At 38.3% G+C, this 288,358-nt stretch overlaps 1 protein-coding gene, 2 long non-coding RNA genes, 1 other non-coding gene and 1 pseudogene across 9 annotated transcripts; 1 reads left to right on the top strand and 4 right to left on the bottom strand.

The window, feature by feature from the left end:
• Positions 1–63,594: 63,594 nt before the first annotated feature.
• Positions 63,595–116,270, top strand: LURAP1L (leucine rich adaptor protein 1 like). The gene is made up of 2 exons (XM_006056322.4): positions 63,595–64,617; positions 115,520–116,270. The coding sequence occupies exons 1-2, from the start codon at positions 64,312–64,314 to the stop codon at positions 115,892–115,894; spliced, it is 681 nt and encodes a 226-aa protein (XP_006056384.1). The 5' UTR covers positions 63,595–64,311; the 3' UTR covers positions 115,895–116,270.
• A 937-nt stretch (positions 116,271–117,207) lies between these two features.
• Positions 117,208–248,435, bottom strand: LOC123332811. Of its 6 annotated transcripts, XR_006549866.1 has the most exons (5): positions 247,954–248,435; positions 245,560–245,731; positions 205,799–205,901; positions 149,601–149,674; positions 146,717–148,252 (listed from the first exon to the last, which is right to left on the bottom strand). It is a non-coding gene; the product is annotated as an uncharacterized LOC123332811 (long non-coding RNA). The 6 variants fall into 6 exon arrangements; XR_006549867.1 differs by lacking the exons at positions 146,717–148,252; positions 149,601–149,674 and adding an exon at positions 117,208–117,226 and having other exon boundaries at positions 247,954–248,430; XR_006549863.2 differs by lacking the exons at positions 146,717–148,252; positions 149,601–149,674 and having other exon boundaries at positions 205,070–205,901; positions 247,954–248,094; positions 248,197–248,429.
• Positions 205,575–205,647, bottom strand: TRNAG-GCC. The gene has a single exon. It is a non-coding gene; the product is annotated as a tRNA-Gly (tRNA).
• On the bottom strand, positions 222,137–223,689 carry LOC102404832 (annotated as a pseudogene).
• Positions 248,436–266,862: 18,427 nt separating the features above from the next.
• On the bottom strand, positions 266,863–268,215 carry LOC123332413. Its single transcript, XR_006549205.2, has 2 exons — positions 267,721–268,215; positions 266,863–267,287 (listed from the first exon to the last, which is right to left on the bottom strand). It is a non-coding gene; the product is annotated as an uncharacterized LOC123332413 (long non-coding RNA).
• Between the last annotated feature and the right edge of the window lie 20,143 nt (positions 268,216–288,358).

Genomic DNA, 288,358 nt, shown 5'->3' with positions numbered 1-288,358 from the left:
TGTTTCTTTTTAATAACTCAGGAGATCTCTATATTAATTATTTTACGAGTTTAAAATTCTGTTTTAGTTTCCTACTTGCCTCTTAACAAATCACTACTACAAAACTGATGGGTTGTAAACAACACAAATTTACTCTCCCACTTTTGGGAAGACAGATATCCAGAAGCAGTTGCACTGGACAAAAACTGATGTGTATGCAGGACCATGCTTGCTCCCTTAGGAAGTTTTACAGGAAGATCGCTTTTCTTGTCTTCTCCAGTTTCAAGAGTTTTCCTCCCTGCTTCCCTTGGCTCATGGTCCCTTCCTCCATCTCTGTAGCCAAAAGCATACACGTTCTTGCTCTGATTTTGCTCTGCCACCTGGCCTTCTTCTCCCCTGTCAATCTCCCTCTGCCTTTCTCTTAGGGTATTTCTGACCATACTCAGAGTCCTCTCAGATAATCCAGGATAACCTCTCCCCATGTCAGGATCCCTAACTTAATCACAACTGCAAAATCCATTTGTCATAAAAGGTAACATTCATAGATTCCAGCTATTAGGATCTAGCTACCATGGGAGGCTCTTTTTCATCCTACCACAAATACTTTCTTTGTACACCCATTTTGGGAAATTGGCTCAGTTATTACCAACAGAGAAAAATGAACCCAGCTCCAAATTTTTCATTTTTCTTCATTAAACTGCCATGAAAAGCTTATACTTAGTCTCTTTTCTGGCAATGAGAGAAGATGCTGAATCAAGATGGTAAAAAATACAGAAGGATTCTGCTCTGTCCTCATAAATCTTCCATAGGGATGTCCCTCATGCTCCAGTGGCTAAAACTCCAAGCTCCCAATGCAGGGGGCCAAGGTTTGATCCCTGGTCAGGGAACTATATCCCACATGCCACAGCTAAGACCCAGCATGACCAAATAGATAATATTTTTTAAAAATAAACTTCTACCAAATCTCCCCACCCTAGTATACTGTATTGGTGTTTTTCTTTCTGGCTTACTTCACTCTGTATAATAGGCTCCAGTTTCATCCACCTCATTAGAACGGATTCAAATGTATTCTTTTTGATGGCTGAGTAATACTCCATTGTGTATATGTACCAAAGCTTTCTTATCCATTCATCTGCTGATGGGCATCTAGGTTGCTTCCATGTCCTGGCTATTATAAACAGTGCTGCGATGAACATTGGGGTACACGTGTCTCTTTCCCTTCTGGTTTCCTCAGTGTGTATGCCCAGCAGTGGGATTGCTGGATCATAAGGCAGTTCTATTTCCAGTTTTTTAAGGAATCTCCACACTGTTCTCCATAGTGGCTGAACTAGTTTGCATTTGGGAGAATGGCATTGAAACATGTATAATATCATGTATGAAATGAGTCGCCAGTCCAGGTTCGATGCACGATACTGGATGCTTGGGGCTGGTGCACTGGGACGACACAGAGGGAGGGTGTGGGGAGGGAGGAGGGAAGAGGGTTCAGGATGGGGAACACAGGTATACCTGTGGCGGATTCATTTCGATATTTGGCAGAACTAATACAATATTGTAAAGTTTAAAAATAAAATTAAATTTAAAAAATAAAAGAAATTAAAAAAATAAATAAACTTCTATGGAATCAAGATGGGTTTATTTGTCACAGCTTTCACAAGAAAAGTAACCCACTTGCCCTTATTAAAATCTTTCCGAATTAAGGAGGGTCCTGGGGGGCACCCACAGTCCAATGCTTTTTGCAAAGTGCAAACTCTCCTTAGGTCATCTCAACCATTCTTTATGCTACTAATTCCCAAACTGTCTATAGTTCACCCTAGCCACTGCTGTGAGCTTCAGTTCCATATAATGAGCTGCAGGTTAAACAAATCCATCTGACTGACTCTCAAGAACTTCAAACTCTATATAACCAAAATGGAACTATTTCTTTTCTCTACATTAAAATGCCTCATCTTTCTTTACCCTGTGACTCAGTTAAAATTGCCACCATCTATGAGAAGTTTAGGAAGAAATCTGGGAGTCATTTTGGGTTCTTCCTTTCTCTTTCATCCTCCAGTCAGCTACCCCATCTTTGTAATTCATCCACACAATTTCTGCTCATTCATCCTCTAATTCTCCTCTCTTTCTCTGATCCTTTTAACACTGACTATGTAAGAAAAGTCTTAGATATTTTCACTTTGTGACATTTTCAGTATATTAACAAGGGGAAAAAAGCCAAATCAGTTATAAAACGTAGAGTATATATTAAACACTTAATTTGAATAGTGTTCTCAAAAGAGAATTTCCCTGGTGATGTAGTGGCTAAGACTCTGTGCTCCCAATATGGTGGGTGGGGTTGGGGGCGGTGGGGAGGATCAATCCCTTTTCAGGGAACTGGATCCCACAGGAAGCCAACTAAAAATCCCACATGCCACAGTGAAGATCAAAGATCCCACGAGCCACAACTAAGACCCAGCAGAATCAAATAAATATTTTTTAAAAATGCATGTGAAACTGTGATTCATGAAACAATGACAGGTCTTACAAAAATTCAGGCTATATTACAAGAAATATAGCTAATATTGGAACATGAATTTAAAATCATTTGATACTGTATTCTTGCAAACCTGTCAGTGTTTATCTGAGTCTGAATGTATAATCTCATGTGGAGATGATATTTAAAAAACCTAAACTTGAAGTCCTTGGTGAATGTGAGTACAATAGCACCTGGCCTTTCTGTAATTTCCGTCTGTACTGCCTCTGAATCATCAATGCTGAGGTTGGAGATAGATGAGCCCCTAGGCTGAACAGCTGGTGTTTGTCAAATGAAGTAAAATTGAAGCTTTATTCTTACCCAGACACTCCAAAGACAAAGCTAGTGGAGAAGCTGAGCTCTGCTGAAGCAAAGAGATAAGAGGACCACTCCTGAGGTCAAAGAAAACGTCACTGTCTAGTCATTTTGTTAATTTCTATAACTAAACTTTAAAAATCAATTTGACTTGAGACACAGTTTATACATAATAAATAGATACTGCTACTGCTAAGTCATTTCAGTCGTGTCCGACTCTGTGCAACCCCATAGATGGCAACCCACCAGGCTCCCCTGTCCCTGGGATTCTCCAGGCAAGAACACTGGAGTGGGTTGCCATTTCCTTCTCCAATGCAGAAAAGTGAAAAGTGAAAGTGAAGTAGCTCAGTCGAGCCTGACACTCAGCGACCCCATGGACTGAAGCTTTCCAGGCTCCTCCGTCCATGGGATTTTCTAGGCAAGAGTACTGGAGTGGGGTGCCATTGCCTTCTTTGAATAAATAGATACAGTCTAATGTTAAAAACAAAACAACAAAAAACTTCCCTGTCTGCATATGCTCAAAAGGTTCCTTGAAGGTCAAAAGGGAAGGGGTGCCACCCTATAATAACTGTGGACATACCCCCCACAGGCCTCTGCAGTAAGATCCATTCTAACAAAAAGTTGTGCACACATGTTGGGAAGGATCCTAGGGCAGGTGAGGTGTGAGAAAAGAAACAGGATAATTGGTAAATAAAGATTGTCCTATAGAAGTGATTTAAATCACCTCTTTCCTGCGCTCCTTCTCATTAGAGAGGACACTCATACCCTTTCTCTCCACATGTGTATTTCTGCCTAGCTTCACTCTTAAATAAGCAAAATGTTTCTCTGTATGGTTTCCCACTTATTGTGCTATGTCTCTAATAATAAACTTTGTACTTGTTTTTATAGTTTTTGCCTCTTTGAAGCATTCTTGCTTTTAAAAGGAGGCAAGAGCCCAGGACCACTTTGCTTCTAGCCTCTAGCCCTTGGTGGTCTAGTGGCTATAATTCCTGGGTTTCCGTCCAGGCTGCTGCTGCTGCTAAGTTGCTTCAGTCATGTCCGACTCCGTGCAACCTTATGGACAGCAGCCCACCAGGCTCCTCCATCCACAGGATTCTCTAGGCAAAAATACTGGAGTGGGTTGCCATTTCCTTCTCCTCCATTCAGGCTGCTCAGGTTCAATTCCTGGGCAAGGAACTAAGATCTCTCTTCAGGACTGCTCACTGCTATCTCTCTGAGATCAATGGGACCCAAAGCTTGATCAACCAAAGCCTCTTTCCTCCTCACAGTTATCCTCTTCTCGACCAAGAGACTGATGTATTAAACCTTAACCATCTCCCTGCCTCACAAAGGACAATCAGGCACTTGCCCTCTTCTCAGTATAGTGTCCTCAGCCAGGCTTCTGGGACCAGTCTGGGATCGCTCTGCAGACTTGTCATCTGTCTCTGCTGCTTTTCTTAAGTTTAAGTTCTAGGATTACAAACTACTTGCTTTTTTGAAAGACCGATGCTTTTTCTTACTTCAGTGCTATGGTTCACGATATCTTCTCTGGTCCATCATCTCTGCTGCTGACTACTTCTCATGCAAGAACCCTCCAAGCCAGGTATCCTTCCCAGAGCCGCACCTCCTCTAAACTCCCCTCTTCAACACAATTTCCCCAAGGCATAGCTTTGGCAATTTCAATGTAAGCAGCCTCACAATACTGCATGTTCTTTGAGGGCAGAAATCATGTCTTACTTATTTTTGTGACCAGATACCCTGAAGGTTACCTGCTGCTGCTACTGCTAAGTCACTTCAGTAGTGTCCGACTCTGTGCAACCCCATAGACGGCAGCCCACCAGGCTCCCCTGTTCCTAGGATTCTCCAGACAATAACACTGGAGTGGGTTGCCATTTCCTTCTCCAATGCATGAAAGTGGAAAGTGAAAGTGAAGTCACTCAGTCCTATCCGACTCTCAGCGACCCCATGGACTGCAGCCTTCCAGGCCCCTCCGTCCATAGGATTTTCCAGGCAAGAGTACTGGAGTGGGGTGCCATTACCTTCTCCTGCTGCTGCTGCTAAGTCGCTTCAGTCATATCGGACTCTGTGCGACCCCACAGATGGCAGCCCACCAGGCTCCCCATCCCTGGGATTCTCCAAGCAAGAACACTGGAGTGGGTTGCCATTTCCTTCTCCAATGCATGAAAGTGAAAAGTGAAAGTGAAGTCGCTCAGTCGTATCCGACTCCTAGCGACCCCATGGACTGCAGCCCACCAGGCCCCTCCATCCATGGGATTTTCCAGGCAAGAGTACTGGAGTGGGGTGCCATTGCCTTCTCCATAGCACAATATAAAAACATGTAGACTCTCAAACTGAACAAAACTGAGTCCAGCGAACTTGAAGGACAGGCTTTCACATCTGCTAAACTCCACCAGGTGGCACTATTTATTTTCAGTAGAGATCCAATCACAAAACTGGAAAGAAGTACAGTGTATTTGTATCCCATGCACGTATATGTGTGTGTATGGAACTCTTTTCACGCTACCCATTTATACTAATGCAACATACGGACAGTCAATTTTGGTACCTTTTTGATCTTTTCAAAAGCAAAGTTGAAAAAAATATTAAATTACCAGGCAGTTATTAGAGTCAATCTTCCTGAACAAAAAGGGACCTGGTCTCCTTTTCATTTATAGTGTTATTACTCAAAGGTTTTGAAGAGTAGACAGGACAGTGAATTTCTACTCTTGAGATCATTCAAGTCATTCCCAACTAGAGAGACAGGAGGATAGAAAGATTGGAGGGGGGCAGGTTACAAGCAAAGAGCCCTTGCTATGTATGAATTTAAGGATTCATAATTTTAAGTATAAAATCTGGATAATGATGCTTACCTTTAAAATCTGATGTTAAAAGCCTACACACTATGTAACCTATGATAAAGTACCTAGCACAGTAAAGAAACCGAAGATGTGGATGATGGTTATTATCAGAGAAATTAGATGGATCAAAAACATAAATTTCATCTGCTCTCAAAGTTCATTAGAAGATAACGTGAAGCATACTAAAAAGTTGAAGAGTTTATTTGAGGAAAAAAAAAAAAAAAACCCAGCAGGAATCAGGGCAAGCCAAATCACCAAACAGGAAGGAGTTAGGAGCACTCTGCAGAGAAGAGCCAGGAGGAAGACTTTTAGAGAGAAAGGGGAGGGAAGGAAGGCAAGGAAATTGGTTGATTGGCTATAGCTTAAAGCCTAGTTGGTGCAGTGGTAAAGAATCTGCCTGCAACGCAGGAGATGCAAAGATGCAGGTTCAATCTCTGGTTCGGGAAGATCCCCTGGAATAGAAAATAGTACCCTACTCCAGTATTCTTGCTGGAAAAATTCCATGGACAGAGGATCCTTGTGGGCTACAGTCCACGGGCTCACAAAGAGTCGGATGCAACCAAGTACTGGCTTTTCATTTTCATGATTAAAGCTGAGTTGGCTGTTTGTAATTGTCTGTCCTCAGCTTTTTAATTTTGTAACCTTGAGGCACTTACAAGCTGAGATTTTGCTTTGCTTAGGTAGACTGTCATGGCATTACAGCCACATTTGTCTAAAGGCCTCCTGGTTTGATTACTTTAGCAAATTTAAAGAATTCAAACTGCTTTTGGTTTCAACAGACTGCCTGGCTTAGAATCTGTTTCACCTGCTGCTTTGATGTTTAACATGTCACGCAAGCCTATTTTTCTCAGTTGTAAAATGAACCTTGCGGCAATCTCTGCCACATGTGACTGCTAGGGGGACTGACTTAAAAATTAGTCATTAAAAAGAAATAATCATTAGTCTAATGGTAATGGTGAAGCAAGAGTGAGTCTAGGATGTAGCCAATTATTTGCCCAAACCTCTATCCATTAATCTCATACTATGATCTAAATCTGAAATTTCAGTTTAGAATGCTGATCCCACCAGTGATGTTGAATTCAGATAATTAGGTTTAACCCTTTCAATGGGGCTGAAAAATGGAACTTAATGTATGTTTTATGCCTTTTATCTCCAGTAAGAAGGTGTTCTTTCCCTTTAAGGAAGCAAAGCCTCATCTGCCTCATCTTTATATCTCCTGGGCAATTGCAACTATACAGATACTGCCTTAATTCCTATCCCAGCGCTTCCCTAAGTTGAGTGGAAAAAACTTTGAGTAACAATGTCATTGTCAGTGATAGTATTCTGTTTGGGAGTTCCGCCCTTCCTAATTATGTATGAGACACTTCTTTCTAAAATAAGAAATAGAAGAAACCAGGTGTCTTTTTAAACAAAAACTTAACCACCAAGAAAATCATTCTTTTTTAAGTCTTACTTATTACCAATGCCCACTTGGGTGTTTGACTACTAAGTATGCAGACTGCATACCACTTCCAGAAGTGGAACAGAAATCATGGGAAGTGAATATCTGAGCAATGAATATCTCCTTCAATAATTAGTGTTTAAAATATTAAAATTAATTAGAATTTAATTCCTACAATTCACAGTTACAGATTCATTCTTTAGGTTTAAGATCTTTGGCCCCAGATAAACATATATAAGGGCTTGCCTGATGGCTCAGCAGTAAAGAATATGCCTGCAATGCAGGAGACCTGGGTTTGATCCCTGGGTCCGGAGGATCCCCTAGAGAAGGAAAAGGCAACCCACTCCAGTATTCTTGCTTGGGAAATCCATGGACAGAGGAGCCTGGCAGGCTACAGTCCATGGGGCCACAAAGAGTCTGACAGGACTTAAACAACAACAAACATATATAAGGGCTAGTATACTTGATGCAATATCAGTTATTTGTATATAAATATGAGTAATCTTATCAGATCCTTTCCCCTCATAATGTTTTTAAAAGATAAGAATGAAGGAAGCATAAAGTCTCCAAAAGCTGGAAGGCAAAGGAGAGGCTGTTTTGAGTACATTAGTTACTTGATTTTAAATATTCTCAACCATGCCCTAAAGTTCATGTTTTTAAGAGGGTTAATTACATTTTATAGGTAAAATGAAGCTCAGATAGGCCATATAAAATCAAATGACAGAGCTTACACAGGCAGAATCCTTGGAGATATTGCAGGCTCTGTTCCACACCATAGCAATAAAGCAAGCCACATGAATTTTTTGGTTTCCTAGTACATATAAAAGTTAAGTTTGTACTGTACTGTAATCTATTACGTGTGCAATAGCATTGTGTCTTTTAAAAACAACAATGTACATACAGTAATTTAAAAAGATTTCACTGCTAAAAAATGCTAATCATCACCTGTGCTTTCAGCGAGTCATCTTTTTGATGGTAGAGGATGATGCCTCACTGTTTTTGACTGATCAAGGTGGCGGTGGCAGAAGACTGGGGTGGCCGTGGAAATTTCTTAAAATAAGACAGCAATGAAGTTTTGCATTTGCTGCATTAATTGACTCTTCCTTTCACAACCAATTTCTCTGTAACATACAATGCTGTTTGTCAGGATTTTCCCATAGTAAAACTTCTTTTTTTGTTTTGGCTGAACCACACAGCATGCAGGATGGATCCCATGCCCCCTGCAGTGGAAGCACAGAATCTTAACCACTGAACCACCAAGGAAGTTCCCAAACTTCTTTCAAAACTGGAATCAATCCTCTCAAATCCTGATGCTATTTTATTAACTAAGCTTATGTAATATTCTAAATCCTTTGTTGTAATTTCAATAATCTTCAACAGCATCTTTGCAGAGAGATTCAATCTCAAGAAAACACTTTTTTGGTTCATCCATAAAAAACAACTCTTCATCCATTTAAGTTTTTATCATGAGATTGCAGCTATTCAGACTCATCTTCAGGCTTCATTTCTAATTATACTTCTTTGGCTATTTCTACCCCATCTGCAGTTATTTCCTCCACTGAATCTTGAATGTCTCAAAGCCATCCATGAGGGTTGGAATTAACTTAAAATAAACTCTTGTTAATGTTGATATTTTGACCTCTTCCTATATATTATTAATGTTCTTAATGGCATCTAGAATGGTGAATATTTTTCAGAAAATTTTCAGTTTACTTTGTCCAGATCCAACAGAACAATTATGGTTTATGGCAGCTATAGCCTTACAAAATGTATTTCTTAAATAATAAGACTTCAAAATTGAAATTACTCCTGAATCCATGGGCTGAGAATGAGTGTTATGTTATTAGGCATAAAAATAATATTAATCTCCTAATATATCTTCATTAGAGCTCTTGGGTGACAAGGTACATTGTCAGTAAGCAAGAATATTTTTAAAGGAATCTCTTTTTTTCCCTGAGCAGTAAATTTTAATAGTGGGCATAAAATATTCATTAAACCATATTTTCAACAGATGCACTGTTATTCAGGCTTTGTTGTTCCATTTATAGAGAACAGGCAGAGTAGATATAGGCAAATTCTTAAGGGACCTAGGATTTTCAGAATGGTAAATGAACATTGGCTTCAACTTCAAGTCACCAATTATATTAGACCACAGCAAGAGAATCGGCCTGTCCTTGGAAGCTTTGAAGCCAGGAACAGACTTGTCCTCTCTAGCTATAAAAGTCCTAGATAGCATCTTCTTCTAATATATGGCTATTTCTCCAACATGGAAACTCTATTTTCTAAAGTAGCCACCTTCTTTAATGATCTTAGCTACATCTTCTGGATAACCTGCTGCAGCTTTTATATCAGCATTTACTGCTTTATTCACCTTGTACCTTGTATGTTATAGAAGCTCTTTGACTTTTTCCTTTAAGCCTCACGAACCAACTGCTACTAGCTTTAAACTGTTCTTATACAGCTTCCTCACCTCTTCTGGCATTTGTAGAATTGAAAAGAGTTAGATCCTGACTCTGAATTAGGTTGTGGCTTAAGGGAACATTATGGCTGGTTTGATCTCCTATCCAGATCACTCAAACTTTCTCCATAAGAGCAACAAGGCTATTTCACTTCCTTATCATTTATGTATTCACTGAGAAGCACTTTTAATTTTCTTCAAGATGATACCCTTGCATTTCTCTAACTGGCACACGAGACCTAGCTTTCAATCTGTCTCAACTTTCAACATGGCTTCCTCACTAAACTTAGTCATTTCTAAGTTTTTATTTAAACTGAGAGACTTGTAACTCTTCCTTTCACTTGAACATTTTGAGGTCATTGCAGGATTATTAATTGGCCTAACTGGATTGTTTCAAGGAACAGGGAGGCCCAGGAAGATGGAGAGAGATTGAGGAGCAGCCGGTCTAGTGGAACAGAGCAGTCAGAACACACACAACACATTTAGATTAAGTTTGCTGTCTTACATGAGCGTGGTTCACGGTGCCCAAAACAATCTCAATAGTAACATCAAGGGCCACTGACCACAGATCATCATAACAAATGTAACAATAATGAAAAAGTTTGAAATATTGTGAGTTACCAAAATGTGGCACAGATACAGATTGAGCAAATGCTGTTGGAAAAATGGCGCCAAAAGACTTGTCTGATGCAGGGTTGCCACAAACCTTCAACTTATAAAATAACACATTATCTGCAAAGTGCAATAAAGCCAGGTGCAATAAAATGAGGTAAATCTGTATTCAGATGAAATCTTTGTCTCTAAATTTTATATATTCAAAGTTCAGACTATGAGACCAAGAGAAGCCTGACTTCGTCAATGCCAAAGTTCTGTGTTGGGTGTTCTGTCTCAGCATCTTTATACTGGACACTTAAAAGAAAAGAAACTCTGAATAAAACACCCGTGATAAAAAGACAACTGCAACTTTACAGCTCTTAGCCATACATTCAGATTTTCCTCCCTTATCCTTCCACACATGTTATCAAGCTTAATTTAATATATGCAGAAACTTGAAGAATGTGTTTTAAATTGTAGGTTATCTTCATGCAGCTATGAGGGTTCCCAGAAAATATTACAACTAGGAGTTAGTTACTTGTTGAACTTTTCTGCATAACCAACATTTATTTCATTTGCTATCTACTTTCCTTCCCCAACTCAAAGCAGCTGCAACATACAAGAGATGTATGGAATCCTAAAATGAATAAATAAATGAATAAATTCTGGGTTTCCTTCACAAAACTAAACATAGAAGTTGAAATTAACCTCTGTTAAGATTCCTGAAGAAATTTTGCCATCACAGCTTGATATATCTAATAGCATTTTGAAAGTGATGGCTCTATCATGAAGTTTTCAGAATTTCTGTCACTATGTTGACAGGTGGTAAAACACATTTCTACTAGTAAAAGGATAAGAGTGAATTTATCAAAACCTTTTGTAAGCAAATAACGTTTGTTAGTGCAATGCTAGGCCACATCTCATATATCACCTTAAGAGATCAGTCATTTTGTTAACATTCAACAATGATACAGGGCCTGTTCAGTAATCATGATCTATGGTGCAATTTTCTTATTTGTCTACAAATGTGGTTTTTCTAAAGTGCTTTCTTCAGTTGACTAATGCAGGCAACTATAAAAAAAAATCCTTTTCAAGTAAAGAATTTATAGAATGTGGCAAGGGTTTTATTTAGTCGTTAATTGCTTTAATTTATTCAGCAAGCAATTTATTACAAGCCTACTGTGCACAAGGCGGTATGAGTTGACAAACGTGTAAGGTATGGGCCTTGGCTGCAAGACACTCATAGGAAATTCACATATGAAAACGACATGCAAAACAGTGTATAATAAGCAAGGGCCCAACCAACCTCGCCTTTCTAAGAGTCAAATGTCTACAGGAGGCACAAGTTGATATGAACGAAAGAAATGTTTCAAAAAAAACATACACACTTTAAAAGGGCAGCTGCCCATTCAATCTAGGTTAAATGTTATTATGCAAATACAAGAAAGAAGATTCACATTTTTCATTTGGAAATCTACCAGTATTCAATTAGTGTTATCTCCAGATGTTTTTAAGATACTCTACAAACACACACACATAGGACAAAACAAAAATCAGCTGGCAAATTCTGTAGTTTTCAAAAGAATAAGAAACCACATCTGATCAGCATGACCTAGAAAGGCTGTGTACAAAATACAGTATTTTAGCTGTGTCTTAAAGCAGAAATAACATTGTCAAAAGATGATGTGAAAAATAAGCATTCCAAATGGAAAGTTTTAAAGAAGGGGAGGTGGCTAAAAAATATATTTAGGAAGCAAATAAGTGGGTTTCTTTTTTAATATCTTCAGAATTCTTTGTAATTTGATCAGAGTAAACTACTGATCTAGAGGATGTAAAGACAAGGGAACCCTCTTAAACTGTTGGTGGGAAATGTAAGTCAATACAGCCAGCTGAGAATGGTATGAAGATTCCTTTAAAAACTAGGTATAGAACTACCATCCAGCCATCTCATCCTCTGTCGTCCCCTTCTCCTCCTGCCCCCAATCCCTCCCAGCATCAGGGTCTTTTCCAATGAATCAACTCTTTGCATGAGGTGACCAAAGTACTGGAGTTTCAGCTTTAACATCGTTCCTTCCAAAGAACACCCAGGACTGATCTCCTTTAGAATGGACTGGTTGGATGAGATGGCTGGATGGCGTCACTGACTCGATGGACGTGGGTTTGGGTGAACTCCTGGAGTTGGTGATGGACGGGGAGGCCTGGCGTTGCTGCAGTTCATGGGGTTGCAAAGAGTCAGACACGACTGAGTGACTGAACTGAACTGATAGAACTACCATATGTCTCAACAATCCCACTACTGGTCATATACTCTGAGAAAACCATAACTGGAAGAGACACATGTACCCCAATGTTCATTTCAGCACTTTTTACAGTATCTAGGACACGGAAGCAATCTAGATGTCCATGGACAGATAAATGGATACAAAAATTGTGGTACATATACACAGTGGGATATTACTCAGCTATAAAAATATATTGAGTCGGTCCTAATGAGGTGGATGAACCTAGAGCCTATTACACAGAGTGAAGTCAGAAAGAGAAAGACAAATATTGTATATTAACATGTGCATATGGAATCTAGAAAGATGGTACTGATGAGCTTATTTGCAGGGCAACAGAGGAGATGCACACATAGAGAGCAGAGTTGACTCAGTGTGGGAAGGAGAGGGCGTGATGAGAGAACAGCATGGAAAGATATACATTATGTTAAGTAAAACAGATAGCAAGTGGGAATTTGCTATGTGACACAGGGAGCTCAATACCATGCTCTGTGACAACCTAGAGGGGAGGGATTGGGAGGGAGATGGGAGTGGGGTTCAGGAGGGAGGGGATATACGTATACCTGTGACTGATTCATGTTGATGTATGGCAGAAATCAACACAATATTGTAAAGCAATTAGCCTCCAATAAGTTAAAAAAAAATTTTTAAGAGTGAAAAAAAAAAAGATGGTGAAAACATAGTAGAACTTTAAGATTTAAATCATTTTGAAAGAGCTGTTTTTTTTTTTATTGTTACAAAATGAAATGTACTCAATTTAAGAAAATACAGGTAGGCCAAGATAAGAAAATAACATGATCCTTTTCCCATTGCCTAAATATAGGGACTGTTAACATTTGGTTAAATTATAATAACTAATATTTTATCAGGTTGGCCAAAAAGTTCATTCTGGTTTTCCCACTATATTAGCTATGCACATATAATATACTATAAGCACTCTACTAAGCACTCTTCAAGTCCTCACCTCATTTTATGTAAATGCAGATTTTAAGCCAAAATTGATCATGTGTATATGGTTTTTAATTTATCTATGTACAAAAATATTATTAATACCATTCTGTGAACCTAGTCACAGAAAAAATACTTTCTTCCAGAGTGACATCTTCTAATTCTTCCACAGTGTTACCTTCTAATTCCTACTTACTATTCCATGTATTTGTGATTTTTTATTGTCAGTTCTCTATTGATAGATATTTAGGATGTCTGTAGATTTGCCTTCTATGAAGTATCAAATTTGATTAATTCAACCAAATGAAATGATCTGATTCAAGCTGCTAAAACAGCATTAAATAGCTTATTAAGGCTCACATAACTGGCTAAAATTCCAGATGTAGGGCACAGGTCAGCTGTGGTTCAATCAGAGTTCTTATCTCTGAGATCCTTTTGACTCTGCTTTTGTCAAAGGGTCTGCTTAGTCCTTTGGCTGGTGAAGAAATGAGAGCAACAGTTCTGGGCTTCATATACAAACACAGCAACATCCAGAACAGAAATCACCTCTTCCAGGGCTCCCAACAGAAGGTCTCTTATGTCTCATATACCCACTTGTGAACCATTTCCTGAAATGGGCAGAAAGCCATCAATAGGTTGGCAAAGACCAGTGTTTTTCAATAATCATTGGAAATAGAAAGTGGATTTACCATAAGACCTATGAGGCTCTGCAGGACTGGAATAGAAAAATGTCAGCCCTGAAACAATAGGGGTGAGATGGATAATTGAATGCAAGTTAAAAATACTTGGGAAGGGGAAAATAGACTAGATAAGCAACCAGTGATGTTCACTACAATAAACAACGCAGCAAACACCCTTAGGAAAGGAAAGGTTGACGTCCATGTGACTGTATTAGGTTAGTGCAAAAGTAACTGTGGCTTTGCATTGGTGAAATTTGCATTTGGTATTGGAATACATTATTAAACAAATGCAGCTATGCTATACATCATTTTAATGTGTATTTCTTGCTTTATGTTTTTTGCTAATGACTATTACTTACTGCTTATTTTATATTTATTTTAGACCATGGAAATGATATTAGACAAAAAGCAAATTTGAGCAATTTTCTTATTTGCATTCAAAATGGGTCTTAAAGCAGCAGAGACAACTCGCATCATCAGCAATGAGTTTGGCTGAGGAACTGCTAACGAACTTACAGTGCAGTGGTGATTCAAAAGTTTTACAAAGGAGAAGAGTGCCTTAAAGATGAGGAGCACAGTGGCCACCCATCACAAACTGACAATAACCAACTGAGAGCTATCATCAAAGCTAATCCTCTTACAACTACATGAGAAGTTGCCCAAGAACTCAACATCGACCATCTTATGGTTGCTCAACATGTGAAGTAAACTAGAAAGGTGAAGAAAGCTCGGTAACTGGGTGCCTCAAGAGCTGATGAAAATAAAAAAAAATAAAATGTCGTTCTTAAGTGTCATCTTCTCTTATCCTATACAACAAGGAACCATTTTTCAATTGGATCATAATGTGTGAAGACAAGTGGATTATATATGACAACTGGTAATGACCAGCTCAGTGGCTGGACAAAGAAGTGCCAAAGCACTTCCCAAAGTCAAACATGCACCAGAAAAAGGTCATGGTAACTGTTTGGTGGTCGGCTGACCGTCTGATCCACTACAGCTTTCTTAATCCTGGAGAAACCATTACACATGTGAAGTATGCTCAGCAAATTGATGAGACACACCAAAAACTACAATGTCTACAGCCGGCTTTGGTCAACAGAAAGGGCCCAATTCTTCCCACAACAACACCCAACCACATGTTGTACAACCAGTGCTTCAAAAGTTGAATGAATTGGGCTATGAAGCTTTGCCTCATCTGCCATATTCACCTGACCTCTCACCAACCAACTGCCACATCAAGCATCTCGACAACTTTTTCCAGGGAAAATCCTTCCATAATCAGCAGGAGGCAGAAAATGCTTTCTAAGAGTTCATCAAATCCTAAAGTATGGATTTTTACACCACAGGAATAAACAAACTTATTTCTCATTGACAAAAATGTGTTGATTGTAACAATTCCTTTTTTTATTAATAAAGATGTGTTTGAGCCTAGTTATAATGGCATCCGGTCCCACCACTTAATGGGAAATAGATGGGGAAACAATGGAAACAGTGTCAGACTTTATGTTTCTGGGCTCCAAAATCACTACAGATGGTGACTGCAACCATGAAATTAAAAGACGCTAACTCCTTGGAAGGAAAGTTATGACCAACCTAGATAGCATATTCAAAAGCAGAGACATTACTTTGCCAACAAAGGTTCATCTAGTCAAGGCTATGGTTTTTCCATTGGTCATGTATGGATGTGCGAGTTGGACTGTGAAGAAGGCTGAGCGCCGAAGAATTGATGCTTTTGAGCTGTGGTGTTGGAGAAGACTCTTGAGAGTCCCTTGGACTACAAGGAGATCCAACCACTCCATTCTGAAGGAGATCAGCCCTGGAATTTCTTTGGAAGGACTGATGCTAAAGCTGAAACTCCAGTACTTTGGCCACTTCATGCGAAGAGTTGACTCATTGGAAAAGTCTCTGATGCTGGGAGGGATTGGGGGCAGGAGGAGAAGGGGATGACAGAGGATGAGATGGCTGGATGGCATCACTGACTCAATAGATGTGAGTCTGAGTGAACTCTGGGAGTTGGTGATGGACAGGGAGGCCTGGCGTGCTGCGATTCATGGGGTCCCAAAGAGTCGGACACGACTGAGCGACTGATCTGATCTGATAAGGATTTAAAATTCACCATCTGAAACTGCAATTACATTTGCACCAACCTAATACACAATTATTTCCTTAGGAGTGATTCCAAGAAGAGGAATTTCTAGAGCAAAGGAGATTGTTTATAATGTTCATTTTGGGTTTGTTTTTATGTAATGCTGAATTTCCAACCAGAATTGCTATATCAATTCATACTCCTTCCAGCAGTGTCTGAGTTTCAGGAAGTGTTTATTAGGGTGGCATAAAAGTATACATGAATGATGACTGATAAGACTAGAAACATAGGTTGGACTGAACTATGGATATCTTAAATGCCAAAATGAGGAATCTGAACTTTACTAAGCAAATATTTTTAACTCTTTTTTTAAAATTGACATGCTATGTTTTTCTAAAAAGGGTTTTGAAAGGTTTAAATATATAACAATATTAATTAAATATAGATGTGGGAGCATGAGAAGACAAGCCACACTGGAAGAAAATATTTGCAAAAGATATATCAATAAATGGCCCCAATCTAATACGGGGCTTCCCTGATGGCTCAGACGGTAAAGAATCTACCTGCAATGCAGGAGACCCAAGTTCAATCCCTGGGTCAGGAAGATCCACTGGAGAAGGGAATGTCAGTATTGCTGAGAAAATCTCATGGACAGAGGACCCTGGTGGGCTACAGTCTATGAGGCTGCAAAAAGTTGGACATGACTAAGCCACTGAGTATGCACAGCACACATACAATATATATAAAGATGTCTTAAACAACAATAAGAAAACAAGCAACCCTACTAAAAAATGGGCAAGAGACCTTAACAGACACCTCACAAAATAAGATATACAGATGGCAAGTAAGTATATGAAAAGATGTTCAATGCCATATGTTGTTAGAGAAATTAAAAAAAAAACAAGGTATCACTACATACCTATTAGAATTACCAAATGCAAAACACTGCTAATGCCAAATGCTAATGAGGATTTGAAGCAATAAGAAATCACATTTACTGCTGATGGCAATGCAAAATGGTATAACCACTTTGATAGTCTGACAGATTCTTACAAAATTAAACATACAATCCAGCAATCACACTCCTTGGTATCTAACCAAATGAGCCTGCACAAGGATGCTTATATCAGGTTTATTCATAAATGCCAAAATTTGGAAGCAACCAAGATGTGCTTGAGAAAATGAATTAATAAACTGTAGTCTATTCAGATAATGGAATATCATTCAGTCCATCCAGACAGTACAATATATTCAAGCCAGGAAGGGTATGAAGATAACTTAGGTACATAGTACTAAGTGAAAAAGGCAATCTGAAAAGGATACAATAATTATCTTTGACAAAAAGGCAATATGGTTGCCAGGGTGTTGGTGAAAGTGAGGGATGACAGAGGATTTTTAGAGCAGTGAAAATACTCTGTACGATACTACAATGGTAGATATATGTCATCGTACTTTATCAAAACCCACAGATAGTACAGCACCAAAAGTGATCTGTAAAGCAAACTAGGAACTTTGGATGATAATGATGTGTCAGTATATGTTCATCAATTGTAACAAATGTACCACTCTAGCAGGTTAATAATGGGGAAGGTTGTGCATGTGTGCTGACAGGGATTATATGGAAAGTCTCTGTACGTTCTGCCCAGTTTTGCCATGAACTTAAAACTGATCTAAGAATAAAGTGTGTGTGTGTGTGCATGTGTGTGTGTGTGTGTGTGTGTGCATACATGTGGCTTTTTTTTTTTTTTTTGCACAAGATGGTAGTCTGTGCTTTAGAAGATTAAACCTGCAGTGTTGTTAAGGAAGAACTGAAAGTCACCGAAGCTAGTGGAAAAACACAGGTAGAAAGCTGCTGTGATTGTCCAGACACAAAGTCTTAACATAATAAATTAGGAGGGTGTCAGTAGGCTACAATAGGCTACACACGGAAAAGCAGAAGGAACAGTGACATTTGCCATTGGATTGTCAATGGTGGGTGTGTGAGAATCAATCTCCTACTGAATATTCATGGAATTTGAGGAAAACTGGATCTAATTCCATAATTCTCAGTTGGTGAAAAGTCACTTAGAGTAACTTTTGTGTACCTTTACTTCCTCATATGCTGTAAATTCTCATTTATACTTTTACTCAGAATTATTGCATTATTTAGCAATCTCTAAATAACACCATGTACTTTTATGCCTCCATACCCTACACAATCTATTCTTGAAAATTAAAGTAGACATTATCCTGACAAAGTAAGTTTAACATAATAGATCTGCCACTAACTGGCTGTGTTACCTTGGGCAAGCTAATTCCCATTTTTGATTTCACCTTCTTCACCCATAAAATTGAAGCAATAAAATAAAAATATATATCTCATATGAATATTGAGCTAATTAATTGATATAGTATAAAATATTAAGCAAAGTTCCAGGAATGAACTCAATGTATAATAATAGTTTTTTTTCTCCTTTTCCAATGATCCTTCAAAACATACAAACACACACACACACACACACACACACACAGGTTGACTCTATCAACCTTATTTACTCTCTACCCTGCTCTTTTTAAAAGCCTGCTCTTGTATAAAGACCTGACAAAGTGATTCTTATAAAAGTGTAAATAACTGGTAACCAATGGAGTGTTCCTTCTGTGGTATGTACTTACACTAAGTGAAACATAATTTTCTTTATTTTTACTAATGAAGAACCAGTCTGGTAGAGTCAGGTCTCTGTCAGAAAAATGAGCTTGTCGTGGTAAACTGAAAATAATATCCTCCCAGAGATATGTCCATATACTTATAGCTCAGGAACATGTGAATGTTATCTTTTTTGGAAAAATGGCTTTTTGCAAACGTATCAACTCAATGATATTAAAGTAGGAGACTCTTCTGGATTGTTTTTGCAGGCTCTAAATGCCACTGCAAGTGTCCCTATGAGAGACAGTCAGAAGGAGATCAGATACACAGAGAAGAGGAGGCAATACAAAAACAGAGGCAGAAGTTAGTGATGTGGCCACAAGCCAAGGGACATATGAGTCACCAGCAGGTAAAAGAGGCATGGACTGGTTTCTCCCCCAGATTCCGAAGAGTGAACATGGCCCTGTTGACACTTTCCATTTTTGACTTCTTGTCTCTGTGATTTTAAGACAATAAACTTCTCTTGTTTTAAGCTACCAAATGCATGGTGATTTCTTACTGCAGCCACAGGAAACTAAACAGGAATGGAACTAAAGCAGATAAGCTATCAATGATCCGGGTAACTTCAGACATGGTCCATTTCCCTGTATTTCTCCTATAGAGAATGCCCAGCTTTTTATTCTGTCCTGTTCTTCTTTTTCTCAATGGAGCTTTTCTCCTCTGCTACCTTTAGTTCTCTACCTCATGGTTTCCAGCAGCTCTTAGTATGTGTTACCTCATAGTTTTAGCTTGCTTTTCATTCCACCTACAATTGATAGAATCATTCTTCTCGTCCTTTATGTGTTAATTCCTATCTCCATATGCCAAGTCATTTCATTCCTTTCCTGTTGGGGGCCAGAGTGAGGCACTCCGCCCATGGCAAAGGTCATGAGGAAGGAGGCTTGACATATGCAAAGGCGGGATCGAGCCTCAGGAGTCCCCCTGGAAATCCTCGAGCATCTACCCCCATGATCAGAGCCTGCCTGACAGGCTTGTCCAGCCACATGTGATTGCTCACAGCCTCCCAACCGTGAGAGGCACGAGATGCTTTAAACCTTCTAAAAACAGGTTCCTTAGAAAAGTTAGAAAGCTATTAGTATAAGTATAATGGGCTGATTAGAAATTGTATTGGTGAAGGGTTTTTTCATTTGTTGAGCCAATGTTTGTTGCTAAGACTCCATATCCCCTGCCCTTACACACATTAATGAATATATAAAAGAAATAAGTATTAACCTTTGATATAAATCACGTTAGACCTTAGGCTAAGTAAATTCTTTCCTTAACTAAAACCCACTACACCCTCACCCTATAGGAATGTAACTTTATTTGGGTGGCATCTGTTTAAGAATAATCACCCCTGGAGAAATAAGTGTCCTGGTTGACTGACCGCTGTCACAAGGAGATGGTCATAAATTGTCAGCAGGCCCCCCGGCCAGAAGATGATGTAACACCCCTAAGACCTCTATATACATTTGTATGAAGCACCTGACTTTGATAAAAGTCAGGACTGCTGACCCTGCGTGACTTTTGCATAACATCTCAGTGTATAAAAGTAGACCATGGGAAATAAAGAATTGGGATCAGTTCCTCGAAAGACTGGTCTCCCCATGTCTCTCTCTCACTCTGGCTGAGTCTCCATCTGGAGCGCGGAACCCACCATGCTTACTAATTATGCCTGGGCTTCTAAGATCCGACCGGGGAGGCCTCAGTGTCTCCTCTCCTTCAGGAGAACGGAAGGACACCTGTGGCCTACGTAAGTGGTGCAAACTTCTTGTCTTGAAGTTTTATTGGTCCCCCACGTAAACCAAGCTACTCAGCCTCTTTTCTCCACTGAATTTTCCTACTGAGCTATCCTCATTCTATTACTCTTTATATCCTTAATTAACGTTTAATTAAGCAGTTGTTTCCTGACCCTCGCCTACGCCGTCTCTCCTTCGAATACCCTGGATCAGCTGGGGCTGGACCCTGGCACTTTCCAGTTCAAAATCCTAAAAGAGTGAAAATAACTGACCTAGCAAATCATATGTTACTTTAGATTAGTTTCTTTGGGATTATAACTACAGTCCTATCTGCTACAGCTCATGTCTCATGGCACCAAATGGCTGCCTATGGCTGGTCCTTTGGCAGGGATCCTATAAATATGCAATTTCCCCTAAATATGGCTGTAGGTGTGACCCTCTGTGACAAACAACCTATAATGCTTCTTATGTTCAGAAAGTTATAAACAGGCTAGTGAGAGACTAATTCACCCATTATCATGGACACAGAGCTTTTACATGACCTTTCCCTTATAATGCCTAAAACCAAATGGAAATTTGATAGTCTTATGCTATCATAATAGGGTTCATTTTCCTAGACCCTTGGGTTAGATTTTGCATATTCATCACTGGAGTAGTTTTGACAAAAAAATAACAGTGCTTTGACTAATCTATTTTGAATGTATCTGTGTGTCCTTAAAAAGTAAAAGGACACATCTGTCAGTTTATAAGTAGATCTAAGTGTACATACGTGAGAGCTCAAAGTAATTATGAAAACGGAATGCTGAACAACTATTACTAGCTATACATTAGATCATAGCTTTACATTGCTGTGCTTTCATGAGGTCATTTTACTAGACTGAACAAGTAGCAAACCTATCTGAGTTCGCACAGTAAGAGGAACTAAGCAGGCTTCTTTTTTCAAGATATCCTAAGTAAAATTGCACTCGGGATGCAGGAAGTTTCAGAAATACTCTTGGGGGATTTCCTGAGGGTGGTTACTGAGATCCACCAATAATTTTAAAGCAGCTTTTGGCATAGGAAGACAGCAGCAACAGGATATAAAGCTATACACAAAAGCACACTCACATTCAATAGCTATAAATACAGGCAACAGGACAAAGAGCATTGTTCACCTTCCCAATTCCATCTGCTTGCACTCAAAAGGTAATTCAAAATGCTTTAAACATGATACCTGTAGGCATCAAGGACAATGAAACAGAGATAAAAAATTTAAGAATATTTATAGTTTTGCTGCTAACTCACTTCAGTCGTGTCCGACTCTGTGCGACCCCATAGATGGCAGCCCACCAGGCTCCCCCATCCCTGGGATTCTCCAGGCAAGAACACTGGAGTGGGTTGCCATTTCCTTCTCCAACGCATGAAAGTGAAAAGTGAAAGTGAAGTCGCTCAGTCATGTGTGACTCTTAGCGACCCCATGGACTGCAGCCTACCAGGCTCCTCCGTCCATGGGATTTTCCAGGCAAGAGTACTGGAGTGGGGTGCCATTACCTTCTCAGATTTATAGTTTTATTGTCCCAATATTTTAGTCATATTTCCAAACTTGTACATCTAACCACCGTTTAAAAAAATATTTAATCACATTTTCCCTGTGCCATTTCATTTATTGTTATTTAAATTTTTACTTAATAGACTGTGTTTCAAAAAATGCACTATGACAATTTAGACTTACAGTCAATTAGTATAAGAATGAATGATCAGAAATTACATAAAATGATAAGGTTATTTTGATGAAATATTAAACTATTTTTAGAAAACATTTATTCTGCTAAACTAACATGAGATAATTCAAAGCACTGTTTTTTCTAATGTAGGTATGAGTTTACTCTGGATCTGCGTTAACTTTAAGTAGCTAATCTGATTACAAAGTTGACATTTGGTCTGATGTAAGCACATCTATAGCTCCAAGTAGAGAGACAAGCTCTGTGCAGCCCCGGAGCTTTAGAATCACAGCAGCTGGTCTGACCTCCAGTCTCCTCATTAAGGCAATCAAATTACACACACGACACCCAGGGAGATCCCATCCAAACATGTTGGCACCTCCAAGACTTGGAGATTCCCCTAGAACTCCCACCAGAACTTTCCATCTCACTTCTGTTTTTCCATCTGAATAAACTATTCTTATCACATTATTGGCCTGGCAATGACCTCATTTTGAAGGTGAACCCTCAACATGTTCCTGTAGAAGCACTACATTGTGATTCAAGCTGGTGGTGGTGGTGTTTAGTCCCTAAGTCGTGTCCGACTCTTTGTGACCCCCATGAACTGTAACCCACCAGGTTCCTCTATCTGTCGGATTTCCCAGGCAAAATAATGGAGTCGGTTGTCATTTCCTTCTCTAGGGGACCTTCCTGACTCAGGGATCCAACCCCTTGTCTCCTGCATTGGCAGGCAGATTCTTTACCATCTGAGTCACCTGTAATACAGGTACATCCTTGTAATTATATCTTAAATCAACACATCTGTGGTTTTCTTCAAGCAGGTGGCAGGACACCAGGAAGTGACAGATATTTTAGTAATATCCCACAGAGTATTTGCTTAAAGAAGCAAATACCATGTTTTAGTCTAAATGAATTGCAAACCAATACTGGATAAATAGTAGCAGACATCAAATGTTTCAAAAAATATTAAGGGAGAAAAAGCCAAAGTTAGAAAAATCTTTAATTACAATATTATTTTGCTGAGTACTCTTCAAGAAAATTAGATATACCAAGGGAATATTTCATGCAAAGATGGGCTCAATAAAGAACAGAAAGGGTATGGATCTAACAGAAGCAGAAGATATTAAGAAAAGGTGGCAAGAATACACAGAAGAACTGAACAAAAAAGATCTTCAAGACCCAGATAATCACGATGGTGTGATCACTCACCTAGAGCCAGACATCCTGGAATGTGAAGCCAAGTGGGCCTTAGAAAGCATCACTACGAACAAAGCTAGTGGAGGTGATGGAATTCCAGTTGAGCTCTTTCAAATCCTAAAAGATGATGCTGTGAAAGTGCTGCACTCAATATGCCAGCAAATTTGGAAAACTCAGCAGTGGCCACAGGACTGGAAAAGGTCAGTTTTCATTCCAATCCCAAAGAAAGGCAATGCCAAAGAATGCTCAAACTACCACACAATTGCACACATCTCACATGCTAGTAAAATAATGCTCAAAATTCTCCAAGCCAGGATTCAGCAGTACGTGAACCATGAATTTCCAGATGTGCAAGCTGGTTTTAGAAAAGGCAGAGGAACCAGAGATCAAATTGCCAACATCCGCTGGATCATGGAAAAAGAGAGTTCCAGAAAAACATCTATTTCTGCTTTATTGACTATGTCAAAGCCTTTGACTGTGTGGATCACAATAAACTGTGGAAAATTCTGAAAGAGATGGGAATACCAGACCACCTGACCTGCTTCTTGAGAAACCTATATGCAGGTCAGGAAGCAACAGTTAGAACTGGACATGGAACAACAGACTGGTTTCAAATAGGAAAAGGAGTACATCAAGGCTGTATATTGTCACCCTGTTTATTTAACTTATATGCAGACTAAATCATGAGAAATGGTGGGCTGGAGGAAGCACAAGCTGGAATCAAGATTGCCGGGAGAAATATCAATAACCTCAGATATGCAGATGACACCACCCTTATGGCAGAAAGTGAAGAGGAATTAAAAAGCCTCTTGATGAAAGTGAAAGAGGAGAGAGAAAAGGTGGCTTAAAGCTCAACATTCAGAAAACGAAGATCATGGCATCCGGTCCCATCACTTCATGAAAAATAGATGGGGAAACAGTGTCAGACTTTATTTTTCTGGGCTCCAAAATCACTGCAGATGGTGATTGCAGCCATGAAATTAAAAGACGCTTACTCCTTGGAAGGAAAGTTATGACCAACCTAGATAGCATATTCAAAAGCAGAGACGTTACTTTGCCAAAAAATGTCCATCTAGTCAAGGGTATAGTTTTTCCAGTGGTCATGTATGGATGTGAGAGTTGGACTGTTTAGAAAGTTGAGCACCAAAGAATTGATGCTTTTGAACTGTGGTGTTGGAGAAGACTCTTGAGAGTCCCTTGGACTGCAAGGAGATCCAACCAGTCCATTCTGAAGGAGATCAGCCCTGGGATTTCTTTGGAAGGAATGATGCTGAAGCTGAAACTCCAGTACTTTGGCCATCTCATGCGAAGAGTTGACTCATTGGAAAAGACTCTGATGCTGGGAGGGATTGGGGGCAGGAGGAGAAGGGGACGACAGAGGATGAGATGGCTGGATGGCATCACCAACTCGATGGATTTGAGTTTGAGTGAACTCCGAGATTTGGTGATGGACAGAGAGGCCTGGCGTGCTGCAGTTCATGGGGTTGCAAAAAGTTGGACAGGACAGAGTTGCTGAACAGAACACTCTATTTACAACCATTAAACAATGGCACCCAGAAAGAAAATGTGTGGAAATTTAAGCTTTTGGAACTTTTAAATCTAAAGACACAAATCCTCTTCAGTTGAACGCATTTTAAGTCACAGAACTTGACTGGACTTTGAGGCAAATTTGGGTCCAGGGTGAATGAGTTTGATGATCCTGATAATGTATCCTTGGAATTCATTTATTATTTTTTTTAATGGGATGACGCCCATTACTCCCCATTACTCTTTGTTGTTGTTCAGTTGTTAAGTCGTAGCCAACTCTGCAAACCCATGGACTGCAGCACTGCAGGATTCCCGTCCTCCACTGTCTTTCATTGAGTCAATGATGCCATCCAACCATCTCATCCCATCTCCTTCTCTTCTTGCCCTCAATCTTTCCCAGCATCAGGGTCTTTTCCAATAGTCAACTCTTTGCATCAGGTAGCCAAAGTACTAGAGCTTTAACTTTAGCATCAATCCTTCCAATGAATATCCAGGGTTGATTTCATTTAGAATTGACTGGTTTGATCTCCCTGCAGTCCAAAAGACTCTCAGGAGTCTTCTCCAGCACCACAGATCGAAAGCATTAGTTCTTTGGCACTAAGCCTTCTTTATGGTCCAACTCTCACATCCCTACAAGACTAATAGAAAAACCTTTGACTAGATGGACTTCTGTTGGCAAAGTGATATCTCTGCTTTAAATTCAATACACCATCTAGGTTTGTTATAGTTTTCCTTCCAATGAGCAAGCTTTTAACTTCATGGCTGCAGTCACCGTCGGCAGTGATTTTAGAGCCCACGAAAAGAAAACCTGTCACTGTTTCCACTTTTTCCCCTCCCATTTGCCATGAAGTGATGGAACCAGATACCAGATACCATGATCTTGATCTTTTTTTTAATGTTGGGTTTCAAGCTAGCTTTTTCACTCTCTTCTTTCACCTTCATCAAGAGGCTTTTTAGTTTCTCTTCACTTTCTGCCATTAGAGTGGTATCATCTGCATATCTGAGGTTGTTGATAATTATCCCAGCAATCTTGATTCCACCTGTGATTCATCCAGCCCAGCATTTCACGTGACATACTCTGTATATGGGCTTTCCCAGTGGCTCAGTTGTACAGAATCCGCATGCAATGCAAGAGATGTGGCAAGAGCATGGGTTTGACCTCTGGGTTAAGAAGGTGACCTGGAGAAGGAAATGGCAACCCATTCCAGGATTCTTGCCTGGAAAATCCCATGGACAGAGGAGGCTGGGGCGGGTGGGAAGTGGTCTACAGTCCATGGGGTCATAAAAGAGTTGGACAAAACTTAGTAAATAGACAATAACAACTCTGTATATAAGTTAAACAAGCAGAGTGACAATATATAGTCTTGTCACATTCCTTTTCCAATACGGAACAAGGCAGTTGTTCCATATCTGATTCTAACTGTTGCTCCTTGACCTGCATACAGTTTTCTCAGGAGTCAGGGAAGGTGGTCTGGTACTCCCATCTCTTTAAGAATTTTCCTGTTTGTTGTGATCCATACAAAGGCTTTAGCATAGTCAATGAAACACAAGAAGATGTTTTTCTGGAACTCCTTTGCTTTCTCCATGATCCAGTGAATATTGGCAATTTGATCTCTGGTTCCTCTGACTTTGCTAAATCCAGCTTGTACATTTGGAAGTTTTTGGTTATGTACTGCTGAAGCTTAGCTTGAAGTATTTTGAGCATAACCTTGCTAGCATGTGAAATGAGTGAAATTGTATGGTAGTTTGAACATTCTTTCGCATTGCCCTTCTTTGGTATTGGAATGAAAACTCATCTTTTCCAGTCCTGTGGCTACTGCTGAGTTCTGCAAATTTGTTGACATATTGAATGCAGCACTTTAACAGCATCATTTTTTTAGGATTCACCTTTGTGGTTATCTGGGTCATTAAGACCATATTTGTATAGTTCTGTGTATTCTTGCCACTTCTTCTTAATCTCTTCTGCTTCTCTTAGGTCCTTAACATTTCTGTCCTTTATCCTGTCCAACCTTGCATGAAATGTTCCCTTGATATCTCCAATTTTCTTAAAGAAATCTCTAGTCTTTCCCATTCCATTGTTTTCCTCTATTCCTTTGTATTGTTCATTTAAGAAGGCCTTCTAATCTCTTGTTGCTATTCTCTGAAATTCTGCATTCAGTTGGGATAACTTTCCCTTTCTCTCTTGCCTTTTGTTTCCATTATGATTATTATTATTACTAATAGTGCTGTGAAATTCATTACTCCCCATTACTCTTAATGAGCTCACTTTTAAATGAATCTAGTCTCTCTTTCCTCAGAGACCCTTTAGGAATCTTAACCAGATGCTAAAGCAGTAACATCTGCTGCTCATTTCAGATCTTCTTAATGGGACTTCTGCATCTCTCACAATAGAATAATATCATTTTATATGTAGCCTCTGCCATCAATAAGACCCTTCAGAAAGAATGTTTAACAGTCCTCTTGACCTATGTAATTCATTATAAAAAGACTGTAGCTCTCCCTCATGCTTAGGTGGGCTGAATAAGCTATGTCATGAGGGCTTCCCTTATGGCTCAGTGGTAAAGAAGCCACTTGCCAATGCAGGAGATGAGGATTTGATCCCTGGTCTGGGAAGATCCTACATGCTGCAGAGCAATGAAGTCTGTGTACAAGTACTGAGCCTGTACCCTAGAGCCTGGATGCTGCAACAACTGAAGACCACGTGCCCTAGGGCCCATGCTCTGCAACAAGAGAAGCTACCTCAATGAGAAGCCTGCGCATGACAACTAGAGACAAGGCCCTGCTCGTGGCAACTACAGAAAAGCCTGCGCAGCCACAAAGACACAACACAGCCAAAAATAATAAATCAATAAATAAATATGCCATGAACCAAATTTGGGATCATGTTGGAGAAGGAAATGGCAACCCACTCCAGTGTTCTTGCCTGGAAAATCCCATGGAGTGAGGAGCCTGGTAGGCTACAGTCCATGGGGTCCCAAAGAGTCGGACACAACTGAGCAACTTCACTTTCACTATCTTCTTGTCAGCTTTGTATTTCATCTTCTCACAAAATCTGTGAAGAGTAGAGCCCCTTAACTGGCATAGGCCTGGCTTTAATTATTTTATCCTAAGGAGGATTCCTTCAACCAAGCCTGCCTTGGAAAGCTTGGGGTCACTGTCATGTCTCTGGTCACTCTGGTCTTACACATGCCTGGATGAGGACAGGTTGTATGCTATGCAGTCACCATCACAACCAGCTCACAATGCTTCCTACAAGGGTAGTTCATGAACACCTCATCAGAATCCTTTTGGGGCGCTTGTTAAAAACACAAAGTCTTGGATGTCCACCCAGATCTACTGAATGACAGCATCTGAGGGTGGTGCCCAGGAATCTACAATGTCCAAGCAATCTTAGACGCATTCATTTGAGAACATGAGAGAAAGTAGGATGATAATATTATAGTCCCTAAACAACGGTAGTTATCTAAATGTGGTATCTAGTTATTCTTAGGAAATTAATTTGGTCTGAAAATAAATTTAAATGCAGAGAAAGCTTCCCCCTCACCACTTTCTGTGGATTTAGAAACTCTAACTCAATGAAACCCATGTCTTCAGAGTTGACTTAAATCTAGCAGACTGAATACTAGTCCATCTGGGTTTCAGTATTTTTATGTTCCTACTTAAAATTGACTTCAATTTGACTTTGCAGCAGAAATCTATGAAAGCATTTCAACTATATCATTAAATCTGGTGTGTAACTTTATAGCCAATAGGAACATCTGGGAACCAAGCTCTATTACAAGTCAAGTTTTAAGTCTGTTGCCATTGGCATCCAGGAACTGGTTTTTATGCTGCTCTAAGAGGCAGTGAGAAATATGTGAGTAGAAGAGACGCTTTAGTGGTGACATATGCTTCTGTGCATGTTTTATAGCTCTCGGTACAATTACTTGATTATTTGGAGGGAGTCACTCTACCTTTGCTTAGCAACCATTTTTCTTGTGTGGTCATTTTCATGTTAATGTGCAGCTGGCTAAATATTTCTTTAACTACCCATAAAAAATAAACACTTCATACAGTGAGATTACAGCCTGGATAAATGAGAGGACGAGGGCAGGAGGGAGTGAGAAAGAGAATGAATGGACGCGACCACTCAATTGACACTTGTCTCAGAAATCTGGTCTCTCACTGCATTTTGAGAACGCAGTATCTGAAAGAGGCTGAAGGATGGAAGGCACACTGGACTACAAGACAGGGCACCAGTCTTCACTCTACCCTCTTACTATCCAAGGGATTGGATAAATACTTTAAATCTCCAACCTACCATGTCCTTTTCTGTAATATAAAGGAAATAAATTGAAGTGCCTCAAGGGTTCCTTTAATTTCTAACACTCTAGTACTAAACATAGAAAACTTTCTCTAACTTAGTAGAAAAGTAAAATATATCACAGAAATGAATTAATTTTATTTATGTTCAATAATAAGGAGCAGTGGTTCAGAACGTTTTATGGATGGGGAGCTCTTTTTAAGAAAATACAGTAAATCTCACATGAAAGTATGTCTATTTTGTTTATAGATGGATTAAAAAACAAAATCTAATTCTTCCAGGAATTCAGGAAATACTTAAGTAAAATTTTATTAATCAGAGCAGCATCCACACACTCTTGAAAAATAACACCTATAAAATAAAACTCACTCAGTGTAAAAGCAATGCTTAGTTTATATAAAGATTCTTGGATCCCTTGAACTAACTCCAAAAATAAGTGAGGAACTACCTAAATAGTGTATGAGAGATAAACCTGAGCATCTCTAAATAGAAGTTAGATCTTCGCATCTCAGTCAGTTCAGTTGAGTCGCTCAGTCATGTTCGACTCTTTGAGACCCCATGAACGGCAGCACACTGGGCCTCCCTGTCCATCATCAACTCCCGGAGTCCACCCAAACCCATGTCCATTGAGTCGGTGATGCCATCCAACCATCTTATCCTCTGTCATCCCCTTCTCCTCCTGCCCTCAATCTTTCCCAGCATCAGGGTCTTTTCAAATGAGTCAGCTCTTCGCATCAGGTGGCCCAAGTACTGGAGTTTCAGCTTCAACATCAGTCCTACCAATGAACACCCACGACTGATCTCCTTTAGGGTGGACTGGTTGGATTTCCTTGCAGTCCAAGGGACTCTCAAGAGTCTTTTCCAATACCACAGTTCAAAAGCATCAATTCTTCAGTGCTTAGCTTTCTTTATAGTCCAACCCTCACATCCATACATGACCAATGGAAAAACCATAGCCTTGACTAGACGGACCTTTGCTGACAAAGTGATGTCTGTGCTTCTTAATATGCTGTCTAGGTTGGTCATAACTTTCCTTCCAAGGAGTAAGCGTCTTTTAATTTCATGGCTGCAATCACCATCCGCAGTGATTTTTGAGCCCAGAAAAATAAAGTCAGCCACTGTTTCCACTGTTTCCCCATCTATTTGCCATGAAGTGATAGGACCAGATGCCATGAGATATCAAAAAGTAGAGAACCACTCAAACAAAATGGCCAGGACTGTCTTTCTGAGGAGGTGACATTTGGGGCTGAAATCTAAAAGAACAGAAAGATCTAGGCACACAGAATTAGGGTAGTGCATTCCAGAGACAGGGTACCACCTGTGAAAGGTCCAGAAGATAGAACTTGCTGCATTTGTGATGCTATAAGTGGGATGGCCTGACTTGGGGACAGACAGATGAGTGTTGTAAAGCAGGCTTCTGGTCCACTGCAGAGATGGTGGATTAAGACTAAGCACAAGAATGGAGTGGGAAGTTGGTGTTAGCAGATGTAAACTTTTGTGTATAGATTAAATAAACAAGATCCTAATGTATAGCACAGAGAGCTAAATTTAATATCCTCTCCATAAACCATAATGGAAAACATAAAAGCAGAGAATATAAAAGTAAAGAATGCATGTGTGTATATATAGATATGTATAACTGAGTCATTTTGCTGTACAGCAGAAATTAATACAACACTGTAAATCAATTATACATCAATAAAAATTATGGGGGGAAAAAGGCTATGCACAGGAGATAATAATGAAAGGTTTTAAGCAAAATAGTGACACAATGCAGCTACATCTTGAGAAAAATAAATTCCACTGCTATGAAGGTAATGGATTGGAATGAGAAAAAAGACGAAGTGAACAGGCTAGTGGAGACTTGTGCTATAGTTCAAGTCAAAAATTATGATCATCTAGAATAAAGGTGAACAGGAAAGACAAAATGGAAAAATATGAGATCACATGGAATTAACAAGACTTGAAGATAGGTTGAGCACTGGGGATAACGAAAACTGGGTAACCAGAATTTACTTCTAGTTTTTTGCCCTGTATTACTGGGTGATTGATAATGCTTCTAAGATGTGAAAGAGGAAATTAGTGGAGTGCGGAAAAATACAAATTATACTTGAAAATTTTCTAATAACCTAGGCAATTATTATTTAGGAAGTAATAAGAGCATGAACTAGGTGGTAAAGGAGAATGTGTTAATTAACTCCAACTTTTTCAGATGAAAATGTTCTAATAAACCTGTACGATCTCTCAGGAACTTCAACCTTCACTGTCTACACTGATCTGACTCTTGTCTCATTTGTACCTGTGTTCCCAGAGGGGACTTGTGTTTCGGTTACTGGCAGCCCTGGGCCGGAGGCAGCATGCTGGAACGGGGAGTGGTAAGTGAGTGCTTATTAACTAATCATAACAGTATCCACCCACCCTGTGACTTCATTTCTGCATTAATGGAAGGGTGGGTGTGTTGTCTGCCTAAGAAACAGAAGACTACATTATTATCTTAAGCCTAGCAGATGCTGGAAAATGCAAGAAAGAACATTTTCCATATCTTTATTCAGAAAAATGTCAATACAAAGGAAAATTTTTAAGATTTTACAGTGAATACCTATATATCTATCACCTAGATTCTATCAGTAATATTTAGCAAAGGTGCTTTATAATGTATTTATCCACTTAACTATCCCTCTATTAATTTATCTTAACTTTTAATGCGTTTCAAAGTAAACAGTGAAAAACAGGACACTTCCCACCCTGCATACTCCAGTATGCATATCCTCAGAGTCAATGTTTGTGTTTTTCTTTCAATGACAAATTATATATGTAATGCACAGTTCTTAGCTGTACATTCACTGAATTTTGATAAATATTTACATCTGTGAAATCCAAATCACTATATGTCAACATAAAGAAAATCAACATTATTCCAGAACATTTTTCACACTCCTTCCAATTCAACCTCTGCTTCCACCTCCCCAGAGGCAACCACTGTGCTGATTTTGTTCACTCTAAAATTAGTAGAATTAATAGAAAGGAATTCATACTGAATATACTCTTTGTGTGTGTGTATGTGTGTTTTATTGACTCAGCATAACATTTTGGTGTGATAGTAAAGAGTCAGCCTGCCGATGCAGGAGACACATAAGATGCGGTCCGATCTCTGGGTCAGGAAGATTCCCTGGAGAAGGAAATGGCAACCCATTCCACTATTCTTGAATGGAAAATTCAATGGACAGGGGAGCCTCATGTGCTATAGTCCATGGGATCACAGAGTCAGACACGACTAAGCACAAATGCATACACATACATAACATTTTTATTTGTGTAAATTTTGTTTCTCCATTTTGTGTAAATCAGTATTTTATTCCTTTTTATTGAAGAGTAGTAGTCCAATGTACCATTTGATGGATATCTGAAATGTTCCAAGCTTTGCTATTATGGGATAAAACTGCTATGAATATTCTTAAACAAGTCTTTTTATGGAAATACATTTTTGTTCTCTTGGATAAATAACTAAGATTAGAATTACAGAGTCATTATGTAGCCGCATGTTTAGATTTTTAAGTAACTTCCAGAACCCTTCCCAAATTAGTTGTACCATTTTACATCCCAACCAGTAAAAGTTTCAGTTGCTCCACACTCTTACCAACATTTGGTTTATTTATTTTTAAAATTCTAGATGTCTCAGTGAGTTATCACATCACTGTGATTTTAGTATATATTTTCCCTGATGACTAATGGCATTGACAATTTTTTGTTAGGTGTTCATTACCATTTGTATAATTTCTTTTTATGAAATATCTGTTCAAATCTTTTGCCTATTTTTTTAATTGGGTTGTCTCTGTTTTTTATTATTGAGTTGTAAGAGTTCTTTATGCATCTTTGACATCAGTTCTTTCTCAGGTATATTTCTTGCAAGTATTTTTCCTGTGCTGTGACTATTTAATATTTTACTACTGATTTCTGTTAATAATCAGACATTTTAGATTTCAGTGAAGTAATTTTTTTTTCTTTTATGGTTATTTCTTTTTATGATATAAATATCCTTTGTTTAATGCTGAATCAAAAAAGATCCTTCCATGTTTGCTTCCCAAAGCTTCTTAGCTTTAGCTGGGGGCTTCCCTGGTGCCTCAGACAATAAAGAATCTGCCTGCATTGCAGGAGACCCGAATTCGATCCTGAGATTGGGATGATCCCCTGGAGAAGGGAATGACAACTCACTCCAGCATTCTTGCCTGGAGAATCCCACCGACAGAGGAGCCTGGTGGGCTGCAGTTTATGGGGTCACAAAGGGTCGGACATGGCTGAGCGACTAAGCACACTAAGCTCACAGGTATACATTTTGAATGTATTTTGGGGTATGGAGTAAGACAAAGATGAAATTTCTTTTCCTTTTTATAAAAAAAAAAAAAAATGATTATCAAGTTACTTGGTACCATTTCCTAGAAAGACTTACTTCCCCAGACAAGGAATTGCCTTGCCACCATTCCTGTACTTCTTTGAAATACAGGGTTGGTTTTTTTTGTTTTTTTTTTTTTTTGCTGGAGGGGTGTACAATTTTATGTTCTTATTCACTTTAAAGAGAAATGTAAAACAAGTGAGCAGTTCTTACTTTGTGTAAATATTACAAAACTTTCTCATTCTCCCCCGGCAAAAGCCAGTCATAATAGGCCACTTGAATCTGGCCCTTGTTGTCATCTTCCTTTCACAGACAAATTCTGTTAATTACACTGAATAGAACAACTCTGTTCTCTGATGAACAACTCTGATGATTCAGAGATCCAGGAAAGCAATGAATTAGCTTTGATTCATGGGGCACTTCCTTTAGTGCCACTCACCAGCTGTGGTTTGTGGGTGGCTCATCTGCTACCACTCTCCAACAAATACCCTGCCTTCTACAATTCTGAAATCCTTATATCCAAAAAAGTCCAGATTTTTCTCACTCCCAGGGATCTGCATGTCTTATTTTCTTTGCTCATAATGCCTTTGTCCTAATGTCTAAAAATTCTATTCATATCACCAGGGACTTTCCTCAACCTCCTCAGCAGTGTTAAATATTCTCTCCTAGATGACCCATGCACATAGGTCATAATGGATTATATCACTTATCCATAGTCTTCTGATTATTCATCCTGTATTGCTCTCTCCTTCTCACATATGGCCTTCTCAATATAAACCTCTAGAAAGTATAAACCTATCTTTCTCTGCACCTTAGTAAGTCAAAACAATAACCACAACAATAGTAGATTTTCTGGATGAAAAAATTTAAATTTTCCAATGCAGTTCAAATGTCAAACGTCTTCCACCTTACACTTAAGTATATTTATATTTACTAGATCTCACAGCCTTTGATCACTTGGTTTGGAAACCATAATCATCTTCCTATGTTCCAGAACAGAGGGGAAATAACTTCCTGGAACAAATAATAAATGCCTGGTAGATATTTTTAAGTTTCCTTATATATGAAGATTGAAAGAACGATTATAGTAGGACCTTTGAGGCACATCTTCTCAAGTGTCCTACATGGAATCTACTGTTTATCGTCTACACACTAAATTTCTAACACACTGTTGAGATTCTGTAAAGAAAGTACACTAATAAGTAGATGGAGCCCCAAGTCTGCTGTTAACTAGCTATGTGTGTATATCAGTGAGGGGAAGCTGGGTTTTGCTGCAGTAACAGCGACCTTGAACACTGTAGTTGTCTCACTCACACGGCAAGACTCATCATGGGTCAGCCACAACTCTTTTTCATGTTGCCATCACTCTAAAAACCTGCCATCACTGAGACAAAGAGAAAAGAGACAGACATGACAATCTGTACCCTGACTCTTAAAGCATCTTCCTGAGAATGTCACTCACATTACTAATGGCCACTCCTGAGTTAATCAGAGCAGAATCTTCAGTTAGGGAGGATATTTAGAATGCAGCGTTTAGTGAAAGTAATTCAATCTAACAAATAAATAATTTTACAGAAAACATATATTGTACCTGAATCTAAGTTTCCTCAAATGTAAAATGACAAGTATGCAATGATAAAATAAATTATTTCATAGGGTTATATGGATTAATGGAGATAATGATTTTTAAAAAATACTTAGCATGTTTCTACAATAGCCAGGACATGGAAGCAACGTAAATGTCCATCAACAGATAAATGGAAAAAGAAGATGTATTACATATACACAACAGAATTATTACTCGGCCACAAAAAGAAATAGAATAGTGCAATTTGAAGAGACATGGAAAGACAAAAAAAAATATCATATAATATTGCTTATGTGTGCAGTCCAGAAAAATGGAACAGATGAACTTATTTGCAAAGCAGAAATAGAGACACAGATGTACTCATGGATACCAAGGAGGGAAGGGGGGATGGGATGAATTGGGAGATCGAGATTGACATATATACATTACTATGCATAAAAGAAATAACTAATGAGAACCTACTGTAAAGCAGAGGGAACTCTACTCTGTGTTGACCGAAATGGGAGAGAAATCTAAAAAAGAGGGGGGGTACATGTATACATATAACTGATTCACTTTGCTGTACAGCAGAAACTAATATAACACTGTAAAGCAACTATACTCCAATAAAAATTTAAATATTCATTAACTAATTAAAAAACACTTAGTATGACACCTTGCTTGTAATTATTGCTCAGTAAATGTTTGCTTAAAACGTTGGAAAAAAGAAAAAGGACCTTGGTTGCTGTATCTGTCAAATAAGTAATAAACTCAAATAGCTCCATGGTGTCAGGGTGTTAGCTGCATGGTTAAAACAACTAGAGATAATTGAGAAGTGCTAGTCATTCAGTCATGTCTGACACTTTGCAACCCCAGGGACTGAAGCCCACCAGGCTCCTCTGTCCATTTCTCCTCTGTCCATTCTCCCTTGGGAATGGCTACCCACTCCATATTCTGGCCTGGAGAATTCCATGGACTACACAGTCCAGAGGATCACAAAGAGTTGGATATGACTGAGTGACTCACTTTCACATCTTTCTAGGCCTTTTGGGATGCTGTTCTTGTGGAATTCCCCAAGTTAGAATACTAGAGTGGGTAGCCATTCCATTCCATTCTCCACGGGATCTTCCCAACCCAGGGATCAAACCCAAGTCTCCCGCACTTCAGGCAGATTCTTTACCTGAACCACCTGGGAAGCCCAAGAATACTGGAGTGGGTAGCCTATCTCTTCTCCAGCAGATCTTTCCAAAAAGAGGGCTTATTCTGATATTGCCTCACAAACGCAGAATATCACTTTCAGTGTATTTTATAAGTCAAGCAAATCACTAAGGTCTGCAGTGTTCTTATCCCTTTACTAAAATAAGTTAGCTAAAAAATGAGGGTTTTGTTACAGGGAAAAATATTATAATAGATGTGTGGTGGCTTATTTATCTTGCATTTCCCTAATGGCTAATTAGGTTGAATATCTTTTCATAAGCTTATTTGATATCTGTCTATGCTCTTTATGAAGTGTCTGTTCAGATTGTTGATCCGTTTTTAAATTTGCTTTCTTATTAAGTTTTGAGAGAATTTTAAAGATATACCCTAAATATGCCTTTTGTTAAATATGAGATTTATAAATTTTCCTAGTCTCTAGTTATCCTTTTATTCTATTTATAGGCCTTGTGCAAAAAGTTGTTGTTGTTTTTAATTGATGATGTCCAATTTACCAAGATGCTTTTTCTTTTATGGATCATGCTTTTGGTGTCAGGTCGAAAAAGACTTTGCACAACTCAAAGTCACTAAGTTTTTTCTTCTATATTTTCTTATAAAAATTTTGAAGTTCTAAATTTTAAACTTAAATCTATAAACCATCTTGGGTTAATTTTTTATAGTGTGAGGTATAAGTCACGGTATGACATTAGCAAAAGGATTTTTTTGTAGATGTCCTTTATCACCCTAAAATTTCCCATTTTTTTCCTAGTTTGCTCAGAGGTCTTTTCATGGATACTTATTATGTTTTGTCAAATGTTGTTTCTGCATGAATAGCTAAAAACATGTGTTTTAACATTTTAGTCTGTTAATATGATGGGTTACATAAATTGTTTTTCAAATGTTGAACTAGCATTCCGTCCCAGGACAAATCTTAACTCCGTTATTATATATTTTTCTTTTCATATGTGGCTAGACTCTGAATTGCTAATATTCTGTTGAGGATTTTTGTGGCTATGTTCATGAGGAAAATTGGTCTCTAGTTTTCTTTTCTTGCACTGTGTTTTGGCATCCGGGGAATCCTGCCCTCATAGAATGAGTTTGGAAATCATCTCTCTTCTTTAATTTCTTGGAAGATACTGTGTAGAATTGGTGTGATTCCTTCTTCAAATGTTTGGCAGAATTCTCCATTGAAACCATCTGGAATTGGAGATCTCTGGAAATTTTTAAACTACAAATTAGATTTCTCTAATAGACATAGCTGTATTCGTGTTACCTACTTCTTTGTTGAATTTTAATATTTTATAGCTTTCAAGGAATTGACCCACTTCATCTACATTATTAAATGTATGTGCATAGAACTGTTCTTGGTATTTGCTTATTTATATTTCAATGTCTGTAAAGGTATATTCTCTTTCAATGCTAAAAATGATAACTTTGTCTTTTTGGTAATTTCAGTTATAGATATATCAATTTTATTGATTCTAATATACAATTTCCTATTTCTTTTTTTTTTTTTTTTTTACTATTTTGTTCTGTTTTCTGTGTATCTCTGACCTACCTTTTGATTCTTTCTGATTTCTTTGGGTTAATATTCCTCTTCATTTTCCTGTTTCCCTAAGATGAAAACTTAAATTGTTGATTTGAGACTTTTCTTCTTTTCCAATACAAGTATTTAATGCTACAAATTTCCTTTGGAGCACTGTTAAGCTTCATTCCATACATTTTCATATATTGTACTTATATTTTCATCCAGATCAAAATAATATCTTTCAATTTTCCTCAAGGCTTCATCTTTGACTTCATGGATTATAAAGAATAATGTTTTTATTTGAGAATTTTCCAGCTATCTTTCTGTTATTGATTCCTAATTTAATTAAGTTGTTTTCAAACAATGTACTTTATATGAATTCACGTCTTTTACATTTGTTAAGTTTTTTTTTTTATGATGTATGATTTGGTCTGTTAATATATTGATGAATGTTTCTTGGACACCCAAAAAGAATGTATATTCTACTGTAGTTGGATAGGGTGTCCCATGAATATCAGGTAGACCCAACTGACTGATGGTGATGTTGAGTTCTTTATACTTGATAACTTAATGTTACCTTGTTTCAACAAATATAGGAGACAAGTTTCAAAAGGTACCTTCTAGCTATATTTTGATTAGTGTTTGAATTGTATCTTTCTTCATCCTTTTATGTTTAACACAGTTTACTTAAATCATATGGGAAATGTTGAATTGTTGTAGTCATTTTATCTTTTTTTTAATATATATTATTTGGCTACACCAAATAATAAATATTAAAAAAAAAAATACAGTCAGCAAAAACAAGACCAGGAGCTGACTGTGGCTCAGATCATGAACAGGATCCTTATTGCCAAATTCAGACTGAAATTGAAGAAAGTAGGGAAAACCACTAGACTATTCAGATATGACCTAAATCAAATCTCTTATGATTATACAGTGGAAGTGACAACTAGTTTCAAGGGATTAAATCTGATAAATGAGTACCTGAAGAACTATGAATGGAGGTTCGAGACATTATATAGGAGGCAGGGATCAAGACCATCTCTAAGAAAAAGAAATGCAAAAAGGCAAATTGGTTGTCTGAGGAGGCCTTACAAATAACTGTGAATAGAAAAGACAGGAAAGGCAAAGAGAAAAGGAAAGCTATACCCATTTGAATGCAGAGTTCCAAAGAATAGCAAGAAGAGATAAGCCTTCCTCAGTGGTCAATGCAAAGAAATAGAGGTAAACAGTAGAATGGGAAAGACTAGAGATCTCTTCAAGAAAAGCAGAGATACCAAGGGAATATTTCATGCAAAGATGGGCTCAATAAAGGACAGAAATGGTATGGACCTAACAGAAGCAGAAGATATTAAGAAAAGGAGGCAAGAATTCACAGAAGAACTATACAAAAAAGATCTTCAGGACCCAGATAACCATGATGCTGTTATCACCAGCCTAGAGCCAGACATTCTGGAATGTGAAGTCAAGTGGGCCTTAGGAAGCATCACTACGAACAAAGCTATTGGAGGTGATGGAATTCCAGTTGAGCTATTTCAAATCCTAAAAGATGATGCTGTGAAAGTGTTGTACTCAATATGCCAGCAAATTTGGAAAACTCAGTAGTGGCCATAGGACTGGAAAAGCTCAGTTTTCATTCCAATCCCAAGAAAGGCAATGCCAAAGAATGCTCAAACTACCGCACAATTGCACTCATCTCACAGGCTGGTAAAGTAATGCTCAAATTTTTCCAAGCCAGGCTGCAACAGTATGTGAACATGAACTTCCAGATGTTCAAGCTGGATTTAGAGAAGGCAGAGGAACCAGAGATCAAATTGCCAACATCCGTTGTATCATCAAAAAAGCAAGAGAGTTCCAGAAAAATATCTACTTCTGTTTTATGGACTATGCCAAAGCCTTTGATTGTGTGGACCACAACAAACTGTGGAAAATTCTTAAAGAGATGGGAAAACCAGACCACCTGACCTGCCTCCTGAGAAATCTGTATGCAGGTCAGGAAGCACCAATTAGAACTGGACAAGGAACAACAGACTGGTTCCAAATAGGGAAAGGAGTATATTTCAAGGCTGTATATTGTCACCCTGCTTATTTAATTTATATGCAGAGTACATCATGAAAAACGCGGGGCTGGATGAAGCACAAGCTAGAATCAAGATTTCCAGGAGAAATATCAATAACCTCAGATAAGGAGATGACACCACCCTTATGGCAGAAAGCAAAGAAGAACTAAAGAGCCTCTTGGTGAAAGTGAAAGAGGAGAGTTGTGAAAGTGAAAGTGAAAGAAAGTGAAAGAAAAAGTTGGCTTAAAACTCAACACTCAGAAAACTAAGATTATGGCATCTGGTCCCATCCCTTCATGGCAAATAGATGGGGAAACAGTGGAAACAGTGAAAGACTTTATTTTGGGGGGCTCCAAAATCACTGCAGATGGTGATTGCAGCCATGAAATTAAAAGATGCTTGCTCCTTGGAAAAAAAGTTATGACCAACCTAGATAGCATATTAAAAAGCAAAGACATTACTTTGCCAACAAATGTCCCTCTAATCAAAGCTATGGTTTTTCCAGTAGTCATGAATGGATGTGAGAGTTGGACTATAAAGAAAGCTGAGCACCAAAGAATTAATGTTTTTGAACTGTGGTGTTGGAGAAGACTCTTGAGAGTCCTTTGGACTGCAAGGAGATCTAACCAGTCCATCCTAAAGGAAATCAGTCCTGAATATTCATCAGAAGGACTAATGCTGAAGCTGAAACTCCAATACTTTGGCCACCTGAGGCAAAGAACTGGCTCATTTGCAAAGACCCTGATGCTGAGAAAGATTGAAAGCAGGGAGAGAAGGGGACGACAGAGGATGAGATGGTGGATGGTATCACTGACTCAATGGACCTGAGTTTGAGTAAATTCTGAGAGTTAGCAATGGACAGTGGGCCTGGCATGCTGCATTCCATGGGGCCTCAAAGAGTCGGACATGACTGAACCACTGAACTGACTGACCGACTGACTGACTGACTTCACTACACCAGGCCTTAGTTGCAGCATAAGAAATCTTAGTTGTGGCATGTGGGATTTAGTTCCCTGACTAAAGATTGAACCCAGCCCCCTGCAATAGGAGCATGGAGTCTTAGCCACTGGACCATCTGGGAAGTCCCACTGTAGTTGTTTTTTTCCTGGTATTGTTTTAGAAGGCTAGTTAGACTCTTCACATACTCTGATTCACATTCTATGGACTGTGGTTCCGATATAAATTAATTATCCAAAGTCTTTGCTGGCCATTTACAACTTGCCTGTGAGTCCCCCACCCAGTGGCCAGTTTGGGACCTGGGCTGTGTCTACTCCACGGTTCAATTCTCAAAGCATTTAACACATTCTTTAGCATCATATCCATTCCTGGCTCAGGGATGAGCCCAAGAATTTAAATGCATTTTATGGGATCATTTTCATAGGTTGTCTTCACCCAACTAACTTGCACATATAAAAAAAATTATTTTATCAAATTAGTAATCATTCATGCTCTTCATTCAAACTTAAGTTTTTGAAGCTGTGAGATAAAGTCACCCAAACTTTTCTATCCATGTTTCATGGTCTTTCTCTCAATTTCACCCTAAATGCCTCGTAAGGATTTATTCAGTGTTCCCTTACTTTCCTTCTTTTCTCTCTCTCTCTCTCTATGAAAATGTCCACCAGAATATAGTCTCCCTGGCCCAGTGACTTATCATATATCTATCTTCTATCCCCTGGCACTAGTGACTATTGTCTGACTATGCCTTAATCTTACTTTCTCAGATCAAATGCATGAGGGATAAAGCACATCAACGATCACTTGAACAGCTTCTCTTCTTTTCACAAGCAGTGAATTATACTGGTCTTTGTGCATATTAACACTGGAGAACCCATCATCTGAATACCAGAACTAGTCCTAAACCAAATGTTTAAGTAGGAGATGTGTCTTGAGTTACCTGCTGCACTCTGTCTCTGCTTGTAGTTCTTTTTGTCCCCTCAGCACTTAGCTCAAGCTAGTTAACTGGCCAAAATTCCCAGGCTTGTCTGCCGTCTTGTATAAGATGGGAAATTATTAGATAAATGAAATCATACTGAACTGCTCAAGTCATACTCCTTCAGAGAGTATTTACATTTTAAATGAGCTTGTCAAGACATGTTACTCACTTAATTCTGGATTTTCTAGCATGCTGACACCTGAAATGGCAGGTTAGTATGAGGCAGAGATGACCCTAATTTTTAAAAATTCTTCTGCTAGTACAAAGAGTTAAAAATGAGATGCGTATTTTATTTAGTTTGACTGGAGAGGGGAGGTGTCTGTATGAGTTTATGAGAAGGATAATTTTTATAATGCATTGTCCACAATATTCTAAATTTCAAAATGCTTATAAGATCAGATGTAGAAATGAATGACAGAAATGTAGTAACTTCCCTTAAAATTCGTCTCTTGATTCTCCTACTCAAACTGAGTGCAAAACAAACAACTTCACAAGCTATATGTGGTTATAATAAAGATCTGCAATGATTTGCAAAGTACTTCATATTCTTCAGTCACATTAATAGGCTTATAAGTACAGAGAAAAGATCTAGTTGACTCACAAAGAGCTATTATATTATAGTTGCCAACATATGTGTGTTATATATTTCTACTTAGACTTTAGAAATATAACATTTTCGGCCACACTTTTCCTAAACTGATTAGTCTACCGAACTCTTCTCTTCACATGACACTCATTAACATCGTGAGCCAGTGTACTGCATACCACACTGTGGGGAACATTCCGGTAGATTCTTGGCATTTCATAGGGATATATTCTGCAGGTCTTATAAATCCCCAAAGTCATGAAAAACTCTGAAGTATATAATTTCCACCATAAATTAAATTAAAATTGATTCTTATTGAAACAGTTTGTTGAATTGTTTTTCCTGTTCCTGTGAGGGGTACACGGTTGATTTAATAATGTCTTTAATTCCACTACCTTCCACTGAATTAGGCATTTATCTCTACACTGATCCGAAGCTTCTTCGGTTAGAAACACCATTTTTTAAAAATTCCAAAATAAGGATTCTGTTCAGTCGCTCAGTCATGTCCGACTCTTTGCGACCCCATGAATTGCACCACGCCAGGCCTCCCTGTCCATCACCAACTCCCGGAGTTTACCCAAACCCACGTCCATCGAGTTGGTGATGCCATCCAGCCATTTCATCCTGTTGTCCCTTTTTCCTCCTGCTCCCAATCCCTCCCAGCATCAGAGTCTTTTCCAATGAGCCAACGCTTTGCATGAGGTGGCAAAAGTACTGGAGTTTCAGCTTTAGCATCATTCCTTCCAAAAAACACCCAGGACTGATCTCCTTTAGAATGGACTGGTTGGATCTCCTTGCAGTCCATGGGACTCTCAAGAGTCTTCTACAACACCACAGTTTAAAAGCATCAATTCTTAGCAAAGTATAATTTGGGGAACAATTTTTGTCTCTTACTCTGCTTCCTGCCTCCATACACACGTATGCATGTGTGGTAAGTCACTTCAGTTGTGCCCAACTCTGTGCAACCCTATGGACTGTAGCCCACCAGGCTCCTCTGTTCATGGGATTCTCCAGGCAAGAATACTGGAGTGGGTTGCTATGCCCTTCTCCAGGGGATCTTCCTGACCCAAGGATCGAATTCTCACCTCTGATGTCTCCTACATTGGCAGGCAGATTTTTAACCACTAGCACCAAATGTACAGACACAGTTTTCATGCTTTTGTTTTTTTTAGGCAATGCCACATAGCATGTGGGATTGTAGTTGCCTGACCATGGGTCAAATCCATGTCCCCTGCAGTGACAGCACAGATTCTTAGCCACTGGACCAGCAGGGAAGTCCTTCATGCTTTTGTTTTATTTTATACTGTATGGAGAGGTGGTCCGAAACTATGGAGAGTCGGACTTAGTTGGACTCTATGGAGAGTCACTAAGTTGGGTCCGACTATGTAAACCTATGGACTGTAGCCCACCAGGCTCCTCTGTCCATGGGATTCCCCAGGCAAGAATACTGGAGTGGGTTGCCATTTCCTTTTCCAAGGGATCTTCTCAACCCAGGGATCAAACCCATGTCTCCCACATTGAGGCAGATTCTTTACCACTGAGCCATTAAGGATTCCCATTCTATGGAGTAGTAAAAAGTAATTGTGACCTAAGCTCGCAAGGTACTATATTAAATAAGCAGAAAAAAGACATAAGCAAATATATATAATCAACCTTATCCGTTAACCCATAATGATCTACCCATAATACAGGAATTTGGGGGGAATGTTGGTATTACATTTGAGCTGGTTTTGGAGTCAAACAGAACAGGGTGGATTCCAGATACCTTGAGTAAGTTACTTTATGGGATGTGCTATCCTCATTTGTTAAGTGGGATTGTAATAGTTATTTGAAGGCTAACTGACATAAGATGGAAATACACGGCACCCAGTAAGTCTTCCAAACATAGTAGTAATTATGTAAGACATAGCCTCATGGCTGACAAATCATTAAAATCTAAGTCTTTAAAGGTTACATGTGCACCCATGTGTACAGCAATCAAAGCTAAGACAGCCTTGATTTTCTCAACACCTTTTGCAAGCTAATTCAGATTTATGCCATGTTAAAATTCAATAAGCATCTATTTGGACATTCTTCCTGCCCTACATAGAGAAAGCAATATTATTTGACCCAAATTCTGGGAGCAGACAACCTTCCTATACCAGTTTTCTTTCTGAGTGGAGACTAATAGGACATTAATTTTACATACATCTCCATATGTTTTATTTCTTCAGGAATTAGTCTTTCTCTGTGAATAGAGGCTTGGACAACAACTTTCTTCTTACTTCTATGTAGGTCAACACTCTATTTTTTTAGTAAAGAAAATGAATATTAGATAAAATTAACAGTAGGTATTTACAGCAATGACCAACATGGAAAGGAAAATAAAATCACACCCATATATCCATTTTCCCAAATACAAGTTTTTTTTTTAATTTTCATATCATTTTTTCACCTCTCAAATACTCTTTATATGACCTAAAACAAAAAAAAAAATGTGTGACTAAAACATAAAGTAGAAAACCTTCACGTTTACTCTTCTTTTATTCAACTTTTCTTCATAGCAATGAAATGACACAAAAATCTCTCTGATGCAACGCATCAGAAACAGTGGCAGAAACACAATACTCAGTGCATTATCATCTCTCTGTCACACACACACACACACACACACACACAAACACACACACACAGATGGAAAGCCATAGCGCAGTAGATGGTGTTTTCTCTGAGGAAACTTAAAACACAATGGCTGGATTACTATGACGACAGAGTACATGTCATGGTTTATGGGAACATTTGGGACAGCTGTTTTCCATTTTGAGTGTTTGCTCCAGTACTTTCTATCATATTAACAGCTCCGTAGACCTTAGAAATTTCATTCTGTGTGCTTCTGCTGCTACTGCTGCTAAGTCACTTCAGTCATGTCCAACTATGTGCAGCCCCATAGATGGCTCGCACCAGGCTCCCCCGTCCCTGGGATTCTCCAGGCAAGAACATTGGAGTGGGTTGCCATTTCCTTCTCCAGTGCATGAAAGTGAAAGGTGAAAGTGAAGTTACTCAGTCGTGTCTGACTCTTAGCGACCCCATGGACTGCAGCCCACCAGGCTCCTCCGTCCATGGGATTTTCCAGGCAAGAATACTGGAGTGGGGTGCCATTACCTTCTCTGTCTGTGTGCTTCTCAGATCAGATCAGTTGCTCGGTTGTGTCCGACTCTTTGCGACCCCATGAATCACAGCACGCCAGGCCTCCCTATCCATCACCAACTCCCAGAGTTCACTCAGACTCACGTCCATTGAGCCATGATGCCATCCAGCCATCTCATCCTCTGTCGTCCCCTTCTCCCCCTGCCCCCAATCCCTCCCAGCATCAGAGACTTTTCCAATGAGTCAACTCTTCGCATGAGGTGGCCAAAGTACTGGAGTTTCAGCTTTAGCATCATTCCTTCCAAAGAAATCCCAGGGCTGATCTCCTTCAGAATGGATTGGTTGGATCTCCTTGCAGTCCAAGGGACTCTCAAGGGTCTTCTCCAACACCACAGTTCAAAAGCATCAATTCTTCGGTGCTCAGCCTTCTTCACAGTCCAAATCTCACATCCATACATGACCAATGGAAAAACCATAGCCTTGAATAGATGAAACTTTGTTGGCAAAGTCATGTCTCTGCTTTTGAATATGCTATCTAGGTTGGTCATAACTTTCCTTCCAAGGAATAAGCGTCTTTTAATTTCATGGCTGCAGTCACCATGTGTAGTGATTTTGGAGCCCAGAAAAATAAAGTCCGACACTGTTTCCACTGTTTCCCCATCTATTTCCCCTGAAGTGGTGGGACCAGATGCCATGATCTTCGTTTTCTGAATGTTGAGCTTTAAGCCAACTTTGTCACTCTCCACTTTCACTTTCATCAAGAGGCTTTTGAGTTCCTCTTCACTTTCTGCCATAAGGGTCGTGTCATCTGCATATCTGAGGTTATTGATATGTCTCCCGGCAATCTTGATTCCAGCTTGTGTTTCTTCCAGTCCAGCATGTCTCATGATGTACTCTGCATATAAGTTAAACAAACAGGGTGACAATATACAGCCTTGACGAACTCCTTTTCCTATTTGGAACCAGTCTGTTTTTCCATGTCCAGTTCTGTTGCTTCCTGACCTGCATACAAATTTCTCAAGAGGCAGATCAGGTGGTCTGGTATTCCCATCTCTTTCAGAATTTTCCACAGTTTATAGTGATACACACAGTCAAAGGCTTTGGCATAATCAATAAAGGAGAAATAGATGTTTTTCTGGAACTCTCTTGCTTTTTGCATGATCCAGCGGATGTTGGCAATTTGATCTCTGGTTCCTCTGCCTTTTCTAAAACCAGCTTGAACATCTGGAAGTTCATGGTTCACATATTGTTGAAGCCTGGCTTGGAGAATTTTGAGCATTACTTTACTAGTGTGTGAGATGAGTGCAATTGTGCGGTAGTTTGAGCATTCTTTGGCATTGCCTTTCTTTGGGATTGGAAAGAAAACTGACCTTTTCCAGTCCTGTGGCCACTGCTGAGTTTTCCAAATTTGCTGGCATAGTGAGTGCAGCACTTTCACAGCATCGTCTTTCAGGATTTGGAATAGCTCAACTGGAATTCCATCACCTCCAATAGCTTTGCTTGTAGTGATGATTTCGAAGGCCCACTTGACTTCACATTCCAGGATGTCTGGCTCTAGGTCAGTGATCACACCATCGTGATTATCTGGGTCGTGAAGATCTTTTTTGTACAGTTCTTCTGTGTATTCTTGCCATCTCTTCTTAATATCTTCTGCTTCTGTTAGCTCCATACCATTTCTGTCCTTTATTGAGCTCATCTTTGCATGAAATGTTCCTTTGGTATCTCTGATTTTCTTGAAGAGATCCCTAGTCTTTCCCATTCTGTTGTTTTCCTCTATTTCTTTGCATTGATCGCTGAGGAAGGCTTTCTTATCTCTTCTTGCTGTTCTCTGGAACTCTGCATTCAGATGTTCATATCTTTCCTTTTCTCCTTTGCTTTTCACTTCTCTTCTTTTCACAACTATTTGTAAGGCCTCCCCAGACAGCCATTTTGCTTTTTTGCATTTCTTTTCCATGGGGATGGTCTTGATCCCTGTCTCCTGTACAATGTCACGAACCTCATTCCATAGTTCATCAGGCACTCTATCTATCAGATCTAGGCCCTTAAATCTATTTCTCACTTCCACTGTAAATCATAAGGGATTTGATTTAGGTCATACCTGAATGGTCTAGTGGTTTTCCCTACTTTCTTCAATTTAAGTCTGAATTTGGCAATAAGGAGTTCATGATCTGAGCCACAGTCAGCTCCTGGTCTTGTTTTTGCTGACTTTATAGAGTTTCTTCATCTTTGGCTGCAAAGAATATAATCAATCTGATTTCGGTGTTGACCATCTGGTAATGTCCATGTATAGAGTCTTCTCTTGTGTCGTTGGAAGAGGGTGTTTGTTATGATCAGTGCATTTTCTTGGCAAAACTGCTCCATTCCGCATTCCAAGGCCAAATTTGCCTGTTACTCCAGGTGTTTCTTGACTTCCTACTTTTGCATTCCTGTCCCCTATAATGAAAAGGACATCTTTTTTTGGGTGTTAGTTCTAAAAGGTCTTGTAGGTCTTCATAGAACTGTTCAACTTCAGCTTCTTCAACATTACTGGTTGGGGCATAGACTTGGATTACTGTGATATTGAATGGTTTGCCTTGGAAACGAACAGAGATCATTCTGTCGTTTTTGAGATTGCATCCAAGTACTGTATTTTGGACTCTTTTGTTGACCATGATGGCCACTCCATTTCTTCTGAGGGATTCTTGCCCACAGTAGTAGATATAATGGTCCTCTGAGTTAAATTCACCCATTCCAGTCCATTTCAGTTTGCTGATTCCTAGAATGTCAACATTCACTCTTGCCATCTCCTGTTTGACCACTTCCAATTTGCCTTGATTCATGGACCTAACAGTCCAGGTTCCTATGCAATATTGCTCTTTACAGCATCGGACCTTGCTTCTATCACCAGTCACATCCACACCTAGGTATTGTTTTTGCTTTGGCTCCATCCCTTCATTCTTTCTGGAGTTATTTCTCCACTGATCTCCAGTAGCATATTGGGCACCTACTGTCCTGGGAAGTTTATCTTTCAGTATCCTATCATTTTGCCTTTTCATACTGTTCATGGGGTTCTCAAGGCAAGAATACTGAAGTGGTTTGCCATTCCCTTCTCCAGTGGACCACATTCTGTCACATCTCTCCACCATGACCCGCCCATTTTGGGTGGCCCCTCGGGCATGGCTTAGTTTCATTGAGTTAGACAAGGCTGTGGTCCTAGTGTGATTAGATTGACTAGTTTTCTGTGAGTATGGTTTCAGTGTGTTTGCCCTCTGATGCCCTCTTACAACACCTACCATCTTACTTGGGTTTCTCTTACCTTGGGCGTGGGGTATCTCTTCACAGCTGCTCCAGCAAAGCACAGCCATAAAGCACACATAAATAAGGCCACAACAAGTGAGTCATGCTCAAGTCTGAACCACTTCAGAAGACACACTCAAAGAGAACCCAGAGTTCTTCTCATTCTCTCATAGGCTATGGAGAAACTTCAGTAGCTAAGTCTGGACTGGCCAACCTTTTTAAAATTACCACATAATTCTTAATTTCAGACCATGTGAGTTTTAAGCACTATCATCTTTTCTTCCATGGAGAAAAATATTCTGATATGAAATAAGAAGTCATCTTTTTAAAACAAGATTGTTAGATAAAATTAATTTAACCATCGAAAGAATTCTGTGCTTTAAGTATTATCAGGTTTATTTTATGAACAATAAAAGTTGAATTTAGAGGGGTAAATCAATTTTCACCAAACCCACAGTCTGAAAATAGAAAATCCTAGATTAAAACAGTTACTCTGAAGCCCTATTTGATTCTTCCTAATTTGGACTGTTCTATGTCTTGTACCGGAGAAGGCAATGGCACCCCACTCCAGAACTCTTGCCTTGAAAATCCCATGGACGGAGGAGCCTGGTGGGCTGCAGTCCATGGGGTCGCTAAGAGTCAGACACGACTGAGCAACTTCCCTTTCACTTTTCACTTTCATGCATTGGAGAAGGAAATGGCAACCCACTCCAATGTTCTTGCCTGGAGAATCCCAGGGACGGGGGAGCCTGGTGGGCTGCCGTCTATGGGGTCGCACAGAGTCGGACACGACTGAAGCGACTTAGCAGTAGCAGCAGCATATCTTGTACTGCATTCATGAGCATGGCTCAGGAAATAATGTTTTGGGAACGTCTTTGTCTAAGAAATATTTAATAAGGACAAATAGTACAACTAACAATAGTGTTTATTGTCATCAGTCTCCATTAGGTATGTGTGTACATATAAGAAAGTAAAAAAAAAAAAAATCAGTGAACACTTTTGAAGGTCAATAGATGCATTTTAAAAGCAAATAATAATCTTCTCTCATAGATAACTCCTAAGAATTTTAGTGGAAAATGGGAAGATGTGGATGTTTTGATCCCAGGTCACATTGAGGATTTTTCTACTATGGATAGATTGTTTAATCCTTTTATGTATGGGTTTTACAGCTATAAAATAAAAATTATACAACTTGGGTGAGTTGTAAAAGAATGAATAACTATGACCTATATAATTTAAAGCTTATACACAATCAATGGATGGTCCTTTATTGCCCACATCAAATCTAGATGCTCTAGGAGACAAAAATAAACATATGAAAACACATGGTCTCCTGGAGAAGCCTATCAATAGTTAGGGAGATAGAATTTCCAGACATAAAAGAATCAATATGCACTAGAAGATAATATATTAATAGAATCAAATGGTATGAAACATGTTGCCCCCATCTAGTGACTATTGTTAGTCATATTTTCCCCCCAAAACAACTAAAGCTCCATTTACTTTGGGAAATCTTTCCCAAATTTTCTGATTCATAGATTCCTTCCTTGATCACTTTTTATCTGAGCCACACTTTAATCAACTTTTGTCAATTATTACATATATCTGTGAATTTGTTAATATACAACCTGCTTTCTCCACTAGATCTTAAGTCTCTTGATCAAAAACCACATGCAATCTTTTATTATATCTTCAAAACCAGATACTTTGTTTTGCACACTGGATGTACTCCTGATTCTTTTTCCTGATTACCATGAAAACAATGATAATTGCTAGTGAGAAGTATAAATTCACAGAATGGAGCCACCACAGGATCAACACTTATATGAATGAGGTTACGTTACAAACACATTGGATTCACTTGATCTTGAGTTTCTTAAGCACAAGGATTAGGTCTTTTTCACACATGTCCTTTATTTTCATCCTTGTGTGGTTCCTGACATAGTAGAAATGGTAATGCCTGACAAAGGAAGGAAAGTAAGAAGGGGAGAAGAACTGGAAGAAGAGAAGAATAAGTCTGTTCACCGAAGAATGGACTCATGATAAAAGGTAGGAAATCCTAGACAAGAAGGACATTATCGGGAAAGGCAAAGTGGTTTAAACTGGCAGTGTGTGAGTGTGTACATGTATGTGAAACTATGTGGAAGGCATTCCAGCTGGAACAGGCAATTTTCTTTGTGAGGACATGTGCCATTGTGTTGAATAGGTAAGATATTTTTCATGCTGTACAAGTCATACTGTGAAAGTTAGAATGAATAATTTAGAACCGGGACCAGAGGCAACGGAGCCATTACAGGTTCTTAAGATGATGAAAAGCCTTTTTAGGAAAACTACTTAGAAACAGCAGCATGCAAAATAGATGAGAGGAAACATTAAAGGTGGCAAATCCATTTAGATCCAATTGTGATAATGTAATCATGGGGTGATGAACCTGAAACTATAGCAGAGTCACCAAAATAGAAAATCTTTTTATTAAAAAATATCAGCAGGGTTTGATGATTAACTGAATATAAGAGTAAAAGAGATAAAGGCATAGTGAATATTCTCAAACTTGTAAATGATGAAAGAGGTGGAGTTCACAAACTGTGGTACAATGGGCTTCCCTGGTGGCTCAGACAGTAAAGAATCTGCCTGCAATATGGGAGACCTGGGTTTGATCCCTGGGTTGGGAAGATTCCCTGGAGGAGCATGGCAACCCACTCTAGTATTCTTGTCTGGAGAATCCCCATGGACCAGAGAAGCCTAGCGGGCTACAGTCTATGGGGTCACAAGGAACTGGACACAGCTGAGCGACTGAGTACAACACAGCACAAATTAAAATAAGGATATACAGAAATAGCTAGCTTGAAGAATATGACAAATTTGAGACATGCTGATTTTATGTAGCATGAAGTAGTAGAAAGAATATCATAGTTGAGATAAAATAAGCAAAGACTCTGGCTCTGTGCAGAGCATGAAGAAGATACTTGTTGAATTATTGTTTTCATTAGGTCATTTAACATCTCTGGGTATTTAAGTTTCCTAAAATATTTTTTGGAGAAGGCAATGGCCACCCACTCCAGTACTCTTGCCTGGAAAATCCCATGGACAGAGGAGCTTGGTGGGCTGCAGTCCATGGGGTCGCAAAGAGTTGGACACGACTGAACAACTTCATTTTCACTTTTCACTTTCATGCATTGGAGAAGGAAATGGCAACCCACTCCAGTCTTCTTGCCTAGAGAATCCCAGGGATGGCGTAGCCTGGTGGGCTGCCATCTATGGGGTCACACAGAGTCGGACACAACTGAAGTGACTTAGCAGCAAAATATTTTTAAAAGCACATAAATTCCTGTTATAATTACAGTGCTTTTAGGATAAAATAGTTGGTGATAGTTCGATTTTTTGGTTATTGTCAAATCTTATGTAAGTTATAAATTCAAGATCTAAGGCAGAGGTATACATTTTTGATTCACATAGAAGTGGTTTATCTGCTCTTTCTAGGGTCTTATAGAGGTTGTTACTCACCCATATCTACTTTCAAAGAGATGGAAGATAAAACTGCAGTGAACATAGGAGTAATTTTCTAAAAACAAACAAACAAACAAACCCATATCATAGGATAGACTTAATTTTCTCTTGTCAACCAAGCACCTATCCCTATTTTCCTAACTATAAAGTAAGAACAAGACACCCCAACTCATTTAACTGATTTATTTGTCCTACAAGTTTCAGCAAACACAAGGACAGGTACATGGGGAGGGTAGAAGAGGGAGAAAGTAGTTATGAATGACAGGGTTACACAGCCGACTTACACCAGTCTACAAGGAGATAGCGTCAAATAGAAGGAAGGGACCTGATCACAGGCCTTTGATGAAAAGGGAAAGCATTCAATAATGATTAAGTTAAGTGCATGGACTCTGGAATCAGAAGAGCATTTATCTTGAGATAAAAACAGTTCCTAGCTGTGTGGCCACAGGAAAACTGCTGAAGTTACCTAAGCCACACATTGTAACATGGGCACCGTAAGAACACCCACCTTCTAGAGTTGTGAAGGAAGATGAAATATAAGCAAGTACTCAATAAACAGTAACGAACATTATTAAAAGGAAACAGTGTTAGATCAGCCTGAATTAGCATGAGACACCACTAATTGTTTTCAGTCTTTAAATCTAAGGATTAAAAAGAGAAAATGGAAGAAAGGAGAGCAAGAGGGAGAGAGAGAAGTGCTAACAACCAGGATAGGGAAAGGAGAAATGAGATAAAAATGAGAAAGAATGGGGAAAAAGTGACAGGGAAGAACTGAAAAGAGCTGTGGGGAAAGGGAACAAGGGAGGGAGTCTTATTTATTTACATATTGTAACAAATTAATTTTACTGAAGTGTATTTGCTTTATAACGTTGTGTTAGTTTCTACTGTACAGTAAGGTGAATCATCTATACATATACACATATCCCCTCTCTTTTGGATTTCAGAAGGAGTCATAGTTGACATTTCCAAATATCATTCCTTTGTCATTGAAATAGAAGTAGAACACAATAAAATTATGAACAAAACTGTAAAAAAAAAAATTAATGGCAAAGGAAAGCTTAGTTGGAGAGCAGAAACATAAGGGAGGAAAAAACCTTAGTGTTGTACAAGTGGGAATTGATTAAAAGAAGAATATAATTTCATCTAATTATTTTCTATTCTTTTTCATATTTCTATAGCTACATAAAAATGCTTGTTTAAATAATGTGCCCTGAAGCCTTCTTAGTCAAATATGGTTTGGCCCTTATACACTCTTTTAAACGAAGTACACATATAATTAGGAAAGGTACCATAATACAAAGCGAAGATATTACATTACACCAGGAAACTTAACTTCTATAAAAGGGAGGCTACATTCTGGCCAACTAGCAAATGTTTTTTTATAATCCCTATTCATACACAATTCAGAATGATGTAATGCCAGGTTATATGTCAACTAAGCCATTCTTTTTCAGTGAATCTCTGACCCAAATGCCTAGGAGTCTGTCTGGAGTTGATGGCATGTTGAAGAAATGAATAAACTCTATGGTATAACTATATATTATGGATTACTCCAGTTCTCACACAAGAACCAAAAATAATTCAATTTACAATGCTCATATTACGCTAAGGAAATGAAGATGAATTAGTGATACAAATTTACTGAGATAAAACATGCAGTTTTCTTGTAAGTTGAGAAATCATTCATATAAACAGAATTACAGATTTGATGGCCAAGAGACTTTAACGTGTAAGGCATGTACATTCATGGATGACCACAGGGAAAACTGTAGCATCGGCACTTGTATCTGATGACCCATCTCCTCTCAACTCTCTTTTCCTCCTGTATATCCAGATACATGTACCCAGACACTCATCTATCTCTCCTCCAGACATAGGACTCCAAACCAAGTCCCTATACTCCATTTATGGCTTTGGACCCTTCCCATAATATTATCCCATCTCTCAAGTACCCCTACCAAGTTATTTGCTACCCAACATGGCACAAACAAACCAGGCTAAAGGGTTCCTGAACATTCATAGATGAATTCCTTTCTAGTTAACATATTTGAATGGGAATGTGAAAAACAAAATAATAAAGTTCAGTGATAGTGCTGTGGGAAGATACTTTGCTAGATTGTTTACTAAAAATATAGAGTACCCCTTATTTTATGTCACACGTAGTCTGCTTTTAACTATGGCATTCCAGGTTATATCAGGCAATAATCCTACTCAAAATTTGTCTTTTCAGAATCCTATTATCTCCTTAAATCATTTGTAGCACAAAACCAAAACTGAGAGGATGAGAATGAAATGAAAGGTGCTTCTGCTCCCCATTTCTCCACAGCTGTCAGATGAAACTGGTTGCTGTTACAAGAGTGATCTTCACTGTCTGCGTGGAATTGCTAGGTGTGCACCTGTTAGAAACGCTACTCCTCTCCCCCAATTTCCACTACCTTTTTTCCCCCTTCCTTCTTTCCCTCCTTCTCTCTTTCTGAGACCACATCTTGGCCTACAGCACCTCAGATATTTAGGATCATATCATTTCCACTGACTCCGAAGGACCAGCACTGATGCAAACTCAATTCAAATTTGAAGTGTTTCTGGTACAGCATACTGAAATTTACATAGAATTGAGCAATGTTCTTAAATCAAACCAGGGCATGTTTGAAGTACCAAAGTATAACCTCAGGCAATAAGCCAAAGCTTATGGAAAGGAGGATCAGCTACTGTAAAACCTGCTACACCACGTGGGTTGGGTATAAAATGAGTGCAAAAAGAAGAGATTGAGCCAGGCCACCTCAGTTGCCTTTCATCTTCTGGAATGGCTGGGGGCCTTGGGCTTTTTCTAACCCCTGTGAATTTGCATTGCCCTAAGCGGTTGTCACGTCACACTGGAAAAGAGCAGACTCCTGGACAAAAGGTCGTAAACCCTTCTGCCCAGCACTGACTATTGCACAAGCTTTCAGACAGCACCTTTTTATGACCTCTCTGCTTGCCCATGTCTATCATTTCTTATAGGGCCATCACTTTGTGAACCAAATAATTAACTCCCACATCTATTCAAATCTGGCACTCCATGAAGTGCCATATTCAGCCTCAAACTCCAGCTCCATGCTAGAGGAGGGAGTAATAATTCATTTGAAATCAAAGGTAGAGAATGGGAACAGCATTCCAGAACACCCTAATGCTTCCTAATGATGCACTGTAAATGAATCTCCCATGAATGCACTTTTATTTTTTCTAATCTGTTTTACTTTTTAACTCTATCTCATTTGGAATATGAGTTTCTCTAAACACAGGAAGCACTAATTCAATGTTGGTTTCTTAAAAATATATGTGTAGCAGTGGAACCCATATTGAAAGAGATCTAATGCCTATCTTCAAAATATAAAACATGGAAGCAATAGGAGTTTGGGAGTCAGAAACGCTGGGCTGGAAGGAGCACAAGCTGGAATCAAGATGACCGGGAGAAATATCAATAACCTCAGATATGCAAATGACACCACCCTTATGGCAGAAAGAGAAGAGGAACTAAAAAGCCTCTTGATGAAAGTGAAAGAGGAGAGTGAATAAGTTGGCTTAAAGCTCAACATTCAGAAAACGAAGATCATGGCATCTGGTCCCATCACTTCATGGGAAATAGATGGGGAAATAGTGGAAACAGTGTCAGACTTTATTTTTGGGGCTACAAAGTCAAATGCAGATGGTGATTGCAGCCATGAAATTAAAAGATGCTTACTCCTCGGAAGGAAAGTTATGACCAACCTAGACAACATATTAAAAAGCAGAGACATGACTTTGCCAACAAAGGTCCATCTAGTCAAGGCTATGGTTTTTCCAGTGGTCATGTATGGATGTGAGAGTTGGACTATGAAGAAAGCTGAACACCGAAGAATTGATGCTTTTGAACTGTGGTGTTGGAGAAGACTTGCGAGTCCCTTGGACTGCAAGGAGATACAACCAGTCCATTTGGAAGGAGATCAGCCCTGGGATTTCTTTGGAAGGAATGATGCTAAAGCTGAAACTCCAGTACTTTGGCCACCTCATGCAAAGAGTTGATTCATTGGAAAAGACTCTGATCCTGGGAGGGATTGGGGGCAGGAGGAGAAGGGGACGACAGAGGATGAGATGGCTGGATGGTATCACCGACTCCATGGATGTGAGTCTCAGTGAACTCCGGGAGTTGGTGATGGACAGGGAGGCCTGGCGTGCTGGGATTCATGGGGTCGCAAAGAGTCGGACACGACTGAGGGACTGAACTGAACTGATGAAAGTGAAAGTGAAAGTGAAAGTTGCTCAGTTGTGTCTGGCTCTGTGACGCCATGGAACAATCCATGGAGTTCTACAGGACAGAGTGGGTAGCTGTTTCCTTCTCCAGGGGATCCTGCCAACCCAGGGATCGAATTCAGGTCTCCCACATTGCAGGCGGATTCCTTACCAGCTGAGCCACCAGGGAAGCCCTGGGAGTCAGTATAGCTGAGGGCAAATCCCAGCTTTCCCACTTATACTCTTAGAACATTAAGTGAGTGGTTTCACCTCTTGGCGCCTCAAATGAATCTTATAAGATCAGGGTTAATAACATTTGCTCCTCTGGGTTGTTTTGAGGATTAAACGATACAAAATATGTAAAGAATCTCACAAAATAACATCTAACATATAACACTTATTCCTTTTGCCAGTTCTTTTTCAGATTTTCCTCTTTATTTTTAAATTATTTTTAATTACTTTTTTATTGGGATATAATTGCTTTACAATGTTGTGTTAGTTTCTGCTGTAGATGCAGACATATAGGACAGATACATTCTCCACTTTGTCTGTGGATTTGTGCTGTGCTTTGCACAGCAAAGCTGTGATTTGTGCTGCTCTGATTTAAAAGTGCTTTTTAAAACTCCAAAAAGGTTCTTGCTTGATTCGTTAAATGGGTGTTATAACCAGTAACTTTCAGCCTTAATATTTGAAGATGTAATTACAGTATTTATCTTTTATATAAGATGCATATGCTCAGTATGTCTCATTATGGTCATGTAAGTATTCTCATTGAATCATACAGACTTCTGAAAGAAAATCACATTCTCTCTCTCTCTGACTTGCCATGCAGCAAGGTTTTCATTTCAACTGTTGAGTAATGCTCTTAAGTCCTAAGACTAAGATCTATTACTCTACTTTGAGAAGTTCTTGAGTTTTCACTCCCAAATCATACTAACTAACCCTATGTGTGTCTTTATATAGAATCTTTATGATCTTTTTGAAATTTAAAAAATGCATAAAACTTGTTTTACTCATTCTCTTCCTTCCATGCTTTTGAAAGGCATTTTTGCTTTTCTGTCTGTACTTATAACCCTAAGAATAAGGAGAAACTAGAAGCCTAAAATACAGATAGGAATTGAGATATTCACAGGACATTGCCAGAAATGGGCATTGACCCTGAAGCCGTGCATCCAGTTTCAAATTCTATAGCATAAGCCACATCTACAGGTCGAAATCTTTGTGTAAAAGCATAGCTCTCTGTAAACTTCCTGGACATTCTCCTCTCTGTGAGCATTCACCATTGCTTTTTTCTACCGTGACTGAGGTTCTAGTTTGATAAGCTTAGCTTCCATGTTCTATAAAACCAATACTTCAAATAAAATTTATCAAATCATTTTCAAATCAAATTTATAAGTTTGCCTCTAAGCTAGGACATAGAAAGATGATATTTATTTAGTCCTTTTATGTTTTGCTGGTGCTAAGTTGCTTAGTTGTGTCTAACCCTTTGCAACTCGAAGGAATGTAGCCTACCAGACTCCTCTGTCCTTGGGATTCTTCAGGCAAGAATCCTGGAGTGGGTTGCCAATTCATTCTCCAGGATATCTTCCTGACCCAGGGATCTAACCCATGTTCTTAAGTCTCATGCATTGGCAAGTGGGTTCTTTACCACTAGTGCCCCCTTTATGTTTTAGTGTTATAAGGCAATGGCAACCCACTCCAGTGTTCTTGCCTGGAGAATCCCAGGGACGGGGGAGCCTGGTGGGCTGCTGTCTGTGGGGTCGCACAGAGTCGGACACGACTGAAGCGACTTAGCAGCAGCAGCATACACTATTAGAGCCCACCTCAAATTCAATTTCAGAAATTGTCAAGGTACTGGATGAAAGATATCAAAAGTGGATTGTATAAATTATGTCAAAGACTATGCCATTTCAAGATCAGGATGTTTCAATGATCAAAGTTTCCTAGTCTATAAAAGCTAATAGCTGTTATTATCTAACTCATAAGTGATTATTAATAGGAGGGAAAGAGTCCTTTAACTATTTCCTTTCTGGCTTTCCACCTTTAAGGTGACCTCTATACATCACTACCAAATATAAAAAACTACCAAATAAAAATAAATTTCCAGTTCTTTCATATGATTCACAGCCTCATGCCTGAAGCAAATCTGTAAGACCAGACATTATTTCACAGTGTTATGGGTTGAACTGTGTCACTGGAAAAGCTATGTTGAAATACTAGCCCTATCACACCCCCGTTGCTATTGTTTAGTCGTGTAGTCATGTTCAACTCTTTGCAACCCCATGGACTGCAGCACACCAGGCTCCCCTGTCCTTCAGTATCTCTGGGAGTTGGAACAATCATCCCTCAGAATGTGACTTTATTTGGGGATACAGTTGTTACCATTTTAATTTGCTAAGTGAAGATATACTTGAGTAGGGTGGGTCCTTGACCCAAAATGACTGACCTCCTACAAGCAGAGAGAAATTGAGATACAGACACAGAAGGAAGATAGCCACGTGATGACTGAGGCAGAGATTGGAGTTATGCTATCCAAGGAATGTACAGGGCTACCAGAAGCTGGAAGAGGCGAGGAAGGATCATTTCCCAAACTCTCCAGAGGCATTATGGCTCTGTCAGCCTTGATTTTGGACTTCTTATTCTCAGAACTGTAAGACAATGTTGTTTCAAGCCACTCCATCTGTGTTGTTAAGCAGCTCCAGGAAACCAACAGAGTTTTATGAGTCCTCTAAACTTTTGGCTCCAACTTCAGGACTCACTTTCCCATTACCACTTTTCCAAGCCCTTAGATTTAAAGCTTCACTGCTTTCTCTTGTTTTAGTTTTTATCTCTTAACTATAATTAATGATCATCCCCCAAGATTTTATGAGACACAGGTATACTGGAGCCAGCCCATACCAGTTTATAGCAACCAATTGGAATTTTGTAAGCCAATTGCTAAACACAGCCATAATTTTTAAAATTACATTGTATAAGCTTTAAATTAGGTGAATTATACTAAGACAAAGGTAATGAATATCAAAACCCATCACTTCCTAATTATTTGACTACACTTTACTACAATCCGTGCTCTTGACGCTACTTATGTCAATTTATCTGTTCGGTGGAAACAGTAGGGAAGAAAATGTACTACGGCCCATTTTTTTCCAACTCACACTGGAAGCTTGAAATCAGCTGTGGGGGAAATATTTACGCCATGAAAACTGTCAAAAGCTACAAGTCAGCTATTTTTATATTTTCAAACAGCTAATTGTAAACATTTAGCGGCACTCCACTGAAACAACCTATAAGTCCATTCAAACTGGGATGGCTATAGAAGAAAAGAGCGATAGAAATTCAGAGTTTAGGACATCAAGTAAAAGGAAATAAAAGACTCTATTACAAACAATGAAGGCAGAGAGATTTGACAGGGATTATGAAGAAGGGATAAGACAGACTTAAATGCTGGTGACCTACTTTTAGTATTGTCTAGTGAACCTCTCAGGATAGTGTTTAGCTCTGGTTATAAATATTAATTAGATTCCAATCAGAGTACTATTTAAAGGATCTGTGCTTCTTGGGAAGAGATATTTCAGAAATATATTAGATGAATATATAGAGCATACACATGTATAAGTTGTTCAAGTTGGTAACAAACCAGATGATTTTACTTAGTTAAACAGACCCAACTCAGCTACAAAATTATACACAAATTGAATGACAATAAACAGGCAGGGAAAAATCTGCAGCTTTAGCAGATATGTAATTCCACTATAAGATAAACAGTCTTCAGTTTTGCTATGACAACTTCCTTGTTAAACACATAATCAGCTGAACAACAACAACAACAAAGAGGAACAACACCTCTACACATTTAAAACAAAGATTTAAAGAACCCCACACCCATTAAATATAACAGATATTTCCTAAAATTATTAAAGGTAACCTGAGGCTGTTGACTGCTTGATATTCCTCTGAACTGTGGGGAGTGGAATCTCAGGTTAGAGACTTTGTCCTAATCCTTGAACTCTGTGCCAGCAGAGCTGGGAAAGCTGAAAACTTCCAATCAGTGACAGAGAGAAGGTAGAAGGACTTTTTAATTTTTTTTTCCCTTTCACCACAAGGCCAGCAGCAGATTAAAGAGTGACATTACTCACAACATACACAGTCTTAGAGAGTGTACTTTTGCTCTAAACACTGTCTCATACCAGGAAGTGTTCTAAGGGTGGAATGTGTGAAGCTTACATCACATCACTCTGTTTTTGTGACTGAGGCATTCTTTTAAAACTTGTCATCTGAGTTCAACAATGTTCCCACTTCAGTAGCTACTGGATTTTTTTAAATGATAATAAATAAGAGGCTCTCTTTCTTTCTCTGTGAACACAATCCAACTGGGGAAGAAACCCAGTCTCTTAAAGATCCCCATAGTTTAATGACCATTCTTAGACTCCTAGCTAGTCGCTCAGTCGTGTCTGACTCTTTGCAACTCCGTGGACGGTAGCCTACCAGACTCCTCTGTCCATGAAATTCTTCAGGCCAGAATACCAAGTGTTTTGCCATTCCCTTCTCCAGGGGATCTTCCCTACCCAGGGATCAAACTCAGGTCTCCTGCATTGCAGGTGGATTCTTTACCATCTGAACCACCAGGGAAGTCCTAGATTCCTTAGGCATTTAAATGGACAAAAGGCAAATACAGTTCATATATAATGCAGTCAGATAAAGGATGTATATAATAAAGTAGTCTGGGTCTAGCAAATTATATTACAAATAATACAGTAACCCTAACTTTAACTTTTAGGATTTTACTTTTCAATATATTAGGCCTTGGGGAAACATCCTGAATTTAGGTTGTTGCTGGAAGATGCAATCATTTATGGAAATAAGAGGTGGTTGGAGATGGATGAGAAAAGCAGGAGTAGGAAGTCAGCACTGCTAAGACTGAGGGCTTAGTGAAATACAGAAAAAAAAGAAAATTGCTCTGAAGAGTTTTTCCCTCCTATTTTTTTCCACTTTACTCCCCATGTACCCTCTTCTTGTTGATGACCCTACTTCCTCCTCAGCCCGCATCCTAGACCCAGTACTGCAGTTCTTGTCAACTAACCCCCCAAATCAGTGTGTGATATAGGGCTAACAGCAATTAGTTAAAGCTCTCACACATTTTTTTTCATCATAGAAAAATCTTGAAAACAAAATATTCTCAAGACCCAAAAGTAAAAAAGACCCTTATTTTTGAACATTTTGGGTAAGGAATGTCCTCAGATCAAACCAAATAAAACAGTAGTGACAGGGTTCATACAATCTATTAGTAGCCTACTAAGACTACTGTGATTCTAACATGTTTTGAAAATGATCATTTTGGCATTCAAAACATCTCTATTTTAAACTAAAATGTCATAAAGCATTAAGTTGAGAAATTTTAAAGGTGTAACATAATAAAATGTTTACTAAAAAGTTTATGTTTGCTTTATATTGCACTGGCACAAAGTATTAATTTACATATAGATCATATTTTCACTTTTGGAGATGCTTTCTCTGCAGAAATCTAAAACAGAAAAAAACATTTTCTATTTTTTAATTACCTTCAGTACCAAACACACATTTTACTGTCTGTGACTCACAGCAAAGAGGTGTTCCTCTTTTATACAGTTACATCGATGATAATTTTAAAATAAACTATTTTTATGGACCAAGTTCCAGTTAGATACTGTGTTTATATGCTCCTTTTCTCAACCAGCCCTATGCTGAACTTTGTAAGGGCTTTATGACAAAAAAAAATTTTTTTTAAGTAAAAAACCTCTTCATTATAATTCCTACCCAATGAACTTGTGGTTTTCCAAATTTGGGACAAAGCATGAAGTTTTATCAGTGAGTTGAGATTTAGTTTTCTTCCCCTTTGATTGGGTCACTTAATTTACAGCTTTTTTTTTTTTTTCATTTCTTTTTAAGAGAAGAAATAACCTATAATTTCTGACATGCTGACAAGAGAACTTCAGCAACTTTCTCCCCGATATGAAATATTTAACTCAGAAGGCCTATTTTCTATCCTTAGGCTTCTTGGATATGGCTCTGCTAAAAACATACTCTGAGATGTACCTGCCCATGTTCTCATAAGTGTAAAACCTGAGCGATGTCTCTGGGAAAGACCAAGAACACAAGTACTTATTTGTCCCAGAAAGAGAAGGGTCCCTATTTTGAAAAATCCTAATGGAATCCCAAATACTAGTTTAGTAGACTGAAAAATAGTACCCTCTGCTTGAAGATTCTTAACACAAATTCAATGTTAAATCAAGACTATAATCCACAGAGTTCATAATAACTTATTTGGTAGAAGTGTCTCAGATCCATAGATGGCATGCTTTGGGTTTTTTTAAATAGCTGGGGGAAAAAAAAAAAAGATAAATTACCAAAGACAACTTTTTACTAGTTAGATTCAATATTCTTCCTCCATAATTAAGGTAAAAGTATATCAGCAACTTTCCCCTTTTAAAATCTACCACTCAGTAATCATATAGGTTATTCTGGCTATTTAATTTTTCACATCTGCTTGTGCTGCCATAGTGTAACGTTTGATAAGAAAATTAACTTTGGTTGCACACTCTCAATGGACTTTTTGTGGAATTATTACACCTTACATTAGTACAAAATTATTAGGAAAGGCTTCTCTGAAGCAAAATTTTTGCCATATAGGAAGATGAAGGATGGGGAATGATACTACAGTTAAAGACATTTTTCTGCCTCTAGTATTTGTTACCAGTTCTAGAAGTTGTAGTTACCTGGCAATTTTGAAAAACTGAACCTTTAAGTCTAATCGAAGTGCTTTCAACTAAAACAGGACGTTGAAACTACAGGGAGCAGCAGGGGTGGGAAATTTTCTGTTGCTCTTCTTGCCTATGCTTTACGGTACAAGGGTTGGCCCTGGTTTGGTCCACCTGCCAGCAGAGTTTAAAGTTTCCGAGGCTTGGGGGAACACAATGACTTGGATCTAACAGCCTAAATGGGAAGATGGGAATTTCTGCAGCATTGAGAAAGCCGTTAAACTCCTGTTAAGCAAACTTTATTATTATTTTTTTTTAATGTGTCTGTGCACACGTCAGACCTCCTCTCTCATGGATCAGAAATTATTTCTGATAATCCAGGATATACCAAAAGCTTGAAGACATATGGCTGGGAAATGAAACAACCCTGGAGTGTGGCCACATCATTATTTTGTGTCGCATGGTACCAGATGGGCAGTCGGTGAATGGCGCTGGGATGTGAATGGACGGTTTTATAACGTGAATTTTTCCTCCACTGAGCTGAAACAGATATTTCCCTCTCTTGTCTTTTGGTCTCTAGCACTCGGAATTTCCCCCTCTCTGCAATATCAATTAACTCAACTTTGCAGTGGGGTGGCCAAAAAGGAAGAGGATGAAGAGGGCTTTATAATCTTATAAGTGCTGGGCGAGTCACAGCGCCCCGTGAACTGCGGCTGCGACCCGCCGCGTCCTGTGTGGATTTCAGGACTTAAACCGCGCGCAGGCGGCTATGGAGTGGACAGTGCGTTTGAACCACGGAGGATAGACACCCGGGCTTGGGAGGGGTGTGTCGATCTCCAGGCAGCCTTGGAGGCCGCTGCTGACTCTCATCGGTAGTATTTTATTACCATTTTCATCGTTCTTGAAAAGTCATGGAAGACGGCCCGCTACCCGACCTCAGAGACATCGAGCTGAAGCTGGGACGCAAAGTGCCCGAGAGCCTAGTGCGCTCGCTCCGTGGGGAGGAGCCGGTTCCCCCGGAGAGGGACAGAGACCCTGGAGGGGGGAGCGGGGGCGGCGGCAGCGGTTGCAGCAGCAGCAGCAGCTGCTGCAGTTTCCCTCTCTCCTTGTCGTCCTCCTCTTCATCCTCCCCAACCTCTGGCTCCCCACGACCCAGCCACTCCAGTAGCACCCTGGAGAGGCTGGAAACCAAGATTCACCTCCTCAGGCAAGAGATGGTGAGTGTGGTGCGCCGGCTGTGGGAGTGGGAACCTGGGCAGCAAGACCCGGGAGGTGGGGCAGGGGAGAGAGGGCAACTGGGGCGGCCGAGCAGAGGGCTGGGTGCATGGGAAACACTGGTGAGAGGGGCGCGCAGCGGGCGCGCATATGGATGTAGCTGCAGGAAGCTTGTTTACCGGAGACTTTGCTCAGTCGCAGTTCGCTAAGACGGGAAAGCCTGCCCTGCTCTGTGTACTTTCTGAAGCCAACTCGCTGCTACCGCCTCTGACCATTTAGCTGCCGGTCCACAACCTCCCAGGCATAAACCCACCCGAGGGTCTGCAGTTACTGCACCCAACTGGGGCCTGCTGTCTGCCGTTCACACTTTCGTTTCCAAACGTGGGTCGGTCCGTTGCGCTTATTGCAAAAACACTTCCTGGTTTGCCGAAAGGTGGCGCGGCGGGGTCCCTGCAGCCCTTCTTCCTGGCTCACTCCTCTTACACCACTACTGCTCCCGCCCTTTGGTGCAACCCCCCCAAGCCACCGTGGAGCTGATTCTCCACTTCTGGTTCTGAAAACAATGGCTCAGTCGTCCTCGATGTCTTTATGAATAGCTTGTTTCACAGTTGATCCAAAAGAGCAGGTGATCCCCAGGCCCAGGGATTTGCTAATAACCACTTCCTACCCTTCCCCCCGCCCCCAGTCCTCAATCTGCAATTGTTTTCTGTGCTGTTTGCAAATGTTAGCCTAAGAATAGGACAATGGGGCTAACAAGGGTCCTAGAATACTTGTTATTCCGGATGTACTTAGAGAGAGACACTTTATTTACTTGCCGTGAACTCGGGCAAATTACTTAACCTCTCTGGACCTTGGTTTATTTTTTACAATGAACTGGTTGGAGGAAATGATTCCTTCCTAAATCCTTTTAAGATGACCACACAACAAAACCGCATTTCCCACCAGCTTGGAAAGGAGTAAAGTAACAACAGGAGCCTCAGCCACTTCTACATACATCCTATCTATAGGGGCTTTGCAAGAAAAAGAAGTAACCAGTAGTGTTACCCTAGCTCCTCTCTTTTTGCATTTGGAACTCTGGGAGGGAATAAATTCCAAAGCATAAAGTAATCTTGGCAAACATATTTGTACAAAAAGCCATTCTTCAGAGATCATGTCCTACGTTCGGAATTTTTACCACACTATCAACACAAGGGCTCCAAAAACCTCTCTTAAGATCTCTTAAACTGGTCTGCTTAAGAACTTTACTTTTTATGCCTCAAGTATCCATTTTCTTCCCAACTGGAATGCACCAGATGTGGAAAGCAAACATGTGGAGATTCATACATACATAGTTCTATGTATGCATGTATATATATGTAATGCAAAGATATCATTACTCTATTCACTCTTACTATGTTTCACTAAATGTATACACATACCACAGGTTATACATATTACTCAATAATTATTCAGTAAGCACATTTACTATATCTGGTAACTAACCAGGTGCTCAAAATACACAACATAAAAGTTCAAGGAGCCTATTTGCTGCTCCCGCTGCTGCTAGTCACTTCAGTTGTGTCTGACTGTGCAGACCCTGTAGATGGCAGCCCACCGGGCTCCCCCATCCCTGGGATTCTCCAGGCAAGAACACTGAGTGGGTTGCCATTTAGGGCTCTCAAATCTCTTGCACTCACCATTAATTATTTATATTAATAGTATATCAAGCCAAGTGTACTGAAGAATTTTGTAAGATTTTTAGAAAATTGTTATTTTTCAATGAAAGGTATTTTCTAGCCTTATTTATTTTTCTCCATGAAAATGTCATCAGATCAGATCAAATCAGTCGCTCAGTCCTGTTCGACTCTCTGCGACCCCATGAATCGCAGCACGCCAGGCCTCCCTGTAAATCACCAACTCCCGGAGTTCACTGAGACTCACGTCCATCGAGTCAGTGATGCCATCCAGCCATCTCATCCTCTGTCGTCCCCTTCTCTTCTGCCCCCAATCCCTCCCAGCATCAGGGTCTTTTCCAATGAATCAACTCTTCGCATGAGGTGGCCAAAGTACTGGAGTTTCAGCTTTAGCATCAGTCCTTCCAAAGAAATCCCAGGGCTGATCTCCTTCAGAATGGACAGGTTGGATCTCCTTGCAGTCCAAGGGACTCTCAAGAGTCTTCTCCAACACCACAGTTCAAAAGCATCAGTTCTTCGGCCCTCAGCCTTCTTTACAGTCCAACTCGCACATCCATACATGACCACAGGAAAAACCATAGCCTTGACTAGATGAACCTTTGTTGGCAAAGCAGTGTCTCTGCTTTTGAATATGCTATCTAGGTTGGTCATAACTTTCCTTCCAAGGAGTAGGCATCTTTTAATTTCATGGCTGCTTCATAAAAATCTGTTTTCCTAAGCCAGATCTTGCTATATATGATGACTATGTTATATAAGTAAAGACATTAAAAAATAACAAACAGAAACAGCAACAACAGCAGGAGCAGATTATTAAATTGATTATATTTCCTACACGAAGCATAGCTATCTATGAATCTGGGAGAATTTATGCCAGAGCAGATGTTTTTATCTTCAACTTTGTCCTCTAATAAAGGTGTCCACTGAGCAAATGATAACACTGACACTGGCCATGGGAGTTTAGAGGGAAGGAATCAAAAACAGGTATATTCCCTGCCAATGAGATAATTTTCCCCCATTTTATGTAACTCTTGTGGGTGCTGAAACCTCCAGCTTCAGCATAATTGCAAAGCAACATATTTGTTTTTATGTAGACTTGGCACTTTTGTTATAAATGTGGAACAGATGTAGTTCCTTTCTGTTCTTTCTGTCTCCTTCTAGCATCCTCCTGGAGATAAGTTGGGGTGAGGCCTCTGTGAGTTGTATGTTCTTTTCTGCCCTCTCCTGTGAGCACTGAGTCAGCCTGTTTGGACTTATGCCTGACCCACATTTTATGCTCATTACTTTGTGTTCACAGATTTTTCTTCTGGATGATCTGGAATTATCAGGCGTGGCTCCTGCCCGCAGAACCCCTTCCTATGAAACACCTTAACCTTGTACAAGACTTTCTGGACACTTGCAGGAATTAAGACTTCCTTCTTTTCCTATTAAAATGTATGTGCTAAACATTGACAAAAGGCACCATAGACTTTTCTAAGATAGAATCTCAACACTTTAAGTTCTTGACACGCACCTGGTTTTCTCATTGTCTCTCTCTCATCTCCTTTTATGGTTTTGTGAATCATTACCTTAACTCTTATCTGTAAATATTACAATCAAAGCTCTTAGAGGTCTGTGAGACTCAGGTATAAAGGAAGGAAGATGAAAGAGATTGAAGTGGGGAGGAGCTGTTTTTGTGGCCAAACTTCTTAACCTTGAAACTCTTGTTAGAAACATGAATAGCACATGTTCATGTGGGAAGGAAGAGTGTCAGAAGGAAAATATTGGAAAAGAAAATTTTCAGACATATATTTGATTGCTGCTGTTTTTGTTTTAGTCGCTAAGTCATGTCTGACTCTTCTGTGGCCCTATAGACTGTAGCCCGCCAGGTTCCTCTGTCCATGGGATCTCCCAGGCAAGAATACCAGAGTGGGTTGCCATTTCCTTCTCCAGGGGATCTTCCCGACGCAGGGATGGAACCCATGTCTCTTGCATTGGCAGGTGGATTCTTTACCACTGAGCCACCAGGGAAGCCCATATATTTGATACAGTAGGACAAATTCAAAGTAACCATCAGGATATTTTTGAGAGGGAGCACATTTTCCCAATGGGTAAAATATTTTTCAATTTGGAAATAAGGAAATTTGACAATACAATAAGCAAATGCAGGGATATATATAGGAAATTTACAACAAAATTGGAAATAGATGTCTGATGTCTTGTGCAAAGTCTGCCCAGTATTTTTTGTTCACTGCTCTTCAGTTTCAGAGTGTTTTACTATCAGTCATATTATTTGAGCCTCAAGTCATAACTGAGAAAAAAGTGTCTTCACATTTTGGGAATGAGATCATTGTGGCTTAGAAGTGGTTGAGAAAACAGGCTAGGGTCACATAGCTAATTAGTAAACAGAATCACAATTTGAATGCATATCATCTGACTCCATGTACTATGCTTTTCCCCCATTCTAGTCTGCATCCCAATAAATTATCTTCAAAATACAGAATAATTTTTATTAATCTATGATAAGTCACAACCCCTACAGTACTTACAGGACCAACAAAAAGAAGTCATCATGATGTCATGTCCTGGGTAGTTTCAGATACTGGTTCATTCAATAACCAACAAATATTTATTAACTGCCAACAATGTACCAGGCCTGCCTTGAGACATTGGGGATTTAGTACAAAATGCTTACTTTAAAAAGTCAGTCTTTGCAGGCTCTGTCCTATATTTGGACTTTTAATTCTACTATCTATGCAGACTCCACTTGCAAAGCTTTCTTAAGAATAAGACTTTAAATATTGCTTATCAAATACTGTTCTAAGTTTTAGAATGTCACATAATATCTGAAATATTTTTCTAATAAATGTAAATAATCTCTGTCAAAATCTGTGTTTACCAGTTAGTGGTAAATTTTATACTGCAGTTTTCTTTAACAAGATGTTCCAGGGATTTTAGTGTTATCTCAATAACATCTGTACCATACCTCTAGTATAAGACTGAACATTATGTGAGTTGATTTTCTCTGGAAAAATTTTGGAATGTATAAGATTATAATGGTAACCACTCAAGAATCAGAGTCTGGAGTTAGAAGGGATCTAATGGACCCACCCAAGTTTGCTTTTCTAGATAATTGCTGTTCAGAACAACAAAGTATGCTGAATGAAGTATATACTATCTATTTATGCCACATCCCAGATTTTTGGAATTTTAGTCAATTCTGTGTCATGCTGGAATGGTTAATGCTGTGCCATTAAGAATGACTAATCTGAAAATATTGTTTCCTCATCCCATATTTTAGCAACTACTGTTGCAGCTGTGTAATAGGGATAAACAATTTCAGGTTAGTTATTTGTCTTACTATTAAACCATTCAAATACCCTACCTAATTCTTCAACTCTCGCTTTAATAACGTTTTCTAGATAATACCCAGGGCTAGACACAAACACACATAAATACAAGGCACATAATAATACTGGAATATAAATTGAAAATTTTTGACAAGGATAGAATTGTATTTGGTTTTTATCAATACTTTCTCTTATCTTTTCCATGCCCCTTCTCATAACAAATGGTTTGTCTATTTTGTAATAAAAAATAAAGTTACTTTATATTTCCTCAAAAAGTGATCATAATTTCATTAAATTAATTTCACAATTGCTTTGGACATGTTTCAAATTAGGCTAGGAGATTTCTATCATTTGTTCCATAATACTGTTTCAGTAGTATTGTTACTGTTTTATCATGTAGTGTTTTTGTTTTTTTTTTTTCAATTGGACAAAACTTTATGTAAAACTCTTGGGTATATACTTGAGAAGTTATAACATGGAAGGCATTTTCCTTGATGAGTTCACAAGACAGCTGAAAAGATAAGACGGGGATATAATTTTGCCAGGGAAAGATTACAAACCAATATGTCAGCAAGCCATAGTGGAAATCGGACATAACTGCTGAGATTAAAAGATAAAGCTCAGGAGATTTCTCGTGGCAAATGTGTCTTGTACAAAGAATTAAAAGTGCTGATAACCATGCAAATTAAGGGCTAAATATTAGTGATAAAGACATCAAAGAGATGAGAAAATCTGATTCCTAAACAGTAGCTTCTTCTGTTATTTTGCACATGGAATGTTATTATACTTAATCTAATAAATTATGTTGGTATGTGTTTCCTTACACAGTGACTTAAAACTGATAGCAGTGTAGGCAAAGGTAGTAGTTTTTCTTTGCTAGAAACTCATAGAATTCAGAGGATTTATGCATAACTTCAAAAAAAAGTAACCTATCAAAGAACTGATGAGCCCTGCCCTGTCCCCAGGAACGTACATCAGATGGAAAGAATTAGCTTCCATTCAAGTTGTACAACCATACTGCTTCAGTCTTGAGAGACCACAAACTTTATGAGGATTTTTAACTTCTCATAAAAGATTATGTTTACTTCCTTGGTAGCATAAAAACATTCAGTTTGCCTTCTATTTTATGGTAATGAATCATAATTAAAACACTTTCTCACATAAGACTTTAGTTTTTGAAGATACTACTTCTGAAACTGTGATTCATGGCTGGAATCTCTGGGATCCCTGACAAGATGTTATTTTTGTTTTTTGGGGGGGTGGGGGCAGGGGCAGTTCTTTGAAGAACATTCCTTTTTGATTGTCTTTTAAAGCTTGTTCAGTCAGTACTCAAGTGGTGAACCTCTGGTTTGGTGGAATCTTCGTAAACTTTGGAATCGGACAAGCTGGGATTTGCAGTCAAGCCTAGAGCAAGTCAGGGTGCAGACAAACCACAGGGCCCACCAGCCTGCCAAGGCCCTGAACCCTGTTCTTGCAGAGACTTTTAGTCCATCTTCCCTGGTGGGAGGGCCTGTCCAGTTCTCAGCAACCCTCATTCTAATCTTAGCTCTTTCACTCACTGCTATGTGGCATCTACAAGTTATATAACTACTCTAGGACTCTGCTTTCTGTTAACATAGTGATTAAAGCATCTCTCATAAGGCATTGTAAGAATCCAATGAAATAATATAAAAAAAAAATCAGCTATTATTGATGCATCCAAAAGCAGTAAGAATGATGACAGTAATATGTTCTGCCGATTACATGGCTGTTCTGTTGATCGTACACAGAGAGTCCTTGATGGGACTGATGAAAGTGCGGGCGCCTCTTCTATCAGACTGACCACCATAGCACTTCTCATGCATCAGATCTTCCATAGAGACCGCCTTTCCATAAAAAGCAAAGAAGAAACCTGCGAAGCCTTTCCCCAGGTTTAATGCAAGCAAAATATAGTAGCATAAAGAATTGTAGAACATAATTTCTTTAGGAAATCTAAGGAATTGAGACTAGTATTTGGTTACTTGTTGTGAGACTTTTCTATGTAGAAGGCACTGTGTTAGTTTAACAGTTATATGTACTATCCCATTCTTATAATAATCATGACTAAATATATTACTCACAAATATTTTTTATAGATAAAGCATTGAGGCTTGCTGTTAATGCTCAAAACTACTGAGAGAGTGGGGATAAGCTAGGTTGGGGTCAGAATCTGAGCTTTAAACCTGCATTGCTACATTTCACTCTTTAGAGAACCCTGTTGCCCATGTTGACACTCAGGTTTAAATGTACATGTGTGATCGTCTTCTAGAATTTACAAAATGAGTTAAACTGTGTGGTTATTTAACATAAGCCCTCCAAGGAGGAACAAGAACTAAAGACATCTGTCTAGGAACAACCAAAATTTGGACGAACATGTTTAAAATCAGCTTGTTTCCAGCAGTTGTACCCTTTCTTTTTGCCACCATCACCAACATCCCCATAAATACTTTGCTACAAAAGCTGCTGGTGAATTAATGCCTTGCCTTGACTTCAGAGTTCAATACTGGAGCTCGATTGTGTTCATGACTCGGAGTTTTAAAAACTTACCACTGGTAGCATTTTAGTTCCCTGAGACATTCTCTGAAATTAAGCTTGGCTCTTAGGTAACTCACTAGAAAGTAGTAGAAATGAGAAATCCTTACACCTGCCAGGACTTTACAGATGTGTGCTTAAAACACCTTGATCCAAACTGTGCTCAATGTAAACTAGTCATAGAATTTCATAAGGAAAAATTATATTTTCAAATATACATTTCAAAAGTCTCAGTCTTTAAAATAAAACTCAAGTAACTCTCCTTTTAAAAAAGGGGATAAATACTGTGCTCAATATTTATTATATTAATTTTATAGATAAGGACGCTATGGCTCACAGGGGTTAATAATTTGACTAGTTCACCATAAGTGGTTTCCCAGCCATTCATTCAAACAAGAACCACTGGGTATCTGCTGGATCCAAATTATTCCCAAACAGTGCTATATCTCAGCACCATGAAGTGTGCATTTATTGTGAATGGACATTTTTAGAATAATTTTCATCACACAACTACCAGTGGATATTTTGGTATCCCTTTAAAATATTATTGTTTCCTTTTGAATTTAAATATATGCTCTCTTATTATAAAACTTTCAGAAATATTATATAAAGGAAAACAAAAGTCCCTTTTCACTTACCTTTAACACATCTTCCCTGTTATTCCTGACCCCAAGGGAAACTACTGCTGGCAATTTGGTGTGAATCCTCTTGGGTGTTTCTCTATGTCTTTGCCTGCATATATAGGCATATATACACTTACAGAATTTAATATGTATGGATTTCATTTTTCTTGTTTTACACAATAATATTTTATTATGTCACCTGGCATTTATTGGATTAGTACAATGTACCAGTTGGAACTGTAAATAGGTTTCATGAATTGTGCCATTTCGTTCTCACTCCTAACCCACTTGTGAGGTAAGACCTGCGGGGTGTTAGGTAATATAAACAGATTACTGATAAGAGTTTAAGAAATATTTATGTAGTCAATTTGTATCTTATTCTGTCAGTTCACTTATATGAATCTCAACTAGTCACTCATTAAAATGAAAAAGCCATTAGTTTTCTTTTAATAATAAACGGTTATTCAAATATTCAGTAGTTCTTTTAGAATCAAATTCCACCCATAGAAATCTGACTTAATTAGACCACTTCATCACTCCTTTGAAGAAAGTAACCAAGTCTTCAAACTGAAATGTACTTCTCATCAGTCACTTGCCATTTAACATAATCACCATGTTGAGTTTTTTTTTAATAATAATATCAACAAAACTTTTTAGAGTTGGATCAGAATGCTACCATGGCACAAGATGATTCATGCCACATGCAGGAACCAGAATGGCCATCCTTGAAACTAAAGTGCCTTCTGTGGTCATGTCTCAAAACCATCTTAGATTTGTTCAGACTTTGTAGGCTCATGAGGACCAGATTCTACTCGCAGAGGTCAGACATAGTCACAACACTGGATTCTTAATTTGAAGAAATAACTAATATCCTTCAAACTGATTCTTACATGAAAGTGATGTATAAAAGTGGGACTATATTACTGACCAATTTGCCCTCTCCCTGAAGGCACATCTTATGGACAGTTGGAAGATTGCAAAGCAAAAAATCAAAAGAGTCAGATATTAAAGGGTCTCCTAGGTGGCACGAGTGGTAACGAAACTGCCTGCCAAGGCAGGAGACATAAGAGATGCAGGTTCAGTCCCTGGGTCAGGAAGATCCTCTGGAGGAGGGCATGGCAACCCACTCCAGTATTCTTGCGTGGAAAACCCCATGGACAGACAAGCCTGGAGGGCTACAGTCCATGAGGTTGCAAAGAGTCAGACATGACTGAAGCAACTTAGTATGCACACACACAAAATAACTTCTTGTCCTGCATGAACTATATCCAGGTTGCTAAATAGGCCTGGAACATACTTTCCCAAAAGCAACATCTGAAATTATTATTGCCCAGGTAGGAAATGGTCATTTCAACACTGACAAATCCTTTCTATTGAGTAAGGTGAATTATGAATCAACTGACTCCTTAGGATCTTAGTTGCAATGGCTGAGGGTAATGATGAACAAGACCACCACAAGGAAGGTAATGGACTGGACGACTACTTTGAGAACATTTACCAAGCATTCTACAGTTTCCTCCTATGAGCCCATGCCTCCTGCCAGAAATAGGTGGGTAGAAAATATTGACTCTGATAGATTTTTCTCGGATTTTAGTGAGAAAAGCAGTCACTGCTCAGAATGCAGAAAAGGACAAAAAGTAACTGATTATAGACAGACAAAGCCCTTTATAGGATTTCATGGATAAGCATCTGAAACCATACTCTAGCCTTTTACCATCTTACAAAGGAAAGGAAAGGAAAGTGAAGTCATTCAGTTGCATCCGACTCTGCGACCCCATGGACTGTAGCCTACCAGGCTCCTCCGTCCATGGGATTTTCCAGGCAGGAGTCCTGGAGTGGGTTGCCATTTCCTCCTCCAGGGGATCTTCCTGACCCAGGGATTGAAGCCGGGTCTCCCGCATTGCAGGCGGATTCTTTACCAGCTGAGCCACCAGGGAAGCCACTTACCATCTTACAAGGTGATGGTAAAATAGTATTGCTAGAAGGCCACCAGTTTCATCACTTAAATCAGTGATTTTATAACCACACTATAAAACTTAATGATTTAATGGTATTTTAAATATTGTTCATTGACACAATTTTTCTGCAAAAAAAGCACATTATTATTTAAGATATAGTTATAAATCTCTGGAGCTAAAGAGTTCCATAAGGTGAAACTCTGATAAAATCCTTTGTTCACTTCAGTTGCTCAGTCATGTCCAACTCTTTGAGACCCCATGAACCGCAGCATGCCAGGCCTCCCTGTCCATCACCAACTCCTGGAGTTTACTCAAACTCATGTCCATTGAGTCGGTGACGCCATCCAACCATCTCATCCTCTGTCATCCGCTTCTCCTCCTGCCCTCAATCTTTCCCAGCATCAGGGTCTTTTCAAGTGAGGCAGCTCTTTGCATCAGGTGGCCAAAGTATTGAAGTTTCAGCTTCAACATCAGTCCTACCAATGAACACCCAGGACTGATCTCCTTTAGGATGGACTGGTTGGATCTCCTTGCAGTCCAAGGGACACTCAAGAGTCTTTTCCAACACCACAGTTCAAAAGCATCAATTCTTCTGCTCTCAGCTTTCATTATAGTCTAACTCTCATATCCTTACATGACTACTAGAAAAACCATAGCCTTGACTAGACGGACCTTTGTTGACAAAGTGATGTCTGTGCTTTTTAATATGCTGTCTAGGTTGGTCGTAATTTTCCTTCCAAGGAGTAAGCGTCTTTTAATTTCATGGCTGCAATCACCATCTGCAGTGATTTTGGAGCCCCCCAAAATAAAGTCAGCCACTGTTTCCACTGTTTCCCCATCTATATGTACATGCCTTCATTTGTCACTTTGTATTTGGGCCAAATTTTGGCTGTATATTTCAGTTTGGTTAAGAAAACTACTGTCTTTTTCTCCCTCTCTATAATAATCCTGAGGGCAGAAGCTATGATTAAGCACTGCTTGTGTTTCCCTAATGCCCAAGCAATCATTTAGGGACTCAGCATTTGTTTAACGTGTAAATCAAAGTACATCTTACTCCTGGTTCTAATTTTTGGCTTTGGAAGGCATTAACAACACTGCCTTTTGGGACTTGAACATAGAATCCCAATCCCTCCACTGCTTCCCACCAGCCACGCCCAGTCACCTGGAACTTTAAGTTCTGGGTTAAGAAAGACAGACGTTTTTCTCCCTATTATCTGTTAGTGTGACACTTAAGAGAGAGAAACAGGAGGGAGGGTGGGGAGAAGAGAGAGGAAGTGGGGGAAGGAGGTTGAAGAAAAGGAGGAAGGAAAAGAAAAGAACCTTTTTTTCCTCTGTGAAGTGATACAGAAGAATTTTTCTTGGTTTCAGGACCTATTCTATTCTCACCTATGGTCAGTTTCAGAATCTGTTACTCAGGGATACAGGCCACATAGGAATGAAAGGATGTTTTTCATCTCCATTAGGTGCACAAAGAAATGCACATGTTAGTTTCTGCCATCTTCTTTTCCTATTCTGGAATGAGGTTCTGAAGTCCCAGAGTTAAAAAAAAAAAAAAAAAGGAACTTATAAGAAAGAGAGATATCATTTATAATATTATGTGCGATACATATTGATATATAACACAGTTTATGTGGTTTTGGTTGAAAATGATAATTTATTTTGCAGTCTACCTTGGTACTCAGAGAGCACTGATTTCTTGGGCATACTTCTCTGCCTCTCCTTGGCACATCCTCAATACAGACTTGGGAACCCTGTGTCTGAGGCGTTGAAGGCAGTCTGCAAACTCGCAGTGAACATCACCAGCAATGTCCAGATGGGTAAATTAGATTGACAGAATGAGAAAAGTTAGGTTTCTTCCGTATTTATTATAAGATTCTAGAACTGGAGACTGTTTCAAAGAATGAACCAAGTTTTCTGTTTTTAATTTGTAACTAGATTTCAAAGATGAAAAATGGCTATCAGTTATGTTAGTATCACTACTAAACTAGCAACTGCATGGGATTCCTTCAGAATTGTTTTTGTCCCTATGTGAACTTTTAAATACTACTCACTTTCCCAAAAGCATTGGTTTTATCCCCTTCCAAGAAGCTGCACTGCATGGTCTTTTGCTGCTTTTAATCTTCCTGCTTCTTGTTTATATTACCAACAGGAAAAATTTACAAATATGTGGGGAATTTTTTTAAAACTGTATTTTAAAATAATTTTGGACTTTATGTAAAAGCTACAAAAACAGTACTGAAATCACGCTATACCACCTCCCAGGCTCTCCCACGTGTTACCTTTACCTTTTCATTCTTTCCCCCTCGCCTTCCTCCTTCTCTCCATCCTACACACATATCCACATACACATACAAAAACACACTTTTCCTTAAACATTCTTCAACTTAAAAGTTTCCCTCTAGATACTTCAGTGAAAGTTTCAGCACAAGAAATTATAAATATTGTCCTTCCTCCCTCCTATGTATAGTATATTCATAATTAATGACTGACATCACTTTTTCCTAGTGAGTTTAGACCTGTCCTAAGAATATTTTTCAACAGAGCAATACAGGTGGCCACCTCACATCAATCAGAAGCATACCTCAGGCCAGCACTCAGTTAAATTATTCAAGTGTGTCTACCTGAAGCGTATTTGGGGCAATTGGAAGAATATGCTCTCAATTTCCTACCTTCCTATTGACTTAATGCCAGAAACCCTGTTCTTACAAAATCATCTTTTCAGAGTTTGGGCTCCATATGAAAAAATGAAAGGGTAACTGGAAGATTTTGGACCCTAGGTGGTATTCAGTAGATACATTTGGAATGTTAGACACTTTCTACTACTGATATTTAAGCTGTATAGGGGCAAGGATGCTGGAAGCTAGAAGTGAGGAAGAGCAGAGAAGACTATGCCGGAAAAGGAAATAATCTTTTAGCATTTTTTTTGTCTAAGAAAATATTTCTCCTTTGAGTTGTTATTTTGCACTGTACACCATAGTTTACAAAGCATTTTCACATATGCTATCATCTTTTCTCAGTCATGGGGTTATGAGGTTACAACAGTTAGACAATGAATATAGCATAACCTATTTTACAATGTTTATAGCATTCATTTGTTAGAATATAGTATCTGCCTAGTAAATGTGGCCAATAATAATAGCCTTCTGCCTGATATTATACTCACTTGGCTAAAGAAGTAATAAATCAAGCTTTGCTATGACCATAATCATGTTATGTTAAATTTAGCATTTAAAATTCAGACAAACTCCTTTTGGGGATTATATTTAATAGTAAAATCCATATATTGAAGTAAGTCTTGAAAAATACCCACTTGTTTTTCCTTTAATCTGGCTATGTTCAGAGTTTGCCAAGAACTACAGCTCTGACAAGTTTTGATGAAAGAGAATTTTTACTTTTATATTCTGCTTGTTAATTTTGAGTTTACTACTTCAGTTTTAAAATTTCTGTTTGCTTTATAAAGTAATACTTGTTCCAATTATTCCTTATTTGGAAGTTTTTAAAAGTTAGTTTGGAAAAACCAGAATAAATATGTGAGAAGAAAGTCAGGATAACAAAGAGTTGAGATTTATAGTTTTCTTTCTATGTGTATTTTTGTCAGTGGGAAAAAATGAACTAGAATATGACAGGGATTATTTTGGTAGACACTGGACCCATGATGATGAACCCACAAGTTTTCATGGGGACCAAACTTACATAAGGACTTACAAATGGATTTTGAAATTTCCTCCACTCTGTCCAGTTCCCTCCCTCTGACCACCATCCTTCAGCCTATGAAATTATACAGAAATTAAACTGCCATGTCTACCATCATGTGTCCCACTTCGAGATAATCTGGTACCAGAAGGGAAATGACATTTGAATTTTCCATATCAGTATGCTTATGCATAATGAAACTGTTTTCTTAGATGTCTGTATTGGTATAATTTCTTTGGGTTATTATTTGGGTTGATTTTTATCAGCATAGTATTGTCCATTGCCTTGATCTGTACTTCAAAGTGGAGTCTGATGAATATCCTGTGGGTCCTGGTAAGCATTTTTTGAACTTGTTCAGTTGCTCACTGGCAGTAATTTTTAATGGCCCTCCTTTCCAACCAAGTTATGACTTACATTTAAAAATGGGATTAAAAAACACCAATTTCACAGAAGATGGGAAACTTATTCAGCGAAGCAGCTGACTACTTCTATTCTGTTGCAGTTGAAATGTCATCTGGATTCATACATGATAAAAAGTGGTAGTCACTCAGTCGTGTTCGACTCTTTGCGATCCCAAAGACTATAGCCCACCAGACTCCTCTGTCCATAGAATTCTCCAGGCAAGAATGCTGGAGAGAGTAGTTCTTCCTTTCTCCAGAGGATGTCTCTGACCCAGGGATCAAACCCTGGTCTCCTGCATTTGCAGGCATGATGAGATTAGGAATTTGGAGGAATTTTTAAGATCAAGAGACCTTAATGGTTGCCATGTATTGTATTAATGTAGTATTGTTGTTTAGTCGTTAGGTTGTGTCCATCTCTTTTGTGATCCCATGGACTGTAGCATGTCAAGCTCCTCTGTTCATGGGATTTTCCAGGCAAGAATACTGGAGTGGGTTGCCATTTCCTTCTCCAATATTAACATATACTATAGATTTAAAGGGAATTTAGGAAGACAGTGAAAGAATTTCTTTAAACAGTATTCCTTCCAGTCACAATACAAAGCAATCTTTTTAGTGAGCCATAACTTTACTTGGCAATAGACAAGGAAAATCAACAGGCTTTGAAGGGTAGTGCCAGCTCAAAATGGAATTGCCCAAACATTTTGATTTAATTAATAAACAAAGTGAGATCAGAATATTGTCATTAGCAGTCAATAAATTAAAAAACAAGGCTAAACTCACAAAAGGATACTACTTTCTGTGTTGGATACTTTCAAATAATCCCAGCATAACTATCTTACCTTATTGGCATTAACAAGCAAGTGAGTTAAAATGATTACTGTTAAGAGTCGGTAACACTTTTACTTAAAACCATGAACCACTAATTAAGTTTCCTAGGAGCGCTATCAAACGCTCACATTGCTGAGTCGGAAATGGAGATACAGAGACAGAGTGATTTACAGTAGATTGAGACAAGGCCAGACTTCCCACTTTCCAGACTGGTTGTTCCGGATGCTGTGGAACAGCCAACATAAATAGAGGAGATGCATTTCCATTTGTATGTTAATTCCCAAACTCCAGATATCATTATGGGAATGCTCAGTAATTTCTTAATATTAAGTGTTGTGTTATGTTTGTTTGCGTTCAGTCTTAAGACAAACTGATTCTGTTTGGATTTCACCCAGTATTCCTTGAGGAGAAATACACTGTTCCTTTTTAGATTTTTTTTTACAACTTTGAGTTGATTTTTTGTCAATAGGATCAAATAACTTGAAAAATTTATCTACGTGAAACCCAGGGCCTTTTTGTAAGCAGAATTCTGTGCTACTCAAGGATACTAACTCCTCTGAGAACAAATAAAATACGTATATACTAAGAATGTCAAGTTGATTCTTGTTAGACTCATTTCCAAGTGTGTGAATCTATTTTCTCTCCCTTATACATGAAATTAACTTTGCTGCAGCCAGAAATTTTGGTTGTTCCAATATCTATAGTAAATATACATCTTTCCAAATCCTCACTCTTTGTTGGCCCTTAAAGACAGATGGAAACTCTCAATTGCAAATCATTTAACTATGTAAATGTCCACCCTGGACACTATTCCCCATCACTGCTTCTAGAAATGTTTTCTAGAATAGAGATCAAGTAAATAAAACACATTCTAAACATCATCTTTATCCCACTACCATATAAACGCCAGGAAAAATACAAATGAATTTGAGACAAGAATTTCAGGTAACTTGCAAATCAATCAGATAAGGCATGAGGTTGTTACTAAAACAATAGCAATATTTAACCTCCACATTATTGAAAATTCTGGTCTAATGCCAAAAGGTTCTGATCCATAATAAAATGTAATTTTTATTGGAAACAAATTATATCTAACTATTTATACTATGCATACACACTTTACACCCACCTCAACTTCTTCAATGTGCTCTGTGTATACTCTTGTCTCGACATTTGTACATGCCATTCCTTTTGTCTGCATCTTTTTTCTCTCCCATCCTTATCCTTCCCACGTCCTGTTAACTCTGATTTTTTAACCTTCCAGTCATATCATGGATAATACTGTATTTTGTTGTTTTTTTTTTTTTATATCCCTCATAAGACTATAAGTTCTCTCAAAGCCAGAATCTCATTCAGTTATTTCATTTCTAGAATTCAGCAAAGTTTAAGAGCTCAGTATTGGAGGAATAAATGAATAAAGCTGTCTAGAAAGTAATTAGGAGAGTAACTGTCAGTAGAAATAGCAGCTTGAGCAAATTTAGTATAGTATAAAGCACTGACTGCCGGTTCAACTGTAATGAGAATGATTGAGGTGGATGAGAAGATTATGCTGGAGTCAGTGAAAAGAATATTGGAAAGGTAAAATTACCCAAATGAATAGAAAATACTAATCTAAGAAGTTTGAATATGATTTGACTGGCACTAAGGACAAATAGTGGCTACCCACTCCAGTATTCTTGCCTAGAGAATTTCATGGGCAGAGGAGCCCTGTGGACTATATATAGTCCATGGGGTCACAAAGAGTTGGACACAACCAAGCAACTAACACTTTCACTTTTTTCACTAAAGAGCATGTAACAAAAGCTGTGTTATATTTTTTAATATATTATTTTTCTCTTAAGTTCTCTTCTTGAGAACTAAATGGTTTCCATGTGTTTTATATTATGGGATCCTTAAAGTATGCTGTCTTTTTGAAATACTCATAAACAAGAAAGCATGCTGTTTATTACTGAGCAATGAAAGTATGCACCAGAATAACAAAATGACAAAAATATTTTTGGAACAAGGAAAGAGAAAAGATTATACTTATTCAAAATATAAATATGTCAAAAATTTTTGTTTTCTTCCTACTGGGTATAATTTCATAACTACAGATTATATGATTATAATATATGCCCTCAATAAATTTGTTGCCTTTATTAATATGTTGATATTTTCTAAGCAAAAAAATTATGTTTTAATTATCCAAATGACATTTATCTATGAACTAATTATATAATTCTGAATGATTTATTTTGAAATTAAAGTAGTTTTATGATTAAAATGTAATATGCATTCCTGATACATATTTTAGAAAGTACATAAAATACAAGGAAAAGATGGAGGGACCAGAAAACGATTACATTACCCTGAGGCCACTAGTGTAACATTTTTGTCTTAAAGTATTTTTCTCCTGTAATTTTTCCTTTCCATTGTTGAAGTTACACCTTATATTTTACTTTTTGTAGCTCATTTTTTAAATTTTTGCTGGACATTGTATTATAAGCCTTTTCCTATATGATTTTTCTAAACTTAATTTTTATTGCCTGAAAAATACTCAGTTTTGTCTGCATTTCCCTAATACTGGATAGGGATTAACTTGTTACTTATATTTTTGTTGTAATGATGTAATATTTCCTTAATAATTCCTAGGCAGGCAGAATAATTGTCATTCCTCTTGCAACAAGATTTTCCAACTTTTCATTCCTTTTTTCTTTTGTCAGACTGAATATTTGAGTAGTTTGTTTTTCTTTAAAGGGTGCATGAATACTGTTTTCTGATCTCTTGCAGAGGGGAAAAGAGCAGGTAAGCATCTGCGTGACCACACGTTATAGATCTCAGACTGAATCCCAGCTCCATCAGTTTCCAATTGTATGAAGCTGGCAAGTTATAGATCCTCTTTGAGTTGCAATTTGAAGATGATGATATCCATCAAAGTTTTTGTGAAAATTAGGTGAAATACACACACACACATCATGAACTAGTGCTTTACTAAAAACTAGCCATTATTTTGTATGCAATATGGTTATTGTTGGAATTCTTTGTTGTCACTTTGGAAGTTATTCTGAACTTATTAAAACTTATTAAACTTATTAAAACTTATTAAAATTTCTAAGTGGGATTATATAAACAATATAACAAAAATTCAAACTCTGAATACTTTTATCAAAATAAAACCTCCACTACCTTTAAAAAGCACTGCTACCAGGATTCCTCCTATTTCTGACATTGGTCACAGGGCTTTACTTATGGTACCTATGCTTATTTCCCAGAATTCAATACATAAGCTCCAGCTGCTCTTTATCTGAGCAGTGAATTCTGACATTGTATAACCAGCCTAGAAAGATGCTATTACTGAAGAATGGTAATGGGAATCACTCTGATAAGTTTAGAGAAGTCATATATACAGACTGTTAGGTGGGACCAATGTCAAGTTTTAGCTAATTGCAAAAATAACATCTCTGAATCAGAATTTCCCTAGTTTTAGAGGAACCTAGGCACAACAATTGGTTATGTTTTAAATTGCATCCAACAAAATTTTAACTTCTAGACAATAATTATAAATTCTAGTGATAATTGACTGTAAGTCTGAACTTTCATTATAGTAGTTTTGCTTTTATTCTGTATTAAAATATGGGATAGGGACTTCCCTCATAGCTCAGTCAGTAAAGAATCTACTTGCAATGCAGGAGACCCAGGTTCAATCCCTGGGTCAGGAAAATCCCCTGGAGAAGGAAATGGCAACCAACTCCAGTATTCTTGCCTGGAGAATCACATGGACAGAGGAGCCTGGCAGGCTATATAGTTCATGGGGTCTCAAGAATCGACATGACTTAGTGACTAAACCACCACCAGCACAATATGGGATAGGGCTGCCCTGAAGGACAGGGAAGCCTGGCGTGCTGCGGTTCATGGCATCACAAAGAGTTGGACATGACTTAGTGACTCAACGACAACAATATAGAATGGGGCTTTCCTGATGGCTCAGCAGTAAAGAATCCACTTGCCAATCCAGGAGACTCAGGTTCTATCCCTGGGTCAGGAAGATCCCCTTGAGAAGGAAATGGCAACCCAGTCCCATGTTCTTGCTTGGGAAATCACATGGACAGAGGAGGTTGGCGGACTACAAACAGTCCATGGGGTTGCAAAAGAACCAGATAGACTTAGCAACTTAACAAGGACAACATCAATAATAGGATAAGCTTTTGACTTGATGAAAGTGAAAGAGGAGAGTGAAAAAGTTGGCTTAAAGCTCAACATTCAGAAAATGAAGATCATGGCATCTGGTCCTATTACTTCATGGGTAATAGATGGGGAAACAATGGAAACAGTGTCAGACTTTATTTTTTTGGGCTCCAAAATCACTGCAGATGGAGACTGCAGCCATGAAATTAAAAGATGCTTACTCCTTGGAAGAAAAGTTATGACCAACTTAAATAGCATATTTAAAAGCAGAGACATTACTTTGCCAACAAAGGTCCGTCTAGTCAAGGCTATGGTTTTTCCAATGGTCATGTATGGATGTGAGAATTGGACTGTGAAGAAAGCTGAGTGCCGAAGAATTGATGCTTTTGAACTGTAGTGTTGGAGAAGACTCTTGAGAGTCCCTTGGACTGCAAGGAGATCCAACCAGTCCATTCTGAAGGAGATCAGCCCTGGGATTTCTTTGGAAGGAATGATGCTAAAGCTGAAACTCCAGTACTTTGGCCACCTCATGCGAAGAGTTGACTCATTGGAAAAGACTCTGATGCTGGGAGGGATTGGGGGCAGGAGGAGAAGGGGACGACAGAGGATGAGATGGCTGGATGGCATCACTGACTCGATGGATGTGAGTCTGAGTGAACTCTGGGAGTTGGTAATGGACAGGGAGCTCTGGCGTGCTGCGATTCATGGGGTTGCAAAGAGTCAGACACAACTGAGCAACTGAACTGAACTGAACTTTGACTTTTAACTTCAGAAAATTCTTCAAGGATTTTATTTCAATTGGAATTATGTATTTTCTTTAATAGACAGATATCAATAGATATTAATAGAGAGCTTTGTTAAGAAGATTGACACCCAAAGGAAAAGAAATGATTTGGCATCATCTTTGCTAATTCTTTGGCACACACTTATATAAAATCCAGCTATTATGTAGTATAACATGAAAAGTGAAAGTGACGTTGCTCAGTCGTGTCCAACTCTTTGCAACTCCATGTACTACCAGGCTCCTCCATCCATGGGATTTCCCATACCAGAATACTGGAATGGGTTGCCATTTCCTTCTCCAGCTGATCTTCCCAACCCAGGGATCAAACCTGAGTCTTCCGCATTGCTGGCAGACTACTGTCCGAGCTACCAGGGAAGCCAATATAACATGTGTGCATGCAAATATTTTGTTTCTTTTTTATCACCTGAATTTATAGTTGTATTTATAGAATCAAATCCAAATAGATTATTGACTATTTCTTGAAAATGAACAGTAGTTTAGAGGCTAATGTATTAGGCAAGCATCACATCTTAAGGTATCTCTGTACTGGTTTATAGGTATTAAGTAAGTTTTATCATAGGCATCATTCTTATTTCAAATTTATTAAAAAGGGCATATATAATTATAAAACTGTAATTGCTTCATAGATGAAATTTTTAGTGTAATATTAGAATAAGGCATCATCTGAGTAAAAATAGTAACACTTCATATTATTATGAATCTGGGTGTCTAGACATGTCCTGATGAATTCATCATGTGCCATCTGTTCAATAAATCTTGCCACTAGCAGACTTATTTTTTGCCAATAGGTATTGTAGGTTTCTATCCATATTTGTTTGACTTTCTATTATTGATTTTTCTACATGGTTATGGACAACACTATGATGTAAAACAGGGGCAAACTAAGTCCTGTATTTTAAAAACACATTTTTAAACTATAGGAAAATTGGACCCAATTATGCCTGCATTGCCTTGACTGTTTTCATTTCCATCCTTTTCACCTTATGTGATAAGAATTAAGTAAAGTGAACCATCCTGTTCCCAGTAGCTCTTTTTAAATGTGGTGACCCATCTGTTGCCATATGCCAGGCATCTGTTTTTATCACCCTCATTTGTGATCTTTCAAAGCTAGAAGTGATGAATTAACATTGAATGTATGCTAATTTTTCTATTGTAAGAGAACTGCTATTTGCAAACCATTGAATTTGGCCTCAGTGATTTTTCAGGTGGAACAGAATATGCAAGGATAAGAATAGAAATCAGCAATATATTTTTATTCTCAGTTACCTTTTTGAATAGGTGTGTAAGTTTTAGGTAATTATAATACTGCCATGACTCCAGTTTTTCAACAGCAAAATGTGAGGTGGGATTCTTGATTCTAAAATACATGTTAAATTTAGATCAAAGAAATATAACATCAAATATAATAGTATCGAATAGCTCATGAATCCTTATTCAAATCAGTGCCTGTTTAATCCAAGTAGATTTCTTTAAAAAAAATGATTCATTTTTATCCAATCCTAAACTATCATCAAAAAGTATGGATGGTCTGTTAAAGGCTAATACTATAGACCAGACCATAATTAAACATATCTCAACTTTTTAGTGTTGTGGAAATATCAATGAATTGAAACTAGAAGATAGAGATGTTACTACTATTTCTGCCACTAAGTGGTGATACAGTGTGGGGCAAGTCATCAATCTTAAGTTGACATACAGGTCTCATAGAATGTGGTAGCTTGATTTAATTATTAACTGTGGTTTCTTTTACCACTAGCAATCTGAGATTCTTATTCCTGTCTTTAAGGTATATACTTTTTGGTTGCATGGAATTAATCATGCATTCATTCATCAATGCATTTTATTTTTCATTGTGTACATGTAATTCTGAAGTATTATAGGTATCAATAATATTAGATATTTTGATCAAAATATCAATGACTTTAAAAATTAAAATAAAAATGACTTAACTCACGTGTATCATGCAGATTTTCTAGCCTGAAACCACAGTATAATCTTTTTGAGCAAGGGAACAACCAGGTTTTTATTGGAAACAAATTCAGTCAGTCTCATTGACCTGCTAAATTACCTTGAATTTCAGCATCTTCAAATGTGGTAGAATTTTTAGAAACAATTCAGGATGTCAAATTTTGTCAAATGCTTTTTCTGCATCAGTTGAGATGATCATGTGGCTTTTGTCCTTCAGTCTGCTACTGTGGTATATTTAATTGATTTTCCTATGTTTCAATCATCTTTGCATTCCAGGAATAAATCCTACTTGGTCATAGGCCCTTTTAATTTGTATTTAATTCTATTTGCTAGCATTTTGTTGCGGATTTTTGCATCAGTGTTAATCAGGGCTATTAGGGCTATAGTTTTCATATTATATAGTGTCTTTGATTTTGGTATCAAGGTAATGCTGCCTCATAAAATGACTAAGGAAGTACTTCCTTCTTTTTAAGTTTTTTGGAAGAGTTTGAGAAGGATTGTACTTAATTCTTTAAATGTTTAGTAGAATTCTCCAGTGAAGCTGTCTGGTTCTGGTCTTTTCTTTGTAAGGAGGTTTTTGACTGATAATCCAACTTTCCTACTAATTTATAAGAAAAAAAAATTTCCTGACCCTCTTAGGTGCCCTAACTGGGTCTGAAAATTAAACTGACAAAGACAAATTAACAGGAGGAAAGCATGCAAATTTATTTAATATAAAGTTTATATAACACAGGAGTCTGCATAAGAAAATAAACATCTGAAGAAAAGATTAAAACTGACTATTTTCTGTTAGGTTTGCTGAAGAATGGACACTCATGGAGAAAGAGCATAGGCTGAAGAGCATGCGCTCAGTATAGTGAACTAGAGGAAATTTAACAAGGCCTATTTGTTCAGATTCTTTTTAGCATACCCTTGGTTTTTAAAGACAGGGATGCGTCTTTCCTCTGAAGAAAGGGAAGGTACTTCTCACCTGAGAGTTTTAGCATGTGTTTCAGGAGAAGAATGTGGAAAAGTGGTCAGAGTGACCTTCCTGCTTCTGGTATCTTCTCAAACTCCTTCAGCTTGAAATATTCAATATACCAAAGTGCTTTTTTCTTAGAGGTAGCCTGTCATGAATAGGTCTTTTTAGGTTGTCTTATTTATTTATGATTCGGTCTTGGTAGGTTTTCTAGAAATGTAGCCATTTCAACTAGGTATCCAATTTTTGGTGTATAATTGTTTATAGTAGTCTCTTAAAATCTTTTGTTTCTGTGGCTTCAGTTTTCATGTCTCCTATTTCTAATTTTTCTTATTTTTCTCTCCCTTGTCCTTAGTCTAGCTAAGGGTTTGTCAATTTTTTTAATCTTTTAAAAGAGGAACTCTTAGCTTCATTGATTTCTTTCTTTTTTTTTTTAATCATTTTTCCTATTCTCTTTTCTGTTTATTTCTGTTCTATTTTTTTCTTTAATTTCCTTCATTTTGCTAGGTTTCAGTTTAGTTCATTCTTTTTATAGTTCCTTGAGGTATATTACGTCAGGTTGTTGATTTGAGACTTTTTTTTCTTTTCCAAGTAGGCATTTACTGCTGCAAACTTCAGGAGTTAATTACACTTTGTTGAGCACCATTGGGCCAGGCTCTGTGTTATGTGTATATATTATTTCATGCAGTTCTTCCAGCCATACTAATACAGTAATCTAGTGGGTAACATATACCATTTTATGGATTAAAATTTTGGTGCAGAGAAAATATTAAATAGCATGTCTCACTGACAAAACCTAAGAGCTAATTAATGGAATAAATGGATTTTATACCTGAAGTTTCAAGATCCAAACTCTAGTTCTTTCCAGGATACCAAACTGCCTGGGATACCATTTTCCTACCTGTTTGAGACTGGAACTTCATAAAGAAAAGAAATGCCCAAATATACTAAGTCAAAAAGGAAAAGACAAAATAAAGCAAAAATGTCTACTTCTCTTAGTTTATTTGGAGGAAAGAGGCAAAGTCTTCCTGTAAAATGGTATTGCCAATGTGTGAGCAAGAATCTGTTAAGATCATTTAAATGTCTGGTATCTTTGTAATTTTCACATTGAAAAAGAAATTATTTCTGAACAGCACTCTCTCTTGAGAAGCTCAAACAGAAACTGATACCTCTTAATTTGGACTAATCATAAAATTAAGGTGTAAAAGCAACTGAATCTATTTAGGTCTTTTATTAATACATAGAGATAAGGATCAAATTCTAACCCTTGGTAAGAAAAATTTCCCCAGTGAGTTGCATAAGCTGAGAATGTGATTTCTTAATTATGATAATCACATTGCTATTCCACACAGCATCTTTTTTCCAAGAACATCTAACAACTCTACTAGCTAGCAGAGTCTCTGAGGTAGCCTCAGGATATTATTTTGAAAGTGGTTAAATATATAAAAGATAGCTAAAGCTGTCAAGAAATTGGCTCACAATGAAATGAACCAGGTGTCACTGTATATCTAAGGAATCTATATCCTTGTTTATAGGATGGAGTATCAGACATTTCTTCTTCTAAAGGGAAACAGAAATTCTCAATCATCACTCCTTTTAAGAAATATTTACTGCATTAACTTCATTAAACTGCTGTAAGGATGCAATTTCAAAAGGAAATCTTGCTTGTTCTCTTGAGAACACTTTAAATGCACTCATTTAAAACACATAAAGTTTGTTTAGAACTTAAAACATAGTTTGTTTAGTAATTAAGTTAGAAACAATGTTATTGCATTTGAAAGGCATGTAACAAACTTCCTTTGTAGTCACACAAAAAAAGACAGCATAAACATAGACTTCAGAGAAATTTAAATATGTCCTTAAATAGGGAGAACAAGTCAAAACTCAAGAGGAAATGCATATTTCTTATGAGAATTTTAAGAACAGTAAGACTGGGTTTACTGGGAGGAAATCAGAGATCAGAATAAGAATTTGGAGTCAAGACCTCTGGGCCTTTCTCTGTCACTTCACCCACATTTTTGCTTCTGATTGAAAAACAGAAAACAGCCTTGCTTCACATGTACAAACAGACTTTTATTTTTTTTTTTTTAATGCTCAGCCCAGTTCCTCCTAAACATGAATCTATCATTTTTCATTCAGGAGCACGAACTAGTAGGTTATTTAGTTTGGCAAATTAGTCCTAGAAAGAGTTTGCATCCATCCTGAAAAAGAAAATGAAATGCAAATTGGCAAAACAGTTGTCTGAAGAGGCCTTAAAAATAGCTGAGAAAAAAGAAGTGAAAGGCAAAGGAGAAAAGGAAAGATATACCTATCTGAATGCAGAGTTCCAAAGAATACATAAAAAGCCCTCCTAAGTGAACAAAGCAAGAGCGTTCCAGAAAAACATCTATTTCTGCTTTATTGACTATGCCAAAGCCTTTGACTGTGTGGATCACAATAAACTGTGGAAAATTCTGAAAGAGATGGGAATACCATACCACCTGACCTGCCTCTTGAGAAATCTGTATGCAGGTCAGGAAGCAACAGTTAGAACTGGACATGGAACAACAGACTGGTTCCAAATAGGAAAAGGAGTACATCAAGGCTGTATATTGTCACCCTGCTTATTTAACTTCTATGCAGAGTACATCATGAGAAATGCTGGATTGGAAAAAGCACAAACTGGAATCAAGATTGCCGGGAGAAATATCAATAACCTCAGATACGCAGATGACACCACCCTTATGGCAGAAAGTGAAGAGGAACTAAAAAGCCTCTTGATGAAAGTGAAAGAGGAGAGTGAAAAAGTTGGCTTAAAGCTCAACATTCAGAAAACGAAGATCATGGCATCTGGTCCCATCACTTCATGGGAAATAGATGGGGAAACAGTGGAAACAGTGTCAGACTTTATTTTGGGGGGCTCCAAAATCACTGCAGATGGTGATTGCAGCCATGAAATTAAAAGACACTTACTCCTTGGAAGGAAAGTTATGACCAACCTAGATAGCATATTCAAAAGCAGAGACATTACTCTGCCAACAAAGGTTCATTTAGTCAAGGCTATGGTTTTTTCAGTGGTCATGTATGGATGTGAGAGTTGGACTGTGAAGAAAGCTGAGTGCCGAAGAATTGATGCTTTTGAGCTGTGGTGTTGGAGAAGACTCTTTAGATTCCCTTGGACGGCAAGGAGATCTAACCACTCCATTCTAAAGGAGATCAGTCCTGGGTGTTCTTTGAAAGTAATGATGCTAAAGCTGAAACTCCAGTACTTTGGCCACCTCATGCGAAGAGTTGATTCATTGGAAAAGACTCTGATGCTGGGAAGGATTGGGGGCAGGAGGAGAAGAGGACGACAGAGGATGAGATGGCTGGATGGCATCACTGACTCGATGGACGTGAGTCTCAGTGAACTCTGGGAGTTGGTGATGGACAGGGAGGCCTGGCATGCTGCAGTTCATGGAGTCGCAAAGAGTTGGACATAACTGAGCAACTGAACTGAACTGAAGTGAACAATACAAAGAAATATAGGAAAACAATAGTATCAGAAAGACTAGAGATCTCTTCAAGAAAAAATTAGAGATACCCAAGGAACATTTCATGCAGATAGGTACAGTAAAGGACAGAAATGGTATCTACCAAACAGAAGCAGAAGATATTAAGAAGAGGTGGCAAGAATACACAGAACTATACAAAAAAGATCTTAATGACCCAGATAACCGTGATGGCGTGATCACTCATGTACAGCCGGATATCCTGAAGTGCAAAGTCAAGTGGGACCTAGGAAGCATCACTATGAACAAAGCTAGTGAAGGTGATGGAATTCCAGCTGAGCTATTTCAAATCCTGAAAGATGATGCTGTGAAAGTGCTGTACTCAGTATGCCAGCAAATTTGGAAAACTCAACAATGGTCACAGGACTGGAAAAGGTCAGTTTTCATTCCAATTCCAAAGAAAGGCAATGCCAAATATTGTTCAAACTACTGTACAATTGTACTTATCTCACACGGTAGCAAAGTAATGCTCAAAATTCTCCAAGCTAGGTTTCAACATTATATGCACTGTGAACATCCAGATGTTCAAGCTGGATTTAGAAAAGGCAGAGGAACCAGAAATGAAATTGTCAGTATCTGCTGGATCGTTGAAAAAGCAAGAGAGTTCCATTAAAAACATCTGCTTCATCGACTATGCTAAAACCTTTGACTGTGTTGATCACAACAAACTGTGGAAAGTTCTGAAAGAGATGGCAATACCAGACCACCTCACCTGGCTCCCAAGGAACCTGTATGCAGGTCAAGAAGCAATAGCTAGAACCGGACATGGAACAAGGGACTGGTTCAAAATCGGGAAAGGAGTACATCAAGGCTGTATATTGTCACCCTTCTTATTTAACTTCTGTACAGAGTACATCATATAAAATGCCAGGCTGGATGAAGCTCAAGCTGGAATCAAGATTGCCAGGAGAAATATCAATAACCTCAGATATGCAGATGACAATCACCCTTATGGCAGAAAGCGAAGAGGAACTAAAGAGCCTCTTGATGAAGGTGAAAGAAGAGAGAGAAAAAGCTGGCTTAAAACTCAGTGTTCAAAAATGAAGATCATGGCCTCTGATCCCATCACTTCATGACAAATAGATAGGGAAACAATGGAAACAGTGACAGACTTTATTTTGGGGGGCTCCAAAATCACTGCAGATGGTGACTGCAGCCATGAAATTAAAAGATGTGTGCTCCTTGGAAGAAAAGCTATGACCAACCTAGACAGCATATTCAGAGAAGGCAATGGCAACCCACTCCAGTACGCTTGCCTGGAAAATCTCATGGATGGAAGAGCCTGGTAGGCTGCAGTCCATGGGGTCATTAAGAGTCGGACACGACTGAGGGACTTCACTTTCACTTTTCACTTTCATGCACTGGAGAAGGAAATGGCAACCCACTCCAGTGTTCTTGCCTGGAGAATCCCAGGGACGGGGGAGCCTGGTGGGCTGCCGTCTATGGGGTTGCACAGAGTCAGACACGACTGAAGTGACTTGGCAGACAGCATATTAAAAAGCAGAGACATTACTTTGCCAACAAGGGCCTGTATAGGCAAAGCTATGGTTTTTCCAGTAGTCATGCATGGATGTGAGAGTTGGACCATAAAGAAGGGTGAGCACCAAAGAATTAATGCTTTCAAATTGTGGTGTTGAAGAAGACTCTTGAGAGTCCCTTGGATTGTATTGAGATCAAACCAGTCAATCCTAAATGAAATCAGCCCTGAATATTCATTGGAAGGACTGATACTTAAGTTGAAACTCCAATATTTTGGCCATCTGATGCAAAGAGCCAACTCATTAGAAAAGACCCTGATTCTAGGAAAGATTAAAGGCAGGAGGAAAAGGGGATGGCAGAGGATGAGATGGTTGGATGGCATCACCAACTCAATGGACATGAGTTTGAGCAAGATCTGGGAGGTGGTGAAGGATAAGGGAAGCCTGGCATGCTGCAGCCCATGGGGTCGCAAGGAATTGGACATGACTGAGCAACTGAACAAGAAGAAAAAGATGCACACAATAAAGCTTTCTGGTGTCAGTTCAAGCTCCAGTCCTAGCTAATGTCCCTACACGGCCAAATTGTTTTCTGTAATATCTTTTGTTGCTGCAACTAGTAAAATTTTGCCCATACTAAAAATAGGCCTGAGATACTAATGAAGCCCTCTGAAGCTCTCCTGAGGGCAGCTAGATTTAGTAACCCACAGCACAGCAGTGTGGCGAGACTGATTGAGAGCTTCTGTTTAAGAGAATGTGGTGAACTCTTCTATGGCATGGACTGTCTCAGCATCTTATCCTTGGCCAGCACTCCAGACTCCCTTCATGATATGCTTTCAAACTACATTCCCACCTCCAACCACAGTCTTGATCTTCAGGTCCTCTGGTTGGCTTTCCACTGCCTGAGCAGGAAGTGAACTTATACATTTCTAGACCTTTGCCTATTTTCCTCATTATGGGCTCAAATTATAATGTCCTTCCTGACTGGCCACCCGTACCCATCTCTCTATCCAAATCCACCTTGTTTTTCATTAGGCAACTGAAATACATCCTCTTTTCCCAAAGAAAATTAATACATACTTATTCTCTGCTGCATTACTACTACTCCTACTAAGTTGCTTCAGTCGTGTCCGACTCTGTGCGACCCCATGGACTGCAGCCTACCAGGCTTCTCCATCCATGGGATTCTCCAGGCAAGAACACTGGAGTGGGTTGCCATTTCCTTGTCCAATGCATGAAAGTGGAAAGGGAAAGTGAAGTCGCTCAGTCGTGTCCGACTCTTACCATATACATATGGACCTGTTTTTTCCATTCTCACTCATTTCTTCATTCAACATACCTTTGTAGATTTGGCATGTACTAATAATTCCAGTAAGAAACTAGGATGAATGGACAGGATAGACCCACTGCACTGGAGGACACCCTGCTTACTACTTCCTTGTCATTTGCCTCTATATTTGATTGTTACCACTAAATTTGTTGCTGCCACGTCTTGAAAAATTCTCTATCTTGAAAGATCCCCTCGTTCCTGCATACACTCTTTCTACTGATGTAGTCATCTACTAGAATCAAACTCTGGGATCATCCCGACAGTGTTCTATTGGACAAATGGAGGAACTTCCAATTTCCTTTGCAAAGTGTATACTGGCCATTTACTATTTAACGTGTTACATTTGAGAATCAAGACAATTTAGGGCTGAAAGGAATCTAATAGGGAAATGGAGGCATGGGAAGATTAGGGGACTTGTTAAAAGTTAAGTTACTAATGGAACCAAGACTGGACTCAAAGTTTTAGGTTTTCTTGCTATCCTCACTGAACTCCACCATCAATGGGTAATTGAATCACAGGACATCACTAGTATCAATAAGTAACAACTCAGCCATCACCTCTGTTTTAAAAGCATTGTATGTTATTTCTTTCAGAAATAGATCAGTGTAGATATAAACATGACAAACTACATCACTGTTCAAAGAAGAACAAATTCTTATACATCCAGGTAAAATCATCTAATTAGATTAAAATTCTAGGAGAGTACTAAATTGGGAAAATGAATATAGCATTTGAGTCAATGTTAAAGAGCTAACAAATTTCATTTAAAATAAAGCAAACAATAATTTTTCAAAATCATATCATGCAAAGGGGCAGTTTAAACATTTGAGTTTCTAAAACACTAAAGATAGAAGCATATAAATTTAGTTACTGATAATCTTTGGGGACGGAGATATCATTAAGCTATTTGTGGAAAATCTAAAGCGCTCAGTAAAATGAAGAGCACTGCATCATCACAATACTAGATATATGCTGAATCACAGATAATCGGAGAGAGGAAGCCAACCAAAATGAAGAGCTAATCCATTCCTTCCTCCTGGAATTCACCTTGACCCACCCCGAAGAAACAAAGCTTATGGAGTCTTACTTGAAGTATTAAATTCAGAGTATGCATGTTCTTTTATACAATAAAGGCAACTTTTTATGGAATAAATTGGAGATTAAAAGTGATTAAAGATAAAAAGGAGTTAAAGACTTAGTGACGCATACTTAACAGAAACTTTTGTCACAGCAAAGTCACATTTTCCGGTTCCTTCACATACATCATCTGTGTTGCATATACTTTCCTGGGCCCATCTGCATTTGTGTCTTTTCTAAGTAAATTTCTGGCAGTGGCTCTGTTTGAGTCTACCAAAGCACATTATTCCAAAAAAAGAAAAAAGAGGCCGTGTTGGGGGGTGGTGAATGACTCATACAAACCTAAAGCAAGCATATGCTAAGGTGTCTTTAGCCCTTTAATGAGGGGAAACTATAAGGATGAAAAAGGTGGATAAAGGAAGAATAGAGGCGCAGAGGTCAAATAAGTCCCTGAAAAAAAAATATATTGAGTTAAATTCATTAGGATGTGTTTTTTGTTTGTTTGTTTTAATACCTGTAAGACAAGGACCCTGGCAGCCACTGCCTAAATCCAGTTCACATGCTTTTGTAAATACTTTTATTGGAACACACGCTTGTTTAGTCATTTGCTGTACCTGCTGTCTAGCAAATGGGGACCTTTGCAAAGACCATAAAGAACAGCTAAGGCGTAAAAGATATTCAAAAAATTTCCCCCTGAATTTAGGGTCTTATCTTGGGAAGGTAAAATCAAAAGGGTTGAAGTATTATTAGCCTATATTTAGTTGTTTGATTAAAACACTAGCATTATGTGCTTGGAAATAATGAATGGTCATTGTTTGGCATTAAGAATGCGACACAATTTTAAGTAATTCTTTAAGTAACTTGTTTTTTTTTTCAAGGACAAGCCAAAATCAGCCCAAAGAATAGAAAATTTTCAGGTTAGATAAGGCATCTCTACTATCTGGGCAGATAACACAGAAGAATAACCTTTTACTATATCTTCCTAAGAGCAAACTAAATTCTACACCAATTTTTCATTCCAACAGAAGAAGGCAAAAAAGCAACTTTGAGCTTTGCATTGGTAATGTAGTGTTTTATCCATAAACTCCTTTAAAAAATTGTTTCCTAACATATTGACTAAATGTCTTTGATAACTAAACTGTTTAACAGTTAATGAAATTTGTTGCTATTCATTATTTTAAACCTATTCTTTTAATAGAGATTTAGATTTAAAAATTTTATCTCCTAATAAAGCCATCAAAACTGAGCAAATTTTACCAATATTTTTATACATTACATTACTTTTTTCCCATATAATTCTTTGTGTGTTATTCACTCAGTCATTTCTGACTGTTTGCAACCCCATAGACTATATATGCCCGCCAGGCTCCTCTGTCCCTGGAATTCTCCAGGCAAGAATACTGGAGTGCTAGCCATTTCCTTCTCCAGGGGATCTTCCCGAGTCAGGGACCAAACCTGGGTCTCCTGCATTGCAGGCAGATTCTTTACTATCTGAACCACCAGGGAAGCCTTTGTAGATATGATATTTAAAGGCAAATAATTTTGGGTTTTTTGGTATAGTCAGTTTTCAATTTCAATTCAAGCTCTATTCTTTACTATTTCCTTTCACATTCTGAAACAAACCACTTTTACTGAGAACAAAAATACTCTTCTTTTTTTTTTTTTAACTTATGAATGTATTATTTTTTTTTAATTTTTTTTTATTTATTTTTTTACTTTATAATATTGTATTGGTTTTGCCATACATCAACATGAATCCACCATGGGTATACACGTGTTCCCAATCCTGAACCCCCCTCCCACCTCCCTCCCCATACCATCCCTCTGAGTCATCCCAGTGCACCAGCTCCAAGCATCCTGTATCCTGCATCGAACCTGGACTGGTGATTCGTTTCTTACATGATATTATACATGTTTTAATGCCATTCTCCCAAATCATCCCCCCAATCCCTCTCCCATAGAGTCCAAAAGACTTCTATACATCTGTGTCTCTTTTGCTATCTTGCATACAGGGTTATCATTACCATCTTTCTAAATTCCATATATATGCATTAGTATACTGTATTGGTGTTTTTCTTTCTGGCTTACTTCACTCTGTATAATAGGCTCCAGTTCCATCCACCTCATTAGAACTGATTCAAATGTATTCTTTTTAATGGCTGAATAATACTCCATTGTGTATATGTACCACAGCTTTCTTATCCATTCATCTGCTGATGGACATCTAGGTTGCTTCCATGTCTTGGCATATTTTATAGTTCTTTGCCATGATTATTTCTAGTCTAGTCTGAACCACCTAGATAAGCCATAAGTTTTAATCAAACTTACTAACATTTCAGAGAAAAACTGGAGAGTAACCACTATCATATACAAGCTATTAAGGAGACCAGCAAAGTTTACACAACCCCTTTATTAGATCTTCATAGCCAAGTGTACACCTTTAACACTTTTGTGGATGCAAAAATATGTTTATTAAAATGACCCAAAGATTCAGCCACTCTGTTACTATTTAAATAAAAAGCAATGATACATAGCAACTAACTGGTGACACATCTGAAAATTCTATTTTCCTTAGAAATTATTTATAGCCATAAATTTTTATTTATTAACTTGATTTATATTAGTTTAAAGTCTACAATTAATATCCTCCAAATTATGTTTGAACTGACAGAACAGAACACAATTACCGTTGAATAAAAAAGATTAAGAATCATAACTTAATATTGTTTTTGTTCAGTTGCTAAGTTGTTTCCGACTCTTTGCAACCACATGGATTGTAGTGCACCAGGCTTCTCTGTCCAGCACTATCTCCCTGAGTTTGCTCAAACTCATATCCATCAAGTCGGCGATGCCATCCAACCATCTCATCCTCTGTCACCCCCTCCTCCTCTTGCCCTCAGTTTTTCCCAGCATCAAGGTCTTTTTCAGTGAGTCAGCTCTTCGCATCAGGGGACAAAGTATTGGAGCTTCAGCTTCAGAATCAGCCCTTCCAATGAATAGTCAGGATTGATTTCCTTTAGGATTGACTGATTTGATATCCTTTCTGTCCAAGCGACTCTCAAGAGACTTCTCCAGAACCACAGTTCCAAAGCCTCAATCCTTCAGCGCTCAGCCTTCTTTATGGTCCAGCTCTCACATCCATACATCACTACTGGAAAACCCATAGCTTTGACTATATGGACCTTTGTCGGCAAAGTGATGCTCTGCTTTTTAGTATACTATCAAGGTTTGTCACAGCTATTCTTCCAAGGAGCAAGCACCTTTTAATTTCATGGTTGCAGTCACTGTCCTCATTCATTTTGGAGCCCAAGAAAATATAGTTGAATACATAATTGCATATTTTTTTAATCTCAATATATGGAAGAAACCTTAGCTTATTTCAACAGTAAACCAGTTAAAGGAATTCAGGAAGTTAGCATTAACTAGTCTCTTCATTAGAAAATAAATCCAAATCTTAAACAAGAAAAATTAAATTATATGTTTAGTCTCCATATTGAAAAAAAGCAAGGAAAAGAAAGACATTTAGTTACTTATAACCTAAATTTACCAAACCAATTCATGTCTAAAGATTCACTTTGATGTTTCTAAGCTAACATTGTGAAGGATTTGTTTTTCCCTCAAAAATGTCAGTACATTCAAAATATTAACGTTCAACTTACATTCTTGAAATTCTGAGAATATTAAATTTTCCAAGTATTTATTAGTATCTCTAATGAGAATATTCTCTTTTTTCCTAAGACACTATAACTTAATTTATTCTAGAAGTAGGGAAATATTTCATTTTCTTATCTATGAGCAGTAAAAGGTTTTTCTCAAATACACAGCCACCAACAGGACTTAAAACTTCAGTTCTACCACCCTAGGCACAGGACACTAGAAAACACAAAACACACATTCTCAAAGTGTTTTTCTCCTCGTCAGTGGAAATAATATTTTCTACATGGATTTGAACACAACAAAAGACAAACAATATAGACCAACTGACCAAACTCTGTGTCATCTCTCGCCCAACAGAGAATAGATTCCCATCATCCTATAGAGATCCCAAGTGAATACATCATGAAACCAGATTGCCAATTAGAGCTACCCCAAACAGGAAATCATTTATAGATTATGGGACCTTGACTGGCCTGTTGGTTCAGTGCACGAGTTCCTGGAATTGGCTGGGTTTTCATACTTCTTTTTTTTTTTTTTTTAATACAGGAGGGTTCAGTACCCCGTTGGGAAAATGGACATTACCTAACATTGAGTTAACCAAAACTGGTAACTATTAGCCAAGGATCCAAAACAATAATAATGAAGCAAGGAAACCGGAATAAAAGGCACCAAATCAGAAGAAAATGGAGAGTCAGAATTTCACTCCAGAGGCCACTTCTTTGGAACTGTTTCACCAGTTCCAGCAGGCAGGCATACTATGTATTTTGATGGCAACCTCCAACCCTATTAAAGTGTAATTTTTAAGTAGTTGAAAACATGGTTCTCATACAAACATAGAGGGAGCACTTGCCGAAGATTTATTTAGCTTATTTAATGAAAAAAGCAGCAAGATGATACAGCTGGCCCAAAAGAGAATTAGAGTTTAGGTAATTTCTCAGGAAAGACATATGAAATAATCTGTTTAGAGACAAAGCCATTTAACATCAAACAGGACAATAAAACCATAACTTTGAGATGTTTTTCTTTCCACTGGGCCAAAATCATTTTCAGGTCTTCAAAACACAAATCTACACGTCAACTTACAACTTCATAAGTCTGAGCCAAATTAGTAGTAAATTACAGGTCATACAAGCGTATCTGTCCATTGGTAATTAAATTATGCTTTGGTAAGCCTCTTAGGCTATGCTTCAACACATTGCTGAAGAGATTTTGAAACTCTTTGAGCTCATGGATCCTCTCCTTAGCTGTGTCCAGTCTACTGATATATTCATCACAAGCATTCATCATTTATATTGCAGTGTTTCTGACTTACAGCATTTCCTTTTTTTTTAATTTATTTTATTTTTAAGCCTCAAACACTGTATTAGTTTTGCCAAACATCAAAACGAATCCGCCACAGCATTTCCTTTTGATTGTTTGTACAAATGTTCTCTCTCTGCTCACATGACACACCTATTCTTGCATGTTGTCTACTTTCTATATTAGATTCCTTATCAAATTAATCATCAGATCAGATCAGTTGCTCAGTCGAGTCCGACTCTTTGCAACCCCATGAATTGCAGCACGCTAGGCCTCCCTGTCCATCACCAACTCCCAGAGTTCACTCAGACTCCCGTCCATCGAGTCGGTGATGCCATCCAGCCATCTCATCCTCTGTCATCCCCTTCTCCTCTTGCCCCCAATCCCTCCCAGCATCAGAGTCTTTTCCAATGAGTCAACTCTTCGCATGAGGTGGTCAAACTACTGGAGTTTCAGCTTTAGCATCATTCCTTCCAAAGAAATTCCAGGGCTGATCTCCTTCAGAATGGACTGGTTGGATCTCTTTGCAGTCCAAGGGACTCTCAAGAGTCTTCTCCAACACCACAATTCAAAAGCATCAATTCTTCGGTGCTCAGCCTTCTTCACAGTCCAACTCTCACATCCATACATGACCACAGGAAAAACCATAGCCTTGACTAGACAAACCTTTGTTGGCAAAGTAATGTCTCTGCTTTTGAATATGCTATCTAGGTTGATCATAACTTTCCTTCCAAGGAGTAACCGTCTTTTAATTTCATGGCTGCAAGTCACCATCTGTAGTGATTTTGGAGCCCAGAAAAATAAAGTCTGACACTGTTTCCACTGTTTCCCCATCTATTTCCCATGAAGTGATGGGACCGGATGCCATGATCTTCGTTTTCTGAATGTTGAGTTTTAAGCCAACTTTTTCACTCTCCACTTTCACTTTCATCAAGAGGCTTTTGAGTTCCTCTTCACTTTCTGCCATAAGGGTGGTGTCATCTGCATATCTGAGGTTATTGATATGTCTCCCGGCAATCTTGATTCCAGCTTGTGTTTCTTCCAGTCCAGCGTTTCTCGTGATGTACTCTGCATATAAGTTAAATAAACAGGGTGACAATATACAGCCTTGACGAACTCCTTTTCCTATTTGGAACCAGTCTGTTGTTTCATGTCCAGTTCTAACTGTTGCTTCCTGACCTGCATATAGGTTTCTCAAGAGGCAGATCAGGTGGTCTGGTATTCCCATCTCTTTCAGAATTTTCCACATAGTTACTTAAAATTCCCAGTCTAATAATATCAAAATCTGTGCCATATCTGAGTCTGGTTCTGAGGCATGACTTGTCTCTTCAGACTTTTTGCTTTTTCAGAATATCCTGTAATTTTTTGTTGCAAGCTGTGTATGATATAAAAGGAACTGAGAGAGACCTGAGATGTGAGGTGTTATATTTATCTGAATAGGAGTTAAATTGTGTTTACTGTTAGCTGTAGGTGTCAGAGACTAATATTTCCTCTAGTATCTTTTCTTTTTTGGTCTACTTTTTTTTTTTTTTTTTTTTTTTTTGCCTTTGGGTTTTCCTAGAGACTCCTTAAATAGAGTCTGAGGCCTGTGGGACGTTCAGCTGCCAGTCCCTGTTATTTTCAGGAGCCCTATTGATATGGTGTACGGTGTAGGGAGGAGAGGCAGTCTAGAGTCCATGGTCAGGTCTCAGTCTTTTTGTGAGCCTGAGATGGGCATTTCTCTTTACCCCTAGTTGGTTCTCTGGTGGCTCAGTAAAGAATTCACCTGCCAATGCAGGAGATGCAGGAGGTGAGGGTTTGATCCCTGGGTCAGGAAGATCCCCTGGAGAAGGAAATGGCAAGCCACTCTTGTGTTCTTGCCTGGGAAATCCCATGGACAGAGAAGCCTGGCAGGCTATAGTCCATGAAGTCGCAAAAGAATTGGATATGACTTAGCGACTAAACAACAACAAAAAAGGTTGGTTAGGCTTTGGTAAAACCCCAGTCAGTGAGGCTCTGGTAAAGAGTTTTCCTTGACAGCAGGCCCTGAGAAAGAGAACAGAGAGCTTTGGGCATACTGTACTTTGCTCCTGCCCCTATCAGAGCATCAGGGAAAGTTGGGACCTGGTGGGGCTGCTGGAGGTAAAAATCATGAAACCGTGGGGCTTCCCCTGAAATTTTTAACATGGAGTTTTTAACTTAAAAACTAGTTACAATGCTAGTAACTACTCTACAATGAATCTCCAGCAATTCTTCAATTATAGTTTTAAGTCTTCCTACTAACTCCAGCGGGGGCCCTCTGCTTCTGGGGATCTGTTCTTGGTAAGCAAAGATTCTCTGTATCCACTTCTTTGTCTCCTGGGGGCAGCAGTTTACCCTGTGACCTTAAGTCTCTGGTGGATGTAAGAAGAGTTGTTGATCTTCAGTTTATTCCATTTTTTTCTCTTTGGGGAAACAGTGATAACTTTCAACCTCTTTATATGTCAGACTGGAACCACAATGAGAATCATAATCAGCTTTACAGATTTATTATGATAATGACATTAAATATATTAGATAAGTTAATATTTAAGACATGATATATAGGAAGCAACTAATAAATGGAAGATATGTTTATTAATATTCCTAAAGATTTTTTTAATCAGACAAAATAACTAAATAAGAAAGTCAGTGTATTTTCAGTGAGTTGTTTCTCACTGGCCACACTTCATAGAGTGAGATCACTGCCGCACTGCAACTCATGTCATCTGGAGAGCCCCACTCAAATTTTCCCAAATGTCAATATTTAGTTGGTGTTTAGGCATCATATGAAAAATAAAACTAATCTTCATCATAAAAGGAAGCATTCCAAATATTATAAAATTATCAACATTAGCTAAAAAATGAATGGTTCTAACAAAAGGTTTGTGTCTCAGTTATATTCCCTATGCACAAGGACCATTCTACAGATCAGATCAGATCAGTCACTCAGTCCTGTCCGACTCTCTGCGACCCCATGAATTGCAGCATGCCAGGCCTCCCTGTCCATCACCAACACCCGGAGTTCACTGAGACTCACGTCCATCGAGTCAGGGATGCCATCCAGCCATCTCATCCTCTGTCGTCCCCTTCTCCTCCTGCCCCCAATTCCTCCCAGCATCAGAGTCTTTTCCAATGAGTCAGCTCTTCGAATGAGATGGCCAAAGTACTGGAGTTTCAGCTTTAGCATCATTCCATTCCAAAGAAATCCCAGGGCTGATCTCCTTCAGAATGGACTGGTTGGATCTCCTTGCAGTCCAAGGGACTCTCAAGAGTCTTCTCCAACACCACAGTTCAAAAGCATCAATTCTTCGGTGCTCAGCCTTCTTCACAGTCCAACTCTCACATCCATACATGACCACAGGAAAAACCATAGCCTTGACTAGACGAACCTTTGTTGGCAAAGTAATGTCTCTGCTTTTGAATATGCTATCTAGGTTGATCATAACTTTCCTTCTAAGGAGTAAGCGTCTTTTAATTTCATGGCTTCAGTCACCATCTATAGTGATTTTGGAGCCCAGAAAAATAAAGTCTGACACTGTTTCCACTGTTTCCCCATCTATTTCCCATGAAGTGATGGGACCGGATGCCATGATCTTCGTTTTCTGAATGTTGAGTTTTAAGCCAACTTTTTTACTCTCCACTTTCACTTTCATCAAGAGGCTTTTGAGTTCCTCTTCACTTTCTGCCATAAGGGTGGTGTCATCTGCATATCTGAGGTTATTGCTATTTCTCCCGGCAATCTTGATTCCAGCTTGTGTTTCTTCCAGCCCAGCGTTTCTCATGATGTACTCTGCATATAAGTTAAATAAACAGGGTGACAATATACAGCCTTGACGAACTCCTTTTCCTATTTGGAACCAGTCTGTTGTTCCATGTCCAGTTCTAACTGTTGCTTCCTGACCTGCATACAAATTTCTCAAGAGGCAGATCAGGTGTTCTGGTATTCCCATCTCTTTCAGAATTTTCCACAGTTTATTGTGATCCACACAGTCAAAGGCTTTGGCAGAGTCAATAAAGCAGAAATAGATGTTTTTCTGGAACTCTCTTGCTTTTTGCATGATCCAGCGGATGTTGGCAATTTGATCTCTGGTTCCTCTGCCTTTTCTAAAACCAGCTTGAACATCAGGAAGTTCACTGTTCATATATTGCTGAAGCCTGGATTGGAGAATTGTGAGCATTATTTTACTAGCGTGTGAGATGAGTGCAATTGTGCGGTAGTTTGAGCATTCTTTGGCATTGCCTTTCTTTGGGATTGGAATGAAAACTGACCTTTTCCAGTCCTGTGACCACTGCTGAGTTTTCCAAATTTGCTGGCATATTGAGTGCAGCACTTTCACAGCATCATCTTTCAGGATTTGGAAGAGCTCAAATGGAATTCCATCACCTCCATTAGCTTTGTTCGTAGTGATGCTTTCTAAGGCCCACTTGACTTCACATTCCAGGATGTCTGGCTCTAGGTCAGTGATCACACCATTGTGATTATCTGGGTCGTGAAGATCTTTTTTGTACAGTTCTTCTGTGTATTCTTGCCATCTCTTCTTAATATCTTCTGCTTCTGTTAGATCCATACCATTTCTTTCCTTTATTGAGCTCATCTTTGCATGAAATGTTCCTTTGGTATCTCTGAGTTTCTTGAAGAGATCCCTAGTCTTTCCCATTCTGTTGTTTTCCTCTATTTCTTTGCATTGATCACTGAGGAAGGCTTTCTTATCTCTTCTTGCTATTCTTTGGAACTCTGCATTCAGATGTTTGTATCTTTCCTTTTCTCCTTTGCTTTTCGCTTCTCTTCTTTTCACAACTATTTGTAAGGCCTCCCCAGACAGCCATTTTGCTTTTTTGCATTTCTTTTCCATGGGGATGGTCTTGATCCCTGTCTCCTGTACCATGTCACAAACCTCATTCCATAGTTCATCAGGCACTCTATCTATCAGATCTAGGCCCTTAAATCTATTTCTCACTTCCACTGTATAATCATAAGGGATTTGATTTAGGTCATACCTGAATGATCTAGTGGTTTTCCCTACTTTCTTCAATTTAAGTCTGAATTTGGCAATAAGGAGTCCATGGTCTGAGCCACAGTCAGCTCCTGGTCTTGTTTTTGCTGACTGTATACATGTTTGGCTGCAAAGAATATAATCAATCTGATTTCAGTGTTGACCATCTGGTGATGTCCATGTATCGAGTCTTCTCTTGTGTTGTTGGAAGAGGGTGTTTGTTATGACCAGTGCATTTTCTGAAGCCCTTTCTAGAAAAATCGGTTAATATGTGAAACACAAAGTCTGGTTCATGGGAGACAATAAACACATTTGTTGTTTTCCTTATCTCCTCCTTCCTTTCCCCTAGTGAGGACACATTAAAGTGAATTCTTCAAATTAAATGAATTCAGAAAAGCAGGGTTAAAATTTAGTCAATTTGTCAGTATTGAAAACTCAAAGATGTCACTAGTCTTAGTGTATTCTAAGTTCTTAAGCTATCTGAATGTTAACATCTAAGTTTATTATCTTATCATTGTACACCCTACTTTTTATGCACCTCAAATTATAGGAGTATTATTTATAAGTGATCTCTATTTAAAGCATTATCTGTGTCACTAAATATCAGAGATATCATTTGTCATTTAGCCTTCAGGATAATAAACCATGCATTTGTCCTGTGGGTGATGCAGATGGCCCCTCAAAGAAGACCATGACTTCTAACATTTCTTGTCTCCATCAATGTATATTTCACTATTTACTCAATTTTTTACTTTTTTCAAGCTATAAAACAATATGCCAATAGAGTAGCATTCCACAGACATGGTGGTCCAGCATCTACCACCCCAAATTATCCACAAATAGAAAAGATATATAAGTCCTTGCTACTCAAGGTGTAGCCCATATACCAATGGCATTGGTGTATGTTTATCCATTCTGTGTAACAAATACTCCAAAATTTAGCAAGGCAAACAACAAATGTGTTATCTCAGTTTCTGTGAGTCAGAAGTCTGGCACAGGTAAACTGAGTGTTTCTGGCTTGAGTCTCTTCAAAGTCTGCAATTAGCACATCAGATGGAGCTGCAGTCATTTCACAGCCCCCTCACTGCTTCATGCTCACTCACATAGGCAGTAATAGTGGGCAGGCCTCTGTTCAGTTCAGTTCAGTTCAGTCACTCAGTCGTGTCCGACTCTTTGCGACCCCATGAATCGCAGCACGCCAGGCCTCCCTGTCCATCACCAACTCCCGGAGTTCACTCAAACTCACATCCATCGAGTCGGTGATGCCATCCAGCCATCTCATCCTCTGTCATCCCCTTCTCCTCCTGCCCCCAATCCCTCGCAGCATCAGAGCCTTTTCCAGTGAGTCAATTCTTTGCATGAGGTGGCCAAAGTACTGGAGTTTCAGCTTTAGCATCCTTCCTTCCAAAGAAATCCCAGGGTTGATCTCCTTTAGAATGGGCTGGTTGGATCTCCTTGCAGTCCAAGGGACTCTCCAGAGTCTTCTCCAACACTACAGTTCAAAAGCATCAATTCTTCAGCACCTAGCCCCTTACTAACTATTGTCCAGAGATATCAGTTCTGTATCATGGAGATCTCACAATAGTACACCTCACAGCCTGGCAGATTCCTCTCCTCTCAGCAAGTAAAAGAATGTACCCAAGACAGAAAACAGTCTTTTTGTAATCTTTTCTCAGAACTGACATCCCATCATTTTTGCCATATTGTATTCCTAAGAAACCAGTCAAAAGGTCCAGTCTACACTCAGGCTGGGATGTAGATACCAGGAAAGAGAGGGTTTTATTTGGAGGCATCTCAGAGGCTACCTACCTGTACTGGCATCTGCTGAGAACTTGTTCGAAATGCAGGATCACAGAATTAGTGGAGAGAATCTGAATTTTAACAAGACTCCAAGGTAATGTATATGTCAAGAAGCACTGCTCCAGGGAGCAAAGCCCACGTGCTTTACTCTTTGCAGAGGCTGCTTCTTCACCTAATTTTACTCACTGCTTAAAGTCACTTTCTAAGAATTGTAAAGGTTAATTTTCCTTGCATCTGAGTTCTCTCATACTCAACAAATAGGAAAATTATAGTTACTGAAGTATTACTGAAGTACTGCTGTGCTGCAGATAGCAGATTAGAAAGAATTGAGTGACTCAGGAAGAAAAAATGGCATAAGAACTGTGGCAAACAGATCTAATATCAATATCTAGTAGTTACTGAAAGAGAAAACTGAGCACTTTTATAAGAAGGGACCATATGAAAAAAGGACTAACAAGCGATTACCTCAATAACCCCTAAGTGCATTGTTGAATAACTCTGAATTAGAAATACTCTGTTCATGGTGGTGGCCTCTTACTACTACTTGATTCTGTCTGGTTCTACTACTTTGTTCTATTTACAGAGATGGAGAAGAGCACAGCATATTTTAGAAATAAATCCATGAAAGATTATAATATAGAAATGTAAATACTAAGTGGGTCTAAGTATCTTGATTATTCCCTTTCCAAATAGATTTTATATCTCAATGATGCTTAAAGAATAATCTGTATTCAGTATTTGAAACCTTTCCATAAAAGACCACTAATAACTTTGGTATAAATATTTTACATCTCCCTCAAATTCTACTTAGGGGAAAAGATAAAATTCCATTCCATACCGACTGTATGTTTAGTGACATCATGCTGGCAGCTTGACACTGGCCATTGTAGGAGTATTTACAGCATAGAAACTGTAAAACTTCATAAATCAGAACTTGACTTAACTTTGTTGATTATCTTAAGACAATGATCTTAAGGGGAAAATGATCCAATGGGGAAAATGTTGATACTACAGATTCGACTTAAAACTGTGTCATGTCCTTAGCTATTACATTATCCATAGCACAAAAAAATTACTGGGAAATACTCTGTATGCAGTCAAAAACTCATCTAACTCAGCCAAATTGCTCCCATCACTGACAAATCCATAAAGCTCAGATGTAACTCATGCTGAGGCTGAAACAGGTTTCAGTTTAATGAATATAATTTGCACTAGGGTGGAAAATGGTTAAACAACAGATCACATATCAGACTTAAGGAAGAAAAATTATTTAGAAAAGAGTTAGTGGACTGGGATCAATTCTATTTGTTCAATTATGGTTGGACTGAAACTAGAAGTTGCTGTATGTACAATAATTCAACAAAAATAAACAAAAGGAGTCTCTGAGAATCAGTTACAGTACATGAAATTTACAATAAAAGGTACTGTGTATTTTATTTTATAAAACATTCTATATAAATTATATATGTAATTTTATATAAATATTTTAGTATTATTTGTATCAGCACAGTTTCTATTACGTGCATGTATGCATGTTTGTGTGTGTGTAGATTTCCAGGGAGCCAACCGTTCAACATTTCCCAGCACAGCACCCTGCCTCCTGCTTCCCTCCCATTGGAGACACAGCCACTACAAATCACAGGGGGGCACATTACCAAATCCGAGCCTTCCGTGTAAAAATCGCACTTTAAATTCTAAATTAGAAAAATGAACATGCAGAAAGAACATTTATTATAAGTTAGCAGAAAAACTCTTCTGGTCTGTGTTCTGTGTGGGAGCTCTTCTATTACAAATATGGGGAGTCCATGTTTCAGTGACATCATTCCAAATGAATTTCAGCTCAGGTGATTTATAGTCTTATACATTAGCCAGAATTATACTTTGCATATACATATTGAAATCTCTCAAGAAAGAAATTTTCACTGTATTAGGTTATGGTAAAGGAGTTTTCATCACAGGCATCTAAGTATCAACTGGAGCTAAAACCTGACCGAATAAGGCTGTAGAGTTCTCTGTCTTCCTTTGGTAATCAGAGGACTCACCAGCAGACACTATACAGATCTCATGAGCAGGCCTGATGGCAGGAATTTATGTTCAAGATTCAGGAGATTCACATGTGCCCCTTTCAAATAAACCATATGCAGCTATCTAATTTATCAAAACAATATCAATTGGTCAGCTGTGCTGATGATAGTGTTTTTATGTATGTAATTTAGTCTTTGGGGAAATTACCCCTCTATGAGGTTTTGGAAAACAGTGAACTGTTTTAGTTATTGTTCATTTCCACATAAAAACAATCCAAATGGAGGAAGACAAAGCTGACCGATAGAAAAATGGAATCCTCTGTTGCCCAATTCAAAACAAATTCTGTTGTAAATTTTGAACTGGCTAAGAAAGCAGAGGAAAACTTTGGCAGACTAGCTCTGACTTGCAAATGCTACATGCTCTTCTCCTAACGCATTCTAAACCCAAAGCATTGGATGCAAGTATTGTACTGTGTCTTCTCAGACTGCAGTAAGATGGTGCCATCCTTAAGGGTCCTCTGGACAAAATAGGAGTGCTTTAGAAATACAGCTATTAATAAAACTGCTGGAAATTTTAAGGATAAGTAGACAGGAAATCTGTATTCTTCAGAGGATGTGGCAAATTTGAGGAGGGAGTACATTTAGACAAGAGGAGGTTATACAAAGGGAACATGCAGATAAACTGGGATAAACTATTAGAGAAATAATATTCTAAGTATCTTTACAACAGCCCTTTAATTTAGTACATTAGATGCTTTTGATTTTTTTTTTTTTTTAGATATTTAGAAATAAATACAGCTAGAAAAAAGGCCTTCCGCCAATTACAAATTTGAAAAAAAAAAATGCTGATTGTTTTTTTCACCTTAGACACTAGGATTAGGACATCACATTAAAAGGTAAATCTAATTTATTCTCCTTCCTTCATATTCATGATCACTAACTTGCTTGCAAAATAGTCTTCTTCCTATAACAGCTTGCTGGACATTTGGGATTTGGGTCATGGATACTGTGGATTTTACAGTAGGTTGCACAACTGGGAGATGGCCTGCTTTTATCTGATTAGTCAATTCCCATAAATAAAAAGATAAGAATGGTACAGGAGAGCTTTGTGAGAGATATGAACACTGGTGCTATGCAAGCCTGCAGGATGACAAGAAGGAGTGAGCAATGTCCCTATTTGGCAGATAGATTCAGCAGCTCATGTGCACATTTCAGTTAATATATAGACCCATTAAATATGGTATGTACGTTTATCTTGGCACAGAACACAAATATTACTTTTAGTGAAACCCAAATGGCAAGAGCTAAAATTACTATCGCCACAGAATTTCTGATAAGGTGATTAAAATTCACATAGAGCTCAATCTCTAGCCATGAGCTTTTACTAGCTAAGTAATTTGCCAGAGATGGAGCAGTAAATTAATTGCTCTGTCTCCTGTATAGCTTGAATGATTCTCTCATAGCAGAAACAATTTAGTAATCAAATGGCCACAGGAGTGACAATCAGAGACTATGTTAGAATGAAGGGAAATCCTGAGATGATCTGATCTACAGAATCTTCTTATAACATTTTCAATGAAACCTCAATACAGAGAGCAGAGAAAAGTGATACATGGATTTCTCTACTGAATTACATTTTCAATATTGGGCAGAAATTAGACTTTGTTCACAGACTACTTTACTATGTCTATTGAGTCCAGGGGTTCACCAGAGCTCAAAATTAATCCCCAGGATTCTTCTTCTTGTATAAGAAGATTGTATATGCCAAGCCACCTTGCCCAAAGGTAGACAGACAATGACAGGCCAGAGCCCTGTCCTGGGTTCCTTACACACCACCACCAAAGAAGTCCATTTATTTGGCAACTTTGTGATGAAGTGAAAGCATGACCATATTCTTTCTTGGATTCCAGTGAGACAATTCATAACCTTTGTATTCTTGTAGTAGTAAAATGATAGATTGGACAAAAACATAGATCTGGAAAAGTTTATTATTAAGAATATTTGCTTTTCAAGACCCCCCATTAAGTTCTTCTATAGACCAGTTCATTGATCATAATTGACATGAAATTTCAGTCTTCATTCTGTCTAGAGTTGAGAGACCTATTATGCTACAATTTTGAAGCATGAGAGGCTTATTAAGTATGAAGGTGGGCTGTACTGCAATACCTAAGGGCCAGAGGTGACAAGTGAAGAGGAAAGGAGGAAAGGACATTGACATCTCTTTGGATCAATAATGCAAACCTTACAAAAAAATCTTTTTTTGGTAGCATCCTATTTGTTTGTTCCCTTTGTTTAATTTCTTTCACTAAGTGTTTACAGAACAATGCTGTTGTATTAGTACGAGTTATCACCTCAGAACGCACAGAATAATGCTTGGAGTGTGATTTACGTCGTGAAGTCCACTTCCTTTCAGAGATACTATCTTGTAACCTGTGCATTTAAGCTGGGAATAACCTTGCCCTAATTACTCAGTGTTTGAACTCTGTGAATCAGTGGAGTGGGATTTCGTGCTTGGAATGCTGTAATACTGAAGAGCTCTTTCTTGCTACCTTGTTCTTTCCCCTCAAGCACTGTATCACTAGCAAGTGTTAGTCAGTCATTTGTGTCCGACTCTTTGTGACCCAATGGACTCCTCTGCCATGGGATTCTTCAGGCAAGAACACTGGAGGGGGTTGCCATTCCCTTCTGCAGGGGATCTTCCCAACCCAGGGATTGAACCTGGGTCACTCATATTGCAGGCAGATTCTTAACCATCTAAGCCATTAGGGAAGCCCTATGATATTACTGACTTATAACAAAACTCAAGGGAGGGGCATTCTTGACAGATGGTTCAACTTACGGCAATCATTCAGGCCTTGGACAAATAAAACTTGTACATCCATTATGCGTTAAGCACTTTTGGAGGAACAGGACAGACCAAGTCCCCTGCCCTCTGTGATGGCTTACATGCTCATATGGGAGACAGAAAATAAAAAGTAAACAAGTAATAAGTAGGATGATTTCCATTAGTCATAAGTTTTATGAAGGGAACATAAAAATATAGAAATGCTGTGTACAACTAAGCATAGGAATTAGATACTATGATTGATCAGGAAGGGGCTCTCCAAGGAGGAGTCACTTAAACTCAGACCATGAGGAAGTCCTCCCAACCACCACTGTCCTCAGAGAAACGTCCTGGGATCTTGTAAGACCTCAAGTGGGAAAACCACACAGGTTCCTGCCCACTGGGCAAGACTGCTGTTTTCTGAATGGATGGGCAGACTTCCTAAGGACTGATGTGCATAACAGTGAGGAAAGGCAGGGCAGCTGCTGGAGACAGAAGCCACATGGTGATTTAGTCCTGGTGGTGGATCGTTCCTACTTTGAAGTTTCCCCAGGAGTAACATTTGCTAAGTCGCTTCAGTTGTGTCCAACTCTGCGTGACCCCATAGACGGCAGCCCACCAGGCTACCTCGTCCCTGGGACTCTCCAGGCAAGAACACTGGAGTGGGTTGTCCTTCCCTTCTCCAATGCATGAAAGTGAAAAGTGAAAGGGAAGTCACTCAGTCGTGTCTGACTCTTAGCAACCCCATGGACTGCAGCCTACCAGGCTCCTCCATCCATGGGATTTTCCAGGCAAGGGTACCGGAGTGGGGTGCCATTGCCTTCTCCAAGGAGTAACATAACTGTACCTTAATTCCAGGAGAAAGCACTATTAGGTGGAGTGCCAGGTAACAGGCAGACAGCCGTGTGAACCGAATGGCCCAGGGCTCGCTCCCACGGTGGGAAGCTGTTTACTCTCTCCCCGGAGGACACAGGGTTAGATGCAGTTAAGTGTGTAATCATTATCAGCCTGACCAACACGTTCTTAGTGACTCGCTTTCGTCATATTTTCCCCTACAGTGGTTCAATGGCCTGTGAATGTTTGCTTTCAGAAGAAAAGAATTTTTTTATTTAAATAAATCTTTTCATGGTCAAAGGAAGCTTTTGTTACTTCAGAGTCTACTCCCCTCTCATTCATATTGCTCAACAAAACTGAACACTTCTTATGTGATGCAGCCACTGTGTAGCTCAGACAAAAACTGCTGGGAAAAAAGTATAAGTATGTTTTAACCCTCCAGTGACACAGTTACTGGGAATGTGCATTATTGTCTTAAGAGCTGAACTTTCTCAGATCCTAAAATTACGACTATTTCCCCTCCGCAAAATCAATCCATCCTTAAAACAGACCATAAGAGATGGACAAAACGTAAGACACGGCTTTTTTAAGGAACTGAAAGCTTAGCTGAAGAAACAGCTAAAAGACACAATAATAGGTAGCAACATAAGTGTACAAAATTAAGGTAGACTGTCAGATACAAACTACACGGTAGAGGGTAAACAGGCCGGCAGAAGAGATACTTCATGGAAGAATTAGGACTTCAAGAATGGGGAGGATTTGGACGGGAAAACAGTCAAATATTTCAAGTGAAGGGAGTAACAGGGAATACGTCCAGATCTGGGCATGCGCAGGAACATTCTGACAGGACAGGGTGGGGATGTGAACAAATGTAGCTGTGATTCATCTGGGGAGCTGCTGGGAAATGGCCACACTTCCATTGCACTGTTCCTACAATGGGCACAGCATGTTTTATCGGCTACAGATGCTTAACTGAACAATTTTGCAAGACTTTGACTTCTATTGATTTTCCTGGCTCCTCTGTGGACGTAGGCAAATTGTTGGTGATTTGTAAATATTTGTTGTATTACTTGTAATTTGAACAGTATTTTGATGACTCATAGGGTGTGGGGGTAAATTCAAATATAAAAAATTGCCACAAAACCTCCTTCCCCCACACAACCTTAAAGCAAGGTCACTGAGACAACACCACAAATAGAAAACCATCTCAAGACTTACTAAGTTCTGTTCATGAATGTCTCAGAGAAAATTGATTTTCCTTGCTGACTGCCTAAGAATTTTTGGTACATTTCTCAGAGAAGATAAGGTAGTCTCCTAAGTCACTTTATTTAATATCCTAGGTAGATTAACGGTTTTTAAATTATACTTCATACTTTATACATACATATGTAAGCATTTTTGTACATATACACATGGAGTTTACCTGCAATCTTAAATCTCTGAAGTCATACTAGAAATTTCATCTCTCTTAATAGCTGTCTGTCACATTCACTCAATCCAAAGTTCCCCTTCAGAGATGGATTGTTTCCTAGAAATACATTTACAATATAAATGCATATATAAGCTTCTTTCTCTCTTCTGACTTGAGTCACTCACAACAGAGTGCCTTGGATAATTCTAGAAACCCATAAATCTGAATTATCCTGGGTGTTCAAGAGAGAATAAGCAAGGCCCAGTCTCCTGGGTTAAAAGACCTCAGGTGAAAAAAAAAACTGGAATTTTCATTTAAACCCTGATGAATGTGACTAGGACCTCTGGTGGCTAAATCTGTCCTTGCCTCACAGTCCAGTCCACTGGAATCTCTGTAGGAGCCTTATCTCTTCAATTCCAACCAGAGCAAGGGCTATCTTGCAGCGTCTCTCCCCCTACTTCCTTCAGAAACACTCTTCATGTTAACAGATATTCCTGTTGAACTGTAGGGCCTACAGAGAAATTCTGCTTTGTAACTAAGAAGACAGATTTCTCTGAAGTAATTTAAAACCATCAGAAAGACTACGTACCTAGAAGTCATTTAAGGGAACTGTCCCAGAGTCTCATATCCCAGTTTTGATTGGAGCTGCTCTTGACACATCTGAAGGAAATAATGAAATCTACAGAAAATACTTGTACACTTCATTGTGTAAAGTAGATCAGCCTCATTTATCAGCCTCTTGGATTCAGGGAATATTGAAACAATTTGGTTCCTGTGAAACATGAAGCATTTTTCAGCACTACATATTTGTCAATATAGTCATAAAAGGTACAGACATTTTCTGTACTCTTAATTTTTTATTTGCAGATTTCAGTTTCTTCATCTATAAAAGAGGGATAGAAATAATAATACTTAAGGCACAGGGTTATTATTGAGTTGACCAAATGTTCGCTTGGGTTTTTCTATAACATCGAAAAACCTGAATGAACTTTTTGGCCAACCCAATATAATGCGTGTTGAGCTTTTATTAATGGTGTTTGTCACATAATCTCTCAAAAATAGGAGCTGCTACAATGATGATGATGATTCCTTAATTTCTACAGATTCCTATCCCCCCTTTTCTCAATATCCACACACGTACTCTCAATTAACAAGGATAAACTATTAAATCTGAGCTTCCCTGGTGGCTCAGTGGTAAAGAATTCTGCCTGCCAATGCAGGAGACACAGGTTCAATCCCTGGGTCAGGAAGATCCCCTGGAGAAGGAAATGGCAACCCACTCCAGTATTCTTGCCTGGGAAATCACATGGATAGAGGACTACAGTGCATGGGGTCACAAAAGAGTCAGACACAACTAAGCAACTAAAACAACAACAACAAACAATCTGGCCATAGAGAGAACAAGTCTCTTGACAGAATCTGTCATTCAATAGGCTATTTCCAGGCAGCTTGGTGAAGGTCAGAGATGCAGTGAGAGTTTATAGTCCCTTTCAGAGCCTGTTAAGGCTGGAAGGGAGTTCTTTGAATATGACTCCTACCCTTTGTCAGCAGTTTTCAAAAAGATCCTGCGCTCAAGCAAATTTGTATTTTATTCTCTGAATGTAAAATGATGGACTGCAGGAGACAGAATTTAAATGACTCTGGGGTCTTTCAAGAACACAGAATAACTGGCAGGTCTCTCCTCTCTCCCTGCCCTCCACAGGTTAACCTCAGAGCCACAGACGGGAAGCTCATGCGCCAGTTGCTCCTCATCAATGAGAGCATCGAGTCCATCAAGTGGATGATTGAAGAGAAAGCCACCATCACCAGCCGAGGCAGCAGTCTGAGTGGCAGCCTGTGCAGCTTACTGGAGAGTCAGAGCACCTCCTTACATGGCAGCTGCAACAGCCTCCATGATGGCAGTGACGGCCTCGACGGCATCTCCGTGGGGAGCTACCTGGACACTTTGGCAGATGACGTCCCAGGCCACCACACTCCCTCAGACTTGGACCAGTTCAGTGACAGTTCAGTCATAGGGGACTCACACGCACTGTACAAGCGTCCCAAATTGGATTCTGAATACTACTGCTTTGGCTAATGCCCCAGTTTTATGCATGGGATTGGTGTGCAATTAACTTGTATTTATCCTCCTTCTCCACTGCTATATCTTTGGTGTGAATTTTTTTTTTTTTTTTTAGTATGACAACCTTTTAAAAGGAAGCTTATTTTGAATGGCTTGATGGTATTTCTGTTGCTCCTAGTATTTCTCGTCTGGACTGATGTCTCTTTCTCTCTTAAGTCTCTCTATTTATTACAATGATTTTTCTCCCTTCTTTCACAGTGGCACAAATAAAGTAGGGGGAAAAGAATAAGCAATAATTATATCTTTGCTTTTGTTTTCAGAGCAAGGGGTCAGGGATTACAAGATAAACTTCGCTAAATTTTACAATAAACCAAAGACACCTAATAGCTGATTTTGTTGTCTGTATTCTTAAATGATTCAAAGGTTTGTTTTCCAGAAAACACTGTGGTTTATTACTGTTTTTATATTAGGTTGGACAACATGCTTGGGACTAAGCTAGGCATTATTTTGAGGCCACAAGTTCCTAGTGTGAAATCAATAATACTGCTAACCACACATTGCTCATGACAGCCATTAGGAAGCCCCAACTCTATGCAATCTATTCAATTCAAGTTTGTGTTCATACTGTAGATGATCATTTTGTCACCAGTGATTCTAACTCAAGCTGTAGACAAATTTGTGTAATTAAATATATGATTCTCCCAAATTTCAAAGAATAATTGAAATTAAGTAAGAAGGTGATTAGAGGTTAAGGTGTCCTAGATTTATTGTATTCTGAGATTTTGTTGATGTTTACTATAAGCACTTTACAATTATAGGATATATAAAACCATAGATTCATACAATGGATGTATGATGGATGAATGAAGTCAGAAGTAGTATCACTATTCACTTACAAAACTTAATAGATCCTTTCATTCTGAGAAGAATAAATAATTTCTTTGTTTTCTGGAATGACGTCTGAAATATCATTCATGTAGTGAAAATTTCAATGTGATATTAATCTTCTACATTTCCTTTATCTTGATGATTCCTCATGAGTAAATCTAATTGAGATTTCAAACTGTTCTCTGTAATGATACATGTTTCTGCACTAAACACTTGTCAGTGTGAGCCAAAAACTCTACTCGTAACTGAAAAATGGCCATACTCCAGAAATAATTTCCCCCAAATTTCCTTTATTATTATACATATTACACACAGTCAAATTTATTATTTCCAAGTTATATATTATTCAATTTCCAATTAAGATCTATGGGGTCTATATTTCACACTGGTCCTTTTTTCATAAATCGTAGATAAAATCCTCATCAACAACAATCTCAAGATGTCAGGATTGTCTCCCTTCTGTGTTTGAGGAAAATGAAACACAAAGAAGGCAGGTAACTGGGTCAGATCTCCCAGTAAGTGTCAAAATTGGAATTTAAACTTAAGCCTGTCTAGTTCTAAAAATAAAACTTGGTAATAAAACTTGGTACCTACGGAAGTTAAATAATAAAGTGGAGATGAGAAAGCAAACTTAACCCGTGACAAAAAGTGACCTATCATTTTTCTTCTAAATTAGTAGGATGTACATGCTCAAATCCTGAGGTTTTTGAGTCCATTCCTGAAATCACATGTCCATAGTCAGTGTTGTGTTTATAGGTGAAGCAGGGAGTTGGCCATGTGCCAGCTATTCCCCATTTTTTTTTTACCCTTTTCTACTTGCTTTCATTTTAAACTTTTAGTAAAGGCTGGTGGGTTGGCTATTTTGTTTGGTTTTAATGTGGAATTAAACCAAGCAACTTTTAGCACAGAGTTTTTTACCAGATTAAAATCAAAGATCATGCATTATGATCTAGTAGATAGAACTAAGATTAATGAATTTCAAACACAGAGTAATGACATTTGTAACTATACGTCTACAGCACTGCAAGACCATGTTCAACAAGAGGGAAATGGGACAGCAAAACTGTAAGAGGCACAAAGCTAAATTCTAACCTCTTCAAAACCTGAGATTTGTCTGGAATAAGCCAGACACAGGAAAGATGAGTTCTGTCCTCAGATCACTGTTTCACATTGTAAATTCAATCTGACCAATTTCTTTCACATGCTCCTTTTTCCAATCATGTTCCCCTGCTATCTGTCCATCCCAGGCCCTCTATAAATGTCATCTCTATAGAACGGAAATAAAAAAGCCTGAATACAATATGGATGAAATGTGTAGAGCAGTTTTCATTTATGCATCTAATTTTAAGGGATCTATAATGAACACTGGCAGAAAACTTGAAAATGTTTTGGCTATGTAAGTTTCACTATGTTATGTACTTTACTGTAATTCCTATTTTTTTGTAGAAGATACCAAATATACAGTCTATGACTTAGACATATGGAGTCACACATAAGCCAACAATGTTTTGATAGTTGATTTTACTAAGAAGAGGGGAATATGAAGCTAAACACTAATTATTGACATATTCATTGGTCTCAAGACAATGGATGCATTTTCAAATAACTAATCCCCATAACCAATGTATGAGCTGGAACACTTGATATTTGATTTCTGTCAGCACCATAAAGAAATGGGGTAAAAATTTAAAGTGCCTTCAAATTATTCTGCCTGCATTGAGTTGTGTTCTCCCAGAAACATGGAATTTTCCTCAGTTACAGTAGCCTCTACATTTTATGGATTTGTCTGTCTTCTACTGGGAAGAAGACAATTGGAGGTAAGGAATTTGGGAAATTTAAAGCTAGTGCATATTTGGAGTTCTGCAAATAAAGAAACTCAAGATAATCAACTTAGAAGTCTTAATTTCAAAGAAACTCCAGTATTTATACTATGTCAGCCCCAAACTGCGTACACAGCATCAATTAGATCTAGGTATTTACCAACCATTAGAAATTCAATGTGGGCTTTTCTGATGGCTCAGTGGTAAAGAATCTGCCTGCCAAGGCAGGAGACTTGGGTTTGATGCCTGAGTTAGGAAGATATCCTGAAGAAAGAAATGGCAACCCACTCCAGTATTCTTGGCTAGACAATTCCATGGACCAAGAAGCCTGGTGGGCTACAGTCAATGGGGATGCTAAAGAGTCAGACATGACTTAGCAACTGAACAACAACAAGAAATGCAATATGATTCTTTGTTGCTGAGTGAATTGTAAAGGTACTCGGGACTCCACGATTAATGTCATCAATATGTATTCTTCCTGAGTCCATCAAAACACCATTGCCTCCATGATGCCAAAATGAATGGTTATTTTGAGGTTCTCCTATCATTGACATTTCAGCAATAACTAACAAATTTGATCACTCCTTTCTTGAAAAACTGTCTTCGTCTGACATCCAGCACATCCCTATCTCACGCGTTCCCTCATTGCTGCTGCCTGATTGCTGGAATACTCTGTTGCTAGATTTTCTTCATTCTCCTGACCCCCACACACAAGAGTGTCTCTTGGCATAGTTCTGGCAACATTTTCTGAAATTGTTCCAATGGGGATTTCATCCAGTTTTATAGCTTTAAATGTCATCTACATGCTGAGATTCCTCCAAGTCTATCTCTAGCCGCAGTCTCCCTTCTGAACTCCAGTCTCCCACATCCATCTGATACTACAGCATCTCTACTTGACCTCTGATAAAAATCTCAGTCAAAACACAACCAACATTAAAGTTGTGCTCTTGTTCTGTAATCTCCAGTTCAGTAAATGCTTCCTCTAATTAACAAATGCTCAGCCCAGATCCTTGAAGTCATTTCTTAAAGTGCTCTCTTTCTCTCACACCACATCTACCACATGCAATTTGTCATGTAAATCATAAAAGAACCACCTTAGAAATATATCCAGAATGAGCTATAGATTTTTAAAAATTTTTACCGAGTACCGTTATTTTACAATGTTGTGTTAGTTTCTGTTGTACAGCAAAGTGAATCAGCTATATGTATACATATATCCCTTCATTTTTAGGTAGAATTTCCAGGTGGCTCAGTGGTGAAGACCTCCCAAGCAGTAGACATGGGTTTGATCCCTGGGTCAGAAAGATCCCTTGGATAAGAAAATGGCAACCCACTTCAGTATTCTTGCCTCAGAAATTATATGAACTGAGGAACCTGGCAGGCTAAAGTCCATGGGGTCGCAAAGAGTTGGACATGACTTAGCATCTAAACAACTACAAATCCCTTTCTTTCTATGGATTTCCTTCCCATTTAGGTCACCACAGACCACTGAATAGACTTCTCTGTGGTATAGAGTAGGTTCTCATTGATTATCTAGTTTATACATAATAGTGTAAATATGTCAATGCCAATCTCCCAATTTATCGCACCCCCTCTTCCCCACCCTGGTGTCCGTATGTTTGTTCCTTACATCTGTGTCCCTTACCCCTGTTATGACTCTAATCAAGTCAGTGTCACTTATCCCTGGGATTATTTAAATAGCCCCGTCTTGTCTTATTGCTTCTACCTTTACCTCCCCACAGTTAATTTTCATCACAGCAACAAGAGTAATCTATTAAGAAGCAAGTTGGATTTTTGCCAGCCTCTATTTCTTTTGAACTGTGGTGCTGGAGAAGACTCTTGAGAGTCCCGTGGACAGCATGGAGATCCAACCAGTCCATCCTAAAGGAAATCAGTCCTGAATATTCATTGGAAGGACTGATGCTGAAGCTGAAACTCCAATACTCTGGCCACCTGATGTGAAGAACTGACTCATTGGGAAAGACCCTGATGCTGGGAAAGACTGAAGGCAGGAGGAGAAGGGGACGACAGAGGATGGGATGGTTGGATGGCATTGCTGACTCAATGGACACGAGTTTGCGTGAACTCCAGGAGTTGGTGATGGAGAGGGAGGCCTGGCGTGCTGCAATTCATGGGGTCACAAGGAATTGGACATGACTGAGCGAATGAACTGAATTCCAAAGCTGTAATGTTTTTATACTTCATATATGCATATAAGTCAACTGTTTACCATAGACAACAAAATCCTATGCAGTCTTTTACCTTTCTAGTGTCTGAACTCACCTTATACCATTCTCCACCCTCTCTCATTGTAAGCCTTATTTACATCTGTACAATTCTTTAAAAATTTCAAAATCTACACAAGTTCCTACCTTAGAATCTTTGCACTTCTTATATCCTCTTTCTGAAATGTTCATAAGTCTTGATTACCCAGTTCTTTCCAATCTCCAATCAAATGGCAAGGGATTTCTTACAAAGCACACCTAGAACATTTTGTTCTTACCCTGGTTTATTTTTCTTCATATTATCATCTGATACCTATTTTGTGTGTATATTTTGTGCTTTCTCACACAGGAATATAAGTTCTAGGAAAACAAGAACTATGTTTCCTCTACCACTGTATCCCCCATCAGCTAGAAAATCTGTGTCTTACAATAGATACCAAATACATTCTTATTTTTACTGAAACAATTATTAATTTCCTGAGTGCCTCCTAGGTAACAGGAAATGACTATTCTAGAGATTTGTGATGGAAAAAGGAAGGTACAAACCCTGATCTCAAGAAACTCTTTTGTGTAGTATGTTTTCATGGTTCAGTTCAGTTCAGTTCAGTCACTCAGTCATGTCCGACTCTTTGTGACCCCATGAATCACAGCACACCAGGCCTCCCTGTCCATCACCAACACCTGGAGTTCACCCAGACTCATGTCCATCAACCCAGTGATGCCATCCAGCCATCTCATCCTCTGTTGTCCTCTTCTCCTCTGGCCCCCAATCCTTCCCAGCATCAGAGTCTTTTCCAATGAGTCAACTCTCTGCATGAGGTGGCCAAAGTACTGGAGTTTCAGCTTTAGCATCATTCCTTCCAAAGAAATCCCAGGGCTGATCTCCTTCAGAATGGACTGGTTGGATCTCCTTGCAGTCCAAGGGACTCTCAAGAGTTTTCTCCAACACCACAGTTCAAAAGTATCAATTCTTCAGCGCTCAGCCTTCTTCACAGTCCAACTCTCACATCCATACATGACCACAGGAAAAACCATAGCCTTGACTAGACGGACCTTTGTTGGCAAAGTAATATCTCTGCTTTTGAATATGCTATCTAGGTTGATCATAACTTTCCTTCCAAGGAGTAAGCGTCTTTTAATTTCATGGCTGCAGTCACCATCTGCAGTCATTTAGAAGCCCAGAAAAATAAAGTCTGACACTGTTTCCACTGCTTCCCCATCTATTTCCCATGAAGTGGTGGGACCGGATGCCATGATCTTCATTTTCTGAATGTTGAGCTTTAAGCCAACTTTTTCACTCTCCACTTTCACTTTCATCAAGAGGCTTTTGAGTTCCTCTTCACTTTCTGCCATAAGGGTGGTGTCATCTGCATATCTGAGGTTATTGATATTTCTCCCAGAAATCTTGATTCCAGCTTGTGTTTCTTCCAGTCCAGCGTTTCTCATGATGTACTCTGCATATAAGTTAAATAAGCAGGGTGACAATATACAGCCTTGACAAACTCCTTTTCCTATTTGGAACCAGTCTGTTGTTCCATGTCCAGTTCTAACTGTTGCTTCCTGACCTGCATACAAATTTCTCAAGAGGCAAATAATAATACTCACTCCCACCAGCCAAAGATGTCATGTCCTAATCCCTGGAACCTGTGAATGCCTTACATGGAAAAAAGAAACTTCACAAATATGACTAAGGTAAGAATCTTGAGATGGGAAGATGTCCCTGGATTATCCACATAGACAAAGCTTCCAGAAGCTTCAAAAGACAAAGGAATAAATACCACCTAGAACTCTACTGACATCTTGATTTTAGCCCAGTAAGATGTATTTTGGTCTTCTGACCTCCATAATTATAAAACAATAAATTAGTGTTGTTTTAAGTCACTAAAGTCATGAAGTTTGTAGTAATTTGTTAAAGTAGCAATAGGAAACTATTAAGACTTTTGTAACAAAAAGTGAGATGCTGCTGAAAGAAGTATCTAAAAATGTGGAAGTGGCTTTGGATAGATACTGGATGAATTTTGAGGAGCATGATAGAAAAAGCCCAGATTGCTCTGAAAAGACTGTTGGTAAAAATATGGATTTTAATGACTCTGCTAGTAAAGACTTGGAAGTGAGAAGAAAAGTAGAGAAAAGCTGTATTTCTTAGAGAATACTTAGTTATCATAAGCTGTCTCTTGAAAGGAATGTAAAAGCATTGTTGGTAAAGGCTCAAAAGGAAATGGGAAACATTACCAGAAATTGGCAGAAAGAAAATTCTGGTTATACAGAGGCGGAAAGTTTAGCAGAACTATGTCCTACAGTTACATGGAAAGCGGAACTTTTAAGTGATGAACTTGGATATTTTTTCTGAACCCAGGAAAGTGTTGAAGATGTTGAAGATATGGCTTGGTTTCTTACTGCTTCTTATAGTAAAATGCAAGAGGAAAAAGATAAGGAAGAGGAAAGAGTTGAGTCAAAAGGAAGTCAGGACTTGATGAAACAGTTCTTAGCTGTCTAGATTGCAAAAGACACTACTGTTAGGAGAGTCACTGTTGAGAAAGAATGTTCTGGAGGGAAAACCAAGATTGTGTCTGGACAACCTTTTTCTAATGCTTTAGAAAAATACAAAGTTCTGAGTATTCATTCAAGCACAGTGATGTCTCTTTGAAGAGATCAGACATGTGATCGACTAATTGATTCTCTCAACTCTGTGAGCGAAAGCCAAAAATAGAGATGGAATTTTCTAAGAAAGGACTGTGGAAGGGCTTCTTATCTAATGGAATGAATTTCTGTGACATACACAGGAGACTCATAACATTCTTGATAATCTTATACCAACAAATCCTTTGTTAGCTTGGACTTGAAAGCAATAGAGATATCAAAATCACTGCTATTCTATAAATGCCCCACCACTGTATGTTGGGAACATATAATTTATTTCTTGAGTTTCACAGGTTTGAACATAGTGAAGAATTGTGTTTTGGGAATGGGTTATACCCAAGCCACACACATACCTGACTTAGATGATTTAGCTGAATAAATGTGGGACTTTTGAGGTGATGAGATGCTGTGTTGAGTTGAGACATTTGGGAATGTTGAAATGGAGTGAATGCATTTACATGTGAGATGGTTATACACTGTGAGGTCCAGAGAGCAGACTTTGTCATAAAGTGTAATGAACCCCCAAAGATATCTACCTCCCCATTTTTAAAAACATGTGATTATGTTACCTAATTTGCAAAGAGTCGGACACGACTGAGTGACTGATATGAATATTACCTTACATAGCACCTCTACCCAAGTGTCTTTCTCTGTTGTAGTTCTGTGCTTTTTTTAAAAAATTTATTATTATTACCAAAGAAGATGGTAGATACTCAACAAGAAAGAGTTCTGGGCTTTATTATAATAGAGGATACAATAGGATGCAGCTGCTGCTAAGTCGCTTCAGTCGTGTCCGACTCTATGCGACCCCATAGAAGGCAGCCCACCAGGGTCCCCCGTCCCTGGGATTCTCCAGGCAAGAACACTGGAGTGGGTTGCCATTTCCTTCTCCAATGCATGAAAAGTGAAAAGTGAAAGTGAAGTCACTCAGCCGTGTCCGACTCTTAGCGACCCCATGGACTGCAGCCTACCAGGCTCCTCCATCCATGGGATTCTCCAGGCAAGAGTACTGGAGTGGGGTGCCATTGCCTTCTCCAGGATGCAGCTAGGTACCCACAATTTTCACAAATCATGTTTTAAGATAATTCATTTAGGACCAAATTCCTATTCCTTCTAATTTCATGAATAAACGTGACAAATATAAATATGCCTGGGCTCCTAACAGGTGAAGTGATACCAGTAATAACCTCCATTCTGGGAAAATGTTCTTAAAGTCATATCTTTCTAAGAAGCACTTAGGACACTTAGGAGGGTGACTTGAACCATATTACATGAACCAGTCAGCTGTGTACTCTATGGTCTCCTTCCTAGCACACTGGTTAATCAAGAGATAAACCACCTTTTAAAACCAGGTTTTTAATTTCAACAATATAATTTTCATTTTCTTATTTCCTCAGTGATTCTTATGACATATTCAGAGATACCCTTCATCTTGTGTTTACCATTGGTGGCCATTTGTTTCAAGAGTTGTTGAACTTCAAACACATTTTCTATACTGTCAAAATGGATATTACGACAGTACTATTATTTCAGTAAAATGCATTTGTAGCCAATAACATTGCCTCCATTTCTTCATATTTTAAATACCACCTGAACCACAGCCCCCAAATTTTAAAAGCTTCTAAAATATTTTTAGTTATTTGTCTTGCTTATATAAGAGCTTATAATCTAAGGAGGAATGAAGACAGTTACAATACAGCATGATCAGATCAGATCAGTCACTCATTCGTGTCCGACTCTTTGCGACCCCATGAATCACAGCACGCCAGGTCTTCCTGTCCATCACCAACTCCTGGAGTTCACTCAGACTCACGTCCATCGAGTCAGTGATGCCATCCAGCCATCTCATCCTCTGTCGTCCTCTTCTCCTCCTGCCCCCAATCCCTCCCAGCATCAGAGTCTTTTCCAATGAGTCAACTCTTCGCATGAGGTGGCCAAAGTACTGGAGTTTCAGCTTTAGCATCATTCCTTCCAAAGAAATCCCAGGCCTAATCTCCTTCAGAATGAACTGGTTAGATCTCCTTGTAGTCCAAGGGACTCTCAAGAGTCTTCTCCAACACCACAGTTCAAAAGTATCAATTCTTCGGCACTCAGCCTTCTTCACAGTCCAACTCTTGCATCCATACATGACTACTGGAAAAACCATATCCTTGACTAGATGAACCTTTGTTGGCAAAGTAATGTCTCTGCTTTTGAATATGCTATCTAGGTTGGTCATAACTTTCCTTCCAAGGAGTAAGCGTTTTTTAATTTCATGGCTGCAGTCACCATCTGTAGTGATTTTGAAGCCCAGAAAAATAAAGTCTGACACTGTTTCTACTGTTTCCCCATCTATTTCCCATGAAGTGGTGGGACCGGATGCCATGATCTTCGTTTTCTGAATGTTGAGCTTTAAGCCAACTTTTTCACTCTCCACTTTCACTTTCATAGTTGGTGACTAAGAAGTATGGTCTAAAATGGAAAGTGGTATTGCTGATTTAATGCAAAATCTGTAAAATATGTCCTTGGTAAATATCAAAAGCATATCTTAGGGATGCTGATTTATTATTTGTTTTCTCATTACTGAGAGAGACATAGTATAATTCAACTATTTCTGCATAAATCTTTCCACCTTTAAATTGTGTTTAATCGGACAATTTTTCAATAAAACTTAAGATAATGCTAATAAATTGGTGGCTTAGAGTTTGGAGAAGGAAATGGCAACCCACTCCAGTGTTCTTGCCTGGAGAATCCCAGGGACGGGGGAGCCTGGTGGGCTGTTGTCTCTGGGGTCGCACAGAGTCGGACACGACTGAAACGACTTAGCAGCAGCAGCAGCAGCAGCAGAGTTTGTCAATAGGCTTCTTGCTAATATAGCATCCATTTGTTACTGGTTCTAAGGGGATGGATTTATTAAACAGAATCAGAATAAAAATAAAAGAGAATGAGAATACCTATCTTCATGATTACTACCAGATACTAAATACCAGAAACTGCATCTCATGGAATCGAGAATGTTTTTCTGCTGAGAGTTGTCTAATGACCATGGGTACAATAGCAAACCCATGCTATTTTCAACCCGAATAAATCTTTAAATAAATTACTCAAGTTCATCCAAATAATAATGGTCAGATCGAAGATTCTAATTTAAGCATTACAGACTCCCAAACTTACAGCATGCAGAGTATAGCAAAAAAAATATTACGCTTAACTCAAAATATCTTTTCTTGGCCTGAGATGTACCAAAATAAGACTTGTCTGCATACAGTTATATTTATAGCTAACATTTTTATTACAGTCCATTATCATGCTTTATCCATTATCATTTATTACAGTCCATTATCTGTTTAAGTCTGGAAGACTTAAATGCAGTTTTGCAAAGAAGAAGGATATCTCAGAGTAAGTATGGAAATATAATAGTGGTATGAAGGAAGAAGAGAGAAGGAATTAGAATTGATTTGCACAGGGTTTTAATTCCTTGCACAGGATACAGTTTCTGCTTGGATTTTGTTGACTGGTACATCTCAAACTGTTTCTATGTAACCAGAGTTACCATTGTTTAAATGTTTAGTAGAGCATTCCCATAAATGTTAAACAGCACTCTTTCAAAGCTTCTCACCTGTTACTCTGAATTATTGTATAGCATGCTTCATCGAAGGCCTGGTCAAAGCAAACCAGAGCCAGTGTTAGGATCATATGACATCTACCTGTATTTATGAGCGCTAGTTAAATTTCAAACATTGCCTCACATTGGCATTCTTTCAAGTCATTAATATCCTGCCTGTTTGTCCAACGTGGGAGAAAGAATTATCAGAGCCTGCATTATTTCATTCTTTACTAATAAGGGATCATGTACCAATAGGGATATGTTGCATTCTTGATGTTTTTAGATTATTCTCAGAGTGATTTATAATTATTTTTATATCAGCCAAATCCACCTATAAATCAAATACCATTTTAGCTATTAACTCTGCATTTTTTTCCCTCCTATGGAAAGGGATATATGTGAGAAGTCAGAAGACCTCGTACTCCTTTATAACTGATGCATTCCAGTTCCTTGTCACTTGGCCCTCACCTCAAAGCATTATTTTTGTCTTTTTTTTATTGATGATTCTTTGCAAACTTACTAGGGATGCATCTCTCAAACCATCTGACAATTATGTCCCTCATAAAAAATGAACTGAGGTCACATACTCTGCTGGACCCTCAAAGATCTGATATTTTTAAAAATCAGAGATTATATGATGGATCTTGAAGGGCTGTTAGAGGGCATGGAGAATAATCTATCATTTTGCAGATATGCTAAATGAAGCATTCTTGGGCAGCTTGTAACATATGACAGACAATGTGGACAATTCTTTCTGAATTATGATTTAGAAAATGATCTGATCTTAAATCTGATCTTTAGAAAATGTTCTTGCTGCAAAGAATAAATGGCTTAAGTTTTTTTTTAGGCAAAACAAACAAAAGCAATGAATTCTACTTAAAATATTAATAACATAATACAAAGAGGGAAAAGAAAGACATTGAAGAAATGAAATAGCATACTCATTAACCTACAATTAAGGGGTGGGACAAAAGTATAAAGACACTGGTTTCCAAGTATTTCCTTCTACCAATTACTAGATATATTAGCTTTGAAATAACTAACTTTATTTCTTTGTGCCTCAGTTTTCTCATCTGTAAAATGGGCTTAATACAGCCTTCCCCAGAATTGTTTGGAAAGTGCTTGAACTATGACTGAGTACCAAGAAATGCTTGATAAATTATGTTACTATAATTATAATAACTACTTAACTAAAAGAATCTGTTTAAATTGAAGAAGGAAGAAATTAAGGATGGCCCATTGTGGGGCATATAGTATAGATACATATACTGCTGTATGATACAATATTATTCACAAATAAATTCTGTGTTGATAAACTCCCTCTTCCCAACAGAAGTTAAATAGCTGTCCTGGAGCTAGCTATGGTCGTGGGACAAAACTTTGTCCAATAAGTTGTAAGCAGAAATCTGACAAGAGTTTCTGGAAACCCTTTTGCTGACTTTGAGCTGTTTATATAAACCATTCCTGAACTCGGAATATTTTGAGCTTCTCACATTCTTATTTCCTATGGCAATTGTAAAACTCTTGCAAGAAAAGGCATTAAAAGTACAACTTGCATTTTAGGACTGTTAACACTCAATGCCAGCACTGAATTAGACAAACTGAACACAGTTGTTTTTCTTTTGCCCTCAGGGTCACGATAATACTGCTAATAAGTCTTTTTTTTAAGCCAAACAAGCTTTTGTTTTTACAGTACGTGCTTTAGAGCAATAGTCAAGTTTTCAGACTGACAAGAAAATGCTGAATTCAGATTCTAGTTTTTTTCAAATTAACCTTTTGGAAACCAATCACCTACATAGAGAATTCTTTAGACCTTAATATTTTCTGAAACACTGCTAATTTGCTGTTTCAAATTTCATGTGGAACTATGTTTAAAAAAATGGAAAAGGAATATCTATATTTAACTTTTTTGTTTTAGCTCCCATACACATACAGTAACAGAAAACTCATTATTATTTTAGTAGATTTATTATAAAATGAAAAACAAAGCCAATGTAAATATGAACAAAATTTAACATATAACTGTATCAGACCCACTTTTCCTACTAGGTTCATCCTATCAATCAGTGGGAAAACAATAAATGACAAAATGATAGCCAGTGATATCATTTATAGTCACAAGTACCACTTGTCATAGAGTACATTTAATTCATTAGGAGTTCAGTGATTTATTTTTTGAAACCCTATCATAACTGTATCTTCTTCCAAATGTTTACTACCTATAGAACTTTGGAACATTAAAATTCTTGTGGATTTTCCCTAGCTTAAATATCTGGATCTTTAATGTGGATCTAGGCTTAAATGACTATGCAAAAGCCTTTGATTGTGTGGATCACAATAAACTGTGGAAAATTCTGAAAGAGATGGGAATACCAGACCACCTGACCTGCCTCTTGAGAAACCTATATGCAGGTCAGGAAGCAACAGTTAGAACTGGACATGGAACAACAGACTGGTTCCAAACAGGAAAAGGAGTACGTCAAGGCTATATATTGTCACCCTGCTTATTTAACTTATATGCAGAGTACATCATGAGAAATGCTGGGCTAGAAGAAGCACAAGCTGGAATCAAGATTTCTGGGAGAAACATCAATAACCTCAGATATGCAGATGACACCACCCTTATGGCAGAAAGTGAAGAGGAACTCAAAAGCCTCTTGATGAAAGTGAAAGAGGAGAGTTCAAAAGTTGACTTAAAGCTCAACATTCAGAAAACAAAGATCATGGCATCTGGTCCCATCACTTCATGGGAAATAGATGGGGAAAAAGTGGAAACAGTGTCAGACTTTATTTTGGGGGGCTCCAAAATCACTACAGATGGTGATTGCAGCCATGAAATTAAAAGACACTTACTCCTTGGAAGGAAAGTTATGACCAACCTAGATAGCATATTCAAAAGCAGAGACATTACTTTGCCAACAAAGTCTGTCTAGTCAAGGTTATGGTTTTTCCAGTGGTCATGTACAGATGTGAGAGTCGGACTGTGAAGAAAGCTGAGCACCGAAGAATTGATGCTTTTGAACTGTGGTGTTGGACAAGACTCTTGAGAGTCCCTTGGACTGCAAGGAGATCCAACCAGTCCATTCTAAAGGAGATCAGTCCTGGGATTTCTTTGGAAGGAATGATGCTAAAGCTGAAATTCCAATACTTTGGCCACCTCACGTGAAGAACTGACTCATTGGAAAAGACTCTGATGTTGAGAGGGATTGGGGGCAGGAGGAGAAGGGGACGACAGAGGATGAGATGGCTGGATGGCATCACCGACTCGATGGACCTGAGTTTGAGTGAACTCTGGGAGTTGGGGATGGACAGGGAGGCCTGGTGTGCTGCAATTCATGAGGTCGCAAAAAGTCAGACACGACTGAGCGACTGAACTGAACTGAAGGCTTAAATATATGACAGTAGTTGGGATGAAAAGTTATCAGATTGACTATTAGAGGCTTGCTCTTGAATTAATAACAGGCACAATGCAAGAATGCCTGAATTCTAAAAGATGGGCAGATCTATGAAAATGGTTAAAATTTCATGTAGTATGTTCTACGATGACTAATTAAGAAATGTTAAAACCCTGAGACTCTTGATAAATTTGCAAAATTAGACAAATTTAGTTGTTTAAAATGCTTTTTGGATAAATGAAAATATCACCAGGAAATGTTTTTGTTTTTGTTTTTAATTTGAGATCCTTACATTTGATGAGAAATACGTATGAGCTCACAGACTATGAAGGCCTTCAAATATCAATGTCAAAATTTTGCTCAGGAATGAAGAACAGAAAATAAACAATATATAGTTTTCATCATAAGATTGTATCTTAAGAGTTCTTCAGGGAAATCTGAATTACTAGTTACTGGGATCACTGTTATTTGGTAATGGGGAACTATTTAATTTTAAGTTAAACAATTAACTTTTAAATAAATACTGTGATACATTCTTTCTTTTAGTAATGCAAATAACTTCCATATTTTCGCAGAGGCTTGTGTTCCTAAGAATGAAAGTCTATGGTATGTCACGTTATAATTAAATTCTTTTTGAAGAAGTAACTATAAAACATTTTTATGTATAACTTCCCTTTAGTCATAGTTATTCTATAGTTATATACTGTAACATATTCCCTTTGAGAGCTTTCTGTTGCAAATAATTCCCTTACCTTAGTATTGACACCTGCAATTTTATCTGCCCATGTTAGTCTGCAAAATAAGAGTACTCTTCCTTCCCAATGGGAGGAGTAAAATGACTAGAATCGTCACAAAGATCTAAGGGAAAAATCAAATAATGAAGATTTTCTTCATAATCAAAGTCAGTATTGAAGCCAATAATACACAGTTGCAAAGCCGCAAATCATGCTTAACAACCAAAGTCAAAAGACCAGGGAGATAATCACAAAAAGACCACGTTAGAGAGTAAATCCAGATACAAAGCTAGAAAAGTGTTTAATCTTGCCAAAGGGCATCAGGTAAAGAGGTTAGGTTTCAAACAGGGAAAAGGAGTAAACTCTCATCCACAATTCAAAACAGTGGGCAGTTCTAGAGAACAGCAAAAGTGTGGCTCATGAGTGAGACAAGCTACATAAATGAACCATGGATAGGCCATGCCCACTATTCTCACCGTGAATGGGTCTGACTATTCTGAGTATACCTTGAGAATACTGTATCCATGCCTTTGCTCTTCCTTCCCCATGCTCAAGAATTCCTTTCTGCCTGTTCTCTATCTACCCAAATCCATTTATATTTGAATATCTTCTTGAGGTGCAGTCAACTTTACTGCAAACCTGCAGTATTTGCTGACTGTAGTGTGAGCTTTGGAACTTAAGAATTTTCTATAATATGATGTAAGTATGTGTGTATGTGAATATATATATGTGTAAGTAATTCAATGGTAGACTCCTGAGCTTTAGCTCCTTACTGCCTTAATGTTACATATTTCATAATATTCATTCTTTGTATATATTAAACAGATATTTCTAGAAGAAACTTAGTTGAGTTTATTTGTAAACACTATCAAATAAAATTTCAGTCATTAAAATCAGCAGAAAAATTATTCATACCATCAACATATTACCATTATTTAAATTGTCTTTCAGTTCAGTCACTCAGTTGTGTCCGACTCTTTGTGACCCCATGAACTGCAGCATGCCAGGCCTCCCTGTCCATCACCAACTCCTGGAGTTTATTCAAATTCATGCCCACTGAGTCAGTGATGTCATCCAACCATCTCATCCTCTGTTGTCCCTTTCTCCTCCTGCCTTCAATCTTTTCCAGTATCAGGGTCTTTTCCAATGAGTCAGTTCTTTGCATCAGGTGGCCAAAGTATTGGAGTTTCAGCTTCAACATCAGTCCTTCCAATGAATATTCAGGACTGCTTTCCTTTACGATGGATCTCCTTGACGTCCAAGGGATTCTCAAGAATCTTCTCCAACACCACAGTGCAAAAGCCTGAATTCTTCAGCACTCAGCTTTCTTTATAGTTCTACTCTCACACCCAGGGACAGAAGAGCTGGTGGGCTGCCATGTATGGGGTGGCACAGAGTTGGACACAACTGCAGATGACACCACTCTTATGGCAGAAAGTGAAGAGGAACTCAAAAGCCTCTTGATGAAAGTGAAATAGGAGAGTGAAAAAGTTGGCTTAAAGCTCAACATTCAGAAAACGAAGATCATGGCATCTGGTCCCATCACTTCATGGCAAATAGATGGGGAAACAGTGGAAACAGTGTCAGACATTATATTTTTGGGCTCCGAAATCACTGCAGATGGTGATTGCTGCCATGAAATTAAAAGACACTTACTCCTTGGAAGGAAAGTTATGACCAACCTAGATAGCATATTCAAAAGCAGAGACATTACTTTGCCAACAAAGGTCCGTCTAGTCAAGGCTATGGTTTTTCCTGTGGCCATGTATGGATGTGAAAGTTGGACTGTGAAGAAAGCTGAGCGCTGTGTGTTCTTTGGAAGGAATGATGCTAAAGCTGAAACTCCAGTACTTTGGCCACTTCATGTGAAGAGTTGACTCATTGGAAAAGAATCTGATGGTAGGAGGGATGGGGGCAGGAGAAAAAGGGGATGACAGATGAGGAGATGGCTGGATGGCATCACCTACTCAATGGATGTGAGTTTTAGTGAACTCCGGGAGTTGGTGATGGACAGGGAGGCCTGGCGTGCTGCGATTCATGGGGTCACAAAGAGTCAGACACGACTGAGCGACTGAACTGAAATGAACTGAACTGGAGTGACTTAGCAGCAGCAGCAGCACATCGATACATGACTACTGGAAAAACCATAGCTTTGACTAGATGGACTTTTGTTGGCAAAGTAATGTCTCTGTTTTTTAATATGCTGTTTAAGTTGGTCATAACTTTTCTTCCAAGGAGTAAGCATCTTTTAATTTCATGGCTGCAGTCACCATCTGCAGTGATTTTGGAGCCCACAAAAATAGTCTGTCACCATTTCCTCTGTTTCCCCATTTATTTGACATGAAGTGATGTGACCAGATGCCATAATCTTAGTTTTCTGAATGTCTTTAATAGATGGCATTGTCTTTAATAGATGGCTAAAAAATATGAGAAGAGAAATAAAAGACATCAAAGAAAGAAACAATGGGAAATTTTATAAATATTAAATTTAAATTTAAAATACATTCAAAATTCAAAATGGATTAAAGGCTTAAATTTAAGACCTGAAACCATAAAACTTCTTGAAGAAAACATAGGAAGTAAGTTCTTTAACATCTGTCTTGGTAAAAAATTTTGGCTATATTTCACCAGGCAAGGGAAACAAAAGCAAAAATAAACAAATAGGACTATATAAAACTAAAAAGCTTTTATACATCAAAGAAAACTATTAGCAAAATCAAGCGGTCACCACCTGATGAGATAAGGTATTTGCAAACTATATATCTGATAAAGGGTTAATATCCAAAATACACAAAAAATGCATACAACTCAACATCAAAAAAAAACACTATTATGTATTTTTAGCTTGTGAAAATTAATGTATCCTCTTTCATCTATACTTCAATTGAGAGCTTAAAATGTAAATGCCTATATATGTATTTGTGTATGAAGACTTCAATTAAAAGGTTTTAAAAATCCTAAAAAATAAAAAATTAAAAAAAAATAAAAATGGAAGAGGATCCAAAGAGAAATTTTCCCAAAGAAGACATGCAGATGGCCACTAGGCATACCAAAAAAAAAAAAAAAAAAAAACACTCAACATTACTAAGCATCCGGGAAATGCAAATTAAAACCACAATAAGATATCACGTCGTATTTGTCAGAATGACTGTTATCAAAAAGATGACAAATTACAATTGTTGACAAGGATGTGGAGAAAAAGGCACCTTCCTGCACTACTTTTGGAAAGGTAAATTTGCGCACTCACTACAGAAAATAATATGGAATTTCCTCAAATAAAAACAGAATTATCATATGGTGAGCAATTCTAAATCCTGGGTATTTAATCAAAGAAAACAAAAAAATTAATTAGAAAAGATAGATGCATCCTATGTTCATTGCAGCATTGTTTACGATAGCCAAAATAAGGAAGCAACCCAAGTTCTATTCATCAATCAATAAATGAATGGATAAAGAAGATGTCACATATTCATACCATGGAAAATTAGCCATTAAAAAAATGAAATCTTACCATTTGTGACAACATGGACAGACCTAGAGGGCATTATGAAATAAGTGAGATAAGTGAGAAAAAGACAAATACTGTGTGATTTTACTTATACAGGGAATCCAAAAACAAACAAACAAATGAACAAACATAACTAAACAGAAACAGCATTCTAGATACAGAGATCAAATAGGTGATTGCCAGAGGGAAAGGGAGTAGAGGGAGGGGAAAAATAGGTGTAGGAAATTAAGAGGTACAAACTTTCAAGTTGCAAAATAAATGAGTCATGTCTATGAAATGTACAGTGTGGACAATACAGTCAGTAATTATATCTTTGTGTGGTGACACACAGTAACATTTTGAAATGTATAGAAATAAAAATTTACAGTGCTTTGTAATAGGAACTGACGTAGAGTTGTAGGTCAATTCTATTTCAAAATCAAACTCACAGAAAAAGAGGTCGGTCAAATTTGTGGTACCAGGGCCAGTGGAGATGGTGAGGGGGAATCAGATGAGGGAAGTCAAAAGTCACAAACTTTCAGTTATATGATAAGTAAGTACCAGGGATATAATACACAATATGATAAATATAATTAAAACTGCTGTATGTTATATATGAAGGATGTTAAGTGTTGGCTGCTCAGTCATGTCTGACTCTGTCCAACCCCATGGACTGTAGTAGCCCGCGAGGCTCCTCTGTCCATGGGACTCTCCAGGGAAGAATACTGGAGTGGGTTGCCATTTACTTCTCCAGAAGGCTATTAAAACAGATGGTAAATCCTACAAGTTCTCACTATATGAAAAAAAATTTTTTTATTTCCTTAACTTTGTATCTATATGAGATAATAGATATACACTAAACTTAACTGTGATAATCATTTCATGACATTAGGATGTCAAGCTATACATGTTAAACAGTGTTTTATGTCAGTTATATTTCAATAAAACTGGGAAAAAATGTGAAAACAGATGTAAAAGTCATCAAAGAAATAAACAATGAGGAAGTTATATAATATTGTGATTAGCAAAGCCAAAAGTACCAAATAAAATTTTAATTAATAAATAAATTAAATGAATAAGCCAATAATTTCAAAAATATATGATTTTGTTATATACCAGAGTCATTTGAGAAATGTACCAGGAGATATAATTGACAATAAGAATATATAAAATAATTAACAATAATTTTAATGAGAAATTATTTGCCCTACTGAAGAAATGGTGAACTTTCCAGAAAGATAATATAAAAGTTGAAAGAATGGAAAGATATTATAAATGTGCAATTTTTTCTAGTTTATTTGTGTTTATGGAACTATATAAGCAGGTGATACACACAGCTGCAGAAGTTAAAAAAAAAAAAAGAATAATATCTAAATCAAGTAGGGAAGAATGGGTAAAAACATGAGAGAATGTATTCAGCAAGGAAGAAATTTTCTACCAGACAATCAACTTTTTTGGACCTATAATAATGAAAACAGTGTGTTGCTGGTACCAAAAAAAAAAAACCAACCTTCCAGAAGGAAATAGAAAAATTGTACATAAAGATTTAATATTTACAAAAGAAGCATCTGAAAATAATAGAAAAACAGCTTATTTAATCAGTAACACTGAGATAAAATGTTAGGACTTTGAAGACAAAAATTTGTTTTAGAGCTACAACTTACAACATAAGCCAAATTAATCCCATGTGCATTATAGTGTTAGTTTTAAAAATTACCATAAGAGAGCTAGAGAAGAAAACATTTTAAATTTCAAACATTGGGATAAAAATCAGGAATTAAAATGATAAAAAAAAAAGTATTTAAAAGTTACAGCTCTGAAATTTAGAAAAAAGATAAACAGATTCAGAAAAAAACAATTGCAGCAAAGAGTAAAAAGAATATAATTACAGAAAATAGCTTGACTGGAAAGCTTTTATCAATAACTTACTATTGTTTGGTGCTTGTGATGTTCATTTATGATTCATTTGAAATTATTTCAAATGAAATGTTCTATAAAGCAAGATTCATTGATAATTCCAAAATTCTAAGAACCAAGTTATTATTGAAATGTAACGTTTATATATTTTGATTTCATGCCGTGAAATGGTCACAAAAGAATATCTGATCTCTAGCCATGAAAAAAATTTTAAAACAGTAGTCAAAAGCTATTATCACTAAGAATTGTTTTTCCGTCCTCACTAAGAATGATTGAATTATTTAAGTTAGTGCCAAACACATGCTGCTGCTGCTAAGTCACTTCATTCGTGTTTGACTCTGTGCGACCCCATAGACAGCAGCCCACCAGGCTCCTCCATCCCTGGGATTCTCCAGGCAAGAACACTGGAGTGGGTTGCCATTTCCCCCTCCAATGCATGAAAGTGAAAAGTGAAAGTGAAGTCGCTCTGTCGTGTCCGACTCTTCGCGACCCCATGGACTGTAGCCCACCAGGCTCCTCCATCCATGGGATTTTCCAGGCAAGAGTACTGGAGTGGGGTGCCATTGCCTTCTCGGACCAAACACATAGTAGAGAATTATAACATAAAATTATACCGCTTACAAGAAATTTTCCAGAAAGCCTTTTGTTGTTGTTTGGTTAGTTTAAAAAACAAGTTTATAATTTGAATTGGTATAATATAATTTTGCAATAATAATGCTGTTTACTTCTTAGACGGGCACAGTTACCATTTTGATTTCTACGTATTCACATGTGGCTCTGCTTGATTTCAAAATTAAACTCTGAGTTAAAGTGGCTTTCATTGAAACCGCTGCTGCTGCTACTGCTGCTAAGTCATTTCAGTCGTGTCCGACTCTGTGCGACCCCAGAGACGGCAGCCCACCAGGCTCCCCCATCCCTGGGATTTTCTAGGCAAGAACACTGGAGTGGGTTGCCATTTCCTTCTCCAAAACCGCACTGAATGCCTATTTTCAGCTGTGTGGCTTACTTTCTTTCTTCTCCTTAACGTACAAATTAACTGCCATTTTAGTCAGTCAAATTATCACAAGAGAACTGAGAACCTCCTTTTAATCCCAAGAGTTTACTGGAGTTTCTTAAAATTGTAAAGAGAAAAAATATGTTTACATACAAATAAAGGAAACGGTAGGAAGTTGATCTCTGTGTGATTTTATGAAAGAAAATATTACCCTATTTTAAGATTTCTGACAAAGCAAAAAATATACAACTAATCTATTCCAGGTTAACACTCACACTTTTAGAAGAAAAGCAAGAGAACTGGGAAGATGAGAAACAGTTTTATGAAAACAGATCTAATCTTTCAAGAGATCATTCATTCAGCAAACTGTGCTCTAACTGAGGTGGGTGCTGTGCTGGAGGTTAAACTAAGAAGGGAAAGGCTTAATTTGATGTTGAATATTTCACAGTCACATAAGAACAATGATAAAGCATGGTAAGTGCTATAAAAATGTGGCAGAAATCACAATAATAAAAATACAAGTATTTACCTTTCTCTCCACTCCTTCTAAGGGGTATCATTTGTAAGCAAGGCCTGATTACACAGCTATTGTATCTCAACCTCAAAGCTGTGATCCATTATATTGTATAACTAAAACTAATATAATGTTGCATGTCAATTATGCCTCAATAAAAAAGAGTGAAATTTATATTCAAGTAAATGTGCAAATTTTTGTAAAAAAGGTTTACTTCTTCATGATGCATGTTTATATTTTAAGCCAGCACAGACAAAAATTGTACCCTAACACAATGGACCTGTCAATAATGAACTTGAAGATAAAATGCCATTTATTAGAAAGAAATGTTGCTCTTTTTAAAAAAGAAAACTAAATGTTACTGAGATAATGTAAGTATGGATTTCTCAAGCTAGTTTTGGATTTACTATAGCAACAGGCACCCTGTTTATTTAACTTCTATGCAGAGTACATCATGAGAAACGCTGGACTGAAGAAACACAAGCTGGAATCAAGATTGCCGGGAGAAATATCAATCACCTCAGATATGCAGATGACACCACCCTTATGGCAGAAAGTGAAGAGGAACTCAAAAGCCTCTTGATGAAAGTGAAAGTGGAGAGTGAAAAAGTTAGCTTAAAGCTCAACGTTCAGAAAACGACGATCATGGCATCCGGTCCCATCACTTCATGGGACATAGATGGGGAAAGAGTGGAAACAGTGTCAGACTTTCTTTTTCTGGGCTCCAAAATCACTACAGATGGTGACTGCAGCCATGAAATTAAAAGACGCTTACTCCTTGGAAGGAAAGTTATGATCAACCTAGATAGCATATTCAAAAGCCGAGATATTACTCTGCCAACAAAGGTTCGTCTAGTCAAGGCTATGGTTTTTCCCGTGGTCATGTACGGATGTGAGAGTTGGACTGTGAAGAAGGCTGAGCGCCGAAGAATTGATGCTTTTGAACTGTGGTGTTGGAGAAGACTCTTGAGAGTCCCTTGGACTGCAAGGAGATCCAACCAGTCCATTCTGAAGATCAGCCCTGGGATTTCTTAGGGAGGAATGATGCTAAAGCTGAAACTCCAGTACTTTGGCCACCTCATGCGAAGAGCTGATTCATTGGAAAAGACCCTGATGCTGGGAGGGATTGGGGGCAGGAGGAGAAGGGGACGACAGAGGATGAGATGGCTGGATGGCATCACTGACTCGATGAGCGTGAGTCTGCGTGAACTCCGGGAGTTGGTGATGGACAGGGAGGCCTGGCATGCTGCGATTCATGGGGTTGCAAAGAGTCGGACACGACTGAGCAACTGATCTGATCTGATCTGATCTGATAGCAACAGTGGGCAGCAAACATTTCTCCCACAAAACAGCCATTCCACAAATGGCTAAGGATTAAAAAAAATTGAATGCTGTAATTTTTTTTTCTCACTAACCTTTCCTTAAAATAAGATTTGGCATTAATATTAAAAAAAAGTGAATGAATAATTACAAATGGTTTATCTCTGAAAAGAAACACAGCTTTAAAAAAAAACAGGTTGTAGATACACAGAATGAAATACATCTATCACACACACATAAAATTCGGAGGACATTTAGTTGACATATAGTCAGTAACTACAGACTTGTTACAATACACATTGTTGTTATCCCATTTTTCTATACTTTCTCTATATGATATGGATCCGTTTTATACTCCCATCATATATAAATAAAATATGAATAATAATTTTAAAATGCTACCATTAGTATACACTAATTACTATTAGAAACCACATGAGATATATTTATTTTATTTATTTTGTGGCATGTGTTTACAACTTAAATGTCATTGTCTCATTTTACAGATGAGGAAATTATGGGGCAAGGGAAACTATATCGATATATAATCAAGGTCATATAGCCAGTAGGCAACAGAGCCAGAAAGGGGGATCTGTTCACTTTAGCATGAAAGCCCTCTCTGTCCATTACAATAACACTGTGCTGTCATCCAAGATATAATACTATTCTAACACTGCCTGTACCGCTAGCTGGAAGTCTTCCTCACTGACACAGATCCAGCATCTGTGTATCAAGTTCATTATTGTCATCTAAAACAGCAGCATATCCTCTTCAATTATCCATCCTACTAGCTGCATGATTATTCATACATTATGAATTTTATATGATTCACCTTCCCCATTAGTGGGTTACTGCAACAAGGCAAATAAAACTGACTCATAGTTCAGATGTTAAAAAGAGATGGATTTTTAAGTAACTATATGCAGAGGAAGTGTATTCTGCGATGTCAGTATTCTGAAAAACAGAAGTACTATCCCTGAATTAATCTGTTTTGCAAATAAGAAATTTGGGGTTATAGCCTTTCTTAAAGCTAGCCATCTTTAGAGATGAAGCCGATTCTCAACAATCTGTGTCTTAAAGGAAGGTTTACTGTATGCCTAACCTGCCCTCACAGTATAAGCTAGCTTTTTACATTTAGCAATCTCGCACCCTAATTGCAGAGTTTCCATTGCGGGGCTTCGTGGAAGGCAAGTTTTCTTAGCACAGTGAATATATTGTGCCACTCTCTCTGGTATGAAAAATTTCCACTGAAAAGTCAGCTGATAGCCTTATGGAAATTCTTCTGTATGTTAACTAGTTGCTTTTCTCTTGCTGTTTAAGAGATTATCTCTTAATACTTTTTTTTTTTTTTAACTTTCTCAGTGTAATGTAGATGTAGATGTTTTGATGTAGACTTCTTTGAGTTCAGCTTGTTTGGGATTCTCTGTGCTTCCTAGATCTGGATATCTGTTTCCTTGATCTGGATGTCTGTTTCCTTCCCAGGTTAGGAAATTATTAAACTATTATTTCTTCAAAAAAGTTTTCTGCCCATTTTTCTCTTTCTTGACCCCTATAAAGTCAATGTTAGTACACTTGACATGGTCCCAGAGGTCTCAACCTACTCTCAGTTTTTAAAATTATTTTTTCTGTTATCTTGGGTGATTCCACTACTCTGTCTTCCAGATCACTAATTCATTCTTCTACAACATCTTCTGTTGAAACATTCTACTGTATATTTTCATTTATAGTTATTGTATCCTTCAGCTCTGATTGATTATATTTTTTAACTTTGTTAAAATTCTTACTGTGTTCGTCCAACTTCTCCTAAGTTCAGTGAACATCCTTACCTCAAACTCTTTATAGGGCAGACTGCTTATCTCTAGTTCATTTAGTTCTTTTTCTGGTGTTTTGTCTTATTTCTTTGTTTGGAACATATTTCTCTGTATTCTCAATTTGCCTAATTTCCCGTTTTATTTCTGTGTACTGAGCAGGTCCACTATGTGTTTTGATCTTGGAGAAGTGGCTTTATGGAATATCCTACTAGGTACAGGATCCATGAGCATGCTCCCCTCTGGCCATCAGAGCTAGATGTTCCAGGGGTATCTCCAGAGTGAGCTGTACATGCCTTTCTATTGTGGCAAAGCCAATAACTAGGTATCTATAGGCGAGCAGGCCCCTGGCTCAGCAGCCTGGGAGGACCTAACTTGTGTGGTTGTTATGGGTTTGCTGGTAGGTGGAGCAGGAAACCTGGCATTGCTGGTTTTAATTCCAGGCAGTACACACCTGGGGTAGATCCAGTGGTGGGCAGGGCAGTCTACCCGAGAGGCTGGCTCTGCAGCTAGTGGTTCACGACAGCTGCAGACCTGTTGGTAGATGGAGCATTTTACCCACATGGCTGGCTGTGTGGCTCAGCCCTTCGTGTCTACTGCAAGCCTGCTGGAGGGTGAGGTAAGCCCCTGGAACCCACAGGCTAGACAAAGGATTCTGAAATGGTGCTTCCCAGCACTGGTCCCAGGGTGAAAGAACAAGATCTCAAAAATAACTGCTGCCAGTGACTCCATTTCCCAGGTGAGTTCTAGCAGCCTCGTGCCTCTCTGAGGACCTCTCCAAGATCAGCAAGTGGTTCTGACTCAAGCATTTCTCCAACTACTACATCTGTAGTTGCAAGACTCAGAGAAGATGAGATTTCATGCATCCTTTCAGAGTGGAGTCTCTGACAGCCCTCTGGCTCTCCTGAATGTAAGCTCTTCTGATTTTCACAGACAAACTCTCTGAGGGCTTGTCTTCCTGGTGCAGAGCCCTATGCTTGAGAGCTCCTTGTGGGCTTCAGATCCCTCACTCTTCAGGGAGGATTTCTGTGTTTGTGACAGTCTTACTGTTTGTGAGTCACTAAATGGGAGGTGTGGATCCTAAGTGTATGACATCTCCATCCCTCCTATCCATTGCCCTGTGGTTCCTTCTGTATATCTTTAGCTGCAGAAAATATTTCCTGTTAGTTTTCAGGTCTTTCTCATAGATAACTATCCTTGAGTGTACCCATGGGAGATAGTGAGATCAGGGTTTTTCGACCTCTCCATCTTGATTCCCCTGCCAAAACACTTTCAATGAACAAATTTCACTGAAAGTTTAAATCAAAGAAAAGGAGTATAATTGCCTCCAAGACAGCAATATCTCCGTATTTTGATGATATGAATGCCAGAACATCTATGTTTGTATTCATATCTGTTTTAAGTATAGGTATGGAAATAATCACAGAATTTGGATTCTGCACTCCAGTCTCCTCCTGTGTTCCTTCATAAAAAGATGTAAAAACCTCCTTTATGCACATTATGACATAATGGTAATAAAATTTAAGCTCATTGGCTGACTTCTGGCCTTGAATACATTATGCTTAATCTGATTCACCGGAATGGAAGGAGTAGATTTAGTGTTTCCCTCAAAGAGTATACATATGATTCATTTTACTCTCCCTAAACAAGACTATTCCTTTTCATTTTAACATTTGAAAGAATCAGCCCATGTTTACAGCAAAGCTATATAGATAGATCACATCAAATTAATATTATTTAGCTATTGGATTTTAGCATTTACATAATTAAAAACAGGGAAACAAATGTGTTGGTTCTTTACTTTCAAACTGTCTAAAGCTACACCTTGAATTATGAGGTTAGAGATGTACTTTTTATTATATTTTGGCTGTTCACTTTATTTATTTACTTTCTTACTTATTTAATAATTTTCAATACCTGCTCTGAAATGCCACTCTTAAAATTAACATAATATTTGAGCAACAGCAGAAAAGGATAGAAGACAAGTATATTGTGACAATAATACCATATGAAGAGCTATATGAACAGCAAACACAAGAACTGTATGGTAACATAATATGGTTAAGGATATTAGGGATACCATCTAGGTGGGAAACTATCCCTGAAATGATTGTCACATGATTACAAATGGGGAATAAGGCAATTAACTCTTGTCTGATTAGGAATGGGTGATAGGGCTAGTAAGAATGACATTAAGCAGGATAATGTCAAATTTAGTGAAATGAGAGGCATTCAATATGTTTAGGTCTCATCAGTTCAGTTCAGTTCAGTCACTCAGTCGTGTCCGACTCTTTGCAACCCCATGAATTGCAGCACACCAGGCCTCCCTGTCCATCACCAACTCCCAGAGTTCACGCAGACTCACGTCCATCAAGTCAGTGATGCCATCCAGCCATCTCATCCTCTGTCATCCTCTTCTCCTCCTGCCTGCAATCCCTCCCAGCATCAGGGTCTTTTCCAATGAGTCAACTCTTCGCATGAGGTGGCCCAAGTACTGGAGTTTTAGCTTTAGCGTCATTCCTTCCAAAGAAATCCCAGGGCTGATCTCCTTCAGAATGAACTGGTTAGATCTCCTTGCAGTCCAAGGGACTCTCAGGGGTCTTCTCCAACACCACAGTCCAAAAGCATCAATTCTTCGGCGCTCAGCCTTCTTCACAATCCAACTCTCATATCCATACATGGCCACAGGAAAAACCATAGCCTTGACTAGACGAACCTTTGTTAGCAAAGTAATGCCTCTGCTTTTGAATATAATGAGGTACAAATGATGCAAAGTAAGGTTACAGAGTTTGACTGGGACAAGATTATGAAAAGTCTTATAGCTTAGCGAGGATTCATAAGCATCAAAGATTTGAAATGGAGAAATTATAATAAAACAGTAAAACAATTTTAGAATCTTATTGTCCATATAATTTTCAGATTGGCTTATATAATGAAGAGAGAGCATTCATGCAATCTTTAGCCAAAAATACCACTGCTAACAGGTTAGGGGCAATATTAAAAAGAGTGGGTCTTCCCAGGTAGCACAGTGGTAAAGAATCAGCTTGCCAATGCAGGAGATGCAAGAGACACAGGTTCAATCCTGGGGTTAGGAAGACTCCCTGGAGTAGGAAATGGCAACCCACTCCAGTATTCTTGCCTGGAGAACCCCATGGACAGAGGAGCCTAGTGGGCTATAGTCCATGGGGTCACAAAGAGTCAGACACAACTGAGTAACTGAGCCCACAGACACACATTAAAGAGAGTTACTTGAGTAATCAAAGAGGTAATCCATATTCAACATGTGACTCTTACGGGTTTTTCATCCACCAAGTGACTTTAAATCTATGTAATATCCTTTCTGCACCTGCAATTCCTCTGATTTGTGTCCTTAGGTAAGCTTTAATTTCTGGAAGAAAACTATTAAAAGTCAGAAAGAATCTAGGTGTTTCTTGCAGAAGAAGAGAGGAAAAAATGAAACAAATTCATAGCTTCTACTGGGATAAGATTAGTGTCAAGATAATGGCTCCTGATTTTACAACAACCTAGAAACCCTGTCTGCAGCCTTATGAACCCTTTACCTTTAAGAACTCCAGAAGGCCCCTATGTCAATAAGTGAGCTATATTTTTCACAAAAAAGAACCATGCCATTTACCTGAGACATGAAGACGTGCAGATTAATACTGAGTCTCATTTGTAAGAAAGAATTCCTTTTAAGAAGACTAAATCTAAAACTGGGGAGCCTGTGTTTTTAACATTAATTTATGAGTTTAAGAAGGTCACATGCATGCTGTTACGGTCAAAATATACAAAAACCACATTTTCAGTTTTTAACAAGGTGAATCAAACCTAATATTGCTAAACATTGTTGATATATCTATACTATTGTCTCTTTGCCATAACAACCAAAAGAGTTACAGATTGATACAGAAAGTAAGGCATGTTTTTACTGTGAGGCACAAATGTAAGATAAATGGATTCTTGCTGTTTGGATCCTACAGAACACTTAAAGGCAGAACTGCTGAACTCAACCAGTTTGTCTTATTAGCAGAGGACATGGCCCTTATTTTATAATCATTGTCTCATTGCTCCTTTCCACAAATATCACAATGGCACAAACTCCTGATACTTGCAATCGTTTAAGCTTGGAGAACAGGCAGTTCAGTTTATCATCTTGTATTTTCCCATGTTTCTGACCACTGGTTCCTATCACTGAGGGAAGTAAACAAGACGTACCGTCAGTCAACCTGAGAAGAGTGGCAAATATTTCATGATGTAAATGCAGAAGACTTGAGAGATGCGGGTTCAGTCTTTGGGTAAGGAAGATCCCTGGACTAGGAATAGGCATAGGAATAGGAATAGGAAATGGCAACCCACTTCAGTATTCTTGTCTAGAAAATTCTATGGACAGAGGAGCCTGGCAGGCTACAGTCCATGGGATCACAAAAAGTCTGACAACACGACTGAGCACACACATACACCAACTGGCAAATTGATTTGGGAAAGATGTAATCAGGTGGCAAAATGGACAAGAAAAGGCTCCACCTTAACATTAATTTTCAAGCATTTGTCCTCTTTATGTACATCTTGTGTGTTTATGTGTATGTACCAATCTCTTGCAAAAATTATGGTCCGGAGATGTTACCAGAGTAAAGGATATTTAATTGTTTAATAGACAATTATCACATCTTATTCTAGAGTACTTCTTCCTCACCCAGTTGATTGAGGTATTAAATGGCTACTACTTCTAATCAGTCTAATATTCTTACCTTCCATCAAAAAGTTGACTGTGACAAAATAAGGACGACAATGTGCCAAATTTTCAGTCGGAGATAGAGAATTAGTTCCTAGTAATCAAGAAGAAGAACAGGTTTCCTTTTTCCTAACTTATGTAAGAAAGAATACATGGCTCGATGGTTACAATATGAAGATCAATTGATCCTAAAACCAATTAGCATATTTGGTCTCTTCCAAAAACAATTCCTTACCAAAAACAAGCCGTCAATATAAATGTGTGTTACAACCTTGGCAAGTCATTTGTCTTTATTAAATCAAGAATCTTTAAATATTCATACCCTTTGACCTGACAATTCCAATAAGTAGATGTTTGCTATAGAAGTAACCTCATATAGGGAGAAAATATATTCCTAGAGTGGGCTTCCCTGATGATTCAGATGGTAAAGAATCTGCCTGCAGTTCAGGAGACTCAGGTTCAATCCCTGAGTCAGAAAGATTCCTGAGAGAAGGGAATGAGTACCCAGTCCAGTATCCTTGCTTACAGAATTCTAGGGACAGAGGAGCCTGGTGGGCTATAGTCCTGATTCATTGGAAAAGACCCTGATGCTGGGAAAGACTGAGAGCAGGAGGAGAAGGAGGTGATAGAGGATGAGATGGTTGGATGGCGTCACTGACTCAAAGGACATGAGTTTGAGTAAAATCCAGGAGATAGTGAAGGACAGGGACCAGGTATGCTGCAGTTCACAGGGTCGCAAAGAGCTGGACGTGAATGAGTGACTGAACAACAGCAATATTCATAGAGTATTCATTAGAGTGTTATCTACAACAGATACCAAGATGCCTAAAACAGAGTAACAATTCTATACATTGTGCTAAGAACACAAGCTAGAATACTATATAACAACTGAAATTTTTATGATATTTTAAATTATAGGATAAATATTCGTTCATAAAGTTAAATAATTTAAATGATTTAAGAACACATGCACCAGGATACTTACATAAGAATGTTCATAACAGCCCTAAACTAGGAACAGCCCACGTGTTGATGAATAGTACAAAGAATAAATAAATTATATAATATTTAGACAAGGGACTCCTATAAAAAATGTAATTGAACTTTAGCCACAAGCAATAAAAACAGATGAAACATAAATGCTGACCAAAAGAAGAACAAAATATGCATAGTAAGATCCAATTATATCAAGTTAAACAACATTACTTAAAGCACTGTGCATAGGCAGTATAAGTTCAAATAAAATAAAATAAGTTTTTTAAACAAAAGGGCATGATTAGTACAAAGGCAAGACAGAGATTACCTCCAAAGAAGAACAAAGAGGACATCACCATGGAGGTGAATCATTTAAAGGACTTTTAAAGAGATGTTAAAAGGGTCTTGTTTCTTCACTTGGGTAGTGGTTACATAGATGATTCTTTAAAGTTAATTGTTTTGTACTTTCATATCTGATGTGATATATTTTACAATAATATTTTAAAGGAATTATGAACTAATTTTTTTCCAACTCTGGAGGATTAGCATAAAATAAAACCTGAGTTGGGACTTGAAGATAGAACTGACACAGGGAAAGATGAGATGAAAGGAATATCCAAAGATATGAAATTGTATAGGCAAAAGGAAAGAAGTAGGGTATCAAATAGACAAGTCTGGCTGTACTGATGAGTGTAGGAAGGAGAAATAAGAGAATTAAGCTAGAACATTTTCAGCAGAAGAAACCCCTCAACACTAAGCAAATTGATTACAATTATAGGATTCAGGTATTGATATCTCACCTAACAGCTCTAGATTAATCCTTTGCTTTCCCTGTGCTCCATCTGTAAAATCAGTTAACATCCCAACACCCTGAATCACTGGGATGTACAACCAGCAAGGTTGAAAAAAACTTCAGCAATTTCCTTCTTTTCCAGGACTGAGAGCAGTTTACTGTGTCTACTTTCCAACTCCATGAAGTCGAAGTCCATCAGTGCCTATTCATTTTGGTCTCTGACACTAAAGTTCTGCTTTGGTTCCTGTATATGTTGCTTAGTTCCTGTTCCAGACACAACCATAAAGTGATCTAGTCTTTTAGGTTAAAACTACACAATTCAGGTTCCCTGCCTCTGTTTCATCTGCCTAACAGGACACCTTTACTGCCCCTGGAATCTGGTGCTGAGTATACTTTGCCTTTCTAAGGTCTGTGTGCCTGTCTCTCTGAAAGGCTCTGTTATCTAGGCTGCTCTGCAGGTAATGTGGGCTTAGTGTCCTCCCAAAAAGCCTGGCTATAAGAAATGTGGACAAGTTCCATGGTGGATTTGCATCTCCATTTTCAACCTAAAAAATAGAAATGATATTCATTGTTCAGTAAATAATAGGAGTGAAAAGCAACTGTTATTTATGTAAAGAATTAATGCTTTATTTCTTTGCTATTTTATGCTAAAAATATTAAAATCACTATTTCTAGAAGGGATGGAAAAACCGAATAAATATATGTTGGAATTATCAAGTATAGATTAATTTTTTAAAGTCTATCTTCATTTTTAGGAGAAATTAAATCCTATTTGTCCAGACATTTAACAAAAATAATCTTTGAAATATACCATGGTAGTGTAACTTTATGACAAGAAGTGAGAAAAATTCAAGAGTAGTTTCTAATGTCCTATAAATTTCTTCCCTTCATTAGTTGTGATGACAATACACAGCATTTTCCTTTCTCTTAAGAATGAGCAGTCTCCATAGTAAAAACAAACAAACATGAGTACACTTTTAAAGTCTTGGATGTTTATATTTTAGCCAAATGAATAATTTTTTATTTAAAGAAATGAAGAGCCGTGTTTTCAGAGATTTTGTTTTTATTTAATATCTTCCTAATAAAACAATTATAAAAGAGGGTGGTACAAAGCAACTAAAATAACTTTGGTTATAAATTATCCCTCCAGAGACGATGATTTGCAGTGACACATGTTTTCATAAATAATGATTATAATAACACTGCATGACTATGTTTTCTTCTATGTAAATGTTTGTGTCGATCCAACTTATCCCAAGTTACTCCCACTGAAGTTGCTATCGATTTGCGCTGCTTAGAAACTTGAGTTTTTTGACATGTCTTGTTTCTATGTTTGTTTCCTTGCCTGTTGCATGAGCCAGTGTGTCATCCAAGGGAACTGTCAGCTCTCAATTACTCTGTTTTTACGTGTGTCATACTATTAGAATACAATGTTTCCATCTGGTTGTTTTTTTGTGCAAAATTGTTGATTTTGATTTCTGGGAGTATAAAGAAGCTGCTGCTGCTGCTAAGTCGCTTCAGTCGTGTCCGACTCTGTGTGACCCCATAGACGGCAGCCCACCAATCTACCTGTATTTACTTATGTATTACTATTATTCAAGACTCTTAACTGCAAATAATTGGCAGTTACTCAAGCTAGCTTCAGCTGAGGGGAAAAGAAGGAATTCAGACAGTCCTCTCAGGACAGAAAAGATATCAAGAACTTTGATGGAATCCTCTCAACTTCCCTTATGTACATTCCTCTATGAAAATTGGCTCTCCCTGCTTTGAAGTACACATGGGAAAATATGAATGCCCCACGTTCCTGAGTTAAGTTAGACTTCTCAACATACACAGGATCCATTCATTGTTTCTTGGTCACATCTCAATTTTCAAGACAGGGAAAGAGATTACCTCAATCCCACCATGGTGTTAAACATTCCTCATCACAGGGAGTCGAAAACAGATGTGGCTACTGGAAATCCAACCTTTAGACAGATACATAAAATGGTTTTGTCAACAAGGTCAAATACTTTACATATGTCTATTCTAAGCTGTCGTACCCAAAACTAGCCTTTGTTTCTTGAAATATCTGTCTGCACCAATAGTACCACGTTTGGCCTCACTTTGAATTGAGGTTCAGGGTCTGAGAAAAGGCCTACGAACCTAAACACAAGTGTCCTGTAATAACTAGTTCCTTTTAGAGAAAACACAAAAGGCTTTCTGATCTACTCTGTGATTCAGTTCCCTCAGGTAACTCTGGCATCCACAAGGCACTACTCATGGCCACTGCCTAAATTCTCACACAGAAGCTTGCTAAGCAGGTAGACACTCTAAAGCAAAGGCCAGGAATGGAAGTTACAAGGAAGAAGCTCTGCAAGTATTAGGCAAAAACAATGCACCATTCATTCCTCTTATTAAGGAGCCATTTCCCTTCAGGCAAATTATTTCACCAACAGACGATAATGAAGGGCTTCAGTCAGACCCTCTTGACAAACTGGGCCGAGTGCTGGACAGGTGCCACTGTCTTAGAAACACAAGGCTTTTTCAGCAGAACACTCTCACAAAGCAACCGAGAGAGAGAACATACACCCCATCAGTCTCAGATGATCTGATTGGAAATGTCAGAGGGTATCTTTTGAGTCCAAAAGACGAGAAGGTATTTGGGCAGTTAGGCAAAACTAAGAGAAAGAAAGCCAGAGACAAATTTACTTAGTAGAAGAGAGATGGAATAAGACCTACATGACAGAAAATGGGAAGCAGGAATATTATCCTCTTGGCCTTTTGGTTCCGACTTTTAGAAAATCTATAGCTCAGTGGCAGAAGATGCAGAAAGATGAAGTGGTGTAGTCAGTACGGCCAAGTACTCCCACTGAAAAAGCTGTTTTGAAAGTACCGCTGAAACATGCTGGTGCATATTTAGCAAAACAAATATATTTGATGGGATTACATTTTATGTCATAAGCAATAGGATACATTTAAGAAAGTTGTCATCTTTGCTATGATTCCAAAATTACAATATGTTTTTCAGCAGAGAATTTTCTTTCTTATAACATCATGTAAGAGATGGGGAGTGGATGGCAATTGGACAAAACTGAAAGAACTGAAATTTTTACTAATGGGAAAAAAGGTCATAGTACTATAATACTTTAAAGAGAGAGAATAAGGGGAAAGGGAAAAAGAAAGAGAGGGAGAAATTGAGAGAGGAAAAACAATGAGAACCTCGCCTTATTGCCTTGAGAAGTCCCACAACCAATATCAATTTGGCTGCTTCTCCCTTTACTCTGTCCCATTTTATAAGATTTTATGGTTTTAATCACTTTAGGGAAGGGAGTGCAATAAACGAGCAGTGTGATTTTCTAAATACACAGACTCCAGTAATTCCTAGGAGATCCCTGTCAGGATTTTGGAATAGAGAGTATGACTCCTTTTTGAAAAGTAGCCACTGAAGAGAGCTCATATGTTTCTTTGATTATTATAACCAGCACTTACGTTGCATGAGACAGTATCAAGGTGCCCACAAAAGGAACAGTGTTTAATATGTGTTTTGGCAGTTAATATGTTTAATATGTGCAGACTCAAGTTAGGATACCTACCTAATTCAGATTATAATTTACCCATGTCCTTCATCCTCAAACTATGTCACTGTAACCACTGAGGTATAAGATTCTGATTTTTCAGCTCACAGGATTTTCAAGTTCACATTAAGGACAACATTGAAATATTTAAATACTCACCATGAAGAAGCTAATTTCCTTCCCCCACACCCCAACAAGCTCACTCCAGGACCACAGAGAAGAGACCTGACTCAGTTCCATCCTGGCATAAAGAACTAACTCTCAGTGAAATGAGAGGTTCGAACAATAACATTTTATCTTTCCATGTGGTGTTATTACTGCTGGGAGATCGTATTGGATCCGATGTTCCCTAACTCTGAAAAACATTCTGCCACAAAAGCCGTATAATCTTCCTACCTGACCTGTTTTTGTTTTGTTTTGTTTTGTTTTTTAGAACTATTAATAGAATCCCTGTTATGGACTATCCAGTCATTTCAATTGCAAATAATGTGTTATATTCCCTCATATGCAAATTATTATGTAGATGGAAAATGTTGAGGAACGGTTCTTAGACAACTACGTTCGTAGTAACCTTTTCTGCACTGGATCAGGATTCTTTGTGACAGAGGGTTATGTCTTATTTATTTTTGTATCTCCAACTTCTAGCTCAGCACTTGGCACATACTAAGGGCTCAACAAATATGGAAGGAAAAAAGCTGACTTCAAAGGCATCAGATGGAAAAAGAAGCACCTCCATTTCTCTATTACACAGTGACACCACTTAGAAAGCCCAGCTTGAATTCAGTTTGGGTATTTCTACTTCAGCCACAAATCAAAATCACCAGAAAATATCACACTTATAAGGGTACCTAATGCCAAAGCCCCAAGCTTGGGTTAAATATGAATCAATTATTGATAAGTCATTCAAAACTAAGCTTTATTACTGTGATTATATTTTGGAACTCTTTCTGTTGTTTTCTCTATATTTATTAATGTTGCAATGCTTATTTGTAAAGAAATGTATACTTTTGGAAACATGCTGTTTTTGGAACAGATGTGTGATGGAGGTTGTATCCTTTGCTTAATGTGTTCATCAAGAGTGGATTTTTAACACTTGATCTTCAATTGTACATAGGTACATGGTAGCTTCTTAAAGAATATTTTATTTCAGATTTTTAAGAAAATACAACTCTCCAGTTATTGACCTTAAATTGAAATCATGTAAAGTAATACCAGTGTTTAAATTTACCTTATGTTTATAATCATTCCATATCAGTTCATACATATATTTTGGAATCATGTCATGAGAATTTATTATATATAAATTCATAAAAGACAAATTTACTTCACTTTGGGCTGAAGTGTTTCCATGCTACCAAGTCAGTGTCAGTGTGGGGAATTATGTATTTTTTGTTTAAAGCCTGTAAATAATTTAAAAAAAATTGTTCTATATGAATACCTATTTTCATATAAAAAATTACTGGGAATATAGTAATAATTGAAGGGAAATAATCTAACAATTAGGGAATGTTACAACAGATCAGGGCACATCAGTGGAACAACGAAATGAAGTATACTGTATATCTATGGAAATACTAGCTTTAAAGCATCTTCAATAGCATGATGTATCACATTACTCATGCCATAGTCCAGATCCTATTCACCCATTAGCCTTGCCTTTTATTAAATCTCTAACTTTGCTGCAGCAATCAACTTGGCCTAAGTTCTAAGTGATTCCCACTAGCTCAAGTTAACACAATTTGGTTCGTGTCTAATATAGGGCCTCTTGCCTTTTATTGCAAGGTTTTCCTGTTGACTGTGAGGTGTGGCTTACCAGTAAGCCTGCTCACACCCACACTCATGTGAGGGAGTTCACATGCTATGGAGCAGATTATGGACAGACTATGGACCTGGAAGAAAGAGTAGCTAGTACATAAATTTGTTTACCTTTTCTCCCCCATGACTAATAACTCATGCTGTAGCTCATAAGCTCTTTTGGAAAATGTTTCCACAGGACTGAGATGAAAAATTCATATTGGTTCTACCTGTTTCACTTCTTTTCTCCTTAGTCCTAGTCCCTGGAGCTGCACTTTCTAATAAGGTAAAAGCACATAAGGCTTTGCCTCAAGCTCTGCTTTCTGAAGAAACCAAGTAAGACTTAGAATGTCCTAGAAAGAAGACTTTTAGGCCAGCATTTTAGAGTTGGAATATCAAGTTGTTAGATGGCAGCAAGCATTTTGGCTTCATATGGCGGGGATAGCAGTATACTTTCAATATCTTTCTGCAGAGATCTTTTATCCTCTTTCTCCCTATTATAGTCTATAGAGTCTTTGATCATCTTGACATCTGAGTGAACAAACTGGTCCAATAATTTGATGATATCCTACTAATATGATCCTGTGAGTAAGAAGCAGCAAGTTTGCTAAATGCCCTAGTAAGACACATGTATGTCAGAGAGGTAGAAACAAGATCCACAAATCCTCACTGTTGCCACATTAGTGAAGTACTTCTGGACCTAGTGGCTTCCCTGGTGGCTAAGATGGTAAAGAATCGGCCTGTATTGCAGGAGAACCGTGTTTGATCCCTGGGTCAGGAAGATCCCCTGAAGAAGGGAATGGCTACCCACTCAAGGATTCTTGCCTGGAGAATTCCATAGACAGAGGAGCCTGGTGGGCTACAGGCCACAGGGTCGCTAAGAGTCAGACATGACCGAGTGACTAACACTGTCTGGACCTGGTGGCCTGGAGCCATTAAGGCAAAGGATGTGGTTCCATCTGCACCTTACATCAAGAAAAAAGAGGCCAAACACTTGCACTCAGAATTTTGGAACAAGCACATACAATACCTTTGCTCAAGCCCCTGTATTTGGAGACCCTTGACTGGCACTTAGAGTAAGAGAGGAATCTGACATACATACAGGCAGAGGTGTATGCTCCTGTGTCACCTGGACCCTCTGGCCAGTTATTTCAATCGAGTGCTCTGTGGAGTCCCTAGAAAATCTCAACAGAAAATGCTCATCACAAACCCCTAGAATTATGGAGCAAAACTATGCCTTCATGGACAAAAATTACTCTCTGTTTGATAAACAGTTCTCAGGGTACCCAAGCCCTCAAAGAGACTGAGTAACTGTGGTTTAGGAAGTGACTAACTGGTTTAGGAACAGCCCATTTTGAACTTTGTGTTATCAGAAATGAGCCATAATGCAGGGTAGCAGTTCCATTTGATTATACTTTGGGGAGTGGGTGTCAAGTGTTCCACCAGAGTAGCAGGTAATCAGACTTCATGTCAGTCACCCCTATTGTTCTGATATCTTGGCTCCAATTCACATCAAGGGCCACATAGGGATTTTCCTTTACAGTCAGTGGAGAAGAAATGAACTTGAGCCTGGTTCACAGGTGAGATGACACAACAGGAAAATAGATTGTAGGTTGCTGCCACACTGAGACCCACACCAGGTGGCTCTAAGAAACAGTGGGAATGGACCCCAAGGCCACGTAAGTTGTGCATTTATCAGTCACTTTGCTATCACATTTTTTTATTTTATTTTATTTTATTTTGGCTGTGTTGGGTCTTTGTTGCAGCCTGCAGGCATTTCTAGTTGCAGCCCATAGGTTTAGTTACCCTTGGCATGTGGGATCTTAGTTCTCTGAACAGGGATTGAACTTGTGTCCTCTGCATTGGAAGGTAGATTCTTAACCATTAGACCACCAGGGAAGTCACTATTACATCTTTATACTAGCTTTTCCCCATCCTTCTCTACTTCATTTGCCCTCCCCTGTTCTGATCCCTAGATTATACTCTTAAAATAAAGCCCCAGGTTCTGATTTCTTGAAAACTAGGTTAAGACACATGAAAAAAAAATCATCATGATATAAAGTTATATGAACAAAGATAGAATACAAAATTATATATCTGAGTGACTTGCTTTGTACAAAGTAATATCTAGAAAAAATGTTAAGAATATATATTAAACAGTGTTAACAGTTGCTATTTCTTGGGAGCAAGACTAGAAATGTCTATTTATTTTATATTTTATAGTCTCCAAGTTTAATACATTGAACATACGTTATCTTCAAACGCAGAAAAAAATGTTCTATGGGACAAACTATCAGCAGGTTTCTGTAATAGAAAGCGGTCTAACATGGTCATGGTATAAGACAGACATAAAGTAAACCATATTTCATGGGAAACAAGTATGCAACTCAAAATCAAACAAATGCCAAGGAAAATGTCAGAAGCTAATGAAGGATCAAGGGAAGATAAGCACTTCAGTCCTGAATAGTTTATCATGGTCTTATTTGGGGGCTGGGGTCTCTTCTGATACATATCTGTTATAGAAAATCTTGGAAAAGAAAATGGCAATCCACTCCAGTATTCTTGCCTGGGAAATCCCGTGGACAGAGGAGCCTGGCAGGCTACAGTTCATGGGGTCGCAAAGAGTCAGACACAACAGAGCAACTAAACAACAACAACATGGAAAACCTACCATCGACACCTAACAGAGGTATCCCATGAGAAGTATAGGGAGACGGTGGGATGATTTGGGAGAATGGCATTGAAATATGTATAATATCATATATGAAATGAGTCGCCAGTCCAGGTTCGATGTATGATACTGGATGCTTGGGGCTGGTGCACTGGGATGACCCAGAGGGATGGTATGGGGAGGGAGGAGGGAGGAGGGTTCAGGATGGGGAACACATGTATACCTGTGGCAGATTCATTTTGATATATGGCAAAACCAATACAATATTGTAAAGTTAAAAAAAAAAAACAAAACTAGACAACATCTGAAAGTGTAAGTAGAGAACACTAATGAAGTCTGGGGGGAAATATTTGAAATTTGAAAAAAGTCTAGACTTCCTGGTCTCTGAAATTATGGAATACAGGAGTAGCTAACTCCAGTAACAAGATAATATAGGTATGGCTAGATAAAACATGATTATATTAACATGTGTAAAAGAAATCTATCTTAGGAAGTGGACTGTATTTAGACAAATTTATGAAGACTTGAGGATAGAATACAAAAGCGCAAGAGGCTAGTAGGTGAGTAAAACAATTCTTGTTTGGCATGAGAAGAGGAGGAATGCTCTTCTTGATTACAGGAAAGAGGAGGGATATACGGGATGTTAGGGGGCAGAGGTAAGAAGAGAATGAATGAGAAGGAGGATGGGTAAATACAGGGAGTATGATGCGCCATACCTACCAGCCATGGCTCTAGAGCCCAGAATGCTGGGTGGGAATGGATTTCCTGTAAAACCATGAACAAGCTCAGTTTGTTGCAAAACAGAGACAGTGCTCAACCATGTAGAAGTACAGAAGGATAGAGCGCAGAGATGGAACAGGGGCTATGGGTTGTCACAGAATGTAGGACTGGGGCCAAGGACAAGTAGACCAGATCCCTGGGTGCATGGACTTCTTGGGGGGTGGGTGCTGGTTGCAGAACTCATGACAGTGAGACGTCATGTAAGCCAATTGTGTTATGTAGGGGTCAGGATGAAAAAGCACAATTTGAGTTGATGGCCAGGGAGCAAAACAAGGAAACTAGATACCAGAGAAGAGGGTGCACCCTAAGTGACTTCCTGGTACCTGTCACCCTCTCTGCCCAATTTTTAAAGTGAGAACAGAAATGTACAGTAGCCATCCTGGAAGAAATATCTACAGTGATTTATTTAAAAAATAAAACTAGATCCTGTAAATGGGGTTAGGCAAGTCATTATAACTCGGAAGTTCATTCAAAGAATACCGTTTTAAAATAAAATGACAAGCATTTGGTGACACTAATGTTGATTTTGCCCCCAAAATCTGATAGGACCACAGGACTTCATATTTCCCTTGTAATTTTCAATGACTGATTCCAATCTGGCCGATCCAGGAGGAGGAAATATTCTTGGGGAAAGAAAAGACACGTGATGGTGCTTGTCAGAGAGAAGAAAATAGAGGGTAGAGAGAATGAGACTGAGGAAAAGAAGGGGGTGAAACTAAAGAGGGACTAGGCCAGCTTCTTGCAAGGGCACAAGGCCCTGTATTAAGATTCCCAGTGTGGTTGAATGCCCTTTTTCCCGGGTTTTGAAATTCTTAATTTTTCCTTTGTACAAGTTATATAGCTGGCTCTGAGGCAGAGGTATAAAGGAAGAAAAGTTGAAATGGAAATAAAGAAACACAGAAATTATTTTAACTCTAGTTAAAAGAAAAGAACTCAGAGGCAAAACAGGCTTTCCAGGGCAGGTACTTGGTGAAAATGGCACAATGTCAGGTTGAATGGGATGGGGAGAAACTGGGTCATGCAAGATATTTGATGCTGTTTTATTATCATTAAGTGCTCAAAGAAGCTTATCTGGGCATCCTCTTAATTTCTCTAGACCTGCAGGCATAGAGAAAGAGCTAAACAAATATACAAATGTGATAAGAGGAAGAATGTAAACAATGAAGCTGAACAAGTACACACGCATGTGTAAAAGTTGATGGCAGGGTAGGGGAATGTTCAGGGGTTTGTCCTTCAAAGGATGAGACTGGGGAATTTGTGGGACATTGGGATCAGTGACTTAGAAGACTAGAGAGGAGGGCCAGCATACAAGAAATTGAAGTGCCATTATACCGTATAATGCTGATACATTAAAGGGTCAAAAATCCAAACTGAAGTCAGTCTACCTCACAGAAAGTTTCCTAACAGGTAGAAATGTATGATAGCATTTTGTCTATCATAGGCACTCTTTGAGACACTGGAATCTCATGGTACATCAGAAAGGACATGAATCTTGTCCTAAGAGAGCTTGTAGCTTAGTGAGCCTCCTTATATAACTTTGTAGCCTCTTTATATAATTTATATAACCTTAACATTGTAATCAGTGCTTTGAAGAAAACATGAGTTATAAAAATGTGTATACTGGAGGCTTAATCTAGGATGAGAAAGGGAATTCGAGAGTCTTCCTGAAGAAGTAGTATTTAAATTGAGTTCTGCATATGTAGAAGTCGGCCAGGTCTGGGCTGAAGGAATTATGGAAGTATTTCAGGCACAGAGCTACTGTAGTAATTACATGCATAATGCTCAGTCATGTCTATTTGTGACCGCCTTGAATATAGCCCGCCAGGCTCCTCTGTCCATGGAATTTTGGCAGACAAGAATACAGGAGTGGGTTGCCATTTCCTACTCCAGGGATCTTCCTGAGCCAGGGCTCAAACCCATGTCTCCTGCATTGGTAGTGAATTCCTCACCACTGCACCACCTGGGAAGCCACTCGTGTGAGGCCTAAAAGCTGCAGAACTGTACCTGACTCCCGAGGGCAGTCAGAGACACACAGCAGATGCTCAATGAATACTCACAGGCTGAATGAATGAAAGAAACAAAAACAAATGGTATGTTCTAGGATGACACAAAACTTTGAAAAGCTCTAAGCCAACAGGATCAAGATAAAATTAACCCTTCAAAGAGTAAGCTGATTGTAGTCAATAAAAAATAGATGTGGAAATAGATTCAGGATACAGTGGGGAAAATGTTAGTCACTCAGTCGTGTCTGACTCTTTGTGAACCCATGGACAGTAGCCTGTCATGGGATTCTCCAGGCAATAATACTGGAGTAAGCGGCCATTCCCTTCTCCAGAAGATCTTCTCAACCCAGGGATCAAACCTGCATCTTGCATTTGCAGGTGAATTCTTTACCACCTGAGCCATCAGATAGCTATCACTATGAAGTGGGAAAAAGACACCACTTATTAACCATCGAGGTCTGAAACAGCTTGAATCACTCCTATTTAGAATCACAATCATCAGAGACAAGCACTTTTCACAAGCTGTACACTAAGGAAGACCATCCACTGTTTAAAAAAGCTGTATTGCCTACACTTATGTAATGCAGTTCTAAGCAATGGATCATCCTTTATAGAAACCAGCTCAGCCCTAGTAATTCCACAGGCCTTTGAGTAAACGATCATGCATTGCTTATGAGCAATTAAGGCTTGAGGAGAAATGCTTCTCTTTTATTTTCTTTCAGTCTAAGCAAGCCTGACCACTGACCAAGACAGAGAGCTTTTATTGACTAATTCTTAAGTCACTCTGCGGAACTGTTTGACTTGGATAGGAATGTAAGGCTTAATTAACAAAGACTCACTGTGGTGAGGAACTCAGGACTCCCTCCCCCTTTCTTTTCTGTGATTCCATTGTCTCCACTCTAGGGCTGCCCCACCCACAGAGTCAATTTTCTGAGTGACTCCAGTCCTTGCAACCAAAAGGAAAAGAAAATTGGAACCTTACTTAAATTATTGTTTGCACTTTTATACTTTATAATCACCTAAAAGAGAATATCCTGTTTTAACTGTCTAATCTTGCTGTCTCTAAGTGAACATAGTGTAATTTAAAATATTTATTTTGTAAATTAGTATTCTTTGCCTCTCACATGTAAAAAAAAGTCATAAATACCAGTAGACTCTATATAAAAATTACAATCTTGTCATCATTTCTTTGATGAAGCCCACTACATGTAATACCAGATAGACCAGGAGCTCTTGAAAAGCAACAACTATGTCATTCATATTTAAACTATTGTAATTCTACTTTTAATGTGTCTGATACACATTAGCTTCCTGTCTACTAGTTTCCTCTCTATGATTAAGTTTCCGCTCTAGCCTAATTCCCCATTGAGAGATTTTTTTTAAATCCATTGTTATTTATCACTTATTTTGTGCCAAACACTGAGCCAGGCAGGCAGCACATTCACATCATTTCATTGGTTAAATGAGTCCATACAGACAAAGTCCTAATAATAATTCCAGGCACAGAGTAGGCTCTGAATAATATTGGCTATGAATTTATCACTTAATCAGCACATAGCTGGCAATACTTGATAAGATAGGTATTATAATTCCCACAGCACAGCAAAGATAGTACTCAGTGAGAGAAGATGTAGCAAATTGCCTGAAATGACCCAGCCAGTTTGTGTCTGAAGTCATAAGTGTCTCCTCTCTGCAATCACTCCTCACTGCACCTGATTTCAGAATATTCCTGGTACAGATTTTGTGGCTTGACAAAAATATGTACCCTGAAAATATAGAAACTGAAGCCTAATTCAGACTTTTGGCATAGTGTAAAGTCCATGCAGACGGAAGAACACTGACATCGCTTCGGGGGAATGAAGTCATCAGGATAAGGAACACAGGCTGCAGAGATTGTGGTAAAATTGAAGGAGAAGGCAGCCTGTCATCGTGTGTGTGTGTGTGTGTGTGCACATGCATTTGTGTGTTTGACAGCACAGACTAACCTAGAGTGCTCACTCCTCAAGCAGGTTTACTAAGCACGAGCTTTGTATTGTACACGGGGTTTTCACTGGGCAATCAGACAAAGATGGGGAAGTTAGAAGTGCTAAACTGTGCTCAGGGAGCTAACAGCCTAAGAACAAAACAGATCCAAGACAAACAGGCAAAGCAAAATAACTGCAAACTGTGATATATCATATGATGAAAGCAAATGGAATATTGAGGTAAGAGATTTGGTTAATAAAATTTAGGTATTTGGGAAGTAGTCCTCATAGCTTTTGAATTTCACATTTACTTTTTAAATAAGTGCTATTACAAACCACAAAAATGTATCATGAATAAGTACATACTACCACATAAGTAAAATGATATTTTTAAGTATTTTTAAAAATCCATTAACATAATGCACCATATCCTGCTGAAGTCAGAATCAAAATAGGAACTCACCTACTTTATCATTTATAGACCTTAAATAGAAAAGTTAAAAAATAAAAGTATACATTTCAATGCTATTCTCTCAAATCATCCCACTCTCTCCTTAAAATATAAATTAAAACAATAAAAATAAAAAGAAAGAAGAGTTTTAAAAGTTGAACAGAAATAAAACTTGTCTTTATTTGTGGGCAGAGTGACAGACAAATACAAATGGAAACATAATATTTGAAAAATGGCATTTGAAAATTTCTTCCATAAGAACAAAAAAACAGTGATCATAAATTTAAAGACTGATGTACTCAACAAAATCACATTTCAAACTTCAAAAGACCCGTAGCAAAGTCAAAAGTCAAACAACAGGGTGGGTCAAGATTTACCTAAATACACAGACAAAGAATCACAACCAGAATTCTGACTAATCATGTTGAAGAAGACAAGCAATAGATAAGAAAAATGGTCACAGGATGTGAACAGCCATGTGACAGAAGAGGAAATCAAAATGGGCAATAAACTTCTGAAATGATGTTCAACTTCACCGGTAGTGAAGAGGGACACAGGTATTGATAAAAAAAATAATGAAAGAAAATGTCCTACTCTTCTCTTTTATGAAACTTTATAAAAAGCCTAGGAACTCCAGGTGTTGGAGACGATGTGAAGAAATGGTATCTCTTATCCTGGTGGAAGTAAAACTTGGTATAGACCCTTTGGAGAACAGTTTGGCTGTATTGTGCATATATAAGAGGAAGAGATTAATGCTGACACTTGTAGATGAAGTTAAGTATAAGAATGTTCAGTGTGGTACTGACAGCAATAGTAAATATCATGAAGTAATTTGTTTCCAAGAACATGGAAAAATCATACAGTGAACAGTATACAACTAGCCATTAAATATCCTTACTAGCATAGATATATGGTTTGAATGGGAGGAAAAAGTCAAATTCCAAAATGAGAACATTCGTGGGTATTTTGAAAACCTACAATTTAATACACTGTATTTCATGTAATAAAAATATCACAATGAGACCAAGGGGGCCATCCATCAAATAGTGGTGCATTTTTGGAGAGGGGAAGGAAAGCTCAGGGCATCTATCTGTATTCCCAATACAGTGCCCTATAAAGCTTACATTCATAAACCAGCTCACCGTGAATTCATGTTAGTAAAGACTCTAGTGACTCAGATTAATAAATTCCTTTCCTCTATATTGATGACGGTGACTTGACACACTTTTCAAAAGATCTTGGCTCATTTCTGTTTAAAGTTTCTTTGGGAAAATTCAGTGATGCCAAATCCTTCCACAACTGCTAAAGCTGGCAGGTTGCCATTATTAAAATTGTTACCATATTGTGATGAACTTCTGGTAGTTGTGTTAATCAAATTGCATGAGAATGTCATTCCCTTAAAGGAAATATCTGGTTTCACCAGCCTGTAAATCTGTATTAACAATTCTAAGTCACTGGCTCAAACTGAAATCCAGTACCTGGTTCATAGCAATCAACTGCAGATAAATCAGTTGGAGTCATTCAGCTATCTTCTCTCAGAGACGCTGTTAATATTAAAATACTCAATGGCACCTGCATAGTGTGTTTGCCTTCATACACTATTGCTAGTTTCTTTGTAAGTTTGCCAAGTGTTTTCAAATGTATCCCCTGGGAAAATGACCTATCAGTAATTTTTCCTGCATTTTCTCAGGCTGATAGAGAGCAGGTCTTTGATCATGCTGACCGAGGGCTGCACTACTTAAGAGTTCTAAGCACAGAGACGCTTTATGCTTGTGCAGCTAGGCAAAGCTTTGTGCCAGCGCTGGATATCTGTATGTCTTACATAAAGCTTAAAAGCTGAAATCATGACCTACAGGTTGGAGAAACAGAGAATGACTCGATATTTCAACTAAAATTATGTTAGGCTCTTTTTGATCCTCGGAAATGCCAGTAATTTGCTCTTTTCCATTACTTTTCTCCCCCAAATCCTCTTTCCTTCCCACTCAATCCCTCCTCCCACACTCTATCTTGAAGGTACACAGAAAATAACTTGTTTTTCACAGACAAAGGAATATTATTTTCATTATCTGAGGTAAAAAGCTGATAGTAATAAAGCCATAATTTTCAATGAACTAAGACAAAAGTCACCGTTCCTTTTTCTGTGTTTCTGGGAGGCGGGAGAACTCTTAAGACGATGGAGAACATTAGGGGAATGGATTTCACATCAGGAAATCTAGGAAGGAAAAATCCTTTCTTGTGGAATGGTGTTAAGTTTCTTTTTCCAGAGAAGGCAAAAGGTCCAGTAAGATGAAAGCAAAGCCAGGATGCCTGTGACAGCGGTGAAGTTCACTTATTTTTTTTTTCTGAGGCAGAGAAAGAAATCCGACAAATTTAATTCTCGTTGGAGGGTGTGTCAGATTTCATTTTCTGACTGAGAAATTTATTTTATTTAATTTTCCCCCCACACCCAACATCCCTCCTTCTCACTCCTCCTCCTCCTGTATATTACATGGAGAAATAAAGCAATTTCAAAAAATACTTGTTTAAGTGTTTGACTCTGGTCCATCACATTATCACTGAGAATTGGTTTCCTCACTTGTGAAATGTGGCTTTCTTTACCTAACTCCCTGAGTACTTTTAAAGTTCAGCTGTTGGGAGAAAACTGGTCAAAAATAGAAACATTTGCAGGAGTTTGGGGGCGGGGATGTGTGTCACTGAAATATGATCACCAAGGTAAGAGGAGGGTGGGTTCTATAAGTTTGGGGATGAGCAAGTATTCTAACAAAAGCATTTAATTTCTTAAAAAATGATTAACCCTGTGCCAGACAAAAAAGAAACAGAAAAAAACCGAACCACAAGTCTTTGCCCCCAAATAATGGTTTGCAGCCCCTGTAGTAATAAAAAGGATGGGCTCTGGTTTAGGACAGCTTAAGAGTTAGAAATCACCTCCAAATACTTGGGTTGTCAACTGATTTAGGAAATTTTTACTTAATTTCTACCCCCCATCCCGCCCCCCAGTAGTTTTATTGCACATAACATTGTGTAAGCTTAAGATGCACAAATGTGTTGACCTGCTACACTTACAAAGTACAAAATGATTATCATTAAAGCCTTAGCTACCACTTGCATCCCATCACATATTTACCATTTCTTTTTTGTACTGAGGTCATTTAAGATCTACTCTCAGCAACTTTCAAGTATAAGATACAGTATTATTAGCTATCATTGCTACACATTAGACCCTCAAATTTGTTAATCTTATAAGTGGATTGCACCCTTTGACCGACATCACTCATTCTCACTTCAGTTCAGTTCAGTTGCGTCTGACTCTTTGTGAACCCATGGACTGCAGCATACCAGGCTTCCCTGTCCATCATCAACTCCGAGAGCTTGCTCAAACTCAAGTCCACCAAGTCAGTGATGCCATCCAACCATCCCATCCTCTGTCGTCCCTTTCTCCTCCTGCCTTCAATCTTTCCTAGCATCAGGGTCTTTTCCAGTGAGTCAGTTCTTTGCATCAGATGGCCAAAGTATTGGAGCTTCAGCTCATTCTCACTGCTGCTGCTGCTGCTAAGTCACTTCAGTCGTGTCCAACTCTGTGCGACCCCATAGACGGCAGCCCACCAGGCTCCCCCGTCCCTGGGATTCTCCAGGCAAGAGTACTTGAGTGGGGTGCCATTGTCTTCAATGCATGAAAGTGAAAAGTGAAAGTGAAGTCGCTCAGTCGTGTCCAACTCTTAGCGCCCCATGGACTGCAGCCCACCAGGCTCCTCCATCCCTGGGATTTTCCAGGCAAGAGTACTGGAGTGGGGTGCCATTGCCTTCTCCGTCATTCTCACTACTTCTCCTCAACTCACCAGCCCTTGGTAAACACTATTTTGCTCTCTGCTTCTCTGAGTTTGTCTTTTTTAGTTTCTTCATGTAAATTATATTATACAGTATTTGTCCTTTTCTTACCTGGGAAGTCACTTAATTTCTTTGTCTTGATTTCCAACAAATGTTAACGTTGTATTTCCACATTAAAACATAAGGATACTAATTGTATATCCCTCCTACTGTGTTGTGAGTATTAAACAATATCATATATGGACAAACTACTTCCTCCGTAAATATTTGTTGTTACCATATCATTACCTTGCACAAAATAATTTTGTATACAGATGTAAGAAACTTTGGTTTGCTTTACTGTTGTTTGCTATATGATACTCAATAAAAAAATTATAAATATCAAATCGAATATAAATTCCAGATAAATTAATCACTTCCAGGATGTAGAAGACATTATTTTAAATGTTATAATTCTTTTACATGCAGATAAATGTTAAGCTATTAGATCTTTGTGGGATACATTCTTATGAATTCCAACAAAAGAAACCTATTTTTAAATTTTCACTGAGAATAAAACTAGATCTAAATAAGAGAATATTTTTCTGGGGGGAGGGGTTCAGACAGGAAAGATAAAAAAAAACATTGGCATAATCCATCAAAGGGCTTCCCTTGTGGTTTAGCTGGTAAAGAATCCACCTGGAATGTGGGAGACCTGGGTTCGATCCCTGGATTGGGAAGATCCCCTGGAAAAGGGATAGGCTACCCACTCCAGTATTCTGGCCTAGAGAATTCCATGTACTGTATAGTCCATGGGGTCGCAAAGAGTCGAAGACGACTGAGCAACATTCTCACACACACAGTCCATCAAAAATAGACCTACAAAGCTTCCTTTTTTTTCTTGTGAAATATATCATGCACAATGAAGTATAGACAATGATATATAATTTGAAGAATAAAAATAAAGCAATCACCCGTAGAGCCATCATCCAAGTTAAGTAACAGAATACTGCTAGTAATGTCTTAGCAGCTTCCTGTGTACCCCTCCCAAGTGAATTTCCTTTCCTTCCCACAGATGTAATCATAATCATCTATGTGATAACTAATTTCTTTCCTTCCTTCTATGCATGCAGATTTAAACAATACATTATTTAGCTTGGCCCAACTGGGACTTTGTTAAAATAGAATCACATTGCATAAATTCCATATCCATTTCTTTCACTCAACATTGTGTTGATATAATTTTTCTATGTTGTTGTGTATAGCTGCAGTATGTTCATTTTCCTTGTAGAAAAATATGATAAAAGCTTTTCTGGTGGCTTAGATGGTAAAGAATCTACATGCAATGCAGGAGACCCATGTTTGATCCCTGGGTTGGGAAGATCCCCAGGAGATGGAATGGCTACCCACTCCAGTATTCTTGCTTGAAGAATTCCATGGACAAGAGGAGCATGTGTGCACATATCATGATTTACTTATTCAATCTATATTAGATGAACATTTGTGTTGTTTTCATTTAAAGTTGCTCTAAATTATTTTGTATAAGTTTCCAGGTAAATATGAAAAAGGGTTTCTCTAAAGTATGGATCAAGAGTGGAATTCAGGATGGGAATAAATGCATATCTTCAAATATGCAGGAAAATGTCAAACTGTTTTCCAAATCAGTTCTATCAATTGACTCTCTGCTCCTCAGGGGATGAGATTTCCCCTTGTTCCACATTCTCACCAATATTTGATACGGTCAACAATTTTTTTCCAGGCTCCATACAGGACAGGAATTTTTCCAGAACTTTAATCTGATCACATCTTTATTTTCAGCTCTTCAAAGGATCCTCTTACTAACAAAATAAAGTCTCAAATCCTTAGTCTAAACCAGAAGGCTATGCTTTATCTGATCCAGTTGTTATACATTTAAATGTTGCTAGCTTTATGGTCAAGAGTTGTATGCTATAGTGGTTTTAATTTGCATGTCCTCAGATACTAATAGAATTAAGCATCTTATGTCAGGTTATCTTAAAGTCCGTGAGTGCTTTTCTGACTACATCTTTAGCTTAGTTTTCTCTAAGGCTGTTTGTTTATTATCCTTTTGTATGAGGTTTCTTTCTTTTTTTTTTTTATGTTGTAGGAATTCACTCAGCCAATTATATGTGGTTATAACAATTACAACTTCTATTTTTCATTTCCATATGTGGTATCTCTTGGCGAAAAGAAGTTAAATCCAACGTAACTAAATGTACTAATCTTTTTTATAATTTATAGTTTATGCTGTTGTTCAGTCGCTCAGTTATGTCTGACTCTGCGACCCCGTGGACTGCAGCAAGCCAGGCTTCCCTTGTCCTTCACCATTTCCTGGAGCTTGCTCAAACTCATGTCCATTGAGTTGGTGATGCCATCCAACCATCTCATCCTCTGTCATCCCCTTCTGCTTCTGCCTTCAATCTTATAATTTATAGTCTGTTTTAAGAAATTCTGAGGATATAAAAGTATTCTTCACATTAATTTTAGAATCTTTATAATTTTGCTTTTCACATTTATAACTAAGAGTCACCTGGAATGGATTTTTTATAAGGTAATGATCCAATTTAATTTTTCCCTCTATGTATAATCAATTGTTCCACATTCATATACTGAAAAGTCCAGGTCTTTCTCAGTAAGATGCCTTTTTTGCATGTAATTTTTACTATATTCAGTGTTCTACTCATTTGACAATTTTTACATCCCTGCACCAGTAGACACTCCTCTCATCAATAGAGCTTTTTAAGTCTTCATGTCTGATAGGGAAAGTGTGCCCAGCTTGCTTTTCAAGCGTATCTTGATGGTTTGGGCCCTTTGCATTTTCATATAAATTTTTCATTCACTTCGAAAAATTCCATTAAAAATTAAAAAATTTAAAAGCATTAGCTCTACAGATGAATTAAGCAAAAAGTGACACACAGCATTGAGCCCTCTGTGCCATGAATATATCTGTGTATTTGCTTTTTGAAAAATGTATTTCCATAGAGTTCTACAAGTCATTCCATAAAGATTTTGGACCAATGTTGTTGGATTTATTTCTAGTTACTTTAGGTTTTGATGTTAATATAAATGATACACTTGTTAAAAAAGACTCATTTTAACTCTTTTTGCTACTATTTTTGAAATGCAACAGATTATTGTACATTAATTTTCTATCTACACTCTTACTATACTCATTCCTAACCATTTACTCTTTGGGGATTTTTATTCTTTTGTATATTCTATGTATTATCTGCAATAAATGACAGCTTTGTTTCTTCTGTTCAGATTTTTACACCTTTTATTTACCTTGCCTTATACAACTGGCACAGACCTCCAGTGTAATATTGAATAGAAATAGTAATAGAAAATATCTTTGTCCTTTTCAGATTTTAAAGGGAAGAATTTTGTTTACTTACTACTGAATATCATGTTTGTGTATGAAAGAATGTTGAATTATAGGACATGAAAGGCTTTGAGGATCCTATATTAAGATGATATATACATTTCAGTTAGGTATTTTGCATTTATGTTCATTAGTGAATTTGACTTGAATTTTTCTTAGTATTCTCATTAGTTATTCTGGTATTATAATTTTGTAGGTTAATTTTGAAAAATAAGTGGCAAGGGGAGAATATTGCTGTCTTTTTCTGTCTTCTCATATATTGAAATTATTTCTTCAGCACAGAGTACAACACTGCTGCAGTCACAATGACATGTGATCCATAAATCATTTTCCTTTTCTGCATGGCACACAGCTAGATTGTAATTTTCTCCCTCCACAGTTATGTGGGTCATTGGTTACCTTCTAGCCAATGGACTGTGGTCTTCATTGTGAGAGCAAAGGAAATATTGTATGTAAAAGTCCTTTACCATAATGAATATTTACATCTGATACATTTTAAAAAACTTTCCTCATTTTTTAGTGGTGGGTAATAACATAAATAAGAAATGGTATTGTGTGGATTAGAATTTGTAGATAAAAGGCCTGGTAGCTAAATTTGTGTCTAATAAATGTAAACTGTTACTGTCATCTGATGCAATAATGGTATGTTGATAATAATACCATTATATATTTCAGATATATAATTCATGTTAAAAAAAGTGTATAACTCCAGTTTCCAAAAGAAATAATGTAGAAATTAAAGAAATGTAATTATGGAAAATAAAACTGTTTGCAAATAAGTTACCCTGGAAAAAAAAGTGAATGTTGGTTACTCAGTCATGTATGACTCTTGATCTCATGGACTAGGCTCCTCTGTTCGTGGAATTCTCCATGGAAGAACACTGAAATGGGTAGCCAGTCCCTTCTTCAAGGGATCTTCCCAACCCAGGGATGGAACCTGAGTCTCCTGCATAGCAAGCTGATTCTTTACCATCTGAGCCACCAGAGAAGCCCCCAAAAGTTACCCTAGACAACTATTATACAAACACTCTATTTTATTTGGAATTAAGTGAAATGGACAAAAATGTGATTGTGGGAATATTTTCAGAATTCCAAAGCATTCTGTTCATCAGGCATCAAAATGGCAAAAAGGAAGAGCAGGAAAAGTTAGGAAGTCAGTCTTTGTATCCTTCTTTGCAAGGTTCCTTTTGGCATGGTAGAGACTAGAGATCTGAGAAACTTCTAGATCTTTCACAGACTGGAGGTTCTCTCAGTTCTGGAAGTTTCACCACCTCTGTTACATTCGGACTAATAACAAGTTGAGTATATTGAGAATATAATAACAAGGCAGGAGTAATGATGTTTCCCTGGGAGAAGGCAATGGCACCGCACTCCAGTACTGTTGCCTGGAAAAATCCCATGGATGGAGGAGCCTAGTAGGCTTCAGTCCATGGGGTTGCTAAGAGTCAGACACGACTGAGTGACTTCACTTTCACTTTCCACTTTCATGCATTGGAGAAGGAAATGGCAACCCACTCCAGTGTTCTTGCCTGGAGAATCCCATGGACAGAGAAGCCTGGTAGGCTGCAGTCCATGGGGTCGCACAGAGTCGGACACGCCTGAAGCGACTTAGCAGCAGCAGCAGCAGCAACAATGATGTTTCCCTATAATGCCAGCTCTCTTGAGAGCTGAAGCAAGTATAATTTGAACCTCAAAGACAGAAAATGAGGTATAAATGAGGTTAAGTATGGTGACTGTTTTTACATCAAACCTGGATATTGTTAGAATAAGATTGATACTTTGGACCTGTGGTGTTGACAAAGACTCTTGAGAGTCCCTTGGACTGCAAGGAATCAAACCAGTTAGTTCTAAAGGAAATCAATCCTGAATACTCATTGGAAGGACTAATGCTGAAGCTCAAGTTCCAATATCTCAGCCACCTGATATGAAGAGCTGACTCATTAGAAAAGACCCTGATGCTGGGAAAGACTGAAGGCAGGAAAAGAAGGGGATGACAGAGGATGAGATGGTTGGATGGTATCACCGACTCAATGGACATGAGTTTGAGCAAGCTCTGGGGGATGGTGGACAGGGAAGCCTGGTGTGCTGCAGTCCATGGGGTCACAGAGAGTCAGACACAACTGAGCAACTAAACAACAAAGCCACCACCCAGCTCACAGCATCTTTGGGTAAGAGACACAATAGAATCTTTACTAGAATGCACAGTATAAGGACTAGGTATGTGAATGGGTAGGATTTGGGCATGGCCTCCATGATTGGGTCAGTCACACTGGTCTGATGAGGGTGACCATTACTGGCGCAGTAGTAGTAAAATGGTATATGGTCTGGGAGGCAGTCAGGACACTAGTAAAGAGGGACATTAGGCTTGGCATGCGCAGAAATGAAAAAAAAAACTAGATTTGATTCCTACTTATTTTCATTGGGAATTATTGTGAAATTATAATGTTTTTTCCCTTCTAAAATGGGGCCTGAGTACCTTAGTTGTTCACAGCAAGGAGCAATGGGATAAGAAAAGCTACAACAACTTGAAAAACCCAGACACTTCAGGGGAAAAGTAGGATCATAAGATGGCTAAAACCACCTGGACAAATACTATGCCCAGAAGAAAACTAACTTTATAGAACAAGCAGCTTACAAGGGTTTTATAAATTACAAAAATATGTATACACATAGTAAATAGCGTCAGGGAGACAAAAGGAAATAACATTGGTTATCTTGTGGCAGTCAGTTGTTGTTCACTTTCAATATACTCTAAGTTCTGGGGCTAAAATCAATATTCTTTTCAATGTGACCTGTTTCAACATTCTCTGATATGATCACTCAGTGAAATGCTGACATAGATGCATCTTGGCAATATACTTGCTGCTAAAAATAAATATGTCGATGGTCCTCATCAGTGATGAAAATGAGTCCTTTTACACAAAATAAAGAGCCACAAGTCCTTTACTGTTAAGGTGAGTTTATCTCTTACTCATAAAAAAACAAAAACAAAAAAATCTCTTTAACTGGTATTAGAATGGGATTGAACAACTTTTACACATTTTAGAAATATGTGTAAAATAATTGTGGGGAATCAGTATATGGTTTGGATAAGGCCAGATAGGATTTTCAAATCAAAGAAGAATTAAAAAACACAGAAAAACTTCAAAATTTCTAATAATACATATAATTTATAGTTACTGTAGGAAAATTAGAATATACAGAAAGAAACATAAAACCATATACAATAAACACACTTTGACTACCTTCAGAGTTACCTATTTATTAAGGTTTTGGCCTATATCCTTCGAGACATTTGTTTAGGGAGGATGATAAAAAAAAGGAAAATTTCTCTGCCAGGGACTTTCCTAACAACAGTTCCAGGAGTGACTTGACATTGTCTCCATTTTACAAAGGAGGACACCAAAACTCAGAAAAGTCAAGTTACTTGCTTATAGGCTGAACATAACAAAAGTGTGAAAGTATTAGTCACTCAGTCGTGTCTGTTTCTTTGCAACCCCATGGACGGTAGCCCACCAGGCTCCTCTGTCCACAGAATTCTCCAGGCAAGAATATTGAATTGGGTAGTCATTCCCTTCTCCAGGGGATCTCCCCAACCCAGGGACTGAACCTGGATCTCCTGCACTCCAGACAGATTCTTTGCTGTCTGAGCCCCTGGGGAAGCCCTGAACATAGAAAAGTAGGATTCAAATTCAGACAAAATGAGTTCAAAGTGTTCTCTGAACCCAAAGACATTGAAAAGAATAATGTTAAATGTGACATGAGTGAGATGAAGAATAGGAAGTACCAGACTCTCCTTCCTCACATGTAGATACCAGTTCAACAACAATGCTTAAATCAATTCTCCTGAAATAAAAATTAAAAAGAAAACCAGCAAATGTCTCTAATTAGGAATCTACACACACAAATGCAGAAAAGACACCCACAGAAAAGTTTCAAGAGGTTCCCAGACTCAAAAGCTGGCCTGACTCGTGAAGTTCTTATCGGGTATGAAACTATTCCATAAAGAATGGGATAGATGACTATTTTTTCAAATCCATAGTTATGAGTGCAAAATTACTAGGAACACAAAGAAACAGGGGAAAACAGCTCAATCAAAGGAGCAATACATTACCAAAGACCAACCTGAAAGAAATGGAGGTCAATAAATTACCTGAGTAAAAATTCAAAGTAACTGTTGTAAAGCTGTTCAGTGAGCTCTGGAAAACAAGGCATGAACAAAATGAGAATTTCAAGAGAGAAAAAATATTTTCTTTACAAATCACACAGATTTTGGAGTTAAAGAATGCAATAATTGATCAGAAAATTTTACTAGAAAGGTTCAACAGCAGACTTCATTGGGCAGAAAAATAAATCAGTGAACTTGAAGTCATTGGAAATTATCCAGTAAGAGGGGGAAAGTAATAAAAAAAGGAATGAAGAAAAGTTAAAGGACTAATGAGATACCATCATGTGGACCAATAAATACATTATTAGGTCCAGAAGGAGAAGAGAAATAAGGACAGAGAACAGGACAGCAATAGTATTTAAAGAAATAAGGTCCACAAACTCCCCAAATCTAGAGAAGGATATGGACTTACAGATTTGAGAAGCCCAACAAATCTCAGATAGGCAAATCTCAGTGGAGTCTACATCATGCACATTATAATCAAATTGTCAAAAGTCATGAGAGAATTTTAAAAGCAGCAAGAGACATTTTTCCAAAGAGGAAATATAGATGGGGTAGTAAAGTAGTCAAACTCATCTAAGCAGAAGGTAGAATGCTGGAGTTAGGGGCTTGGGCAGGGGAAATGAGGAATTGTTCAAGGAATATAGCTTCAGTCATGCAAGACGAAAACATTCTAGCAATCTCTTGTACAACACTGTGCTTATAGTAAATAATACTGTGTGTGTGGGTGTGTGCACGCACACACTCACATGCATGTATGTGCTCAGTCACTCAGTCATGACTGAATCTTTGCAACTCCTACCACAGCGGGTGGACTCTTTACCACTGAGCTACCTTGGAAGCTACGCTTACTCCTTGGAAGGAAAGTTATGACCAACCTAGATAGCATATTCAAAAGCAGAGACATTATTTTGCCAACAAAGGTCCGTCTACTCAAGGCTATGATTTTTCCAGTGGTCATGTATGGATGTGAGAGTTGGACTGTGAAGAAAGCTGAGCGCCAAAGAATTGCTGCTTTTGAACTGTGGTGTTGGAGAAGACTCTTGAGAGTCCCTTGGACTGCAAGGAGACCCAATCAGTCCATTCTGAAGGAGATCAGTCCTGGGTGTTCTTTGGAAGGACTGATGCTAAAGCTGAAACTCCAATACTTTGGCCACCTCATGTGAAGATATGACTCACTGGAAAATACTCTGATGCTGGGAGGGATTGGGGGCAGGAGGAGAAGGGATGACAAAGGATGAGATGGCTGGATGGCATCACTGACTCGATGGACATGAATTTGGGTGAACTCCGGGAGTTGTGGTGATGGACAGGGAGGCCTGGCATGCTGCGATTCATGGGGTCACAAACAGTCAGACATGACTGAGCGACTGAACTGAACTGAACTGATACATTTAAACAATCCAAGAGTAGATTTCATGTTATATGCTTCTTACCATAATAATAATTTTAAAAACCTTTAAAATATGGTTTGGGTGCTCTTTTCTTCACTCTGAAATCCTCAGTCACTCAGTCGTGTCTGACTCTTTGCAACCCCATGAATCGCAGCACGCCAGGCCTCCCTGTCCATCACCAACTCCCAGAGTTCACTCAGACTCACCTCCATCGAGTCATGATACCATCCAGCCGTCTCATCCTCTGTCGTCCCCTTCTCCTGCCCCCAATCCCTCCCAGCATCAGAGTCTTTTCCAATGAGTCAACTCTTCGCATGAGGTGGCCAAAGTACTGGAGTTTCAGCTTTAGCATCATTCTTTCCAAAGAAACCCCAGGACTGATCTCCTTTAGAATGGACTGGTTGGATCTCCTTGCAGTCCAAGGGACTCTCAGGAATCTTCTCTAACACCTCAGTTCAAAAGCATCAATTCTTTGGCGCTCAGCTTTCTTCACAGTCCAACTCTCACATCCATACATGACCACTGGAAAAACCATAGCCTTGACTAGACGGACCTTTGTTGGCAAAGTAATGTCTCTGCTTTTCAATATGCTATCTAGGTTGGTCATAACTTTTCTTCCAAGGAGTAAGCGTCTTTTAATGTCATGGCTGCAGTCACCATCTGCAGTGATTTTGAAGCCCCCCCAAAATGAAATCTGACACTGTTTCCACTGTTTCCCCATCTATTTCCCATGAACTGATGGGACCAGATGTCATGATCTTCGTTTTCTGAATGTTGAGTTTTAAGCCAACTTTTTCACTCTCCTCTTTCACCTTCATCAAGAGGCTTTTTAGTTCCTCTTCACTTTCTGCCATAAGGGTGGTGTCATCTGCATATCTGAGGTTATTAATATTTCTCCCGGAAATCTTGATTCCAGCTTGTGCTTCTTCCAGCCCAGTGTTTCTCATGATGTACTCTGCAATATCTATTCCATTCCCTCTGGTGTCTTATTATTGTTTACTATACCTTCATTTTATAAATATTGATTGAGCTCTCTGAGTAAATTTTTTCCTTTATCTCTCATGCCATCTAGTACAGGGTTTTGAGCACAGAAGACAGTCAACAAATGGTTTTGAATAAATACACTTACACATTTGTAAATGACAACTCTATTAAAATTTTCCACGTGTTTCAGGCTGGTTAACTCTCAGAATTCACTGAAAAGACTGATTTCAGAAGTTTATAAAGCTATAAATCCACCAGGAATTCAAAGAAGGTAGTATTATCACTGAGAATACTAGCTGGGCAAGACTTAATGGAGGATGTTGGTCTTCATTCATTCATTTATCAGATATAGTTAGGAACTACTAGACACCATGAGAATGAATATTGGTTCACAGTCTAATGAGTAGCCAGATGATATATAATAAAGCAAAACTAAGTCAATAGAAACAGTTAAAGGTACAGCAAGATTAGAGCAACTGGCAACTATTGTCTCTAGGTGTCACCAAAGACTTTACATCTATGCATATTGAGTTTTAAAGAAGCAATGCATATTCAAAAAGTATGTAGTATATAAAATACAGTATTCTTAAGCAGAGAAAGCAGCAGGTAAGATGGTGAGAAAACACACACACAAAATAACCCTAATTTGTAAAAATTTCAGAAGGTCCAGAGTATAAGGCATAAGTAGGAGAGTAAAAGAAAACATATGGTAATCATATTGTGAAGGACTTGGAAGTTTAAGTGGAGGTATTTGTTAGAAATATAGAGAATGACCTATATTCTCCCCAGTCTCTACTAAATTCAGGGACTAAAAACAACAACAAAAGATGTTGTTAATAATATATCCATGACCTAGATTAAGGAATGTGAAAACTGTACTCATTTGTTAGGTTTCAGGAAATGTATTCGATCTTTTAAAGCAGTTAACCTGTCTCTTTTTGTATATTTCAGTACACTTTTTACTATCTACTAATATGGTCACCTTTGACTTTATACTCTACATGTATTCAAACAAACTGTACTATTTCCCCAACTATATTTTTAGCTCCTTGCTTATCTCTGTATCTACCTCAAGATTTTCGGTTAAGTGAACAGAACCAAATGGAACTGAGCTAACGCATTACTTTTCTCTCATAAATTTTAAAATCTTTGATCTTTCTTGAATAGATGCAGGCACAGAAAAAGTATCTTTTACAATATGGTTAACTTACATTTAAAAAAAAGTAAGAAGAACACCGTGTTTGGTTACTGACACCTAACCCTTTGTTTTTCTTAGACTTGAGTTAGCAGAAACATGAAGCCTGGTAAGACTGCCTGTATTTCCAGCTTTTGTGACCCTTGTTTATTCATCAAACTATTGTGAACTTTGGCCTCCTTATGCTCTTTTGCACTCTATTTGTGTACCACTCACCTGCATGGAAGAGATATTCCTTATTCTAAACAATATTTTTACACACATTTTGGATGCATGGAAAGATGAGGCTGGTCAACATACACATTTTCTGTTTCTATATAGAATGATCAATTGATTTTTTTCAGGGTAATCTCAGCTCTAAATACTAATCTGGATAGGAAGTAACTAATCTTTACAGAACTATTGAAGTAAAAGGGTATGTTTTTCTTTGCTTATCACAGGTTCAGTTATAGGATAAACCTCAAAGAAGTGGGTGGCAAGCTACCCAAAGGGACTGAGTGTTAAAGAATAGAAATTTCTAAGATTTGAAATGCTAGGGTAAATAAAGTAGTTATATGAACTAAATCACAAGTCAGGCTTTAGAAGAAATATAGAAGTTAAAAGAGTAGAGGAGAACCAAGAATTTCACTTTTGTTTTCTAGAGTCTGGGTTTCTCTTGTAACTCATGCATCACGCATCTCCTCTTAGAGATATTTATGTGGATTTACCTACTGCAATCAAAAGTCATTTTAAGTTTTAACTGCTGAATTCAAAGCTCAGGGCTCTGGGTTGACAAGGATGGGGGTGGGTGCTGGGGGTGGGAGGCAGCTTCAAGAGGGAGAGGATATAAGTATACATGTAGCTGATGCACTTTGTTGTACAGCAGAAACTAACAGCATTTAAAAGCAACTATATGCCAGTAAAAATAAGTAAAACTTTTTAAAAATGAAAAAGATAAATTCTATAACTATCTACATAACTCAAGATAATTTTATAGATATTTATGCTAAGCTCTTAATAATCATATCCCCCACTTTTATGCCATTATCTTACTATTTGGAATACAAATATACTAGTTTAATGATACTTTAATTTCCTAAGGGAAATGCTATAATTTCTAAAAGTATTCATAGCTTGAAATGCTCCTTAAGCCCTGCAAAATTTGATCAACAAATAAAGCCACTGGTATCATCTTTGATGAATTTTAGGAAAAATCAAGTTTAATTTGAGGGACACTTAACTGCGTGATTCAGAGAAGGGACAGTATGAAAGGAGAGATCATCTCAGATAAATTAAGGGTTTCAGATTCCAGACTTGGAAAGAATTCAAAAGAAGAGTCTTTCTTGTATTTGAAGAATCTGTTTACAAATATTGTCTTGTAAATGTCTCTTATTTGTTTACCTGTGATCAGTTACATGAATAAATCTAAGTGGATATTTTTTGGATAAATTATTAGCTTCTCTCTAGCATCCTTCGCTACCAGGAAACTCAATATAATTTATTTTAATTGTAGTCACTCTTTTTCATGATAAAAGGTAAAATTAAGTCACCTTCCCTAATTTCTGTGTTTTCTAAAAAAATTCTTGCTATTTCTGATCTCTCTCTTGAAATTTCCTATAAAATATGCACTCTCATTAAAATACACACCGATTTTTTTAGGAAGGAGGGAAGTATGTTTTATAAATAAACAAAAAAACAACAAATGTATTGAATTATAGTTCATTGTTTTAAAATATTCATTTCTTAATAACTTTGAAAAAGATGTAATTTTTGTGATGTTATAATTTATTAGACAAATGTTTGGGAAGATTTGAGGTTCCTTTCCCTTTTGTTTTCCTTTTTTCTTCTGTTTAGATGGGGACTAGTTTAGTTAAAGAAACTCTTTTTCAAAGAGGATTTCATTCTCTTCTAATGAGCTTTATATTGAACAAGTCAAATAGAAACAAATGATAGGAACAGAGTCAGAGAAAGAAAATCAAATTAGGAGTTCACTCCTAGTTTTATAGGTTGAAAAGTTAATGGAAATTGGTGCCCCAAGTAAAATACAGACTACAAAAGGAATGATAAGCTTGAAGAGAAAAAACAGCAAGCTCAACAGTGATGGTACTATGCATTAAAGCAACTTAAAGAAGAAAAATAAGGAAAATATGAGTGTCTCTGGTAACTCACTGAACCCCACCATGACCACTCCTCTTCTAGATACGAGAGGTAAGACCCATTTCAAAGCGGAGGTTTCCGATACTTATCTGGAAGATGGACCCCAGTTCAGGGAAAGCACATGTCACCTTATTACTAAGATCACCTCCCAGGGTTGAAAGATAAAGTATAATGTAACATACCCCACAGTCAGAGGATAAACAGGTTTGGGTTACCAGTGCATTATTTGGTTGCCCTCATCAGAAACATAACCTGTCTCCACAAGTTTAAGATAAAACAGGAGAGCCCTGATCATTTGACTCAAACAACACCATCTTAAGTGTGACCGCCGTCTTCCCTCCTGATACGGCACCCGACTCTTTGTCAAGCCCAGCTGGAGACTGTGCCTAGTGGGATTACAGTTGAGGTTTCTGAAGCTGTCCGTTCCTCTTACATACTTTCACTAATATGATCATCTTGTTTTTATTGAAACAACATTTTAACAATTGCACGGAATCTGCAAATAGTAACTAGACATGGAGAAATTCTACCAGGAGCATACCACCCTGAGACACATCCTGAAAGGTAATAGCTTTGTGGGATTTGCCTGCCTGTTGATAATATGTCATGCAAGTTTCCAAAGTCAAGAAGAAACAGATCAAGGGATTTTTGCAACATAATTTTCTCCCTGTATACAAAAATACAAGGAAAAAAAGAATATAATACAATCCTCTAATAAAACTTTGAGGATGAATTAATACAGAAGGCCACACATCTGTGACTATTAAAAATGAACTTTGGCACTTCTCCTCCTATCGTAATACTACTATCACTTATTTCCTTCCCTATGAATGTTTTACACCCCACCCATTATAGGACCCAACCCCAAATGAATCTACTCCAAGGAAACCATGTGTGCTTATCTAAACACTACAAGCAAGTATAAAAGATTAACACAAAGCTCCTGCTAAAAGATGAGAATGCTGAAAAAATAATTAAACTGAAGTCTCTCTTTTAGCAATATATGTTTGCATGAAATATTATTCTCTTGGATTCACTGTAAGCATTCAAGATTTCAAGAGAAGAAGTATTTTCCTTTTGTAAGGTTTAATAAGCACTGAAACATATTTATTATTTCAGAAACATGTATAGCTCAGATACATACTAAGAAAGTTAAGCAAATTATTTGTAAGATTCAAAGAAAGTGATAATTGCAATTAGAGTGACAATTGTTTCAAATGTTTGTCTAATTAAGCAACTTATTAAGTGTTGAGCAATTATTACATTTCAAACATGTTGGAAAGAATTATAAATTTACTTTTATATTTATGTACATGTACAATGTATATAAATGAATATAACTATGAAAAGAAATTATTTTAAAATTAAAAATGTAAAAAATGGACCAAAATGTTGAATATAAATGTTCTAAAAGTGAAGACCTAATTCACATACAATGTTTGATGTTTAAGATTCATGGGCCAAATATAAACTTCAGAGGCAGGTATCCCTTTGAGCAGTGAAGCTGAGAAGAGAAGATGGAGACTTCTGCTAAAAATGCAGATAATTAGATTGTGCATACTCTGTGGTCTTTCCAAATTTTTGGTTAAAAAAAAAGACTCCTCAAAACAAAAGCTAGGCAAATACTATTGATTTGGCCTCTTTCTCCTTGTGTAGACTGAGTCTGGTGCAACTCTGACCTAAAAGTAATAAATCAACTTTAGTTAGTTCTGTAACTGGAGTGTAACATTGCCTATGATGAGTTGAAAGGCTCCATTTCTCCAAATCCCCAGTCTGGTTCTTGAATTTGGAGTTTTACAAAACGGCCTGCACTATCACCAGCTACAGTCAGGAAGGGGCTATTTGGAGTTCACTGTGGAAATGAGACCAGGGCTGGAGTGAGAACTTATGGAGCTTTACACAATGTCAGCCCACCCTTTCCCTGTGGAATAGGAAATGTTGGCAAAGTCAACATCCTCTCATAATCAGGATAATCTCAGCTTTCTCCTTGGAAAATATACAAAAAAAGAAAACGAACATCCTAACATTCAACCATGAGGAATGTACATTAGCATCCTGTTTAGAAGGACCAAAATCTGCCTCTTGCATCAGCTTTCTTGACTGCCTTCCATAAGTCTGTCTGTACGAGGAATTATATGATCCTTTTCTTCACTTTTTATCTAGTAATATTTGAAAGCCTATGACATTCACTGAACTATATTAAGTAGCCAGTGAATTGCAAAGTTGAATGGAAAGTTCCAGAGTTATCCAGTAAATGCATCCTAAGAAAATAAACAACCTGAATAATTCAAGTAAAAAAAAATTCCATTACACTTCTTTTTTCTCATTAACAAGTTTATTTTGACTGCATTATCATAACATCTACTATATAAGATCAGAATTTATAAAAATATAACTTTATAACTTTACTGAGTTATATTTTTGCTATGAAGAATAAAATTTAATAATATGCTTTCCTGTGTTGGCGCACTCACTCTGGAGTTATTTTAATGAATGACCTACACTTCCATCCTTCTAATTTACAAACCAAACAAGTTCAATCACCTCAAAAGTTGTGCCAAATAAGGTGAGAAATGGTGCTGAGAAAGACTTGAGGTTTCAGAAACCTTCAAAGACTTGTTAATGGCTCTTTCATCAGCATTTGCCAATTACAGCTACTTTCATCCCTGTAACAGAGCTACCACTCAATTGAGCAAGTCTAAATGGGAGGCTGATAAAATTTCCCTGGGATAATCATTTGATACTTATATGACTTCAATTGTAGAATGTGACAAGACTGTTGCATGGAGATTAATGTAGCATTGTTGAGTTTTGTATTCTGTGAATATATATTCTAATGCAGACAATGAAACCAAATTGTGCATTTTGCACTAGTCCTATGGGAAGCTCATCCTTCTCTTAACATAGGAGTGATGACTGCAGCTTTCTTCAGTAATGGGGATATTGTTGACAAAAACAGGGTCTGATCTCCTAAGCCCATGAGTGAAAGTTATCTGCTTCAGTCTGTAGTACATCACCCAGGGATCAAGGGAAAAGAGACTTTCTCTGCCTCATATTTGTATCATGCTCTCTCTTCCCTAACAGTATTTTTTGTTACCATCTTACCTAACGCAGTATGGCACTGGAAGATGATTTCAAGACATAGGCTATGTAAAGGAAAATAGCATGCACTCTAGAGAATGAAGAAATAGAGTATGTTTACATTACTCAGGTCTTCATCTTTTCCTTCCTCAAATTCATCTTTCACTCAGCCAAAAAGTATAATCTCTTGAAATGCAATTCTATGCTCTGTTGCTTCAGTTCAGTTCAGTTCAGTCATGTCTAACTCTTTGCAAACCCATGGTCAGCAGCACACCAGGCCTTCCTGTTCATCACCAACTCCCAGAGTTTACTCTGCTGTTTACAGCCTTCCAAAGGCAACACATAGCTTGTGAGAAAATTTCAAATCCACTGCAGGGCACATGAACCCAACTATTTATTACACAATCATTGCTCATCTTCTTCACCTTTCACTTTATAACCTAGAAATACCAGATTACTGTATTTCTTCAATGCCCATCATGATGAATCATACATGCTGCTGCCCCTTACGTTGCCTCTGCTGCAGTCTTACAAACCATGACCTTACTAACCCATATTTAAGACACAGCTCATAGCACCCACAAACCCTCTCTGAACTCTGCTCAGACTCAACAATGGGCCCTTGTTGATCCCATAGCACCCTCTGCTGTCTCCCGCTATAGAATGGATCATAGTGGGTTTTCTTTGTCTTGTCTTCTAAGGAGACCGTGAATTTCTCGAGGTCAAGGCAAATGTGTTCACCCAACATTTTACTTATCTCTTTACTACCCCTCACTTCCACATTCCAAGATGGGAATGGGTGGAGAGAAAGAGAAAAGCAGACACAGGAAAAACAGAAATAACTAGACAGAGAACAGTGACACCAGGAGACTCCTAGTGCAGAACAACTTGCTCATAATAAAACAAAGCTCATTACAGGAGAGCAGAAGGCAATGGCACCCCACTCCAGTGCTCTTGCCTGGAGAATCCCATAGGCGGAGGAGCCTGGTGGGCTGCAGTCCATGGGGTCGCTAAGAGTCAGACACGATTGACCGACTTCCCTTTCATTTTTCACTTTTCACTTTCATGCATTGGAGAAGGAAATGGCAACCCACTCCAGTGTTCTTGCCTGGAGAATCCCAGGGATGGGGGAGCCTGGTGGGCTGCCATCTATGGGGTTGCACAGAATCAGACATGACTGGAGTGACTTAGCTGCAGCAGCATTACAGAGCATTATGTCTCTGTTCCTTGAAATATAGAAGAATAAAATGGACATAGACTCAGCAAATGTTCATGGGGTCCTGATGAATGATAAATGTCCTCTCTGCTTCAACAATCTTCTCTGTTTCCTCCTCCAATTATTTTTCTTACCTGGAACGTCTGTTCCAACCCTCTAGGCCCATTCAGATCTAACTCTCTAAGCCTGGTAAAACCCCATTGTCTCTGTGAAGCTTTTTCTAATTATTCCAGGAACATTATTTTTTATCATCTCTGAAACTCTAGAATGCTGATTCTTATTCCCACTATTCATAAATATTTTAGGGCCTTTTTTCCTTCATCTTCAAGCTCAAAAAATGTCTTTTTAAACATATTGATGATCGTAAATCATGTGGCTAAAATCATGTGGCTAAAACCTCTGATACTCATATTTATTGTTAACAAAAATGGAATGGATGCTTAATTAAATGCTTTTCTCTCTTCTGTTTTCACTTTCAGTTAGAATTTTCATACATCTATGGAGAACAACTGATTAAATCTGAATGTGTTTTAGACTTCTTTTACCCATCCATGTGCTCTTATAAAAAACTAAAATTTCAAGTGCCTGAAGGTGGAGAAAGGGACTGTTTATATACAGGGAAAGTTTAGTGCCCCTAAAATAATTGAAAAGTATTTTATGCTCAAATTTGCCACAAATCTTCTATGTAACCTTGGGAAGGTATGTTTTCTCTTTGGATTAGATTTCTTCCTATGAAATGAAGCATGAGATGATTGAACACTTACATTTAGAAAGATCCCACGATGTGTGTAAACCTGTAATTTCTTGATTCAGTTGGTGTTAAAGAATAGTAGTAGATGGTTAAATTTTTATATAAAGATTGTTGAACATGTGTAGCAGACATTGGTCTTAGTCCACAACTCAAATGCACAAAAATATGTTTCTTTTTAAAAATTTCGTTCCATTCCTACACTATAAGGAGATCCATACTGAATTTTTAAATTTATTTTTAAGTTTTTAAGATACTCTTATTTTACATAGTATAAGTCTTCTCATTTTGTTACTAATTTTTACTATAATTGTCTATAGTTGAACAGCTTCTATTTTGTGCTTCATTTTAACTGTATGACAGAAACGTAGTGTTTTATGCTTCTCATCCTCTTTTTCCTGAGATGTGCCTAAATTTGGGGGTTTACAGAGTATCAGTGCAATGGAAATATAAAAGGGTTCAAGTGCTCAATAATGCCTCTTCACAGTGGTACTCACTGAGTTTCCCTGTATCACTGCCTCATTCTCCATAGCTTATGCTAAGTCATTCATTCCTGAATCTTGCCTACAAGCCCCCGGAAGCCCAAGACCTCTCTTCACACATCTGAATGGAAACCAAAATGGAAACCAATCTGTTATATGTATGATTTACAATAATTAAATATAAAACAATATATGTAAAGTACCTAGTTCTGTGTATACTGCAATGTTAGAAACTCAGTAAATGTTAGGTTCTACTATCATTATTTTTTTGAATAGATAATGCAGTAACAATGTTCAAAAATCAAATATATATATATATACACACATATATACACACACATGTACAAATTAAAGGGAGATGTATCCCCCTCATCCAGGTACCACTTTATCTAGTTTCCCTATTCACCTGCTAAAAGATAACCATGATAGAGCAAAGATAGTGAAATAAAATTTATGATATCCATAAAATGGGTAGTTGAGGATATTTATTTTTATGTATTCATATATGTTTATATCAAAACCTTGCATGATACATTGTCAAATATTTATGGAGCACTTTCATAGACACGCTTCCAAGTGCTTTCAAAATATTAACTGTTATTTCTGATACAACATCATGAGGGAGGTGCTACTGGTTGTACCCTTGACATATAAGGAAACTGAAGCTCAATGAGGAACATTTGGTGAGATTAAATTTTTAACACCTCTACCCTACCACAACTACTATAATTTATATCTGTACCCATTAGCCTTTGTATATACATCCACTTTAACATTCCCTTTAATTTTTTTAATCTCTTCATCAGTTTGTCAAAAGTCAGAACTGCCATTATTCTCAGAAACATTTTTGGATAACTTAAGAAGGAACTTAGGAAGAAAAGGTTTGAACAGGGAGCATCAGTAATAATCGAATGTTTGTTTCCACTTAATCTTTGAAAACATTACCTCTTTGAAAAAGCACCAACAGTTGCATAAAATCAAGAATCCTAACCTCTAATAATAATGATGACATATGTTCAGAACACAAAATGCACATCCAGTATCTGTATCCTCACAACAACTCCATTAGGCCAACTTCCTTATTACTATCTCTCTGATATTTTTCTCCTTCAGTATATCTTTTGCAATGTCAATAGGTCTTCAAATATGCAAACTTTATAATGGAATTCATGTTTTCAGAAAGTTTGAATATTTCCCAAATACTTTATGAGTTTAATTTTTAAAAAAATATTTAAAATTTACTGACTCATACATTCATGTTTTATACAAATATATGTGTAAACAGAATATATATATATATATTTCCTATAGTATATGACATAATCATCACAATGCCAAGGAAAAGGCATTCAATTTTCAACACATACTTGTAGCCTTATCTTTTATTCCTTGACTTTGCTCCCATCACCCAGATATTCGATTATACTAAATTATTTGCTGTCACCTCAATGTGATAGCTACTTTCCATGCCTTTGCTTATACTGATCCCTTACATGCTGATGGAGCCTTCTTTAAGGCTCAAGTATTACTTACTCAAGTTTCAAGACTTAAAAATAATATTGAACTTAAGTCTTCCAATCATAACAACATGTTTTTATAGCACTGTGTATGTGCAGTCTTTGCCACAATTCATTATCTTATTTCTTCACCTGCAACTGGATTTATCATTGTGTCCTCACAGAGTACCTGAAATACAACAAGTGCATAATGAAGGACCATAAACTCCATGATGTTGGTGAGATGACATAGCAAGAAGCATCACTTGTATTTACAAATACAATGAAGCATATTCCAAATGTAAAAGTGGTTTTCTCAGGGCTACAAACTCCTTCAGGATATTACACTGTTACACAAGCATATGAGAAAGCTAGCTTCCCCAAACTTCCTAACTTTCTCATGATGTGTGATAGGAACTGAAGAAATGACCAAGCTGGTGAAAAAAAAAAAAAAAATCTAGGTAATTGCAAAGACTACTAGGGCCAGTTACAGGGACTGAGTAATAAATACTTTAAATTTATATGTGTCAATGGGCTCTGAGAATTACCCATTATAGCTTTTCCACATCTCTGTTTTTTAAAAGGCCGTATCTGTTTAATTTATTTTTATTGAAGTATGCTGCTAAGTCACTTCAGTCGTGTCCGACTCTGTGCGACCCCATAGACGGCAGCCCACCAGGCTCTCCATCCCTGGGATTCTCCAGGCAAGAACACTGGAGTGGGTTGCCATTTCCTTCTCCAATGCATGAAAGTGAAAAGTGAAAGTGAAGTTGCTCAGTCGTGTCTGACTCTTAGCGACCCCATGGACTGCAGCCTACTCTGCTCCTCCATCCATGGGATTTTCCAGGCGAGAGTACTGGAGTGGGGTGCCATCACCTTCTCTGTATTGAAGTATAGTTGATTTAATATCATCTTAGTTTCAGGTGAATAGCAATGATTCACTTATACATATATACAGATCTATTCTTTTTCCTTATAGATTATCAGAAACACTGAGTATAGTTCTCTGTGCTATACAGCAGGTCCTTGCCGGTTATCTGTTTTATACATAGTACTCCACATCTTTTTTCAATTTTCCATCACACTTATGCCTCTCTTCACTCTCAAAAGTTGACTCTTCTTCTGCAATAAACCAATACAATATTGTAAAGTAATTAGCCTCTAATTAAAATAAATAAATTTAAATTTAAAAAAAGAGAGGTAGCAGCAATAGAGCTTTATTGCAGGGGAGGGTAGAAGAATGGATGGACTAACAGGTATATAAGGTACTAAGGGTGATTTATTTTGACATCTAGGAGTCCTTTGACTGCAAAAACTTAACATTGACTTGGCTAGCTCACCTATTCTTCCTTACTCTGTAACCCTCCCAGATAACACTCCCAAGAGAGAGGAGACCTGAGATATGCTACTGCCTTGGATCTCAACTAGTTCTTGGACCAATATTTATAAAAATGGAAGGAATAAACAATGATGAGAAAGAAAAAAATGAATTAAACTAGTGAGTAAAAGAAGATGGAGCATATCATTTTTTGCTTGTGATGGTGAGACAGACTTTCTGAGACATCTTTCACATATCAGGGTGGATATTCTGTTGCCACATAATGAAAAGAAGAAACTTAATTCTGTAGATCTCTTTAGGGTAGTGGAAACTCTTCCTTAGATTTTCTTTCTGTGGCTATAAAAAGTGGTAAGGATTACTAAAGCTTAGGTGACACATTCTAAAAGTTCAGCTCATTTAGATCTGCAATTAATGTAGTAGAGAACATACCTCATCAATTCTACTTGCTTATACCAGTTTCTGCTCCCTTATACTATGAGTTCATGAGTTTCCAACACCTAGTATATTGCTACATACACAGTAGATACTCAATAAATGCTTATGAGGGCTTCCCTGATGGATCAACTGGTAAAGAATCCAACTACAATGCAGGTAATACAGAAGATGTAAATTTGATCCTTGGGTTGGGAGGAAACCCTGAAGGAAGAAATGGGAACTCATTCCAGTATCCCTGCCTGAAAAAGTCCATGGACAGAGGAGCTTGGTGGGCAACGTACAGTCCAAGGGTCACAAAGAGTTGACCACCACTGAGCAAGTGAGTGATGGCAAATGCTTGTGGAGTGAACATATATCTTGGTGATTTGCTTGTGTTAGAAGTTTTGATGGAATTTCAAATCAAAATGAAGTAGAATGTAACATATTTTAAGAAAAGGTAGCAGTCTGAAATAACTATAAGTTGTTAACATGATTTGCATACTACCTCACAGGACAAATACTACTTTGGGCAGTGCTAGAAACCCAGTTTTAAGGAAAGATCAGGAATTTTAAATTCATTTTTTAAAATGAGAGAACACAGAATATATAATTTCAAAAAGGACTCCTATGCTCTTGGCTTGATTCTTTCCCATTAAAAAGAAACTTGGGAAAAACACACATTATAATAAGTCACTTTCACCTGAGTACCACTACTAATAACTAGATTTTATTCTTATCTGTATTGCTGCATATTTGCTGCATTGCTCATAAATTTCTTCAGAAGAATGGATTATTTCTTGAGTGTGCTTCAACTTAATAGGTTTGGAGTCATGTTCAGGATTACTTATAAAGTAGGAAGAATAGACAAATTGAGGCTTTCCTATGTATTAATACTTTTTTCCTCTTTGATTCTGGCTCACTTATAACTCTGGTGTAGTCTTGGAGTGACACTGCCAGATCTAAGCACCATCACATGAAATAAAAACAGACTTCAATCAAGGTTAAGTGGAAGGAAATTACTTTCCTGTAAGTCTCTGCTTTTCCTGTAAGTCTTTGCTTTTTGTCTTTGTGGATGCTGTTTCTACTTCCCATGGGATTGGCATTACACTGCACAATGTTTATCCTTAGCTTCTTACATCTCTGAGAACCTTATAAGGTTCTGCATGGGATTGTACTTGTTGGTTTATTATGAAAAGAACAAACTCTAAAAAAGGCTTATTTACCATTTTATATCTGATCTTGAGTTGGTTGACCAACTCAAGATCATATATAAATGCTGATCTAGTTATTTAACTATCTTATTAACTATTACTAATAGTTATTTAACTATTTAATATCTAGCTATTTAACTGCTATTTAAAGTTGAAATATTTAGCCTTGCTAAATACAAGATTTCTAATATTTTAACTGGGAATTTAATGTTGTCTGACTTTGTTTTTATGTTGCTTAAGGACCCAGTCAAGAGAAACACATAATTCTTTAGGTTCAAATTATAAGACTGAGAGAAAAAGACATTTGCAAATATTTCTATGTTGCAGGAAATTTAAATTTTGTTTCTACCTCCAATATGTAGGTCAATTCACCTTTTTGTAAGGTACTGTTCTCTCACCCAATAGGATTATGCTCATCTAAGTTCCTTCAGAAGAGACTGGGTGCATTCAGGGTGGCGTGGCTGTAGCCTCACTTTCGTACCCCAGAGAGCACAACAAAGGCAGACTGGGTTCAAGAGATCAGTTCAGGGACTACTGGCCATGAGGAAACTGCTAGGTCTCTTTCCTCACTGACCTGATTGATTACTGATTTTTATTACTTAATAGCATTTATTCTGTAGGGATCAGAGTTTTAAAATTATTATTGATCTGGAATTTCATAGTTAAAGTAATATTGCTGGTTACATATCTCATCATCATCATTGAAGCAGTAGACCTTTCCTGCTTCTCAGACTCGAACTAGTCCCAAGACCAAGGCTGAATGCTCTTCTCTCTCAGCTACTACTAGATCCTTCTCAAGTCTTCTTTAATCAGAACAATGATCTAAAAGAAAAGCTGGAAAATCAGGGTTAGGAAGGAAAATTCTGTGCATTGTCAACTTGTTTCCACTTAGTCACTGGTCAAAACTGATTCAGCTAGAGTAGGAAAAAATGTGGCAGCTAGCATAAGGACCATTGTTTCTGCTCCCATCATTAAAGTGAGACATTTTTGTGGTTTTTACAAGAAATGTCAACCTCCAATCTGGCAGAGACTTGCCATTCTAGATTGACTCTGCATCAGTAGTTTAGATGCCACAGGAAGAGTCATTTACAGGGGTTCTACTTTTCCTATTCTTGAACGTTATTTTTTAGTTATTTATAGGACTCTGCCATAATCAGTCCATAATTTTGTTTAGGGCATACTGTTTAGCTGGTCAAGTTTTTCTTTTTGTCCCCTATTTTTTAAAACTCTCTCCTTTCTTTGGGCACCTGAGGTTCTTCTCAACACTCTAAGACACTGTATACTTTTATTTGTAGAGGAAGAAAAGCAGGTTATGCAAGGGTGTGGTTGGATGAGGGTATGAGGAAGCCAGAAGACTTTTCATGCAAAGTCGACAGAATCCAAACTGTTAGCGGGGGTGAATCTTCCCACAGTCATGAGTCTACATGTGCAAATATTTAAGTTACAGGTGGTATTTTCAGAATTCACAACCAAAAGCAAATCTCTCAAGTTTCCCACGGGCCAACTTCACTGTACTTAACGGTTTAGGAATGCACGCTTACCTAGTTATTAAGTTAATTAGTTATATACAAAACTAATACCTTTCTCACCAAAAGTTAGGGAGTAACATATCTCTGAAGAAATAAACATAAAATGTTGTTGGGCAGATCTGGGCAAAAATCCCAACTCTGTTACTAATTATGTGCTGTGCTTAGTCACTCAGTAGCATCCAACTCTTCACAATCCCATGGACTGTAGCCCACCAGGCATTTCTGTCCATGGGGATTCTCCTGGCAAACATACTGGAGTGGGTTGCCATGCCCTCCTCCAGGGGAATTACCCATCCCAGGGATTGAACCCAGGTCTCCCTCATTATAGGTGGATTCTTTACCATCTGAGCAACAAGGGAAGCCCAAGAATACTGGAGTGGGTAGCCTATCCCTTCTCCAGGGGCATCTTCCTGACCCAGGAATTGAACTGTGGTCTCCTGCATGGCAGGCAGATTCTTTACCAACTGAGCAATTAGGGAAGTCCCACTAATTAGATTTTTAATATGAACAAGTTTAGTCTAGCATTTTGACATTCTGGGTCATTATTTTTCTCTTCTGTAAAATGGGAACTAGCTCTGGCCTCTTAGATGTGAGAGAAATTTAGAAGTGACGTCAATCAGAACAGTGATAAGAGTTGATTTTAAATGTCAGATTAAGAAGGCAGGCATCTATCGCTTTTGCCACCTATGGTTCCACGTAAATCCTGAAACCTGACTGATGAAAACAACTTTGTAATCCAGAAGATCATTCTTTGAAGATTACAATACCACTTAATAAGGTTGTATGAAATTCAAATAAGAACAAAGATAAAGGACATTATAGTACACCTACACTCGGTGCGCTTTTAGTTAATGCTAACCTTTTAACTTTATGATGTTAATTACTACAATAATAATAAGCCACAATACAAAAATCTCAGGCATAATCAAAATATAATGAAGCCAGAGGTCAGACTGGAAAGCTGGACCCAGGACATTGGTCAAATCATCACAGTCTAGAGTTTGGCCCTAGAACACTGATTCAGTAGACACGGTGCTGGTCACTTCTAGGGGATGTCTCTCAACCACTGAGCTCACTAAAAACAAGTGGCACAATTTACAATGAAAAATATATTTATCAGATGCAAAAATCCTAGTATTCTCAACTTAATTCAGCAAGAGAAATCAGGGTAAATTGAGGTTCAAAAGTGAGTGAAATCAGAACAAACGTAGGAAGCTGACTGACCTTAAAGATGGGGGTTACATCTTAACACGCTTTGTTAAGCTGATGTATAGCAACTGTTGGAATGAACAATTTGGATCATAAGAACAGGATATTAGAAAGGCACATTAGAACATTCTATCACCTAGGCATTGCTGAAGAAACATTGCCAATCTGTCTTTCTATATTTTTATGCCCTTGTCTTTTCTCCAAGTTGATCAATTCCCTTCCACTGTCACTTCATTCTTTCTTCTTTTATCCTTCTTTTCTTTTTATGTGTGCTGCTTTGGTCTTTCCTTTTTTATTTTCCTTTTTTTAAGGCAGGATATAATACATTTGAAAGGCTTACAACTTGCATATAATAATAAAGCTATTCTTTAATCCTGTTCAGTGCCCCTCCTTGGCTCCACAAAATTTACATATTGACACTGAACTGTATTTGCATTTGGCTGATCTCATCCAACCCACAATGATTTAGCTGATTTATTTCTTACAGCTAAGATTCACCTTGTATTCTGGAGATAATGCACTTTAGTCCCACCATATATATTAGAAATGTACTTCTTAACAAGTCAACTAAACCTATGATGTATCTGAAGTATATCATCCCTTTAGAAATGACTGCCTGCCATATAATAATTTTCTATAGAAAGATCCTTCAGAGCTGAACCTAAGATGTTAGAAGCTTAGGCCCTCTGTCCCTTCAAATGCTCCTATCATTCCTAGTTTCCATGACCAGCTGGCTCGTCATGGTGACTGTAAGGTGGGATTCCACACTGTGAAAAATATAACAGGACCAGGAGGACAAGATGGAGGAGGAGTAGGTGGCCGTAGAATATATCTCTCTCTAGGGATACATCAGGAATACACCATCAGACACAGAAGTGTATGCAAAACACCAGCTGAGAGCAAACAGCAGTACCTGACCAGCGGAAAAGAATACTCAGAACCACGCAAAACTCAGTAGGATGAAGGAACTGGGAGGAAAAACAGGAGTGTCGGTAGGACTGGACCTGCCCTTGGCAGGTGGAAGAACCAAAACAGGGGTCCAATCCCCACATTGGGGCAACTGTCTGAGTCAGAGGAGGCTGAGAGGGAAACAGCTGATCTGTGGCAGCCTAAATGGAATGAGAATCAGACAGTCCTTGCCACAGCCATACATACCCCAGACACAGACGCAGGTTCCCTGTAAGGCACCCAGGCAGAGAGCTAGAGTTTAGGGGTTGTGAAGCAATCTGAGGGCAAGGGCTGTTATTGACTGCGGTCAGATGGATTGAAAGGATGTGAGGGATGAGATTGTTGTGGGAAATGCCTGTGGAGGAAAGCCGGGCAGCCATGGAAGCAAGGTGATACTGCCGAGTCACGTGTAGGGGGTGGAGCCATCACCATAGCCTCTCTCTCCCCACCCATCAGCATCCAGCAGCAGAACAATAGAGAGGCTGGCCCATCAAACACCTGATACACTGAACTACAGAGTAGGACCCCACCCAGGGTGCCCCTTTAAGTGCCTGAAGTGCAAATCTATGGAGTATGATGCCAGAGTGGCGGGCCCTTCTATGTGTTTGATATGCCAAACAACAGAGAAGTACCCCAGGCAAGGGAGCCCTCTAAGTGCTTGAATGGGTGGAGCCACAGAGAAAGACTGACCAAAGAGGCCTTCTGATTGTCAGCTACAAGAAGCTCAAAAAACGACTCTGATAGGGCCATAACTCTTGTGGCAGAGGCAGTCCATGTCCCTGGACACTTGGCAGCACCAGGGTCCCCAAAAGCCAAGCAGCTCATTCATGCACAGGCACATTCATGCTCAACTCTCACTGGGGCAGGGCTGCCACAAGCCAAAAAAGTCTTGTGCCTATGCATCCAGGGTCACTTTGGTCGTGTCCAACTCTCTGCAACCCTGTGGACTGTGGCCTGCCAAGCTTCTCTGCCAGAGAGGGGTTTATCCAGGCAAGAATACTGGAGCGTATTAGCCAATACTGGTTGCCATACCCTTCTAGAGCACTGTATTTCCTGTTACCCAACCCACCACCCCCTGCTGGGTACCTAGTGCTGCCAGAACCCCTGCGACCCAATCAGCTGCACCACCTCCACACTTGGCGCCCACAGGGACAAATCCAAGTCCTCCAGAACAGTCTCAGGGGCAAACCCCAGTGGACGACCCACATGCAGAGGTAGAAATAAAACCACAATTGAAACACAGGGGCAGTGTGGCTAAGGAAGTGAAGTGAAGTTGCTCAGTCGTGTCTGACTCTTTGCGACCCCATGGACTGTAGACTATCAGGCTCCTCTGTCCATGGGATTTTCCAGGCAAGAGTGCTGGAGTGGATTGCCATTTCCTTCTCCAGGGGATCTTCCCGACCCAGGGATCGAACCCGGGTCTCCTGCATTGCAGGCAAACGCTTTACTGTCTGAGCCACCAGGGGGGACTAGAGAAGATCCCAAACCCTTCGACCATTTGTACAAAATGCAGATTAAATCCACATGATCAACTAGGCAGACTCTGTGTCTATGGAATATATAAAAGATCATTGAGAGCTCCCCAAAAAACAAAATGCACTGGCTCTGATAGCTGTGGACAATGGAAGCAAGAAAACACAGGAGTTGGACAAGATTAGAATCTGAGCTGCCCCCACAGCAGGTCCAGAGATGGGCACAGTGTTGGAGGGCATCCTAGGGAGATGAGGTGGACTGTGACTCCCAGCGAGGGAAAGGAATTGTGACAGCAGTGACTCACAAGAAATATTTATTATTCTTATGTTCTGATTTGTTCTGTATATCCTTTTTGATTTTTTTTCTCCCCCTGCCCCCCATTGTAGTTTTCAATTTTATTGGCACTATGAAATCTAATTAAGTGTTTGAGCTTTTTTTTTTTCTCAGTCACATTTTTGTTGTTGTTATAAACCTCTGCCTCTATGTTGGGCTTTTGCAGTTCTAGTTTTCTTTCTTTTTTTCTCTCTTTTTTAATTTTAATTATTTAAACCTATTATACTTTTTCTACATTTATTCCTTTGTTTGCCCTTCCTACAGTTCTTTTCCCCTTGCAATTAATCTTTAATGTATATAAATCTTCTTCATCTACCTCTATTTAACTTTGCATATCTATTCTTTCTTTCTTTCCTTTCCTCTCAACATATTTATTAGTTTGGTTTTCATTGCTTTATTTCCCATTTGCAACCCTGCTTTAGTTCTGTTTTACAATTTGTGCTTTTGTTAGTTTTATTCTTAACTGGTAAATATAATTTTTGATTTCCTTTGTTTGCTGGGTCACTCTACTGTACTTTATTTTTGTTGGACAGTTTTGACATTGCTTATGGGTGTATATTGGAGAAGGCAATGGCAAACCACGTCAGTACTCTTGCCTGGAAAATCCCATGGATGGAGGAGCCTGGTAGGCTGCCGTCCATGGGGTCCTGAAGAGTCGGATACAACTGAGTGACTTCACTTTCACTTTTCACTTTCATGCATTGGAGAAGGAAATGGCAACCCACTCCAGTGTTCCTGCCTGGAGAATCCCAGGGACAGCTGAGCCTGGTGGGCTGCCATCTATGGGGTCACACAGAATCAGACACAACTGAAGTGACTTAGCAGCAGCAGCAGCATGGGTGTATATGTATATGTGTATATTCCATTATTTTAATTATTATTTGCCTGATTTTGTAACAGCCATTTGTCTTAGCTTCATCTTTGGTTTCTCCTTTTTGGGTATTTGTTTTAATCTCATTTAATGCCAGAACAAACCACTTGTGCAATCTTTTTTCCCTACCAGAGATCAATCCCTGAGCCTTTAGAGTAGGAGCACTGATTCCAAGACCCTCAACTACCAGAGAGCTAACCTGGGGAGTATCAAATAGTGAGAATTCATACAAAGGAACCCACTTGAATGCAAGACCTGGCATCACCCAACCACCAGTAGCACCCTGTGCAGGACAACTCATCTAAACAACAAGTAAAACAAAATACAAACCCAATCATCAGCAGACAGGATTACCACCTCACTCAGCCTTGTGCATCAGAGGAAAAACAAACAAACAAGAAAGCTAAAACTCAGCTCAAATCTCACCCTATAAGAAGCTTACACAAACCAGTGGACCAACCTTAGAGGGCAGAGACCAAAAGGAAGAAAGAATTCAACCTTGAAGCCTGGGAAAAGGATACTTCAAACATGATAAGTTTAAAAAAAATAATAAAAATGAAAAGGCAGAGAAATACTGCACAAATGAAGAAACAAACTAGAAATACAGAAGTCCAAATAAATGAAGAGTAAACAGGCAAACTACCTGAAAAAGAAGTCAGAATAATGATAGTAAAGATGATCAAAAACCTTGAAAACAGAATGGAGAAAATGCAGGAATCAGTTAACATAGACCTAGAAGAATTAAAGAATAAACATACAGAGACAAACAACACAATTATTGAAATTAAAAATACTCTGGAAGGAATCACTAGCAGAATATCTGAAGCAGATGAATGAATCAGTGAGCTGAAAGATAAAATGGTGGAAATAACTTCTGAAGAGCAGACTAAAGAATGAAAAGAACTGAGGATAGTCTCAGAGACTTCTGGGACAATATCAAATGTGCCAACATTCCAATTATAGTGTCCAAGAAGAAGAAGAGAAAAACAAAGGGTATGGGAAATTTTTAAAAGAGATTATAGTTGAAAATTTCCCCAACATGGAAAAGGAAAGAGTCATTCAAGTCCAAGAGGCACAAAGAGTCCCATACAGGATAAACCCAATGAGAAACACACCAAGACACATACTAATCAAACTAACAAAGACTAAACACAAAGAAAGAATATTAAAAGCAGCAAAGGAAAAGCAACAAGTAACATAAAAGGGAAAGCTCATATGCTTAATGCTAATGTTTCAGCAGAAACTCTGCAGGCAAGAAGTGAATGGCAAGATATATTTAAAGTACTGAAAGGGAAAAAAAATCTACAACCAAGATTTCTGTAACTGCCAAGGATCTCATTCAAAATTGATGGAGAAATCAAAAGCTTTGCAGACAAGCAAAAGTGAAGAAAATTCAGTACCACCAAACCAGTTTTACAACAAAAGTTAATTGGACTTATAAAGTCAAGAAATATAAGAGAAGACAAAAATCTACAAAATTAACCCCAAACAATTAAGAAAATGGCAATAGGAACATCGGATCAGATCGGATCAGTTGCTCAGTCGTGTCTGACTCTTTGTGACCCCATGAATCGCAGCACGCCAGGCCTCCCTGTCCATCACCAACTCCTGGAGTTTACTGAGACTCACATCCATCGAGTCAGTGATGCCATCTAGCCATCTCATCCTCTGTCATCCCCTTCTCCTCTTGCCCCCAATCCCTCCCAGCAACAGAGTCTTTTCCAATAAGTCAACTCTTCTCATGAGGTGGCCAAAGTACTGGAGTTTCAGCTTTAGCATCATTCCTTCCAAAGAAATCCCAGGGATGATCTCCTTCAGAATGGACTGGTTGGATCTCCTTGCAGTCCAAGGGACTCTCAAGAGTCTTCTCCAACACCACAGTTCAAAAGCATCAATTCTTCGGCGCTCAGCCTTCTTCACAGTCCAACTCTCACATCCATACATGACCACAGGAAAAACCATAGCCTTGACTAGACGAACCTATATATCAATAATTACTTTAAATGTTAATGGATTAAATGCTCCAACCAGAAAACACAGATGGGTTGAATGGATATAAAAACAAGACCCATATATATGCAGTCTTGCAGTCTGCAAGAAACCCACTTCAGACCTAAAGACACATATAGACTGAAAGTGAGAGGAAGAAAAAATATATTCCATGCAAATGGGAAGCAAAAGAAGGCTGGAGTAGCAATCTTCATATCAGACAAAATAGACTTTAAAATAAATAATTTTACAAGAGATAAGGAAGGACACAACATAATGATCAAGGGATCAATCCAAGAGGAAGACATAACAATTGTGAATATCTATCATGGCATCTGCTCCCATCATTTCATGGGAAATAGATGGGGAAATAGTGGAAACAGTGTCAGACTTTATTTTTAGGGGCTCCAAAATCACTGCAGATGGTGACTGCAGCCATGAAATTAAAAGACGCTTACTCCTTGGAAGAAAGTTATGACCAACCTAGACAGCATATTCAAAGCAGAGACATTACTTTGCCAACAAAGGTCTGTCTAGTCAAGGCTATGGTTTTTCTAGTGGTCATGTATGGATGTGAGAGTTGGACTGTGAAGAAAGCTAAGCATTGAAGAATTGATGCTTTTGAACTGTGGTGTTGGAGAAGACTCTTGAGAGTCCCTTGGACTGCAAGGAGATCCAACCAGTCCATCCTAAAGGAGATCAGTCCTGGGTGTTCTTTGGAAGAAATGATGCTAAAGCTGAAACTCCAGTATTTTGGCCACTTCATGCAAAGAGTTGACTCATTGGAAAAGACTCTGTTGCTGGGAGGGATCGGGGGCAGGAGAAGGGGACAATAGAGGATGAGATGGCTGGATGGCATCACCAACTCGATGGACCTGAGTTTGAGTGAACTCTGGGAGTTGGTGATGGACAGGGAGGCCTGGCGTGATGTGATTCATGGGGTGCAAAGAGTCGGACACGACTGAGCGACTGAACTGAACTGACTGATGCACCCAACATAGGAGCATCTCAAAATAGAAGACAAACACTAACAGACATAAAAAGAGAAATTGACAGTAATACAATATAGTAGGAGATTTTAACACCCCACTCACAGCAATGGACAGATCATCAAAACAGAAAATTAATAAGGAAACACAACTCTTAAATGATATATTAGATTAGATGGATCTCACTGATACTTTCAGGACATTCCATCCAAATGAAGAAGAATACACCTTCTTTTCAAGTGCACGTGGAACATTCTCCAGGATAGAGCACATCTTAGGTCACAAATCAAACCTCAGTAAATTCAAGAAAATTGAAATTGTATCAAGCATCTTCTTTGACCACAATGCTATGAGACTCGATCTCAATCACAAGGAAAATACTGTAAGAAACACAAACACATGAAGATTAAACATGTTTCTAAATGACCAACATGTTACTGAAGAAATCAAAAGGAAAATGAAAAAATTTCTAGAAATAAATGACAATGAAAACACGACAACTCATAATCTATGGGATGCAGCAAAAGCAGTTCTAAGAGAGAAGTTTATAGCAATACAATCCTACCTCAAGAAACAAGAAAAACATCGAATAGACAACCTAACCTTATGCCTAAAACAACTGGAAAATAAGAACAAAAGAACACAAAATGAGTAGAAGGAAAGAAATCTTAAAGTTCAGAGCAGAAATAAATGAAAAAGAAATGAAAGAAACAATAGTAAAGATTAATAAAACTAAAAGCTAGTTCTTTGAGAAGATAAACAAAACTGACAAATCTTTAGCCAGACTCATCAAGAAAAAAAGGGAGAAGGATCAAATCAACAAAATTAGAAATGAAAAAGGAGCGGTTACAACTGACAGTGCATAAATTCAAAGGATTATAAGAGACTACTAGGAACACCTATATGGCAATAAAATAGATAACCTGGAATAAATGGACAGATTCTTAGAAAAGTTCAATCTTCCAAGACTGAACCAGGAAGAAGTAGAAATTATAAACAACCCAATTACAAGCACTGAGATTGAAAACAAAAGCCCAAGACCATATGGCTTCACAGGATAATTCTATCAAACATTTAGAGGAGAGCTAATGCCTATACTTCTAAAACTCTTTCAAAAAACTGCAGAGAAAGGAACACCTCCAAACTCATTCTACAAGGACACCATCACCCTGATACCAAAACCAGCCAAAGACAACACAAAAAGAAAACTACAGGCCAATATCACTGATGAACATAGATGCAAAAATCCTCAACAAAATTTTAGCACACAGAATACTGCAAAACATCAAAAAGCACCATGATCAAGTTGGATTTATTCCAGGGATGCAAGGATTCTTCAATATATGCAAAATCAATGTGATATACCATATTAACAAATTGAAATTAAAAACCACATGATAATCAAGTAGATGCAGAAAAAGCCTTTGACAAAATTCAGCACCCATTTATGATTAAAACTCTTCAAAAAATGGACATAGAAGGTACCTACCTCAACATAGTAAAGGCCATATATGATAAGCCTACAGCAAACATTATTCTCAATGGCAAGAAACTGGAAGCATTCCTCCTAAGATCAGGAACAAGACAAGGATGTTCACTTTCACCACTATTATCCAATATAGTTCTTGAAGTACTAGCTATAGCAATCAGAGAAGAAAAAGAAATAAAATGAATACAGATCAGAAAAGAAGAAGTAAAGCTCCCACTGTTTGCAGATGACATGATACTGTACATAGAAAACCATAAGGACAGTATCAGAAAATTACTAGAGCTAATCAGTGAATTTAGCAAAGTTGCAGGATACAAAATCAATATGCAGAAATCACTTGCATTTCTATATACTAACAATGAAATATCAGAAAGAGAAATTAAGGAATCAATCCCATTCACCACTGCCACAAAAATAATTAAATATCTAGGAATAAACGTACCTAAGGAGACAAAAGAACTGTACACAGAAAATTATAAGACACTGATGAAAGAAATCAAAGATGACATAAACAGATGGAGAGATATTCCATGTTCCTGGGTAGGAAGAATCAATATTGTGAAAATGACTATACTACCAAATGCAATCTACAGATTCAATGGGATCCCTCTCATATTACCAATGGCATTTTTCACAGAACTAGAACAGAAAATTTCACAATTCATATGGAAACACAAAAGACCCCAAATAGCCAAAGCAGTCTTGAGAAAGAAGAATGGAGCTGGAGGAATCAACCTTCCTGACTTCAGATTATACTACAAAGCCACAGTCATCAAGACAGTATGGTACTGGCACAAAAACAGAAATATAGACCAATGGAACAAGATTAAAAGCCCAGAAATAAACCCATGCATCTATGGGTACTTTATTTTTGACAAAGGAGGCAAGAATATACAATGGGGCAAAGACAGCCTCTTCAATAAATGGTGCTGGGAAAACTGGACAGCTACATGTAAAAGAATGAAATTAGAATACTTTCTAACACCATACACAAAGGTCAACTCAAAATGGATTAAAGACCTAAATGTAAGACCAGAAACTATAAAACTCTTCGAGAAAAACATAAGTAGAATACTCAGTGACATAAATCAAAGCAAGATCCTCTACGACCCACCTTCTAGAGTAACGGAAATAAAAGTAAACAAGTGAGACCAGATTAAACTTAAAAACTTTTGCACAGCAAAGGAAACTATAATGAAGGTGAAAAGATAACCCTCGGAATGGGATAAAATAATAGGAAATGAAACAACTGACCAAGAATAAATTTCCAAAATATACAAGGAGCTCATACAACTCAATACCAGGAAAACAAACAACCCAATTAAGATGTGGGAAAAAGACCTAAACAGACATTTCTCCAAAGAAGACATACAGATGGCTAACAAACACATGAAAAGATGTTCAACATTGCTCATTATAATTAGAGAAATGCAAATCAAAACCACATTGAGATATCACCTCACACTGGTCAGAATGGCCCTCATCAAAAGTCTACACACAGTAAATGCTGGGGAGGGTGTAGAGAAAAGGGAACACTCTGACACTGTTAGTGGGAATCTAAACTGATACAGCCACTATGGAAGATGGTATGGAGAATCCTTAAAAAAACTAGGAATAAAACCACCATATGACCCAGCAATCCCACTCCTACGCATATACCCTGAGGAAACCAAAACTGAAAGAGACACACGTATCCCATTGTTCATTCCAGCACTATTTACAATAGCTAGAACATGGAAGCAACCTAGATGTCCATCGACAGATGAATGGATAAAGAAGTTGTGGTATATATACACATTGGAATATTACTCAGCCATAAAAAGAAACACGAGTCCATTCTAATGAGGTAGATGAACCTAGAACCTATTATACAGTAGAAAAGAGTCAGAAAGAGAAAGATAAATATCATATTCTAATGCATGTATATGGAATCTAGAAAAATGGTACTGAAGAATCTATTTACAGGGCAGTAATGGAGAAACAGACATAGAGAATAGACTTATGGACATGAGGAGAGGGAAGGAACGGGTGAGATGTATGGAAAGAGTAACATGGAAATTTACATTACCATATGTAAAATAATAGCCAATGGGAATTTGCTGTATGGCTCAAGAAACTCAAACAGGGACTCTTTTCAACCTAAAGAGGTGGGATGGGGAGGTTCAAAAGGGAGGGTATACCTATGGCTGATTCGTGTTGAGGTTTGACAGAAAACAACAAAATTTTGTAAAGCAATTATCTTTCAATAAATAAATAACAGGTCCACTGACCTACAGGCTTCCAACCAGGATTTGTTCTACCTGCTTCCCTTTTCATTACCCTTCATGATTTTTATTTTTCAATACCCACTCTAGCCTAAAGATTCCTATATAGAATGTTTTGATTTCTCTAAAATACTTCTATTTGAGTAACAACAGCATCTACCTCCATAGTTGTCCTGGGAAAGGATTAAAATGATACAGTACCTGGAAATAATTTAATAGAGTGCCTGACAAATAGTAAGTGCTCAATACCCCTCTGTCTCTTTCATATATTAAACAATAAACACTATGAAAGTGATATTTGTTTTTCTAGTACTTGACATTATGCCTAGAAGATGATCAGCGGTCAAAAATAGTGGCTTAATTATTAAATGAATAATGAGAGGGAATGAAGAATCAAAACACCCATTCACATGGCTTCCTCTCCTTTTTCAAACTTAAGAATCCCAGTGCCTTTTTTCCTTTTCCACAGAAGAATTCTGAAGAAGAGTGAACACTACCTGGGAGAACAGAACCTAGCCCCGCAGTGCTGGCTCTAGCACAAACGTTTTGTCCTTCTTTTTTAAAAATTGTAAAGTCTTATGAAATTGTTTAATACAACAGTTTTATTTTAAACTATTCCATAACTTATTATTCTTGTTCATAACCTCTGGCATAAAATCTTTACCCTAGGATTTTAGAACACTTATGACAGTGCTTCTCAAAGAAAGAAAGTAAAAGTTGCCCATCTGTGTCCGACTCTGTGACCCCATGGACTATGTAGTCCATGGAATTCTCTAGGCCAGAATACTGGAGTGGGTAGCCTTTCCCTTCTCCAGGGGATCTTCCCAACCTAGGGATCGAACCCAGGTCTCCTGCATTGCAGGCGGATCCTTTAACAGCTGTGGCACAAGGGAAGTCTAAAGTTGGTCTAAAGACCACCTGCATCAGAATCACCTGAATGTCTTCTTAAAAATTTTTTTTTTGGGGGGCAAACACCTCCCTGATTTACTCTGGATAAAACACCCAAATCTCCAAATAATTTTTTGCACCTTAAATTTGTGTGACACAGATTGAAAGAAGACAAAATCATGCGTAGATACTAATAAACCATTTTTTGCATGATTAAAAAAAGTTTCATCTTATTAAAGGAAAATGAGAGTAAGAAGAGTTCCTTGAGCATTTAGTCACAGGGGCTATAGCTGTAATATACCAGACCAGAGCCAGTCAGCAATTAAAGCTATGAAAACAGATTTTAATCAGGAACTATTGCAATAGGAGGAAAGAAATCTCAGTACAGAACTAGGCTCGGTTTTGAATACAGCAAAGACAACTGGGGATTTATAGTAGGAGCAGGACTGAGGTCAGTGGATGGAAAAAAACTAAGAGGAAACATCAGGGGTATGGTGAATTTTGGTTGAACAGACCTAACAGGATTTTTTCTGAAGTCAGGCCAGGGTGATCACATATCGAGGGTGCAAGATGAGGAATTTGAGCAGGTATTGAGGGTGATTAGATATCAATGATGGGAGATTCTCTTAAACTGACTTACGATTCTCCCTAAAACTGAACAATGTAGGCCTGACAAGGACAAATGCCAAGGTCAAAGCCTAGTTAAGGGTTAGAGGAACCTGACTAAAGTTTAGTAAGGAGAGAGTCTTTGTCACTAGTCATGTGTCTATTTAAATTTAAGTCATTGGGGATTCCCTAGTGGTTCAGTGGTTAAGATTTCATGCTTCCACTGCTGGGGCCACAGGTTTGATCCCTGGTCAGGGAAAAAAGATCCTGCATGCCATGTGGCATGGCCAAAAAATAATAAACAAATAAACTTTTAAGTAATTAATGTAAAATTTAAATACACAGTTTATCAGGCACACTAATCACATTTTGGAGACTCAAACCCTCATATGACCGTGGCTATATTATTAGGTAGCCTGTTAGGTCAATGGCAGGTGGAATTGATACCATGGCTTTATTTGCCTTTCAAATTCTAATTCCAGCAGAATTGCTTGCTTTCCACACACCATTCTCAAAACGGTAAGAAACTAATCACTTTTTTTACTCTAAAATTAAATACATTTGTAAAGTTCAGTAGTCTTTTTTTTTTTTTTTTTTTCCTGAAGATTTGTAGATGTTTGTGCCCTAGACCTAGAGGCATTTCAAATCCAGGTCTTCTGATATCTTAGTATCACGGAATTCAGCTTTTCTGGCAATCTCACATATACAGACCATCAAAATCCATCAGAATGAATACTGTGTAAGTAAACTGAACCTTGATAAAAATTACACAAACATATATATATATATATATATATATATATATGTTTTATTTAATCCTCAAACTCATTCTATGGGAAAACCATAGGTCATCATGTTTAGGAAATGTGTCACATAAGCTATGATTTTCTAAATAGTAATTTTATATTATATCTAATCTCCATACTATAGGGCATGAGCACAGATAGCTCTAGGTAACTGATGAGGATGAAAGATAAGCAAACTATAGATCACATATGCAGAGCACTGTTATCTAGACTCTGATCCAGGAAAAAGATACTCCAGCAGCACAACTGTGGTTCGTTTGTAAGAACAATGATCTCACAGGTGTGTGGAATCCGGGTCTTCTGAAGTCTCAAGGCATCCGCCAGCTTAGTTTGTAAGTCATTAGCATGATCAATATTTCTGTTATTCAGCCTTCAGCTGGATACTCCATTACAGGGACTCCATTTAGAACAAGGAAAGTTCTAAAACCAAAGCTAAATTACAGGCACCACTAAGGGAGCCACAGCACGTTATTCGAGGATGAAACAAAATATCAGAGAGCCATCTGAGGATAATTCAGACTTCTGAAATTATCAGGCGATAAACTGAAAAGTCCAGATACTGTTCTCTATCATCTGTCAACAAGAACCACTTTACTTTCTGTTTTTGCTTGTCTCCAATGTTTAAGGATTAGTTTAAGATTACAGCAGGCAGTTGAGTTTTAATTAAAAATAGAATGAATAGATTAGTGGACTGGAAAATGGAGCAGAGTATCAATGTTTAATAAATCATTCCTGATATTTTCTTATAATTCTAGGCCTTTATACTGACTGCTCTATGGCTAAACCCTATTTTTATTACCTTGTACTTTTAATATAGTATAATTAGAAATACATTTCACGAACTCCTCCTATAATTAAACCCGTTAAAAAGATTTTTCTTAGAAGTCTATACTAAACAAAATGGTATATATATTTAAAGCTTGATAGCACACTGCTATTAACAAAAGTCAATAATATTACAGAAGGTTTACTATCTACTTAAGGAAAGACAGTGCTTCAAAAAGGAATTAAAATCACAAACATTATTTGAGAGCAACTGTAGGAGAAGACACTACTTATAAAAGAAGGGTTGGTGCTTGGGGATGGGGAAGGAAGAAAAGATCACACTGATTTTCCCAAAAGGGAGCCGTTTTGTGAAGATAAGAAATAGAGTCTAACTGCATTAAGAGATAAGATTCAGGAGTTTACCTGATGATTAAACATGTAGTCATAACCATGTTATGAACATGGTATTTAAATACAGGAGCTCTATCAACTAAAAATAGAAAGGGGTTTTGAAGAGCAGATAAGGTTAAAACTGTTATCGAAAATCCTGTTAGACCTAGGGAATTTATTATTTGTTATTCTTTTCTGTCCTTTTGCTATCATTTTTCCTCATTTTCCCTGTATAAATTAATCAAATCACCAATGATGTATCAAATGTGTTTCCTGGATGACGTATTTTGCTAGGAAATGTGATATCCTTGTCATCACAGAGCTCATAACATTTTTGCGGTTAGGAAGCGAGGAAAAATAAACAATACAAAATGAGTGGCTGGACAACATTTAAGAAGTTCAAAACCAGATGAAATGTCATGAAGCAGCTCTGGTTTCACTGACTGAAGAATTTTTTACATGTCGGTAATTCAGAGCTGTTCAGAGGTGCCAGTGATCACTCAACTTTGGAAGATTACACTGGAATTTATTTAATTTTCACTTTATTTGTATTGAAGTATAATATAGATACAGAAAGATGCACACAAATCTTAATTATTCAGTTCTATGAGTTGTGACAGTTGTATACACCCCTGAAACCACCAGCAAACTAGACATCAAATATGTCCATCACCTCAGAAACATCACTCATGACCCTTTTCAGCTAACCCTGACTCTCCCATTTGGCCTTCACGAGCAGCTATTTTCTGATTTCTATCACCATAAATTATTTTTGCCTGTTCTTGGACTTTTATAAATGGGATCATAGAATATGATCTCTTTTAATTCTGGCATCTCTGGATCAACAAAAAGTTTCTGAGACACATGCCTGTTATTGTATATATTAGTCCTTTTAGTAGTAGTAGTGTTAGTTGCTCAGTTGTGCCTGACTCTTTGCAACTCCATGGACTGTAGCCCACTAGGCTACTCTGTCCATGGGATTCTTCAGCAAGAACACTGGAGTGTGTTGCCATTCTCTTCTCCAGGGGATCTTCCCAACCTAGGGATCGAACCCAGGTCTTCTGCATGGCAGGCAGATGCTTTACCATCTGAGCTATAGGGAAGCCCATATTAGTCCTTTGCTTCTTTCTAATTCTGAATAGTTAGGCTATTATTATTTTCTGGTTATCTATCCAGTGAAAGTTCATACACTTAAAACTAACAATATTATTTTGCTATTGAAACAGAACAAATCACCAAAAGCTGTTTTCTCACTGTTTTGTAAGTCAGGGTCAGGTGGGCTCAACTGAATCTTCTGCTCAGGGTCTCAGAAGGTCTAAATCAAGGAGTTGACCTGTATGGCTCTCATTTGGAGGCTCTGGAAAAAAAAAAAACAAACAAACAAACAAAAAAAAAAAACACATTTATTCCCCTGGGTTATTGGGAGAATTTACTTCCTTGCAGATGTGGGTCTGAGGCTCCCATTTTCTGGCTGGCAATCAGCTGGGAGCCTCTTTTGGCTCCTAGACAACACCCAGCTTCCTCATCACTTGACACCTCTCATCTTTAAAAAGCCAACAAAGGTGCATCAAATCCTTCTTGTGCTTAGAATCCGATTTTCTCTGGCCTTTCCCTTCTGATACCAACTGGAGAAAGTTGCCTGCTTTTAAAGGCTCACATGACAATCTTACCTTCTAAAAGGTCAATTCTGTCATTTAAGGTAACATAATCATGAGATGGGCTTCCCTGGAGGCTCAGACGGTATAGAACCTGCCTGCAATGTGGGAGATGTGAGTCTGACCCCTGGGTCGGGAAGATCCCCTGGAGAACAGAATGGTTACCCACTCCAGTATAATTGGGGCTTCCCTGGTGGTTCAGATGGTTAAAAAAAAAAACAAACCTGCAATGTGAGACCATCATGAGATGGTATCACAAATCACAGTTCTAGGAATTATGGGACAGAGGGGGGCCCTTCCTAGAAATACTGCCCACTGTGTTAACTGAAACTATCTTGTCAGTGTAGGTATTCAAATGATTGGAGAGTGGCCAAAAGAGTGAGCAGGAGACAGCAAAGGCTAATAATGCAGGCCGGAGAGCAGGCATCCTGGTTTGGACAGGACTGAGAACTCCAGACCAAAAAGAAACCCAGGAAATGCTGAATTAGTTTGTCCACGTCTAAAGTAATAATCAGAAAGATCTACAATTCTGCCAGAGACTTCTGGAATACGGAATTATAAAGTGAGAAGAGCAGATAAAACAAGCCAAAAGAGGAAGGAAAATACCTGCAGTTAGAACAAATAAGTTTTACAGGAAATGAAGTGTAATCTTCATAAATGAAGAACAATGTCTGGCTAAGCAATAAACCACACTTAAGTAATCACATTAGGGAGACACTGAGTACTGATTCAGCCAATAAAGGTCTATTTTTATTGAAAAAGTAGAGGAAGGGAAAAAGGCATGAGTAATATAAGACTGCTAAAATCTAACCTTCCATAATATAAAAAAATACATAAACAAAGAAATGTGTGTAATTTAGAAATATGAACATAAAAAACAGAATAAATTAAAAGAATTTGAGCAGGTGGTGACAAGGTAGGGAAAAAAGAGGACTTTTCTTTTTCATTACAGAAGTTGCAGTATTTGAACCTTAATTCAAGATACATAGATTTTAAAATACAAAAAGAAAAATTATATGCAAATATTTTATTTTAATAGACAAATACATACAATTTAAAATCTAAACAGTTTTTGTACTCTAAGATTTCAAACAACTGCATTAGTTTTGGCAATTTTATCTCATATCTTTTGTTGTTAGACTCTTTAAGACCCTATGGACTGTAGCCCCTCAGGCTCCTCTGTCCATGGCATTCTCCAGGCAAGAATACTGGAGTGGATAGCCAGTCCCTTCTCCAGGGGATCTTCCAGACCCAGGGATCAAACCCACATATCCTACGTTGCAGGCAGATTCTTTACTGTCTGAGTCAGTAGGGAAGACCCATCATTAGAATACTTTAAAATCACCTCAACAAAATCACCTCCTTTGGCTTATTTCTTATCTCTGTAATTGAGTCAGCTTGCATGGGGCTGGGTAAAGCAGGCAATGAACCTAAACCTGTTCTGAAATTGTGGGAAAAGTAGGCTATCAAGGTACCCAGTCATGTGGAATTACAACCAAACCTTCAGAACAAAGGAAGAAGAATTTTAGCCTCAGGATTTCAAGTGGGCTGCTTTGGGAGTCATACTCATTTTGAGCACAAAATTCTAGACTTTAACCATCCTCTGAGTCAGGTTCTATATATAATATGTATAGAGGCTTTTTAACTTGGGACTTCATGAAGGCAACACAAGAATTTGTCTAGAGTGAGTAAATCCCCTCACTAAAGAGAAGTACATGTGTGGCCACTTACACCTGCATGCTTGCATGAGTGAGAATCCATTCAGTACAGGATGTACCAGACTCCAGTTCACCTCATCTAGTAACTGAAGGCAGCCCTCAACACTTTTCTGCTGAGAGAGGAATTCTAGTCTTGTCTGGATTCTCTCTGTTGCGTCCTATAGTCTTCTTATGTGTGCTTCAGGTCCGGTTGGTGTGACTGTAACTTGCTTCACAGCCCCTATGCTGATCAAAGTCCATCTCTCACCAGAGTTCACCATACCTGGAAATGAATGCCTCCTGTAATGGATCCCTGCCTCTCTAATCATAGCACACTCTGCAGCCTTTTCAAAATGCTATTTATTCTTTGGAATCGTTCTGTTGCAGGACTGTATATTTCTTACATATGACTATTAAGGATATAATATACAATCATTAGTATGACTTATCCTAAAGCTGAAGCTCCAATACTTGGCCACCTGATGCAAGGAGCTGACGCATTGGAAAAGATGCTTATGCTGGGAAAGACTGAAGGCAAAAGGAGAAGAGGGTGGCAGAGGATGAGATGGTTAGATAGCATCACTGACTCAATGGACATGAACTTGACCAAACTTTGGGAGATAGTGGAGGACAGGGAAGCCTGGTGTGCTGCAGTCCTTGGGGTGGCAGAGTCAGACATGACTTAGCGAATGAACAACAACAATGCATATCACATAATTAGGAAACATCATGCTACCAATAATGCAATTTTATATTTCATGCAAGAAGAGATTACATGGTAATGGTCCAAGTCACTTTGCTTATATCAATAATTAGGTATAACTAGTTTACATAATATACATATAGCTAACTTAATAAATATATACTGAGAAGCTATTTTAGATTAGGCTCTGTAATGAGGCTAAAGAAGCTCAAGAAGCTCAGAGGTTACAGGAGAAACACAATCGAGGCTGTTTTAATCCAACTTCTCATGTCAAATGGGCTCAGGTAGCATCTAACAGAGAACACTGGACCCAATGTAAGATGGTATGGGAGACAGACAGCTTTCTGAAAAGTCAAGGACTGACTCTGATCACCATTTCAAACAATAATTGTTCCTTAAATTACGGGGACAAAATCTAGTTTATTTCCCTCTAACTTGTTACCTTCAGTTTCACTGAACTCCCAACTCACAAACTTTGGTACCTTCCTTCTTGGCATGACAGCTTATTTGAACCCAGACTCTTAGTGGGGTTATAAAGACGTCATTCACTATAGGAAACATCTGTGTTCTCAGTCCTGAGTCAACTGTTCAGGAGACTGAATTGGGTGTAAAGATTCTTATTATTGAATCCAGCATTCACTGGCCATTCCAAAAAGAAGCAATAAAAACAAAATGAAAACACACCAATGTCTTATATTAACTTTATTTTTTATGTTTGCTCTAATGATCTCCACTTCACCGACTCAATGGACATAAGTTTGGGCAGGCTCCAGGAGTTGGTGTTGGCCAGGGAGGCCTGGCCTGCTGCAGCACATGGGGTTGCAAAGAGTCGGACACTACTGAGCGACTGAACTGAACTGAACTGCTGATCTCAGTGATATGGAAGTGACAAAACTGCAACAGGAAAAAATAAATCTTTTTTTCATTTACTACCTTTCCTTAGCCCCTATAAGTAAAGAATAGCATCTTTGAGATTTTCATCACAAAACCTTTTGGTTCGGAAGAGAAAAATCAAATTTCAGCTGTTTTTCTGTATTTTAGAGATACAGAGAAACAGAAAATATTTACTCTATAAACTCTAAAATACCAGAAATGCCATTGGAGCTGTACATGTGTGTGAACACTTATTTTCCCAAGGCTGAATATTCTGCCAACCCTTGCCTGTCAAAAGAATTTGGAGCAGCTCACTGCAAGATGAAAAACAGAACTTCTTATCTTGCTCCAAGAAGTTTATCTAAGCTTCTTATCTTACTTCCAGCCCAGGAAGTAGCAAGGAAACTTATATAAAATGAGTCAAAAATTAAGGGAGAGGAAAAGTAGAAAGCTAATCGCCTTACCTAAACTCTGCTGTTAAGTGTAACAATGCTAGAAAAGTGATAAATACAGTCCTACCTAAAGAAATGAGCTCTCATCTGCAAGACCTAATTTAAAAATCATCTCTACACACTTGCCATGCCACTTCATACTCCAGGGAATACAGATGATTTCAACTGGAAGGATCAAATGCTGGAAGGCTTTCCCTTAGTATGTGTCAAAGATCTTGTATTTCTTCTCAATGTTCTGGAAACTAAGAGGATTTCCTTTTGAAATGCATATACATCTATCAAGGTGACTTGGGTGCAACTTGATAACAGCCCAGTGGTAATGCTGGGAGCTAAAGAAGAGCCATGAGGGCAGCAGTCCAGGGCAGATGAAAAGCGCAATGGCAAATCCTGAGGGATGAGAGAAAAAGAGAAGAAGCAGGGTACAGGGTCTTTTTGTAGAGTCTTATTAACTCTGGCTGAGGATAAAACCAAACCACCACTCCAGAATGCTTAGACAGTAGAAAGAGAATAGGTCCATGGCCAGGGAAAGAAGAATCTAGAAGACATGCTAGATGACAATAGGCATACATATACATGTATTATATGATTTCATTTATAGGAAGTTCTAGAACAGGTGAAACTAATAATATAAGGTAATATCAGTAATAAGATTAGATTGTGTTGTGCTTGTGCTCAGTCACTTCAGTCGTGTCCAACTCTTTGTGACCTTTTAGACTGTAGCCTGACGATCTCCTCTGTCCCTGGGGTTCTCCAAGCAAGAATACTGGAGTGGGTTGTCATGCCCTCCTCCAGGGGATCTTCCTGACCCATGAATTGAACCCATGCCTCCTGCACCCCCTGCACTGCAGGCAAATTCTTTACTGTGGAGCCACTGGGGAAGCCCCAAGATTAGATTATTCTAGAGCTATTCTAATGTGGAATATAAATGGAGATGTTAAGAACCTACACATAGGCTCACTGTCATATCTTCTAGAACAGAAGGAGTACTGAAGCAATAACAGAAAGAACATTTCTTTTGCAACTTTACCTAAGATGAGTGAATTATTAGAATATGCAAAATCATTAGAATGTTTTACTATTAGAATATATTTACACACTATATATAGTAGAATTATTAGAATATTCTACTATATATAGCTACTCTCTAATGATGGGCTTCCCTTGTGGCTCAGCTGGTAAAGAATCCACTTGCCATGTGTGAGACCTGGGTTCGATCCCTGGGTTGGGAAGATCCCCTGGAGAAGGGAAAGGCTACCCACTCGAGTATTCTGGCCTGGAGAATTCTGTGAGCTGTATAGTCCATGGGGTTGCAAAGAGTCGGACACAACTGAGAGACTTTCACTTTCACTTTCTAATGATGAGACATAGGGAAGGTTTATAGATGTCTCACCCACAATCCCATAATATAAATTATGTTATTCTATTTTAAAGTCATTTATTAACAATACCACAGTTACAAAATGGCTCTACTGTGTTCTATCAGCTTGATGATGTCTCAGCTTTCTGTTTTTAGAGGGCCTTTGAACATGTTTTTAGGAAAAGTTCCATTGGTGGTGACTGTGATAATATCTGAGCACCAGGATTCAGCTGTTCTTACACATGGATCCAAACAAGAATGCCCTGAGTCAGTGGCACCAGATTCCAGGGGTGCTAGGACAATTATTTCCTAGTGGTTCTAAGGAGCAGGTGAGACGGCAGGTCCCTACCACTGGTATTTTGACAGGACTCTGAATTCTTACACAGGTCCTTTTCCCACCTCAATATTTTATAGTAGAAAATACTTCTGTCACTGTCTCCCCCAGCCATTAGCTACTTTTAAAGGAATGCTCCCTCTGAACCTATCACAACTACATCACATATCCACTGTAAATGATCTACTAGCATGTGTCTTTCCTTCGTTGTGTTTTGCATTTATTATGTGATTTTTTATTAGTATCTCCCATTCCCAATAAACTCTAATCTTCTGGGAGCAAGGAAGTGCCTGTTTTTGTAATTAGTGTATTTTAGAATGCTCAGCATGCTTATTTCTGTTTGTTATGTTCCTTTATTAGTATGTATATTAATTTGTTTTATTTATACATATAAATATATGAAAACTACCTAAGTAAACAAAAAATAATAAATGAACAAATGAGTGAGTGAGTGCATGAACAGTCTCAAGTGACATGGTCTCAAGGAGATTAAAAATCTCTGTCTTCTGCCTGAGGGAAAGGATGAGGCAGCCCTTGAGTTGCTGAGAGATGGAAAGGCAGCATTCCCAGCATGCAAGACACAGCAGAGAAACCAGAGAGCAGGTTATGAGGAAGCAGCACTAATGATTGCGTCCAGGCTCATGAGGGCAACTGACAAGAATGCCAATGCACAGCAACACCACCAGAGGGCTGCCTGTATTGGGGAGGGAAAATGCCAGACATTTCACATGCGGGTCAAGTGGAAGACATGTTTACCTCAGTTGGTCAGTTTCCAAGCTGTTAAAATTCCAAGAATTACTTAATATAGACACAGTTTGTATAGATACAGACTTTGCTTCACTATACTGAGTGTTGTATGCAGCTACATACTCTATCCATTTAATTGATTGAGCTGTGCTTCAAAGCAAAAATTTCCCAATTATGGTCAAGAAGGAGAGTGAAACTGAATAGTGCAGACAGGAGAAGTGGATAAAACTCTAGGCGCTCTGCTTCAAACAAAATTCTCATCATTCTTATATTTTGAGCTTTTATATCATGGGGTGTATAACTTCCAACAGAATGTAAGTTCCATGCAACAGACCTTTGTCTATTTTGTTCAGTGCTGGTTCTCCAACACTCAGAGTAGCATCTGGTGCACTGAGAACATTCAGTCAACTTTTATTGAACACACTGACAAGGCTTTATTTAAGAAATAATTTCACCATTTTTTAATATCAAGTTTTGCTAATAAAAATAATTTTACAGAGAATATAGCTAATCATTTCTTAAAGCACTGGTCTTCAAGTAATGTTTATCATTCTCACCACCAATTTTTAATGATGCAAATAGATCACTGCTAATCAGTACAGCAGAATACATCAACAAAATCCATCTTCACAGTGTTTAGAATACCGATGTTTTTTCTCTTTGGTTTCATCTTCTGAATTATTAAAGATCATCTGTTCCTGCACAGTCTAAATTACTGCCTCCATGCTAGCATCAGTTTTTAAATGTGAATTTCACATTTCCTACTAATTTTTAGATTTAAGTTACCTTGATGGTTCATTTTCTGGTACTTATTTTAAGATCTGTATGAAATAATTCCATCTGAATATAACAATATGTTGTATGAGTTAACCCCTAATATGGAAGAGATAAAGAAGGTATCTCGAATAAAATATACATGGAAGACCTGTTTCCTTAAATCTCTAATGGAATTTTATCACCTATACAGAATGCTACTAGAACCACCTGATATTAATATCAAATCTAAATCAAACTTCCAAGGCTCATTGGATCTTTTGGATGCTTCTGTTTCAGACGAAGGAAAGGTACCTGAAAGACTGATCAATTTTTCTTACTTTGCTAGAGACAACCATGATACCTAATGGATGCAAAGTATATTCACTTTCCACATAACAGTACCTAAGGGCTTCCTTGGTGGCTTAGATGGTAAAGACTCTGCCTTCAATACAGGAGACCCGGGTTCAATCCCTAGGTTGGGAAGATCCCCTGGAGAAGGGAATGGCAACCCACTCCAGTATTCGTGTCTAGAGTATCCCATGAACAGCAAAACCTGGTGGGCTACAGTCCATAGGGTCACAAAGAGTAGGACACAACTGAGCGACTAACACTTTCACTTTCTAACAATAACTAAAAATGAGATTAATGAGTTTCTGATTTCTAAATATTCATGTTCCAGTTTTTTTCTTTAAAAAGTTTCTAAACATATGAAAGTAATAAATAGCATTGCAAATGTTTAATTTCATGAGAAATTCTCATTGCTAGATCATACTTCTGAAAACCAAGATGTGTAATAGACTCAGTCTGATACTTAATACATGCAATCAAGTCAATTAGTGGATACACCAAATTCACAGTTCATAACCACCCAGAAACATAAATTAATGAAATATCCCTGTATAAGTAAAATAAACAAGAAAGGATTGTAGGGAGATGGTGGCATAAGTGATATAGTTTATTGTTGTTAATTTCTTCACTTCTTTAGTATTTATTGCATAAAAATAGAGTGAAAATGATAGAAAAAAATTCCACAGTCAACATCTACAATAAACTTAGGTGACAAGGTAATCACCACAGACACCAAAATACAAACAGAAGGGGACAGAACCACCCAAAGAATTAGGACAGAGTGTCAGTGACTATGCAAAAGGAAGCAAGGAGAAGCCAAGGAACTTTTAACAGGCCTGAGAGTCAGAGAAATGTTAAATCACCACTGGGTACTAACAGGATCTCGTGGGCCATTCTGAGAAGAGCAGCAGGAGAGGACACTCAGTATCAGACACTGAGGCTCTTATAGGCCAGGTCAAGGGGGCTTCAAGAAGTTCTGACAGGTAGTCTAAGTCTGGACCTGATAGCTTCCTATAACCAATAAACTGTCATATTCCACCAGAAAGGATATTGCCCCCATACTCTGAAAAACTGCCAGGGACAAAATTCAAAGTAAGGTTACAGGGATGATAATGGTAAAAAGAGAGAATAAAATACAAATAGAGGGGCAGGGTAATAGAAAAGAAAGACTGCAGAATAATAGAAGCTGTATATTTTGTCAGTCTGTGGGCAGGAACTCTAGACTTGCTCTGTTGATTATGTTATTTGAACTTGTCCTAGCTCTAAGTATAATATGCTGTATTTGTAAAGTAAAAGCTTGCTTTAATGACTCAATATAGGAAACATGAATATAAAATATCTAATTATATTTGATTTATATTGAATTATCTTAGTAAGTTTTATATTAATATGTTGCTTTTAATAATTTTATTTTGATGTTATATCACACAATACATACTTTAAATATTTAATTAATTTTACAATGATGTTCATAAAATAATATTATAGATATACTGGGTAAAATTAAAATTATCAAAATGAATTTCACCTATATCTTTTACCATATTTTTTAATATGGCTACTCAAACATATGTGGAGAAGGCAATGGCACCCCACTCTAGTACTGTTGCCCGGAAAATCCCATGGATGGAGGAGCCTGGTAGGCTGCAGTCCATGGGGTCGCTAAGAGTCAGACAAGACTGAGGGACTTCACTTTCACTTTCCACTTTCATGCATTGGAGAAGGAAATGGCAACCCACGCCAGTGTTCTTGCCTGGAGAATCCCATGGATGGAGAAGCCTGGTAGGCTGCAGTCCATGGGGTCACACAGAGTCGGACACGACTGAAGCGACTTAGCAGCAGCAGCAAACGTATGTAACTAGGTATATGCTTCATTATAATAGAAGCACAAGAAAACAAACAAATGAGAGAGAGATGGAGTGAAAGTCTGTAGAATTCAAGTAATATGACAGACATTAATCAGTAGCAATATATGGACCAGGTTTGGGTCACAGTACAAACAATGATCATTTTAAAACAATGTGGAAACTAAACCCTGATTAAATTTTTGACACGAACAGAGATTTATCACTATTGTAGTGATGACTGTAAAAATCCTTATCTTCTAGATATATGTATCACAATATTTGTAGATGAAGTAATGTATCAAGAGAGGGTTGAGAGAAGGAGATGCAAATTTAGAAGAAATCAGAATGGCCATGAGCTGATCCTGGTGAAGAAGTGTTGAGTACATAGTTCCACTCTGGTCTTCTAATCTGAATGATGTTTAAAATTTTACATAATAATAAGGTAAAAAAACAAAGGATGAGAAACAAATCTATTTCTACTATGGATTAAAAAAAAACACTTGTCAGAAGTAAAGGTGGCTCTGGATGGTGCAAAATAATGGAAAAAAAAATCCCCCAAAAGGTTCCTTTTCTGTAATATTAGTACCAAGATGAGAATTACAGGAGGCTTCACTGTAGCTGGTCAGCTTTTCCATTTACGAATATTCCAAATCTTTATAAACCATCTGGAGAACAAGGGTTTGGCTAGATTTCCATTCCACTATACTAATGAGACATTTATTGAGAAAGAATGTAAAAAATAACAACTTTCAATGTAGCAATACTCAGATACCAAAAACTGAAACACTTAAAGCCCTTCTCATCCCAACTTACAAAAAACAAACTCATAAAATCATGTGTCAACAATGTCCAATTATTCTAATCACACAGTACAGTGTAAAACCAAAATTATTGCTCTGACTACATTTTGGTTATAAGGCCACACTATAAGATTGCCAACTATGTACTTTTTTTAGTAATTAGATAAGCTAAGAAGAAGTATTAGCAGTAATGAATCATTTTAATATTCAGCAATAAATACAGAAGGAAACAGAAATAAAACAATCTAGGAAACAGTATTTTGAAAATAGAGGCATTTTAAAAAGAAAAGTGAATTTCAAAGTTTTTGCCCTTTCTAGTTTCCTCTGTCTTCTGGATTTCATTTTTTTCTACAAGTCTATACAGATTTCACATAATTTCTAATACACATGCTCTTGGTTTTATAAACTTTGGGCCAAACAGCTTAATGTGCTCTGGTCTTTCTTTGTATTACACCTACCTCCATTCTAAAAACAGACTTTGTTTACCACATAATCAGGAACAATAAAGAAGAATGGGAGAGGCATGGATGTAAAAGTATTAATAACCCTTTAGGGTCCATTTGGTCAGAAAATATGCCATCATGTTCCTCATGTGGTTTTATTCATCATTCTAATTTTAACAATCCTGTGAAGCATATAAATATTTGTATTTCACTGGCAAAAATACTGTAAAATAATGTCCTCATGGTACTTCAATTTAACTTAACAAACCTTTGTAGAGTGCTTACTACTTGTAGGGAACACTGATATGCTAAAGATTCAGAGAATATGATATTATACCTGCCTTCAATTTGCTCATTCTTTACTAGGGAAGACAAACTAAAGAGGAAGAACTAGAAAATATCACATAAGAAAGTTTTAGGGGATCACAGATAACTCCAGTCTTTTCATGGACCAGGAAGTCTTCTGAGGGAAGGTGAGACATCCAGCTGGGCTACAGAGAGCAGGTACTGGGTCTCCTGGCAGAGAAGGGACAATGACCGACTAAGCAAAAAGCAGGGGTTTCTTCCCCCCACAAGGGAAAAACAATGGATGGAAAAAACTACAACAGTCAGGGCAAGGACCTGAGGGGAAGAGTGAAAAAGACAGAGAGGATACAGAAGAAAAAATAAAGATAAAGAATGCTCAGGAAAGAGAGTCCTTTTTGCTCATCTCATGTGCATTTGGCATAGCCTGAATTCTGAATCAAAGGGAAGGGGAAAAAAAAAAAAAAAAAGCACCAACCTCTGGTTTCCTGAAGTGTGCTTAATCACTGAATTAACAACTGTTATAAAAAGCAATATATCTCCATCCTTCCAAGCATTATGGCCATAGCCAGGGTGTTACGTACTCAGAAAAGAGATGAAAGAATGGCTTCCTTGGTGTTGAATTCCCCCATGGTGTATAATGTCTTCCTGTGTGTTCTCTACATGCATGGAGGACAGACACTTTCCTTGTTCTCACTGTAAGTGTTTCACATCTATGTGTGAAACATATAGCTCCATATGCATTTGTATATTATAAGTTCCACGTCAAGTGAATAAAACAGTCCCCTATTGGCTGACAGTTGTTTTAAACCAATCTATTGGTCTTAAGCACATTCTACAAAATGCTGGAGGAATGATGCAGTAGTGGAAAGAATGATTTCAATATTAGACCAAGGGCAGTTGTCACTGCCAACTTGACCTGCTTCATAATAATGGGAAGAAAAGCAGTTGGCTGAGAGACCAGGTGAGAACATTTCAGAGAAGGCTGAGCCCCGCTGGAGTTTCCTGTGAGTGAGATGGGCACGGAGGGGAGTTCTGCCAGGACCCACATGTGCAGCCCTGGCTCTTGGAAGGCCACGCATGCTTTTGGTACAAGCCAACGGAAAAAGAGCAAAGCAAGTTTGACAGCATGCACATTCCTATTCTCTCTTAAAAACACTGAGTTTCACAGACTTAGCTCCATTGTTTGGAGTTAAGAATCTGGGATGCTGTCATTTTTAAGCCACGTCACTGAGGACTAACCAGAGAAATCACCAAGTAGAATATGCCATTTCTGCATAATGAGATATTAATGAAGGAGAATCAGCACAGCAAATATTCCTGAGTTCTAAGACATGATGTTGTTATATGAGTTTGTTTTCAATTTGGTTATTAAGCGTTAATCAACACATTGGCATCCTGTAAGGAGCAGATTTTAGTGGTATCAAAGTTGTTTGATTTCTTCCCTCTTCTCAGACAAGCAGGTACTGGACGAACTGGAACCCTACCCAAGCACAGTGTCCCCAAGATCAACGGCAATGGGACTGCTGCCTGCAAATGCCAGGGTATGGTGCCAAGGCATAAGTTCCCAGACTTGTCTTTGTCTCTGAGTGTGCTGATCAGAGTCGGGAAAACAGTCTACATTCCAGTTAAGGGTGGATGGTGGTAGTGGTTGAGGGGTATGAGGACAGTAAGCCAAACATAACAGAAAACCAAGACAGCTAACAAAGATGAAGGTTTGAAGCCAACAGTGGTTAGCAGGCTTTGGAGACATTTCTGAGACGAAGAACAACTGTCTGATTGCATGTAGTTTTGATGGTTATGGATACACTGAGCTCTTACGCCTACCAAGAGCAAAAAAATTCAGTTGACCATGATTTAAACTAACATTCTCACATGACAAGAATTCTGGAAGTCAGCAGAATTTGGGGTTAGGTTGAGCTGCTCAGCCGTGGCAGAGCTCCAGGTCCCTGTCTTGACTGGTCCTCTTGACCTTCTTCTCATGAACAGTCACATCATCAGATGGTCTTGTTTAAAACCAGACACTGGGCTAGTTCAGAGCAGACCTTTTACCCTCATACCAATTCCTCAAGTTAGGAAAGAATAAAATCTTGCACAGAAATAAACAACTCATCTACAAGATCAGAGAGAGTTTAGAGTGACCAATTCAATCTTGCTTGCCTGGGACTTTCTTAGTTCTGGCAGTGAAAGTATCATGCCTGTGGAACCTTCTCAATCCTGGGCAATCAAGGATGGTTCGTCACTGTATCACAGTCGCAGGGCCATCTTTTATTAGTTTTCTTGAGATGAACCATGCTCTATCCTACACCTGAACTAGAGTCTCTTAATTACAAGAGGAAAGGACGGGTTTTTGTTATGACAGATTCTCTCAATCTTGGTTTTTCTTTAGAGTAACCAGGGGAACTTTTTAAAAGTCCCAATGTCTGAGCCCTATTCATTGTGATTACAAAATTAATCTGGGGAATTTCTTGAGAATTAATACATCTTAAAAACTATCCAGATGTTTCTAATGTATATCTCTGGTTGAGGAGTAAACTACTAGAAAAATCAAGTAATGTTATCAACCATTGAACACCTGATAAAACCACCAGGGAACATAGAATATAGTTTAACATGACTGACATCATAATCAATCTTTCAACCAATGTGGTGCTCTAGTTTTCTAAAAAAATATATAATATTTGTTTTTCACTGGCACTCAAAGATAAACAAGATACTAACAGATGTTATCTACATTTATATATTAAATATCGGAAACTCAAAAATGTTGTTATTCATTCTTAAGCAATCCCCCTATTCTATAACACATTTAACAAGATAGCCAAATTTCCATTTGAGGACAAGTACACTTGAGTTTGAGCAAACTCTGGGAGATGGTGAAGGACAGGAAAGCCTGGTGTGCTGCAGTCCATGGGGTCGTAGAGCTGGACACGACTGAGCGACTCAACAACAACAACACTAAACACTAGGGCTTCCCAGGTGGCTCAGGGGTAAAGAATCTGCCTAATGATTTTTGCACAAGCAAATCCTAAAATATTCTATCATGAGTTCTAAGAAAAAGATAAAAGAGAAAAGGGAGAAAAATACAAGAGTCAAACTAAAGTGTTATTCTACATCCCTGAGGGAAGGGATGAATAGAGAGAAAGGAAGCTGTGACATACATTACAAATTTGCCACTTTATCTCTGAGCTGATCTCTGAGCTGTCAAATGGACTGGTAGACCAACTACAGAGTCCTTTCCATTATAACAAGTAGGCAATTTCTTTTCTGTCTCTAAATTTTTTCAATTTATATACTTTTAATTGGAGGATAATTGCTTTACAATATTGTGTTGGTTTTTGCCATATATCAACATGAGTCAGTCATAGGGATACATATGTCACCCTCCTCTTAAACCTCCCTCCATCCTCCCACCCCTCTAGGTTGTCACAGAGCACCAGATTTGAGCTCCCTGCATCATACAGCAAATTTCTACTGGCTATGTAATTTTACAAATGGTAATTGTTTACTTTGCTTTCCCCTCCTTACCTATCTCTCCCCTGCTTGTTACTTGGATTTCTCTAATAGCATTATTACTACTGCCACTGGCTGGGCCTGAGTGAAAAGCTGCTCTTTAACATGAGAGTGTGGGGTGTTGGAAGTGAGAGGCATAATTTGTGATGCTAAGAACAAATGAGTACATACTTTGCTAGGATCCTGGTCTCCAGTCTCTCTCCTAACTTTAATCTCCTGGGCAAGAGGAATATGTGAATCCTACAGAATGAGCCAAAGGGAATTACATGAGTCTGGATTTCACATGGAGAGTTGGACTAGACATGGTGAAAGTATGCCCACCGTAGTGTGTGAAGTAAGGGTAAGTAACAGATTTAGTCAGAACTCAGAGAGCAACATAGCCAGGCAGAGAATCCATATAGTGGTTTGGCAAAAGACTACAGCTGTAAAAGTGTTCCAAGCATCAGATCTGGGAAGTGAGGCTAGACCACAAATGGAAATATCAGCTAAAATTTGGATGTAAAATGTGTGATGGGTCAGCGGTTAATAACGATGATATAACAAATGTTTACCAAAGACCACGTGCCAGTAACTAAGCTAAAAACCTTAAATAAAGTACTTCACTAATTCTCACAACACCCTCATGAAATTGATTATGTACCATATAACAGATGGCAGGCAAACTGAGACTCAGAGAAGTAGGTTGAGCTGCCCAGTATCACTTGACCAGCAAGTGGTAAACAAGGGTACATACTCAGGCCATCGATTCCATAACATTACAGAGGCCAAAGGTCATTTCAGGAACTTGGAGCAGTTCCTTCTCCACTTTCTCCTTACCAGAACTTCTCCCCAAACTGAGGTCTGTTCCCCTATATTTCTGGGTAGGGTGCCAATCACCATGCAAGTTTAGGTGGTTGACCATGCTTCAGTGTGGGAGATTGTCATGACAAGACAGGAGAGCTGATGGGCTCTCTGAAGATATTTCTGTTCTACCTCCTCACTGCTAGGTAAAAGACATCTGAGGCAGGATAAAATTTACTAAGCAATCAGAAGAGACTAGCATAAAAGTGAAAGGGTAACTCGGCCCCAATCCAACCTCTTCCAGAAGGTCTGAGTTTCTGCTTTCTCTTGGTGGTTGGTAATGGATTTTGTGCCACCTGACCCAAAATGAAAGCTTCTTGATATCTGTTGTCCAACCTTATCAAGGCTCTTTTGTGAGAGGAGAACTTAGCTCTGTAGTCCTCAGGGGAAAGAGAAGAGGACTGGGTTTAAAGGAGGTGTTGCTCAAATGTAGCAGTGGTTCCTAGGACTGGAGGAAAGACAAGCAGAACTGGGTTCTACAAAGGGTTGTGTCCTTTGGTGCAGTCCCCAAGGTCACACGAGGGCTACTGATGTGGAAAAAAGATGTGTTCCCAGAGGTGGGGGCTGCTAAACATCCAGTAGCACAACCTTGAGAGTTTCAGCCAAAGATTCTGGAACCACCCTGGCAGAGAAGCTGTATGTGGTATTACCTGTCTTTGAATGGACAATAACGTTGTGTTCTGTGAGCCTCTTGGTGGCAACTTGGAAGGACCAAAGACTAGAGATCTTTGTTTTTTTCCCCTCTGAGAAGGTATATTACACTAAAGATTATTATTAGGTATCATTCCACCCCTGTAAATAGGGACTCAGAGTCAGATATAATTTAATTTATAAAACTTAAACATCATTTTACTTGCACCTCATGATTTTGGAAAGATACTGGAAATATTTTCCGTGTTAACCTTGATTATCCTATTTATATATGCAAATTTTATTTATTTATTTTTTTTGCACACTGTTCAGGACTTTATTTAAAAGTTAGCAAACAATACTGTAGAAACATTGATATGTAAATTTGTAAAATGCTGCATCTTAAATTTAGTTGGCAAAGACCACATTTAGCTATAAGCATGAATTTAGTCTTCCACGTAGAAACGAGATACTAAACTAAAAAAAAATAGCTTCCTATTGTTTGAAAACACCGGTTTAAGCAGAGGACTGTAAAAATGCATATTTTTTTAAGGAAAGAATTGACTGTACAAGAGTACTCCCCTTTCACAGTATTCCTTTTTACTTCATATGTGAGTTATTGTTTATGCTGTAAGATTTAACTGTCACTGCACTAAAAGGCAACTATTTAGGGAAGAGGCTGAAAAAGGAAAAAGGAACGTATGTAAGGCAATAGTTCCTTTAGGTACAATAAGCATAATAGTGTTTTAGGAAGACAAGATAAAAATAACTCAAGGCTAGCTTGGTTCTCACTGAATAAAAACAATGGGCTAAATACTGAGCTCTTCTGTGAATCTAATAATCAATGCCTTGGTAATACTGGTAATCTCTGGGTAGTCATCTTGGTACTGGCCATGTTAGTCATCTGAGTATTCTGCCTGAAAATCACTGATTTCTGACCCACTGGTTCCTGTTCCTTGGCTTCCATTGTGAATGACAGGTTCTGTGGGAGAAGCACAATATTTGGGATCACACACTTGCCGCCCAAGGCCGCACACACTCATTCCTTTCTGGGAAGCAACTTTGTTGGTACCCATCTGTAGGGAAATTGTGGAGTTCTCCATGGGTTGTAACGTTAGCGTCTGATCATAGATATCTCTTTGGGTACCCAGTGCTAACATCCCTGCCTGGCTGCCTCCTTTGTTGGTGCCCATTTGCAGGATAATTGTGGTCTGATCAAAAGGTTTGTCAATTTGCATTTTGGGATCATAAAGATGCCTTCTCATCCCATAGGCTGTCATACCTGCTTGAGTGGTGTATTTCTTGGTTCCCATCTGCAAACTAATTACACTTTGGCCAGCTTTTAATTTTCCTTCATCAAAACATCTTGTTTGTTTTTCTGCATACTTATCTCCAATGTCAATGGTTGTATGGAATCCTTTTGTTTGGGCCAGACCTGCTAGGGCCACCAACGTAGTCTGAACCTCATGTTTCCATTCTCAAAAAGATCATTTGCTTCAAATATATCATGTGGCTTAATATGTCCTGTGGCTTAATGTCATAAGCCTGAATAGCTTTAATAAATTTGCTGATATTCTCCAACTGAGGCCAGTTTAATGAGGACTCATTGACCTTCTTCACTGAGCCTGGCTATAGCTTGTTTATGAGTTCACAGAGGTTAATGCCATCTTTCAAGCCCAGCTAGAAGTTGGTGCCAATGCTCATGCCTGTCACCTCTTCTGTCCAATTGTGGAGATCTTCTTCTGCCTAATGATCATACTTGGAAGCTATCTGGTTCTTGACCTCGGCCGAGAGCCCATAGGAAGGGCCCTTGTTGAAGTGGGTCATGATGATTTTGGCGGCAGGAAGAGGCTGGGTCGGGGGATTGGCTAGTCTGGGGGATTCCCACACTTGGCTTCCCTGCTCCTGGCCCCAAGGAGTGGCCTAACCACAAGATGTTCAGAGCTCGCTCCCCTGGGTGGCGCAGGAGTCGCTGGGACATGGCGGCGGAATGCGGGTGGTACCTCGGCTACGAGTACTACCTCACAGTACTCGGCTTGTAGTACTACCTTGTAGTACTCAGCTATGAGTACTACCTCAGCTACTCGGCTACGAGTATTACTGTGGAACACGGGAAGTGCCTCGGCTCCTCTGCTGCCCTGGCTACGAGGTCCCGCAGAGGTTCCCGTTCGGCTCCGGAGTCCCACACGAACTATATATATGCAAATGTTTTAAGTATTTAATGGAGCTAAATCCTCTTGTACAGAAGGGGGAACTGAGACATGATGAGATATTAAAACGAGTTAATGTCTATGTTTTAGTGTGCTAGCACAGAAGAAAGAACCATAAACCGAATTCACATGTACCATGAGGAAACATTTCATTGAAAGTAACTACAACAACAAATATAATTCAGCACTGATGAAGGGATGTGCAACTGACCTTGGATCTGGGCAGACGTTGGATGGGGCCCCGCAGTCACTCGCCAGAAGCCTGAATCACTGATTGGGGTATTTGGCCTTCTGGAAGGCTCTAGCACATGCAGTTGACTCCCCCATTCAGTCCTTTGGTAGTACCACTCAAGCATAGCCTTAGGACCAGAACCCATCCCTGCATCTGTCTGGGAGGCACACAAACACTGTGACCCTCAGTTAGGGGTGAGCAGTAGACAGGGATCAGGATCTGCTTAATAGATGGCATGAACCATACTCATAGACAAGCCTAGGACAAGCAACCTCTGGCACCTGGAGCACCCAAATTTTCTTATTCTAGGACTCCCCTGCTGCTCAGTAGAACTCGCAAGATCCCCAGAGATGAGGCTCAGGCAACCCCATCTGGTCTATCTTCTCCCTGCCCCCACTACATATATATATGCATACACACACACATACACATGAAGCCACACAGCACAACCTGCAGCTTCCAACTGTGCCCTCTGCCTTCCTGGTGTTAAAATTAAATACAAAAGAAACTAGACCCCCAAATTCCCTAAGCAGTCAAAATCATTTAAGCCAGATAAGTGAAACTTAGTTTTTCGTGCAAAACAAGTGAAACACAACTCGGGCTGCCTTTTAGGTTGCTTCTCAGGCTGCTTCTCATAAATGCCTTCTATAATCATAAAAGAACAGTCATCTTCCTAAGAAAGGTATAAGAGAGTAAATTTTAACCAGTTCATTGCCATCTGGGAACCACCACTGTAATAACCAATCATTATAAAGTAAAACAACTTCCTCATTTTCACTTTATAAGCCATCTTGTAATATCATGCCTCTAAACTTCATAGCAGTCTTTGAATTTAAAAGCTCCCAGTTGGACAGGTGTTCTTATATGAACAAACAAACAAAGCTTTAACCAAAAAGGAATTTCACTGATTAATACAACAAAGTCTGAGGGCAAATTTGATCCTTAGCAGAGATACTCAGCTGATGTCATCAGAAATGAGTTCCTCTCTACTTTTACATTCTCTGTCTTTTGACTTTATTCTCAGGTTTTACACACTGGCAGCATGGCTGCCAACTAGGTCAGGGTTGTCTTCTCCCAAGTTCAAGAGCGGTTAAAAATGTGGCATTTCTCTCATGATACCTCTTGCAAAAGCCTCATTGGCTTCAGTTGGGTCACCGAACCATTCACTTTAACTAGGTTATTAGAAATTATGGCCAGAACTAAGTCCCTCGGATGCCATGAGTGTAGGGATGATTAGGGACTACAACTCCACCTGCACAAGGCTGAAGAGGAAAATAGAAGGACTCTTTCAGAAGGCTGAGTACATGCTAACTATTCAAATAAAAACAAAGATGTCCACTTCAGCCTCTTTCACCTTGTCCACGTCTTACCTACTGGCCTAGAGCCACAAATTGGCCCTTGAGGCTCTGAAATTTAAATTGACAGTTATGTGTATGTGTGTGTTAGGTGTTCAGTCATGTTTGACTCTTTGAGACCTCATGGACTGTAGGCCACCAGGCTCCTCTATGTATGGGATTCTCCAGGTAAGAATACGGGAGCGGGTAGCCATTCCCTTCTCTACGGGATCTTCCTGACTTAGGGATTGAACCCAGGTCTCCTGCATTGCAAAGGGATTCTTTATCATTTGAGCCACCAGGGAAGTTTTTCTGTGTGTAGTAAGCTGCAATAAGGACCCCCTCCCCCAAAATATAACCAGGTATGGATTCGTGAGAGCTGTGAATGTTTTCTTATATGCAAAAAAAAATGTGCTTTGCTATTATGAGTAAGTTAGGACTCTTGAGATGAAGAGATTATCCCGGTTACCTCAGTGAATCCTAAATTCAATCACAAGTGTCCTTATAAAAGGGACTTGAATCCATAAACTGTTTTGGTGAGGGCAACCCAATCCTAGTTCCTTTCCTCATCTCTCATTCTCTCCTCATCACTATCTGTCAAGGATTGACTCCATAGCTGAGTAACACAGTTCCCAGAAAGAAAGCCTCAAGCAGATCAGGAAGACAGGCGATCACTAAAAATATAATCCTTGCCCTGGGTCCAAGTGCTCCGTCTGCCCCCCTCACAAGGGGGCAGAGAAATGGTCCTTCTTTGATACTAGCTCTGGATTCACAGACCTTTCTCAGATGAGAAGAAAGCAGATTTTTCACACTCTCCCACCTATCACTGTTGCCAAGACATGACACAGTGGGACTGTGTTTCAGGGGCAACAGAGGCAGTTCAGAGGCTGCTTACAAGGCAAGCAACAGGAAATGAGCCCAAGGATGAGAGTCAGTTATATCCCAGGAGAATCTGACAATAGAATAGCAATGTTCCCAGAGCATAAGGATGTGAGAGATTAGATGAAGAATTTCTTCAAGGGTCAAAGGGTCAAGGGAGATAGTCAAGGGTGAGGAATTCACAGCTTCTCAACCACAATCAAGAAAAAAGAAAAAGAAAAAATAAATAAATAAATAAATAAAATGCTGCAGAGAAAAAAAAAAAAAAAAGAGAGAGACATCCTGAGAGCCAGCCAGCTAGGAAACTCCCAAAAATCTAAACAGAAATCTAAACAGTCTAGTGACTCAGAGTTCAAAGAATGCTCCCTTCTACCCTGAAGATTCAGCAAAGCCATATCTTATAGAACCTCTTGCTGAGAAGTTAAAACTGTCATTGGAAGTTCAACCGTACAGCCAGTCATCAGCCATATCTTTGAAGAGACCCCTGCTTTAATCTCCCTGGGATTTGGCAGTTTCCCAGATTGCTGTATGCCCACGTGGAGGACAGTAGGAGTACTGATGAAACTAGGAGCCCTGGATTCCTCAGTTTCAGGCCTCCTGGAGGAACCAGGACAATTTAGAGGCAACTGATAAAAGGGAGGCCACGGGAGACCTGAATCAGGAGAGCATCAGGATAATGATGTAAGATTGAGATCTTTCTATACCAAGACTGAAGAGACACCCTGCCCAGTGAGTGCAGTCAGTCAACAGGGCACCTCATGTGAAGTTGTGTTATTGTGTCCCCGTACCCAGCAGGAAGAACAGACTCCTCCAAGAGGTAATTTCTAAAGAAAGAGGCATGCGTTTCAGTAACTTAGTTGCATGAATAACTATCAAAGGGCAAAAAGGTTCTTTGCACAAAGGAGTCCCAGCTGAAAGCAGAGCTGTCTTGCTAGATAGAGGGGAATTGAACTGCAGGAACATGAGGCCTTCAGGGATCTTACCAAGGAATAGAAATTGGGATTAGATGTTGACCTCATGCATGAGAGGAAAGTTAGTTCAGGAGGGAACTTCAGGCACAAGCCGAGCAGTAACTGGATGTTTCTATAATGAGCGGAATCCTTTTCACTTAAGCAAAGCTGGGGTTCTGCCTTCTGTTTTGCTCTGGAGAGAGATATTCTCTCTACCTTCCAAGGCTATTCACCATTCAAATATCCTTGAAAAGATGATCTGGAATATTTAAGTCTGGGTCTTGATATAAGAGATGCATAAACATGAGAGCCACATGAAAACATGGGCAAAACACTCTCTGACATAAATCACAGCAGGATCCTCTATGACCCAGAGTAATGGAAACAAAAGTAAAAATAAACAAATGGGACCTAATGAAAAGCTTTTGCACAAAGAAGGAAACTATAAGCAAGGTGAAAAGACAGCCTTCAGAATGGGAGAAAATAATAGCAAATGAAGCAACTGACAAAGAATTAATCTCAAAAATATACAAGTAGCTCACGCAGCTCAATACCAGAAAAATAAACAATCCAATCAAAAAATGGGCCAAAGAACTAAACAGACACTTCTCCAAAGAAGACATACAGATGGCTAACAAACACATGAAAAGATGCTCAACATCACTCATTATCAGAGAAATGAAAATCAAAACCACAATGAGGTACTATCTCATCTGGTCAGAGTGGCTGCTATCAAAAAGTCTATAAACAATAAATGCTGGAGAGGGTGTGGAAAAAAGGGAACCCTCTTACTGTTGGTGGGAATGCAAACTAGTACAGCCATTATAGAAAACAGTGTGGAGATCCCTTAAGAAACTGGAAATAGAACTGCCTTATGACCCAGCAATCCCACTGCTGGGCATACAAACCGAGGAAACCAGAATTGAAAGAGACACATGTACTCCAGTGTTCATCACAGCACTATTTACAATAGGTAGGATATGGAAGCAACCTAGATGTCCATCAGCAGACAAATGGATAAGAAAGCTGTGGTACATATATACAGTGGAATATTACTCAGCTATTAAAAAGCATGCATTTGAATCAGTTCTAATGAGGTGGATGAAATTGGAACCTACTATACAGAGTGAAGTGAGTCAGAAAGAAAAACACCGATACAGTATATTAACACATATATATGGAATTTAGAAAGATGGTAATGATGACCCTATATGCAAGATATCAAAAGAGACACAGAGATAAAGAAGACTTTTGGACTCTGTGGGAGAAGGCGAGGGTGGGATGATTTGAGGGAATAGCATTGAAACATGTACATTACCATATGTGAAATAGATCGCCAGTCCAGGTTCAATGCATGAGACAGGGCGCTCAGAACCAGTGCACTGGGACGACCCTGAGGGATGGGATGGGGAAGGAGGTGGGAAGGGTTTTCAGGATGGGGGACACATGTACATCTGTGGCTGATTTGTGTCAATGTATGGCAAAAGCCACTACAATACTGTAAAGTAATTAGCCTCCAATTAAAATAAATAAATATTTTTTTTTTTTTAAAGAAAGCTGTCTTCCAACCATAGTGGGAAATCAACCTTTGTCTTATATCTCTTTCAACTTGATACTTCATTTTTATTTAGTCATGCAGTGGAATTAGAAGCATGCAATTATATAGATTGATTAAATACTTTTCAAGTAGTCCCTTTAAATGAATATTCTTTTGATTATTATTGAATGTAACACTTTAAATGGATTCACCTAAGAATTTTACTTTACTTTGTGTGAATTCTGTCCATGTCCTTTGTTATTTACCAATTCACTATTAGGCTAGAATGTGCTACTACTTGGCCTTAAAACTACAAATGATAAACCTTAAGAATAAAGGCAAGTGTTGGCTGAAGTTGACCTGGATAGGTCTAGCCATTGCTGTTGACAAGGTTCTGGAATAAGGGCCCTACCTATCCATACCCCCTCAATTCCTTCACTTATCTAAAATCCAAGGACTCAGTGTCTCCTTTCACCCAATTTTAGACAAGGACTGACTATAAAAATACACATATATCCAGATGCCAGTAAATATGAAATACTTCCATAGTTTTTACAAAAATAGTCAAAGAGCAAAGGAAGTGAAAAGTTTCTGTGGTTTAGAATAGTTTATATAACTAACCAAGAATATGCAGTGGAATTTCTAAAAAGAAATAGATTATCATATAGAACAGAATTTTCCTTCACAAATAATACAGCTAAGGTATATTTTTCAACTAAATTATTGTATAGAAAGTCCCCATGAAGTTAATGATCTATACATTATATTGTTTTGGTATTGGAATACTATTTAACTAAGGAAATTTTCCTTTATTTTCGTGGTTCAAAAATCCAAACAACACGAAAAGGTACATAGTAAAGAAGCTCCCTCTGAATCTTGTCCCTATCTAGTCTATAGGTTTATTCATTTCCTGTGCATCTTTATCAAACACATCAGGCATATTTTCTTATTTTTCTCCTTCCTTTCATAAAAGATATATACATTGTTCTGTCCTTCACTTTTTATATTTAAAATCATATCTTGAGATTGTTCTATATTAGAATATAGAGTTTTTCTTCATATTTTTGTACCATTTGTAATAATTATTTGACCTATACCCTTTAATGGACATTTGTATCATTTCTTATTGTTGCTGTTCAGTCACTAAATCATGTCTGACTCTTTGCCACCCCATGGACTGCAGTACTCCAGGCTTCCCTGTCCTTCACCACCTCCTGGAGCTTGCTCAAACTCATGTCCATTGAGTCTGTGATGCCATCCAACCATTTTGCCCTCCATCATCCCCTTCTCCTCCTGCCTTAATCTTTCCCAGCATCAGGGTCTTTTCTAATGAGTCAACTCTTCATATCAGGTGGCCAAAGTATTGGATGGAGTTTCAGCTTCAGCATCAGTCTTTCCAATGAGCGTTCAGGATTGATTTCCTTTAGAACTGACTGGTTTGATCTCTGTGCTGTTCAAGGGACTCTCGAGATTCTTCTCCAGCACCACAATTCAAAAGTATCAATTCTTCAGCCCTCAGTCTTCTTTATGGTCCAACTTTCACACCATACATGTCTACTGGAAAAACCATAGCTTTGAATATATGGACCTTTGCTGGCAAAGTAATGTCTCTGCTTTTTAATATGCTGTCTAGGTTTGTCATGGAGAGGGCAACAGCACCCCACTCCAGTACTCTTGCCTGGAAAATCCCATGGATGGAGGAGCCTAATAGGCTGCAGTCCATGGCGTTGCAAAGAGTCGGACACGACTGAGCGACTTCACTTTCACTTTTCACTTTCATGCATTGGAGAAGGAAATGGCAACCCACTCCAGTGTTCTTGTCTGGAGAGTCTCAGGGACGGGGGAGCCTGGTAGGCTGCCGTCTCTGGGGTCGCACAGAGTCGGACACAACTGAAGTGACTTAGCAGCAGGAGGTTTGTCATATTCAATTTTGCAGAATTCCACAGTCATGTTTTCAAAGATATACATTGCTTAATAATACATTCTAATACTTGAAATTCTATTATATGTTAAATTTAGATGGTTGTCACTTCAAAGCATTTGGTCAACATGGTGACTGATGATATCTTTGATAGCTTTGGTAAATATACTTGGAAAATTTATACCACAAAACAGATACTCTCAGATAACTAGGGGTTGACAAAGTGTTACAAGTCCTATATGTAGCAATTCAGCAGTGTCTGTGCAAGTTGGAAACACTTTGATTCAGCCATTTGATTTCTGTTGACTTCACTTCTCTCTAGGTTTGTCATAGCTTTTCTTTCAAGGAGCAAGCATCTTTTAATTTCATGGCTGCAGTCACCATCTGCAGTGATTTTGGAGCCCACGAAAATAAAATCTGTCACTGTTTCCATTGTTTCCCTATCTAGTTGCCATGAAGTGATGGGACCAGATGCCGTGTTCTTAGTCTTTTGAATGTTGAGCTTTAAGCCAGCTTTTTCACCCTCCTCTTTCACCTTCATTAGGAGGCTCTTCAGTTCCTCTTTGTTTTCTGCCATAAAGGTGCTGTCATCTACATTGTACCATTTCTAAGTTTATACTGTTTCAAATAGTGTGTTAATATATATATGCATATACTACACATACAATATATTGAATATATTGTATATATATGATATAGACTATGTATACAATATATACAATATATTATTGTATATGGCAATATACAATGACACAATTTATATTTGTTCTATCATATATGTACAACATAAATTCCCAGAAATCAGAAGGCTGATTCAAAGGGTTTCCAACTTGCACAGACACTGCTGAGTTGCTACAAAAAAGACTTGTAACACTTTGTAAACCCCTAGTTATCTGAGAGTATCTGTTTTGTGGTATAAATTTTCCAAGTATATTTACCAAAGATATCATTAATCAAACCATGTTGACCAAATGGTTTGAAGTGATAACTATCTAGATTTAACATATAATAGAATTTAAAGTATTAGAATATATTATTAAGCAATGTATATCTTTGAAAACATGACTATGGAAATCTGCCAAGTTGTCAAAAATAAAGTTTAAACACTACAGGAGATTATTAAGTATCTGTCAAATGATTAACAAGAATTTTATTATCATTGCTATAGAAGATAATCTTCTGTATGTCAATAACTGAGATTATGTTTTCCTAAATTTTATCAACTAATGAGGGAAAAATAAATTTACTCCTGATTAGAAACTTCATTCAGAAAATTCTAACCATAAAGGAAGATACAATAGGTTTCTATTTCTTTAGAATAGGAAAGTAGTTCAAACAGCAGGGTTTAAATCCTGGGTTTGAATGCCAGTGCTGTTGACTACTGTAGTCAGTTCTTCTTTCCCTCTCTCTCCTTGCCATGCCCCCATGCGGGCAGAGAACACTTCCCTGATGACTGACTTTGGGCTTGACCTGTGACTCGCCATGACCCTGGAATAGAAATTCAAGTGACAGTATGCCAGTCCCCGTTACGTAATCTTTTCCCTTTGGACTTCTTCCTTCCCCCATGAGAACAGCTTGCCTCAGAGAGTGGATCTTTATTTCAGAATGAAAAAATACTCAGAGAAGACTTGAATCCAACTAATAGTCTGAAGCCAGGCCCAGCTGAACCCAAACAAGCCTGGTCAAAGAAGTTTGTACCAATTTATCTACAGATATATGAGATTTTCAGGATTTTTTGTTTGTTTGTTTGGGATTTTTTTTTTTTCTGCTGCTGCGAAAGCTGACCAATACATCTACTAATTATAACTTCATAAAGATTCCTCAAACTCTACATCACCATTTTCTTATCTGTGAAGTGAAAATAATAATAATGCTTAATTTACCGAGTTTTCAGGATTAAAAGCAATAATGTAGGTAAAGCATTTAGCATGGGAAGCCAAGAAAGTACCCTTGCCTTTCTACCTTGTGAGAGTAGAGTGAGCAGATAACTATGAATGAGGCGATGGGGCTCTCATTTCACCAGACCACCAGTTGGCTAGCACCACGATCTTGGACTTCTTAGTCTCCAGAATTGTGAGAAATAAATGTTTATTGCTGCTACTGCTGCTGCTAAGTCACTTCAGTTGTGTCCAACTCTGTGCGACCCCATAGACGGCAGCCCACCAGGCTCCCCTATCCCTGAGATTCTCCAGGCAAGAACACTGGAGTGGGTTGCCATTTCCTTCTCCAATGCATGAAAGTGAAAAGTGAAAGTGAAGTCGCTCAGTTGTGTCCGACTCTTAGCAACCCCATAGGACTGCAGCCCACCAGGCTCCTCCATCCATGGGATTTTCCAGGCAAGAGTACTGGAGTGGGGTGCCATTACCTTCTAAGTAAAAAGTGAAAGTCACTCAGTCACGTCCAACTCTTTGCAATGCCATAGACTATATAGTCCATGGAATTCTCCAGGCCAGAAGACTGGAGTGGATAGCCATTCCCTTCTTCAGGGGATCTTCCCAACCCAGGGATTGAACCCCAGGTCTCCCACATTGCAGGCAATTCTTTGCCAGCTGAGCCACAAAGGAAGCCCTTATATTTATAACCACCCAGGTTATGGTGCTCTTGTTACAGTAGCACAAATAGAACTAAAAGAGGCATCTTTTTTTTTTAATGTATTAGTCTTAGACCTTGATTAAATATACACTCCATCCTTCTTTTATACATGTGTGTGTGTGCATGCTATATGCTGTGCTTAGTCTCTCAGTCATGTCCAGCTCTTTGCAACCCCATGGACTACAGCTCACCAGGCTCCTCTGCCCATGGGGATTCTCCAGGCAAGAATACTGGAGTAGGTGGCCATGCCCACCTCCAGGGGATCTTCCCAACTCCGAGATTGAACTGAGGTCTCCCACATTACAGGCAGATTCTTTACTGTCTCAGCTATCAGGGAAACCCATATGTGTGTGTGTGTGTGTGTGTGTGTGTGTGTGTGTATATATATATATATATATATATATTTACACACACATACTTTTTCCCACCTATATTCAAACATACAGAGAGAACTCTTTTCCTAGGTTTTCTTATTTTTCCCATAAGTTAGATTATACTATCTAAACTCATTTGTTTGAATTTATTTTTCCACTCAAATATATATCAGGTACAGATTTCCAAGTCAATAACTAAAAACCTAACATTATTTTTAGAAATTTCTAAAAGTACCTTCAATGTTTACTTCATACATTCTTAAGAACAAGATAAAAGGTAACCAGTTAAAATATGTCATTTATGCCTCTAAGTCTTTCTACCTTCTCACTTGTGATTTCTTCTAAGTTTATTGAGTTACTGTACCTCCAGAGACTTAATATTCAAATCTATCCTCATTTTTGAATGACTGACTTTTAAATATAAAATGATAAATAGAAAATAAGATGGTAAATGGAAAATGCCTTGTGAAATTATGTAGTTAATGACAAGGTGGTCATTGGAGATCTTCACCAAAAAAAAAAAACTCTTAAATTGTGGAATGCAACATAGCTGAAGCCAGGGGTGAAGTCTCCTAATGGTTCACTTTAGATTTTAGTGTTTGGGATTCAGTTCAGTTCAGTTCAAACACTCAGTCGTGTCCAACTCTTTGCGACCCCATGAATCGCAGCACGCCAGGCCTCCCTGTCCATCACCAACTCCCGGAGTTCGCTCAGACTCATGTCCATCGAGTTGGTGATGCCATCCAGCCATCTCATCCTCTGTCTTCCCCTTCTCCTCCTGCCCCCAATCCCTCCCTGCAACAGAGTCTTTTCGAATGAGTCAACTCTTCGCATGAGTTGGCCAAAGTACTGGGGTTTCAGCTTTAGCATCATTCCTTCCAAAGAAATCCCAGGGCTGATCTCCTTCAGAATGGACTAGTTGGATCTCCTTGCAGTCCAAGGGACTCTCAAGAGTCTTTTCCAACACCACAGTTCAAAAGCATCAATTCTTCGGTGTTCAGCTTTCTTCACAGTCCAACTCTCACATCCATACATGACCACAGGAAAAACCATAGCCTTGACTAGGTGGACCTTTGTTGGCAAAGTAATGTCTCTGCTTTTCAATATGCTATCTAGGTTGGTCATAACTTTTTTTCCAAAGAGTAAGAGTCTTTTAATTTCATGGCTGCAATCACCATCTGCAGTGATTTTGGAGCCCAAAAAAATAAAGCCTGACACTGTGCCCACTGTTTATGCATCTATTTCCCATGAAGTGATGGGACTGGATGCCATGATCTTCGTTTTCTGAATGTTGAGCTTTAAGCCAACTTTTTCACTCTCCTCTTTCACTTTCATCAAGAGCCTTTTAAGTTCCTCTTCCTTTCTGCCATAAAGGTGGTGTCATCTGCATATCTGAGGTTATTGATGTTTCTCCCAGCAATCTTGATTCCAGCTTGTGTTTCTTCCAGTCCAGCATTTCTCATAATGTACTCTGCATATAAGTTAAATAAGCAGGGTGACAATATACAGCCTTGATGTTCTCCTTTTCCTATTTGGAACCAGTCTGTTGTTCCACGTCCAGTTCTAACTGTTGCTTCCTGACCTGCATACAGGTTTCTCAAGAGGCAGGTCAGGTGGTCTGCTATTCCCATCTCTTAAAGAATTTTCCACAGTTGACTGTGATCCACACAGTCAAAGGCTTTGGCATAGTCAATAAAGCAGAAATAGATGTTTTTCTGGAACTCTCTTGCTTTTTCCATGATCCAGCAGATGTTGGCAATTTGATCTCTGATTCCTCTGCCTTTTCTAAAACCAGCTTGAACATCAGGAAGTTCACGGTTCACATATTGCTGAAGCCTGGCTTGGGACATTTTGAGCATTATTTTACTAGCATATGAGATGAGTGCAATTGTGTGGTAGTTTGAGCATTCTTTGGCATTGCCTTTCTTTGAGATTGGAATGAAAACTGACCTTTTCCAGTCCTGTGGGCACTGCTCAGTTTTCCAAATTTGCTGGCATATTGAGTGCAGCATTTTCACAACATCATCTTTTAGGATTTGAAATAGCTCCACTGGAATTCCATCACCTCCACTAGCTTTGTTCGTGGTGATGCTTTCTAAGGCCCACTTGACTTCACATTCCAGGATGTCTGGCTCTAGGTGAGTGTGAGTGATCACACCATCGTGATTTTGGGTCGTGAAGATCTTTTTTGTACAGTTCTTCTGTGTATTCTTGCCACCTCTTCTTGATATCTTCTGCTTCTGTTAGGTCCATACCATTTCTGTCTTTTATCGAGCACATCTTTGCATAAAATGTCCCCTTGGTGTCTCTAATTTTATTGAAGAGATCTCTAGTCTTTCCCATTCTGTTGTTTTCCTCTATTTCTTTGCATTGATCGCTGAAGAAGGCTTTCTTATCTCTTCTTCCTATTCTTTGGAACTCTGCATTCAGATGCTTATATCTTTCCTTTTCTCCTTTGCTTTTCACTTCTCTTCTTTTCACAGCTATTTGTAAGGCCTCCCCAGACAGCCATTTTGCTTTTTTGGATTTCTTTTCCATGGGGATGGTCTTGATCCCTGTCTCCTGTACAATGTCACGAACCTCATTCCATAGTTCATCGGGCACTCTATCTATCAGATCTAGTCCCTTAAATCTATTTCTCACTTCCACTGTATAATCATAAGGGATTTGATTTAGGTCATACCTGAATGGTCTAGTGGTTTTCCCTACTTTCTTTAAGTCTGAGTTAGGTTATAAGGAGTTCATGATTAGAGCCACAGTCAGCTCCCGGTCTTGTTTTTGTTGACTGTATAGAGGTTCTTCCTCTTTGGCTGCAAAGAATATAATCAATCTGATTTCAGTGTTGACCATCTGGTGATGTCCATGTGTAGAGTCTTCTCTTGTGTTGTTGGAACAGGGCGTTTGCTATGACCAGTGCATTTTCTTGGCAAAACTTTATTAGTCTTTGCCCTGCTTCATTCCATATTCCAAGGCCAAATTTGCCTGTTACTCCAGGTGTTTCTTGGCTTCCTACTTTTGCATTCCAGTCCCCTATAATGAAAAGGACATCTTTTTTGGGTGTTAGTTCTAAAAGGTCTTGTAGGTCTTCATAGAACTGTTCAACTTCAGCTTCTTCAGCATTACTGGTTGGGGCACAAACTTGGATTACTGTGATATTGAATGGTTTGCCTTGGAAATGAACAGAGATCATTCTGTCGTTTTTGAGATTGCATCCAAGTACTGCATTTTGGCCTCTCTTGTTTGGGATTAACAGTCTCTAAAGAGAAAGTATTACTAAACAGATTACATTGCCAAGTAATACCCATCATATGAAGCTGATTATGAAAATAAACCTGACATATTTGACCCCCACTATTAATGGGTCTATTTTACTAATAAAAATAATTCTATTGATAATAAAATTATCAATGTAATGAAATTAATGAAGTGCAAATATAATAGAGAAATGAATAAGTTGAAGGAAATAGTAATGTGTAAAGTAATAGAAATATATGTGATACCACAATAATTAGATTTGAGTGATAAATGTTTGTATGAGCTAAATATTCTATCAAAATGAGAATTTATTTTAAATTAGTCATAATATAAAAGGCAGAAATCTACACATAAACATAATAATTACACTATAAAAGTAAACTAATCTATGATCTTTTAAGATAAGATTTATCTGAGAAATAGTGTTAATTCTCTTCCCAGGATTCATGTGAAATGCTCATTGTCAGGCTAAATTGCTGCTTGTCAAACTGAATATGGTTACATTATCAAATACCATGAGCTGTCACAGTACATCCTTTTTTCTGGCTTTTTAATACGTGTTTGAGTGCCAGAATTGACCAATAGATTATAACAATCCTGAATTCATTTTACAGTCACAGAATAGACTATGCAACATTGAATTAATAAAAGAACAAAATTCTTTTAATCATCCTTTTTCCCTCTTCCACATTAAGAGTTTAAGTGACTAACGCTAATGAGCATTGGTAGGAGATGCAGGAGACGTGGGTTCAGCCCCTGGGTCAGGAAGATCCTCTGGAGGAGAAAATGGCAACCCACTCTAGTATTCTTGCCAGGAGAATCCCAAGACAGGGTAGTCTAGTGGGAAGCAATCCATGGGGTTGCAGAGTCGACATGACTTAGCGACTGAGCTGCACGCATAGGTCATGATAGACCAAATTTTGAGTTTTTTCCCCAAGAAAAACATTACTTAAACTGTAATTCTCAGAGGAATTCTCATGGTAATTCATCTGGGTGCCATACACAACCAAAAATGAGGTTTAAGCTTAAGTTTGAATGAGATTTATGAGTAGTTTGATTATACTTATAATTAAGCCTGGATCACTAATTTTCTAACAATTCCAAGTTGACAGAATTATAGCAGTCTCTTCATATTGTCTAACTTTCATGTTCTTTATTTTCTTATTTCTTGACATTGATTGCTCAAGTGTTTTGAAGTTATCACCCTGCTTATTTAACTTATATGCAGAGTACATGGTGAGAAACACTGGGCTGGAAGAAGCATAAGCTGGAATCAAGAGTGCCGGGAGAAATATCAATAACCACAGATATGCAGATGACACCACCCTTATGGCAGAAAGTGAAGAAGAATTAAAGAGCCTCTTGATGAAAGTGAAAGAAGAGAGTGAAAAAGTTGGCTTAAAGCTCAACATTCAGAAAACGAAGATCATGGCCTCTGGTCCCAACACTTCATGGCAAATGGTTGGAGAAACAGTGGAAACATTGGCTGACTTTATTTTTGTGGGCTCCAAAATCACTGCAGATGGTGATTGCAGCCATGAAATTAAAAGATGCTTACTCTTTGGAAGGAAAGTTATGACCAACCTAGACAGCATATTAAAAAACAGAAACATTACTTTGTCAACAAGGGTCCATCTAGTCAAGGCTATTGTTTTTCGAGTAGTCATGTATGGATGTGAAAGTTGGACTATAAAGAAAGCTGAGAGCCGAAGAATTGATGCTTTTGAACTGTGGTGTTGGAGAAGACTCTTGAGAATCCCTTGGACTGCAAGGATATCCAGCCAGTCCATCCTAAAGGAGACCAGTCCTGGGTGTTCATTGGAAGGACTAATGTTGAAGCTGAAACTCCAATACCTTGGCCACCTGATGCTGAGCACTGACTCATTTGAAAAGACCCTGATGCTGGGAAAGATTGAGGGCCAGAGGAGAAGGGGAGGACAAAGGATGAGATGGTTGGATGGCATCACTGACGCAATGGACATGGGTTTAGGTGGACTCCGGCAGTTGGTGATGGACAGGGAGGCCTGGCGTGCTGCAGTTCCTGGGGTTGCAAAGACTTAGACACAACTGAGCAACTGGACTGGACTGAACTGGCTTTAGATTTAGAGTTACAGAGTTGAAAAGAATAAGATATATTCAACAGTTCTATAAATCTGATGTCTTACAGCAGCTTTTAAACTATCAAACTGATTCTACTTTATCAGTATCCACCTTTATCAGTGTTCACCTCTGGTCACATGTTATCTTGTGAGGAGTAGCTATACCCATAATGAATTCATTATTAAAAACTCTGGTTGGCAGTTAAAACCATACAGAAAGTGAAGCTAACCTCTTCTTCAAGCAAGAGCTTTCACTACTCTTGTTGTGTGTACTTTTTTCTCCCACTTCACTGTGTAACTCATTCTCTGACCTTGCTTCATGGTTTCCTCCTTACATCTCTTTGTTCATTCACCCATTATTCATTTTTAAGTGCCAAGTAACTGTATTCACCGTTGGGGCATCAGTAAGGAGCAAGGTATTTAACATTCTTGTCCAATATTTTAGTGGGATTTCCAACAGGGAAGTAGCTAATTACAACTTAATGTGATGTGTTTCCTTGTTTTCAAGTTGCCCTCTCTTGCTCCTTCAGTAGCAAAGATATGAAACAGTTTTCAATATCAACCACATATGGAAACTATACATAAAGCCTTGCCACATAATACCTTCTATTATTAATGTATTGAATAATGTCTTAATTATGTCATAGTGTACTCAATACTAAATTTTGCATGCTAAGCAAGTCCCAGCACACTCTCTTATACTTGAAAACGTTTAAATATTTGTGTGACCTTTTTTAAAATATTGTAATAGCCAGGAACAAATTTTGGTAATCTTCCCTTTTAAAATGTTGGTATGCTTGCATTTTAGGGCTTCCCAAGTGGCACTAGGGGTCAAAAGCAGCCTGAATGCAGGAGACATAAGAGACATGGATTTGATCCCTGGGTTGGAAAGATCCTTGGAGAAGGAAATGGCAACCCACTCCAGTATTCTTGCCTAGAGAATCCCATGGATAGTGGAGCCTGGCACTCTACAGTTTGTGGGGTTGCAAAGAGTCAGACACGACTGAAGCAACTTAGCACACACATACATACATGTTTGCATTTTAATGCAATTGTTCAATTTTAGGGAAAAACTCATGCCATTTTACAAACTTTATGTCAGGGTTTAAAGTATCTTTGAAGGTAAATTCAAAAATTCACCTGTCTCACAAAATCTGTACTAGTCCAGAATACCTGTGCTGGTTTTACTTTTCTCCCAATCCCAACTGCATTTATTGTATTTTTTGTCTTAGTCCACCCTTTCTCTCCATTATAATGTCTGCACTGCTGCAGGCTTCAAAGGCAATCATTCTCAGAGCAGGCAACAATGTACTTTTTATTCTGGAATTCTGTCTTATAGAGATGACTTGTACTCCCAGAGTGTAACACAAATAACTGCCTGGTTTCCTTCATGACCCCAAAGTGGTTCCCAGCAGCTACCAAGTCCAAATGCTGTCTCACTGCCAATCTGTATGAAAAAGCATTGCTGATTTCCTCTCTGATTAGAACTACTTAGATAATGTAACCCCTGAAGCCATCCCAGTGTCAAGGGGGATAGCTTCACCTGGATTCAGTCAAGAAACCAATGCTATCTTCTCACAGGCTGTGCACAGGAACAACCCCACTTAAAGGGCAGGGAGGGGGTTGCAATGGAGACTGATGAAATGATCTCAGGGTAGCCAAGTCGATTCGCACATCACGACTTTCTTAACTTCGTGAACTGGTGACATAAAACCATTCATAGTAACAGATAAAGCCAGTGTCAGAGTTTGAACCAAGAACAAATTACTTGAATGTTTAACTGAGTCGTTCATTCACGTACACAACAGAATTTTTCTTGAAATTTCTAATAGAGAGCTATTAGATAGATATTAGTACCCAGCTCTTTGAGACACAAAGAATCCAATAGCTGGTTATGGTAGACTGGTGGCAATGGTGATAACCAGCAATACCACCACCAACTGGAAAGCACATCAACGTTTGCCCAGTGGTAACAAAGCTTGTGGACTCCCACTATGTAAAGCATCAAAGCAATTTCACCCTCTTTTATAATCTGCCCTAGAATTTGCCCCAAATTATGTGGCCTCTGTTATAATTCAAGCATAGCTGTAATAATTTTACTCAGAAAAAAAATTAACCTATTTTATGTATTTTCTATGGATCTAAATAAATAGATCCTAATATGTTACAAATCAACCACTCCAATAGCATTTTCTAATTATAAAACAAATGACCATTAAAACTTAGACCTCTTTTAATAACAACTTAATGAGTAATATTGCAATAGATTGTCTCTATTTTCATAATTAACTTCTGGATAAAATAACATATAATATCAACTGAAATATGTGTTTGCCTTGAAAGAAAATTATATTTCCTCACCTGAATACAATCTCCTATAAGTATAAACTTCATTATATGAAAATGATAAATTAATCTTTGATCAATTAGCACTGTTAAAAGTTTTAGATTTATTTTTAAAAACAAAATTTTTTATAAAATTTCAGGGTTAATGATCCATATATCTTAATGAGTTATTTTCTTGATCCTATCAGAGACTTTGTGAATTAAAGTAAAATAGAATTATTATTCATTGATACTTGACAAGAAAGAGACACAATTTTAAAAAATATTCATATTAAATTGGTCCATTTTTTAACAGGTAATATCTTTTCCTTTAAATTTATGAATTATTTGTTCTCAAGAAGCTGTCATCTCTATATGCCGCCTTGGTACACAACACTTAATTCCAAGTGCACTTTTATTTTCTCTAATTAGCCACCAGTGAACATAATTCTGGCAAATGCTATCATACTTCTCACTGACTGCTCAATTTAATGTTCAGATCAACATCTACTGCTCTTTAAACACGTGGATATCATTCAGTTCAGTTCAGTTCAGTTCAGTCACTCAGTCATGTCCGACTCTTTGCGACCCCATGAATCGCAGCACACCAGGCCTCCCTGTCCATCACCAACTCCCGGAGTTCACTCAGACTCACGTCCATCAAGTCAGTGATGCCATCCAGCCATCTCATCCTCTGTCGTCCCCTTCTCCTCCTGCCCTCAATCCCTCCCAGCATCAGAGTCTTTTCCAATGAGTCAACTCTTTGCATGAAGTGGCCAAAGTACTGGAGTTTCAGCTTTAGCATCATTACTTCCAAAGAAATCCCAGGGCTAATCTCCTTCAGAATGGACTGGTTGGATTCCTCGCAGTCCAAGGGACTCTCAAGAGTCTTCTCCAACACCACAGTTCAAAAGCATCAATTCTTCGGTGCTCAGCTTTCTTAATAGTCCAACTCTCACATCCATACATGACCACAGGAAAAACCATAGCCTTGACTAGATGGACCTTTGTTGGCAAAGTAATGTCTCTGCTTTTCAATATGCTATCTAGGTTGGTCATAACTTTTTTTCCAAAGACTAAGCATCTTTTAATTTCATGGCTGCAGTCACCATCTGCAGTGATTTTGGAGCCCCCCAAAATAAAGTATGACACTGTGTCCACTGTTTCCCCATCTATTTGCCATGAAGTGATGGGACCAGATGCCATGATATTTGTTTTCTGAATGTTGAGTTTTAAGCCAACTTTTTCACTCTCCTCTTTCACCTTCATCAAGAGGCTCTTTAATTCCTCTTCACTTTCTGCCATAAGGGTGGTGTCATCTGCATATCTGAGGTTATTGATGTTTCTCCCGGCCATCTTGATTCCAGCTTGTGTTTCTTCCAGCCCAGCGTTTCTCATGATGTACTCTGCATATAAGTTAAATAAGCAGGGTGACAATATACAGCCTTGACGTACTCCTTTTCCTATTTGGAACCAGTCTGTTGTTCCACGTCCAGTTCCAACTGTTGCTTCCTGACCTGCATACAGATTTCTTAAGAGGCAGGTCAGGTGGTCTGGTATTCCCATCTCTTTCAGAATTTTCCAGTTTATTGTGATTCACACAGTCAAAGGCTTTGGCATAGTCAATAAAGCAGAAATAGATGTTATTCTGGAATTCTCTTGCTTTCTCGATAATCTAGCAGATGTTGGCCATTTGATCTCTGGTTCCTCTGCCTTTTCTAAAACCAGCCTCTATCTATAATTTATTTGTAATTTTCATATTTAAATTCCACTCCAGGAATAATGATATTAACCATGGAATTCTTTTTCCTTCATGTCACTGATTAAATGACATATGTGATCAAAGTATACATTTTTTTCTCTTTTTACTACAGCTAATTTTTCTGCATTTAAAACAATTTTATTTTATATTGAAGTATAGTTGCTTAACAATGTTTTTCTAGTTTCAGGTATACAGTAAAGTAATTCAGTTATGCATATGCATTTATCTATTCTTTTTAAATTATTTTCCCTTTTATGTTACTAAGGAATATCATGATGGATTCCCTGTGCTACACAGTAGCTCCTTGATGGTTCTCTATTTTAAATATAGCAGTGTGTAAATGTCAATACAAAACTCCCAATCTACACCTCTTCTCCCCTTGTAACCATAAGTTTGTTCTCTGTGAGTCTGTTCCTGTTTTGCAAATAAGTTCATTTGTATTATTTTTTAATTGCTTATCCTCACATATGTATCATATATTTGTCTTTGTCTGAGTTATTTTGCTTAGTATGATAATATCAAGTACAACAGCTAATTTATCATGCAATGGTGGTACACAGTAGAATGTTTTGATAAATGGCCTATTTTATAGAAGTTCATAACATGGAAAGAACTTTAGTGAATAATGATAAGTTAATAGTCCTCATAAACATAATAGAGTCAAAATAAAACACTTAACTCCAAATTCCTGACTTCCAGAAAAGGCTCTGCCCCTCTCAGTGTTCTTCTCTGTAAACAGTACTACCACTTGCCCAGTGGCTCAGGCCCACAGCTATGGAAACATTCCTAGTGCACCTCTTTCTCAAAGTCCCTATTAAAATGTGACTGTTAGTATATTATGGCAAGACCCATCTTTCTCCAGTGTTGCTTCCTCTAATGCATTGTTTATTGGCAACAGAGCAAACATATTAAAAGAAGCGAATCTGCTCATGCTAATTCCACCTTATTAATTAACTATCCTTAAATAGATCCCTATAGCCTACAGTATAAAGTCATTCTTCTTAGTGTAACAAAAGAGCCTTTCATGAAGTCTGTCTCTCTCTCTGAATCTCATCTCTCATCATAATGTACTCAAGCTGTTTGTATCAGCCATCCAGCTATCCTACGTTCTTTGTATTAATATTTCTCTGAATGGGCCAAGATCTTCTGTTTCTAGGCTTTTATATATGAATTTCTCTCTTCTTATCTAGCTCTTCCCCACTCTTCTCTGCTTCATTCACGTTTATATTTCAAAACCCATCCAAATACCACTTATTCCCAGAATTCTTTGTTGACCTCCTAAGTCTAAGCTAGGTGACAGCACTCAGTGGCTCTTCCACTAGTATCTTTCACATTCTGATAACTTCTTTTTAACTTGTCCAATTCCATTCTTAACAGCGAGTTTCTTACGAGCAAAAACTGTCTGCCTGAACTTCACATACAAATCATCAAGCATAGAACTTGATACATATTAGGCATCCAACTATTCTGAAAGGAAGGAAAGACAGAAGGGAGAGAGGTAAAAAGAGACTGTGTAAATCTCAAGGGTCATCAAGTATCTGGAGTTATAATCTTATACTGCAACTGGGAAAGCCATGGTTTCCTAGGGTGTGTAACCTCAAGGATCCACAGGAATTAACTCTGATATGAAGAGTGGAAGGAAGCACTCTTCCTCTAGGTTTTGGGATTCTCTGCAAAGAACCACATCAAGCCAGAAAATCCAATTCCCTTACCCAATGAAAGGACAAGTACCATTCATAAGTAGTGTTAATAATTTCTTGGTTCTAAAGAGACAAGAGCTAACAGCATACCAAAATTACAGGAAGAGAGCACTTAAATGACAACTGAGGAGAGCCATGGACTTGCTTTATGGGACAGCTGTTTTCTCCACCAGCCATCATTCAAGAAAGGGACATGATAATAGGAAAACAAGTCAGTATCCACAAATTTGCCTCATTTCGTGTAGTAACAAGGAAATCAACTAGTGAAAGTTATATGCAATTTCCCCAAATGACTAAGAATAATTTTCCAAGAAAAAATGTTCCGGTCCTAAAGTTGTCGAGAAGTCCTATTTGTATTCTACTTCAATTATTTCTGATCAAATTAACTCTTTCTAAAGTTTGTCTTGATAAAAATCATTAAAAATTATCATTTAATATAGTATGTTAGATATCTAATACTATAAAATTTTGTCCAAATCTACAACTTAAAATAACAAGAATTTTTACCTTACAGTTTCTATACATTACAAAATTGGAAGTGGCTTACCTGAGTGGTTCTGGCTTAGTCTCTCATGAGGCTGCATGGCCACATATCAGCTTGGGCTCTAGTTATCCAAAGGCTTATTGGAGGGCTGGAAGATCCACCACAGAGATGACCCACTCAGATGCTTTTGGCAGAAGGCTTTAGGTTTTTGACACACAGATCTCTTATCACACTCCTGAGAGTAAGCGATCCAAGAAAGAGCACAGAGGAAACACAACCTTTTATGACCTATTACAGAAAATGGCGTATGTGTTAGTCACTCAGTCGTGTCCAACTCTCTGTGACCCCATGGACTGTAGCCCATCATGCTCCTCTGTCCATGGGATTCTCCAGGCAAGAATACTAGAGTGGGTTGCTATATCCTCCTCCAAAATGACATAGTCATTTGTGGAAGAATATATTCTATTCATTAAAAATAAATCACTAAGACCACTGTGTATGCAAGTAGAGCCAAATTAAGCTCCACATTCTCAAAGAAGTATCAATGAATTTATATACATATTTTTAATAACAGCACGTATACTTAATACTAAAGCAATGTTTTATTTGCATAGTATTTCAGCTTGATTAGGTTTGCTTCTAGAATGACACCATCAAACAATAGTATGCATTCTATGGGAACACACCTGGAGGAGGGCATAGCAATCCACTCCAGTATTCTTGCCTGGAGAATTCCATGGACAGGGAAGCCTGGTGTGCTACAGTCCATGGGGTTGCAAACAGTCAGACACGACTGAGCGACTAAACAACAACAAATGGGAACAGACTCCAAAATGACATTTTGGAATAAACTTATTATCAGTGTGTATCTGTCTCTATTTGCATTGAGTGATACTATGGGGAAAAATACATAGCTCTTTCCTCTCTACCCTCAACCTAAAAAGGAATTGTCCATCCAATCCTCTATGTCTCCCTTTTACCTCCAAAGTTTAAAATATTGAGAAGACTAATCATTTGATAGTGAATACACAACAAATAAAAAGTAACCTGAATGAGACTTTCCATTGGTATTTCTGGTTGGACAGTTTGAGAAATATGTGGTGAAGGTTTTTAAACAGTCATTTTCTCCTACCTCCTGCTCATTCTCCCTTTTCCCTCTTTCCCCCCTTTTCCTTACTCCCCTCCACCCAACTTATTTTCAATGGGAAACAAGACTTCAGCTGACACATCCAACAGACAGGTAAGAGGGCAGTATCTCTGAGCCTGGGCTTTCAGCTGCCCCTCACCGATGGCACCCCACTCCAGTACTCTTGCCTGGAAAATCCCATGGATGGAGGAGCCTGGTGGGCGGCAGTCCATGGGGTCGTGAAGAGTCGGACACGACTGAGCGACTTCACTTTCAATTTCATGCATTGGAGAAGGAAATGGCAACCCACTCCAGTGTTCTTGCCTGGAGAATCCCAGGGATGGGGGAGCCTGGTGGGCTGCCATCTGTGGGGTCACACAGAGTTGGACACAACTGAAGTGACTTAGCAAGCACTTCAATTTATATTGGTCATACAAATGATGCAACTTGCTTGTGGGCTACTCTTTATCTTGTCTTCGAGGACATTTTTCTTTTAACCACTTCTAAGCTCTCTGCAGGGCTTCCCTTGTGGCTCAGTAGTAAACAATCTGCCTCCCAATGCAGGAGACATGGGTTCAAATCCCTGAGTCGGGAAGATCCCCTGGAGAAGGAAATGGCCACCCACTCCAGTATTCTTGCCTGGGAAATCCCAAGGTCAGAGGAGCCTGGTGGGCTGCAATCCACCAACTGCAGCCCAAAAGAATCAGAAAGAACTCAGTGACTAAACAACAAGCTGTCTGCAGGTCAGGATCCTGGTTGAAACACCAGCCTTTGCCTCTCATAACAGCAACTGTACACATTTTGCTCTCCATCTGTACTCTGTGGTCTCAGGTCCTTTCCTGCCCAACAACCTCAAGGACCTTAGGCCTGTAATAACCCTCCTCCAGACTCTTTGCAGAACATAACTGGCTGGGGTGTGGGCGGGAAGTGGTTCTAGCTTTGTGTAATATATCCTCTCTAATAGGCCATATTCTCTAACATGTTTCATCTTTCCCCCCTCTATTTGCCACCGTTTCTGGCTTCTCTAACCTAGTAAAGCCCTTTACTTGTTGCAAGCATCCAAAAACTTGGAATCTTCCAAGTTCATCCCAGCAGGGTGTCTGCTGTATGCCCCAGAGTCCTTATATCAGGGCAGTAAATCCTATATCACAGGAAGGTGCTTCCATAAGATAAACTCTCTGTAACCAACTTGTTTCCTTGATCCAGCATTACTAAAATCTGGACTCAGATTTATTCTGCACTGTAGCTTCAATCTTCTTCAGCACGAGATCCCCTTCTTCCCCTTTGCATCCCCATAGCACCCCTGGCCAAGCATTTTTTTGTGACTTTACCTCAGTTAAAGTTCTGGTGGCAGGAGTGAAGAGGAGACTTGCTTCTGAGCAGTCACGTGTAGTCTCATGAGGCAGAGGCTCCTGCATCATCTGAGGTGAGGAAGGAGCATTAGGCTTCATTTGAGAAGAATGGGCTTACATCTGTAGGCCAAGAAGGTTCATGGGAAGACGGGGACTTAATGTTTTCAATGCATCAACCCAGACATCTCCAACCAAAGTCTCATACCCAACAAAAGTCCTAACCTTGACAGAGGGCAGACTTGAATTCTTAATGTAGTTCAAATCTCTACTTCCTGTTTAATTAAATTCTCAGCCAAGTATTCAGTGTTTTCTGCCTGGGTTGCAGAAGATGAAAGACCGTGTGGTCCAAGACGTCCTCTGGCTTTCACGCTTGGCCCTATATTGGTGATTGATTAATCACCCTCAGACATTCTTTAACTTCTAAAGCTTGACTGCGTTCGGTAATAGCCATGCACTTTCACAGTCCTTATAAATACTAGCCCCAAACCAATTTCACCTGCCACGGCATTCATTTCCACTTGAATCCCATCGCTTTTCAGCACTGATAAAAATTGGTTCAGCACAGGTGATACGGTTTTCACTTTCAGCCAACCAGTGGGCAATCCAGTCAAAATGTGATTTTAGAATATGTTTCTTCAAACAACTTCTGGTGCCAAATGTCTATGTGAAGTTCCCCCAGAAAGTGGGTTCTGAAATAGAAATTTGCATGTGTGTCATTTCTTGGAATTCTCTCAGGAACACTATCTGTAAAGGAATGAGAGAAGCAGGACTAAATAGAGAGGAAAGGCTGAACTGCAATGCAGTTGCAAGAGACCTCATCCACTCCCTCAGGGAGCCCTGGAGCTGGAACAGACATTCTAAATTGCTCTGAATGAGGCAAGAGAGCCCAGTCTGTATCCTTGTTCAAACAGAAGCCGAAGCATGGGCTTGCAAATTCCTTAGGTAGAGAATGCTGAAAATGGACTCACCGTGAGATGTTTTTACCTAAGACATCACACAGCTAAGCAAATGAGAGCTGTGTGGAAGGAGGGGGAGGAGATATTAACAGATATGGGTAATAAATCACCACTACAGCTACTATGCTCCCTGTAACAGGCACAATTAAAGTATCATGAAAGCTAAGAATGGAATATGGGAGCTTTGTAAGTAAAGGATAATGTAGCATAGATGTAGAAAAGCATACTTTTAAAAATCGAAGTATGAATTAAATTGAGTTACAATGTTGGGTTAGTTTCAGGTGTACAGCAAACTGCTTCAGTTATCAGGTGTGTATACACATATATATACATTCTGTCATATTCTTTTCCGTGATAGTTTAAGATACTGAATATAGTTTCCTGTGCTATATAGTACGACCTTTCTGTTTATCTATTTTATATATAATGAACTCATTTGTCCCTCCCCTTCCCCTTTGCTCTTCGGTAACTATAAACTTGTTTTCTGTCTATGAGTCTGTTTCTGTTTTGCAAATAAGTTCATTTGTATCATGTTTTAGATTTCCCATATAAATGATATGATATAACATTTGTTTTTCTCTGGATTACTTAGCCTGATAATCTCCAGGTCCATTCATGTGGTTGCAAATGGTATTATTTCATTCTATTTTGTTCTTTTTTATGGCTGAGTAGTATTTCATTGTATGGATATATCACATCTTCTTTACTCATTCCTTTGTGAGTGGACATTTAGGTTGCTTCCATGTCTTGGCTACTCTAAATAGTGTTACTATAAACAGAGGGGTGCATGTATCTTTTCGAATTAGAGCTGTCCCCAGATATATGTCCAGGAGTGGGAAAGATGGATCATATGGTAACTCTATTTTAAGTCTTTTTTTAAGGAACCTCCATGCTGGGATTTCTTTGGAAGGAATGATGCTAAAGCTGAAACTCCAGTACTTTGGCCACCTCATGAGAAGAGTTGACTCATTGGAAAAGACTCTGATGCTGGGAGGGATTGGGGGCAGGAGGAGAAGGGGACGACAGAGGATGAGATGGCTGGATGGCATCACTGACTCTATGGACATGAGGCTGAGTAAACTCTGGGAGTTGGTGATGGACAGGGAGGCCTGGCGTGCTGCGATTCATGGGGTCGCAAAGAGTCGGACACGACTGAGAGCCTGAACTGAACTGAACTGATGCTGTTTTCCATAGTGAATGTACCAGTTTACATTCCTGCCAGCAGCGTAGGAGGGTTCCTTTTTCTCCACAGCCTCTCCAGCAGTTACTATTTGTAGAGTTTTTAATGATGGTCATTCTGAGTTTTTTTAATGAGCAAGAATGAATAGTTCAATTTGACTAGAATAAAAAAAAATGAAAAGGTATAAGTTAAATATGCCAGCAGTATAGTGTGTATAAGTGACAAGGAAGTTGGATCAAAGTGTGAAGGACTATGAGTAACAGAGGAAGGAGTCTGGGCTCTATTTAGTAGTCAATAGGAAATTTGAGTTGTAGATGACAAACATTTTTCTGATATTTTCAAATATAATCTAATGATGGCTCAATTTCAGTTTACAACACATCTTTATATATTTTTAAAGACGTTTTCAATACTTCTACCGCCTCTATTTCTTTTTTCCCTGTAAGTTATATGCATTACACACTACTTTAATAGCAGCAAAAAAGAATTGAGTGTCTGGTTGCCTTGTGGAAAAGGGATTTGCATAGTAACAGCCTTCTAGGAACAATATATTTGCCAGTTTTGAATAAGCAATAACATGTGATTATTTTCATATTGCTCTTCAATTATCTGAGAAGTATAAAAAACATTACTTGAGTCATTGAAGTTAAAATGAACATTAGGGAATTCATTCTAGGCAGAAAATGTTTCCGTTGGCAAAATACTGAAACAATTGATCTCATAATTATGTAACTCTTCCTTTCTTTTTAGATAAACTTTATTTAAATTAATATGACTTTTGCCTGTTTCCTTGGAACACCAGCCTCGAAAGACATTTGGTAGCTACACAGTGTAATCTAACAGAGCACTTTGTCTTCTGATTCTGCTTTTAGTCCAGGATGTGCTGACATAAATTTCTATAACTCCATCTCTGCTTTACTCTGGATCATAATAATCAGCAATTTCCAAAAATCTTTTTTCTAAATGGTAAGATAGGGGATATTTCAACAGTAAGACCAAGAAAAGTAACAATGCCAGCAAGTTTACTTTCTCATGCTCTGTTTCTCATAACTGGAACCAAAGCATGATTCTAGTTGGAATACCTTAACAAATTACCTGCTTACTTTACATTTATTAATAATAATGGCTTCCAGCCAGAACAGAGTTCTCAGGTCCATCCTGCCTCACATTTGCCCCTCATGGGGATACAATTTTTTAGCATACTGACATCAAGTTGTACAATGACAAGCTGTCTGTACTGATATATTAGTAAGGATATAATTGTTTTATAGCATTTTATCCTGAAGATAAAACTTGCTGAGGAAACAGAACTTGAATATATAACCTAAAAGAATGAAAGCACATCAGAAGGGTAGTGGGGGCAGGGAGTCTGTCAAAAGGATAAAGGTAAGTCTTTCACTGCAAGGCAGTCAGAAATAAATAATAAGGAATATTTGCATGATCCTCTGGACAGTAAATGTACACTTGGTGAAATATCAGGAAATCGAAGACCTTTCTGGAGATATTTTTTCATCACATTGGCAAAGAGGCAGAATCATGCTTACTTATATGGTGCTTGACAGTCCATGAAGCACTTTCACATAATTATCTCCTTTGACCATAATGATGACCCCAGAGCATAAGAAGAATAGGGACAATTCCACCATATACAGATGGGAAAAGTGAAGCCAAACAACTTATCCAAAATGAAGTACTTACCAAGTGACAGCAGATTGGATATTGAGCCTGAGTCACCTCTTTCAAACTGCACTAATTTCACTTTCCCATACTCTCTCTGATTTTGAGTTAATCTAATTTACTTATATTGTTAGTAGAAAAGGCATATCTTAGATTCTTTCCTGCTTATCCTTTGAGAAATAATTCTTGAAGGAATGATTTAGTGCTTTTGAATATGTCACTCTTTTCAAGATCAGAGACAAAACTGAATCAAAATCCCCAACTTAAAATGAAAACATCCACAGAGCATCATACCATTTATTTACTGTTTTCCCTAAATTCTGACTCTAATCATAATTTTTCAATACAGCTGGCTAGACTCATCAAAATTGTGTCACTAAAGACCACAAACCTAGACAGCATATTAAAAAGCAGAGACATTACTTTGCCAACAAAGGTCCATCTAGTCAAGGCTATGGTTTTTCCAGTAATCATGTATGGATGTGAGAGTTGGACTATAAAGAAAGCTGAGCACTGAAGAATTTATGCTTTTGAACTGTAGTGTTGGAGAAGACTCTGAGAGTCCCTTGGACAGCAAGGAGATCCAACCAGCAAGGAGATCAGTCCTGGGTTTTCATTGGAAGGACTGATGCTGAAGTTGAAACTCCAATACTTTGGCCACTTGATGTGAAGAACTGACTCATTGGAAAAGACCCTGATGCTGGGAAAGATTGAAGACAGGAGGGGAAGGGGACGACAGAGGATGAGATGGTTGGATAGCATCACCAACTCAATGGATGTGAGTTTGAGTCGACTCCAGGTGTTGGTGATGGACAGGGAGGCCTGGTGTGCTGCAGTCCATGGGATCACAAGGAGTCAGACACGACTGAGCGACTAAACTGAACAGATGTGTGGCAACAAATATTAACTAAACTTATTGTGATAATCATTTCACAATATAGACATATATCAAGTCATTAATTTGTACACCTAAAACTAATACAGTGTCAATTATATCTCAATTAAAAAGATGAAAACATCCCTAGACCGCTTCAGTTCTACCTATTTTCAAGAATGTTAATCAAATCTCATCTTTGAAACTTGCTCTGTTTCCATCTTATCTTCACTTCCCGTAAGATCACTTGTGTTTGCACTGTATACAATACAAACTTTGACTCTCCATCTGGATAAAAGTTCCCACATTTGTATATCAGGGCTACAAAAATGCAACTTTAAGAAAGAGACAATGCTCTTAGTTTAAAAAAAAAAAAATCATGGGCCTTAACTCTCACTGTGCATGAGAATTATCTGGTGAAATTTTAAGAACACAATTGCCTAGGTTCTCAGTCTGCCCTCCCAGACTCTAATGCTAACAGATGGGATCTAAGCATTTTCAAGAGCCCTCCACTTCACTTGATTCTAATGTACAGCCAAGTTTGGAGGCCACTACCTTATACATTTACGTGTGCCTCCAATACACAATGAACAGAACGATCATTTAGAGAATGTGGTCAATGTAGATTCACAAGTCTTTGAATACATAAACTTAGTCCATATAATTAGCATATAAAATATATTTAAGGTGCATATAAAAAGTACTAAAAATTGTACTTTGTTATACACATATTTAGTATACATTATAACACATACATTATATATGTAGTATTTAAAATACATAAACACATATACATATGTATGATATTACACTCATGGCACCCAGTTGCTCATCATCTAAATGGAAATTCAATATAACTAAGATACTAGAGAATCAGCCAAGATTATAAGGTAGCATTTAACAAATTATTGATCTGTGACACACTATCAGGACTGTTAGTATTGAGGAAGGGTGGAAGTAAAAGATGGCTTCATTCCCAGGGAAGGTGTTTAGCGTTAAGATGGACTATAAGAGGGTAGGGAATGCAAGCAGTCATATTAATATAGCTAAATAGTCCAGTCTTTTATTTTCAGAATAAAATGTTAAGTATTAATAACCAAAAACACTGCCAAACAGGAAAGAGTTCCTGCCCTCTAGGAGCTCAGCTTAGTGAAGGAAACAGTCATATAAAGCAAAACAAAAATTAAAATGCAATGTATTATATAAAAGTAACATTTCAGAAGATCCTAAAATTTAAAATGTGCATATCCTCCAAACTAGAAATTTGATTTAGTGAATTCTAATGAAATATAGTTCTATGTAAGAACATTTGTACATAAACATTTATCTGCACATTATTAACAGGGAGAGGATGTAGGAAAAAAATAGAAAAGAGAAAAACACAAATGCCCACTAGTAAAGGAAGATTGAGTAAATTATGGAACATTTATCTACAGAAAGAATAATATTCATGAAAATCAAGTTGTAAAATAAAGCATATTGCATGACCATATTTTGTTTAAAAAAAAGAAATATGTTTTTAACTTATTTATATTAGCACAAAGATGGAAGAATTAAAAAAATAATTGCCTTGTGTATACTGCAATACCTTTTTCAAGTACATATCTTTATAGTTTGGCTTTTGACAAAAGATGTATTATTATTATTTTTAATTAATTAATTTATATTTTACTTTACAATATTGTATTGGTTTTTCCATACATTGACTTGAATCTGCCATAGGTGTACATGTGTTCCCCATCCTGAACCCTCCTCCCACCTCCCTCCCCATCTCATCCCTCTGGTTCATCCCAGTATTATTTTTGTAACTTAAATACTTAATACATGAAAATAAGAACATGAACTGTGATAGAAAGGTACTCTTACTGAGGTATGTACTATGAACGAAATTATATTTTATGTAGTTATATTCTATTTGTATTTCAAATTGATTGGGACTGTTGTATAGATACCAACAGGATCATATGGTTTTTTTTTTATCAATAATAGCTGAGATATATAGTAGCTAACAAAAGTATAAAACACAATTTTCAAGGGAATTTGCATATGAGAGGAGATGTAAACTAGATTAAAAATATATTATTCTATAAATTGGTTATTTTCACTGAAGATTGAAATCATATGGGTCTCATTATTTTTTCTTCCAAAATATGTTTTACATGTCCATTTTCTTCATTATGACAAAACCACTCAATTTAGTATTGGTATGAACATAATGCACTGATAACCAAACACATGAGTGAGATTTTTAAAAGCCAGAGATTTATACATGTATTCTAATAATCTCCCTTGTTCCAGAAACTTCAGCCTCTTCTCAATCCTGAAAGCCAGGAGTGAGCCAAAGATAATCACCTGTGAGCATTAAACTGAGAAAGAACAAACAGGGAGAAAAACCTCCAATAATTGCTCCATGATTTATTTATTTATTCTTTCAGAGGTTTTGCTGCCCCCCGCCCTCCAAGAAGTTCTTGCTGCTGCTGCTGCTAAGTCTCTTCAGTCATGTCCGACTCTGTGCGACCCCATAGATGGCAGCCCACCAGGCTCCCCCATCCCAGGGATTCTCCAGGCAAGAATACTGGAGTGGGTTGCCATTTCCTTCTCCAGTGCATGAAAGTGAAAAGTGAAAGTGAAGTCGCTCAGTCGTGTCCTACACTTAGCAACCCCATGGACTGCAGCCCACCAGGCTCCTCCATCTATGGGATTTTCCAGGCAAGAGTACTGGAGTGGGGTGCCATTGCCTTCTCTGCCAAGAAGTTCTTAAGTGTATGTCAATTAGTATCTCACCAACATCCTTCAAGGAACACCCATTCAATGATACTATTTCAGTAACAAATTAAGAGAGTCCATTGTTCAGATTTAGAGGAGAAACCAGAAGTTTTACAGATAAGCAAAAAGCCAAGGAAATTCAGCACCATCAAACCAGGGTTACAACAAATCCTAAATGAACCTCTCTAGGTGGAAAAGAAAAGGCCACAATTAGAATCAAGAAAATTACAAATGTGAAAGCTTACCAGGAAAAGCAAACGTAAAGGTAGGAATAGATTCACAAACAAATATGATATCAAAATCAGCAATAATGAGTTCAGTTCAGTCGCTCAGATGTGTCCGACTCTTTGTGACCCCATGAACCACAGCACATCAGGCCTCCCTGTCCGTCACCAACTCCTGGAGTTTACCCAAACTCATGTCCATTGAGTTGGTGATGCCATCCAGCCATCTCATCCTCTGTCGTCCCCTTCTCCTCCTGCCCTCAATCCCTCCCAGCATCAGGGTCTTTTCAAATGAGTCAGCTCTTCACATCAGGTGGCCAAAATATTGGAGTTTCAGCTTCAACATCAGTCCTTCCAATGAACACCCAGGACTGATTTCCTTTAGGATGGACTGGTTGGATCTTCTTGCAATCCAAGGGATTCTCAAGAGTCTTCTTCAACACCACAGTTCAAAAACATTAATGAGAAGAGGAGAGTACAAATGCAAGATACTGGCAATGCAACTTAAAACCCTCATACATATATATGTAGACTGAAAAATTAAAATCTCATAGGGACCACAAACCAAAAATCTACAACAGATACTGTAGGGTAAGGAAGTTAGAGAAGGTGAGGTTCAGAAAAAGAATGAGACGGGCACTTTACAGCAACAGATCACCTTAATGAGGCAAAAAGGAGCAGCAGTCAGATTAGTGAGCTGCTGCACTAACCCAAGAAAAGAGTAAGTATATATAGGCATATATATGGAGCTGTACTGTCTTAAGGGGGTGTGTTCTTCTCCAAGGTTGTTCTGAGTAGTTATCTCTTAAATAGCTGGGGCAAGGAGTTTGGGAGATCTGCCAGAGGCTGGGAGCTGGGTGTAATGAACCTTAATGTGCATTATTTTTCTTCCTGTGAGAGAGTTCTTTGTTTTGCATAGAATGGTGGGGAGGACCCGGAGCAGCGTTTTAACTCCAGGCTATTTTGAGCCGTGTAACTTTCCTTCAGATACACAAAAAAGAAAAAGCAATCCAAATACATCACTAAAAATAGACATCAAATCACAAGAAAACAAAAGAGGAAGGTAAGAAGAAAGACCTAGAAAATAAATCCAAAACAACAGACTGGCAAGAAGAACATCCATATCAATAATTACTTTAAATGCAAATAGATTAAATGCTCCAACCAAAAGATACAGACTGGCTAAATGAATATAAACGTAAAAGCCATATACATGCTGTCTAGAAGAGACCCATTTAGATGCAGGGACACATAAAGATAGAAAGTAAGGGAATGGAGAAAGGTATTCCATGCAAATAGAGATCAAATAAAGTTGAAGTGGATTTATCGAGCAAAACAGACTTTAAAGAACATTACAAGACACAAAGAAAGTTATGACATAATGTTCAAGGAGTCAATCCAAGAAAAAGACATAACAATTATAAATACATATGTACCCAACATAAGAGTACCTTACTATGTAAGGCAAATGCTAACATCCATAAAAGAAGAAATAGACAGCAACACAGTAATAGTGGGGGATTTTAACACCTTGCTTTCATCAATGGACAGAGTATCCAGACAGAAACTCAATAAGGAAACGCAGGCCTTAAATGATACATTTCGCCAAGTGAACTTAATGGATATGTATGGAACATTCCATTCTAAAGCAACAGGATACACTTTTTTCTCAAATGCACATGAAACATTTTCCAGGATAGATCACATTTTGGGCCACAAATCAAGCCTTGATAAATTTAAGAAAACTGAATCTATATCAAACATATTTTCCAATCACAATGCTATGAGATTAGAAATCAGTTACAGGGAAAAAAACTGTAAAAAATACAAACACATAGATGTTAAACAATATGTTACTAAACAACCAATGGATGACTAAAGGAATCAAAAAGCAAATAAAAAGATACCTAGACACATGAAAACAAAAACACAACAGTCTAAAACCTCAGGGATGCAGCAAAAGCAACTCTAAGTCCATCAGTTCAGTACAGTTCAGTCGCTCAATCGTGTCCGACTATTTGCGACCCCATGAACCGCAGTATGCCAGGCCTCCCTGTCCATCACCACCTCCTGGAGTCTACCCAAACCCATGTCCATTGTGTCCGTGATGCCATCAAACCATCTTATCCTCTGTCCTCCCCCTCTCCTCCAGCCCTCAATCTTTCCCAGCATCAGGGTCTTTTCAAATGAGTCAGCTCTCCACATCAGGGGCGAAAGTATTAGAGTTTCAGCTTCAACATCAGTCCCTCCAATGAACACCCAGGACTGATCTCCTTTAGGATGGACTGGCTGGATCTCCTTGCAGTCCAAGGGACTCTCAAGAGTCTTCTCCAACACCACAGTTCAAAAGCATCAATTCTTCAGTGCTCAGCTTTCTTCATCGTCCAACTCTCACATCCATACATGACTACTGGAAAAACCATAGCCTTGACTAGATAGACTTTGTTGGCAAAGTAATGTCTCTGCTTTTTACTATGCTGTCTAGGTTAGTCATAACTTTACTTCCAAGGAGCAAGCGTCTTTTAGTTTCACGGCTGCAATCACCATCGGCCGTGATTTTGGAGCCCAGAAAAACAAAGTCAGCCACTGTGTCCACTGTTTCACCATCTATTTGCCATGAAGTGATAGGACCGGATGTCATGATCTTAGTTTTCTGAATGTTGAGCTTTAAGCCAACTTTTTCACTCTCCTCTTTCACTTTCATCAAGAGGCTCTTTAGTTCTTCTTCACTTTTTGCCATAAGGGTGGTGTCATCTGCATAGCTGAGGTTATTGATATTTCTCCCAGCAATCTTGATTCCAGCTTGTGCTTCTTCCAGCCCAGTGTTTCTCATGATGTACTCTGCATATAAGTTAAATAAGGAGGGTGACAATATACAGCCTTGATGTACTCCTTTTCCTATTGGAACCAGTCTGTTGTTCCATGTCCAGTTCTAACTCTTGCTTCCTGACCTGCATATAGGTTTCTCAAGAGGCAGGTCAGATGGTCTGGTATTCCCATCTCTTTCAGAATTTTCCACAGTTTATTGTGATCCACACAGTCAAAGGCTTTGGCATAGTCAATAAAGCAGAAATAGATGTTTTTCTGGAACTCTCTTGCTTTTCCCATGATCCAGCACGTGTTGGCAATTTGATCTCTGCTTCCTCTGCCTTTTCTTAAACAAGCTTGAACATCTTGAAGTTCACGGTTCACATATTGCTGAAGCCTGGCTTGGAGAATTTTGAGCATTACTTTACTATCATGTGAGGTGAGTGCAATTGTGCGGTAGTTTGAGCATTTTTTGGCAGTGCCTTTCTTTGAGATTGGAATGAAAACTGACCTTTTCCAGTCCTGTGGCCACTGCTGAGTTTTCCAAATTTGCTGGCCTATTGAGTGCAGCTCTTTCACAGCATTATCTTTCAGGATTTGAAATAGCTCCACTGGAATTCCATCACCTCTACTAGCTTTGTTCATAGTGATGCTTCCTAAGGCCCACCTGACTTCACATTCTAGGATGTCTGGCTCTAGGTGAGTGTGATGGATCACACCTAAGAGGGAAGTTTATAGCAATACAATCTTACTTCAGGAAACAAGAAAAATCTCAAATAAACAAGCTCACCTTATATCTAAGGCAAGTAAAGAAAGAGGAACAAAGAACCCAAAGTCAGGAGATGGAAAGAAATCATAAAGATCAGAGCAGAAATAAAACAGAGATTAAGAAAACAGTATTAATAGAAAAGATCAATGAAACTAAGAGCTGGTTCTTTGAGAAGATAAACAAAATTGAAAAACCTTTAGCTAGACTTATTAAGAAAAAACTGAGAGGGCTCAAATCAATAATAATAATAATAAAGAAACAGGAGAAAGTACAACAAAAACCACAGAAATACAAAGCATCACAAGGGACTATTGCAAACAACTATATGCCAATAAAATGGACAACCTAGAAGAAATGCATAATTTCCTAGAAAGGGAAAAACTTCCAAGACTGAACCAGGACAAAATGGAAAATATGAATAGACCAACTGCAAGTACTGAAATTGCAACTGAGATGAATAGAATTCAGAAAAAATAAAAATCCTGGACTAGGTAACTTCACTGGTGAATTCTATCAAACATTTAAATAAGAGTTAACACCTATCATTATGAAACTCTTTTTAAAATTGCAGAGAAAAGAAAGACACTTCCAAGCTCATTCTATGAGGCCACCATCACCTGAATACCAAAACCAGACAAAGATACCACAAAAAAAGAAAATTACAGGTCAATATTACTGATGAACAGAGACACAAAAATCCTCAAAATACTAGCAAACCAATCCAACAATACATTAAAAGGATCATACACCATGATCAAGTGGAATGTATCCCAGGGATGCAAGGATTCTTCAATATTCACAAATCAATCAGTGTGATACACTACACTAAACTGAAGAATAAAAACCATATGGTCAACTCAATAGATGCAGAAAAAGCTATTGAAAAAATTCAAACACATTTAAGATTTAAAAAAAAAAAAAAAACCTCTCCAGAAAATGGAAATGGAATCTGTCTCAATATAATAAAGACCATATATGAAAAAAACACAGATAACATCATTTTCAATGGTGAAAATCTGAAAGCAGTCTCTCTATGATTGGTAACAAGGCAAACATGTCCATTGCTGCCACTTTATTCAATATAGTTGAGGCATTCAAGTCCGAGGCATGGCAATCAGAGACGAAAAAGAAATAAAAGGAATACAGATTGGAAAAGAAGTGAAATTGTCACTGCAGATGATATGACAATGTACATAGAAAATCCTAAGATGCTACCAGAAAACACTACATCTCATCAATGAATTGGGTAAAATGGCAACCCACTCCAGTATTTTTGCCTGGAGAATCCCATGGACACAGGAGCCTGGTGGGCTACAGTCCACAGGGCTGCAAAGAATCAGACATGACTGAAGCAACTGGGCACGCAAGCATGCACACAGAATACAAAATTAATACATAAAAATATTTTGCATTCCTGTATACTAACAAAGAAAGAGCAGAAATAGAAATTAAGGAAACAATCCCATTTATCATCTCATCAAAAAGAATACCTAGGAATAAATCTACCTAAGGAGGCAAAAGACCTGTACTCGGAAAACTGTAAGATGCTGATGAAAGAATCTGAAAATGATACAAATAGATGGAAAGATATAGCATGTGCTTGCACTAGAAGAATCAGTACTGTGAAAATGACTGTAATACCCAAGGCAATCTACAGATTCAATGCAATCTCTATGAAAAAACCAATGGCATTTTTCATAGAACTAGGACAAAAAAATTTTTAATTTGTATGGAGATTAAAAAAAAAAAAACCTTCTAATAACCTAAAACAATCTTGCAGAAGAAAAACAGAGCTGGAGGAATCAGATTTTCTGACTTGACACAATACTATAAAGCTCCAGTCATCAAAACACTCTAGCAATGGCACAAAAAGAGAAATATAGGTCAATGGAACAGGATAGAAAATCTAGAAATGAACCCATGCACATAAGGTCAATTGATCTACAACAAAAGAGGCAAGAATATTCAATGGAGAAAAGACAATCTCTTCAGCAAGTGGTGCTGGGAAAACTGGACAGTTACATGAAAAAGAAGGAAATTAGAACATTCTCTAACATCATACACAAAAATAAACTCAAAATGGACAAAAGACCAAATGAAATGCCACATACTAAAAACTCTTGGAGAAAAACACAGGCAGAAGACACTTTGACATTTATTGCTGCAATATCTTTTTGATTCACCTCCTAAAGTAATGAAAATAAAGACAAAAATTAAACAAATGGGACCTAATTAAACTAAAAGCTTCTGCACAGCAAAGGAAACCATAAATAATATGAAAAGACAACCCAGAAAATGGTAGAAAATATTTTTAAACAAAGCAAGCAATTAATCTCCTGACACAAGGGCTGCTGCTGCTACTATTGCTAAGTCGCTTCAGTCGTGTCCGACTCTGTGAGACCCCATAGACAGCAGCCCACCAGGCTCCCCCTATCCCTGGGATTCTCCAGGCAAGAATACTGGAGTGGGTTGCCATTCCTTCTCCAATGCATGAAAGTGAAAAGTGAAAGTGAAGTCGCTCAGTCGTGTCCTACACTTAGCGACCCCATGGACTGCAGCCTACTAGGCTCCTCCATCCATGGGATTTTCCAGGCAAGAGTACTGGAGTGGGGTGCCATTGCCTTCTCTGGACACAAGGGCAGAGGATCTAAATAGACATTTCTCCAAAGACATACAGATGGCCAAAAAGCACATGCAAAGATGCTCAATGTCACTAATTACCAGAGAAATGCAAGTTAAAACTACATGAGTTATCACCTCACACCAGTCAGAATTTGTAGTTGTTCGGTCGCTAATTCATTCTTTGCAACTCCATGAACTGCAGCACACCATGCTCCCCTGTTCTTCACTAACTCCAAGAGTTTGCTCAGATTCATGTCCACTGAGTGGGTGATGCTACCTAACCATCTCATCCTCTGTTCCGTCCACCTTCTCCTTTTTCCTTCAATCTTTCTCAGCAACGGGATCTTTTCTAATGAGTCAGCTCTTCAAATCAGGTGGCCAAAGTATTGAAGCTTCAGCATAAGTCCAAATGAACACCAGTCAGAATGGCTGTCATCAAAAAGTTCACAAGCAATATATACCAGAGAGTGTGTGGATAAAAGGAAACCCTCCTACACTGTTGGTAGAAATGTAAATAGGTACAGACACAACAGTATGGAATTTCCTTTAAAAACTAAAATAGAGATACCATGCTGCTGCTGCTGCTGCTGCTGCTGCTGCTGCTGCTAAGTTGCTTTAGTCATGTCTGACTCTGCGACCCCATAGATGGCAGCCCACCAGGCTCCTCTTTCCCTGGGATTCTCCAAGCAAGAATACTGGAGTGGGTTGCCATTTCCTTCTCCAATGCATGCATGCTAAGTCGCTTTGGTCATGTCTGACTCTGTGCAATCCTATGTACAGCAGCCCACCAGGCTCCTCTGTCCACAGGATTCTCTAGGCAAGAATACTGGAGTGGGGTGCCATTTCCTTCTCCAAGAGCTACCATGATTCAGCAAACTGTAAGAGAAAACCATAGTCCGAAATGATACATGCACCCCAATGTTCACTGCAGGACTATTTACAATAGCCAAGTCATGGAAGCAACCTAAATGTCCGCTGACAGAGCAATTGATAAAGAACATGTACATATATGCAATGGAATATTACTCAGCCATTAAAAAAGAATGAAATAATGTCATTTGCAGCAACATGGCTAAACCTAGAGATTACCATTCTACATGAAGACAGAGAAAGACAATTATATGATATCACTGGTGTGAAATCTAATTCAAAAATGATACAAATGAACTTATTTAAAAAATAGAAACAGATTTACAGATATTGAAAATAAAATTCCAATTACCAAAGGGGAAATGTGGGGAGAGGGAAAAATCAGGATCTTGGGATAAATAGACAAACACTAAGATAAATACTACACAGCACAGTGAACTGTATTCAATATTCTGTGATGACCTATAGGAGAAAATAGTCTAAACAAGAATGGGTATATGAATAACTCAATCACTTTGCTGTACACCTGAAAACACACAACTTTCTAAATCAACTATACTTCAACAAAATTTAAAATTAAAGGGTCCATTGTTGCTTCAGTAAAACAGCTTTACAGTTCATAAAATTTGGGAAGCTGATCATTTACTGTTAATTTTGTAACATCAAGTCTTTATTAATGTGGTAAATAGAATTTAATCATATAAATTATTTCCCATGCATTTTTGTAATAGTTGTACAATTTTAAATGGAAATACAGGAACAGAACACTCCTGGGTTATTGGACCTTCATTGACTGATTTCTGTTTGCTGCTGTTTATATTGCTGTTGCATGCTTCCTACTGGATCAGTTCTTATAATTCAGAAGACCTAAAATTAGAACTAAGTTATATGAATATGTACTAGAAACAGAAGAGATTTAAAAAATTTGGCAGGAATACATAGAACTATACGTACAAGGTGCTGCGTGCATGTAAGTTGATCAGTCATGCCCAACTCTTTGCAACCCTATGGATCGTAGTCTGCCTGTCTTCTCTGTCCATGGGATTCCCCAGGCAAAAATTTCAAAAAAGGCAATGCTAAAGAAAGTTCAAACTACTGTACAACTGTGCTCATTTCACACGCCAGCAAGGTAATGCTCAAAATACTGCAAGCTAGGCTTCAACAGTCCATGAACTGAGAACTTCCAGATGGACAAGCTGGATTTAGAAAAGGCAGAGAAATCAGAGATCAAACTGCCAACATCTGCTGGATCATAGAAAAAGTAAGGGAATTCCAGAAAAACATCTACTTCTGCTTCATTGACTACACTAAAGCATTTGTGTGGATCACAACAAGCTGTGGAAAATTTTGAAAAAGATGCCAATACCAGACCACCTTACCTTTCTCCCAAGAAACCTGTAGGCAGGTCAAGAAGCAACAGTTAGAACTGGACATGGAACAACTGACAGGTTCAAAATTGGGAAAGGAATACATCAAGGTTGTATATTGTCACCCCACTTAATTTATATGCAGAGTGAGTGAATGAGTGAATGAAGTCACTCAGTATTGCCTGACTCTTTGCGACCCCATGGACTGTAGCCTACAAGGCTCCTCTGTCCGTAGAGTTTTCCTGTCAAGAGTACTGGAGTGGGTTGCCATTTCCTTCTCCAGGGGATCTTCTCGACTTAGGGACTGAACTCGGGTCTCCTGCATTGCAGGCAGACGCTTTACCGTCTGAGCCACCAGGGAAGTCCCTTATACGCAGAGTACATCAAGCAAAATGCCAGGTTGGATGAATCACAAGCTGTAATCAAGATTGCTGAGAGAAATATCAACAACCTCAGATATGCAGATGATACCACTCTAACAGCAGAAAGTGAAGAGAAACTAAAGAGTCTCTTGATGAGTGTGAAAGAGTAGAGGGAAAAACCTGGCTTAAAACTCAACATTCAAAACATGAAGATCATGGCATCCAGTCCCATCACTTCATGGCAAATAGATGGGGAAAAGTACAAACAGTGACAGATTTTATTTTCTTGGGCTTCAAAATCACTGTGGACAGTGACTGTCGCCATGAAATTAAAAGAAGCTTGCTCCTTGGAAGAAAAGCTATGACAAACCTAGACAGCATATTAAAAAGCAGAGACATCATTTTGCCGACAAAGGTCCATATCGTCAAAGCTATGGTTTTTCCAGTGGTCATGTATGGATGCGAGACTTGGACCATTAAGAAGGCTGAGCACTGAAGAACTGGTGCTTTCAAACTGTGGTGCTGGAGAAGACTCTTAAGATTCCCTTAGATAGCAAGGAGATCAAACCAATCAATCCTAAAAGAAATCAACCCTCCATATTCACTGAAAGGACTGATGCAGAAGCTGAAGCTCTAATACTCTGGCCACCTGATGCGAAGAGCCAACTCACTGGAAAAAGACCCTGATGCTGGGAAAGACTGAGGGAAGGAGGAGAAGGGGGCAGTGGTGGATGAGACAGTTGGATGGCATCACTAACTCAATGGACATGAATTTGAGCACACTCCAGGAGATAGTGAAGGATGGGAAAGCCTGGTATGCTACAGTTCATGGGGTCACAAAGAATTGGACACAACTTAGTGCTTGAACAACAACTATTACAAATTAAAGTCCATTTTTTATTTACCGTAGCAATCTCTCAATTTTTAACAACTAAATTACATTGCCTCCTCAGAAATTCCAGCCAGGAAGCAGAATAGAGTATTTCCAGGGAAATGAGGAACTTGCGTAAATATGGACTTGGCTTCCAAGTTGAAGCTAACACCAATTGCATGAATTTAATTTTTGTTTTCCAAGATCATGAACTTACAGTAAAACCAAGAACTAGTTTTCAAGCAACATTGAGCCTATATATGAATTTGAATGAAAATTGTGCAAAGGTGGAGGTGGGTGGTTTCAGCTGAATTACACTATGTTCAAGATGTGATAAAAATCACTATTTTGGAACCTATTTCAATGGGTTTGCATCCATGAGGGCTAAATCAAATAAAAAATTCTGTCCAAATTCACATCGGGTGAGGCTGTCAGATTTCACAGTTTTCATTGCCAATGGCAAGCATTTCTCAGAGCAGATCATAAAGTTAGCATTTTTCAGAGTTGAAGCTCATTCTTATAAGAAATTTAATGTTGGAAAAAAATTCAAACACCTGTGTCCAAAACCAGCCCAAATATATGTTTTATATATACAATATATTAATTATAATCAAAGCCAATAAAGTAACACAAGTTTATACTGCTTTTTCTAGTAATGCTGAGGAATATTCCATGACTTTCCAAATATATTTATCATGTTATGAATCACACAATATTATGAAAAAGCTATGATTCTTATAGCTAAAACCAAAAAAGCTACTAGTCAAAAGGTATAAAGTGTCAGTTACACAAATGAATAAGCCCACTGTAACTAGCACATATGGCTAACAGTAATGTACTGAATACTTAAAGATCTGCTAAGAGGATAGCTCCTATGTTAAATGCTTTTATCACAAAAATTTAATAATAAATAGGAAATTTGGGGACATGATGGACATATTTATGGTATGGTTTGTGATGATAGTTTCATGGGTGCATATTTACCTCCAAATTCATCAAATTGTATACATTAAATATACACAGCTTTTTGAATGTCATTTGTGCCAATAAAACAGTTAAAAAAATAAAGCAGGAAAATCTCAGGTACTTTTAGAAAAAATACAGCAAAGCTGAGGTATAAAATGCAGAACCATAACTTGACATCCTGTTTCTTTTAACTTTTTATAAATCTATGATTCTACCCTTTTTACTAAAATAAATAGAATTATGAAAACACCAGCTTAGGCCAAGTATACACGTTTTTAATCCACTTTAAATGAGGTGGTCTCTGGATGGAACACAGAGCCAAGTTTAATGAACAAGTAGATAAGAGTGAACATTAGAAATTCAATTACAAAATTGCATAAAATGTTAGGAGCAAATACCCACAAGGAGGGACTGTTCAGAAGGGGAAAATTCAGTTTTGGAAGAGACGGACTAGACTGGTTTGTATAAAACTTGATGATTTTCTTAAATTAAATATATGGCTCTCTCAGATCAAAAGAAAAAAAAGATGAAAGAAACAGAATAAGTTAAACCCACATTCAAATAAAACACAAGTTATTGTCTTATATCTATGTTTTATTAAAAATTAACGTGCCAATCTCCTTCCATAAAGTAAAAAAATAGAATGTGCATAATGTTCCATCTTTCCACAGGATAAAATTATATTCCATTATGTCACCCAATGGATATTGTTATCCTGAAAAGTAATCTGGAGCTTAAAAAGACTTTACAGGTCTTAACATTTGCAGCTATACTGCTTAATTGCTCAGTTAAATTAAATCTCTGAAATCCAAGATTTTTTAAGATTTAAGAAAAATAAAACTGGGTATATCTGTGTGTGTTTCCGACTCATTGAGACCCCATGGACTTTTGCCCACCAATCTCCTCTGTCCATGGGATTTCCAAGGCAAGACTGCTGGAGTTGAGTTGCCATTTCCTTCTCCAAGGGATCTTCTCCACTCAGGGATCAGAATCCATGTCTCCTGCATTGGAAGGCATATTCTTTACCATTTAGCCAGTGGGGAAGCCCCATAAAATAGATGCCTGTCAACAAAATTCCCACATAGAAATAACCACTAATGTTTACTAATCAAGAACAGAATAGCAGCAGTGCACTGGGTGGTCCCACAGATCTGTCTCTTCCATCAACAGCGCCTGGACGGAACAGACTCACGGATGCCCCCCCCCTCCCACCCCACCCCTTGCGCCAGTCTCTGACCACCCTTCATTCTTTTTTTTCAGTGGCAATCTTGGGAACAAATCACTCAGCTCTCCTCCATCACCCGAACCAGGCAACATCATTTTTTTTTTTTTTTTTTTTTTTTTTAGCGTAACTCTCTATTAGATCAACCATGAGCTCCCAGTTTTGTCAGAATTAGCCTGGTCAACCTAAAACTGCAGGCCTCCTACACCTACCTCTCTCCAGGTTCTATTTCCACCATGATGCTGTGGTCCCAAGGGACTCTTGAAAATGTAAAATCACCATGCCCTCTTCTGGGACGTGCAGAAATCTCTCAAGATGAGTGGGATAAAACCAGGATGCTTTGGAAGCTGCCATTCTCGGGGTGAAGAACGTGAACCACGCCCTTTTGGATCTCCTTGCCCTGGGTTCTGCCTGCCGCATGCCCTACATCTTCCAAGAGAGCTGCTTCCTGGGGAGCAGGTGAAACTCATCAAGAGAATGGTGACCACCTGATCAACTTACGCAGGCTGGTAGCCCCACCGTCACCCCCATGCTGGGTATCTCTCTGAAAAGCTCACCCTCAAGCCTGACCCAGAGCTTCCAAAACCCAGCAGCCTTTGAGGCGCCCCTCTGGTTTCAGGGATTCTGCCTGAAGCTTCTCTGCAGCCCTAGGCCAGATAAGGCAATGGCACCCCACTCCAGTACTCTTGCCTGGAAAATCCCATGGACAGAGGAGCCTGGTAGGCTTCCGTCCAAGGGGTCACTAGGAGGGGACACGACTGAGCGACTTCACTTTCACTTTTCACTTTCATGCATTGGGGAAGGAAATGGCAACCCACTGCAGTGTTCTTGCCTGGAGAATCCCAGGGACGGGGGAGTCTGGTGGGCTGCCTTCTATGGGGTCGGTCGCACAGAGTCGGACACTACTGAAGCAACTTAGCAGCAGCAGCAGCAGCAGCCCTGGGCAGTTTTTTAACCACACTGGACCCCTCTTCCATGCCTTGTACTAAATGGAAACAAAGTGTTTTGCAGTAAAAAAAAAAAAAAAAAAGAAAGAAAGAAAGAAAGAAAATCACTGGGAATAACAGCCTTGTAAACTTTCAACCCAAAAGAGACATATGAACACTTAGAATGGAATGGCTTTTAGATGAGACAGATTATGGTAACATTTTTTCCCCAATTCCCTTATAAATGAATCCAATACATTATTCATACTACATTTTAATGGGAACATATCGCAGGAAAAGTATATATTTCTTTTTCTGAAAATACTGTAGAATATATAAAACTTACCATTCTTATTGTCCATTTGGGTCAATTCTAATTTTATAAATAAAATATGAGCTACTCATAAAAATGAGAAAAATTGAAAACTGAAAATAACATGCAATAAACTGAAGTTGAAAAATGATAAGGACTAAGCAGTATTTATTCCCTCATTACTTAATATAATGTTAAAGTATGTAAGTTTGTTTGGAAAATGCATGTGGAATCATTTTATTTAAGGTGGAAGTGATCATGGCTATTTGTCTGGGGTGAGTAAAGATTCAGCTTTACTCATTACTTCATTCAGTGAAATGAATGAAGAAGCAGGAATCAGCAGAGCTGTATTCAAATACTTGAGAAACTATTTTTGCATAAGGAATTATGCATTTCATACAGCTCTAAGAAAATGGTACTCATTACTGGACATTTCATTGCACTCCAGAGAGAAGAAATACAGCTCCACCCACCAGAACACCGACACAAGCTTCCCTAACCAAGAAACCTTGACAAGCCACCTGTACAAACCCACACACAGCGAGGAAACGCCACAATAAAGAGAACTCCACAAACTGCCAGCATACAGAAAGGACACCCCAAACTCAGCAATTTAAACAAGATGAAGAGACAGAGGAATACCCAGCAGATAAAGGAACAGGATAAATGCCCACCAAACCAAACAAAAGAGGAAGAGATAGGGAATCTACCTGATAAAGAATTCCAAATAATGATAGTGAAATTGATCCAAAATCTTGAAATTAAAATGGAATCACAGATATATAGCCTGGAGACAAAGATTGAGAAGATGCAAGAAAGATTTAACAAGGACCTAGAAGAAATAAAAGAGAGTCAATATATAATGAATAATGCAATAAATAAAATTAAAAACACTCTGGAGGCAACGAATAGTAGAATAACAGAGGCAGAAGATAGGATCAGTGAATTAGAAGATAGAATGGTAGAAATAAATGAATCAGAGAGGATAAAAGAAAAACAAATTAAAAGAAATGAGGACAATCTCAGAAACTTCCAGGACAATATTAAACGCTACAACATTCGAATCATAGGGGTCCCAGAAGAAGAAGACAAAAAGAAAGACCATGAGAAAATACTTGAAGAGATAATAGTTGAAAACTTCCCTAAAATGGGGAAGGAAATAATCACCCAAGTCCAAGAAACCCAGAGAGTCCCAAACAGGATAAACCCAAGGCGAAACACCCCAAGACACATATTAATCAAATTAACAAAGATCAAACACAAAGAACAAATATTAAAAGCAGCAAGGGAAAAACAACAAATAACACACAAGGGAATTCCCATAAGGATAACAGCTGATCTTTCAATAGAAACTCTTCAAGCCAGGAGGGAATGGCAAGACATACTTAAAGTGATGAAAGAAAATAACCTACAGCCCAGATTATTGTACCCAGCAAGGATCTCATTCAGATATGAAGGAGAAATCAAAAGCTTTTCAGACAAGCAAAAGCTGAGAGAATTCAGCACCATCAAACCAGCTCTCCAACAAATACTAAAGGATATTCTCTAGACAGGAAACACAAAAACGGTGTATAAAATCGAACCCAAAACAATAAAGTAAATGGCAACGGGATCGTACTTATCAGTAATTACCTTAAACGTAAATGGGTTGAATGCCCCAACCAAAAGACAAAGACTGGCTGAATGGATATAAAAACAAGACCCCTACATATGTTGTCTACAAGAGACCCACCTCAAAACAGGGGACACATACAGACTGAAAGTGAAGGGCTGGGAACAGATTTTCCATGCAAATAGGGACCAAAAGAAAGAAGGAGTAGCAATACTTATATCAGATAAAATAGACTTTAAAACAAAGGCTGTGAAAAGAGACAAAGATGGACACTACATAATGATCAAAGATCAATCCAAGAAGATATAACAATTATAAATATACATGCACCCAACAGGGGAGCACTGCAATATGTAAGACAAATGCTAACAAGTATGAAAGGAGAAATTAACAATAACACAATAATAGTGGGAGACTTTAATACCCCACTCACACCTATGGATAGATCAACTAAACAGAAAATTAACAAGGAAACACAAACTTTAAACGATACAATAGACCAGTTAGACCTAATTGATATCTATAGGACAGTTCATCCCAAAACAATGAATTTCACCTTTTTCTCAAGCGCACATGGAACCTTCTCCAGGATAGATCACATCCTGGGCCATAAAGCTAGCCTTGGTAAATTCAAAAAAATAGAGATCATTCCAAGCATCTTTTCTGACCACAATGCAGTAAGATTAGATCTCAATTACAGGAGAAAAACTATTAAAAATTCCAACATATGGAGGCTGAACAACACGCTGCTGAATAACCAACAAATCACAGAAGAAATCAAAAAAGAAATCAAAATTTGCATAGAAATGAATGAAAATAAAAACACAACAACCAAAAACCTATGGGACACTTTAAAAGCAGTCCTAAGGGGAAAGTTCATAGCAATACAGGCATACCTCAAGAAACAAGAAAAAGTCAAATAAATAACCTAACCCTACACCTAAAGCAACTAGAAAAGGGAGAAATGATGAACCCCAGGGTTAGTAGAAGGAAAGAAATCTTAAAAATTAGGGCAGAAATAAATGCAAAAGAAACAAAAGAGACCATAGCAAAAATCAACAAAGCCAAAAGCTGGTTCTTTGAAAGGATAAATAAAATTGACAAACCATTAGCCAGACTCATCAAGAAACAAAGGGAGAAACTCAAATCAATAAAATTAGAAATGAAAATGGAGAGATCACAACAGACAACACAGAAATACAAAGGATCATAAGAGACTACTATCAACAATTATATGCCAATAAAATGGACAACGTGGAAGAAATGGACAAATTCTTAGAAAAGTACAACTTTCCAAAACTGGACCAGGAAGAAATAGAAAATCTTAACAGACCCATCACAAGCATGGAAATTGAAACTGTAATCAAAAATCTTCCAGCAAACAAAAGCCCAGGTCCAGACGGCTTCACAGCTGAATTCTACCAAAAATTTAGAGAAGAGCTAACACCTATCCTGCTCAAACTCTTCCAGAAAATTGCAGAGGAAGGTAAACTTCCAAACTCATTCTATGAGGCCACCATCACCCTAATACCAAAACCTGACAAAGATGCCACAAAAAAAGAAAACTACAGGCCAATATCACTGATGAACATAGATGCAAAAATCCTTAACAAAATTCTAGCAATCAGAATCCAACAACACATTAAAAAGATCATACACCATGACCAAGTGGGCTTTATCCCAGGGATGCAAGGATTCTTCAATACCCGCAAATCAATCAATGTAATACACCACATCAACAAATTGAAAAATAAAAACCATATGATTATCTCAATAGATGCAGAGAAAGCCTTTGACAAAATTCAACATCCATGTATGATAAAAACTCTCCAGAAAGCAGGAATAGAAGGAACATACCTCAACATAATAAAAGCTATATATGACAAACCCACAGCAAACATTATCCTCAATGGTGAAAAATTGAAAGCATTTCCTCTAAAGTCAGGAACAAGACAAGGGTGCCCACTTTCACCATTACTATTCAACATAGTTTTGGAAGTTTTGGCCACAGCAATCAGAGCAGAAAAAGAAATAAAAGGAATCCAAATTGGAAAAGAAGAAGTAAAACTCTCACTATTTGCAGATGACATGATCCTCTACATAGAAAACCCTAAAGACTCCACCAGAAAATCACTAGAACTAATCAATGATTATAGTAAAGTTGCAGGATATAAAATCAACACACAGAAATCCCTTGCATTCCTATACACTAATAATGAGAAAACAGAAAGAGAAATTAAGGAAACAATTCCATTCACCATTGCAACGGAAAGAATAAAATACTTAGGAATATATCTACCTAAAGAATCTAAAGACCTATATATAGAAAACTATAAAACACTGGTGAAAGAAATCAAAGAGGACACTAAAAGATGGAGAAATATACCATGTTCATGGATTGGAAGAATCAATATAGTGAAAACGAGATAATACTACCCAAAGCAATTTATAGATTCAATGCAATCCCTATCAAGCTACCAACAGTATTCTTCACAGAGCTAGAACAAATAATTTCACAATTTGTATGGAAATACAAAAAACCTCGAATAGCCAAAGCGATCTTGAGAAAGAAGAATGGAACTGGAGGAATCAACCTACCTGACTTCAGGCTCTATTACAAAGCCACAGTTCTCAAGACAGTATGGTACTGGCACAAAGACAGAAATATTGATCAATGGAACAAAATAGAAAGCCCAGAGATAAATTCACGCACATATGGACACCTTATCTTTGACAAAGGAGGCAAGAATATACAATGGAGAAAAGACAATCTCTTTAACAAGTGGTGCTGGGAAAACTGGTCAACCACTTGTAAAAGCATGAAACTAGAACACTTTCTAACACCACATACAAAAATAAACTCAAAATGGATTAAAGATCTCAATGTAAGACCAGAAACTATAAAACTCCTAGAGGAGAACATAGGCAAAACACTCTCCGCCATAAATCACAGCAGGATCCTCTATGACCCACCTCCCAGAATATTGGAAATAAAAGCAAAAATAAACAAATGGGACCTAATTAAACTTAAAAGCTTCTGCACAACAAAGGAAACTATTAGCAAGGTGAAAAGACAGCCTTCAGAATGGGAGAAAATAATAGCAAATGAAGCAACTGACAAACAACTAATCTCGAGAATATACAAGCAACTCCTACAGCTCAACTCCAGAAAAATAAATGACCCAATCAAAAAATGGGCCAAAGAACTAAATAGACATTTCTCCAAAGAAGACATACAGATGGCTAACAAACACATGAAAAGATGCTCAATATCACTCATTATCAGAGAAAAGCAAATCAAAACCACTATGAGGTACCATTTCACGGCAGTCAGAATGGCTGCGATCCAAAAGTCTACAAGCAATAAATGCTGGAGAGGGTGTGGAGAAAAGGGAACCCTCTTACACTGTTGGTGGGAATGCAAACTAGTACAGCCACTATGGAGAACAGTGTGGAGATTCCTTAAAAAACTGGAAATAGAACTGCCTTATGATCCAGCAATCCCCCCTGCTGGGCATACACACTGAGGAAACCAGAAGGGAAAGAGACATGTGTACCCCAATGTTCATCACAGCACTGTTTATAATAGCCAGGACATGGAAGCAACCTAGATGTCCATCAGCAGATGAATGGATAAGAAAGCAGTGGTACATATACACAATGGAGTATTACTCAGCCATTAAAAAGAATACATTTGAATCAGTTCTAATGAGGTGGATGAAACTGGAGCCTATTATACAGAGTGAAGTAAGCCAGAAAGAAAAACACCAATACAGTATACTAACGCATATATATGGAATTTAGAAAGATGGTAACAATAACCCTGTGTACGAGACAGCAAAAGAGACACTGATGTATAGATCAGTCGTATGGACTCTGTGGGAGAGGGAGAGGGTGGAGAGATTTGGGAGAATGGCATTGAAACATGTATAATATCATGTATGAAACGAGTCGCCAGTCCAGGTTCGATGCATGATACTAGATGCTTGGGGCTGGTGCACTGGGACGACCCAGAGGGAGGGTACGGGAGGGAGGAGGGAGGAGGGAGGAGGGTTCAGGATGGGGAGCATGAGTATACCTGTGGCAGATTCATTTCGATGTTTGGCAAAACTAATATAATATTGTAAAGTTTAAAAATAAAATAAAATTAAAAAGAAAAAAAGAAAAAAAAAAGAAAATGGTACTCAAACTAATGTACATAAGAATACTCATAAATATTATTTGAAGTTCCTATTTCTAGATTTGATATCTGGAGAATCTGATTCCGTAGGTAAAAATGACTCCCAGGAATTGTCATTTTAAGAAGTACCAGAAATGACTGTGATGAATATGTTTGATTAATTACATTCTAGAAAATCAATGGGCAAAAACTTTAGGATCACTTCCATATATGAAAAACAAAACATTATACAGTCTGCTCCTCATCAGAAATAAAATTATGAATAGCCAACAAAACATTTTTTCTCTCATGATTGAAACCTTATTCATTTGGTCATCTGTATCCTCAACTAGAATCTTCAGTGGTTCCCAGAAAGTTGAGACCTGATAAAATACACATCTTATCACTCATATTTTCCAAACGAAAGTTTTAAAGCACTTTTGAACCGGCCTTTTCTGACTGGGAATTTACTGTCTTTTACACATGAATTCTCTCTTGCATTTATTTCACTATTCTCAGTGCCATGTTTTGTGATTTTTTTTTTCTTGTATGCTTATTGATGTGAAGGAAATTTCTTATTTTATTCTTGTACTGAGAGAATAGATATATCACAGAGCTCCTTTCTCAGTTTGCTTGAGAATTAACCCCAGAGATCCCTTCATAAGACCATGGACTAAGTATATTCACTCAACAATTTCAAATAAACTGCCCTTGACCTCCATGTGATAATGGTGGTACTACTGCATATCATTCCAAACTAGAAAGCGGATTTCATGAGGACAAAGATTCCTGCCTGTTTTTGGTCACTGCAGTATCCTCAGCAAATATCCTCAGAAAACAGGAGCTCAATAAATACTTGTTGAATGAGGAATATGGAATATGGGGAAAAAAACCTCAATTTTGAATCGACAAAAATTATGGATTAAAATATTTCTGCATGATGTATGGGGAGGGAGGAGGGAGGAGGGTTCAGGATGGGGAACACAGGTATACCTGTAGCGGATGCATTTCGATATTTGGCAAAACTAATACAATATTGTAAAGTTTAAAAATAAAATAAAATAAAAAAAAAAGAACAACAATGGAAAAAAAAAATTTCTGCATGTATATCTGAACAGTGAGACAACTGTTTTTGGTGATGGATTACTGCCAATCAGTTAGTTTAGTGTGTCATTGTAAAGGCTATTTCAGTTCAGTTCAGTTCAGTCGCTCAGTCATGTCCAACTCTTTGTGACCCCATGAATCGCAGCAGGCCAGGCCTCCCTGTCCATCACCAACTCCCAGAGTTCACCCAAACTCAAGTGTATCGAGTCGGTGATGCCATCCAGCCATCTCATTCTCTGTCGTCCCCTTCTCCTCCTGCCCAGACATAAAGGAATGAGACTATTTTACCTTTAAGATATTATGTTTAAATGCCTTTACACAGTTAACATTTCCACCATCTCTATACACTATCCACCCAAACAAATACACTGTCACACACTGATTAGCCAACTCCCTCACTGTCCCCTTCTTCTACAGTATTTAGGTTAAACATGATCTCTTAGTTAAACACCCCAGTCTACACTTCCTAAACTCCTTTTCATTTTGATGTAACCCATGTGACTGAGGATGTGGGTGACTGCAGCCTCAAGTCAAAAGTAGCCCTTAAAAGAAATGGATATACTTGTACATTTCTCTTTCCCATGTTTCACTGGCTAAAGGAAATATATGAGGCAAGCATAGCTGGAAGATGGGAAGACCTGGACTTAGCAATTCCATTAAGCCACTAAATATATTACTCTGAACTGTTTTGAGAGAGATGAAGTAAATAAAACTCTCTCCTTTTTTTAAATTTTATTTTATTTTTAAACTTTACAAAATTGTATTAGTTTTGCCAAATATCAAAATGAATCCGCCACAGGTATACATGTGTTCCCCATCCTGAACCCTCCTCCCTCCTCCCTCCCCATACCATCCCTCTGGGTCCTCCCAGTGCACTAGCCCCAAGCATCCGGTATCGTGCATCGAACCTGGACTGGTAACTCATTTCATACATGATATTTTACATGTTTTGTGAATCAGTTCTAATGAGATGGATGAAACTGGAGCCTATTATACAGAGTGAAGTAAGCCAGAAAGAAAAACACCAATACAGTATACTAATGCATATATATGGAATTTAGAAAGATGGTAACAATAACCCTGTGTACGAGACAGCAAGAGACACTGATGTATAGAACAGTCTTATGGACTCTGTGGGAGAGGGAGAGGGTGGGAAGATTTGGGAGAATGGCATTGAAACATGTAAAAACTCTCTCTTTTTAAGCCAATGTTTTTATTAGAGCAGCTTAAATTCTGGCCAAAATTTAAAATAATAAATAGCATTTTCATAGATAAAATAATCCTTAAAACTCTAAAAGAAATAAAAATCCCAATAATAAAGGCAAGGACATTGTGGCAGCAGCTCATCAGTTTATTTAGTGGAAATGTAACTTGAATTAACTATTTACTAAATGTAAGCCACAGTGCTAACATTGTATGTAAATTAATCTTTAATCTTTATAGTAACCTCCAAAGGTAGATGTTAGTATAATATATGCATTTTACAAGTGAAATTGAAAGGGTTCAATATGTTTAGATTTTTTAAGGAAACACTGAAAATAAGTGCTAGTGCATAACAGTTTAAATCTAAGAGCATTCCTCAAAATATTCCCCATTCTCTGTTCTTGACTTTGACAATTCTTTCCCTCCAGAGGTCCCTGAAACTTTAAAATCAAAGTAGTTGATTTAATCACTTGACAAACACATCTCTACTTTCCCTGCTCCAAAATGAAATTCTGCAGAAGTAATGTGATTCAAAACTCTGAGCAGTGAATGGAATAACTATCAACTTGAGGTCTAATCCTCAACTTGTATTTGGATTTCCAGAGTAAGATACTCAACCAGTCTGGGCCTGAACTCCAATAACTTGGTCTGCCTGAGTCAGCTACAAAAGCATTGGCATTAAGTGGAATCTGGTTACCCCAGACAGAATTCCCATTCATCTGAGGAGTCTGGAGTCAAAAGCAAGATCTGAATCCAAAAAACATATACACAGTTCAGATTCAGTAATTCTACAGATGTGGTTACAAAGTGGATTTAAAATTTTAATGTCTTTTTTTCCTGGCTAGGAAGAAGGGAAGTTACTCAAGAAGATTAATAGAGAAAACTAAACTTAAAAGAGTTTCCAGGCACATACACACACACATAACCTGACAATTCTCTGCACCCGAGTAAATTGTGATTGCCCAGGCTGAAATGCACTGTGAAAGAAAACCAGTGTACCACATGCTCAGCAGCCTTCAGACCTCAAAGACAACTTGACCACTCAGGGCACTTATCTTTTGAATCTGGAAGGCTTCCACACTGGCAAGAGCTCAGTCTCAGTCGGCTGAGGGTACTAATAAAGCATGTAAGACTTGACTTTCATATAGCCATAATGGCCAACACATTTGTTTGGCATCCAACTTAGAGTGGAGACTGTGGCCTTAATGTTTGGAGGTAAAAGAGAAAGAATACTTTTCTCTCTGAACTCTCTTATTCATCATTATGACCACTGTCAAGGCAAGCATTTTTTTCCAGGCCACTTTAAAAAGCTGTTACATCCTCCTCCCCATCTCTCCTCTTGTTTCTCTCTACTTTTCTTCCAACTTCTGTTAGCATTCTCAAAGGTTTTTCATTACATATAGATCACACTAAACTAAGGAATTATTTATGTGATAACCTGATGGGATAATTACAGAAGAATACTGAACACAATTTAAGTCTGATTTTGGCAATAAAGAGTTCATGATCTGAGCCACAATCAGCTCCTGGTCTTGTTTTTGCTGACTGTATAGAGCTTCTCCATCTTTGGCTACAAAGAACATAATCAATCTGATTTTGGTATTGACAGTCTGGTGATGTCCATGTGTAGAGTCTTCTCTTGTGTTGTTGAAGAAAGTAGGGAAAACCACGAGACCATTCAGATATGACCTAAATCAAATCCATATGATTATACAGTGGAAGTGACAAATAGATTCAAGGGGTAAAATCTGATAGAGTGCCAGAAGAACTGTGGACAGAGGTTCGTAACATTCTACAGAAGGCAGGGACCAAGACCATCCCCAAGAAAAAGAAATGCAAAAAGGCAAAATGGTTGTCTGATGAGGTCTTACAAATAGCTGTGATAGAAGAGAAAAGGCAAAGGAGAGAAGGAAAGATATACCCATTTGAATGCAGAGTTCCAAAGAATAGAAAGGAGAGATAAGAAAGCCTTCCTCAGCTATCAATGCAAAGAAGTAGAGGAAAAAAATTGAATAGGAAAGACTAGAGATATCTTCAAGAAAATTAGAGATACCAAGGGAACATTTCATGAAAAGATGGGCACAATAAAGGACAGAAATGGTATGGACCTAACAGAAGCAGAAGATATTAAGAAGAGGTGGCAAGAATATACAGAAGAACTATACAAAAAAAAAAAAAAGAGAGAGAGAGAGAGAGAGACCTACATGACCCAGATAATCAGGATGGTGTGATCACTCACGTAGAGCCAGACATACTGGAATGTGAAGTCAAGTGGGTCTTAGGAAGCATCACTACAAACAAAGCTAGTGGAGGTGATGGCATTCCAGTTGAGCTATTCCAAATCCTACAAGATGATGCTGTGAAAGTACTGCACTAAATATGCCAGCAAATTTGGAAAACTCAGCAGTGGCCACAGGACTGGAAAAGGTCAGTTTTCATTCCAATCCCAAAGAAAGGCAATGCCAAAGAATGCTCAAACTACCGCACAATTGCACTCATCTCACATGCTAGCAAAGTAATGTTCAAAATTCTCCAAGTCAGGCTTCAACAGTACATGAACCAAGAACTTCCAGATGTTCAAGCTGGATTTAGAAAAGGCAGAGGAACCAGAGATCAAATTGCCAACAACCACTGGATCATCAAAAAAGCAAGAGAGTTTCAGGATAATATCTGCTTCTTATTGACTACGCCAAAGCCTTTGACTGCATGGATCACAACAAACTGTGGAAAATTCTTCAAGAGAGGGGAATGCTAGACCACCTGACCTGCCTGTTGAGGAATCGGTATGCAGGTCAGGAAGCCACAGTTAGAACTAGTCATGGAACAACAGACTGGTTCCAAACCGGGTAAGGAGTATGTCAAGGCTGTATATTGTCACCCTGCTTATTTAACTTTTATGCAGAGTACATCAAGGGAAATGCTGGACTGGATGAAGCACACTTTGGAATCAAGATTGCTGGGAGAAATATCAATAACCTCAGATATGCAGATGACACCTTCCTTGTGGCAGAAAGCGAAGAAGAACTAAAGAGCCTCTTGATGAAAGTGAAAGAGGAGAGTGAAAATGTTGGCTTAAAACTCAATATTCAGAAAACTAAGATTATGGCATCCGGTCCCATCACTTCATGGGAAATAGATGGGGAAACAGTGGAAACAGTGACAGACTTTATTTTGGGGGCTCCAAAATCACTGTAGATGGTGACTGCAGCCATGAAATTAAAAGATGTTTGCTCCTTGGAAGAAAAGTTATGACGAAACTAGACTGCATATTAAAATGCAGAGACATTACTTTGGCAACAAAGGTCTGTCTAGTCAAGGTTATGGTATTTCCAGTAGTCATGTATGGACGTGAAAGTTGGACTATAAAGAAAGCTGAGCACCAAAAAATCGATGTTTTTGAACTGTGGTTTTGGAGAAGATTCTTGAGAGTCACTTGGACAGCAAGGAGATTCAGCCAGTCCATCTAAAGGAATTAGTCCTGAATATTCATTGGAAGGACTGATGCTGAAACTGAAATTCCAATACTTTGGCCACCTGATACGAAGAACTGACTCATTGGAAAAGGCCCTGATGTGGGGAAAGACTGAAGGAGGGAGGCAAAGGGGATGACAGAGGATGAGATGGCTGGATGGCATCATCGATTAGATGGACACGAGTCTGAGTGAACTCCTGGAGTTGGTGATTGACAGGGAGGCCTGGCGTGCTGCCATCCATGGGGTCGAAAGAGTCGGACACGACTGAGCAACTGAACTTAACTGATTGAACACAATTTTCTTCCACTCACTGTAAATGATTAAAATATTTGCATCATCCTCCAAAGTACCTTATAGTATTTATCTGAAGAGTTTAGAAAATACAACCTGCTGCTTCATCTCTGTCCAGTGCTCTGTTCATTCTATACTGGCGATCTTCAAGGTACTCATGGTTATCTATTCGATCTGTGTCAGACAAAACTGTAATCAATTATTTCATGTCTGATTCATTATGTGAGCTATTACAACTGTTTAGAGAAACCAAACTTTGCTAGAGGAATTATCAAGATTCTCTGAAGATTGGTGACATATACAAAAATCTATCCAGAGTCATTTTCTCTTTGGGAATTTTGTTTCATCTTGCTTTTTATATGCATGTGTCTAGGAAGTGAGAAAAAATTTTATGTGTACTACTAGAAATATTGTTAAAGGTGAGAAAAGATTACAGAGGATGTACAAAATAAATTAAAAGTTTTTTTGAACATTTTCCTCTCATCTCTCAATGTAGTTTTCTTGACAAATTTAGGAGATATGGCTGGATAGGAGTCTTTCTCAAAAAAAAAATAATAATAATAATAAACTTGTGGGAAATGTCCAGATAGATCTTAAGAATTCAGTTATGTTCGAGGCATAGAAGGAACATACCTCAACATAATAAAAGCCATATAAGATAAACCCACAGCAAACATTATCCTCAGTGGTGAAAAATTGGAAGTATTTCCCCTAAAGTCAGGAACAAGACAAGGATGCCCACTCTCACCACTACTATTCAACATGGTTTTGGAAGCTTTAGCCACAGCAATAACAGAAGAAAAAGAAGTAAAAGGAGTCCAGATTGGAAAAGAAGTGAAACTTTCACTGTTTGCAGATGACATGATCCTCTACATAGAAAACCCTAAAGACTCTACCAGAAAATTACTAGAGCTAATCAATGAATATAGCAAAGTTTCAGGATATAGAATCAACACACAGAAATCCCTTGCATTCCTATACACTAAGAATCAGAAAACAGAAAGAGAAATTAAGGAAACAATTCCATTCACCATTGCAACAAAAAGAAGAAAATACTTAGCAATAAATCTACCTAAAGAAACAAAAGACCTATATATAGAAAACTATAAAACACTGATGAAAGAAATCAAAGAGGACACAAATAGATGGAGAAATATACCATGCTCATAGATTGGAAGAATCAATATCGTGAAAATGAGTATATTACCCAAAGCAATCTATAAATTCAATGCAATCCCTGTCAAGTTACCAACGGTATTTTTCAGAGAACTGGAACAAATAATTTCACAATTTGTATGGAAATACAAAAAAACCTCAAATAGCCAAAGCAATCTTGAGAAAGAAGAATGGAACTGGAGGAATCAACCTGCCTGACTTCAGGCTATACTACAAAGCCACAGTCATCAAGATAGTATGGTACTGGCACAAAGACAGAAACATAGATCAATGGAACAAAATAGAAAGCCCAGAGATAAATCCACGCACATATGGACACCTTATCTTTGACAAAGGAGGCAAGAATATACAATGGAGAAAAGACAATCTCTTTAACAAGTGGTGCTGAAAACTGGTCAACCACTTGTAAAAGAATGAAACTAGAACACTTTCTAACACTATACACAAAAATAAACTCAAAATGGATTAAAGATCTAAATGTAAGACCAGAAACTATAAAACCCCTAGAGGAAAACATAGGCAAAACACTCTCTGACGTAAATCATAGCAGGATCCTCTATGACCCATCTCCCAGAGTAATGGAAATAAAAGCAACAATAAACAAATGGGACCTAATTAAACTTAAAAGCTTTTGCACAATGAAGGAAACTATAAACAAAGTGAAAAGACAGCCTTCAGAATGGGAGAAAATAATAGCAAATGAAGCAACTGACAAAGAATTAATCTCAAAAATATACAAGCAGCTCCTGCAGCTCAAATAAGCAACCCAATAAAAAAATAGGCCAAAAAACTAAACAGACATTTCTCCAAAGAAGACATACAGATGGCTAACAAACACATGGAAAGATGCTCAACATCACTCATTATCTGAGAAATGTAAATCAAAACCACAATGAGGTACCATCTCATACTGGTGAGAACGGCTGCTATCAAAAAGTCTACAAACAATAAATGCTGGAAAGGGTGTGGAGAAAAAGGAACCCTCTTACACTGTTGGTGGGATGCAAACTAGTACAGCCACTATGGAGAACAGTGTGGAGATTCCTTAAAAAACTGGAAATAGAACTGCCATATGACCTAGCAATCCCACTGCTGGGCACACACCGAGGAAACCAGAATTGAAAGAGACACGTGTACCCCAATGTTCATCACAGCACTGTTTACAATAGCCAGGACATGGAAGCAACCTGGATGTCTATTGGCAGACGAATGGATAAGAAAGCAGTGGTACATATACACAATGGAATATTACTCAGCTATTAAAAGCATACATTTGAATCAGTTCTAATGATGTGGATGAAATTGGAGCCTTTTATACAGAGCGAAGTAAGTCAGAAAGAAAAACACCAATACAGTATATTAACACATATATATGGAATTTAGAAAGATGCTAATGATGACCCTATATGCCAGACAGCAAAAGAGACACAGATATAAAGAACAGATTTTTGGACTCTGTGGGAGAAGACAAGGGTGGGATGATTTGAGAGAATAGCATTGAAACATGTATATTATCATATGTGAAATAGATCCCCAGTCCAGGTTCAATGCATGAGACAGGGTGCTCAGGGCTGGTGCACTGGGATGACCCTGAGGGATGGGATGGGGAAGGAGGTGGGAGGGAGCGTCAGGATGGGGAACACATGTACACCCATGGATGATTCATGTGAATGTATGGCAAAAACCACCACAATATTAATAAATAAAAAAGAAAAAAAATTCTGTAATGGTACTGCATAGATGCAGTGTCATACATTGGAAAGACTATCCTGTGTAAGGGTTAAATGTTAACATATACAAAATGTCCTGTGGATGGTATACCTTATATGGTGTATATTATTTTTAATTCATTTTAATTGAGGTATAATTGACATCATATGGATTCAGATGTACAACATAGTGATTCAATATACACATACATTACAAAATGATCATCAGAAGAAGCTTTTGTCACCATCTACTATTATTATTAGTTCATCTCTTTTAAATATAGGTACTATTTGTTGTTGCTTCCCTAAGTTGTGTCCAACTCTGTGCAAATCCATGGACTGTAGTCCGTCAGGCTCCTCTGCCCATGGAATTCTCCAGGCAAGAATACTGGAGTGGGTTGCCATTTCCTTCTCCAGGGGATCTTCCCAACCGAGGATCCACCCTGTGTCTCCTGCACTGGCAAGCACCTCTTAAACTATTTAGATCTTTGTATTCCTTAGCTGGGCTTACCAGATGGCACTTTCGGTAAAGAACCTACCTGCCAATACAGGAGACATAAGAGATGTGGGTTCAATCTCTGGATATTGAACTACTCCAGTATTCTTGCCTGGAGCATCCCTTGGACAGAGGAGCCTGGTGGGCTGCAATTCAGAGAATCGCACAGAGCTGGACATGAAAGAAGCAACTTAGCACACACGCGTTATTTATCTACAGCTGAGTAATCACCCCAAAACTTAATGACTTAAAATACCAACCATTTTTTATTTTTCATGAATCACTGGGCCAGCTGTGCTGTTCTGCTGACCTAAGCTGGGCACATCTGATCTCAGCTGAGTTTTGTTCCTGCGTCAGCATTCAGCTCACAGGTTAGCTGGAGGCTTAATCCTCTAAGATGGCCTAAGCTACAAGACTGAACTCTACTGTGCCATGGCAGTCTCTCTCATGGCAAAAGCAAGGGTTGAAGAGGATGAGTAGAAACCTGCAAGGCCTCCTGGGACCTTAGTTCAGAACTGGAGTGTCATCATTTCCACCATATGCTTTGGCCTAAGGAACTGATGAGATTGGTCTAGAGTCAAGGAATGTGGAAATAGACCCCACCTTTATATGGAAGAGCTACAAAGTTAAACTCCAAGTAATATAGATACAGCAAAGGGTGGACTATTGGGGTCATTTTTGCCATCAATCTACCAATACATTCCTAATACTAGACACCAAAAATTGTAATAAAGTTTGTGAAATTCCCATATGCTGTTTTACACAGAACTTTTTTTTTTTAAACCAAATTTCAAGATTCTTCAAGCTTTAAAGCTCTAGATAGAAGTCAAAGCACCCTTGTGTTTCAAGTCCATTAAGTTTGCTTTCTTAAGGCCAGTCCTTTTTTTTTTTTTAAGGAAAAAATTTTTCTGAATATGTCTTACTATAATTTATAATTTAGCCTCCATATATAACTTACCATATACTTTTTTGATGATAACTCTCTGAAGTGTTTCATTTGTTGGACTTGGGATAAGTCATATTGGAACTACTGGTTGCTTAAATGTATCAGATAAGCCAACAATGTATAGGTTAGAGATGAAATTTTAGAACATGAACAGGGAGTTCAAAGTATGGCATGGCCTTTTACATGGAAATATGTGTGCTATTTATATAACTCTTCACATGAACTTCCCTGGTGGCTTGGAGAATCTACTGGCAATGTGGGAGACCCAGTTTCAGTCCCTAGGTCAGGAAGATCCCCTGGAGAAGGAAATGGCAACCCACTCCAGTATTCTTGCCTGGAAAAATCCCATGGACAGAGGAGCCTGACAAGCTATCGTCCATGGGGTCACAGAGTCAGATACAACTTAACAGCTAACACTCCTCCTTACACTCTGTTAATCTTTTAAGTGGATGCCCAGAAGTCCCTAGTGTCTGGACCCACCAAAGGACATAAGAGCAAAGAAAAGTGGATCTCCTACAGTTCTCTTTCCTAGGAAGTGGATCTCCTACAGTTTCCTTTCCTAGCAAGGAAGACTGAATCAGGGGACTCCAGAATTCTTCAAGATCATGTGAACTAAATTAATTTTATTTGGCCTCAAATTACTGAGGCAAGGCCACTGCATATGGCTGAACACAATGCCCCTGCAATGAAGTCTTTCATAACATCTGCCCAACGTTCACATATCAGTGAGGGAGGAATGGAAATCCACATTTTGAATCTCAGGTCTTCTTGGCAGTTTTAAATCTTGAATGTGATGGCTGTTTCTAGATGTTGCCTATTTCTATAGGCAAAGAAATCAATAAGGCAGTGTTGCCCTCTGAGCCAGCCAAGGAAGTACATTCTCAACACTGGAAATCCCTCACAATGGTCTTCCAATCTCTTTTCCCAGAAGGTGAGTCTAACAAAAGAGATCTGAGTGTTTCAGCAGCATTCATAAAACTGATTGTTGGGCTTTGAAACAGGAGCTGTATTTCTTTACTCATTAAAAAAAAAAATTGAATGAATGCATTCATGAGGCTGAATCTCTACATACACCACAGTTTGAATGAAATAATTCTTGTCAAATTATTCAGAGGCATTTTGTGGGATTCAAAAAGCGTGAAACTTATGCTCAGAGATCAGTGAAGCATATCAAGATACGACCTATGAGAAGTCAGTAAACATCTGTGAATTAGATAAAGACTGTTTATTTTGATCCTTCATTGAGAAGATGATGATTTATGGCCCCAGTTCTCACACTGTCAACAACTTTCATGGAGGGATAAGAGTCCTATTTCAGATTGCTAGAGGTATTATTTTTATTACAATGTATCCTGATGTAGATTAGAAAAGACTTAAATCACAATGGTGAGTAAAGCTTTTTTTCCTTCATCCAAGCCATGAAGAATAAAGGCTGCCAAGCCCTTTTGGTGCTACACCACGTGAGCAAGATACCAAGAGTTTCATACAGACAAAATTTTGCTTGGCAAAGAAATTTTATACCATTTGAAGACCTTTGACTATTACCAATGAGATGCACAGAATAGGAATTCTTCCTTAATGACATGACTATACACATTGCAGATGAAAACCAGAAGCTGGCTTCCCCCAGAAACAAGAGCAGTCTCTTTCAGTTGTTGCCAATTCTTCTATGACATTCTTCTAAGTTATAAAAGAAATGTCACTAACTCTGGAGTTGATGACAATGGTTAACTAAGGCACTGCTTCCTAATTTCCTCTTGCTCCTGGTTACAAATCATCCACTAATTACCAAGTTCTTTCAGCCTGTAGCTTCCTTTATTAAGGGATGCTCTGAGCTGCATTTAGAAGAAAGTTATATTACAACATATACGATTACTTTTCCAATTTCATGCATTTCAAGTTGAAAATTGTTCCCTTAGGGAAGTTAGGCCTAAGTCAATATATCTTCTAGGTGGAAAAATATCACATACATTCAACTTCATTGGCTCCTTTTTTCCACTGTCAAGAACCTTACTGTCTGTGAGCAGTGCCTCAACAGTGCCACAGTGATATAATGTGTGAGTTTCCTTCCCATTTCTCTTTTAACACCTCCTAATTAAGCGGACCAAATACAAAAGCAAGACAGATGTCCCCAGGCATCATATCAGGATATATTTTATTTAATTTCTATAAAGGAAAGTCTATTGTACACACCGTAAATCATTTTTTTTTTCAAGTAAAACTTGCATGCATGCTAAGTCACTTCAGTTGTGTCCAACTCTTTGAGACCTATGGACTGTAGCCTGCCAGTCTCCTCCATCCACAGGATTCTTTAGGCAAGAATACTGGAGTGGGTTTCCATGCCCAGCTCCAGGGGATCTCCCTCATCCAGGGATCGAACCCACATCTCTTATATCTCCTGCATTGGCAGGCAGATTCTTTACCACTAGCGCTACCTGGGGGCATGACAATTTTTTGGTGTTCTGTCACTAAGTTGATTCCAACTCTTTGCGACCCATGGACTGTAGCCGGCCAGGTTCCTCTGTCCATGGGGATTCTCCAGGCAAGAATACTGGAGTGGGTTACCATTTCCTTCTCCAGGGAATCTTCCCGACCCAGGGATCAAACCATGTCTCCTGCTTAGCAGGTGGATTATTTACCACTGAATCACCTACTATTCAAATTAGAGAGGGTTCTCCTACCATACAAATTGTTTGGTGGGAAAGTTGCTTCCATAACATAATTTGTTACAAAAGTAATTTCTTTAAAAAAAAAAAATTGTCACTGCAACAAGAAAAATACCAAAGGAGAAAATGAGGATAATTGAATGTGGCTTGTGAACCTTGGAAGGAAAGTTATGACCAACCTAGATAGCATATTCAGAAGCAGAGACATTACTTTGCCAACAAAGGTCTGTCTAGTCAAGGCTATGGTTTTTCCAGTAGTCATGTATGGATGTGAGAGTTGGACTGTGAAGACAGCTGAATGCCGAAGAATTGACGCTTTTGAACTGTGGTGTTGGAGAAGACTCTTGAGAGTCCCTTGGACTGCAAGGAGATCCAATCAGTCCATTCTAAAGGAGATCAGTCCTGGGTGTTCAATGGAAGGAATGATGCTAAAGCTGAAATTCCAGTACTTTGGCCACCTCATGTGAAGAGTTGACTCATTGGAAAAGACTGATGCTGGGAGGGATTGGGAGCAGGAGGAAAAGGGGACGACAGAGGATGAGATGGCTAGATGGCATCACCGACTCAATTGACGTGAGTTTGAGTGAATTCCGGGAGTTAGTGATGGACAGAGAGGCCTGGTGTGCTGCAGTAATGGGGTCGCAAAGTTGAATACAACTGAGCGACTGAACTGAACTGTGGATCTCTAATTAAAAACCTCTAGGACAGGCCTCCCATTCTTTTATTATCTAATTACTTTCAAACTTTCTGAAGCAAAAAAGGGCTTAAATTCTCAT

This window comes from Bubalus bubalis, chromosome 3 (assembly GCF_019923935.1).
Source record: "Bubalus bubalis isolate 160015118507 breed Murrah chromosome 3, NDDB_SH_1, whole genome shotgun sequence".
NCBI lineage: Eukaryota > Metazoa > Chordata > Mammalia > Artiodactyla > Bovidae > Bubalus > Bubalus bubalis.
The sequence above is the reverse complement of the archived record's forward strand: the minus strand, read 5'-3'. Positions and strand labels throughout refer to the sequence as shown.

What these genes read in the sequence shown, in the direction of transcription:
- LURAP1L (XM_006056322.4), top strand. Translation starts at nt 64,312, where the DNA reads ATGGAAGACGGCCCGCTACCCGACCTCAGAGACATCGAGCTGAAGCTG. An exon ending in ACCTCCTCAGGCAAGAGATG is followed by an intron (nt 64,618 to 115,519) that starts GTGAGTGTGGTG and finishes TGCCCTCCACAG; the next exon opens with GTTAACCTCAGAGCCACAGA.